Genomic DNA, 288,358 nt, shown 5'->3' with positions numbered 1-288,358 from the left:
GGTGTCACCAGACAAAGCAATGCCCGCTGGAGCAATGGAATGTGGTGCAGAAGCAAGGAAGAATGGGGGGCTGAGAGGGAGTAGCAGTGGGGCTGAGGGTGGGCAGATTGAGCCTGGGAGGGAGCGGGATCAGAGTACCTGCATACACTGTATCCTATCCCCATTCCCAGGACTGATTTGCCAAAATGGGTTGATATCTCTGGCACAGGTTTGGGTTGACCTATTGTGGCAGCTGGGGCTTTCCCTGGTGTAAGGTGAAAAATATGCCCTTACCCAGAGGAGACCTCCAGCAACTGAAAGTCTGCTCTCACTTCGGGTGGTCACCCCTCCTCTTAAATGGTTGCATGTCATTCCTTACATACATGTCCATTAAGGATGCATTCAACACTCATTAATGTCCCATTCACAGTGACCGCAATTAACATCTCCCTTTCCTCCTTCCACCCCCAAGAATATTTTATCCTGGGGGGACGGACAGACTCACAGTTGATTCCTCTGGCCTGCTCAGTTTATGGGGACTGGGCATACCCCAAACCAAGGCTCATGTGGAGCTTCGCCACTCATTGCTGCTTCCGGGTCCTACTGCTGTCCTCTCTCTTCCTCCTTTTCACAATTTGGGGGGGGGGGGTGTCGGCAGCTACCTCTCTACCAAAGCTCATGAAAAGGAGCAAAACAGTGACCCCGCACTTCCCAGCTCCAATTACCAGGCGCAACTGAGTCAGAGCCTGTAAAGGGAAAGGGTAGCTGGGGAAAAAAAAGCATTTCAAGCACAGCAGCAGCTAGCAAGAACGGAGAGGGCCTGGAGCTCCCTAGTGCCGGGGCCCCTTTAGTGTAAGGCCCCTTTTGGTGACCTCTGCGACACTGGCTTAAACGAGCCCTGCACTCGCTGAATCTCCATCACTGGGACTGAGAATTGTTTCATCCAAAGTTATAAGGAGGATACCTGAAACTGTACCCTTGGTCTCTCTGCAGGACGCTGATTGTACTGGTTATCCAATGGAATTCTGCACCTTGGAATATGTTCCTCTATGTGGCTCTGATGGGAAAACATATTCAAACAAGTGCTTTTTCTGCAAGGCAGTTGTGTGAGTATCTGTTCCACTTACGAAGACCTATTAGAAAGTAGGAGCCAAGCATCCTCGTCTGCAGGTTGCCCTGAGTTTGGACATGTGGAAGAGAAATGTGGCACTTGGGCTGAAGTGACTCATGTCCAGAACATTTTCTGACAGACTTGAGCAATGAAGCTTGGAAAATGGGGATGTGACCCTCAAAATGGGGATGTGTCATGGCCAGCACAAAATGTAGGAGAGGTTGCTAGGTAGAAATTTAGAGATTTCAGATTTTAAAAGTCCTAACTAAGCATTCCGCTGGCAGAACATGTATTTTGCCAGAGGGAGTGCCAGCCCAGCAGTGTAAGTTACCAGCCTGTACAACAAGGCGGCAAGCACACATCTAGTGGCCTATGTGTGCACCTACGGAAGATCAGTCCACCACCATTAGGCTCTAGTATTTGTATTGGCAACCTTCAGTCTCGAAAGACTATGGTATCGCGCTCTGAAAGGTGGTTCTGTCACAGCGTCTAGTGTGGCTGAAACGCCAATCCGGGAGTGACAATCCCTTCCACACCGGGAGCAAGTGCAGTCTGTCCCTGGTCTGTCTCCCTGGCTATGGGCCTTCCTTCTTTGCCTCTTAGCCTCAGACTGTTGGCAAAGTGTCTCTTCAAACTGGGAAAGGCCATGCTGCACAGCCTGCCTCCAGGCGGGCCGCTCAGAGGCCAGGGTTTCCCACTTGTTGAGGTCCATCCCTAAGGCCTTCAGATCCCTCTTGCAGATGTCCTTGTATCGCAGCTGTGGTCTACCTGTAGGGCGCTTTCCTTGCACGAGTTCTCCATAGAGGAGATCCTTTGGGATCCGGCCATCATCCATTCTCCCAGGTAGATGGGACTCGTCAGCCTAGGAAGGCAGCTCATCTAAGAGAAGGAAACTCTGACCTCAAACCTCCACTGCCTTGTGGCTACATCCAGTTCTGGAAAAGGCTTCAGGAGTCAACCTCGAGGCAAAATCAGGAGCCGGAGTCCCTTAGGCAGTTCATGGCTGAACACAGTCACGTTCTGGCAACTCCTGCGACGCCGCTGGAACCAACCGTATTGGCTTCTGCCTTTCCATTGGACCATTCCAGCGATGTGGAGAGGGGGGATTTGCTGCATGGGTAACAGCCTATCCTCCATACCTTCTTTACCCAGGCTTCGCGCACTGGAGAGGACACTCCAACTTCGCCATACGGCGTCGGCACAACACGGGAAGCAGCAGTTTACCGGTTATAAGTCTCTACGCTCGATTGGCGTAGAGCATGACACCAGGGGCTGCTTCCGACGGTGGGAGAGATCATTGCATCTCATTGGGCAGCTACCGCCCGCCTTAAGCTGGGCAGTCCCCAGCCAGTAAGGTGTTGCCTCGCCACGGTCCGTTAACCTCATGGGGTGCGTGGGGTTTAGGGTGAAAACCGACAAGCGGATCGACAACTCTGCACCATGCAACAGGCTCTAGTAATTTAATTACAAAATGATTTCTGACAAGTCAGAGCAATGACGTTTGGAGAATGGGGATGTTACCATCAAATATCATGACCAGCAAGACGGGTAGCAGAGATTGCCAATGTCTGGAGATCTCTGTTTGAGGTGGCCCAATCCCATGATTTTTCTTTTTCCTGGAATAAAGATGCTTGCGCCTTCTGGAGCAGCGATTTTCAACCACTTTGCCATGGCACACTGGTGTACCGCGGTTGGTCTGCAGAGGATCATTTATTAGTAGGGCAATTGGGGGATTTGAGCCCCCTGCCAGCAGCTTGGTGTGCCTTGTCAATGGTCAAAAAACTGATGGAGTGCCTTGACAATTTTAGCACCTTGTCAGTGTGTCGTGAGATGAAGAAGACTGAAAATCACTGTTCTGGAGTCTCACCATGAATTCTTGTCTGTCATTCTCTCACTAGTGAAAGTAACGGGACGCTTAAACTGAAGCACTTTGGTGAATTCCAATAACGATTTGGAGTTGCACAAGGCAAAGGAGCACTCAAAAAAAGTATATCCAGCTCACTTCATACCTTGCTCATAGGTATGTCATCACAAAAGAATCCATTCTTTCCTGATGAAACCATTGCACAATTTCTGTTGAGCTAACACAGTCCAATAGCACCATCTTCTGGAATTGACCGCTATGTAAGAACAGAAACACTTCAAAACAGTACTCCAAAAGTAGGCAGCAATCCAGAAGCATACTATAATTGATGGAATAAACACTGCTGAGGAGATTTAACAGGGTCACACTCCCCTCCCCACTGCCACCACCCTGATGGAGTCATTCCTTTGGGACAGAAATGACTTTGGTCTCCCTAATGAGTGCATCAGGGAGACCAAAGTCATTTCTGTCCCAAAGGAATTAATCACAACAGGAAATGACTTGGGGTCAGGGTGGGCTCTTTTTGGCTGCAGATGACACCAAGAGAGTCCTGCAGATGAAAAAGGAGGCACTCTTATTTGATCTGGACATTTCAACTCATCAGCGAGGAGAAATATCCAATGAAACTTGGCCAATACAAGCCGTGAGAAACTACAGTCTCTGTGTCAGGGGTCGAACACTTGTCCGACCCCTGCCTTACCTGGCTGCAGGCCAGGGGCAGAACTGTCTGGCCATAGAGCCACTGCCACCTCTCCAGCTGACCAGGTAAGGCGTAGGGCAGCTGGGTGGGAGAGACTGCCCCCCCAGGGCTCACATGACCTGAGCAGTGAGCAGGGCCAGGTCACCACTAACCACCAAAGAGGAGGGAAGCAGACCAGGGTCAAGGCCCCCTTTAAGCCTGGAGAGAGAGGAAGGGGAGGAGCCAAGGGTGTGGCTGGGGAGGATAAAAGCAGGGAGCCTGTGATGACAGGCAGTTCTGTAGAGGGAAGGCAGGAGGCTGGAGCCCCTGCCTGAAGACCAAGGGCCTCAGGTCCTACCTCCAGGGAGGAGGACAAGAGTGTTGTGACCCCCCTCCCCCTGGCTTGGTCTGAGGCTTCCCCTGCAAGGAACCCCAGGGAGGTGGACACCCCACCCAGGGGTCCCAAGAGACCATCCAGCCAACTCTCGGCACCCTGCCAGGTGTTGCCCAGAGAAACCCCTCACACTCAGATTATATATTCCTTGAGGAAAAAGCGAGGTTCTTCTTTCCTTTAAAAATAAATTTGTCATTTTTAAAAATGTCATTTTAAGCAATGTACAGAGATTAATATTTAAACAATAAACAAATAACTTAAAAGTACATTTGCTTCTAATGTACTTTTGTACGTGTAATGTACATCTAATGTAATGTAATGTCAGTTTCCAATATTGGGAATAAATTTGAAAAATGAAATTGAAATCAGCATAAAAGTGACTAAACATTACTTTAAAAAAAATAAAAGGGATTTAGCTTTGGTGTCTAAAAGAGGGGAGAAAATATCATGGAATGATAAATACAATATCTGCTTGCCCTATCCAAACCTTCCTTTAGAGATCTTATACCCACTTTAGACTAATTAGCCTCCCTTCTTCCCTCAAAATAGCCCTAATTCTGCAGAAAGCACCGCTTGACGACACCACCAAGGCAGCTTGCCTGTTCCAACTGCAGAGATCCTTCTTTATTGCCTCTCCCATCAGCAGCTTCTCCAGCTGCAGCAGCAACCCCTTGGTTCTCAGCAGCTCCTGGGCAGGGCAGCCACACACCAGTCTCCAGTTTGTTGCTCCATCCTTCTGTATCCACTCTCCTTCTACACCCACACCCTCTGACAGTGATTCTCTCACCTTTCTCCCCAAAGGTTCTCATTATCCCTACTAAGTTGCAGCTGTGAGACACTCCCATTGCAAGCCAAAGGCTATGGAGTTAACTCCATTTTTTCCCAGGCCTGTCAAGGGGCCACTGTTGACACCATATACTGTCTCTTTGGGGAAAATCTTCCACATTTCCGCTACGCTGTTCTGAGGGAAAAGCCTGTGCCGACATGTTATCTGCAGAGCTAGTTACTCTTCAGGTCCCCCAATCCTGATTCCACCAATATCTGTTGGCATCCTTCAGTCTCAGAAGACTATGGTATTGCATTCTGAATGGTGGTTCTGGAACAGAGTTTCCTCTCCAGTGTGAGAAGCCTGGGTAAAGTAGATATGGAGGACAGACTGTTTCCCATGCAGCAAATCCCCCCTCTCCACGTCGCTGAAATGGTCCAATGGAAAGGCAGAGGCCAATACAGTTGGTTCCAGCAGCGTCGCAGGAGTTGACAGAACGTGACCTTGTTCAGCCGTGAACTGCCTCAGGGACTCCGGCTCCGGATTTTGCCTCGAGGTTGACTCCTGAAGCCTTTTCCATAACTGGATGTAGCCACAAGGCAGTGGAGGTTTGGGATCAGAGTTTTCCTTCTCTCAGATGAGCTGCCTTCCCAGGCTGACGAGTCCCATCTACCCGGTGGCTGTTTAGTCGCCTCTTACAACAAGTACAGCCAAACTGAGGTTATTCCACCAATAACAATGATGCAATTGCACTGATGGAGTGTGTGCTGGATGAAGTGGTGGGGGGAAGTGATGGGAGAACCAGGTGGAGGTAACTAAAAATACTTCAAAGTATTATACTTCAAATATACCTCCAGTAGGTTGCCCAATTATCTCTTGGACTGAGCCAGCCATTTTGCTGGTGTATGTCCAAGGAGATAAAAGGGGCAGGGGAAGATGGGATAGAATGCCAGTACAAGTGCTGCTGCTGAGATCCGTCCCATCCCTCTCCCTCCCCACCCCTGCCCTCTCCCCTCCCTGCTACCAACTTCCCCTGCCCTCCTCCTCCCTGCCCCCAAATCCCCCTCCCACCCATGACATGCCTTCATCGCCCTAGTAAACCTGGTACAAGGATTACCAGGGCACTAGCAGATGCTTCTGGAGCAGCCCATTTGCAGTCGCAGCTTGGAAGTGTGCAATAGTGAACTGGATTTCCTGCCACCATAAAGGGCCTTTCGCTGCTGGAATGTGAGTTCTGGCACTGCAAGGTTCACGTAGGATTGGGCCAAGAGAGATGAGGTCAGTGAATCAGGGGGATGCTATGGACATACCTGGATTTCAGGAAGGTTTTGGGAAAGATTCCCCACAGCTTCCTGATGACATGTCGATTGGATGTGGGCTAGACGATGCTACTGGCAGATGGATCTGTGGCTGGCTAATAAACTGTACTCTGACAGTGCTTCTCAACCGTGCCTTATCGACCTGGAGAGAAGTGACAAGTGGGGTGCCTTAGGGCTCCCTCTTAGGCCCAGGGATTTCCAATATCTTCAGAAATGAAGAGAAATGGGAGTAGAAGGGATGGTCATCAAAATTTCATACAACACCAAACTGGGACGGGTAACTAACACCGTAGAAGACAGAAACAGGTTCCAAGATCATCTTGACCGGATGGAGCGAACTGGGCAAATATGATAAAATTGAACTTCAAAGGGGTAAAATGGAAAGTTCTGCATTTTGGCAGAAAAAACCAGAAGCACAAACATAAAATTGGGGGTGCTTGCCTGGGCATCAGTATATGTGAAAAACATCTAGCCATTTTAATAGTCAACAAGTCAAATGTGAATCTGCAGTGTGAGACAGCAGCAGCAAAGAACGTGAATGCAATTAGCAGCAGAAATACAGTATCCGGACAGCAAGAAGTAATGGTATCAGTAGGACTTCACCTGAAATATTGTGTCCTGCTCTGGATGCAGATTCAGAGAGATATGGATGAATGGAGCAGGTCCAAAGTCATTAAGCTGAGGCTGGATAGCCGTCTCTCAGGAATGTTGTGGTTGTGGACAGCCTGCAGTGGCAGCTGGACTTGATGACATTGTACGCCACTTCCAGCTCTATGATTCTATTTCTGTAACATTACAGAGAGTAAGTTGATCTGCTCTGTATGCTGTCCTGGAGTTGCTGCCAGTCAGTGTCAATGATGCTGAGCTAGATGGAGTATAACTGACTTAGTATTAGGCAGCTTTCCATGTTGATGGGGAGTAATAGTGGGTGAGGGCTATTGCACTCATATTGTACTGTGAACTTCCTGGAAGCATCTGTGAAACCTCTGTATTGTTTGATCCTTCGGTCTGATCCCGCATGGCTCTACCTGTCTACCCCGTCCCATTTCCTCAGGGTATCCATTTTGAATTCACAGCCTGCACAAATTGAGGTGTCCATGCACAGGCCCCTGTGAAGAAGTAGAGAAACTGTGTTCAAGATTTGGAGGTTGAGGGAGGGACTAGCAGGCAAGATCCTGTGCCTCTCCTGGCACATCTATTTCTACCAAGTTAGAAAATCTGTGTTGGTTTCATGGCACCCTCCCTCATGCAATTGTGGAAAATATTCTCAATTGTTCATTGTTGCATTTAAAAGGAACCAAGATCCAGACACTTGGCTCACTTTTCAGTTAACTGGGACTACTGGTGGAGTTGGCAAAAGGAAACAATGAGTGTCTGCTTGCCAACAGCAAAGAAAAACAAAAGTAAACAGAGTTCTGTTTGGTTTCATGAGGTCAGAATTAAATCAGGTTGCCATAAGGATAATTTGATTGTTTTCTTTAACTACATGAGGATGTAAGTAAGATTTACTTAAGAATTATTTAAGGATGTAAGTCAAGTTCTATGTAAGATTTTATTGGTCTACATATGAAATGTGCTGCTATTACCTTCCTATCTGTATAGAATACAGTTTGTGATGACTTAGAATCAAGTTAATGAATGACTTTGCACACTCTGTGCTAACAAGCAGAATACCACCTGGGTTTTTTGCATTTTCCCAGGCCCAGCACCGATAAGGACGCATTTGTGTTATTATAGTTTACCAGAGTAATCTCAAACTTCCATATGTAAACATGTACCAGCAGGGGAGGATGTCATAAATCCAGGAACACTCGTATATATGGGCACGACACAGGAGAGATTTTCAGATCACCTCTGCTAGCAGAATCTGAGAAGCATCAGAGAGGGGTGCTAGCAGGGACTCAGGGGGAACAAACCCACCAACGCCAACATGAAGCTGGGCATTTTGGTATTCAGTTTGACACTGGTCTTCTTGTATGCAGGTGAGTTCACATCTTACATTGTAAGGGCTCCCTTTCTGGGTGAGATTTCCCTTTTGAGATGTATATCCCAGTGTTGGGAAAACCCAGCGGGGTTTGACTCAAATCGAGTCTCCAAGTCACTGCCCCCCACGACTTGACTTGAAAAAGATTCCTAATGGCACTTTCTGAGTCCCTGACTCACCCTTTAGTGACTGTAATGCAATCATCGAGTCCCCCCCTTAAAAAAAACCTTCTGTGGAAAAAACAGGGCTGCTGCGGGGGGGGGGAGTGTCTGTGTCTGTGTCTGTGTCTGTGTCTGTGGGTGGGTGGGTGTGTCTTAGAGTTTTCTTTATTCACTTCCCTGCTGTCCCTGCCCATCTGTAAAGAGGGCAGGAACGATAGGAGGGACAGAGTCGGGACAGAAGCAGCAAGAGGGAGGAGGGTCAGGTGCAGCAGCTGGGAGTCTAACCAGGATGACCCAATCCTTGCAGCTCTACTCAGAAGTAGTCCCTCTGTAGCCACTCATTCAATGAGGGACCCCCTCCCTCCCAAGTAACATGTCTGCAAAGCGTGATTGTCATGAACACCTCTCTTGCCTCCTTTCTCTCCCTGGGTTGAGTCGTCCTCATTAAAAGCCAGCCGTGAGAAAAATGGGGCTGCTGCCAGGCTCTGTGTTATGTGGGAGTTCTATTGAACTACTCCCCTGCTGCCCCATCCCATCTATAAACAGGGCAGGAGGGTTGGGAGGGACTGAGTGAGAGCCAGGACAGAAGCAATGAGAGGGAGGAGGGTCAGGTGCAGCAGCTGGGATTCTTACCAGGATGACCCAATCCTTGCAGCTCTGCTCAGAAATAGATCCTCTGCAGCCGCTCATTCAATGAGGCAATGAGCATTAGGAAAGGGTTAATGCGAGCAGGAGGGGGAGGCGGGACTGGGCTCTCTTTTCCTGTCTCTGATAGAAAGGAAGGAACGGATGATCATTGGACAAAGGATTGGCATTCTGAAATTTCCATTGGCTGAGGGAGCGCAAACCCTTTCCTGCTGCTCCCTGCTGCTCGCCGCCCTCAGAATTCTTGCCCCACAAGGTTTTCCACGCAGCGAAAACCGTAAGCAGCGCTGCCAGACACAGGTAGACTCAAGTCCACATGCGTGGGGATGAGTGCCAAGTCAGGGGGGCCCCGACTCAAGTCTTTTTCAGAGTCCTCCACATGTGTGACTTACAAGTCACTGAAAAACATTAATTTTCACAACTCCGAGTCACTGAGTCCAAGTCACTGACTCAAGTTCAAGTTCCCAACCCTGGTGTATCCCATTGCGTACGTCATCCCAAGAAGGAACAGAATGATTCACGGGCATTCTAATGCCACTCCATGCGATATGCTTCCAGGTGCAGGGAATTTGACACAGGAGCCAGAATGAATGAAGGGACTTGCCACATGGAATTGACTCTCTCACCTGAAGATGCTGAACTTCAGCATTGCACAGTCCTGATGTCTGCACTGATGTCTGCAATATTCCCTGCAGGGGAGTCAGTCTACATGCCAAGCAGCTTTCATATAATAAACTGCCCACAGCCAGTGCCGCACACTACAATACAGACCTTAAGTAGAGGGGTCAGAACCCAGAGGAGGAATGGCCACTGAAATGGCTAGGATTATATACTAGATACAAGGTTTTGAAAAGAAGTGGGGGAAAATTAAAATGTGTGTAAGAATAGTTTTAACTGGGGCTGTCCGTTGATTAAGAAACGTTTGTTGATTGGATTATCTTCCTTTCAGTTCACATTTTATTAGTTTGCATATTGCCAGACCTCAACATAGGTGTCCTTCTGAAGTAGAATGGAAGCAAGGCTGCATTCAGTTTTCCTGTAGTGAAAAGGATGTTGTTCAGGGCGCTGTCACTTGACATACAGTTTTGCTTTGGAGCTTTTACCCATCTGCCCTTTTGGTTCTAGACGCTGTCACTGAAGTAGGAGAACCGTCACTGGTGAGTGTTGCCAGCTCTGCCTTTTTCTTTCTCTGTTGAAGTTTCGAGGAATAAAATGTTTGGGTGAGCCTAATGTTCACAAAGCAATGCTGAACGTGATGTACGTACACCATTTGCAGCTGCCAAGTTGTGAGTTTGTTGTGTGTAATCGGCCTTGTCCATTGGAGATAAACCAAGCCTGATCAAGAACTGGCTTCGAAGGCACTACCCTGCTGAGGTTCCTCAACTCAGAGGAGGTTCCTCTCTTCCCTGGAAGAGAAGCAGCAAAAGAGTGCCATATGCCAGTGCTGTTTTCTGACCTGATCTGTGTGAAGTCCAGTCTCCTGACTCAAGCTCTGTATTCTGCAGTCTGCATGCTGTTGGAGCCCTCAGCAAGCTGCACTTTCAAAAGCTTCATAAAATCTGAGCCAATGATCTGGCACAGAACAACAAAAGTGGAAAACAAAATGGGAGGACATTTCAAATAGCTGCAATACTGAGCTTCACACAGCCAGCTTGGGTCAAGCATCTACCCCTGGAAGGCAGCATGCAGAAAGGTTACTCCAAGTCTTTGATAAATGAAGGCCTTTGGGGGGTCCAACTACGTGTTGAGTTACATGTGTGTGTTTGGCCCTTGGGTTTTGTTTTCACTTTTAAACAAATAGCACAGGATGTGTGCGCAAATCAACCCAAAGCCATCCTGGAGGGTTTTAGCACTGAGCCCCCACAGTGATTTCTACCTGATTTCCTCTGTGCTAAGTTCAGAACAAATAAACATTCCTAGCATCTTGCAATAGGATAAAGAGCAAACTGGTTGGGGAGGGGGAGAGAGTTATGCCAGCTGCTTGAGAACAGCAGTGGGGACCAAGTGCTAAAGCCTCCAATGTCCAAGTGTGCAGTTGCACCCACTTCCCTTGTGCAGTTTGTTAAAAAGATAAGAGCAGTTTGGCCCCCTGCTGCAAAGCAGGGTTTGTCAGGAATGGTCAATCTTTTCAGTCTTAGAGTTCTGGAACCTTCAACAGTTTGGGTGGTGAGGGAATTTGGGCAGCTGCAGCTTCTGCTCAGTTTCTTATCAAACGTTGAGAATGGGGAATGGAACTTTGGTTGTCAAAATTTGTGGCTTAAGGAAAAACCAGCCAAAATTGGCATTATTGGCTCCTGTCACTTAGCAGGATGACTCAGTAGATCTGATAACCATGTGAGTCAAAGCAGGTGAAATGCTGTCACTTGATCAAAGATAATCTGTACCCACTTGATGTATCTCTGCGATATTAGGACTGAGGTAATAAGTCTAGCAGCCTGATCCTATGGTTGTTCAGTGCTGGCATTGTGGCTGCAGTGCTGGGTGTCATAAAAGTGCCATAAAAGTACTTTTCAACACCCAGTGAATAAGCAGTGTCAGTGGAAAAGGCAACACGTCCTGTCTGATTGCCAAGGGGGCAGGTTAGTGTAGCTCCAGGCAGCAGAGGGGCAGGGGAGAGGTTGGCAGGACAATGTTCCAGAGGTGGGGGGGAGGGGCAATTCAGATGTGGGAGGGGGCAGGGACAGTGGAGCAAGCCTCCGCTGCATCCTAACCCCCATCCTGGGACTGAAAGCTTGACACAGGGTTACTCAGTTCTGCAACAGCTAAATAACTGGTGTGGATCTGAATAGCCCCATTGAGATTATTGTGGCGCTGCACAGTGTAATGGAACAAATGTGCCCTTTCCCTGAGGAGACCCGCAGCCTGCTCAAATCCAGTGCTGGACAAAGCTTGGGCCCAGTGGCCCCACTGAGCCACCACTGGATAGGTTGGGCTGCTCAGCTACAAGGAGAAGAAATTTGAAGATGTGCTGTTGCTCTCTTGGCAGGACATTGATTGTACTGGTTATCCCAAAAATATGTGCCCCATGGATCATCGTCCTCATTGTGGCTCTGATGGTCAAACATACCCAAACCTGTGTGCTTTCTGCAATGCAGTTGCGTGAGTATCTGTTCCACTGATGAAGAGCTACTGAAAAAAGGCAGCTGAGCTTCCTCATCTGCAGGTTACCCTGTATTTGGACATGTGAAAGAGAAATGTGGCACTTGGGCTCTAGGGATTCAATGATGGAACATTTTCTTGACAGACTTGAGCAATGAATGCTTGGAGAATGGGAATGTTGCTTTTAAGTGTCATGGGCAGCAGGAAATGTAGCAGAGGTTGCCAATTTTTGAAGGTCTCCGATTTTATGTGCCCCAACCCCATACAATTTTTCTTGGTTTCTGGGTTTTTTTTAAAAAATGGAATAAAGAATTTTGAACCTTCTGCAGTGCCACAGTGAGCTCTCTCCTGAAGAAACCCTTCTTAGATCCAATGGTCCTGGGTAATTTCCAGTGTCCAACTTCCCATTTTGGGGCAAGCTGATTGTGGCAAGGTGGGTGTCTCAGTTTTCAGGAATTTTGGAAGAATTAAATGGGAAAGACAGGTGGGAATGTCAGTACAGGAGACAGACAGAATAATGAAAGGAATATTGGAGATTAGAATGGAAAAATTTAGAGAATTGGAGATGAAATTAATATTGAAATGGTATAGGACACCTGCCCAGCTGGCTTATATGATTAAGGGAAGGAATTCAAATTGTTGGCACTGTAGAAGGGTATTATGCCTATCTTTGGTGGGAATGTTCTAAGGTAATTGATTTTTGGCAATTGATATTTGAAAAGGTGGAGGAATTATGTAACCTTAAGCTGGAGCTCTCTGGGAAAATGTTATTTATGGGAGTTTTGGGAAATAATAAAGTAAAAAAATATAATCAGGATTTATTCAAAGCTATGATTCTAGCTATCCATGCAGTTATAGCATATGGGTGGAAAGATGCATCAAAATGGACTGTGGAAAAATGGAATTGGTATTTATATGAATGGATACAATCAGACATAGTATCAATACTGAAACAGGATAAGACATGGGAAGATAAGAAAACCGAGATAAGAAAGAAGTGGTTGAGATATATAAGATGGGTAAGGGAAGGGGGGGCAATACTGTTATAATCAGGGCTTTTTTTCTAATGGAACGCAGGGGGACGGAGTTCCAGCACCTTTTTGCAGGGGCCCCTCCCCTTCGGAGGCATTCCAGGAGGGCGGGGAGCAAAACAGAGGCAGAATAGACAGGCATAGGATTGTACTCTAAGGGTGCCATCCTATCCACAGTAAGCCCCATTCACTAAAGTGGATTTCTGAGTAGGCATGCATAGGATTGGGCTCTTAGGCTGCAATCCTAGGCACTTTCCTGGGAGTAAGCTCCATTGACTAGAACGAGACTTACTTCAGAGTAGACATATCTAGGATTGGGCTCTTAATCCTGGCAGAGATATATATCTGCACCCATTTTCACATGCTAAGGGCAGGTGAAAAGGGATTCTACGTGTGTACAACATGCTGTCCAGCCTTGCCAGAGATCTTCTTCGTCCTTCCCCCACAAGCATGCCCTCCGCCAGCCAGCATTTGCAGCTCCTCTCCAGCAATGCAAAGCAGCTGCTCAGGGCAGCAGAGAACATACAATTGCATGGCAAGCGCCTTCCCAAAGACGCAGAGTATTCCGATACCTGAATTAAACCATATTTAATCGCTTGCTTGCAAACATAGTTGTTTCTATGTGCACCTAAGGACCCCTCTCATGTAAGAATTCCTTTTTTGTTCTTACTCCCACAGTTGCTTAGAGTAATTTTACTACATGGAACTCATGTAAGCCATTTTTTGGAATGCATTCACTGCTTCCTCTCCTCGAAGTAGTGCCACACTACATACTACACGCTACAAGTGCACCTGTACAGTATTTTCCCCCTTGTGTAGAAAAAGTAACCAGGGGGAAGGGGATGTGGAGATTGACAGCCCAATCCTATGCATGTCTACTCAGAAGTAAGTTCATCTTTAGGGGGGAAGCACATAAAAATATTGTATTTCTCCAATAAAAAAAGTTTTATAAATAAATAAATAAATAAATAAATAAATAAATAAATAAAAGATTAACAAGTTGTGAGTTCCTGCACCTTTTTTTCCACAAAAAAAGCACTGGTTATAATGGATAAAATCCAAAAGGTGTGCTTATGGCTGCAGATACAAATACTTAATGTTAATGGTCGCTGTTCATGGGGGGAGGGAAAAAAGGGGGAAAAGATTGTTGATCTATGATTATGTAAATATAAGTGGAATGTATACTTAAAAAAATTAAACATCAATAAAATTAAAAAAAAAAAAAGGAATTTTGGAAGAAGTGGAGTATCTGGACAACTAGTTTCCAGCCAAACTACAGGATGGTGGCCTTGGTCATCTTTGTAGGTGACCTGTGCTGGGGACCAGACAGGAAGAGTGCATCCCTGTTGGTCCTGCTGGACCTCTCAACTTCCTTCAACACTATCAACCAGGTCTGTGTTGGGACTCGGAGGCATTGTTTTCCAATGGTTCTTCCTGGCACACTAGACCCAGCCAATGAGGCTGGGAGATACCTGCCTAGCACCCTGGTTGTTGACTTGTGGAGTGCCTCAAGAATCTATTTGGTCCTCCGTGCTGTTCACTATTGACATGAAGCTGCTGGAGGAGGATTTGGACAGGGATGGGAATTCGAGTCACGTGTTTTTGCTGACTCATGTACACTTGCCTGTGTCATCTGTGTTGATGAGTCTGGCATTGACTTGAATCTGAAGCCACTAACTCACCACTTTACATGCAGACTCAAGTCTGTCTGTGTCTGGGTGTGCTTGCTTACTTTTTTCATGATGTGAAAGATCTCATGGGGCCATCATTCAGACTGGGAAGTTCCAACAAGGAGGCAGGGAAGGGTCAATGTTTTGCTTTTGCATCAAGCAGGAGGTGGGAGGGGAGGCAAGAGCAGGCTCTCTGTTCAGTCTTTGAAGGAACGGATAATCACTGGACACAGGATGGGCGGTCTGATTTTTTTCTGTGAATGAGGTGGGACAGAAGGAGGAGCCCAAGAGTTTTTTGGGTTTTTTTGCCTTAGAATTGCCTGAAGAAGCACAGGGAGCGGCAGTTTAGTAGCAATCACATTTTCCAACTGCATAACTCCTATTGGGCTCCATTGTTACTTGGGGGGAGGAAGCCTCACTGAAAAACTAGTACAAATGGGACTACTTATGAATAGAGTTGCAAAGGATTGAATTGTACTGGTAAGCCTCCCAGCTACTGCGCGTGACTCTCCTTCCCCTAGTCACTTCTGTCCCCGCTCTCACGCAATCCATCCCGCACCATTCTGCCTCATTTACAGATAGGATGGAGACATCAGGGGAATGTTTAAAGAAAACTCCGACACACACATACTGTCCAGCAGCAGCTCCGTTTTATGCTACGGAGCCGAAACTAGCTTTTTAAAGGGGAATGACTCAAGACTCAAGTCATGAAACAGCTCTGGGCAACTCAGAAAGTCCAGTCATTAGGACCCATTTCCAAGTCAAGCCATGCTGGATTTGCCCATCCCTGGATATGGAGTTGGGTGTCACCAATATACAGATGACACCCAGCACTATCTCTTGTTTCAACCAGTCCTCAAGGGGGCAGACAAAGCTATAAGGTTCTGTCTGGAAAGGGTTGAGGCCTGGATGTGGGCTAATAAACTGAAATTAAATCCAGACAAGTCAGAGCTCCTCCTAGTCTGGAAGGCCAGAATGCAGGTACTAGATCTACAACTTCTTTAGATGGGGCAACACACCTTCTGAAACAGTGGGTTTGCAGCCTAGTAGTATGCTGGATCCACAGCTACCTGGTGGAATCTGTGGCCAAGGGAGCAGGTAGCACAGTTTTAGGTGGTGCACCAGCTGAGACCATACAAAAGTCAGTTGGACCTCGCTAAAGTAGTCCATGCCCTAGTGCAGAGGTTCTCAAACTGAGGTGTCATGACACCCCAGCCTAAGGATCTCTGCCTGAGGACATTTAAGGGGTGGGGAATGCAGCGACACGATCCCCAGAACTGCACCGCTGTCGGAGGGGGGCAGGGGCTTTCTTTTACTTCCATGATGCAGCAGCAGGCTCCTGGGGGTGTGGAGAGCTTTGCAGGAACCTTCGCAGGGTTCCCCAAGTCACAGAGAATGTGAAAATAATGATCGTGACCCACTTCAGGATTCACTTCCACAGGGCTCCTCACACACCTGGGAGCCTGCTGCTGCATTGTATAAGGAATGTCCCTGCCCCCCCTCCCCAGTGTCTGGATCAGGCTGCTGCATTCCCCCCCCCCCCACCAAGAATTACTTTGGGAGTTTTACTCCCAAGAAGTTTGAGAACACTTGCCCTAGTGGCATCTCACCTAGACTACTGTAATGCAAATTATGTGGTGCTATCCTTGAAGATGGTCCTGAAGCTGAAGCCAGTGCAGAATGCAGCAGCCCCATTGGTTACTGGAGCTTGGTGATTTGATTCTGCCATTTCATTGCTTTGGTGGCTACACTAGCTGCCTATTCCATTCTGAGTCCAACTTAAGTTGTTGGGGATGACCTTTAACGCCCCATGTGGCATAGAACCAAGGACCACCTTCCTCATATGTCCTCTACGATCATCAGACAGGGCCCTGCATAGGATACTACTGCCATCTGCAGCAACTGTTACCCTGCACATGCCTGATCTCGTCTGATCTCAGAAGCTAAGCAGGATCAGGCCTGGTTAGTACTTGGATGGGAGACCGCCTGGGAATACCAGGTGCTGTAGGCTTATACCATAGTCTTTCAAGACTGAAGGTTGCCAACCTGAAGCAAAGGACATGGCAACAAGATGCAGGACCTTTTCTGTTGTAGCACCATATCTCTGCCACTGAGTATTGAAAAATCTGAAGATAGCTCCCTCTTTACTACGTTTCCCTCTTTACTAGGCTTTCATATCTATCTATCTATCTATCTATCTATATATCTATATATCTATATATCTATATATTCTATTGTACTTTTTCATATTTTAACTACACCAGTATCATTTTATCATTGTATTTATTGTTTTAACCCATTTTGCTCAGCCACTAGTGTACACATTTGATCCCTGTTGCATACATGCAACGTTGGGCAGAAATGGCTTAATTTAAATGCTTTTATTAATTGTATTTTCAATTGTAGTTTAATTGCTGTATACTGCTTTGTGCACCAGAAAAGCAGTATATGAATCTTTTAAACAAACAAACAAATAATCCTTGGCTTTGTCATTCTCTCACTAGCAAAAGTCGTGGGATGCTTAAACTGGAAAAATTTGGGGCATGCGCTGAATGAGTTGCACAAGACAAAGGAGCACCCAAAAATATATATATTCAACTCACTTCATACGTTGCTCATAGTGTCACCACAAAACGATCCATTCTTCTTCACGGATGAATATCATGCACCTTCTGAATGAGATTGATCAATAAAATGAGCTAAGCATCATCATCCATGTTGCATTCTTCTTTTGGAACAATACACTTGTCATTTATGATCTATTTCAGAGCATGTTAGCTCTGCCTCCACACCTTCAAAGCTCAGGAAAAGACATCTAGTTATGGAATGTTTCATTAAGAACTTCTTCTGTCCACAGATGAACTTCCATCTGCGCAATGAGAGGCGAATTTTGTTGATCTTTACGGGACTGTGAAAGCAGGGCTGCCATCTTGCAATTCTGGGCTGCTGCCACAAATTGGTAGCAGCACAGCAAGTATAGCAATGGCTCCCAGAGGCTCTGCTGCTTCTGCTAATTTGGCAGCAGTAGCATGTCATGGGCAGACAGGGAAAGGGCAAGGGGGTTTTCAGGATCCTGGTGACAGCGACTGGCACTGGATCCTTCTCCACTTTGCACTCCTCTGACTTATATCAATCCACCACTTTGAGCTCCTCTGACTTATATCAACTATTTAGCTAGCATAGGACAAAGGAAACCCGTAAGCCACCAGGAGGCTAATCCCCCACCCCCCACTGGATATTTTTGGAACTAGTGTTCTGACAGCGCGAGGCACATTACAGCAGCATGAAAGGTGGGTGGCCCTCATGCAGTTCTGTGATGCTGAGAGAATGGCGGGGGGGGGGCGGCAGAGCAGTGGCTCCTGGAGGGTCTGTTGCTCCCACTAATTTGGCAGCAGGGGTGTGTTGTGGGCAGGCAAAGGGAGGGCAAGGGGATTTTCAGGGGGAGGAGTGGAATTGGAGGGGGAAGGATCCTGGAGGAAGCAGCTTGCACTGGATCCTAACCCCTCTTTTTGAACACACCCTGCCCCTTTTAACTCCTTGGACTTATATCAACTGTGCATAGGTCTTAGGAGACCCATAGGGCACTAGGAGGCCTGTCCTCCAACCACTGAAAGCAGAGCACATCTCGCTGATATGGCTGCATCATTGCCAATGGTACTGGGCAGGATTGGGTATTCCTAATGATTCTCTCTGCCTCATAGGACTTCCCATGCGCCTCACTGCTCAAACTTTGGGATGCATTGGGGGCTACGTTTTAGTTTTTATTTGAATATTTTAGGCAATAGCACATAAGCCCAAAACACAGGTTTACCCCTGACCCCCCAAATAAGATGCCAGGCTGAGGTTTCTTGGGATGAACTAGGGTCACTTTATTAACAACAACAACAACACAAAACAGCAGCAGGGCTAGATGGGGCCAGGGGGCTAGCCCCCCGGCCTGCAGGGGCCTAAAATTGGGGGAAAACGGACCCAGCAGTCTACCTCCCCCGGAGCTCGAGGGCGAACCAACTGACTCGGGCTGCCACCAGTCAATCAACTGGGTACAGCCTGTCTACGTCACCCCCAAAGGGGGCAGGGGCACTGGCCAGCTGGCTCGCTGGGCAAACCATGCAAGCACAGCCAGACCAGTCAGGGGGGTTTGCCAGCCTACCTCTTCGAGCCGGCTAGGCATCATGTGGGCGGTTCTGGCTCGCCCCCCTTGACCTTGCTGCCCTGGAGGGACACTGCGTTGCCCTACCTACCCCGCCCCACATGCATCACGCCAAGTGACCGAAGGAATGAGAACCTATCAGAACCATACCTCCTAAGACAGCAGTCTGGGGTAGGCGAATAAACGGACTCCTACGGCCAATCAAGGTGCCAGCCAAAAATTCCTACCTGGCCCTGCAAGAGCGACCAGCTAATCTCAGACTGTGCAAAGGGAGGTCGGGTGGGGTCGCTGCTGCTCCCAGAACTGAGCGCATGCGAGTGGGAACTGCCCACGTGAGCTGAGCCTCCACCGCGCCAAAAGGCGCGGGCCAATGGGAGCCTGCCTGCACGAGGCGGGCGGGGCAATGGCCATTAGTGTGCATAGCGCTAACGGGCTTTACATTTTGTTATACTTTTGCCAGGGTCCTGTAGGATTTGCCACTGTAAATTATTTATTGGAGAAATTTAACTTCCACCTTTCCTTTCCCAAGGTGGCTTACAAGTTTCACAAGAAACAACGAGGTTTTCAAAAGAAACAATAAATACAATAACAGAAAAACAACTAGTAGAAAAAACAGTCGGGGAGGTCAGTATAAAAAAAGGAAGAAGAAAAAGGGAGTGGAATAGCAGCAGGCATCGTACAGAGGCCCCGGAGGCAAACAGCAGCACATCCAAAAACACGTTACTCAAACACTTGACGAAAGAAAAATGTTTGGAGCCCTTTCTGAAAAGCCAAGAGGGAGGGGACAGTTCTTAACACCCCTGGAAGGGATTCCCATACTTGTGGTGCTACTATGGCGAAGGCTTGCCTCGCACTGCCATTCCCCTAACCTAGGTCAACTCAGGAGAGTCTCCTCAGATGGCTGAAGAGAGTGGGCCAGAACATATGGGAGAAGGTGGTCCTTCAGATAACCGTGGAGGGCTTTCAGGGTCAACACCAGCACCTTGAATTGGGTCCAGAATCAAATGGGCAGCCAGTGTAACCACTGAAGCTGTGACCCAATAGAATCAAATCGCCTGGCTCTCGTCACCACCTGGGATGCCACATTCTGCCACATTAACCGTCTTCAAGGCCAGCACCACACACAGTGTGTTACATTAGTCCAGTCCTGAAGTCACAAAAGCAGGGATCGCCGTGGTTAGGTTCGATCAACTCAAGTATGTCTGCATTTGGCACACTAGCTGTCCAAATGCACCCCGGCTACAGCGGCCACCTGGCACTCTGAATCAAGGAGAGAGTTCTGAATCAAGGAGCCTGCCCAGTTTGGCCGGCCTTAGGAGCCACAGGGCCCAACTGGAAACACTTTTGTGGGGCCCCCTTCTAATTTTGCGGAGCCCCCTCTACAGATTTTTTTAGCTCTTCGCTTGAATGGAGCCAGACCAAGAAAAAAAAATTGTTTTTCTTATGTGCAAGTGGATAGGACTTCTGTACCTTTAGTGGCTGTGCAGAATAGGTGCCTGGGAGCTCGGCTGGAGGGAGGAGGGAGCATATGCCCAACCCACAGTGCTCCCCGACTCTTGTCCATTGCTGCCCATCCACAGCAGCCTGCTCCAGAGCGAGACTGGGGAGAGGATGGTAGAGGGAGCTGCTGAGGGTGGGAAAAGAGCAAGGCACGTATGCCTCCATATGCTGCTGCCTACATGACACCAATCTGGGGCCAACTGAAAGCAACAGTGAGCAGGAGCAGCTTCCAAAGTGACCCAGTTTCAGGCCAATTGGAAGCAGCGGTGGGTGGCAGGGCAGTAGGGGGCCCCCATCATGCATGGGACCCAATTGGGTGAAATCTCCCCAATTGCCTAAAAGCCAGCCCTGCTGCCCAGACTGGGTTTCCAAGTGGAAAGTCAGAACAAAGGAAGGAATTGCCTCATGGTAGTGGCGGTCAGGGTCAGCCCACTTGAATCTGACACCTGGTGCTGCCCCTCACCCACCACTGTCGGTACCCCCCCCTCCCATAACACCCAAAAAGGAAAATGATCACAGCCACTGATGTGACTCTTTCCCCAGCTTTCCCTTTCAATATTCGTCTTGCTGGGAACTCCCACAATGTCCTGCACTTTCTGGTTTATTTTAAAGGAACTGCAGAGAAGGAATGGGGCAACTGGGTACTTACCTGCCCCCTCACCTTGCTCTTTCTTCACATGGTCCCTTTTAAGTTTAAAGCAGTGGTTCCCAACCTTTAGGAGCCTGTGGACCACTGAGACTAAAATCAGAATTGCCATGGAGCACATGGAACCAGGCCTATAAGCAGAATTTTATCAGGGGGTACAGTGTTTCTTTTGGGCCCCTTCCCAAAGAGGGAGAGGATGAAACAGAGTGAGGGAGGGTGGAGACAGAGGTGGGGAGGGGACAAAACAGGGGAGGGTTGTAACAGCAGGAAGAGTCTTTGGAGCCCTGGTCTAGTGTGCTTCCCAATGAAGAGCCCATGTCTACATGCCCACACAGCATCAGCAGCTAGATACTGCTAGCTGTATCATACAGAACACCAAACACACTCCTAAGTTTCTAAAAAAATTTAAATATAGCAAATCATTGCAGAAAACTAGAGCATCCTATTTAGGCTCACACTAGAATGAAAAGTGTCCTGTGCGTACCAAAATGTATTTCTGCAACAGCTGTAGTTCCATAGACGTGTCCTTGATACACTCCTTCATGGTAAGCAAATTCACAAGCCAAAGTGCTACCTTAGCAGGCCGGTTTCATCCCAGATTTGACAGTGTTGTGTATGCATTCCTTGGCCCAGCACCCAGTATCCCACACGGCAGCAATTCGGGTGAGTTTGGAAAATATAAGATCCTAGGAAATTTAGCTCTTGGGCCCCCTGTCTGAACCTGGACCCAGGTACAAAATACCCCCTCTACCCCCTCCCACGGGCCCTGCATGCAAACCCCACCCTTTCACACAAGAAATACAAATAAATTTGTAATAAGAGGAGAATTAATAGGAATTTATTAGATGTATTATTTATAGTGAAGGCAGTGGGTTGCTGCTTTTGGAGCACGTTGGACTTGATCAAAGGCAATCTTTTTCTCTCGCAGACCACCTTTGGTCCCTGGACCACAGGTTGGGAACCAGTGGGGGTTTTAAGGGACCACTGGGGAAAGGAGCAAGGTGAGCAAACACACTAAGCACTGACAGCCTGTGTTTTTTCCAGGTGAGGGCAGCAGTGATCCACTCCCTACCTTTGTGTCACTCATTGTGTCACTCTTTCCTCTCTCAGTCCCTTCACAATTAAAGGAACCATGCTAGGAAGGTGCAAGGTGGGGGAGAAGAGAGGTGATTGAATTGCTTCCTGCTCACTCTTAGCAAGTGAGAAGCAGATTAATGGGGTTCCATCCGTGGCAGTCAGGAGGGAGGCAGTGGCAGACTGGGGTGAAGGGCACCTCAAGCCTGCCACTTCCCCACCATCCACTGCTCATCATGAACTGCCTCATTTGTGTCACTGCTGGCCCTGGTGCTGTTGGGAAATTGAAGGACATGACCCTACATGTGACTCTGTCTTTAGCAGCGTCCAGATCTTAGTTTTATAAACAAGCCTTTCACATGTGAATGTGCTCAGAAAGACATTCACACAAATAATGCACACACATTGCATTATATGGCAATGAGGTGGAAGACGGTGGAACTGGGAGACAACAGGGCAGGGATTGGCAGCTCAGCTCCAGGAAGGGGACAGGTTTGCTGGCAATGGCAGGCATACAGATGGTGGACCAATAATTTCACTAGTACAGGTCTGCGCTGCAGAGGTTTGCCTCTAGGTAAGGGGACAAATGTTCCCTTACTCAGAGGTGACTTCTGAGATTCCCCCCCCCCCACCAATGCAGTGGTAGCCATTTTGGTACCACTACATCGGTGGGGGCAGACCATAGGATTGTGCTGATAATGTATTTTTGTCACTGCAGGTCTGTCAGTTTGGCCTTTTTTTTTGTGGATGATGCTGTTGGTCAGATGCTCTTTGCTACCTAGCCAGATCCCACCTTTTCTTAAACAAAGCGGGAAGGAGAGTCACACAACACACTTTAAAAGGGGATGGGACAAGTTTCTGGAGGAAAAATCCATTACGGGTTATAAGCCATGATGTGTATGCTCAACCTCCTGATTTTAGAAATGGGCTATGTCAGAATGCCAGATGCAAGGGAGGGCACCAGGATGAGGTCTCTTGTTATCTGGTGTGCTCCCTGGGGCATTTGGTGGGCCGCTGTGAGATACAGGAAGCTGGACCAGATGGGCCTATGGCCTGATCCAGTGGGACTGTTCTTATGTTCTTATGTTCTTAGTGCAGCAATTTTAACGTTTCTTATCTTCAACACACAGAAAAGGTGTAGTGAAAAGGATGTTGTTTAGGGCACCATCACATGACATACAGTTTTGCTTTAGACCAGTTTTAGACCAGTTTTGTTTTAGACCATTCACCCATTCGCCATTTTGGTTCTAGATGCTCTTGCTGATGCAGGAAAATCGTCACCGGTGTGCGCTGCCAGCTCTGCACTTTTCCTTTTTCCCTGTCACCATTTCTAGAAATTAAGTGTTTGGGTGAGCCTAATGTTCACAGAGCAACGCTGAATGTGATGTCTGCACATGTGATGCATTGATTGCATTGTCAAGTTGTGAGTATGTTCATGTAAATTGGCCCTGTCCATTTCCTTGGAAAAAAAGCAAGAGTGATCAAGAACTGGCTTTGAAGGCACTACACCATTAAGGTTCTTCAGCTCAGAGTGTATTCCCTGGGAGTAGCAAGAAAGGGCCACGTGATGCAGAGGTGCTGTTTTCTTACCTAATCTATTGAAGGCCATCTCCTGTCTCAAGCTCCCCTGGATTGCTCTCTGCATGCTGTTGGAGTCCTCAGCAAGCAGCACTTTAAACAGCTTCATAAAAGCTGAGCCAATGATCTGGCGCAGAACGTCAACAGAGGTATATAAAAAATGGGAGGAAACCTCAAAGAGCTGCAATACTGAGCTTCACGCAGTCAGCTCAGGTCAAGCGTCCGCCCCTGGAAGGTAGCATGCAGAAGGTTTACTGCAAGCCTTTGATAAATGAAGGCCTTTGGAGGTCCAACTACATGTTGAGTTACATGTGTGTGTTTGGCCCTTGGGTTTTTTTCACTTTTAAACAAATAGCACAGGATGTGTGCGCAAAACAGTTCAAAGTCGCAATGTGGCTTTAGCAGTGAGCGAGGTGAGCGAGGCTTTAGCAGCGAGCCCTCACCACGATTCCTACCACCATGATTTCTCCTGTGCTTTGTAGAGAAAAAAATAAGTGCTTCTGGCATCTTCTGATAAATAGAAAACGGGGAGGGGGCGTGCCAGGTGGCTAAGAACTGCAGTGGCATCACTAGCTCTTGTCACTTGGCAGGATGACCCAGTAAATCCAATCACCATCTGAGAGCAGGCAGATCAAATGCTATCACTTGATAAAAGGTCATCTGCGCCCCGTCGCTGCGTGATACAGATAACAGCCCAATCCTATGGTCAGGCAGCACTGGCATTGCGGCCACAGCGATGGCGCTGGGAGTCATTAAAGTGCCATAAAGTGCTTTCCAACATGCAGTGAATTAGAAGCAGCAGTGCAAAGGCCTGTGCCATACCTGCATTCTGCCTGACAGCTACCAGGGTACGTTAGTGTTGCACCAGGCAGCAGGGGGGCAGCATGGCTGGCAGTAGGGCTTTCCGGAGGCGAGGAGGAGTGTTTGGGGGCAGGGATGAGGAGGGACAATTCAGACCTGAGAGGAGGTCGGAGACAGTGGAGAAGGTCTCCTCCGCAACCTACCCCACTGTGGGCCTGAAAGGCCTACAACAGCTAAATAACTGGTGCAGATCCAAGTAGCCCATTGAGCAGGCTGCAGGGCTACATTGTGTTAGGGAACAAATGTTCCCTTTCCCTGAGGAGACCTGCAGCCTGCTCAGATCCAACACTGCATAAAGCATGGACCCAGCAGTCCCACTCTGCCAGCATTGGATAGGATTGGGTTGCTCAGCTACAAGGAGAGGAAACTTCTTGTTACTCCCTCTGCAGGACATTGATTGTACTGCTCATCTGAAAAAAAAATGTGCACCTTGGAGTAGGGGCCTCATTGCGGCTCTGATGGCGATACATACAAAAACAAGTGCAATTTCTACAATGCATTTGTGTGAGTATCTTTTCCACTTATGACGAGCTGAAAAGGGGGAGCTGAGCTTCTAAGTCAGCAGGTTACCCGGTATTTGGACATGTGAAGGAGAAATGTGGCACTTGGGCTCAAGTGATTCAATTACAAGACATTTTCTTGACAGGCTTGAGCAATAAATGCTTGGAGAATGAGAATGTTGCTTTTAAGTGTCATGGGCAGCAGAAAACATAGCCAAGGTTATCCATTTCTGGAGACCTCTCATTTTAAGTGTCCCAGCTCCAAACCATTTTTCCTGGTTATTTTCCCTTCTTTTCTTTTTCTGGAATAAAGAAGTTTGCACCTCCTGGAGTCTCACAGAGCTCTGCCCAGAAGAAACCCTCCCTAGACTCAATGGTCCTGGGTAATTTCCCCTGTCAAACCACTTGTTTTTGGGCAAGTGAGCAAGGTGGGTGGGGAAACGCACACTATGGGGGCTACCCTTGAAGATGGTTTTGAAGCTGCAGCCTGTGCAGAATGCAGCACCTCAGTTGGTTACTGAGGGTTGATTCGGCCATGCCGTGGCTCCAGTGTCTACACTGGATAATCATTCCGTTCCAACCCCAATTTAAGGTGCTGGTGATGACTTCAAAGCCCTACGCAGCACAGGATGGGGATACCTCAAGGACCACCTTCCCCCATATGTTCCTGCACATCCCCTACGATTGTCAGACAGGACCCTGCATAGGATACCACCGCCATCTGAAGCCAAGGACCGCAATAAGAAGCAGGACCTTTTTTGTTGTTGCACCCTGTCTCTGCCACCAACTACCATAAAATCTGAAGAAAGCCCCCTCTTGACTTGGTTTTCAGTGGGTTTTAAAAATATATACGCTCCACTTGGCATTTGAGAAAAGAGGAAACTCCTAGGAATCCCTTTTTAATATAGAACCTCTAGGATGTCAGTTGCTGATCTTATGTTATTGCTATTTTACAAATTTTAACTGTACCAATATCATTTTAATTGTTCTATTGGTTCAATCTAAATGCTTTTATTAATTGTTTTTTATATTGTAGTTTAATTGTTGTACACTGCTTTGCACACCAGAAAAGCAGTATAGAAATCTTTAAAACAAGTAATTCTTGGCTTTGTCATTCTCTCACTAGCAAAAGTCATGGAACACTTAAACTGAAGTACTATGGGGTGTGCAATGAATGAGTTGCACAAGGCAAAGGAGCATCCAAAGAAAAGTACATCCAGCTCACTTCATCCCTTGCTAATAGTGTCACCACAAAAAGCTCATTCTTCACTGATGAAAATCTGAATGTGATTGATCAATAAAATGAATTAAGCATCACCATCCATATTGCATTCTTATCTTGGAAAAATCCACCACTCCCCATTAAGAAATAAATGTCATAAAGCACATTTGCGCCTCCTCAAATGTTGGCTGGGCTGGCACAGGGACGTGCGCCTGTCCACGAAGGTTGCATCCAGCCTCCATGCTGACTTGGGCAGGGAGGGTTTCGTTGAACAAGTTCAGCTGACACAAGGGTCTGGGGAGGAGGGGGAAGGGAGGCGTTCCGGGACTGGGAGAGGGCGGGTGAAGGGCAGTCCTGGGGGTGGGCAGACTGGCGGGGAGCGGGAGGTGGTGCTGCGACCCGGCTGTTATGCCTGATCCCAACCTCGTTCACTGAGCAGTACAGAGCGTCTGCAAGCCGCTCTGCACTCCTCAGACTTATGCCACCTCCTGATGTGGTGCAAGTCTGAGGAGACTCATTGGGGCCATGGTGGCTTACCTAGGAGTAAGGGAAAGAGTTTCCCTTTGCTTCCAGCTGAGCCACTTCAGGCCCCAGTCCTGCACTGGATACAGCAGAGGCCTCCTGGCCTGCCTGTTCCAGCACAAGATACGATTGCCTTGCACAACAGGTCCACGGTTGCCATGGTGACCACAAAATCCTGCGCTGCTTCTGTATTGGGGGCCCCGACATGGAGACAGAAATCCCCAAAAAGCCGAAATCAAGAGCACTCCATCACCATGCCCAAAATCAGTGTTCAACTCAAGCAGGGAGACTGTCGGGCAGCAAGATTACAGTCTTGCAGCACTAGCCTGTGCATGCCTACCCAGAAGTCAGACCCATTGTGTTCAGTGAGGCTTATTCCCAGGAAGGTGTGGACAGGATTGCAGCCCAGGTTTGCTCTTTCATACTTCCAGCCCAGTATGCGCACATGTGTGAACATGTCCTGACGTGCATGTACTGGTACTGTTGGAAATAGCAGGGGATTCTGTTTTCGCAGAAAGCAGGAGCGCCACAGTCTTCAGGCACCATTTCCCCCCACCAGCCTAGTCATGCATTTCGGAATGAACAGTTCTAGGAAGAGCCAAGTCATCACATTCACTGCATTGGCAGCTTCATCTCAGTATGGGGAAGAGGCTTATTGTTTTCCCTCCTACTGTTCCTGTGATCCAGGCAGGGCCTCTGAGAGGAATTTTATCAGGAGGTACAAAGTTTCTTTGGGGCCCCTATGCAAAGGGGGAGGAGTGTTGGGCAAGCAGAATGGGGGCAGGGAGGGGCGAAGGGGTGGGGGGAGGAATATAGTCTTTGGAGCCCAGGTGTACCCACCCAAGTGGCATTGGCAGCTAGATACAGTAATACAGAAAACCAAACACGTTCCTAAGTCTCTCTAAACCTTTTAAATATAGAATATCATGCAGAAAATGAGCATCATCATATTTAGGCTCACACTAGAATGGAAAGTGTTCTGTGTGTACCAAAATTTGCTTCTGCAGCAGCTGTAGCCCCGCAGCTGTGTTTCTGAGCTCCTATAACTGAGCTCCTAACTCTTTCCTGATAAACGGATCAACAAGCCAAAGAGCTCCTGTAGCAGGCCAGTTTCTTCCCAGATTTGACACTGTGTCATGTATGCATTCCTTGGCCCAGCATGCATGGCTTGCCAGTAATTGCAGTAGCTGCAGCTGCACGATCGTGGTAGTGTCCCCAGCCTCTTGTGCGGACAAGTCTGAGTAGATAGGAAAATGTAAGATCCCAGGAAATTTCTGGGCCCCCTCCTTTGGCTCCTGGGCCCCCTTTTTGACCTTGGGCCCCGGTACAAATTACCCCCTTTACCCCCCTCTCCTAGGCCCTGGATCCAGGGTTAGCAACACCCTGATGTGGAATCTGCTAAACGACTGGGGCGGACTGATAAACTCTTTCTACAGTCTTACGCTGCAGGATGTTCATGATCTTAACCTTAAACTGCAGAACTCCTCTTCACCAAGAATGCAAGCAAAGCAACCAAGAGGGAGGAAGTGGCAGAATTTGGGCATGGCGGATGTCTCAGACAGCCTAATCCTATTCTCTGCCACCAGCAAGATGCAGCCGTGCCAATGGGGAATGGACTGCATCCTGTGATGGGGGAAGTACCAGCGGCCTCCTCAAGGCGAGGGAGGGGTAATGAGTCTCCTGAGACCTTCACCAGCTCTAGAGTTGGCATAAGTGCAGGGAGAGTAAGAGAGACAGAACTGGTGAATGGAAAGGGATAGGGTCCTGGCACATGCTGCTGCCACTGGGACCATCACCGTCCATCCCCCAAACCGCCTCCAGCCCTCATCCTTTCTTGCCCAGAAACTCCCCCATCCCTGCCTCTCCCTGCCCACCTTGCCAAATTACAGGGTGATCCTGAACAGCCACCACCACTCAGCCAGAGGCATGTGCCATTTGCAGTGGTGGCTCCAAAATGACCATCAGCAGCCTGCACAGCGCACCGCTGTAAAAGCATGTACCACTCCGGAACTCTGTTCCACTGTCATAGGGCAGCCCACAGAATTGGCCCGTACAAATGCAGTATGCAACACTCTTAAATTGGAGGGCAGCAGGCTTCAAAAAGAGCACGGGGTGCGGAGACCGCAATCATGAGCAAAACTGCATCAGAGAGATATTCTGAAGCCATTCCTAGTCCTAAGCTGTGGTTTTACTGTGTTTCATGGGGAGAGACTGCATGCCATTAATTTAACTTATTCCTTCCCCTTCATTGCTCATGAAGCACACAGGCACACCTGTAGTATGGCCCTGAGGTGACCTGCACTTCAGACTGACCATTCTCGCACCTTCAGAATCAACCAGACTCAAAATTCAAACCCTTCTACTGTATTTTGTCACACAATGCCCAATAATATTTAAAAAAAAAAAAACCTGAGTAGAAGTAGGGTGATTTCTCAGTCAAAGCTCACCCCAACCCAGAGAAAAAACTTCTTCCTTGTCAAGACCTTCCTTGTTACACCCAGTGACACACCCCTGTTCTGCAGCAGAGCTGAGCTATCAGGAACATCTTCTTCATCCTGGTGACTTTTGGCAAAGCCCTTGGAAAAAGAGCAAGAGGGAAGCCAAATCACACGCTGATCAGGATCTTCTCCAAGAACACTGAGACCCATCAGTGCAGTGTACGTATCTCAGTCCAAAACTCTATGAATAATCAATGAGGGGGGGGAATTTCTGGGAAATGAAACACTCCCTTACTAAGCAGTGAAGGGGAGACTTTGCTCTTTGGGGCAGACATTCATGCATGCCAGAGCCATCACTGGCATCACCGAGCGACACCCCTTCCCACGCAGAACTGATGAGGCCTCCCCCCACTCTGTATGCAACTGTGTTCAAAATTTTTCCATGTTAATGCAGAGTGACTGCTTTGGGTGCCAGTCCAGTGATGCTGATATCACAGTTTGCATGTGTGTCTTCTCCAAAGTCTGCACAACCAGTGATGGTGCTGGCATCCATGAACACCTGGTCTGAATACAATGGAGAACAGGATTGTGACGTTGGATTTCTCTCCCTTTCTCCCCATCCGTGTGTGTGTGTGTGTGTGTGTGTGTGTGTGTGTGTGTGTGTGAGAGAGAGAGAGAGAGAGAGAGAGAGAGTCAGTGACTGTTTGAGAGAAGCAAAATAAAAATGTTTTCTGCAAATAAATATTGTTCATCATCCAGACTTGGTAGGATGAAACTACAGGTCATAAAGAACTGATTCGGGATCAGGTAAAATTTTATTTACTCAGCTATTTTTGTGTCTCCCCCCACCCGAGGGTGACACCTTGTGCACTCCACCCTCCAGACACCCCACTAGTGACGCCTTATGTACACGAACAGTCTGCTGCAGTTGGTGGTAATACTACAAGGACTGCAGTAAACAGCACAAGCCTATACATGTCTATTGAAACGTATGTATAACTCAGTTCAGTGGGACTTGTTTCCAGGTACGAGTGCATTAGATTGTACCCAAAGACTCTTTTCCAGTCCTGTTGTCTGAGTTCCTTTTAACTGAAGAAGTTAAGATTAACAGGAACCACGATGCTGTGTGCGTCATCTCCTTGACTGGTGCAAGGGACTTGTGCCAGCCCAGGGTACTGTCAGGATTGCACCCTGAATGAGACTGGGACAGGAGAGAAGCAACATATAAAAATGCCAAACAAACTAATATTAGAGCACAGCCAAGGCAAGTGTACCCAGCTGGGGGGAAAATAGGGTTTCTGTTTGGTAATGACTGTCCTCCCTATCTCAGAAATTGTCATTCATAAGAGCATAAGAAGAAACCTGCTGGATCAGGCCAAAGGCCCATTTAGCCCAGCTTCTTGCCTAGGCTAAATGGCCCATCAGATGCCTCAGGGAGCCCAACAAGACAATAAGATACCTGTATCCAGGTGCCACTTCCTTGCATCTGGCATTTTGAGGTAGCCTACTTCTAGAACCAGGAGGTTGCGTAGACCCATCATGACTTGTAACCTGTAATGGACTTTTCTTCCGTAAATATGTCCAATTCCCTTTTAAAGTTAGCTAGGCCTTCAAGTGCCATCATCACATCCTCTGGCAAGGAGTTCCTCAGATTAATTACACACTGGAAAAAGAAATATTTTTTTCCACCTACTCTAATTCTCCCAACATTCAGTTGTAGTGGGTGTCCCTGGTTCTGATGCTGTGCGAGAGAGAAAATATATGTTCCTCTATCCATTCCTATGGGAAAGCAACACGGAATATAATCCTGATAAGTCCAGAAACCCAATTAAGCAACTTGAGCCCATCATGACAATATTCCTGTGAACTTGTGGGAGAAAAAGAGCAAAGTCTCCTCCTCACAGTCAAGTAAGGGACTGTTCCCCAGAAATCCCCCCTCATTAACTACTAATCATTGTGTTTTGAACAGAAATAAATACGTGTGTAAATTTTCCTGGAAAACATCCTGCTTCTGAGTGTGATTCTACAGCCTTCTTGCTCTTGATCTTTAGGCCAAGGATGTTGACAAAATTCCCCAGGATGAGTCAGATGCTTCGGCTCTGCTCTGCTGCACTAGGAGAGACTGTCACTGTGAGTAATAAGGAAGAAGCAGTGGCAGACCTCTCATGATGGACAATGGGGCAAATGCCTCAGGCGCAAACCTTTAGGACCCCAATGTATAATTGACAGTATTGGAAACTGAGCTTCCGTTTTCTGCAGCTCTGTTTCAAGAGCAGCTATAGAAACAAATTATCAGCTTTTTGTAAAGAGTTTAATTTTCTTACAGCCCTATGATAAAGCTCAGCAGAAAAGGGAGGAAAAATTTAATATATGCTCTGCCTTTCAACCACATGTTATGACTGGAAAATAATCCGGCTCTGGATTCCTGCTGACATATTGGAGTTCACATACGAGTAGTTCTCTATGCTAAGCACAGATTTCAGCAACCTGGTCCTTTGACAGAGCGACTGAGAACACCAATAATACTGAACGTGATTGCCATTCTGTCCCCAGAAATTAGAAAAGAGTAACTCACTAATTAAAAGAACTCCAGGTACAGACGCAGGATGCAGGTACAGTATCTTACTGTCTTGTGTGCTCCCTGAGGCATCTGGCAGCCCACTGTGAGATTCGGGAAGCTGGACCAGATGGGCCTTTGGCCTGATCCAGCGGGGCTCTTCTTGGGACGCTGCCTCTTTTCAAAAAAAGATATAATTTCTCCACCTCTTATCCTTCACCGCATTGGCTGACTCAAACATCTTGAAGGGGAGAAATTGGAACTATATGTGTATGTATACCTGAAGAAGTACACATCTGTAAATCATTCAGCTGCTACCTTGTTCTCCTTGACAGTTGCAGTTTTGAGATAAAGCAAGATGAACATGATGATTCTCCTTGGTGTTCCTGCTCTCCTGATCCTCTGTTCTTTTGGTAAGTGTCCCGTGATCCTAAACTTTATGGCAAAGGGATATCTCTGTGTACAAATGTACAGACCACCTGCATTACCTGCATATTTGGGACTGTGGATTTGGTCATCCACAGGTCCTAATTTGGTGCAACATGGACCCTCTGGAGGTGACCAGAGCAGTGCTGTGGTAGCCTCTGGAGGATTAGAGTCCCCAAGACCAGTGGACTTCATCATTTGCAGGTTTCAGTATCCACAGGGGTTCCTTGAACAGAATCCCTGCAGACAACCGGGTCCCCCTGTATACTCGATCATATTGTCAAGAGGCTGGAAAACTGGAAGTCTAAAGGGGACTTCCAGAAAAAACAAACATGTTGACTAGTTCTGCAGAGCAACATCCAGTTCAGAGGTATTCATTAATTCTATAGGCAGTAGTTTGAGAACTAGTTTTAGCACCGAGACCCACGTTTTAGAATGACAATCAGTCAGGACCCACTGGAGGTGATGTCATTGTCCTAGAAATAATGTCATGGCCAGAAGTGACATCATCAAACAGGAAAATGTTTTAACACCTCATAGGACAAAATCAAGAAAGTGTTAACTTTAGCCTATTGCTAACCAGGTAAAGCTGCACCTTTCCAGCACTTCTCTTTTGTATGGGGTGTCAGCAGGGCTTTCCCTAGTTGGTCCCAGTGCTTCTCTGGAGGCTGCTTCCTGGTGTCCCTTTTCTCTTGTTCAATGTTGAGGCACTTTAGGACAATGAAAAATCTTCTTTCTGTCACTCTGCCTAATGACATAACCTGCTTCTAAAAACGGTGGATGAGTCTTATAATTCCCAATCCTGTGAACCTGGTCAGTTGTCCAAGTCCTCAGCCCTCCTATCTGGCAGGTGGGTCTGCTGAACTCATGTACTCACCCCTTTCCCTCCATGCCATGCAACATGGGAAATGTCAGGGGCTCTCCCCAAAACTACAGCCATATGGACTGGAGAAGAACTTCTGCCCTATCTACCTTCCGTGTTCCCACTTCACTGGTTGGAGGTGGCAGGGATGCCTGTCCCGAAGCCTTCCTGCCACCTCGAGTCAAGTGCCAAGAGCCCTGGAACATCCACCAAAGAACTATGGATGTCTCAGGGTCCCTTGAACCTGTGCTGCTGCAAGGGGATTTCTCTCTCTGTCTCTCTTTTTAAGCCTTTTACTATGTAACGCTCTGAGGAAGGGGACATTTAGAGAAAGAATTCCAGGAGACCCCATTCTTCCAGCCCGGCCTCTAGCAATCAGAGAAAGGCAGAGGGGGGACCGCCTCATCCTTGGAAGCGGAACCCAGAAGTGACATCGTGAACTCATTGCCCTGGGGGCGGCTCCCTCCAGCGACACCTCTGAACGTAGGTGCTCTTCTGAGATATAAAGAAGCAAGGCTGCATTCCGTTTTCCTGCACTGAAAAAGATGTTGTTCAGGACACTGTCATTTGACGTACACTTTTGCTTTGGAGCTTTTACCCATTTCCCGTTTTTGTTCTAGGTGCTGTCGCTGAAGCAGGTCGAATACCAGAGGTGAGTGCTGCCAGCTCTGTGGCCTTCTTCTTCCCCATCGCCATTTCTAGGAATGAAATGTTTGGCTGAGCCTAAAGTTCACAGAGCAATGGTGAATGTGACGTGCGTGCACAATTTGCAGTTGCCAAGTTGTGAGTTCGTTGCGTGTAATTCGCTCTGTCCATTTCGCTGGAGAAAGAGCAAAACTCCAGCGCCACCAGTGCTCAAGAACTGGCTTTGGAGGCAGTAGTCTGCTGAGGTTCCTCAGCTCAGGGAGTGTTCCCTGGGAGCAGCAAGACAGGGCCATGTGGTGCACAGGTGCTGTTTTGGGACCTGTCTGCGTGAAGGCCAGTCTCAAGCTCCCCCACAGCACTTTCTGCCTGCTGTTGGAGTCCTCAGCAAGCTGCCATTTCAAAAGCTTCATAAAATCTGAGCCAAAATTATGGCACTGAGCTTCACCCAAAACGAACAAGAAAACCTGGAGGAAACCTCAAAGCATCCCACAGCCAGCTCTGGTGAGGCACCTGTACCAAGAAGGTAGCATGCAGAAAGGTTACTGCAAGTCTTTGATAAATGAAGACCTTTGGAGGCCCAACTACCTGTTGAGATTCATGCGTGTGTGTGGCCCCGGGTTTTTTTCCTCCACTGTAAAAGAAATAGCACCAGCACCAACCCAAAAACACAATGGAGGGAGGGGGGTTTAGTTCTTAGCCCTCCTCATGATTCCTACACTGAGGTCCCAATCCTATCAATCGGGCATGCCGGCAGAGCACACGCTCTACTGGTGCCCCAGGCCTGTAAAGTGCTTTGCAACAGTGCATCTTATAGCAGCACTAGTGGGAAGGCCGAAGCTTTCCTACTGGTGGCACCGGCCAGAGCAATGCCCGCTGGAGCAATGGAATGTGGCGCAGAAGCAAGGAAGAATGGGGGGCTGAGAGGGAGTAGCAGTGGGGCTGAGGGTGGGCAGATTGAGCCTGGCAGGGAGCGGGATCAGAGTACCTGCATACACTGTATCCTATCCCCATTCCCAGGACTGATTCGCCAAAATGGGTCGATATCTCTGGCGCAGGTTTGGGTTGACCTATTGTGGCAGCTGGGGCTTTCCCTGGTGTAAGGTGAAAAATATGCCCTTACCCAGAGGAGACCTCCAGCAACTGAAAGTCTGCTCTCACTTCCGGTGTTTACCCCTCCTCTCAAATGGTTGCATGTCATTCCTTACATACATGTCCATTAAGGATGCATTCAACATTCATTAATGTCCCATTCACAGTGACTGCAATTAACATCTCCCTTTCCTCCTTCCACCACCAAGAATACTGTATCCTGGGGGAACGGACGTACTCACAGTTGATTTCTCTGGCCTGTGCAGCTTATGGGGACTGGGCATACTCCAAACCGAGGCTCATGTGCAGCCTCGCCACTCCGTTAGTGTTGCTGCTTCCGGGTCTTACTGCTGCCCTCTTTCTTCCTCTTTCCACAATTTGGGGGCGGGGGGTCGGCAGCTACTTTGTGAAGTCTTGGCTCAGGCTGCCTCTCTACCAAAGCTCATGAAAAGGAGCAAAACCACGACCCCGCACTTCCCAGCTCCAATTACCAGGCGCAACTGAGTCAGAGCCTGTAAAGTGGAAAAAAATGCACTCCAAGCGGAGGAGCAGCCAGCAAGAACGGAGAGGGCCTGGAGCGCCCTAGTGCGGGGGCCCCTTTAGTGTAAGGCCCATTTTGGTGACCTCTGCGACACTGGCTTAAACGAGCTCTGCAATCGCTGAATCTCCATCACTGGGACTGAGAATTGTTTCATCCAAAGTTATAAGGAGGAAACCTGAAAATAGACCCTTTGTCTCTCCGCAGGACGCTGATTGTACTGGCCAGCTACTTCCATACTGCCTCAGGTACCCTGATCCTCTATGTGGCTCTGATGGGAAGACATATACAAACATATGCCTTTTCTGCAGGGCAGTTGCGTGAGTATCTGTTCCACTTATGAAGAGCTATTAGAAAGGGGGAGCCAAGCATCCTTGTCTGCAGGTTGCCCTGAGTTTGGACATGTGGAAGAGAAATGTGGCACTTGGGCTGAAGTGACTCATGTCCAGAACATTTTCTGACAGACTTGAGCAATGAAGCTTAGAGAATAGGGATGTGACCCTCAAGTGTCATAGCCAGCAAAAAATGTAGGAGAGGTTGCTAGGTAGAAATTGAGAGATTTCAGATTTTAAAAGCCCAATCCTAACTAAGCATTCTGCTGGCAGAACATGTATTCTACCAGAGGAAGTGCCAGCCCAGCAGTGTAAGTTACCAGTCTGTACAACAAGGCTGCAAACACACATTTAGTGGCCTATGTGTGCACCTACGGAAGATCAACCCACCACCATTAGGCTCTAGTAATTTAATTACAAAATGATTTCTGACAAGTCTGAGCAATGACGTTTGGAGAATGAGGATGTTACCATCAAATATCATGACCAGCAAGACACATAGCAGAGGTTGCCAATGTCTGGAGATCTCTGTTTGAAGTGGCCCAATCCCTTGATTTTTTTCCCCTGGAATAAAGATGTTTGCACCTTCTGGAGCAACGATTTTCAACCACTGTGCCATGGGCACACTGGTGTGCCACAGTTGGTCTGCAGGTGTGCTGTGGGAGTTTGGGGAGGGTCATTTATTAGTAGGGCAATTGGGGGTTTTGAGCCCCCTACCAGCAGCATGGTGTGCCTTGTCAATGGTCAAAAAACTGATGGTGTGCCTTGACAATTTTAGCACCTTGTCAGTGTGTTGTGAGATGAAAAAGATTGAAAATCACTGTTCTGGAGTCTCACCATGAATTTTTGTCTTTGTCATTCTCTCACTAGTGAAAGTAACGGGATGCTTAAACTGAAGCACGATGGGATATGAAGCACCAAGGACATGCCGACAGCAGACTCATCTCCTAAACTGGAGTCTGTCCCAGTCAAGCATAAAGCAGGAACAGGTCAGAGAAAAGGTATACGAGCAACAAGGTGCCAAGATCTCCCTTTCATGTCTGCCTGCAGCCTCTTTCCAGATCTCATTCTGATATGGGAAGTGAGCCTGGCAGTTAGGAGGTTTCCTGGAGCTGGATGTTCACCCATCCCTTTTGCTCTTAAAATTAGAAAGCCTGACCCATTTTATACCTTATTAGTTCAGCTCCCCCGATATTTGTAGGTAGCTTTCATGCCACCTCTTACAAGGTGAGAGGAAGGTGGCGACAGTGGTGGGTGTGGGCAGATCAGGCCTGGGATTGGGTGGGACTGGGGACACCAGTGCTTGCTGCATCTTATCCCCCTTCCTGGGCCCAATCCACGGACACAGAGCAACACAGACATGTGCCAGCGATTGCGCTAGTGCAGGTCTGTGTTGACCTACTGCAGCTGCTGGGGCTTACCCTGGAGCAAGGGGAAACATGTCCCCCCTTACGTCGGGGAGCCCTCCCGCCTTCTAAACTCCCCCATGGGATGCAGTGCAAGCTGTGCCTTGAAGCAAGAGCAATTCCGCTGCATGTCCTTCCTTTTTTATTTTTATTTGATTTAAGGCATGGGTACAGGGAAAATCACATACACATATATTCAGGGTAATACAAAGGGAAAACCACTAGGGAATCGCAGAACTGCAGCCAATACTATCTTGTTTCTATAATTATCATCTCTTCAGTCAATATTTCATAATCGTTTATCTAACCATTCATATAATGGGTTCCACAATCTCTCTCCATCTCGCCATCCCTCAGTCTTTCCGTCAACACATCCATTTCGACAATCTCGTACAGTATCTCAATCCACATCTCTACACCAGGAATTTCTGAGTTCTTCCATAACCTGGCATAGACCAATGTTGCTGCAATGATCACGTACAGTATAACAGAGTGTGTTTGAAATCATTGTTACATCCTTCAGGGAAAATGTTCAATAGAAACAATTCTGGTTGGAAGGGTATTACACAATTGAAAATAGCTTGAATATTTATATGTATTTTTTCCCAAAATTCTTTTGCCTTAGGGCAAAGCCACCACATGTGATAAAAAGATCCTTTCACCTCTTTATATTTCCAACATTTGTTACTTGTACCGGGATACATTTTTGCAAGCCTATCTGGAGATAGGTACCATCTATAAAAAATTTTGTATATGTTTTCTTTCATTGTTGCTGCCTTAATTATCCTCATATTTCTCTTCCATAGCTGATCCCAATTGTTCATTATTATGTTATGTCCAATATTCTTTGCCCATATGATCATCACTTCTTTTACTGATTCACCTTCCATTTCCATACTTAACAGATATTGATACATCCTCTTAATATAATGTGCCAGCGATTGAGCTAGTGCAGGTCTGTGTTGACCCACTGCAGCTGCTGGGGCTTACCCTGGGGCAAAGGGAACGGGCATGCCATAAATGATTTGGAGTTGCACAAGCAAAGGAGCACTCAAAAAAAGTATATCCAGCTCACTTCATACCTTGCCCATAGGTATGTCATCACAAAAGAATCCATTCTTCTTTGCTGATGAAATCATGAACCATCTGAATGTGATTTAGCAATAAAACAAGCTAAGCACCATCATTCACGTTGCACTCTTCCTTTGGAACAAGACACTAATCACTTATTTATGATCTATTTCAGAGCATATTTGCTCCCCCCAACCCCCTCCAAAGCTCAGGAAAAGGCATCTAGTTATGGGATGTTTTGTAAGAGCTTCCTCGTTCCACAGAGGAAGGACATGCCGACAGCAGACTCATCTCCTAAACTGGAGCCTGTCCCAGTCAAGCATAAAGCAGGAACAGGTCTGACTCTGAGAAAAGGTATACGAGCAACAAGGTGCCAAGATCTCCCTTTCATGTCTGCCTGCAGCCTCTTCGCAGATCTCATTACGATATGGGAAGTGAGCTTGGCAGTTAGGAGGTTTCCTGGAGCTGGATGTTCACCCATCCCTTTTGCTCTTAAAATTAGAAAGACTGACCCATTTTATACCTTATTAGTTCAGCTCCCCCGATATTTGTAGGTAGCTTTCATGCCACCTCTTACAAGGTGAGAGGAAGGTGGCGACAGTGGTGAGTGTGGGCAGAAGGGGCCTGGGTTTGGGTGGGACTGGGGACTCCTGGGCCCAATCCACGGACACAGAGCAACACAGACATGTGCCAGCGATTGCGCTAGTGCAGGTCTGTGTTGACCCACTGCAGCTGCTGGGGCTCACCCTGGGGCAAAGGGAAACATGTCCCCCCTTACGTCGGGAGCCTTCTAAACTCCCCTATGAGATGCAGTGCAAACTGTGCCTTGAAGCAAGAGCAATTCCGCTGCATGCCCTTCCTGAAGAAGAAAAAAACACATGGAAGGTGGCAATCTGCATCCCCACTCCCTTCCCTCTCGCCCTCCTGATGTGGTTCCTTCAAGTACAAGGAAGCTCTCAGCATGTCCCACATCTTCTGTTGAAAGGGACAGTGTGAGGAAGACCTCCCCCTCCTGCTCCCTGCCCAACCCGCTTTGCTCCCCAAATCATGACCACTTCCAGTATTGCAACCAAGAAACAGGAGGTGGTCGCGATCACCTTCTGGAAGGCTCTGCGCTGCATGAAGAGCACTGCTGAGGCTGGCGTCAGGCTCCCCTGACCCCCGGGACCCAGTCCTATCCAACTTTCCAGTGCTGACGCAGCTGTGCCAACGGGGCATGTGCTGCTTTTTGCAGGGGGAAGGGGAGACACTCAAGGTAAGGGAACATTTGGTTCCCTGCCTTGGGGTTGGATTGCAGCTGCATTGGCACTGGAAAGTTGACTAGAATTGGGCCCTAGGATTGCAAATTCACTTTCATAGCAATCAGCCCCAGACAGAATGATAAGGTGCGGCTCAAGCTGGATGGTAGCACTTGAGACTGAAGCTGATGGGCTGCACCTTCCTTTGGGGGGGGGAGAGGGGAACCTTCCCCACATGTATAAAAACAGCATATCAAGGAAATGTTTGGGCTAGAATCCTTTTCCTGACATTCTAGATTTTCTGAGCAGAAACGTTTTCCAAGGTCAAGCATTCAAATATGTGATTCATCCTCTTGTGCAGGGGTGTCCAAACCCCGGCCAGGGGTCATTTGCAGCCCTCGGGGATTCCCACTCCAGCCTGCAGGGGCCCCCAGTCTCCAATGAGCCTGTGGCCCTCCAAAGACTTGCTGGAGCCTGCGCTGGCCTGACACAACTGCTCTGAACGTGAGAGTGACCGTTTGATCTCTCACGTGAGGCCGAGGGCTCCCTCCACTGCTTGCTGTTTCACGTCTGTGATGCAGCAGCGGCGGAGAAGGAAAGGCCAGCCTTGCTTCTTGCAAGGGCTTTTATAGGCTGTGAGCTATTGCGAGACCTTCATTCATTCATATACGTTCCATCTCTAATATATTCCTTTATGTCAATTTAAGTAATTCTTTCTTTCCTGGCCCACCCACACAGTGTCAGAGAGATAATGTGGCCCTCCTGCCAGACAGTTTGGACAACCCTGCTCTAGCGGTACATGCCAGGGAGAATCACACTATGCCATCTTGCATATCATCCAGCTTGGATGATTTTGAAGAATGTCATCATGACATTGCAACATAATCACAAAATGAAGCCCCACATACGGCCATGGTGACTTTCAAGGCCAAAGGAAACACAGCAGCAGTATCTCCTGAACAGGAGTCTGTCCCAGTCAAGTACAAAGCAGAAAGAGATCTGACTGGGAGAGGAGAAAAAGTACCTGGGCGACAAGGTGCAAAGCTCTCCCTTCCATGGCTTGTCTGCCTGCAGCCTCTTCCCAGACGTCATTCTGATATGAGAAGTGGGCCTGGCAGCTAGAAAGATTCCTGGAGCAAATTAGGGATATGGGAAGTGGATTGGAGCAGCTCTGCAGCAGGCTGGAGGAAGGCAGTGGCAGTCTCCGAGTGCAAGACACCCCGGGTCCGTTTGCCATGCCCCATTCAGTTCATGCATGGGCCAGGCATGTTCATTCCCAATGCAGTGAGCAGTCTTATTTGTGCATTCACATGATTACAGACAAGTCTAAGTTTAAAACATTATTGCCACAATTGCCACAATTGCAGAAATCGTCCCAAGGTGTATCCGTGACCCACTAGATAATACAGAACTTTCTCAAGATGGTCCTAGACATACACATGCCTAAGAATGTGGAGGGATAGTTTCTTTACCCAGCATGCCGTTAGTCTGTGGAACTCCTTGACACAGGATGTGGTGATGGCATCTGGCCTAGATGCCTTTAAAAGGGGATTGGACACATTTCTGGAGGAAAAGTCCATCACAGGTTACAAGCCATGATGTGTATGCACAACCTCCTGATTTTAGAAGTGGGATACCTCAGAATGCCAGTGCTAGGGATGGCACCAGGATGCAGGTCTCTTGTTGTCTTTTGTGCCCCCAGAGGCATTCGGTGGGCCACTGTGAGATACAGGAAGCTGGACTAGATGGGTCTATGGCCTGATCCAGTGGGGCTATTCTTATGTTCAGACGCTAGGGAGAGACCAGGGTGAAAGGCACCTCAAACCTTCCATTCCCCCACCATCCACTGCTCATTGTGAACTGCCTCATATGTGCCACTACTGGGCTGGCCCTAGTGCCACTGGAAAACTGAAGGGCAGGACCCTACATATGGCACTCTCATAAGGGGCAACCAGATGATGTGGTGGTATTTCAGCTCCAGAGGGCTTGGGATCAAAGGAATTCTCTAAAACCCTTTCAGTCCAGGGATGCCAAAGGCCAGGGTGCCAAATAGGTGTCCTCCAATGACACCTTTCAGGATCCGTTGGTTAGGAGGAACCAGAACCACTGCAAACCTCTGAAACCTGACCTGGCCAAGCGACTCAGGACACAGCGATCAACAGGGATGGGAACTCGAGTCAAGTGACTTGAGTTCAAATCACGAAAACACGCATTTTTTGCTGACTCGTGCAGACTCAAGTCACGCGTGTCAAACACTCAGCCACACTCTTGAGTCTGGGGCTGCTGACTTGGACGTCTCCATGGATTTGGACAGCTCAAGTTGCCCAGAAGTGTTGGGGGGGCTGCTTGGCGTTGTGCTGCCTCCGTGTCGCCCAAAAGACCTCTTGCAGAGATCCGGAAGCCAGGCGTTGTGTGAGCAGCAGCAACCAGCACCAGGGTACATTATGTTCACAGTCAGGGACTCGGGGTGGTGGGGGAGGGAAACAGTTAATTTTTGTTTGTTTGTTTGGGCTTAAAACTTCAAGGGCTTCAGGTTGCAGAAGCAACAACTTGCAAAAGTAAGAACTAGCTGAGTGGGTCCTGCATGTGTCCAGAAAATGTGACAGTCAGATGCTTCTTGACCCCTGGACCATCCGTGGGACAGAGGATGCGTCCTGATGTTGTGCCTCTGGGAGAGGGAGGGGGAGAGGAAGAGCCTCATGACAGGCTTTTCCATGGGGACAAATGGGTTTGGTAAGCAGGGAGGGGCAGGCGGCGCCATGGGGAGCTGATTCCTGAAGGGAGTGGGGGGGGAAGACTGGGTCTCTGTTCCCTTTTGTTGCTGTGGCTACTCTTGACACGCACGCGCACTTGGACAACCCCCTACCCAGCATGACTCTGAGGAGGTCAGCCCACATGCCTGCTGCCTGCCTGCTCCGAGACGGCCTGTGTGCGCGCCTCTGTCCTGTGCCCAGTTCAGCCTCTGTGCTGTAGGCGAGGCTGCAATCAATGAATGGATCCTGCAGTTCACTCATGCCCTCCACAGTCACCTGAGAGGAAGGAAGCCTCACTGATGGACACAGTCATCAACGATGAGACGCTCCGAGTTCAGAGTAGAGTTGTAAAGCAGGAGTGGGCGGCTTGTAAGCTAGCCTCGCAGCTGCTACGGTCAGTGATGCTTCTTGCCTAGCCACGGCTGCTTCTGTCCCTTCATTTGCTTGCTTGCGCTGCCCCACATCCCCTCCCACCTTGCTGAGTTGGGATGTAGGTCCACCCGTGCCCTGGATGTGAAGCGGGTTGGTTTCGTCTCAGCTGAGTGGGGTCGTACAGAGGGACTGATCAGCGCATTCTGCACTGCTGCCTTACTGATAGGATGGGCAGGGACAGCAGGGGAGTGTTTAAGAAAGCTTCAAAACACACTCACAGTTCAGAAGCAGCCCCGTTTTTCCCCACAGAGCTGTGACTGGCTTTGACAAGAAGGAATCGTGACTCTGGTCTTTGAGAGCCGCGTAAACGCTCTGAGTGACTCAGAGTCTTCCTGTTGGGACTCATATTCCTTCTGAAGCCAGAATGAGAGGGATCCAGATACCAGAGATCCAGCTGACCCGTGTGGATCAGTCACCAGCCCTGGCAGCTGGAAAATCTCCCAGATTATTATTATTATTATTATTATTAGTAGTAGTAGTAGTAGTAGTACAGAGAAAATCAAACCAACAACTAATGGCTCCCTGTCCCAAAAGGGCTCCCAATCTAAAAGATGCAGAACACCAGCAGGCAGCCACTAGAAAAGACACTGCTGGGGTGAGGAGGGCCAGTTACTCTCCCCCTGCTAATTAAAAGAGGAGCACCCACTTGAGAAAGTGCCTCTTTCCCAGTTAGCAGGGGTATTCAGGAATCCTTCTGTATGCATTAGCCTTTGGGGTGGATCCTAAAATTCAGCCCCCCATCTCAGAAGTGGGGGGTGGGTGCAGTTGGTGTAAAACTACCAGGAAGTTATCTGTCCATGGGAAAAGATTGATCATAATCTCATCCAGATCACCAAACTGCTTGCCTAGCAGTAAATACCAGGTCCAATAAGTGCCCTGCAACACAGGTTGGGGCGGAAATCAACTAAGACATCCATGGTTGCCATGGTGACCACAAAATCCTGCACTGCTTCTATGTTGGAGGCCCCAACATGGACACCGAAGTCCCCAAAAAGCCGAAATCAAGAGCACTCCATCACCATGCCCAAAATCAGTGATCAGGTAGGGAGACTGCTGGGCAGATTCCTGACGTGGAATCTGCTGACTGACTGGGGCAGGCCGATACAGTCTTACGCTGCAGGATGTTCATGATCTCAACCCTAAACTGCAGAACTCCTCTTCACCAAGAATGCAAGCAAAGCAACCAAGAGGGAGGGAGTGGCAGAATTTGGGCATGGCGGATGTCTCAGACAGCCTAATCCTATTCTCTGCCACCAGCAAGATGCAGCCGTGCCAATGGGGAATGGACTGCATCCTGTGATGGGGGAAGTACCAGCGGCCTCCTCAAGGCGAGGGAGGGGTAATGAGTCTCCTGAGACCTTCACCAGCTCTAGAGTTGGCATAAGTGCAGGGAGAGTAAGAGAGACAGAACTGGTGAATGGAAAGGGATAGGGTCCTGGCACATGCTGCTGCCACTGGGATCCACACTGTTCATTCCCCAAACCGCCTCCAGCCCTCATCCTTTCTTGCCCAGAAACTCCCCCATCCCTGCCTCTCCCTGCCCACCTCACCAAATTACAGGGTGATCCTGAACAGCCACCACCACTCAGCCAGAGGCATGTGCCATTTGCAGTGGTGGCTCCAAAATGACCATCAGCAGCCTGCACAGCGCACCGCTGTAAAAGCATGTACCACTCCGGAACTCTGTTCCACTGTCATAGGGCAGCCCACAGAATTGGCCCGTACAAATGCAGTATGCAACACTCTTAAATTGGAGGGCAGCAGGCTTCAAAAAGAGCACGGGGTGCGGAGGCCGCAATCATGAGCAAAACTGCATCAGAGAGAAATATTCTGAAGCCATTCCTAGTCCTAAGCTGTGGTTTTACTGTGTTTCATGGGGAGAGACTGCATGCCATTAATTTAACTTATTCCTTCCCCTTCATTGCTCATGATGCACACAGGCACACGTGTAGTATGGCCCTGAGGTGACCTGCACTTCAGACTGACCATTCTCGCACCTTCAGAATCAACCAGACTCAAAATTCAAACCCTTCTACTGTATTTTGTCACACAATGCCCAATAATATTTAAAAAAAAAACCTGAGTAGAAGTAGGGTGATTTCTCAGTCAAAGCTCACCCCAACCCAGAGAAAAAACTTCTTCCTTGTCAAGACCTTCCTTGTTACACCCAGTGACACACCCCTGTTCTGCAGCAGAGCTGAGCTATCAGGAACATCTTCTTCATCCTGGTGACTTTTGGCAAAGCCCTTGGAAAAAGAGCAAGAGGGAAGCCAAATCACACGCTGATCAGGATCTTCTCCAAGAACACTGAGACCCATCAGTGCAGTGTACCTATCTCAGTCCTAAACTCTATGAATAATCAATGAGGGGGGGAATTTCTGGGAAATGAAACACTCCCTTACTAAGCAGTGAAGGGGAGACTTTGCTCTTTGGGGCAGACATTCATGCATGCCAGAGCCATCACTGGCATCACCGAGCGACACCCCTTCCCACGCAGAACTGATGAGGCCTCCCCCCACTCTGTATGCAACTGTGTTCAAAATTTTTCCATGTTAATGCAGAGTGACTGCTTTGGGTGCCAGTCCAGTGATGCTGACATCACAGTTTGCATGTGTGTCTTCTCCAAAGTCTGCACAACCAGTGATGGTGCTGGCATCCATGAACACCTGGTCTGAATACAATGGAGAACAGGATTGTGACGTTGGATTTCTCTCCCTTTCTCCCCATCCATGTGTGTGTGTGTGTGTGTGTGTGTGTGTGTGTGTGTGTGTGAGAGAGAGAGAGAGAGAGAGAGAGAGAGAGAGAGAGAGAGAGAGAGAGAGAGAGTCAGTGACTGTTTGAGTGAGAGAAGCAAAATAAAAATGTTTTCTGCAAATAAATATTGTTCTCCATCCAGACTTGGTAGGATGAAACTACAGGTCATAAAGAACTGATTCGGGATCAGGTAAAATTTTATTTACTCAGCTATTTTTGTGTCTCCCCCCACCCGAGGGTGACACCTTGTGCACTCCACCCTCCAGACACCCCACTAGTGACACCTTATGTACATGAACAGTCTGCTGCAGTTGGTGGTAATACTACAAGGACTGCAGTAAACAGCACAAGCCTATACATGTCTATTGAAACATATGTATAACTCAGTTCAGTGGGACTTGTTTCCAGGTACGAGTGCATTAGATTGTACCCAAAGACTCTTTTCCAGTCCTGTTGTCTGAGTTCCTTTTAACTGAAGAAGTTAAGATTAACAGGAACCACGATGCTGTGTGCGTCATCTCCTTGACTGGTGCAAGGGACTTGTGCCAGCCCAGGGTACTGTCAGGATTGCACCCTGAATGAGACTGGGACAGGAGAGAAGCAACATATAAATAAAATGCCAAACAAACTAATATTAGAGCACAGCCAAGGCAAGTGTACCCAGCTGGTGGGGAAAATAGGGGTTCTGTTCGGTAATGACTGTCCTCCCTATCTCAGAAATTGTCATTCATAAGAGCATAAGAAGAAACCTGCTGGATCAGGCCAAAGGCCCATTTAGCCCAGCTTCTTGCCTAGGCTAAATGGCCCATCAGATGCCTCAGGGAGCCCAACAAGACAATAAGATACCTGTATCCAGATGCCACTTCCTTGCATCTGCCATTCTGAGGTAGCCTACTTCTAGAACCAGGAGGTTGCGTAGACCCATCATGACTTGTAACCTGTGATGGACTTTTCTTCCGTAAATATGTCCAATTCCCTTTTAAAGTTAGCTAGGCCTTCAAGTGCCATCATCACATCCTCTGGCAAGGAGTTCCACAGATTAATTACACACTGGAAAAAGAAATATTTTTTTCCACCTACTCTAACTCTCCCAACATTCAGTTGTAGTGGGTGTCCCTGGTTCTGATGCTGTGCGAGAGAGAAAATATATGTTCCTCTATCCATTCCTATGGGAAAGCAACACGGAATATAATCCTGATAAGTCCAGAAACCCAATTAAGCAACTTGAGCCCATCATGACAATATTCCTGTGAACTTGTGGGAGAAAAAGAGCAAAGTCTCCTCCTCACAGTCTAGTAAGGCACTGTTCCCCAGAAATCCCCCCTCATTAACTACTAATCATTGTGTTTTGAACAGAAATAAATACGTGTGTAAATTTTCCTGGAAAACATCCTGCTTCTGAGTGTGATTCTAAGCCCTCTTGATCTTTAGGCCAAGGGTGTTGACAAAATTCCCCAGGATGAGTCAGATGCTCCGGCTCTGCTCTGCTGCACTAGGAGAGACTGTCACTGTGAGTAATAAGGAAGGTCTTGACAAGGAAGAAGCAGTGGCAGACCTCTCATGATGGACAATGGGGCAAATGCCTCAGGCGCAAACCTTTAGGACCCCAATGTATAATTGACAGTATTGGAAACTGAGCTTCCGTTTTCTGCAGCTCTGTTTCAAGAGCAACTATAGAAACAAATTATCAGCTTTTTGTAAAGAGTTTAATTTTCTTACAGCCCTATGATAAAGCTCAGCAGAAAAGGGAGGAAAAATTTAATATATGCTCTGCCTTTCAACCACATGTTATGACTGGAAAATAATCCACCTCTGGATTCCTGCTGAGATATTGGAATTCACATACGAGTAGTTCTCTATGCTAAGCACAGATTTCAGCAACCTGGTCCTTTGACAGAGGGACTGAGAACACCAATAATACTGAACGTGATTGCCATTCTGTCCCCAGAAATTAGAAAAGAGTAACTCACTAATTAAAAGAACTCCAGGTACAGACGCAGGACACAGGTAGAGTGTCTTACTGTCTTGTGTGCTCCCTGAGGCATCTGGCAGCCCGCTGTGAGATTCAGGAAGCTGGACCAGATGGGCCTTTGGCCTGATCCAGCGGGGCTCTTCTTGGGACGCTGCCTCTTTTCAAAAAAAGATATAATTTCTCCACCTCTTCACCGCATTGGCTGACTCAAACATCTTGAAGAGGATAAATTGGAACCATATGTGTATGTATACCTGAAGAAGTACACATCTGTAAGGCATTCAGCTGCTACCTTGTTCTCCTTGACAGTTGCAGTTTTGAGATAAAGCAAGATGAACATGATGATTCTCCTTGGTGTTCCTGCTCTCCTGATCCTCTGTTCTTTTGGTAAGTGTCCTGTGATCCTAAACTTTATGGCAAAGGGTACAAAGGGTACTCTGGGTACAAATGTACAGACCACCTGCATTACCTGCATATTTGGGACTGTGGATTTGGTCATCCACAGGTCCTAATTTGGTGCAACATGGACCCTCTGGAGGCTACCAGTGCTGTGGTAGCCTCTGGAGGATTAGAGTCCCCAAGACCAGTGGACTTCATCATTTGCAGGTTTCAGTATCCACAGAGGTTCCTAGAACAGAATCCCTGCAGACAACCAAGTCCACCTGTATACTCGATCATATTGTCAAGAGGCTGGAAAACTGGAAGTCTAAAGGGGACTTCCAGAAAAAACAAACACGTTGACTAGTTCTGCAGAGCAACATCCAGTTCAGAGGTATTCATTAATTCTATAGGCAGTAGTTTGAGAACTAGTTTTAGCACCGAGACCCACGTTTTAGAATGACAATCAGTCAGGACCCACTGGAGGTGATGTCATTGACCTAGAAATAATGTCATGGCCAGAAGTGACATCATCAAACAGGAAAATATTTTAACACCTCATAGGACAAAATCAAGAAACTGTTAACTTTTGCCTATTGCTAACCAGGTAAAGCTGCACCTTTCCAGCACTTCTCTTTCGTATGGGGTGTCAGCAGGGCTTTCCCTAGATGGCCCCAGTGCACTGCCTTCTCTGGAGGCTGCTTCCTGGTGTCCCTTGTCTCTTGTTCAATGTTGAGGCACTTTAGGACAATGAAAAATCTTCTTTCTGTCACTCTGCCTAATGACATAACCTGCTTCTAAAAACGGTGGATGAGTCTTATAATTCCCAATCCTGTGAACCTGGTCAGTTGTCCAAGTCCTCAGCCCTCCTATCTGGCAGGTGGGTCTGCTGAACTCATGTACTCACCCCTTTCCCTCCATGCCATGCAACGTGGGAAATGTCAGGGGCTCTCCCCAAAACTACAGCCACATGGACTGGAGAAGAACTTCTGCCCTATCTACCTTCCGTGTTCCCACTTCACTGGTTGGAGGTGGCAGGGATGCCTGTCCCGAAGCCTTCCTGCCACCTTGAGTCAAGTGCCAAGAGCCCTGGAACATCCATCAAAGAACTATGGATTTCTCAGGGTCCCTTGAACCTGTGTTGCTGCCTGGCAGTGTTCCAGCAGATATGAGGGAAGGAGGGAGGCTTCTCTGCCACTGCTGTTGATGCTGCTGCTGAGAAGTGAGGCTCTAAGGGCACAATCCGAACCAGGACTACTCAGACGTGAGTCATATTTTGTTCAATGGGACTTACTCTCAGAAAAGTGTGCTTAGGATTGCAGCCAAAGTCACTAACCACTAAGCCAGGGAAGTGGAATGGGGTAGCTGAGCGGGGTGTAGGAGTTTGCAGGCAGGAACTGGGTCTTCAGGGGCCACAGAGGGAGGGCTTCAGACCTATTGCAATGCTGATGTTGCTACCAAAAGAGCTGGCAAGGGGATTTCTCTCTATGTCTCTCTTTTTAAGCCTTTTACTATGTAACGCTCAAAGAAAGAGAGAGAATAAGCACTCAGTTCTACTGGAATGAATGATCTTCAGAGTCATGCAGAGAATCCCCTTCCTTCAAAGAAGATACTGAGAGAAATAGCTTTCAAGGAAAGATTGTAGCTGTGCTGTATGAAGAAGGAACACAAACTATACACTTTCACCCAGAATACACTTTCACCCAGAAGACTTGGCACAGAACTAATGTAAAGTGCCAGTCGAATGTAATGAGTGTCCTCTACTGGTGAGTTCAGGGGAGTGAAAGTGCAGTTGGTTCATCTGAGGGTGGGGGGCATTCAGGGAAAGAATTCCAGGAGACCCCATTCTTCCAGCCCGGCCTCTGGCAGTCAGAGAATGGCGTGGGGGAAGGACACCGCCTCATCCTTGGAAGCGGAACCCAGAAGTGACATCGTGAACTCATTGCCCTGGGGGCGGCTGCCTCCAGCGACACCTCTGAACGTAGGGGTTCTTCGGAGATATAAAGAAGCAAGGCTGCATTCCATTTTCCTGCACTGAAAAAGATGTTGTTAAGGACACTGTCATTTGACATACACTTTTGCTTTGGAGCTTTTACCCATTTGCCGTTTTGGTTCTAGGTGCTGTCGCTGAAACAGGTCCAGTGCCAAAGGTGAGTGCTGCCAGCTCTGTGGCCTTCTTCTTCCCCGTTGCCATTTCTAGGAATGAAATGTTTGGCTGAGCCTAAAGTTCACAGAGCAATGGTGAATGTGACGTGCGTGCACAATTTGCAGTTGCCAAGTTGTGAGTTCGTTGCGTGTAATTCGCTCTGTCCATTTCGCTGGAGAAAGAGCAAAACTCCAGCGCCACCAGTGCTCAAGAACTGGCTTTGGAGGCAGTAGTCTGCTGAGGTTCCTCAGCTCAGGGAGTGTTCCCTGGGAGCAGCAAGACAGGGCCATGTGGTGCACAGGTGCTGTTTTGGGACCTGTCTGCGTGAAGGCCAGTCTCAAGCTCCCCCACAGCACTTTCTGCCTGCTGTTGGAGTCCTCAGCAAGCTGCCATTTCAAAAGCTTCATAAAATCTGAGCCAAAATTATGGCACTGAGCTTCACCCAAAACGAACAAGAAAACCTGGAGGAAACCTCAAAGCATCCCACAGCCAGCTCTGGTGAGGCACCCGTACCAAGAAGGTAGCATGCAGAAAGGTTACTGCAAGTCTTTGATAAATGAAGACCTTTGGGAGCCTAACTACCTGTTGAGATTCATGCGTGTGTGTGGCCCCGGGGTTTTTTCCTCCACTGTAAAACAAACAGCACAGCACCAACCCAAAACCACAATGGAGGGAGGGGGGTTTAGTTCTTAGCCCTCCTCATGATTCCTACACTGAGGTCCCAATCCTATCAATCGGGCATGCCGGCAGAGCACACGCTCCACTGGTGCCCCAGGCCTGTAAAGTGCTTTGCAACAGTGCATCTTATAGCAGCACTAGTGGGAAGGCCGAAGCTTTCCTACTGGTGGCACCGGCCAGAGCAATGCCCGCTGGAGCAATGGAATGTGGCGCAGAAGCAAGGAAGAATGGGGGGCTGAGAGGGAGTAGCAGTGGGGCTGAGGGTGGGCAGATTGAGCCTGGCAGGGAGCGGGATCAGAGTACCTGCATACACTGTATCCTATCCCCATTCCCAGGACTGATTCGCCAAAATGGGTCAATATCTCTGGCGCAGCTTTGGGTTGACCTATTGTGGCAGCTGGGGCTTTCCCTGGTGTAAGGTGAAAAATATGCCCTTACCCAGAGGAGACCTCCAGCAACTGAAAGTCTGCTCTCACTTCCGGTGGTCACCCCTCCTCTGAAATGCTTGCATGTCATTCCTTACATACATGTCCATTAAGGATGCATTCAACACTCATTAATGTCCCATTCACAGTGACCGCAATTAACAACTCCCTTTCCTCCTTCCACCCCCAGGAATACTGTATCCTGGGGGGACGGACGGACTCACAGTTGATTCCTCTGGCCTGTTCAGCTTATGGGGACTGGGCGTACTCCAAACCGAGGCTCGTGTGCAGCCTTGCCACTCCGTTAGTGTTGCTGCTTCCGGGTCTTACTGCTGCCCTCTCTCTTCCTCCTTTCCACAGTTTGTGGGGGGGTGTCGGCAGCTACTTTGTCAAGTCTTGGCTCAGGCTGCCTCTCTACCAAAGCTCATGAAAAGGAGCAAAACCACGACCCCGCACTTCCCAGCTCCAATTACCAGGCGCAACTGAGTCAGAGCCTGTAAAGGGGGAAAAAATGCACTCCAAACGGAGGAGCAGCTGGCAAGAACGGAGAGGGCCTGGAGCTCCCTGGTGCCGGGCCCATTTTGGTGACCTCTGCGACACTGGCTTAAATGAGCCCTGCACTTGTTGAATCTCCATCACTGGGACTGAGAATTGTTTCATCCAAAGTTATAAGGAGAAAACCTGAAACTGTACCCTTGGTTTCTCTGCAGGATGCTTATTGTGTTGGCAATCCAATTGAATTCTGCACCTTGAAATATGGTCCTCTATGTGGCTCTGATGGCAAGTCATATTTTAACAAGTGCTTTTTCTGCAAGGCCGTTGTGTGAGTATCTGTTCCACTTATGAAGACCTATTAGAAAGGGGGAGCCGAGCATCCTTGTCTGCAGGTTGCCCTGAGTTTGGACATGTGGAAGAGAAATGTGGCACTTGGGCTGCAGTGACTCATGTCCAGAACATTTTCAAACAGATTTGAGCAATGAAGCTCAAGGGACCATCAACCAGGAGAACAGGGACCATCAAGTGTCATGGCCAGCACAAAATGTAGGAGAGGTTGCTAGACAGAAATCTAGAGATTTCAGATTTTAAAAGTCCAATCCTAACCAAGTATTCTGCTGGCAGAACATGTATTCTACCAGAGGCAGTGCCAGCCCAGCAGTGTAAGTTTCCAGTCCGTACAAGAGGCTGCAAGCACACTTTGGTGGCCGTATGCATGCGCCTACGGAAGATCAGCCCACCACCGTTAGGCTCTAGTAATCTAATTACAAAATGATTTCTGACAAGTCTGAGCAATGATGTTTGGAAAATGGGGATGTTACCATCAAATATCATGACCAGCAAGACGGGTAGCAGAGATTGCCAATGTGTGGAGATCTCTGTTTGAAGTGGCCCAATCCCATGATTTTTTTTTCCTGGAAGAAAGATGTTTGCACCTTCTGGAGTCTCACCATGAATTCTTGTCTTTGTCATTCTTTCACTAGTGAAAGTCAAGGGACGCTTACACTGAAGTTCCCTTGGAGATGCAGAGGACAAGGATAAGGCAAAGGATAAGGCAAAGGAGCACTCTGAAAAAGTATATCCAGCTCACTTCATACCTTGCCCATAGGTATGTCATCACAAAAGAATCCATTCTTCTTTGCTGATGAAATCATGAACCATCTGAATGTGATTTAGCAATAAAACAAGCTAAGCACCATCATCCATGTTGCACTCTTCTTTTGGAACAAGACACTTAGCACTTATTTATGATCTATTCAAGAGCATACTTGCTCCCCCCAACCCCCTCCAAAGCTCAGGAAAAGGCATCTAGTTATGGGATGTTTTGTAAGAGCTTCCTCCTTCCACGGAGGAAGGACATGCCGACAGCAGACTCATCTCCTAATCTGGAGCCTGTCCCAGTCAAGCATAAAGCAGGAACAGGTCTGAGAAAAGGTATACGAGCAACAAGCTGCCAAGATCTCCCTTTCATGTCTGCCTGCAGCTTCTTTCCAGATGTCATTCCGATATGGGAAGTGAGCTTGGCAGTTAGGAGGTTTCCTGGAGCTGGATGTTCACCCATCCCTTTTACTCTTAAAATTAGAAAGACTGACCCATTTTATACCTTATTAGTTCAGCTCCCCTGATATTTGTAGGTAGCTTTCATGCCACCTCTTACAAGGTGAGAGGAAGGTGGCGACAGTGGTGAGTGTGGGCAGAAGGGGCCTGGGTTTGGGTGGGACTGGGGACACCAGTGCATGCTGCATCTTATCCCCCTTCCTGGGCCCAATCCACGGACACAGAGCAACACAGACATGTGCCAGCGATTGCGCTAGTGCAGGTCTGTGTTGACCCACTGCAGCTGCTGGGGCTTACCCTGGGGCAAAGGGAAACATGTCCCCCCTTACGTCGGGGAGCCCTCCCGCCTTCTAAACTCCCCCATGGGATGCAGTGCAAGCTGTGCCTTGCAGCAAGAGCAATTCTGCCGCATGCCCTTCCTGAAGAAGAAAAAAACACATGGAAGGTGGCAATCTGCGTCCCCCCTCCCTTCCCTTATGCCCTCCTGATGTGGTTCCTTCAAGTACAAGGAAGTTCCCAGCATGTCCCACATTTCCTGTTGAAAGGGACAGTGTGAGGAAGACCTCCCCCTCCTGCTCCCTGCCCAACCCGCTTTCCTCCCCAAACCACCTCTGATCCTCCCCTGAACTGCCTCTGCCGCTGACCTGGAGGGGCTTTTGTGACCTGCTATCAAATGTGTGAGGCCGCCAGCCATTTGCATTGGTGGCCCCAGTGGGCATGATGGCTGCACGGCTTTCATAGTGTCCATCTTTCACTGTCAGTCCCAGATGAAACTGAGCTATGCGTTTGTCTACCCATGTCTTTTTTGCACACAAGCTGCAAGAGTGGGAATCTCCTGCAGAATAGAGATTTTCTCTTTGGATGGAAAAGGTCGGTTAGGGAGGCAAACAATTGTAAATGTTTGAAAATAATCTAAACAGTAAAAGCTCTCCAGGACAGTGCTACGTACCCTCACCATATTACGTACTGGGACTGGACACTGTGCATGGACATGCAGGGCATTGAACTTGCTGGGGGGGTGCAGGGGGAGAATCAGCTGCATCTGGCCGCAAAGGGGTGCGGATAGGCCCAACCCTTAGAGGGAGGCCTGGGTTGGCTAGTGGGAGAGATTGGGGCAGGAGGAGGAGGACAGCTCAGGGAAGTTGTGAGAGGTAGGGAAGAGTATGGAGCAAAGAAGGAAGGAGTGTTTTGCCCAATGGAGGGCTTCAGCAGGTCTCCTCCAATAGGCACCTGCGCTAAAGGGGGAGTGGAGCTCACTCAGAACCCACTGCATTTCACCAACTGCTGCCCAGCATGATAACTGCCAACTGGTTTCTTCCAAGATCTGTGTCACACACGTTTTGTGGGTGGGGGGTACCTGGGCAATGCGGTTTCAGCATTCAGAAGAATATATTTGATACATGAGTCCAACTCAAAACTTCAGATGTATTAGAATCAGAAAAGCAAAACTTAAACCACTTTCGCACCCTCAGGAAAAGCAGGGCAGGGCAAGGGTGAACTGGTTCACTGAAAAAGCAGGGGTCCTGCTCACACAGAGACAGCCCTGCGTGCATGCAGCTGTGTGCCCAGAGGCTCTATTCGTAACTTATACATGAATTCCATAGGTCGGAGTGGGGACTGTCACTGCAATCCTCTTCCTCCCCTCCCTCGCCCATGTGCCTGTTCATCAAACTTGTACAAGGGGGTCTACATTGCTTCAGAAGGTTTGTCTGCACTGGACTCCTCCAAAACCTTTGCAACTGGCAGTGTTTTGGTTTGTGATTTATAATCTGTGGCTTCATTCTTCTTAATGTCCAAATGTAACATCTTCTGAAGCTGAACTGAATGGACTTCAGGAATTAGGCTTAAAAAAGTAGCAAATGGCCTTACGCACTAGTTGGAGGGCGCAATCCTAACCAACTTGCCAGCACTGGCAAAGCTGTGCAGTGGGGCATGTGCTGCATCCTGCAGTTGGGGGGCAGTCATGGAGGCCTCCTCAAGGTAAGGGAATGTTTGTTCCCTTACCTAAGAGCTGCAATGCCCTTACCTTGGTGCTGGAAAGTTGGTTAGGATTGCGCCCTGAGTGTCTTAGGTTGACCTCGCATGCAACCAATCACCCCTGGGAAAACCAGTCATCCCTGGGAATAGTAAATGGAGGAGACCCAGACGGAATTAAGTAATAGGAACATATACATTCAAACCAGAGTATCTTGAAATCTTGAAACGCAGAGGCCATGGGGAAAAAGAAGAGGCAGAGAAACCATTCAGAACATGGTAACTCCTCCAGCAAGACCTCAAAACAGAGATGCCTGAACTATCCTGGATGCAATATGTGAGTGAGCCTAATTTTATCTCTTCTAATAAGTTTGCTGTCCTGGAGGTCCAAGACACTGCCGCGGAGTCAGAGGGTGGAGACCAGAGGCCCCCCTCCTCCCAGCTGGGAGATATTTATGACTCACAGTCGCCACATCTCCCCTCTCTACATGACAAACTCTCAGCACAGGAAGAGAGTGCTACTAGTAATCCGTTTTTAACTTTTTTAGGAGATTACTCCATAATAATGGGGAATACAATTGTATACATATGCTGGCAGTTCAATTCTATTTTTTCAAAGCTGGACTTGCTTCATAAGGACATCCAGAGGGCCCCCCCCCCGCCCATCCTGCACAGCATTTGGACACTTGCTGAGAAATCAACTGATGCTACTGATCTGGCACACGCCCCTTAATCAGGGAAAATGGACAAATAAGCCACGAGCACTTGACTCTCTATCTAGGCTACTTTCTCTTGATATACATAACATTGATTTAATTGAAATGATCTGGCTCCCTCAGTGGCACCAAATGCCACGATGTTCCTGCATTTTGCTGAAATTCAAGACTCACAGAATTCCTCACTTACTTCATGAGAGGAAGCATGTTCTTGAAAGGTTCAATATTTTCCAAAAACGGGTGTTTGGAGAAATGCATATTAATCCACTATTCCAGAGAAACCATCTGAAGTCTCCATTACCAGTTTCTTCTGCAGTTCCAAGGCCGACCAATTTTGGCCAGTCGCCCAGCCCTCAGTCAGGTGATAAGTGTAATCAGCATGCTGGAAACACAGCTGATACTTGGTCCTCACTACACTTGGATGTTATGTCAACAGTCTCTGATATAAAAGCAGCCACTGACAGCTTTGCCAGTCTACTACTGAAGCTAAAAGCCTCGCTTCCAGTGCAACAAGGCAAAGCACCTAAGGATGCATACAACTTACCCAATGTCTCTTCACAAACTACAATACCTCCTCAGATACTGGCTCTCGCAGCAGTGATACAAGCTCCCAGTTCATGGGCCTACTGCTCCAGCTGGATATCGATGAGGACACGCTAAACAGGGAGGCTCTGGAGGCGTACAGAGTTTTCCCTCGACAAAACCAACTCCAGATTGTCCAAAAAATTGAGATGGTCTGGCAGGAATTAACAGACAGTCATTAAAAATGAAACAACAAAACCTAGTAAGCTTTTATATGCAGATGACATGGCTCTAATATCTTGCACCCGCGTTGGCCTTTTGAGGTTGCTTAATAAATGTGCTGAATATCTAGCAACCAACAAGCTGGAGATTAATTATACCAAGTCCAAAGTTATGATCTTTGCAAAGAGTTGGAAGTCTTACAGCTGGATCTGTAAGGGTAATAAGACTGAGCAAGCCTGCCAGTTTAAATACTTGGGTATTACATTTCACTGTAGGCACTCATGGGCTTCCCATCGCAGCTCAGTGCTTAACTTGGCTAAGCTCTCATCGTCAGCAATTGCACAATTTTATCATACCCAGGGCAACAGATATGTTCCAGCAGCCCTGGAGGTTTTTAAAGCCAAGACTGTTACTCAAGTTTTATATGGTGTTCCGGTCTGGTTCAAAGCACTAAATCTAGCTAAGGAGAGTATTCAATCTATTTTCCTTAGGAAAATTTTAGGCACGCCAAGATGTGTCCCTTACTCCGTTTTATGCCTTGAGACAGTTCTTATCAGGTTGAACACATTGGCGTGGCTAAGATTTGCAAAGTTTGGGCTTGGTATCCTTTTCAATGTGGTCAATGACAGTCTGATGTTCCAATTGGTATCAGACTCGGTCCTGCCTTGTGGGATCACCATTTTACACACCAAGTTAAAATCAATTGGTCTCGATACTGAGTGTCTGGGTATGTTTTGTCAAACAGCAGCATATGGAGCTGTCAGGGAGAGAATCATGGACATTGAATGTCAAGAGCTAATGAGTTTGGCCAACACCTCCTGCTCCCCCTTGCACTTTTATGTACCTGTCCAGTTAGGCAGGGTGCCATTTTATTTATCCCAGGTCGATATCGCCGGCACAGATTCGGTTGACCCATTGCAGCAGCTGGGGCTTTCCCTGGTGTAAGGTGACAAATGCCCCCGACTTCCGGTGTGATGGCGGACTGACCGGTGCACTTAGTGTGTATCTCCTGTTGGAATTGCTAATATGTGTTGAAGAGGACTTCTTGTTTGGTCTTACTATCTAGCTAAGTGCCTTTTAATGACTATTTGGTTCATTTTTTACTCATTTTCTTGAGTCTGGGCAGCTGCAGTATCAGTTCTTAAAGAGATACAGCAACGCACTTTCCTGATGCAGGTTTTCCTTCGAACTTGCTTTCCCTATAGAGCTGATGCTGTCTAAGAACCAGGGTGAACATTCCTGTATCTCTGTTCTAAGTTTAGTTTACTTCCTGGAGACATCAGCTAGTCTCTCGGTGTCCATGTCATATAGCCTCATTGCTGCCAATGAGCTAGCACATTAAATGGCGTGGGAGAGTCTCAAGCTCCCCAGGATCACTTTCTGTGTGCTGTTGAGTACACAGCAAGCTGCACTTACAAGAGCCTCATAAAATCTGAGCCAATAATCTGGCATGGAGCTTCACACAATGTGAATAAGAAAATGTGGAGGAAACCTCTAAGAGCTGCAGTACTGAACATCACACAGCTAGCTCAGGTCAAGCACCCGAACCTTGAAGGTAGCATGCAGAAAGACTAGTCAATTTTTTTGAGAAATGAAGACTTTTGGGCCAAACTACATGTTGAGATTCCTCAGTGTTTGGAGGGGGAGCTTTTTTCCCCCAGCTCAAAACCACAATGGAAGGAGGGGGGTTTAGCTCTCAGCCCTCCCCATGAATCCTTAACTGAGGTCCCCAGCCTATTGATTGGGTGCACCAGCAGAACACATGCTCTGCTGGTGTGCCAGGCCAGTAAAGTGCTTTGCAACAGCCACCTTTAGCATCACCAGAGGGAAGGCTGAAGGCTGAAGCCTTCCACTGGCATCACAGGTCAGAGCAATGCCATCACAGGAGCAGTAGACTGTTGCACAGGGATGGGGTGGAACGGGCTGGAAAGGAGCAGCAATGGGGGCTGAGGGGGGCAGATTGAGCCTGGGAGGGGGCATGATTGGAGGTTCCTGCATACAGCAGGTCCTATCTCTGTTGCCAGGCCTGATCTGCTGGGGCTTTCCCTGGTGTAAGGTGACAGATGTCCAGAAGAGAACATCCAGCAGCTGAAAGTTTGCACTCACTTCAGGCTGTCCTCTCGAATGGTTGTATGTCATTCCTTACAAGCTTCTGATTTCACACATTCACACCTTTCAGGGAACTCTCCATTAAGGATGTGGTCAGTAGTCATTAACGTCCCATTCACAGTCACCACAATTAACATCTCCCTTTCCTCCTTTCACCCCCAGGAGTACTGTAACCTTGAAGGGGAGAGGGACTCCTCCCATGGGACTCTGGCCCATGCAGCTTATGGAGACTGGGCTTCCTCCAAATGCAGCCTTGCCTCTCCATGAGTGCTGCTGGCTTCTGGGTCCTGCCACTGCCCTCTCTTTTGCCCGTCTCCATTCTCTTGGAAGGGCACATTTTCAAGTTTCTTCTCCTTGTAACTTTGGATGAATTATCTCAGTCCCACTGATGCAGAGATTCAGCGAGTGCAGGGCGAGATGTCACCAAATGGGGCCATGCACTACAGGGGGCCCTGCACGAGCGTGCCCCAGGCCCTCTTCCTTCTTGCTGGCTGCTCCTGCGCTTGGGGTGCATTTTGTTCCCCAGCCACCATTTCCCTTTTAAATTTCCCGTTTAAGGCTCTGACTCAGTTGCACCTGGTAACTGGAGCTGGAAGCTGAAGAGAGCTGGGAAGCTTGGCTTGGCTCATCATCTCCTGGGCTCCTTCCCATGTGCAGAAGCATCTGTGGTAAAGAGGCAGCCTGAGCCAGTCCTTTGCAAAGTGGGTGCTGAATCTATTCCCACACCTGGGCGTTGGGGGCTGTCAACCCCCAGTGCATTGACATGATGAGGAGGAAGGTGAATTCCTACCTGAGAACGGTTGTCTGAGTGATAAGTGGTGCCTTTATTGCACACCTGGGCATTGTGTACATTTCACCAGCCCTGCTGAGGGCAAAGGGGTTCACCTCTTCCCAGCTGGGATTGACATTTTTCTTACAGGCCTGCAGCAGGGTTTGCAAAGCCCTTTTGGCTTTGTGTGGGGCAGTGCTAGGCGAACCCCCTCCCCCATGTGGCCAGTGACATGTGAGCAGGGTAGCCAGGTCAGTAGGGAATCCGGCATACATTCTGAGATCAGCAAGGTTGGGGGGGGGGAAGTAAGCCAGGTCTCCTCAGATGATACTTGTCCAGGTCACTGAGGTTGGCTGGCAAGCCCCCAGGCTGAATTGGACAGAGGGCAACAGTTGGCATGGCCTCTGGGGTATCTGCTTGTGCAGCTGCCTCGACCCCTAGGGGATGATGCTGATAAGCTCCTTGAGGAGACTTAGATCCAGGATGTGATGCCCGTGTAGCCCAAAGGGGATAGGTGACCAGCACCATTTCCCCCAAATTAGTAACTCGCACATGGAGATTGCTTATGCCCTGCTGCAGCCTTTCTGATTGTATTAATAAAGTGACTCTTTAGCTGCTACCCTTGCTGTGTCCTTGCTGTCTCTCCATTCTGTAATACATTTCTGTGAGTATCAATTCCAGTTATGAAGAGCTATTGAAAAGGCATTGGCCGAGCATCCTTGTCTGCAGGTTGCCCTGAGTTTGGACATGTGGAAGAGAAATGTGGCACTTGGGCTGCAGTGACTCATGTCCAGAACATTTTCTGACAATCTTGAGCAATGAAGCTTGGAAAATGGGGATGTGACCCTCAAGTGTCATGGCCAGCAAAAAATGTAGGAGAGGTTGCTAGGTAGAAATCTAGAGATTTCAGATTTCAAAAGTCCAATCCTAACTAAGCATTCTGCTGGCAGAACATGTATTCTGCCAGAGAAAGTGCCAGCCCCGCTGCACTAGTGATAAACTACCAGCCTGTGCAACAGGTCTACAAGCACATGTTTGATGGCCACATGCATGCGCCTACGGAGGGCCAGCCCACCACCATTAGGCTGTAGTAATTTAATTATAAAACGTTTTCTGACAGCTTTGAGCGATGACATTTGGAGAATGGGGATGTTACCATCAAATATCATGACCAGCAAGACACGTAGCAGGGATTGCCAATGTTTGGAGATCTCTGTTTTGAAGTGCCCCAATCCCATGATTTTTTTCCTTTTCTAGAATAAAGATGTTTGCACCTTCTGGAGTCTCACCATAAGTTCTTGTCTTTGTCATTCTCTCACTAGCAAAAGTAACGGGACACTTAAACTGAAGAACTATGGGGAGCGCAATGTATGATTTGGAGTTGCACAAGGCAAAGGAGCATCCCAAAAGAGTATATCCAGCTCACTTCATACCTTGCTCATAGGTATATCACTACAAAAGTATCCATTCTTCTTCACTGATGAAAATCATGAACCATCTGAATGTGACTTATCAATAAAACAAGATCACCACCATCATCCATGTTGCATTCTTCTTTTGGAACAATGCACTTATTTATGATCTATTTAAGAGCATATTTGCTCCTCCCCATGCCTTCAAAGCTCAGGAAATGCATATAGTTATGGGATGTTTTGTAAGAACCTCTTCCTTCCACAGAGGAAGTTCCATCTGCACAATGAGGGAGGGGAAAATTTTGCTGATTGCTCAGAATCTGTTCCCGAGGGTTGCTGGAAATGGGAAAGGTGCAGAAGCCAGAAACCAAAATGATTATTAGGCTAGGGCACCTCCTTTACGAGGAAAGGCTATGCCATTTGGGGCTCTTCAGTATACAAAAGAGGCACCTGAGGGGACACGTGATTGAAACGTACAAAATTATGCAGGAAATGAATAGAGTGGATATCCATGTGATCTTCCCTCTCACATAACACCAGAACTAGGGGCCATCCACTAAAATTGAGTGTTGGGAGAGTTAGGACAGACAAAAGAATATATTTTTTAACCCAGCGTGTAATTAGTCTGTGGAACTCCTTGCCACAGGAAGTGGTGATGGCATCTCGCCTAGATGCCTTTAAGAGGGAATTGGACACATTTCCAGAGGAAAAGTCCATCATGGGTTACAGATCATGATAGGTAGGTGCAAGCTGCTGATTTTAGAAGTAGGCTACCTCAGAATTGCAGGTGCAGGGGAGGGCACCAGGAGGCGGATTGTGTCTTGTTGTCTTGCGTGCTCCCCGAGGCATCTGATGGGCCACTGTGAGACACAGGAAGCTGGACTAGATGCCAAGAGAGGACCAACTGTGGTGAACAGGCAGGGGGCCAGATCCTGCAGATCAGGACACAGAGATTCAGCCCACTTGCCTGCTCAGTCTTCTGCATGGGCTCTTTAAACAAAGCAGGACATCTGGAGCACTCTGAGAATCATCCCAGCACATTCCCTGTTTCATTAAAGGTGCAGAAGAGGGCGTGAGAAAGGGGTGCACAGGGTGTGGGAGGAGGGCAGCTGTATTTGGCTTCCTTAGGCAGTTCACAAGCCCTCCAGTTCACAGGATAATTAATAGTGAGCTAGATAGACCAGTGATGTCTCTTGGCATAAGGCAGCTTTACCTGTTCCCTTTTGAGAAAGCTGAGCCTTCTGAAATGTATTTATTTTGATAGTCACCAAGAACAAAAAACTCCCCACACAGTATCATGACAATAGACCACTGCTTCCCAAACTGGTGGGTCATGACACACCAAGGGAACCAGAAGAGGGCCATTCTCCCTTAAAGGGAGTGGCCCAGAAATAGGGAAGTGGAAAACCAAAAGTGGGCTCCAATTGGCTGCTGCGCAGAGGGTGCTGGGAGCCTCCAGGACCATCCCAGGAGCCAGCAGGACCCCCTCATGTAAGTCTAAAATTGCCTTGCTCCCAGCTGCAGCACTGTAGCCCCTGCAACTACTTACTGCAATCACAAAGTCCAAGTTGGACTTTGGGAACAGCTGCAACAGACCTTTCCTTTCCTTTTTATTCTCAGTCAAATTCCTGATTCCCTCTGTGTGATCTTCTACCACGCCTGTCACTCTGAACACCTCACACCATCCCTTGCATCATTACAGTGCTGTTCTCTCTGTTCTAAGATGTTTCATGACTTTCTCTGGCAGTCTGAACACTGGCCCTGTGCAACAGACATGGATTGTTCTAACATGTAGTAAGCAGAAATAATTATGGTTTTACTTCTCTCTTTGCACGCATGGACTCACTCCATTATGAAACCCTCCTTTGACAGCCCTACTGCAGGGTGGGGCATTTCCTCAGACTTACTACACGATTGAGCTTTCATAAACCTTTTGAAATAAAGGCTGGAGTGTGTGTATTTTGACTGACCAAAGGGAAAGTTTGCCACCTCAAAAGGCCCCTGTGAGGATTTGGGTAAGATCTTTGAAGATCCCTTTCACACAACCCTCCTTCTGCCATTAGTTGAGCTGTTAAGGTGGAGAAGCACAGGCAGGAAGGAAGTGAGGAAGGCAAAGCACTCAGCAGCTTGCAAGTGGACATTGGTGTAAGGAGGTGGGTGTGGGCTGTTTAGGATCCATGCAAGCTGTGCTCTCTGGCCTGGGGTGCCCTGGAAACCTCTGGTCTGACAGGCCAGACAGTTACACCCCATTATGCAAAATGTCCAAAGAAGAAAAAGTATGATCTACTGGTGCTCTAAAAGACACTCCAATGCAGAAGGCAGTGTTGTGTTTTTATTCCAAGGGTGCGTTTTCATCAATTATAATTATAATCACTTTATAAGCATGCTAAGTAGGTGATATAGGTGGTATAGTGTCAGTAGATGCAGCCACAGTCATTACCTGTGCACACATCCACACCTGTCTAGCCCATTATTTATTTTACTTTTTTTCACAGATTTCCAAGGTTGTTATTTCTCAGATTTAGGGTTTTCATTTGTTTGCAAAAAGGAGAAGTGCAAAAAATGGTATTATGTGTTTTTATTTCATTATCACTGAAAAATCACACCTCTATTGATTGGACCATCTTCCTTTCAATCCACCAAACTTAATTGGTTCACATATTGCCAAGCCTCAACATAGGTGCTCTTCTGTAGTATAAAGAAGCAATGCAGCTTTCGGTTTTCATGTAGCAAAAATGATGTCATTCATGTACTGTCATTTGCTATACAGTTGTGCTTTGGAGTATTCACCCATTTTGCATTTTGTTTCTAGATGCTGTTGATGAAATAGGGCAAGGGCCTACTTCACAGGTGAGTTTTGCCAGCTCTGCCGCCTTCTTTCCCTGTTGTGGTTGCTGGGAATAAAATGTTTGGGTGAACCTAAGGTTCACAGAGCAATGCTGGATGTGATGTACATGCCCAAAACTACAATGGAGGGAGGGGGGACTTTAACACTCAGCCCTCACCATTATTCACTGGCGTCGCTAGAGGGGTGCAGGCCGCACTGGGTGACGCGCCGGGGTGATGTTCTAAAAATTGCAGCATTAGGAGGTACAGCATCATGCCATACACCGTTGGATGCGGAATGGCCAGCGGAGTGCAGTGCAAAAAACGGAATTGAAATCGCTGCTTTTCTTCAAAAGTTATGGCCCAAAAACCGGAAGGAAAAAATGGAGCCCTATGGAAAGTGAAAGTGAGCTGTATGGCGCGTTTACTCCATAGTCCATAGGAAAGGGCAGGCTGAGAGGAATCCAATGACACCAGAATGGTCCTCATCCAATGAGTGCAACCCCCAAAAACAAGGGTTCCTCCCTCCCAGACTATGGAGCCCTATGGAAAGCAAAGCAGCCTCACAGTTGCGTTTACTCGCGAGTAGGCAGACGTGCCTTGGCTGGTGGTCAGGCCAGGCAAAGGGGAATGTGAGGACACCAGAAGCGTCCTGATCAGATGGAGTTGCTCCAGAGAGCAGCTTCCCCCCCCCCCCAAAAAAAAAAAGAACAAAAAAGAGGCTTGAATGGTAAGGGGAAAGTTTTCTGTATTGCACTTGTGAAGTCTTTATTCTGATGTGCCTGAAATAGGAGAACTTTAAACTGGGCACTGGGAGGGCTGAAGAGCTCACTGATTCTTTTTGGGGGTTGTTATTGCAGGCAGACTACAGAGTAAGCTCCATTGACCACTATGGGACTTGCTTCTGAGTAGACATGTATAGGAGTGGGCTCACAGGCTGCAATCCTACCCACACTTTCCTGAGAGTAAGCCCCATTGACCACTATGGGACTTACTTCAGAGTAGATTCACTTGGTGGAACAGGACTGGCTCCCCCTTATTTAATTATTTTATTTTAATTTAATTATTTATAATTATTTATTTTAATTGCTTGTTGATGTCACTTCTGGCCATGACATCACTTCCATGTGTGTGTGTGTGTGTGTGTGTGTGTGTGTGAGTGTGTGAAAAAGAGAGAGAGAGAGAGAGAGAGAGAGAGAGAGAGAGAGACTCTACAAGTTTTCAAAATCACTAAAATCAGAATTTGGAGGAATAAGACCATCATGTTATATATCAATCAACGCATAATTTCATGCAGAATGCAATGAAACAATCCACATTGAAATATCTGTGTTCTAACAAAAGGTACAGCCAAAAAAACCGGTGGGGGCGGGGCAATGTTACATCACCACACCCACCTGGGGTGTTGCCCCGTCCACAACATGGGGTGACGCGCAGGCCTCCCGCAGTGGGTGACGCGAATCCTAGTGATGCCACTGCCATGATTCCTACATTAATGGCCCAATCCTATCAATCAGATGCACCAGGCCTGTAAAGCACTTTCCAAAAGTGTGTCTTCAAGCAGCTCTTGTGAGAAGACCAAAACCTTCCAACTGGTGCTGGTGGCCCGAGCAGTGCTGCCAGAGCAGTAGACTGTGGCACAGGGGCAGGGGCAGGGAATGGTGGTTTTTACAGGGAAGGGGCAGATTGGGCCTGGGAGGGATCAATGGTGCTGGCGTGCACCGTATCCTATCCTAGGCCTGATCTGCCAAAAAGGGTTAATGAAGACTTGTGCCAGCGATATTGTGAGGAAACCCCCCAGAATTTAGAGCGTTTGAACCCATTCAGGCCCCCATTTGGGCCTAGCTGTGAGCATAAGGATCACAGCTTTGGCCAAAGTGCTTTGGCCAAAGTAGGCCCTATACTTAGCTGCTTGGGTCAACAAGATATTTTAGAAGATGCCCCTTGAATGCCCTTTTGTGCCTGTGTGAAAAAGGAAGTGGTGTTGCAGACACAAGCTTTGACCACAAGAAGTCGTTCTGTAGAACCTTTTGCAGTTAAAAAAGAAAACAGGAAACTGCTAGCTAACTGCAACAGACAGGTGGTTAGAAGAGAAAAGAGACTTTTGCTGGCATGTTATTAGCCAATGCAGGGAGGGGGGAGATAGGACTTTTTCTATCTGGGATAGCCTAGGAGGGAGCGGCATCAGAGTACCTGCATACACTCTATCCTATCCCCATTCCCAGGACTGATTCGCCAAAATGGGTCCATATCTCTGGCGCAGGTTTGGGTTGACCTATTGTGGCAGCTGGGGCTTTCCCTGGTGTAAGGTGAAAAATATGCCCTTACCCAGAGGAGACCTCCAGCAACTGAAAGTCTGCTCTCACTTCCGGTGGTCACCCCTCCTCTGAAATGCTTGCATGTCATTCCTTACATACATGTCCATTAAACACTCATTAATGTCCCATTCACAGTGACCGCAATTTACATCTCCCTTTCTTCCTTCCACCCCCAGGAATACTGTATCCTGGGGGGACGGACGGACTCACAGTTGATTTCTCTGACCTGTGCAGCTTATGGGGACTGGGCATACTCCAAACCGAGGCTCGTGTGCAGCCTCGCCACTCCGTTAGTGTTGCTGCTTCCGGGTCTTACTGCTGCCCTCTCTCTTCCTCCTTGCCACAATTTGGGGGGGGGGGGTGTCGGCAGCTACTTTGTGAAGTCTTGGCTCAGGCTGCCTCTCTACCAAAGCTCATTACCAGGCGCAACTGAGTCAGAGCGTGTAAAGGGGGAAAAAATGCATTCCAAGCAGAGGAGCAGCCAGCAAGTACGGAGAGGGCCTGGAGCGCCCTAGTGCGGGGGCCCCTTTAGTGTAAGGCCCATTTTGGTGACCTCTGCGACACTGGCTTAAACGAGCTCTGCAATAGCTGAATCTCCATCACTGGGACTGAGAATTGTTTCATCCAAAGTTATAAGGAGGAAACCTGAAAATAGACCCTTTGTCTCTCCGCAGGACGCTGATTGTACTGGCCAGCTACTTCCATACTGCCTCAGGTACCCTGATCCTCTATGTGGCTCTGATGGGAAGACATATACAAACATATGCCTTTTCTGCAGGGCAGTTGCGTGAGTATCTGTTCCACTTATGAAGAGCTATTAGAAAGGGGGAGCCAAGCATCCTTGTCTGCAGGTTGCCCTGAGTTTGGACATGTGGAAGAGAAATGTGGCACTTGGGCTGAAGTGACTCATGTCCAGAACATTTTCTGACAGACTTGAGCAATGAAGCTTAGAGAATAGGGATGTGACCCTCAAGTGTCATGGCCAGCAAAAAATGTAGGAGAGGTTGCTAGGTAGAAATTGAGAGATTTCAGATTTTAAAAGCCCAATCCTAACTAAGCATTCTGCTGGCAGAACATGTATTCTACCAGAGGAAGTGCCAGCCCAGCAGTGTAAGTTACCAGCCTGTACAACAAGGCTGCAAACACACATTTAGTGGCCTATGTGTGCACCTACGGAAGATCAACCCACCACCATTAGGCTCTAGTAATTTAATTACAAAATGATTTCTGACAAGTCTGAGCAATGACGTTTGGAGAATGAGGATGTTACCATCAAATATCATGACCAGCAAGACACGTAGCAGAGGTTGCCAATGTCTGGAGATCTCTGTTTGAAGTGGCCCAATCCCTTGATTTTTTTCCCCTGGAATAAAGATGTTTGCACCTTCTGGAGCAACGATTTTCAACCACTGTGCCATGGGCACACTGGTGTGCCACAGTTGGTCTGCAGGTGTGCTGTGGGAGTTTGGGGAGGGTCATTTATTAGTAGGGCAATTGGGAGTTTTGAGCCCCCTACCAGCAGCATGGTGTGCCTTGTCAATGGTCAAAAAACTGATGGTGTGCCTTGACAATTTTAGCACCTTGTCAGTGTGTTGTGAGATGAAAAAGATTGAAAATCACTGTTCTGGAGTCTCACCATGAATTTTTGTCTTTGTCATTCTCTCACTAGTGAAAGTAACAGGATGCTTAAACTGAAGCACGAAGGGATATGAAGCACGAAGGACATGCCGACAGCAGACTCATCTCCTAAACTGGAGTCTGTCCCAGTCAAGCATAAAGCAGGAACAGGTCAGAGAAAAGGTATACGAGCAACAAGGTGCCAAGATCTCCCTTTCATGTCTGCCTGCAGCCTCTTTCCAGATCTCATTCTGATATGGGAAGTGAGCCTGGCAGTTAGGAGGTTTCCTGGAGCTGGATGTTCACCCATCCCTTTTGCTCTTAAAATTTTAAAAAAACTGACCCATTTTATACCTTATTAGTTCAGCTCCCCCGATATTTGTAGGTAGCTTTCATGCCACCTCTTACAAGGTGAGAGGAAGGTGGCGACAGTGGTGGGTGTGGGCAGATCAGGCCTGGGATTGGGTGGGACTGGGGACACCAGTGCATGCTGCATCTTATCCCCCTTCCTGGGCCCAATCCACGGACACAGAGCAACACAGACATGTGCCAGCGATTGCGCTAGTGCAGGTCTGTGTTGACCTACTGCAGCTGCTGGGGCTTACCCTGGAGCAAGGGGAAACATGTCCCCCCTTACGCTGGGGAGCCCTCCCGCCTTCTAAACTCCCCCATGGGATGCAGTGCAAGCTGTGCCTTGAAGCAAGAGCAATTCTGCTGCATGCCCTTCCTTTTTTATTTGATTTAAGGCATGGGTACAGGGAAAATCACATACACATATATTCAGGGTAATACAAAGGGAAAACCACTAGGGAATCGCAGAACTGCAGCCAATACTATCTTGTTTCTATAATTATCATCTCTTCAATCAATATTTCATAATCGTTTATCTAACCATTCATATAATGGGTTCCACAATCTCTCTCCATCTCGCCATCCCTCAGTCTTTCCGTCAACACATCCATTTCGACAATCTCGTACAGTATCTCAATCCACATCTCTACACCAGGAATTTCTGAGTTCTTCCATAACCTGGCATAGACCAATCTTGCTGCAATGATCACGTACAGTATAACAGAGTGTGTTTGAAATCATTGTTACATCCTTCAGGGAAAATGTTCAATAGAAGCAATTCTGGTTGGAAGGGTATTACACAATTGAAAATAGCTTGAATATTTATATGTATTTTTTCCCAAAATTCTTTTGCCTTAGGGCAAAGCCACCACATGTGATAAAAAGATCCTTTCACCTCTTTATATTTCCAACATTTGTTACTTGTACCGGGATACATTTTTGCAAGCCTATCTGGAGATAGGTACCATCTATAAAAAATTTTGTATATGTTTTCTTTCATTGTTGCTGCCTTAATTATCCTCATATTTCTCTTCCATAGCTGATCCCAATTGTTCATTATTATGTTATGTCCAATATTCTTTGCCCATATGATCATCACTTCTTTTACTGATTCACCTTCCATTTCCATACTTAACAGATATTGATACATCCTCTTAATATAATGTGCCAGCGATTGAGCTAGTGCAGGTCTGTGTTGACCCACTGCAGCTGCTGGGGCTTACCCTGGGGCAAAGGGAACGGGCATGCCATAAATGATTTGGAGTTGCACAAGCAAAGGAAAACTCAAAAAAAGTATATCCAGCTCACTTCATACCTTGCCCATAGGTATGTCATCACAAAAGAATCCATTCTTCTTTGCTGATGAAATCATGAACCATCTGAATGTGATTTAGCAATAAAACAAGCTAAGCACCATCATTCACGTTGCACTCTTCCTTTGGAACAAGACACTAATCACTTATTTATGATCTATTTCAGAGCATATTTGCTCCCCCCAACCCCCTCCAAAGCTCAGGAAAAGGCATCTAGTTATGGGATGTTTTGTAAGAGCTTCCTCGTTCCACAGAGGAAGGACATGCCGACAGCAGACTCATCTCCTAAACTGGAGCCTGTCCCAGTCAAGCATAAAGCAGGAACAGGTCTGACTCTGAGAAAAGGTATACGAGCAACAAGGTGCCAAGATCTCCCTTTCATGTCTGCCTGCAGCCTCTTCGCAGATCTCATTACGATATGGGAAGTGAGCTTGGCAGTTAGGAGGTTTCCTGGAGCTGGATGTTCACCCATCCCTTTTGCTCTTAAAATTAGAAAGACTGACCCATTTTATACCTTATTAGTTCAGCTCCCCCGATATTTGTAGGTAGCTTTCATGCCACCTCTTACAAGGTGAGAGGAAGGTGGCGACAGTGGTGAGTGTGGGCAGAAGGGGCCTGGGTTTGGGTGGGACTGGGGACTCCTGGGCCCAATCCACGGACACAGAGCAACACAGACATGTGCCAGCGATTGCGCTAGTGCAGGTCTGTGTTGACCCACTGCAGCTGCTGGGGCTCACCCTGGGGCAAAGGGAAACATGTCCCCCCTTACGTCGGGAGCCTTCTAAACTCCCCTATGAGATGCAGTGCAAACTGTGCCTTGCAGCAAGAGCAATTCCGCTGCATGCCCTTCCTGAAGAAGAAAAAAACACATGGAAGGTGGCAATCTGCGTCCCCACTCCCTTCCCTCTCGCCCTCCTGATGTGGTTCCTTCAAGTACAAGGAAGCTCTCAGCATGTCCCACATCTCCTGTTGAAAGGGACAGTGTGAGGAAGACCTGCTCCCTGCCCAACCCGCTTTGCTCCCCAAATCATGACCACTTCCAGTATTGCAACCAAGAAACAGGAGGTGGTCGCGATCACCTTCTGGAAGGCTCTGCGCTGCATGAAGAGCACTGCTGAGGCTGGCGTCAGGCTCCCCTGACCCCCGGGACCCAGTCCTATCCAACTTTCCAGTGCTGACGCAGCTGTGCCAACGGGGCATGTGCTGCTTTTTGCAGGGGGAAGGGGAGACACTCAAGGTAAGGGAACATTTGGTTCCCTGCCTTGGGGTTGGATTGCAGCTGCATTGGCACTGGAAAGTTGACTAGAATTGGGCCCTAGGATTGCAAATTCACTTTCATAGCAATCAGCCCCAGACAGAATGATAAGGTGCGGCTCAAGCTGGATGGTAGCACTTGAGACTGAAGCTGATGGGCTGCACCTTCCTTTGGGGGGGGGAGAGGGGAACCTTCCCCACATGTATAAAAACAGCATATCAAGGAAATGTTTGGGCTAGAATCCTTTTCCTGACATTCTAGATTTTCTGAGCAGAAACGTTTTCCAAGGTCAAGCATTCAAATATGTGATTCATCCTCTTGTGTAGGGGTGCCCAAACCCCGGCCAGGGGTCATTTGCAGCCCTCGGGGATTCCCACTCCAGCCTGCAGGGGCCCCCAGTCTCCAATGAGCCTGTGGCCCTCCAAAGACTTGCTGGAGCCTGCGCTGGCCTGACACAACTGCTCTGAACGTGAGAGTGACCGTTTGATCTCTCACGTGAGGCCGAGGGCTCCCTCCACTGCTTGCTGTTTCACGTCTGTGATGCAGCAGCGGCAGAGAAGGAAAGGCCAGCCTTGCTTCTTGCAAGGGCTTTTATAGGCTGTGAGCTATTGCGAGACCTTCATTCATTCATATACGTTCCATCTCTAATATATTCCTTTATGTCAATTTAAGTAATTCTTTCTTTCCTGGCCCACCCACACAGTGTCAGAGAGATAATGTGGCCCTCCTGCCAGACAGTTTGGACAACCCTGCTCTAGCGGTACATGCCAGGGAGAATCACACTGTGCCATCTTGCATATCATCCAGCTTGGATGATTTTGAAGAATGTCATCATGACATTGCAACATAATCACAAAATGAAGCCCCACATACGGCCATGGTGACTTTCAAGGCCAAAGGAAACACACCAGCAGTATCTCCTGAACAGGAGTCTGTCCCAGTCAAGTACAAAGCAGAAAGAGATCTGACTGGGAGAGGAGAAAAAGTACCTGGGCGACAAGGTGCAAAGCTCTCCCTTCCATGGCTTGTCTGCCTGCAGCCTCTTCCCAGACGTCATTCTGATATGAGAAGTGGGCCTGGCAGCTAGAAAGATTCCTGGAGCAAATTAGGGATATGGGAAGTGGATTGGAGCAGCTCTGCAGCAGGCTGGAGGAAGGCAGTGGCAGTCTCCGAGTGCAAGACACCCCGGGTCCATTTGCCATGCCCCACGACCTGCCACACAACATGAACTAAACCATTCAGTTCATGCATGGGCCAGGCATGTTCATTCCCAATGCAGTGAGCAGTCTTATTTGTGCATTCACATGATTACAGACAAGTCTAAGTTTAAAACATTATTGCCACAATTGCAGAAATCGTCCCAAGGTGTATCCGTGACCCACTAGATAATACAGAACTTTCTCAAGATGGTCCTAGACATACACATGCCTAAGAATGTGGAGGGATAGTTTCTTTACCCAGCATGCCGTTAGTCTGTGGAACTCCTTGCCACAGGATGTGGTGATGGCATCTGGCCTAGATGCCTTTAAAAGGGGATTGGACACATTTCTGGAGGAAAAGTCCATCACAGGTTACAAGCCATGATGTGTATGCACAACCTCCTGATTTTAGAAGTGGGATACCTCAGAATGCCAGTGCTAGGGATGGCACCAGGATGCAGGTCTCTTGTTGTCTTTTGTGCCCCCAGAGGCATTCGGTGGGCCACTGTGAGATACAGGAAGCTGGACTAGATGGGTCTATGGCCTGATCCAGCGGGGCTATTCTTATGTTCAGACGCTAGGGAGAGACCGGGGTGAAAGGCACCTCAAACCTTCCATTCCCCCACCATCCACTGCTCATTGTGAACTGCCTCATATGTGCCACTACTGGGCTGGCCCTAGTGCCACTGGAAAACTGAAGGGCAGGACCCTACATATGGCACTCTCATAAGGGGCAACCAGATGATGTGGTGGTATTTCAGCTCCAGAGGGCTTGGGATCAAAGGAATTCTCTAAAACCCTTTCAGTCCAGGGATGCCAAAGGCCAGGGTGCCAAATAGGTGTCCTCCAATGACACCTTTCAGGATCCGTTGGTTAGGAGGAACCAGAACCACTGCAAACCTCTGAAACCTGACCTGGCCAAGCGACTCAGAAGGACACAGCGATCAACAGGGATGGGAACTCGAGTCAAGTGACTTGAGTTCAAATCACGAAAACACGCATTTTTTGCTGACTCGTGCAGACTCAAGTCACGCGTGTCAAACACTCAGCCACACTCTTGAGTCTGGGGCTGCTGACTTGGACGTCTCCATGGATTTGGACAGCTCAAGTTGCCCAGAAGTGTTGGGGGGGCTGCTTGGGGTTGTGCTGCCTCCGTGTCGCCCAAAAGACCTCTTGCAGAGGTCCGGAAGCCAGGCGTTGTGTGAGCAGCAGCAACCAGCACCAGGGTACATTATGTTCACAGTCAGGGACTCGGGGTGGTGGGGGAGGGAAACAGTTAATTTTTGTTTGTTTGTTTGGGCTTAAAACTTCAAGGGCTTCAGGTTGCAGAAGCAACAACTTGCAAAAGTAAGAACTAGCTGGGTGGGTCCTGCATGTGTCCAGAAAATGTGACAGTCAGATGCTTCTTGACCCCTGGACCATCCGTGGGACAGAGGATGCGTCCTGATGTTGTGCCTCTGGGAGAGGGAGGGGGAGAGGAAGAGCCTCATGACAGGCTTTTCCATGGGGACAAATGGGTTTTGTAAGCAGGGAGGGGTGGGCGGGCGCCATGGGGAGCTGATTCCTAAAGGGAGTGGGGGGAAGACTGGGTCTCTGTTCCCTTTTGTTGCTGTGGCTACTCTTGACACACACGCGCACTCGGACAACCCCCTACCCAGCATGACTCTGAGGAGGCCAGCCCACATGCCTGCTGCCTGCCTGCTCCGAGACGGCCTGTGTGCGCGCCTCTGTCCTGTGCCCAGTTCAGCCTCTGTGCTGTAGGCGAGGCTGCAATCAATGAATGGATCCTGCAGTTCACTCATGCCCTCCACAGTCACCTGAGAGGAAGGAAGCCTCACTGATGGACACAGTCATCAACAATGAGACGCTCCGAGTTCAGAGTAGAGTTGTAAAGCAGGAGTGGGCGGCTTGTAAGCTAGCCTCGCAGCTGCTACGGTCAGTGATGCTTCTTGCCTAGCCACGGCTGCTTCTGTCCCTTCATTTGCTTGCTTGCGCTGCCCCACATCCCCTCCCACCTTGCTGAGTTGGGATGTAGGTCCACCCATGCCCTGGATGTGAAGCAGGTTGGTTTCGTCTCAGCTGAGTGGGGTCGTACAGAGGGACTGATCAGCGCATTCTGCACTGCTGCCTTACTGATAGGATGGGCAGGGACAGCAGGGGAGTGTTTAAGAAAGCTTCAAAACACACTCACAGTTCAGAAGCAGCCCCGTTTTTCCCCACAGAGCTGTGACTGGCTTTGACAAGAAGGAATCGTGACTCTGGTCTTTGAGAGCCGCGTAAACGCTCTGAGTGACTCAGAGTCTTCCTGTTGGGACTCATATTCCTTCTGAAGCCAGAATGAGAGGGATCCAGATACCAGAGATCCAGCTGACCCGTGTGGATCAGTCACCAGCCCTGGCAGCTGGAAAATCTCCCAGATTATTATTATTATTAGTAGTAGTAGTAGTAGTAGTAGTAGTAGTAGTAGTACAGAGAAAATCAAACCAACAACTAATGGCTCCCTGTCCCAAAAGGGCTCCCAATCTAAAAGATGCAGAACACCAGCAGGCAGCCACTAGAAAAGACACTGCTGGGGTGAGGAGGGCCAGTTACTCTCCCCCTGCTAATTAAAAGAGGAGCACCCACTTGAGAAAGTGCCTCTTTCCCAGTTAGCAGGGGTATTCAGGAATCCTTCTGTATGCATTAGCCTTTGGGGTGGATCCTAAAATTCAGCCCCCCATCTCAGAAGTGGGGGGTGGGTGCAGTTGGTGTAAAACTACCAGGAAGTTATCTGTCCATGGGAAAAGATTGATCATAATCTCATCCAGATCACCAAACTGCTTGCCTAGCAGTAAATACCAGGTCCAATAAGTGCCCTGCAACACAGGTTGGGGCGGAAATCAACTAAGACATCCATGGTTGCCATGGTGACCACAAAATCCTGCACTGCTTCTATGTTGGAGGCCCCAACATGGACACCGAAGTCCCCAAAAAGCCGAAATCAAGAGCACTCCATCACCATGCCCAAAATCAGTGATCAGGTAGGGAGACTGCTGGGCAGATTCCTGACGTGGAATCTGCTGACTGACTGGGGCAGGCCGATACAGTCTTACGCTGCAGGATGTTCATGATCTCAACCCTAAACTGCAGAACTCCTCTTCACCAAGAATGCAAGCAAAGCAACCAAGAGGGAGGGAGTGGCAGAATTTGGGCATGGCGGATGTCTCTAACAGCCTAATCCTATTCTCTGCCACCAGCAAGATGCAGCCGTGCCAATGGGGAATGGACTGCATCCTGTGATGGGGGAAGTACCAGCGGCCTCCTCAAGGCAAGGGAGGGGTAATGAGTCTCCTGAGACCTTCACCAGCCCTAGAGTTGGCATAAGTGCAGGGAGAGTAAGAGAGACAGAACTGGTGAATGGAAAGGGATAGGGTCCTGGCACATGCTGCTGCCACTGGGACCATCACCGTCCATCCCCCAAACCACCTCCAGCCCTCATCCTTTCTTGCCCAGAAACTCCCCCATCCCTGCCTCTCCCTGCCCACCTTGCCAAATTACAGGGTGATCCTGAACAGCCACCACCACTCAGCCAGAGGCATGTGCCATTTGCAGTGGTGGCTCCAAAATGACCATCAGCAGTCTGCACAGCACACCGCTGCAAAAGCATGTACCACTCCGGAACTCTGTTCCACTGTCATAGGGCAGCCCACAGAATTGGCCCGTACAAATGCAGTATGCAACACTCTTAAATTGGAGGGCAGCAGGCTTCAAAAAGAGCACGGGGTGCGGAGACCGCAATCATGAGCAAAACTGCATCAGAGAGATATTCTGAAGCCATTCCTAGTCCTAAGCTGTGGTTTTACTGTGTTTCATGGGGAGAGACTGCATGCCATTAATTTAACTTATTCCTTCCCCTTCATTGCTCATGATGCACACAGGCACACCTGTAGTATGGCCCTGAGGTGACCTGCACTTCAGACTGACCATTCTCGCACCTTCAGAATCAACCAGACTCAAAATTCAAACCCTTCTACTGTATTTTGTCACACAATGCCCAATAATATTTAAAAAAAAAACCTGAGTAGAAGTAGGGTGATTTCTCAGTCAAAGCTCACCCCAACCCAGAGAAAAAACTTCTTCCTTGTCAAGACCTTCCTTGTTACACCCAGTGACACACCCCTGTTCTGCAGCAGAGCTGAGCTATCAGGAACATCTTCTTCATCCTGGTGACTTTTGGCAAAGCCCTTGGAAAAAGAGCAAGAGGGAAGCCAAATCACACGCTGATCAGGATCTTCTCCAAGAACACTGAGACCCATCAGTGCAGTGTACGTATCTCAGTCCAAAACTCTATGAATAATCAATGAGGGGGGGAATTTCTGGGAAATGAAACACTCCCTTACTAAGCAGTGAAGGGGAGACTTTGCTCTTTGGGGCAGACATTCATGCATGCCAGAGCCATCACTGGCATCACCGAGCGACACCCCTTCCCACGCAGAACTGATGAGGCCTCCCCCCACTCTGTATGCAACTGTGTTCAAAATTTTTCCATGTTAATGCAGAGTGACTGCTTTGGGTGCCAGTCCAGTGATGCTGATATCACAGTTTGCATGTGTGTCTTCTCCAAAGTCTGCACAACCAGTGATGGTGCTGGCATCCATGAACACCTGGTCTGAATACAATGGAGAACAGGATTGTGACGTTGGATTTCTCTCCCTTTCTCCCCATCCGTGTGTGTATGTGTGTGTGTGTGTGTGTGTGTGTGTGTGTGTGTGTGTGTGTGTGTGAGAGAGAGAGAGAGAGAGAGAGAGAGAGAGAGAGAGAGAGAGAGTCAGTGACTGTTTGAGTGAGAGAAGCAAAATAAAAATGTTTTCTGCAAATAAATATTGTTCATCATCCAGACTTGGTAGGATGAAACTACAGGTCATAAAGAACTGATTCGGGATCAGGTAAAATTTTATTTACTCAGCTATTTTTGTGTCTCCCCCCACCCGAGGGTGACACCTTGTGCACTCCACCCTCCAGACACCCCACTAGTGACGCCTTATGTACACGAACAGTCTGCTGCAGTTGGTGGTAATACTACAAGGACTGCAGTAAACAGCACAAGCCTATACATGTCTATTGAAACGTATGTATAACTCAGTTCAGTGGGACTTGTTTCCAGGTACGAGTGCATTAGATTGTACCCAAAGACTCTTTTCCAGTCCTGTTGTCTGAGTTCCTTTTAACTGAAGAAGTTAAGATTAACAGGAACCACGATGCTGTGTGCGTCATCTCCTTGACTGGTGCAAGGGACTTGTGCCAGCCCAGGGTACTGTCAGGATTGCACCCTGAATGAGACTGGGACAGGAGAGAAGCAACATATAAATAAAATGCCAAACAAACTAATATTAGAGCACAGCCAAGGCAAGTGTACCCAGCTGGGGGGAAAATAGGGTTTCTGTTTGGTAATGACTGTCCTCCCTATCTCAGAAATTGTCATTCATAAGAGCATAAGAAGAAACCTGCTGGATCAGGCCAAAGGCCCATTTAGCCCAGCTTCTTGCCTAGGCTAAATGGCCCATCAGATGCCTCAGGGAGCCCAACAAGACAATAAGATACCTGTATCCAGGTGCCACTTCCTTGCATCTGGCATTCTGAGGTAGCCTACTTCTAGAACCAGGAGGTTGCGTAGACCCATCATGACTTGTAACCTGTGATGGACTTTTCTAGCGTAAATATGTCCAATTCCCTTTTAAAGTTAGCTAGGCCTTCAAGTGCCATCATCACATCCTCTGGCAAGGAGTTCCACAGATTAATTACACACTGGAAAAAGAAATATTTTTTTCCACCTACTCTAATTCTCCCAACATTCAGTTGTAGTGGGTGTCCCTGGTTCTGATGCTGTGCGAGAGAGAAAATATATGTTCCTCTATCCATTCCTATGGGAAAGCAACACGGAATATAATCCTGATAAGTCCAGAAACCCAATTAAGCAACTTGAGCCCATCATGACAATATTCCTGTGAACTTGTGGGAGAAAAAGAGCAAAGTCTCCTCCTCACAGTCTAGTAAGGGACTGTTCCCCAGAAATCCCCCCTCATTAACTACTAATCATTGTGTTTTGAACAGAAATAAATACGTATGTAAATTTTCCTGGAAAACATCCTGCTTCTGAGTGTGATTCTACAGCCCTCTTGCTCTTGATCTTTAGGCCAAGGATGTTGACAAAATTCCCCAGGATGAGTCAGATGCTTCGGCTCTGCTCTGCTGCACTAGGAGAGACTGTCACTGTGAGTAATAAGGAAGAAGCAGTGGCAGACCTCTCATGATGGACAATGGGGCAAATGCCTCAGGCGCAAACCTTTAGGACCCCAATGTATAATTGACAGTATTGGAAACTGAGCTTCCGTTTTCTGCAGCTCTGTTTCAAAAGCAGCTATAGAAACAAATTAACAGCTTTATGAAAAGAGTTTAATTTTCTTACAGCCTATGATAAAGCTCAGCAGAAAAGGGAGGAAAAATTTAATATATGCTCTGCCTTTCAACCACATGTTATGACTGGAAAATAATCCGGCTCTGGATTCCTGCTGACATATTGGAGTTCACATACGAGTAGTTCTCTATGCTAAGCACAGATTTCAGCAACCTGGTCCTTTGACAGAGCGACTGAGAACACCAATAATACTGAACGTGATTGCCATTCTGTCCCCAGAAATTAGAAAAGAGTAACTCACTAATTAAAAGAACTCCAGGTACAGACGCAGGATGCAGGTACAGTATCTTACTGTCTTGTGTGCTCCCTGAGGCATCTGGCAGCCTGCTGTGAGATTCGGGAAGATGGACCAGATGGGCCTTTGGCCTGATCCAGCGGGGCTCTTCTTGGGACGCTGCCTCTTTTCAAAAAAAGATATAATTTCTCCACCTCTTATCCTTCACCACATTGGCTGACTCAAACATCTTGAAGGGGAGAAATTGGAACTATATGTGTATGTATACCTGAAGAAGTACACATCTGTAAATCATTCAGCTGCTACCTTGTTCTCCTTGACAGTTGCAGTTTTGAGATAAAGCAAGATGAACATGATGATTCTCCTTGGTGTTCCTGCTCTCCTGATCCTCTGTTCTTTTGGTAAGTGTCCTGTGATCCTAAACTTTATGGCAAAGGGATATCTCTGGGTACAAATGTACAGACCACCTGCATTACCTGCATATTTGGGACTGTGGATTTGGTCATCCACAGGTCCTAATTTGGTGCAACATGGACCCTCTGGAGGTGACCAGAGCAGTGCTGTGGTAGCCTCTGGAGGATTAGAGTCCCCAAGACCAGTGGACTTCATCATTTGCAGGTTTCAGTATCCACAGGGGTTCCTTGAACAGAATCCCTGCAGACAACCGGGTCCCCCTGTATACTCGATCATATTGTCAAGAGGCTGGAAAACTGGAAGTCTAAAGGGGACTTCCAGAAAAAACAAACATGTTGACTAGTTCTGCAGAGCAACATCCAGTTCAGAGGTATTCATTAATTCTATAGGCAGTAGTTTGAGAACTAGTTTTAGCACCGAGACCCACGTTTTAGAATGACAATCAGTCAGGACCCACTGGAGGTGATGTCATTGTCCTAGAAATAATGTCATGGCCAGAAGTGACATCATCCAACAGGAAAATGTTTTAACACCTCATAGGACAAAATCAAGAAAGTGTTAACTTTAGCCTATTGCTAACCAGGTAAAGCTGCACCTTTCCAGCACTTCTCTTTTGTATGGGGTGTCAGCAGGGCTTTCCCTAGTTGGTCCCAGTGCTTCTCTGGAGGCTGCTTCCTGGTATCCCTTTTCTCTTGTTCAATGTTGAGGCACTTTAGGACAATGAAAAATCTTCTTTCTGTCACTCTGCCTAATGACATAACCTGCTTCTAAAAACGGTGGATGAGTCTTATAATTCCCAATCCTGTGAACCTGGTCAGTTGTCCAAGTCCTCAGCCCTCCTATCTGGCAGGTGGGTCTGCTGAACTCATGTACTCACCCCTTTCCCTCCATGCCATGCAACGTGGGAAATGTCAGGGGCTCTCCCCAAAACTATAGCCATATGGACTGGAGAAGAACTTCTGCCCTATCTACCTTCCGTGTTCCCACTTCACTGGTTGGAGGTGGCAGGGATGCCTGTCCCGAAGCCTTCCTGCCACCTCGAGTCAAGTGCCAAGAGCCCTGGAACATCCACCAAAGAACTATGGATGTCTCAGGGTCCCTTGAACCTGTGCTGCTGCAAGGGGATTTCTCTCTCTGTCTCTCTTTTTAAGCCTTTTACTATGTAACGCTCTGAGGAAGGGGACATTTAGAGAAAGAATTCCAGGAGACCCCATTCTTCCAGCCCGGCCTCTAGCAATCAGAGAAAGGCAGAGGGGGGACCGCCTCATCCTTGGAAGCAGAACCCAGAAGTGACATCGTGAACTCATTGCCCTGGGGGCGGCTCCCTCCAGCGACACCTCTGAACGTAGGTGCTCTTCTGAGATATAAAGAAGCAAGGCTGCATTCCGTTTTCCTGCACTGAAAAAGATGTTGTTCAGGACACTGTCATTTGATGTACACTTTTGCTTTGGAGCTTTTACCCATTTGCCGTTTTGGTTCTAGGTGCTGTCGCTGAAGCAGGTCGAATACCAGAGGTGAGTGCTGCCAGCTCTGTGGCCTTCTTCTTCCCCATCGCCATTTCTAGGAATGAAATGTTTGGCTGAGCCTAAAGTTCACAGAGCAATGGTGAATGTGACGTGCGTGCACAATTTGCAGTTGCCAAGTTGTGAGTTCGTTGCGTGTAATTCGCTCTGTCCATTTCGCTGGAGAAAGAGCAAAACTCCAGCGCCACCAGTGCTCAAGAACTGGCTTTGGAGGCAGTAGTCTGCTGAGGTTCCTCAGCTCAGGGAGTGTTCCCTGGGAGCAGCAAGACAGGGCCATGTGGTGCACAGGTGCTGTTTTGGGACCTGTCTGCAAGAAGGCCAGTCTCAAGCTCCCCCAGAACACTTTCTGCCTGCTGTTGGAGTCCTCAGCAAGCTGCCATTTCAAAAGCTTCATAAAATCTGAGCCAAAATTATGGCACTGAGCTTCACCCAAAACGAACAAGAAAACCTGGAGGAAACCTCAAAGCATCCCACAGCCAGCTCTGGTGAGGCACCCGTACCAAGAAGGTAGCATGCAGAAAGGTTACTGCAAGTCTTTGATAAATGAAGACCTTTGGGGGCCCAACTACCTGTTGAGATTCATGCGTGTGTGTGGCCCCGGGTTTTTTTCCTCCACTGTAAAAGAAATAGCACAGCACCAACCCAAAACCACAATGGAGGGAGGGGGGTTTAGTTCTTAGCCCTCCTCATGATTCCTACACTGAGGTCCCAATCCTATCAATCCGGCATGCCGGCAGAGCACACGCTCTACTGGTGCCCCAGGCCTGTAAAGTGCTTTGCAACAGTGCATCTTATAGCAGTACTGCTGGGAAGGCCGAAGCTTTCCCACTGGTGGCACCGGCCAGAGCAATGCCCGCTGGAGCAATGGAATGTGGCGCAGAAGCAAGGAAGAATGGGGGGCTGAGAGGGAGTAGCAGTGGGGCTGAGGGTGGGCAGATTGAGCCTGGCAGGGAGTGGGATCAGAGTACCTGCATACACTGTATCCTATCCCCATTCCCAGGACTGATTCGCCAAAATGGGTCGATATCTCTGGGGCAGGTTTGGGTTGACCTATTGTGGCAGCTGGGGCTTTCCCTGGTGTAAGGTGAAAAATATGCCCTTACCCAGAGGAGACCTCCAGCAACTGAAAGTCTGCTCTCACTTCCGGTGTTTACCCCTCCTCTCAAATGGTTGCATGTCATTCCTTACATACATGTCCATTAAGGATGCATTCAACATTCATTAATGTCCCATTCACAGTGACTGCAATTAACATCTCCCTTTCCTCCTTCCACCACCAAGAATACTGTATCCTGGGGGAACGGACGTACTCACAGTTGATTTCTCTGGCCTGTGCAGCTTATGGGGACTGGGCATACTCCAAACCGAGGCTCATGTGCAGCCTCGCCACTCCGTTAGTGTTGCTGCTTCCGGGTCTTACTGCTGCCCTCTTTCTTCCTCTTTCCACAATTTGGGGGCGGGGGGTCGGCAGCTACTTTGTCAAGTCTTGGCTCAGGCTGCCTCTCTACCAAAGCTCATGAAAAGGAGCAAAACCACGACCCCGCACTTCCCAGCTCCAATTACCAGGCGCAACTGAGTCAGAGCCTGTAAAGGGGAAAAAAATGCACTCCAAGCGGAGGAGCAGCTAGCAAGAACGGAGAGGGCCTGGAGCGCCCTAGTGCGGGGGCCCCTTTAGTGTAAGGCCCATTTTGGTGACCTCTGCGACACTGGCTGAAACGAGCTCTGCAATAGCTGAATCTCCATCACTGGGACTGAGAATTGTTTCATCCAAAGTTATAAGGAGGAAACCTGAAACTGTACCCTTGGTTTCTCTGCAGGACGCTTATTGTACTGGCAATCCAATTGAATTCTGCACCTTGAAATATGGTCCTCTATGTGGCTCTGATGGCAAGACATATTTTAACAAGTGCTTTTTTTGCAAGGCAGTTGCGTGAGTATCTGTTCCACTTATGAAGACCTATTAGAAAGGGAGAGCTGAGCATCCTCATCTGCAGGTTGCCCTGAGTTTGGACATGTGGAAGAGAAATGTGGCACTTGGGCTGCAGTGACTCATGTCCAGAACATTTTCTGACAGACTTGAGCAATGAAGCTCAAGAGACCATCAACCATGAGAACAGGGATCATCAAGTGTCATGGCCAGCACAAAATGTAGGAGAGGTTGCTAGATAGAAATCTAGAGATTTCAGATTTTAAAAGTCCAATCCTAACTAAGTATTCTGCTGGCAGAACATGTATTCTGCCAGAGGCAGTGCAAGCCCAGCAGTGTAAGTTACCAGTCTGTACAAGAGGCTGCAAGCACACTTTGGTGGCCACATGCATGCGCCTATGGAAGATCAGCCCACCACCATTAGGCTCTAGTAATCTAATTACAAAATGATTTCTGACAAGTCTGAGCAATGACGTTTGGAGAATGGGGATGTTACCATCAAATATCATGACCAGCAAGACACGTAGCAGAGATTGCCAATGTCTGGAGATCACTGTCTGAAGTGGCCCAATCCCACGATTTTTTTTTCCCCTGGATGAATGTTGTTTGCACCTTCTGGAGTCTCACCATGAATTCTTGTCTTTGTCATTCTCTCACTAGTGAAAATAACACGACGCTTACACTGAAGTTCCCTGGGTCATGCAAAGGGTGGTATGGATAAGGCAAAGGAGCACTCCAAAAAGTATATCCAGCTCACTTCATACCTTGCCCATAGGTATGTCATCACAAAAGAATCCATTCTTCTTTGCTGATGAAATCATGAACCATCTGAATGTGATTTAGCAATAAAACAAGCTAAGCACCATCATCCACGTTACACTCTTCTTTTGGAACAAGACACTTAGCACTTATTTATGATCTATTTCAGAGCATACTTGCTCCCCCCAACCCCTTCCAAAGCTCAGGAAAAGGCATCTAGTTATGGGATGTTTTGTAAGAGCTTCCTCCTTCCACAGAGGAAGGACATGCCGACAGCAGACTCATCTCCTAATCTGGAGCCTGTCCCAGTCAAGCATAAAGCAGGAACAGGTCTGAGAAAAGGTATATGAGCAACAAGCTGCCAAGATCTCCCTTTCATGTCTGCCTGCAGCCTCTTCCCAGATCTCATTCTGATATGCGAAGTGAGCCTGGCAGTTAGGAGGTTTCCTGGAGCTGGATGTTCACCCATCCCTTTTGCTCTTAAAATTTTAAAAAAACTGACCCATTTTATACCTTATTAGTTCAGCATCTCCGATATTTGTAGGTAGCTTTCATGCCACCTCTTACAAGGTGAGAGGAAGGTGGCGACACTGGTGGGTGTGGGCAGATCAGGCCTGGGATTGGGTGGGACTGGGGACACCAGTGCATGCTGCATCTTATCCTCCTTCCTGGGCCCAATCCACGGACACAGAGCAACACAGACATGTGCCAGCGATTGCGCTAGTGCAGGTCTGTGTTGACCCACTGCAGCTGCTGGGGCTTACCCTGGGGCAAAGGGAAACATGTCCCCCCTTACGTCGGGGAGCCCTCCCGCCTTCTAAACTCCCCCATGGGATGCAGTGCAAGCTGTGCCTTGCAGCAAGAGCAATTCCGCCGCATGCCCTTCCTGAAGAAGAAAAAAACACATGGAAGGTGGCAATCTGCGTCCCCCCTCCCTTCCCTTATGCCCTCCTGATGTGGTTCCTTCAAGTACAAGGAAGCTCCCGGCATGTCCCACATCTCCTGTTGAAAGGGACAGTGTGAGGAAGACCTCCCCCTCCTGCTCCCTGCCCAACCCGCTCTCCTCCCCAAACCACCTCTGATCCTCCCCTGAACTGCCTCTGCCGCTGACCTGGAGGGGCTTTTGTGACCTGCTATCAAATGTGTGAGGCCTCCAGCCATTTGCATTGGTGGCTCCAGTGGGCATGATGGCTGCACGGCTTTCATAGTGTCCATCTTTCACTGTCAGTCCCAGATGAAACTGAGCTATGCGTTTGTCTACCCATGTCTTTTTTGCACACAAGCTGCAAGAGTCTTTTTTCAGTGGGAATCTCCTGCAGAATAGAGATTTTCTCTTTGGATGGAAAAGGTCGGTTAGGGAGGCAAACAATTGAAAATGTTTGAAAATAATCTAAACAGTAGAAGCACTCCAGGACAGTGCTACGTACCCTCACCATATTACATACTGGGACTGGACAATGTGCATGGATATGTAGGGCATTAAACTTGCTGGGGGGGGCAGGGGGAGAATCAGCTGCATCTGGTTGCAAAGGGGTGCGGATAGGCCCAACCCTTAGAGGGAGGCCTGGGTTGGCTAGTGGGAGAGATTGGGGAAAGAGGAGGAGGACAGCTCAGGGAAGTTGTGAGAGGTAGGGAAGAGTATGGAGCAAAGAAGGAAGGAGTGTTTTGCCCAATGGAGGGCTTCAGCAGGTCTCCTCCGATAGGCACCTGCACTAAAGGGGGAGTGGAGCTCACTCAGAACCCACTGCATTTCACCAACTGCTGCCCAGCATGATAACTGCCAACTGGTTTCTTCCAAGAGCTGTGTCACACACATTTTGTGGGTGGGGGGTACCTGGGCAATGCGGTTTCAGCATTCAGAAGAATATATTTGATACATGAGTCCAACTCAAAACTTCAGATGTATTAGAATCAGAAAAGCAAAACTTAAACCACTTCCACGCCCTCAGGAAAAGCAGGGCAGGGCAAGGGTGAACTGGTTCACTGAAAAAGCAGGGGTCCTGCTCACACAGAGACAGCCCTGCGTGCATGCAGCTGTGTGCCCAGAGGCTCTATTCGTAACTTATACATGAATTCCATAGGTCGGAGTGGGGACTGTCACTGCAATCCTCTTCCTCCCCTCCCTCGCCCATGTGCCTGTTCATCAAACTTGTACAAGGGGGTCTACATTGCTTCAGAAGGTTTGTCTGCACTGGACTCCTCCAAAACCTTTGCAACTGGCAGTGTTTTGGTTTGTGATTTATAATCTGTGGCTTCATTCTTCTTAATGTCCAAATGTAACATCTTCTGAAGCTGAACTGAATGGACTTCAGGAATTAGGCTTAAAAAAAGTAGCAAATGGCCTTATGCACTAGTTGGAGGGCGCAATCCTAACCAACTTGCCAGCACTGGCAAAGCTGTGCAGTGGGGCAAGTGCTGCATCCTGCAGTTGGGGGGGCAGTCATGGAGGCCTCCTCAAGGTAAGGGAATGTTTGTTCCCTTACCTAAGAGCTGCAATGCCCTTACCTTGGTGCTGGAAAGTTGGTTAGGATTGCGCCCTGAGTGTCTTAGGTTGACCTCGCATGCAACCAATCACCCCTGGGAAAACCAGTCACCCCTGGGAATAGTAAATGGAGGAGACCCAGACGGAATTAAGTAATAGGAACATATACATTCAAACCAGAGTATCTTGAAATCTTGAAACGCAGAGGCCATGGGGAAAAAGAAGAGGCAGAGAAACCATTCAGAACATGGTAACTCCTCCAGCAAGACCTCAAAACAGAGATGCCTGAACTATCCTGGATGCAATATGTGAGTGAGCCTAATTTTATCTCTTCTAATAAGTTTGCTGTCCTGGAGGTCCAAGACACTGCCGCGGAGTCAGAGGGTGGAGACCAGAGGCCCCCCTCCTCCCAGCTGGGAGATATTTATGACTCACAGTCGCCACATCTCCCCTCTCTACATGACAAACTCTCAGCACAGGAAGAGAGTGCTACTAGTAATCCGTTTTTAACTTTTTTAGGAGATTACTCCATAATAATGGGGAATACAATTGTATACATATGCTGGCAGTTCAATTCTATTTTTTCAAAGCTGGACTTGCTTCATAAGGACATCCAGAGGCCCCCCCCCCCCCCGCCCATCCTGCACAGCATTTGGACACTTGCTGAGAAATCAACTGATGCTACTGATCTGGCACACGCCCCTTAATCAGGGAAAATGGACAAATAAGCCACGAGCACTTGACTCTCTATCTAGGCTACTTTCTCTTGATATCCATAACATTGATTTAATTGAAATGATCTGGCTCCCTCAGTGGCACCAAATGCCACGATGTTCCTGCATTTTGCTGAAATTCAAGACTCACAGAATTCCTCACTTACTTCATGAGAGGAAGCATGTTCTTGAAAGGTTCAATATTTTCCAAAAACGGGTGTTTGGAGAAATGCATATTAATCCACTATTCCAGAGAAACCATCTGAAGTCTCCATTACCAGTTTCTTCTGCAGTTCCAAGGCCGACCAATTTTGGCCAGTCGCCCAGCCCTCAGTCAGGTGATAAGTGTAATCAGCATGCTGGAAACACAGCTGATACTTGGTCCTCACTACACTTGGATGTTATGTCAACAGTCTCTGATATAAAAGCAGCCACTGACAGCTTTGCCAGTCTACTACTGAAGCTAAAAGCCTCGCTTCCAGTGCAACAAGGCAAAGCACCTAAGGATGCATACAACTTACCCAATGTCTCTTCACAAACTACAATACCTCCTCAGATACTGGCTCTCGCAGCAGTGATACAAGCTCCCAGTTCATGGGCCTACTGCTCCAGCTGGATATCGATGAGGACACGCTAAACAGGGAGGCTCTGGAGGCATACAGAGTTTTCCCTCGACAAAACCAACTCCAGATTGTCCAAAAAATTGAGATGCTCTGGCAGGAATTAACAGACAGTCATTAAAAATGAAACAACAAAACCTAGTAAGCTTTTATATGCAGATGACATGGCTCTAATATCTTGCACCCGCGTTGGCCTTTTGAGGTTGCTTAATAAATGTGCTGAATATCTAGCAACCAACAAGCTGGAGATTAATTATACCAAGTCCAAAGTTATGATCTTTGCAAAGAGTTGGAAGTCTTACAGCTGGATCTGTAAGGGTAATAAGATTGAGCAAGCCTGCCAGTTTAAATACTTGGGTATAACATTTCACTGTAGGCACTCATGGGCTTCCCATCGCAGCTCAGTGCTTAACTTGGCTAAGCTCTCATCGTCAGCAATTGCACAATTTTATCATACCCAGGGCAACAGATATGTTCCAGCAGCCCTGGAGGTTTTTAAAGCCAAGACTGTTACTCAAGTTTTATATGGTGTTCCGGTCTGGTTCAAAGCACTAAATCTAGCTAAGGAGAGTATTCAATCTATTTTCCTTAGGAAAATTTTAGGCACGCCAAGATGTGTCCCTTACTCCGTTTTATGCCTTGAGACAGTTCTTATCAGGTTGAACACATTGGCGTGGCTAAGATTTGCAAAGTTTTGGCTTGGTATCCTTTTCAATGTGGTCAATGACAGTCTGATGTTCCAATTGGTATCAGACTCGGTCCTGCCTTGTGGGATCACCATTTTACACACCAAGTTAAAATCAATTGGTCTCGATACTGAGTGTCTGGGTATGTTTTGTCAAACAGCAGCATATGGAGCTGTCAGGGAGAGAATCATGGACATTGAATGTCAAGAGCTAATGAGTTTGGCCAACACCTCCTGCTCCCCCTTGCACTTTTATGTACCTGTCCAGTTAGGCAGGGTGCCATTTTATTTATCCCAGGTCGATATCGCCGGCACAGATTCGGTTGACCCATTGCAGCAGCTGGGGCTTTCCCTGGTGTAAGGTGACAAATGCCCCCGACTTCCGGTGTGATGGCAGACTGACCGGTGCACTTAGTGTGTATCTCCTGTTGGAATTGCTAATATGTGTTGAAGAGGACTTCTTGTTTGGTCTTACTATCTAGCTAAGTGCCTTTTAATGACTATTTGGTTCATTTTTTACTCATTTTCTTGAGTCTGGGCAGCTGCAGTATCCTGGAGATAGTATCAGTTCTTAAAGAGATACAGCAACGCACTTTCCTGATGCAGGTTTTCCTTCGAACTTGCTTTCCCTATAGAGCTGATGCTGTCTAAGAACCAGGGTGAACATTCCTGTATCTCTGTTCTAAGTTTAGTTTACTTCCTGGAGACATCAGCTAGTCTCTCGGTGTCCATGTCATATAGCCTCATTGCCGCCAATGAGCTAGCACATTAAATGGCGTGGGAGAGTCTCAAGCTCCCCAGGATCACTTTCTGTGTGCTGTTGAGTACACAGCAAGCTGCACTTACAAGAGCCTCATAAAATCTGAGCCAATAATCTGGCATGGAGCTTCACACAATGTGAATAAGAAAATGTGGAGGAAACCTCTAAGAGCTGCAGTACTGAACATCACACATATATATATGAAACATTCTGTAATGCATTTCTGTGAGTATCAATTCCAGTTATGAAGAGCTATTGAAAAGGCATTGGCCAAGCATCCTTGTCTGCAGGTTGCCCTGAGTTTGGACATGTGGAAGAGAAATGTGGCACTTGGGCTGCAGTGACTCATGTCCAGAACATTTTCTGACAATCTTGAGCAATGAAGCTTGGAAAATGGGGATGTGACCCTCAAGTGTCATGGCCAGCAAAAAATGTAGGAGAGGTTGCTAGGTAGAAATCTAGAGATTTCAGATTTCAAAAGTCCAATCCTAACTAAGCATTCTGCTGGCAGAACATGTATTCTGCCAGAGAAAGTGCCAGCCCCGCTGCACTAGTGATAAACTACCAGCCTGTGCAACAGGTCTACAAGCACATGTTTGATGGCCACATGCATGCGCCTACGGAGGGCCAGCCCACCACCATTAGGCTGTAGTAATTTAATTATAAAACGTTTTCTGACAGCTTTGAGCGATGACATTTGGAGAATGGGGATGTTACCATCAAATATCATGACCAGCAAGACACGTAGCAGGGATTGCCAATGTTTGGAGATCTCTGTTTTGAAGTGCCCCAATCCCATGATTTTTTTCCTTTTCTAGAATAAAGATGTTTGCACCTTCTGGAGTCTCACCATAAGTTCTTGTCTTTGTCATTCTCTCACTAGCAAAAGTAACGGGACACTTAAACTGAAGAACTATGGGGAGCGCAATGTATGATTTGGAGTCGCACAAGGCAAAGGAGCATCCCAAAAGCGTATATCCAGCTCACTTCATACCTTGCTCATAGGTATATCACCACAAAAGTATCCATTCTTCTTCACTGATGAAAATCATGAACCATCTGAATGTGACTTATCAATAAAACAAGATCACCACCATCATCCATGTTGCATTCTTCTTTTGGAACAATGCACTTATTTATGATCTATTTAAGAGCATATTTGCTCCTCCCCATGCCTTCAAAGCTCAGGAAATGCATATAGTTATGGGATGTTTTGTAAGAACCTCTTCCTTCCACAGAGGAAGTTCCATCTGCACAATGAGGGAGGGGAAAATTTTGCTGATTGCTCAGAATCTGTTCCCGAGGGTTGCTGGAAATGGGAAAGGTGCAGAAGCCAGAAACCAAAATGATTATTAGGCTAGGGCACCTCCTTTACGAGGAAAGGCTATGCCATTTGGGGCTCTTCAGTATACAAAAGAGGCACCTGAGGGGACACGTGATTGAAACGTACAAAATTATGCAGGAAATGAATAGAGTGGATATCCATGTGATCTTCCCTCTCACATAACACCAGAACTAGGGGCCATCCACTAAAATTGAGTGTTGGGAGAGTTAGGACAGACAAAAGAATATATTTTTTAACCCAGCGTGTAATTAGTCTGTGGAACTCCTTGCCACAGGAAGTGGTGATGGCATCTCGCCTAGATGCCTTTAAGAGGGAATTGGACACATTTCCAGAGGAAAAGTCCATCATGGGTTACAGATCATGATAGGTAGGTGCAAGCTGCTGATTTTAGAAGTAGGCTACCTCAGAATTGCAGGTGCAGGGGAGGGCACCAGGAGGCGGATTGTGTCTTGTTGTCTTGCGTGCTCCCCGAGGCATCTGATGGGCCACTGTGAGACACAGGAAGCTGGACCAGATGGGCCTTCTTGTGTTCTTATATTCTCCCATTCATGCTACTTTCACTTACGATACAAACCCATTTGATCTAGTTCTACTCTCAACAGCAGTTGTCAACAAATTTGTTCCTTCTTCCATATTTTCTTCACCAAATGGCACCATATTGCACTGCTGTGAACATGTGCAGTGCAAAACCGTTCTCACCTTCCTGCTTTGGACTGTACATATTCACAGCAGTCTCACAGGGCACTGCTGCTCGTTATCATCTGTTCCTTTTGTTCTGTGACACATTTATTTTGGAGTAAATGAAAATTAATCATTTTGGCCTATTCATGTCTATTGCCATTCATTTAAAAAAAGGGAATAAGGACCCCATTCTACCTGGGCCTTGTGCTTCTGGAACTAGTCTTCTGGCAGCACAAGGCCCTTTACAGTAGAGTGAAAGTTGGGCGGCCGTCATGCAGTTCTGTGTTGCTGAGGTAAATGGGTAACAGCACAGCAATGGCTCCCAGAGGCGCTGCTGCTCCCGCAAATTTGGCAGCAGGGGCATTTCATGGGCAGGTAAAGGGAGGGCAAGGGGATTTTTAGGGTGAAAAGTCGGATTGGAGGGGCAGGATCCCAGATTCAGCAGATTGCACTGGATCCTATCCCCATCTTTTTGAACCCACCCTGCCGTTTTAGCTCCTCGGATTTACAGATAAGTCGAGGGCAGGTTTCGAGCCAAATATCAAGGAATGTTCTATGACCCTCAGATACGTTGGGGGTTAAACTTAGAGGGGTGCCTGACTATAATTTCGTCTGATTTTAACCAAGGCCAGAGCCTGAAAAAATAACCTACCCGTAACTGTTAGTATAAAAAAGCTCAGTATAAAAAAGGAAAAAGGGAAGTGGAATAGCAGGCAAGCATCATATAGAGTCAGAGGACATCCAAATGTACATCCTTCTCTTCAGTCGTGGTTGGTGTGATGCATGTGGCCCAATCTGAGACTGGGTGCACTGGTGCCTCTACAAGCAGCTCTTCAGTGCCAGCGCCCTGCATCAGACCACAAGCACTGCCGTGGTGAGTGGCAACTGCAGCCACTGCCATCTTTTTCCTGCTGCGATCTTGGGTAGCCTCTGCCTTTTTTGACACCTCCTCTCATTTGCCCTGGGCCCCTGGTACCTAGGGGGTGGACTGCCCCCTGCTAGCAATGCCACTGAGTGAAGGCCCCTGAAAATGCAGGACCCACAGAATTTGCAACTTTTACTAATATAATACCCCTGCTAATTGGGTAAGAGGCACTTTTTCAAGTGGGTGCTCCTTTTTTTTAGCAGGGGGAGAGTAACTGGCCCTCCTCACCCCAGCACTGTCTGTTCTAGTGGCTGTCTGCTGGTATTCCTTTGCATCTTTTTAGATTGTGAGCCCTTTTGGGACAGGGAGCCATTTAGTTATTTGATTTTTCTCTGTAAACCGCTTGTGAACTTTTAGTTGAAAAGCAGTATATAAATATTGTTAATAATAATAATAATAATAATCCAGCTCTGGTTACATGCAATTTATCATTTTGACATTATCACCTATGGATGATGCTGTTTGTCAGGAAGCATGTCGAAGACATAAGTTGCTCTTTACTAACAAGCCAGATCCCACCTTTTCTTACACAAAGCAGGATGGAGAGTCTGCAGTGCACAGATAAGAAACCTTAAAATTGCTTCAACTCACTGCAATCCCCTGCAATATCAAATGCTCACATCTTCCTGTTACCTCACAGGAGGAGCTTTCAAAATTCAAGCAGCAGCAGCCTGGACATCAATGAGAAAGACTTGGGGCAGATATTAGACTTCTCTCTGCTTGTGGAACCACAGAAACATCTCTCCTGAAGACAGCCAGCCAAGACTCAGTTGGAACCAAACCTTCAGTCATGAAGCTGACAGGCTTTTTGCTCCTCAGCCTGATGCTGGTCTTGTGCTCAGGTGAGTCATGTTTCAAACTGCATCCCCCCAAGATGGGAAGTTCAGTGTCAGAGTGCAGGATTAGCATGCAGTTCATTCTGGGTCACTCCTCAAGATCTTTAGACAGAGCTGGGCAATACCCATCTGAAGTCTTGGAGAGCTGCTGCGCAGTCAGTAAATGATGATTTTCACACCAGGTGCTTGATTGGAGGGGGGAGGGGGAATGTTGTACACCCATCATCTCCTTCAGCCTGCTTAACCTGTTTCTCTGTGTGGGCTCTTAAGTGGGAAATGCACAGCATGCTGGGATCATTTCCAGCTTGTTCTACATTTCCAGCTGCCTGATGAGTCCATGTGAAACAAAGAGCAAAACCACTGTGTTCTGATCCTCGGAGTGCAGCGATCTAGCTCCCTGCTCTCTTGCCTTGCTCCTCCCTGCAGCAGACCCTTTAAGAAAGATCCCATGCTGTTTAAGGAGACCAAGAGAGGACCAACTGTGGTGAACAGGCAGGGGGCCAGATCCTGCAGATCAGGACACAGAGATTCAGCCCACTTGCCTGCTCAGTCTTCTGCATGGGCTCTTTAAACAAAGCAGGACATCTGGAGCACTCTGAGAATCATCCCAGCACATTCCCTGTTTCATTAAAGGTGCAGAAGAGGGCGTGAGAAAGGGGTGCACAGGGTGTGGGAGGAGGGCAGCTGTATTTGGCTTCCTTAGGCAGTTCACAAGCCCTCCAGTTCACAGGATAATTGATAGTGAGCTAGATAGACCAGTGATGTCTCTTGGCATAAGGCAGCTTCACCTGTTCCTTTTGAGAAAGCTGAGCCTTCTGAAATGTATTTATTTTGATAGTCACCAAGAACAAAAAACTCCCCACACAGTATCATGACAATAGACCACTGCTTCCCAAACTGGTGGGTCATGACACACCAAGGGAACCAGAAGAGGGCCATTCTCCCTTAAAGGGAGTGGCCCAGAAATAGGGAAGTGGAAAACCAAAAGTGGGCTCCAATTGGCTGCTGCGCAGAGGGTGCTGGGAGCCTCCAGGACCATCCCAGAAGCCAGCAGGACCCCCTCATGTAAGTCTAAAATTGCCTTGCTCCCAGCTGCAGCACTGTAGCCCCTGCAACTACTTACTGCAATCACAAAGTCCAAGTTGGACTTTGGGAACAGCTGCAACAGACCTTTCCTTTCCTTTTTATTCTCAGTCAAATTCCTGATTCCCTCTGTGTGATCTTCTACCACGCCTGTCACTCTGAACACCTCACACCATCCCTTGCATCATTACAGTGCTGTTCTCTCTGTTCTAAGATGTTTCATGACTTTCTCTGGCCCTGTGCAACAGACATGGATTGTTCTAACATGTAGTAAGCAGAAATAATTATGGTTTTACTTCTCTCTTTGCATGCATGGACTCACTCCATTATGAAACCCTCCTTTGACAGCCCTACTGCAGGGTGGGGCATTTCCTCAGACTTACTACACGATTGAGCTTTCATAAACCTTTTGAAATAAAGGCTGGAGTGTGTGTATTTTGACTGACCAAAGGGAAAGTTTGCCACCTCAAAAGGCCCCTGTGAGGATTTGGGTAAGATCTTTGAAGATCCCTTTCACACAACCCTCCTTCTGCCATTAGTTGAGCTGTTAAGGTGGAGAAGCACAGGCAGGAAGGAAGTGAGGAAGGCAAAGCACTCAGCAGCTTGCAAGTGGACATTGGTGTAAGGAGGTGGGTGTGGGCTGTTTAGGATCCATGCAAGCTGTGCTCTCTGGCCTGGGGTGCCCTGGAAACCTCTGGTCTGACAGGCCAGACAGTTACACCCCATTATGCAAAATGTCCAAAGAAGAAAAAGTATGATCTATTGGTGCTCTAAAAGACACTCCAATGCAGAAGGCAGTGTTGTGTTTTTATTCCAAGGGTGCGTTTTCATCAATTATGATTATAATCACTTTATAAGCATGCTAAGTAGGTGATATAGGTGGTATAGTGTCAGTAGATGCAGCCACAGTCATTACCTGTGCACACATCCACACCTGTCCAGCCCATTATTTATTTTACTTTTTTTCACAGATTTCCAAGGTTGTTATTTCTCAGATTTAGGGTTTTCATTTGTTTGCAAAAAGGAGAAGTGCAAAAAATGGTATTATGTGTTTTTATTTCATTATCACTGAAAAATCACACCTCTATTGATTGGACCATCTTCCTTTCAATCCACCAAACTTAATTGGTTCACATATTGCCAAGCCTCAACATAGGTGCTCTTCTGTAGTATAAAGAAGCAATGCAGCTTTCGGTTTTCATGTAGCAAAAATGATGTCATTCATGTACTGTCATTTGCTATACAGTTGTGCTTTGGAGTATTCACCCATTTTGCATTTTGTTTCTAGATGCTGTTGATGAAATAGGGCAAGGGCCTACTTCACAGGTGAGTTTTGCCAGCTCTGCCGCCTTCTTTCCCTGTTGTGGTTGCTGGGAATAAAATGTTTGGGTCAACCTAATGTTCACAGAGCAATGCTGGATGTGATGTACATGCCCAAAACTACAATGGAGGGAGGGGGGACTTTAACACTCAGCCCTCACCATTATTCACTGGCGTCGCTAGAGGGGTGCAGGCCGCACTGGGTGACGCGCCAGGGTGATGTTCTAAAAATTGCAGCATTAGGAGGTACCGCATCATGCCATACACCGTTGGATGCGGAATGGCCAGCGGAGTGCAGTGCAAAAAACGGAATTGAAATCGCTGCTTTTCTTCAAAAGTTATGGCCCAAAAACCGGAAGGAAAAAATGGAGCCCTATGGAAAGTGAAAGTGAGCTGTATCGCGCGTTTACTCCATAGTCCATAGGAAAGGGCAGGCTGAGAGGAATCCAATGACACCAGAATGGTCCTCATCCAATGAGTGCAGCCCCCAAAAACAAGGGTTCCTCCCTCCCAGACTATGGAGCCCTATGGAAAGCAAAGCAGCCTCACAGTTGCGTTTACTCGCGAGTAGGCAGACGTGCCTTGGCTGGTGGTCAGGCCAGGCAAAGGGGAATGTGAGGACACCAGAAGCGTCCTGATCAGATGGAGTTGCTCCAGAGAGCAGCTTCCCCCCCCCCCCAAAAAAAAAAGAACAAAAAAGAGGCTTGAATGGTAAGGGGAAAGTTTTCTGTATTGCACTTGTGAAGTCTTTATTCTGATGTGCCTGAAATAGGAGAACTTTAAACTGGGCACTGGGAGGGCTGAAGAGCTCACTGATTCTTTTTGGGGGTTGTTATTGCAGGCAGACTACAGAGTAAGCTCCATTGACCACTATGGGACTTGCTTCTGAGTAGACATGTATAGGAGTGGGCTCACAGGCTGCAATCCTACCCACACTTTCCTGAGAGTAAGCCCCATTGACCACTATGGGACTTACTTCAGAGTAGATTCACTTGGTGGAACAGGACTGGCTCCCCCTTATTTAATTATTTTATTTTAATTTAATTATTTATAATTATTTATTTTAATTGCTTGTTGATGTCACTTCTGGCCATGACATCACTTCCAATGGGTCCTGGACAGATTGTCATTCTAAAAAGTGGGTCCCAGTGCTAAAAGTTTGAGAACTGCTGCAGTAAGGTGTTAGTAAGTTGACAGGGTGTGTGTGTGTGTGTGAAAAAGAGAGAGAGAGAGAGAGAGAGAGACTCTACAAGTTTTCAAAATCACTAAAATCAGAATTTGGAGGAATAAGACCATCATGTTATATATCAATCAATGCATAATTTCATGCAGAATGCAATGAAACAATCCACATTGAAATATCTGTGTTCTAACAAAAGGTACAGCCAAAAAAACCAGTGGGGGCAGGGCAATGTTACATCACCACACCCACCTGGGGTGTTGCCCCGTCCACAACATGGGGTGACGCGCAGGCCTCCCGCAGTGGGTGACGCGAATCCTAGTGATGCCACTGCCATGATTCCTACATTAATGGCCCAATCCTATCAATCAGATGCACCAGGCCTATAAAGCACTTTCCAAAAGTGTGTCTTCAAGCAGCTCTTGTGAGAAGACCAAAACCGTCCAACTGGTGCTGGTGGCCCGAGCAGTGCTGCCAGAGCAGTAGACTGTGGCACAGGGGCAGGGGCAGGGAATGGTGGTTTTTACAGGGAAGGGGCAGATTGGGCCTGGGAGGGATCAATGGTGCTGGCGTGCACCATATCCTATCCTAGGCCTGATCTGCCAAAAAGGGTTAATGAAGACTTGTGCCAGTGATATTGTGAGGAAACCCCCCAGAATTTAGAGCGTTTGAACCCATTCAGGCCCCCGTTTGGGTCTAGCTGTGAGCATAAGCAGGGTGCTTTGGCCAAAGTAGGCCCTATACTTAGCTGCTTGGGTCAACAAGATATTTTAGAAGATGCCCCCTGAATGCCCTTTTGTGCCTGTGTGAAAAAGGAAGTGGTGTTGCAGACACAAGCTTTGACCACAAGAAATTGTTCTGTAGAACCTTTTGCAGTTAAAAAAGAAAACAGGAAACTGCTAGCTAACTGCAACAGACAGGTGGTTAGAAGAGAAAAGAGACTTTTGCTGGCATGTTATTAGCCAATGCAGGGAGGGGGGAGATAGGACTTTTTCTGTCTGGGATAGCCTAGGAGGGAGCGGCATCAGAGTACCTGCATACACTGTATCCTATCCCCATTCCCAGGACTGATTCGCCAAAATGGGTCGATATCTCTGGCGCAGCTTTGGGTTGACCTATTGTGGCAGCTGGGGCTTTCCCTGGTGTAAGGTGAAAAATATGCCCTTACCCAGAGGAGACCTCCAGCAACTGAAAGTCTGCTCTCACTTCCGGTGGTCACCCCTCCTCTGAAATGGTTGCATGTCATTCCTTACATACATGTCCATTAAACACTCATTAATGTCCCATTCACAGTGACCGCAATTAACATCTCCCTTTCCTCCTTCCATCCCCAGGAATACTGTATCCTGGGGGGACGGACGGACTCACAGTTGATTTCTCTGGCCTGTGCAGCTTATGGGGACTGGGCATACTCCAAACCGAGGCTCGTGTGCAGCCTTGCCACTCTGTTAGTGTTGCTGCTTCCGGGTCTTACTGCTGCCCTCTCTCTTCCTCCTTTCCACAATTTGGGGGGGGGGGGGGTCGGCAGCTACTTTGTGAAGTCTTGGCTCAGGCTGCCTCTCTACCAAAGCTCATTACCAGGCGCAACTGAGTCAGAGCCTGTAAAGGGGAAAAAAATGCATTCCAAGCGGAGGAGCAGCCAGCAAGAACGGAGAGGGCCTGGAGCGCCCTAGTGCGGGGGCCCCTTTAGTGTAAGGCCCATTTTGGTGACCTCTGCGACACTGGCTGAAACGAGCTCTGCAATAGCTGAATCTCCATCACTGGGACTGAGAATTTTTTCATCCAAAGTTATAAGGAGGAAACCTGAAAATAGACCCTTTGTCTCTCCGCAGGACGCTGATTGTACTGGCCAGCTACTTCCATACTGCCTCAGGTACCCTGATCCTCTATGTGGCTCTGATGGGAAGACATATACAAACATATGCCTTTTCTGCAGGGCAGTTGCGTGAGTATCTGTTCCACTTATGAAGAGCTATTAGAAAGGGGGAGCCAAGCATCCTTGTCTGCAGGTTGCCCTGAGTTTGGACATGTGGAAGAGAAATGTGGCACTTGGGCTGAAGTGACTCATGTCCAGAACATTTTCTGACAGACTTGAGCAATGAAGCTTAGAGAATAGGGATGTGACCCTCAAGTGTCATGGCCAGCAAAAAATGTAGGAGAGGTTGCTAGGTAGAAATTGAGAGATTTCAGATTTTAAAAGCCCAATCCTAACTAAGCATTCTGCTGGCAGAACATGTATTCTACCAGAGGAAGTGCCAGCCCAGCAGTGTAAGTTACCAGCCTGTACAACAAGGCTGCAAACACACATTTAGTGGCCTATGTGTGCACCTACGGAAGATCAACCCACCACCATTAGGCTCTAGTAATTTAATTACAAAATGATTTCTGACAAGTCTGAGCAATGACGTTTGGAGAATGAGGATGTTACCATCAAATATCATGACCAGCAAGACACATAGCAGAGGTTGCCAATGTCTGGAGATCTCTGTTTGAAGTGGCCCAATCCCTTGATTTTTTTCCCCTGGAATAAAGATGTTTGCACCTTCTGGAGCAACGATTTTCAACCACTGTGCCATGGGCACACTGGTGTGCCACAGTTGGTCTGCAGGTGTGCTGTGGGAGTTTGGGGAGGGTCATTTATTAGTAGGGCAATTGGGGGTTTTGAGCCCCCTACCAGCAGCATGGTGTGCCTTGTCAATGGTCAAAAAACTGATGGTGTGCCTTGACAATTTTAGCACCTTGTCAGTGTGTTGTGAGATGAAAAAGATTGAAAATCACTGTTCTGGAGTCTCACCATGAATTTTTGTCTTTGTCATTCTCTCACTAGTGAAAGTAACAGGATGCTTAAACTGAAGCACGAAGGGATATGAAGCACGAAGGACATGCCGACAGCAGACTCATCTCCTAAACTGGAGTCTGTCCCAGTCAAGCATAAAGCAGGAACAGGTCAGAGAAAAGGTATACGAGCAACAAGGTGCCAAGATCTCCCTTTCATGTCTGCCTGCAGCCTCTTTCCAGATCTCATTCTGATATGGGAAGTGAGCCTGGCAGTTAGGAGGTTTCCTGGAGTTGGATGTTCACCCATCCCTTTTGCTCTTAAAATTTTAAAAAAACTGACCCATTTTATACCTTATTAGTTCAGCTCCCCCGATATTTGTAGGTAGCTTTCATGCCACCTCTTACAAGGTGACAGGAAGGTGGCGACAGTGGTGGGTGTGGGCAGATCAGGCCTGGGATTGGGTGGGACTGGGGACACCAGTGCATGCTGCATCTTACCCCCCTTCCTGGGCCCAATCCACGGACACAGAGCAACACAGACATGTGCCAGCGATTGCGCTAGTGCAGGTCTGTGTTGACCTACTGCAGCTGCTGGGGCTTACCCTGGAGCAAGGGGAAACATGTCCCCCCTTACGTTGGGGAGCCCTCCCGCCTTCTAAACTCCCCCATGGGATGCAGTGCAAGCTGTGCCTTGAAGCAAGAGCAATTCTGCTGCATGCCCTTCCTTTTTTATTTTTATTTGATTTAAGGCATGGGTACAGGGAAAATCACATACACATATATTCAGGGTAATACAAAGGGAAAACCACTAGGGAATCGCAGAACTGCAGCCAATACTATCTTGTTTCTATAATTATCATCTCTTCAATCAATATTTCATAATCGTTTATCTAACCATTCATATAATGGGTTCCACAATCTCTCTCCATCTCGCCATCCCTCAATCTTTCCGTCAACACATCCATTTTGACAATCTTGTACAGTATCTCAATCCACATCTCTACACCAGGAATTTCTGAGTTCTTCCATAACCTGGCATAGACCAATCTTGCTGCAATGATCACGTACAGTATAACAGAGTGTGTTTGAAATCATTGTTACATCCTTCAGGGAATATGTTCAATAGAAGCAATTCTGGTTGGAAGGGTATTACACAATTGAAAATAGCTTGAATATTTATATGTATTTTTTCCCAAAATTCTTTTGCCTTAGGGCAGGGGTGTCCAAAGTTTTTGGCTGGAGGGCCACATTATCTCTCTGACACAGTGTCGGGGGCCGAAGAAAAAACCCCAATTAATTTGCATTTCAAATTTGAATAAATTTACATAAATGAATACATTACAGATGGAACTTATATGAACAAATGAATTTTACTGAACTTTATAATACAAATACACATGAGAACTATAATACAGGCAAAACACATGAGAACTATGGACTTTGAGCACTATGAACAACATTGAACATTATGAACTTTGAGCACTATGAACTTTCAATGAGAGCGGTGGAGCTGTTGCCTTGATCTCAATAGTTCACTGTAATCTGGTACTAGTTTGGAGGAGCCAATGATCAGTAATGACTTCAAATGCTCATCAGTTAATGTGGACCTGTATTTTATTTTAGAAACCAGAGGCAGACAATGCAGGGCTGGTGTGCATCATTTTATCCAAAAAGGGGGGGGAAACAAAGGAGGGAAATTCTACAACAGAGCAGGCATTTTAGAAACCAGAGGCAGACAATGCAGGGCTGGTGTGCATCATTTTATCCAAAAAAGGGGGGGGGAAACAAAGGAGGGAAACCACTGGTAAAATTCCACAACAGAGCAAGCAGTTTACAAACCAGAGGCAGACAATGCAGGGCTGGTGTGCATGTTTTATCCAGGAAAAAGGGGGATGGAAGGAGGAGAGAAACCATTGGTAAAGTTCCACAACAGAGCAAGCACATATTTTGGGCAGGAAGGTTGCAGGCAGCAGTAAATAAAGAATAAAGTATTTCTAAATGGGGACTCACTCTTTGTTTTGAACCAAAGGAGGGAGCTTTGTAGGTGAGAGTGGTGGCTGCTGCTGCTGCTGCGTACAGGCGGTGGAGCAGTCTCTCTCCTGGTGCCTGGTCTCTTCACAGGTGCCTGCTGCTGCTGCGTTCAGTTGGTGGTGGCGGTAGCTTTGCTGCTGAAGCACCTGCCCGCCTGCCTGCCTGCTCGCTCGCACGCACGCACGCTCTGCCGCCCGCCCGCTCAACCTCCCTCGTGGAGGTGGCGACGCAGGCGCTCTGTCTCTCCCTGCTGCTTCAGGCTCCACGTGTTAACCGGAGCCAGGCAGGGAGAGACTCAGCTTGCGCATGGGCACAAGTGCTTTCAGTGTTAAGGTAACGCGAGACCTGCAGGTCTCGCGTTACTTTAACGCTATAAAAGGCCCTGCACAGTTCACAAGGCTAGTCTTGCCCTCGCTGCCGGCAGCGAGGGAAAGACATATCGTGAGCTCGCTGGGGCAGCGCGGGCCACGGTGATTCTTCCGCGGGCCGTGTTCCCATTGGAGGTACACGACCCACCTGGGGGCCGCATGGGGACGCACCGCGGGCCGCAAGTGGACCGCGGGCCGGGGTTTGGGCACCCCTGCCTTAGGGCAAAGCCACCACATGTGATAAAAAGATCCTTTCACCTCTTTATATTTCCAACATTTGTTACTTGTACCGGGATACATTTTTGCAAGCCTATCTGGAGATAGGTACCATCTATAAAAAATTTTGTATATGTTTTCTTTCATTGTTGCTGCCTTAATTATCCTCATATTTCTCTTCCATAGCTGATCCCAATTGTTCATTATTATGTTATGTCCAATATTCTTTGCCCATATGATCATCACTTCTTTTACTGATTCACCTTCCATTTCCATACTTAACAGATATTGATACATCCTCTTAATATAATGTGCCAGCGATTGAGCTAGTGCAGGTCTGTGTTGACCCACTGCAGCTGCTGGGGCTTACCCTGGGGCAAAGGGAACGGGCATGCCATAAATGATTTGGAGTTGCACAAGCAAAGGAGCACTCAAAAAAAGTATATCCAGCTCACTTCATACCTTGCCCATAGGTATGTCATCACAAAAGAATCCATTCTTCTTTGCTGATGAAATCATGAACCATCTGAATGTGATTTAGCAATAAAACAGGCTAAGCACCATCATTCACGTTGCACTCTTCCTTTGGAACAAGACACTAATCACTTATTTATGATCTATTTCAGAGCATATTTGCTCCCCCCAACCCCCTCCAAAGCTCAGGAAAAGGCATCTAGTTATGGGATGTTTTGTAAGAGCTTCCTCGTTCCACAGAGGAAGGACATGCCGACAGCAGACTCATCTCCTAAACTGGAGCCTGTCCCAGTCAAGCATAAAGCAGGAACAGGTCTGACTCTGAGAAAAGGTATACGAGCAACAAGGTGCCAAGATCTCCCTTTCATGTCTGCCTGCAGCCTCTTCGCAGATCTCATTACGATATGGGAAGTGAGCTTGGCAGTTAGGAGGTTTCCTGGAGCTGGATGTTCACCCATCCCTTTTGCTCTTAAAATTAGAAAGACTGACCCATTTTATACCTTATTAGTTCAGCTCCCCCGATATTTGTAGGTAGCTTTCATGCCACCTCTTACAAGGTGAGAGGAAGGTGGCGACAGTGGTGAGTGTGGGCAGAAGGGGCCTGGGTTTGGGTGGGACTGGGGACTCCTGGGCCCAATCCACGGACACAGAGCAACACAGACATGTGCCAGCGATTGCGCTAGTGCAGGTCTGTGTTGACCCACTGCAGCTGCTGGGGCTCACCCTGGGGCAAAGGGAAACATGTCCCCCCTTACGTCGGGAGCCTTCTAAACTCCCCTATGAGATGCAGTGCAAACTGTGCCTTGAAGCAAGAGCAATTCCGCTGCATGCCCTTCCTGAAGAAGAAAAAAACACATGGAAGGTGGCAATCTGCGTCCCCACTCCCTTCCCTCTCGCCCTCCTGATGTGGTTCCTTCAAGTACAAGGAAGCTCTCAGCATGTCCCACATCTCCTGTTGAAAGGGACAGTGTGAGGAAGACCTGCTCCCTGCCCAACCCGCTTTGCTCCCCAAATCATGACCACTTCCAGTATTGCAACCAAGAAACAGGAGGTGGTCGCGATCACCTTCTGGAGGGCTCTGCGCTGCATGAAGAGCACTGCTGAGGCTGGTGTCAGGCTCCCCTGACCCCCGGGACCCAGTCCTATCCAACCTTCCAGTGCTGACGCAGCTGTGCCAACGGGGCATGTGCTGCTTTTTGCAGGGGGAAGGGGAGACACTCAAGGTAAGGGAACATTTGGTTCCCTGCCTTGGGGTTGGATTGCAGCTGCATTGGCACTGGAATGTTGACTAGAATTGGGCCCTAGGATTGCAAATTCACTTTCATAGCAATCAGCCCCAGACAGAATGATAAGGTGCGGCTCAAGCTGGATGGTAGCACTTGAGACTGAAGGTGATGGGCTGCACCTTCCTTTGGGGGGGGGGGGAGAGGGGAACCTTCCCCACATGTATAAAAACAGCATATCAAGGAAATGTTTGGGCTAGAATCCTTTTCCTGACATTCTAGATTTTCTGAGCAGAAACGTTTTCCAAGGTCAAGCATTCAAATATGTGATTCATCCTCTTGTGCAGGGGTGTCCAAACCCCGGCCAGGGGTCATTTGCAGCCCTCGGGGATTCCCACTCCAGCCTGCAGGGGCCCCCAGTCTCCAATGAGCCTGTGGCCCTCCAAAGACTTGCTGGAGCCTGCGCTGGCCTGACACAACTGCTCTGAACGTGAGAGTGACCGTTTGATCTCTCACGTGAGGCCGAGGGCTCCCTCCACCGCTTGCTGTTTCACGTCTGTGATGCAGCAGCGGCGGAGAAGGAAAGGCCAGCCTTGCTTCTTGCAAGGGCTTTTATAGGCTGTGAGCTATTGCGAGACCTTCATTCATTCATATACGTTCCATCTCTAATATATTCCTTTATGTCAATTTAAGTAATTCTTTCGTTCCTGGCCCACCCACACAGTGTCAGAGAGATAATGTGGCCCTCCTGACAGACAGTTTGGACAACCCTGCTCTAGCGGTACATGCCAGGGAGAATCACACTATGCCATCTTGCATATCATCCAGCTTGGATGATTTTGAAGAATGTCATCATGACATTGCAACAAAATCACAAAATGAAGCCCCACATACGGCCATGGTGACTTTCAAGGCCAAAGGAAACACAGCAGCAGTATCTCCTGAACAGGAATCTGTCCCAGTCAAGTATAAAGCAGAAACAGATCTGACTTGGAGAGGAGAAAAAGTCCCTGGGCAACAAGGTGCAAAGCTCTCCCTTCCATGGCTTGTCTGCCTGCAGCCTCTTCCCAGACGTCATTCTGATATGAGAAGTGGGCCTGGCAGCTAGAAAGATTCCTGGAGCAAATTAGGGATATGGGAAGTGGATTGGAGCAGCTCTGCAGCAGGCTGGAGGAAGGCAGTGAGCAGTCTTATTTGTGCATTCACATGATTACAGACAAGTCTAAGTTTAAAACATTATTGCCACAATTGCAGAAATCGTCCCAAGGTGTATCCGTGACCCACTAGATAATACAGAACTTTCTCAAGATGGTCCTAGACATACACATGCCTAAGAATGTGGAGGGATAGTTTCTTTACCCAGCATGCCGTTAGTCTGTGGAACTCCTTGCCACAGGATGTGGTGATGGCATCCGGCCTAGATGCCTTTAAAAGGGGATTGGACACATTTCTGGAGGAAAAGTCCATCACAGGTTACAAGCCATGATGTGTATGCACAACCTCCTGATTTTAGAAGTGGGATACCTCAGAATGCCGGGTGCTAGGGATGGCACCAGGATGCAGGTCTCTTGTTGTCTTTTGTGCCCCCAGAGGCATTCGGTGGGCCACTGTGAGATACAGGAAGCTGGACTAGATGGGTCTATGGCCTGATCCAGCGGGGCTATTCTTATGTTCAGACGCTAGGGAGAGACCGGGGTGAAAGGCACCTCAAACCTTCCATTCCCCCACCATCCACTGCTCATTGTGAACTGCCTCATATGTGCCACTACTGGGCTGGCCCTAGTGCCACTGGAAAACTGAAGGGCAGGACCCTACATATGGCACTCTCATAAGGGGCAACCAGATGATGTGGTGGTATTTCAGCTCCAGAGGGCTTGGGATCAAAGGAATTCTCTAAAACCCTTTCAGTCCAGGGATGCCAAAGGCCAGGGTGCCAAATAGGTGTCCTCCAATGACACCTTTCAGGATCCATTGGTTAGGAGGAACCAGAACCACTGCAAACCTCTGAAACCTGACCTGGCCAAGCGACTCAGAAGGACACAGCGATCAACAGGGATGGGAACTCGAGTCAAGTGACTTGAGTTCAAATCACGAAAACACGCATTTTTTGCTGACTCGTGCAGACTCAAGTCACGCGTGTCAAACACTCAGCCACACTCTTGAGTCTGGGGCTGCTGACTTGGACGTCTCCATGGATTTGGACAGCTCAAGTTGCCCAGAAGTGTTGGGGGTGCTGCTTAGGGTTGTGCTGCCTCCGTGTCGCCCAAAAGACCTCTTGCAGAGGTCCGGAAGCCAGGCGTTGTGTGAGCAGCAGCAACCAGCACCAGGGTACATTATGTTCACAGTCAGGGACTCGGGGTGGTGGGGGAGTGAAACAGTTAATTTTTGTTTGTTTGTTTGGGCTTAAAACTTCAAGGGTTTCAGGTTGCAGAAGCAACAACTTGCAAAAGTAAGAACTAGCTGAGTGGGTCCTGCATGTGTCCAGAAAATGTGACAGTCAGATGCTTCTTCTTGACCCCTGGACCATCCGTGGGACAGAGGATGCGTCCTGATGTTGTGCCTCTGGGAGAGGGAGGGGGAGAGGAAGAGCCTCATGACAGGCTTTTCCATGGGGACAAATGGGTTTGGTAAGCAGGGAGGGGCAGGCGGGCGCCATGGGGAGCAGATTCCTGAAGGGAGTGGGGGGGGGAAGACTGGGTCTCTGTTCCCTTTTGTTGCTGTGGCTACTCTTGACACACACGCGCACTCGGACAACCCCCTACCCAGCATGACTCTGAGGAGGCCAGCCCACATGCCTGCTGCCTGCCTGCTCCGAGACGGCCTGTGTGCGCGCCTCTGTCCTGTGCCCAGTTCAGCCTCTGTGCTGTAGGCAAGGCTGCAATCAATGAATGGATCCTGCAGTTCACTCATGCCCTCCACAGTCACCTGAGAGGAAGGAAGCCTCACTGATGGACACAGTCATCAACAATGAGACGCTCCGAGTTCAGAGTAGAGTTGTAAAGCAGGAGTGGGCGGCTTGTAAGCTAGCCTCGCAGCTGCTACGGTCAGTGATGCTTCTTGCCTAGCCACGGCTGCTTCTGTCCCTTCATTTGCTTGCTTGCGCTGCCCCACATCCCCTCCCACCTTGCTGAGTTGGGATGTAGGTCCACCCATGCCCTGGATGTGAAGCGGGTTGGTTTCGTCTCAGCTGAGTGGGGTCGTACAGAGGGACTGATCAGCGCATTCTGCACTGCTGCCTTACTGATAGGATGGGCAGGGACAGCAGGGGAGTGTTTAAGAAAGCTTCAAAACACACTCACAGTTCAGAAGCAGCCCCGTTTTTCCCCACAGAGCTGTGACTGGCTTTGACAAGAAGGAATCGTGACTCTGGTCTTTGAGAGCCGCGTAAACGCTCTGAGTGACTCAGAGTCTTCCTGTTGGGACTCATATTCCTTCTGAAGCCAGAATGAGAGGGATCCAGATACCAGAGATCCAGCTGACCCGTGTGGATCAGTCACCAGCCCTGGCAGCTGGAAAATCTCCCAGATTATTATTATTATTAGTAGTAGTAGTAGTAGTAGTAGTAGTAGTAGTAGTACAGAGAAAATCAAACCAACAACTAATGGCTCCCTGTCCCAAAAGGGCTCCCAATCTAAAAGATGCAGAACACCAGCAGGCAGCCACTAGAAAAGACACTGCTGGGGTGAGGAGGGCCAGTTACTCTCCCCCTGCTAATTAAAAGAGGAGCACCCACTTGAGAAAGTGCCTCTTTCCCAGTTAGCAGGGGTATTCAGGAATCCTTCTGTATGCATTAGCCTTTGGGGTGGATCCTAAAATTCAGCCCCCCATCTCAGAAGTGGGGGGTGGGTGCAGTTGGTGTAAAACTACCAGGAAGTTATCTGTCCATGGGAAAAGATTGATCATAATCTCATCCAGATCACCAAACTGCTTGCCTAGCAGTAAATACCAGGTCCAATAAGTGCCCTGCAACACAGGTTGGGGCGGAAATCAACTAAGACATCCATGGTTGCCATGGTGACCACAAAATCCTGCACTGCTTCTATGTTGGAGGCCCCAACATGGACACCGAAGTCCCCAAAAAGCCGAAATCAAGAGCACTCCATCACCATGCCCAAAATCAGTGATCAGGTAGGGAGACTGCTGGGCAGATTCCTGACGTGGAATCTGCTGACTGACTGGGGCAGGCCGATACAGTCTTACGCTGCAGGATGTTCATGATCTCAACCCTAAACTGCAGAACTCCTCTTCACCAAGAATGCAAGCAAAGCAACCAAGAGGGAGGGAGTGGCAGAATTTGGGCATGGCGGATGTCTCTAACAGCCTAATCCTATTCTCTGCCACCAGCAAGATGCAGCCGTGCCAATGGGGAATGGACTGCATCCTGTGATGGGGGAAGTACCAGCGGCCTCCTCAAGGCAAGGGAGGGGTAATGAGTCTCCTGAGACCTTCACCAGCCCTAGAGTTGGCATAAGTGCAGGGAGAGTAAGAGAGACAGAACTGGTGAATGGAAAGGGATAGGGTCCTGGCACATGCTGCTGCCACTGGGACCATCACCGTCCATCCCCCAAACCACCTCCAGCCCTCATCCTTTCTTGCCCAGAAACTCCCCCATCCCTGCCTCTCCCTGCCCACCTTGCCAAATTACAGGGTGATCCTGAACAGCCACCACCACTCAGCCAGAGGCATGTGCCATTTGCAGTGGTGGCTCCAAAATGACCATCAGCAGTCTGCACAGCACACCGCTGCAAAAGCATGTACCACTCCGGAACTCTGTTCCACTGTCATAGGGCAGCCCACAGAATTGGCCCGTACAAATGCAGTATGCAACACTCTTAAATTGGAGGGCAGCAGGCTTCAAAAAGAGCACGGGGTGCGGAGACCGCAATCATGAGCAAAACTGCATCAGAGAGATATTCTGAAGCCATTCCTAGTCCTAAGCTGTGGTTTTACTGTGTTTCATGGGGAGAGACTGCATGCCATTAATTTAACTTATTCCTTCCCCTTCATTGCTCATGATGCACACAGGCACACCTGTAGTATGGCCCTGAGGTGACCTGCACTTCAGACTGACCATTCTCGCACCTTCAGAATCAACCAGACTCAAAATTCAAACCCTTCTACTGTATTTTGTCACACAATGCCCAATAATATTTAAAAAAAAAACCTGAGTAGAAGTAGGGTGATTTCTCAGTCAAAGCTCACCCCAACCCAGAGAAAAAACTTCTTCCTTGTCAAGACCTTCCTTGTTACACCCAGTGACACACCCCTGTTCTGCAGCAGAGCTGAGCTATCAGGAACATCTTCTTCATCCTGGTGACTTTTGGCAAAGCCCTTGGAAAAAGAGCAAGAGGGAAGCCAAATCACACGTTGATCAGGATCTTCTCCAAGAACACTGAGACCCATCAGTGCAGTGTACGTATCTCAGTCCAAAACTCTATGAATAATCAATGAGGGGGGGGATTTCTGGGAAATGAAACACTCCCTTACTAAGCAGTGAAGGGGAGACTTTGCTCTTTGGGGCAGACATTCATGCATGCCAGAGCCATCACTGGCATCACCGAGCGACACCCCTTCCCACGCAGAACTGATGAGGCCTCCCCCCACTCTGTATGCAACTGTGTTCAAAATTTTTCCATGTTAATGCAGAGTGACTGCTTTGGGTGCCAGTCCAGTGATGCTGATATCACAGTTTGCATGTGTGTCTTCTCCAAAGTCTGCACAACCAGTGATGGTGCTGGCATCCATGAACACCTGGTCTGAATACAATGGAGAACAGGATTGTGACGTTGGATTTCTCTCCCTTTCTCCCCATCCGTGTGTGTGTGTGTGTGTGTGTGTGTGTGTGTGTGTGTGAGAGAGAGAGAGAGAGAGAGAGAGAGAGAGAGACACAGAGAGAGAGAGAGAGTCAGTGACTGTTTGAGAGAAGCAAAATAAAAATGTTTTCTGCAAATAAATATTGTTCATCATCCAGACTTGGTAGGATGAAACTACAGGTCATAAAGAACTGATTCGGGATCAGGTAAAATTTTATTTACTCAGCTATTTTTGTGTCTCCCCCCACCCGAGGGTGACACCTTGTGCACTCCACCCTCCAGACACCCCACTAGTGACACCTTATGTACACGAACAGTCTGCTGCAGTTGGTGGTAATACTACAAGGACTGCAGTAAACAGCACAAGCCTATACATGTCTATTGAAACGTATGTATAACTCAGTTCAGTGGGACTTGTTTCCAGGTACGAGTGCATTAGATTGTACCCAAAGACTCTTTTCCAGTCCTGTTGTCTGAGTTTCTTTTAACTGAAGAAGTTAAGATTAACAGGAACCACGATGCTGTGTGCGTCATCTCCTTGACTGGTGCAAGGGACTTGTGCCAGCCCAGGGTACTGTCAGGATTGCAACCTGAATGAGACTGGGACAGGAGAGAAGCAACATATAAATAAAATGCCAAACAAACTAATATTAGAGCACAGCCAAGGCAAGTGTACCCAGCTGGGGGGAAAATAGGGTTTCTGTTTGGTAATAACTGTCCTCCCTATCTCAGAAATTGTCATTCATAAGAGCATAAGAAGAAACCTGCTGGATCAGGCCAAAGGCCCATTTAGCCCAGCTTCTTGCCTAGGCTAAATGGCCCATCAGATGCCTCAGGGAGCCCAACAAGACAATAAGATACCTGTATCCAGGTGCCACTTCCTTGCATCTGCCATTCTGAGGTAGCCTACTTCTAGAACCAGGAGGTTGCGTAGACCCATCATGACTTGTAACCTGTGATGGACTTTTCTTCTGTAAATATGTCCAATTCCCTTTTAAAGTTAGCTAGGCCTTCAAGTGCCATCATCACATCCTCTGGCAAGGAGTTCCTCAGATTAATTACACACTGGAAAAAGAAATATTTTTTTCCACCTACTCTAATTCTCCCAACATTCAGTTGTAGTGGGTGTCCCTGGTTCTGATGCTGTGCGAGAGAGAAAATATATGTTCCTCTATCCATTCCTATGGGAAAGCAACACGGAATATAATCCTGATAAGTCCAGAAACCCAATTAAGCAACTTGAGCCCATCATGACAATATTCCTGTGAACTTGTGGGAGAAAAAGAGCAAAGTCTCCTCCTCACAGTCTAGTAAGGGACTGTTCCCCAGAAATCCCCCCTCATTAACTACTAATCATTGTGTTTTGAACAGAAATAAATACGTGTGTAAATTTTCCTGGAAAACATCCTGCTTCTGAGTGTGATTCTACAGCCCTCTTGCTCTTGATCTTTAGGCCAAGGATGTTGACAAAATTCCCCAGGATGAGTCAGATGCTTCGGCTCTGCTCTGCTGCACTAGGAGAGACTGTCACTGTGAGTAATAAGGAAGAAGCAGTGGCAGACCTCTCATGATGGACAATGGGGCAAATGCCTCAGGCGCAAACCTTTAGGACCCCAATGTATAATTGACAGTATTGGAAACTGAGCTTCCGTTTTCTGCAGCTCTGTTTCAAAAGCAGCTATAGAAACAAATTAACAGCTTTATGAAAAGAGTTTAATTTTCTTACAGCCCTATGATAAACCTCAGCAGAAAAGGGAGGAAAAATTTAATATATGCTCTGCCTTTCAACCACATGTTATGACTGGAAAATAATCCAGCTCTGGATTCCTGCTGACATATTGGAGTTCACATACGAGTAGTTCTCTATGCTAAGCACAGATTTCAGCAACCTGGTCCTTTGACAGAGGGACTGAGAACACCAATAATACTGAACGTGATTGCCATTCTGTCCCCAGAAATTAGAAAAGAGTAACTCACTAATTAAAAGAACTCCAGGTACAGACGCAGGATGCAGGTACAGTATCTTACTGTCTTGTGTGCTCCCTGAGGCACCTGGCAGCCTGCTGTGAGATTCGGGAAGCTGGACCAGATGGGCCTTTGGCCTGATCCAGCGGGGCTCTTCTTGGGACGCTGCCTCTTTTCAAAAAAAGATATAATTTCTCCACCTCTTATCCTTCACCACATTGGCTGACTCAAACATCTTGAAGGGGAGAAATTGGAACTATATGTGTATGTATACCTGAAGAAGTACACATCTGTAAATCATTCAGCTGCTACCTTGTTCTCCTTGACAGTTGCAGTTTTGAGATAAAGCAAGATGAACATGATGATTCTCCTTGATGTTCCTGCTCTCCTGATCCTCTGTTCTTTTGGTAAGTGTCCTGTGATCCTAAACTTTATGGCAAAGGGATATCTCTGGGTACAAATGTACAGACCACCTGCATTACCTGCATATTTGGGACTGTGGATTTGGTCATCCACAGGTCCTAATTTGGTGCAACATGGACCCTCTGGAGGTGACCAGAGCAGTGCTGTGGTAGCCTCTGGAGGATTAGAGTCCCCAAGACCAGTGGACTTCATCATTTGCAGGTTTCAGTATCCACAGGGGTTCCTTGAACAGAATCCCTGCAGACAACCGGGTCCCCCTGTATACTCGATCATATTGTCAAGAGGCTGGAAAACTGGAAGTCTAAAGGGGACTTCCAGAAAAAACAAACATGTTGACTAGTTCTGCAGAGCAACATCCAGTTCAGAGGTATTCATTAATTCTATAGGCAGTAGTTTGAGAACTAGTTTTAGCACCGAGACCCACGTTTTAGAATGACAATCAGTCAGGACCCACTGGAGGTGATGTCATTGTCCTAGAAATAATGTCATGGCCAGAAGTGACATCATCCAACAGGAAAATGTTTTAACACCTCATAGGACAAAATCAAGAAAGTGTTAACTTTAGCCTATTGCTAACCAGGTAAAGCTGCACCTTTCCAGCACTTCTCTTTTGTATGGGGTGTCAGCAGGGCTTTCCCTAGTTGGTCCCAGTGCTTCTCTGGAGGCTGCTTCCTGGTGTCCCTTTTCTCTTGTTCAATGTTGAGGCACTTTAGGACAATGAAAAATCTTCTTTCTGTCACTCTGCCTAATGACATAACCTGCTTCTAAAAACGGTGGATGAGTCTTATAATTCCCAATCCTGTGAACCTGGTCAGTTGTCCAAGTCCTCAGCCCTCCTATCTGGCAGGTGGGTCTGCTGAACTCATGTACTCACCCCTTTCCCTCCATGCCATGCAACGTGGGAAATGTCAGGGGCTCTCCCCAAAACTACAGCCATATGGACTGGAGAAGAACTTCTGCCCTATCTACCTTCCGTGTTCCCACTTCACTGGTTGGAGGTGGCAGGGATGCCTGTCCCGAAGCCTTCCTGCCACCTCGAGTCAAGTGCCAAGAGCCCTGGAACATCCACCAAAGAACTATGGATGTCTCAGGGTCCCTTGAACCTGTGCTGCTGCAAGGGGATTTCTCTCTCTGTCTCTCTTTTTAAGCCTTTTACTATGTAACGCTCTGAGGAAGGGGACATTTAGAGAAAGAATTCCAGGAGACCCCATTCTTCCAGCCCGGCCTCTAGCAATCAGAGAAGGGCAGAGGGGGGACCGCCTCATCCTTGGAAGCGGAACCCAGAAGTGACATCGTGAACTCATTGCCCTGGGGGCGGCTCCCTCCAGCGACACCTCTGAACGTAGGTGCTCTTCTGAGATATAAAGAAGCAAGGCTGCATTCCGTTTTCCTGCACTGAAAAAGATGTTGTTCAGGACACTGTCATTTGACGTACACTTTTGCTTTGGAGCTTTTACCCATTTCCCGTTTTGGTTCTAGGTGCTGTCGCTGAAGCAGGTCGAATACCAGAGGTGAGTGCTGCCAGCTCTGTGGCCTTCTTCTTCCCCATCGCCATTTCTAGGAATGAAATGTTTGGCTGAGCCTAAAGTTCACAGAGCAATGGTGAATGTGACGTGCGTGCACAATTTGCAGTTGCCAAGTTGTGAGTTCGTTGCGTGTAATTCGCTCTGTCCATTTCGCTGGAGAAAGAGCAAAACTCCAGCGCCACCAGTGCTCAAGAACTGGCTTTGGAGGCAGTAGTCTGCTGAGGTTCCTCAGCTCAGGGAGTGTTCCCTGGGAGCAGCAAGACAGGGCCATGTGGTGCACAGGTGCTGTTTTGGGACCTGTCTGCGTGAAGGCCAGTCTCAAGCTCCCCCAGAGTACTTTCTGCCTGCTGTTGGAGTCCTCAGCAAGCTGCCATTTCAAAAGCTTCATAAAATCTGAGCCAAAATTATGGCACTGAGCTTCACCCAAAACGAACAAGAAAACCTGGAGGAAACCTCAAAGCATCCCACAGCCAGCTCTGGTGAGGCACCCGTACCAAGAAGGTAGCATGCAGAAAGGTTACTGCAAGTCTTTGATAAATGAAGACCTTTGGGGGCCCAACTACCTGTTGAGATTCATGCGTGTGTGTGGCCCCGGGTTTTTTTCCTCCACTGTAAAACAAACAGCACCAGCACCAACCCAAAACCACAATGGAGGGAGGAGGGTTTAGTTCTTAGCCCTCCTCATGATTCCTACACTGAGGTCCCAATCCTATCAATCGGGCATGCCGGCAGAGCACACGCTCTACTGGTGCCCCAGGCCTGTAAAGTGCTTTGCAACAGTGCATCTTATAGCAGCACTAGTGGGAAGGCCGAAGCTTTCCTACTGGTGGCACCGGCCAGAGCAATGCCCGCTGGAGCAATGGAATGTGGCGCAGAAGCAAGGAAGAATGGGGGGCTGAGAGGGAGTAGCAGTGGGGCTGAGGGTGGGCAGATTGAGCCTGGCAGGGAGCGGGATCAGAGTACCTGCATACACTGTATCCTATCCCCATTCCCAGGACTGATTCGCCAAAATGGGTCGATATCTCTGGCGCAGGTTTGGGTTGACCTATTGTGGCAGCTGGGGCTTTCCCTGGTGTAAGGTGAAAAATATGCCCTTACCCAGAGGAGACCTCCAGCAACTGAAAGTCTGCTCTCACTTCCGGTGTTTACCCATCCTCTCAAATGGTTGCATGTCATTCCTTACATACATGTCCATTAAGGATGCATTCAACATTCATTAATGTCCCATTCACAGTGACTGCAATTAACATCTCCCTTTCCTCCTTCCACCACCAAGAATACTGTATCCTGGGGGAACGGACGTACTCACAGTTGATTTCTCTGGCCTGTGCAGCTTATGGGGACTGGGCATACTCCAAACCGAGGCTCATGTGCAGCCTCGCCACTCCGTTAGTGTTGCTGCTTCCGGGTCTTACTGCTGCCCTCTTTCTTCCTCTTTCCACAATTTGGGGGCGGGGGGTCGGCAGCTACTTTGTCAAGTCTTGGCTCAGGCTGCCTCTCTACCAAAGCTCATGAAAAGGAGCAAAACCACGACCCCGCACTTCCCAGCTCCAATTACCAGGCGCAACTGAGTCAGAGCCTGTAAAGGGGAAAAAAATGCACTCCAAGCGGAGGAGCAGCTAGCAAGAACGGAGAGGGCCTGGAGCGCCCTAGTGCGGGGGCCCCTTTAGTGTAAGGCCCATTTTGGTGACCTCTGCGACACTGGCTGAAACGAGCTCTGCAATAGCTGAATCTCCATCACTGGGACTGAGAATTGTTTCATCCAAAGTTATAAGGAGGAAACCTGAAACTGTACCCTTGGTTTCTCTGCAGGACGCTTATTGTACTGGCAATCCAATTGAATTCTGCACCTTGAAATATGGTCCTCTATGTGGCTCTGATGGCAAGACATATTTTAACAAGTGCTTTTTTTGCAAGGCAGTTGCGTGAGTATCTGTTCCACTTATGAAGACCTATCAGAAAGGGAGAGCTGAGCATCCTCATCTGCAGGTTGCCCTGAGTTTGGACATGTGGAAGAGAAATGTGGCACTTGGGCTGCAGTGACTCATGTCCAGAACATTTTCTGACAGACTTGAGCAATGAAGCTCAAGAGACCATCAACCATGAGAACAGGGATCATCAAGTGTCATGGCCAGCACAAAATGTAGGAGAGGTTGCTAGATAGAAATCTAGAGATTTCAGATTTTAAAAGTCCAATCCTAACTAAGTATTCTGCTGGCAGAACATGTATTCTGCCAGAGGCAGTGCAAGCCCAGCAGTGTAAGTTACCAGTCTGTACAAGAGGCTGCAAGCACACTTTGGTGGCCACATGCATGCGCCTATGGAAGATCAGCCCACCACCATTAGGCTCTAGTAATCTAATTACAAAATGATTTCTGACAAGTCTGAGCAATGACGTTTGGAGAATGGGGATGTTATCATCAAATATCATGACCAGCAAGACACGTAGCAGAGATTGCCAATGTCTGGAGATCACTGTCTGAAGTGGCCCAATCCCACGATTTTTTTTTCCCCTGGATGAAAGTTGTTTGCACCTTCTGGAGTCTCACCATGAATTCTTGTCTTTGTCATTCTCTCACTAGTGAAAATAACACGACACTTACACTGAAGTTCCCTGGGTCATGCAGAGGACGGTATGGATAAGGCAAAGGAGCACTCCGAAAAAGTATATCCAGCTCACTTCATACCTTGCTCATAGGTATGTCATCACAAAAGAATCCATTCTTCTTTGCTGATGAAATCATGAACCTTCTGAATGTGATTTAGCAATAAAAACAGCTAAGCACCATCATCCACGTTGCACTCTTCTTTTGGAACAAGACACTTAGCACTTATTTATGATCTATTCAAGAGCATACTTGCTCCCCCCAACCCCCTCCAAAGCTCAGGAAAAGGCATCTACTTATGAGATGTTTTGTAAGAACTTCCTCGTTCCACAGAGGAAGGACATGCCGACAGCAGACTCATCTCCTAAACTGGAGCCTGTCCCAGTCAAGCATAAAGCAGGAACAGGTCTGAGAAAAGGTATATGAGCAACAAGCTGCCAAGATCTCCCTTTCATGTCTGCCTGCAGCCTCTTCCCAGATCTCATTCTGATATGCGAAGTGAGCTTGGCAGTTAGGAGGTTTCCTGGAGCTGGATGTTCACCCATCCCTTTTGCTCTTTTAAATCTTTTAAAAACTGACCCATTTTATACCTTATTAGTTCAGCATCTCCGATATTTGTAGGTAGCTTTCATGCCACCTCTTACAAGGTGAGAGGAAGGTGGCGACAGTGGTGGGTGTGGGCAGAAGGGGCCTGGGATTGGGTGGGACTGGGGACACCAGTGCATGCTGCATCTTATCCTCCTTCCTGGGCCCAATCCACGGACACAGAGCAACACAGACATGTGCCAGCGATTGCGCTAGTGCAGGTCTGTGTTGACCCACTGCAGCTGCTGGGGCTTACCCTGGGGCAAAGGGAAACATGTCCCCCCTTACGTCGGGGAGCCCTCCCGCCTTCTAAACTCCCCCATGGGATGCAGTGCAAGCTGTGCCTTGAAGCAAGAGCAATTCCGCTACATGCCCTTCCTGAAGAAGAAAAAAACACACAGAAGGTGGCAATCTGCGTCCCCACTCCCTTCCCTCACGCCTTCCTGATGTGGTTCCTTCAAGTACAAGGAAGCTCCCAGCATGTCCCACATCTCCTGTTGAAAGGGACAGTGTGAGGAAGACCTCCCCCTCCTGCTCCCTGCCCAACCCGCTTTCCTCCCCAAACCACCTCTGATCCTCCCCTGAACTGCCTCTGCCGCTGACCTGGAGGGGCTTTTGTGACCTGCTATCAAATGTGTGAGGCCGCCAGCCATTTGCATTGGTGGCCCCAGTGGGCATGATGGCTGCACGGCTTTCATAGTGTCCATCTTTCACTGTCAGTCCCAGATGAAACTGAGCTATGCGTTTGTCTACCCATGTCTTTTTTGCACACAAGCTGCAAGAGTCTTTTTTCAGTGGGAATCTCCTGCAGAATAGAGATTTTCTCTTTGGATGGAAAAGGTCGGTTAGGGAGGCAAACAATTGAAAATGTTTGAAAATAATCTAAACAGTAGAAGCACTCCAGGACAGTGCTATGTACCCTCACCATATTACGTACTGGGACTGGACACTGTGCATGGATATGCAGGGCATTAAACTTGCTGGGGGGGGGCTGCATCTGGTTGCAAAGGGGTGCGGATAGGCCCAACCCTTAGAGGGAGGCCTGGGTTGGCTAGTGGGAGAGATTGGGGAAAGAGGAGGAGGACAGCTCAGGGAAGTTGTGAGAGGTAGGGAAGAGTATGGAGCAAAGAAGGAAGGAGTGTTTTGCCCAATGGAGGGCTTCAGCAGGTCTCCTCCGATAGGCACCTGCGCTAAAGGGGGAGTGGAGCTCACTCAGAACCCACTGCATTTCACCAACTGCTGCCCAGCATGATAACTGCCAACTGGTTTCTTCCAAGATCTGTGTCACACACGTTTTGTGGGTGGGGGGTACCTGGGCAATGCGGTTTCAGCATTCAGAAGAATATATTTGATACATGAGTCCAACTCAAAACTTCAGATGTATTAGAATCAGAAAAGCAAAACTTAAACCACTTTCGCACCCTCAGGAAAAGCAGGGCAGGGCAAGGGTGAACTGGTTCACTGAAAAAGCAGGGGTCCTGCTCACACAGAGACAGCCCTGCGTGCATGCAGCTGTGTGCCCAGAGGCTCTATTCGTAACTTATACATGACTTCCATAGGTTGGAGTGGGGACTGTCACTGCAATCCTCTTCCTCCCCTCCCTCGCCCATGTGCCTGTTCATCAAACTTGTACAAGGGGGTCTACATTGCTTCAGAAGGTTTGTCTGCACTGGACTCCTCCAAAACCTTTGCAACTGGCAGTGTTTTGGTTTGTGATTTATAATCTGTGGCTTCATTCTTCTTAATGTCCAAATGTAACATCTTCTGAAGCTGAACTGAATGGACTTCAGGAATTAGGCTTAAAAAAGTAGCAAATGGCCTTATGCACTAGTTGGAGGGCGCAATCCTAACCAACTTGCCAGCACTGGCAAAGCTGTGCAGTGGGGCAAGTGCTGCATCCTGCAGTTGGGGGGCAGTCATGGAGGCCTCCTCAAGGTAAGGGAATGTTTGTTCCCTTACCTAAGAGCTGCAATGCCCTTACCTTGGTGCTGGAAAGTTGGTTAGGATTGCGCCCTGAGTGTCTTAGGTTGACCTCGCATGCAACCAATCACCCCTGGGAAAACCAGTCACCCCTGGGAATAGTAAATGGAGGAGACCCAGACGGAATTAAGTAATAGGAACATATACATTCAAACCAGAGTATCTTGAAATCTTGAAACGCAGAGGCCATGGGGAAAAAGAAGAGGCAGAGAAACCATTCAGAACATGGTAACTCCTCCAGCAAGACCTCAAAACAGAGATGCCTGAACTATCCTGGATGCAATATGTGAGTGAGCCTAATTTTATCTCTTCTAATAAGTTTGCTGTCCTGGAGGTCCAAGACACTGCCGCGGAGTCAGAGGGTGGAGACCAGAGGCCCCCCTCCTCCCAGCTGGGAGATATTTATGACTCACAGTCGCCACATCTCCCCTCTCTACATGACAAACTCTCAGCACAGGAAGAGAGTGCTACTAGTAATCCGTTTTTAACTTTTTTAGGAGATTACTCCATAATAATGGGGAATACAATTGTATACATATGCTGGCAGTTCAATTCTATTTTTCAAAGCTGGACTTGCTTCATAAGGACATCCAGAGCCCCCCCCCCCCATCCTGCACAGCATTTGGACACTTGCTGAGAAATCAACTGATGCTACTGATCTGGCACACGCCCCTTAATCAGGGAAAATGGACAAATAAGCCACGAGCACTTGACTCTCTATCTAGGCTACTTTCTCTTGATATCCATAACATTGATTTAATTGAAATGATCTGGCTCCCTCAGTGGCACCAAATGCCACGATGTTCCTGCATTTTGCTGAAATTCAAGACTCACAGAATTCCTCACTTACTTCATGAGAGGAAGCATGTTCTTGAAAGGTTCAATATTTTCCAAAAACGGGTGTTTGGAGAAATGCATATTAATCCACTATTCCAGAGAAACCATCTGAAGTCTCCATTACCAGTTTCTTCTGCAGTTCCAAGGCCGACCAATTTTGGCCAGTCGCCCCGCCCTCAGTCAGGTGATAAGTGTAATCAGCATGCTGGAAACACAGCTGATACTTGGTCCTCACTACACTTGGATGTTATGTCAACAGTCTCTGATATAAAAGCAGCCACTGACAGCTTTGCCAGTCTACTACTGAAGCTAAAAGCCTCGCTTCCAGTGCAACAAGGCAAAGCACCTAAGGATGCATACAACTTACCCAATGTCTCTTCACAAACTACAATACCTCCTCAGATACTGGCTCTCGCAGCAGTGATACAAGCTCCCAGTTCATGGGCCTACTGCTCCAGCTGGATATCGATGAGGACACGCTAAACAGGGAGGCTCTGGAGGCGTACAGAGTTTTCCCTCGACAAAACCAACTCCAGATTGTCCAAAAAATTGAGATGGTCTGGCAGGAATTAACAGACAGTCATTAAAAATGAAACAACAAAACCTAGTAAGCTTTTATATGCAGATGACATGGCTCTAATATCTTGCACCCGCGTTGGCCTTTTGAGGTTGCTTAATAAATGTGCTGAATATCTAGCAACCAACAAGCTGGAGATTAATTATACCAAGTCCAAAGTTATGATCTTTGCAAAGAGTTGGAAGTCTTACAGCTGGATCTGTAAGGGTAATAAGACTGAGCAAGCCTGCCAGTTTAAATACTTGGGTATTACATTTCACTGTAGGCACTCATGGGCTTCCCATCGCAGCTCAGTGCTTAACTTGGCTAAGCTCTCATCGTCAGCAATTGCACAATTTTATCATACCCAGGGCAACAGATATGTTCCAGCAGCCCTGGAGGTTTTTAAAGCCAAGACTGTTACTCAAGTTTTATATGGTGTTCCGGTCTGGTTCAAAGCACTAAATCTAGCTACGGAGCGTATTCAATCTATTTTCCTTAGGAAAATTTTAGGCACGCCAAGATGTGTCCCTTACTCCGTTTTATGCCTTGAGACAGTTCTTATCAGGTTGAACACAATGGCGTGGCTAAGATTTGCAAAGTTTGGGCTTGGTATCCTTTTCAGTGTGGTCAATGACAGTCTGATGTTCCAATTGGTATCAGACTCGGTCCTGCCTTGTGGGATCACCATTTTACACACCAAGTTAAAATCAATTGGTCTCGATACTGAGTGTCTGGGTATGTTTTGTCAAACAGCAGCATATGGAGCTGTCAGGGAGAGAATCATGGACATTGAATGTCAAGAGCTAATGAGTTTGGCCAACACCTCCTGCTCCCCCTTGCACTTTTATGTACCTGTCCAGTTAGGCAGGGTGCCATTTTATTTATCCCAGGTCGATATCGCCGGCACAGATTCGGTTGACCCATTGCAGCAGCTGGGGCTTTCCCTGGTGTAAGGTGACAAATGCCCCCGACTTCCGGTGTGATGGCGGACTGACCGGTGCACTTAGTGTGTATCTCCTGTTGGAATTGCTAATATGTGTTGAAGAGGACTTCTTGTTTGGTCTTACTATCTAGCTAAGTGCCTTTTAATGACTATTTGGTTCATTTTTTACTCATTTTCTTGAGTCTGGGCAGCTGCAGTATCCTGGAGATAGTATCAGTTCTTAAAGAGATACAGCAACGCACTTTCCTGATGCAGGTTTTCCTTCGAACTTGCTTTCCCTATAGAGCTGATGCTGTCTAAGAACCAGGGTGAACATTCCTGTATCTCTGTTCTAAGTTTAGTTTACTTCCTGGAGACATCAGCTAGTCTCTCGGTGTCCATGTCATATAGCCTCATTGCCGCCAATGAGCTAGCACATTAAATGGCGTGGGAGAGTCTCAAGCTCCCCAGGATCACTTTCTGTGTGCTGTTGAGTACACAGCAAGCTGCACTTACAAGAGCCTCATAAAATCTGAGCCAATAATCTGGCATGGAGCTTCACACAATGTGAATAAGAAAATGTGGAGGAAACCTCTAAGAGCTGCAGTACTGAACATCACACATATATATATGAAACATTCTGTAATGCATTTCTGTGAGTATCAATTCCAGTTATGAAGAGCTATTGAAAAGGCATTGGCCGAGCATCCTTGTCTGCAGGTTGCCCTGAGTTTGGACATGTGGAAGAGAAATGTGGCACTTGGGCTGCAGTGACTCATGTCCAGAACATTTTCTGACAATCTTGAGCAATGAAGCTTGGAAAATGGGGATGTGACCCTCAAGTGTCATGGCCAGCAAAAAATGTAGGAGAGGTTGCTAGGTAGAAATCTAGAGATTTCAGATTTCAAAAGTCCAATCCTAACTAAGCATTCTGCTGGCAGAACATGTATTCTGCCAGAGAAAGTGCCAGCCCCGCTGCACTAGTGATAAACTACCAGCCTGTGCAACAGGTCTACAAGCACATGTTTGATGGCCACATGCATGCGCCTACGGAGGGCCAGCCCACCACCATTAGGCTGTAGTAATTTAATTATAAAACGTTTTCTGACAGCTTTGAGCGATGACATTTGGAGAATGGGGATGTTACCATCAAATATCATGACCAGCAAGACACGTAGCAGGGATTGCCAATGTTTGGAGATCTCTGTTTTGAAGTGCCCCAATCCCATGATTTTTTTCCTTTTCTAGAATAAAGATGTTTGCACCTTCTGGAGTCTTACCATAAGTTCTTGTCTTTGTCATTCTCTCACTAGCAAAAGTAACAGGACACTTAAACTGAAGAACTATGGGGAGCGCAATGTATGATTTGGAGTTGCACAAGGCAAAGGAGCATCCCAAAAGAGTATATCCAGCTCACTTCATACCTTGCTCATAGGTATATCACTACAAAAGTATCCATTCTTCTTCACTGATGAAAATCATGAACCATCTGAAAGTGACTTATCAATAAAACAAGATCACCACCATCATCCATGTTGCATTCTTCTTTTGGAACAATGCACTTATTTATGATCTATTTAAGAGCATATTTGCTCCTCCCCATGCCTTCAAAGCTCAGGAAATGCATATAGTTATGGGATGTTTTGTAAGAACCTCTTCCTTCCACAGAGGAAGTTCCATCTGCACAATGAGGGAGGGGAAAATTTTGCTGATTGCTCAGAATCTGTTCCCGAGGGTTGCTGGAAATGGGAAAGGTGCAGAAGCCAGAAACCAAAATGATTATTAGGCTAGGGCACCTCCTTTACGAGGAAAGGCTATGCCATTTGGGGCTCTTCAGTATACAAAAGAGGCACCTGAGGGGACACATGATTGAAACGTACAAAATTATGCAGGAAATGAATAGAGTGGATATCCATGTGATCTTCCCTCTCACATAACACCAGAACTAGGGGCCATCCACTAAAATTGAGTGTTGGGAGAGTTAGGACAGACAAAAGAATAAATTTTTTAACCCAGCGTGTAATTAGTCTGTGGAACTCCTTGCCACAGGAAGTGGTGATGGCATCTCGCCTAGATGCCTTTAAGAGGGAATTGGACACATTTCCAGAGGAAAAGTCCATCATGGGTTACAGATCATGATAGGTAGGTGCAAGCTGCTGATTTTAGAAGTAGGCTACCTCAGAATTGCAGGTGCAGGGGAGGGCACCAGGAGGCGGATTGTGTCTTGTTGTCTTGCGTGCTCCCCGAGGCATCTGATGGGCCACTGTGAGACACAGGAAGCTGGACTAGATGGGCCTTCTTGTGTTCTTATATTCTCCCATTCATGCTACTTTCACTTACGATACAAACCCATTTGATCTAGTTCTACTCTCAACAGCAGTTGTCAACAGATTTGTTCCTTCTTCCATATTTTCTTCACCAAATGGCACCATATTGCACTGCTGTGAACATGTGCAGTGCAAAACCGTTCTCACCTTCCTGCTTTGGACTGTACATATTCACAGCAGTCTCACAGGGCACTGCTGCTCGTTATCATCTGTTCCTTTTGTTCTGTGACACATTTATTTTGGAGTAAATGAAAATTAATCATTTTGGCCTATTCATGTCTATTGCCATTCATTTAAAAAAAGGGAATAAGGACCCCATTCTACCTGGGCCTTGTGCTTCTGGAACTAGTCTTCTGGCAGCACAAGGCCCTTTACAGTAGAGTGAAAGTTGGGCGGCCGTCATGCAGTTCTGTGTTGCTGAGGTAAATGGGTAACAGCACAGCAATGGCTCCCAGAGGCGCTGCTGCTCCCGCAAATTTGGCAGCAGGGGCATTTCATGGGCAGGTAAAGGGAGGGCAAGGGGATTTTTAGGGTGAAAAGTCGGATTGGAGGGGCAGGATCCCAGATTCAGCAGATTGCACTGGATCCTATCCCCATCTTTTTGAACCCACCCTGCCGTTTTAGCTCCTCGGATTTACAGATAAGTCGAGGGCAGGTTTCGAGCCAAATATCAAGGAATGTTCTATGACCCTCAGATACGTTGGGGGTTAAACTTAGAGGGGTGCCTGACTATAATTTCGTCTGATTTTAACCAAGGCCAGAGCCTGAAAAAATAACCTACCCGTAACTGTTAGTATAAAAAAGCTCAGTATAAAAAAGGAAAAAGGGAAGTGGAATAGCAGGCAAGCATCATATAGAGTCAGAGGACATCCAAATGTACATCCTTCTCTTCAGTCGTGGTTGGTGTGATGCATGTGGCCCAATCTGAGACTGGGTGCACTGGTGCCTCTACAAGCAGCTCTTCAGTGCCAGCGCCCTGCATCAGACCACAAGCACTGCCGTGGTGAGTGGCAACTGCAGCCACTGCCATCTTTTTCCTGCTGCGATCTTGGGTAGCCTCTGCCTTTTTTGACACCTCCTCTCATTTGCCCTGGGCCCCTGGTACCTAGGGGGTGGACTGCCCCCTGCTAGCAATGCCACTGAGTGAAGGCCCCTGAAAATGCAGGACCCACAGAATTTGCAACTTTTACTAATATAATACCCCTGCTAATTGGGTAAGAGGCACTTTTTCAAGTGGGTGCTCCTTTTTTTTAGCAGGGGGAGAGTAACTGGCCCTCCTCACCCCAGCACTGTCTGTTCTAGTGGCTGTCTGCTGGTATTCCTTTGCATCTTTTTAGATTGTGAGCCCTTTTGGGACAGGGAGCCATTTAGTTATTTGATTTTTCTCTGTAAACCGCTTGTGAACTTTTAGTTGAAAAGCAGTATATAAATATTGTTAATAATAATAATAATAATAATCCAGCTCTGGTTACATGCAATTTATCATTTTGACATTATCACCTATGGATGATGCTGTTTGTCAGGAAGCATGTCGAAGACATAAGTTGCTCTTTACTAACAAGCCAGATCCCACCTTTTCTTACACAAAGCAGGATGGAGAGTCTGCAGTGCACAGATAAGAAACCTTAAAATTGCTTCAACTCACTGCAATCCCCTGCAATATCAAATGCTCACATCTTCCTGTTACCTCACAGGAGGAGCTTTCAAAATTCAAGCAGCAGCAGCCTGGACATCAATGAGAAAGACTTGGGGCAGATATTAGACTTCTCTCTGCTTGTGGAACCACAGAAACATCTCTCCTGAAGACAGCCAGCCAAGACTCAGTTGGAACCAAACCTTCAGTCATGAAGCTGACAGGCTTTTTGCTCCTCAGCCTGATGCTGGTCTTGTGCTCAGGTGAGTCATGTTTCAAACTGCATCCCCCCAAGATGGGAAGTTCAGTGTCAGAGTGCAGGATTAGCATGCAGTTCATTCTGGGTCACTCCTCAAGATCTTTAGACAGAGCTGGGCAATACCCATCTGAAGTCTTGGAGAGCTGCTGCGCAGTCAGTAAATGATGATTTTCACACCAGGTGCTTGATTGGAGGGGGGAGGGGGAATGTTGTACACCCATCATCTCCTTCAGCCTGCTTAACCTGTTTCTCTGTGTGGGCTCTTAAGTGGGAAATGCACAGCATGCTGGGATCATTTCCAGCTTGTTCTACATTTCCAGCTGCCTGATGAGTCCATGTGAAACAAAGAGCAAAACCACTGTGTTCTGATCCTCGGAGTGCAGCGATCTAGCTCCCTGCTCTCTTGCCTTGCTCCTCCCTGCAGCAGACCCTTTAAGAAAGATCCCATGCTGTTTAAGGAGACCAAGAGAGGACCAACTGTGGTGAACAGGCAGGGGGCCAGATCCTGCAGATCAGGACACAGAGATTCAGCCCACTTGCCTGCTCAGTCTTCTGCATGGGCTCTTTAAACAAAGCAGGACATCTGGAGCACTCTGAGAATCATCCCAGCACATTCCCTGTTTCATTAAAGGTGCAGAAGAGGGCGTGAGAAAGGGGTGCACAGGGTGTGGGAGGAGGGCAGCTGTATTTGGCTTCCTTAGGCAGTTCACAAGCCCTCCAGTTCACAGGATAATTGATAGTGAGCTAGATAGACCAGTGATGTCTCTTGGCATAAGGCAGCTTCACCTGTTCCTTTTGAGAAAGCTGAGCCTTCTGAAATGTATTTATTTTGATAGTCACCAAGAACAAAAAACTCCCCACACAGTATCATGACAATAGACCACTGCTTCCCAAACTGGTGGGTCATGACACACCAAGGGAACCAGAAGAGGGCCATTCTCCCTTAAAGGGAGTGGCCCAGAAATAGGGAAGTGGAAAACCAAAAGTGGGCTCCAATTGGCTGCTGCGCAGAGGGTGCTGGGAGCCTCCAGGACCATCCCAGAAGCCAGCAGGACCCCCTCATGTAAGTCTAAAATTGCCTTGCTCCCAGCTGCAGCACTGTAGCCCCTGCAACTACTTACTGCAATCACAAAGTCCAAGTTGGACTTTGGGAACAGCTGCAACAGACCTTTCCTTTCCTTTTTATTCTCAGTCAAATTCCTGATTCCCTCTGTGTGATCTTCTACCACGCCTGTCACTCTGAACACCTCACACCATCCCTTGCATCATTACAGTGCTGTTCTCTCTGTTCTAAGGTGTTTCATGACTTTCTCTGGCAGTCTGAACACTGGCCCTGTGCAACAGACATGGATTGTTCTAACATGTAGTAAGCAGAAATAATTATGGTTTTACTTCTCTCTTTGCATGCATGGACTCACTCCATTATGAAACCCTCCTTTGACAGCCCTACTGCAGGGTGGGGCATTTCCTCAGACTTACTACACGATTGAGCTTTCATAAACCTTTTGAAATAAAGGCTGGAGTGTGTGTATTTTGACTGACCAAAGGGAAAGTTTGCCACCTCAAAAGGCCCCTGTGAGGATTTGGGTAAGATCTTTGAAGATCCCTTTCACACAACCCTCCTTCTGCCATTAGTTGAGCTGTTAAGGTGGAGAAGCACAGGCAGGAAGGAAGTGAGGAAGGCAAAGCACTCAGCAGCTTGCAAGTGGACATTGGTGTAAGGAGGTGGGTGTGGGCTGTTTAGGATCCATGCAAGCTGTGCTCTCTGGCCTGGGGTGCCCTGGAAACCTCTGGTCTGACAGGCCAGACAGTTACACCCCATTATGCAAAATGTCCAAAGAAGAAAAAGTATGATCTACTGGTGCTCTAAAAGACACTCCAATGCAGAAGGCAGTGTTGTGTTTTTATTCCAAGGGTGCGTTTTCATCAATTATAATTATAATCACTTTATAAGCATGCTAAGTAGGTGATATAGGTGGTATAGTGTCAGTAGATGCAGCCAGTCATTACCTGTGCACACATCCACACCTGTCCAGCCCATTATTTATTTTACTTTTTTTCACAGATTTCCAAGGTTGTTATTTCTCAGATTTAGGGTTTTCATTTGTTTGCAAAAAGGAGAAGTGCAAAAAATGGTATTATGTGTTTTTATTTCATTATCACTGAAAAATCACACCTCTATTGATTGGACCATCTTCCTTTCAATCCACCAAACTTAATTGGTTCACATATTGCCAAGCCTCAACATAGGTGCTCTTCTGTAGTATAAAGAAGCAATGCAGCTTTCGGTTTTCATGTAGCAAAAATGATGTCATTCATGTACTGTCATTTGCTATACAGTTGTGCTTTGGAGTATTCACCCATTTTGCATTTTGTTTCTAGATGCTGTTGATGAAATAGGGCAAGGGCCTACTTCACAGGTGAGTTTTGCCAGCTCTGCCGCCTTCTTTCCCTGTTGTGGTTGCTGGGAATAAAATGTTTGGGTGAACCTAAGGTTCACAGAGCAATGCTGGATGTGATGTACATGCCCAAAACTACAATGGAGGGAGGGGGGACTTTAACACTCAGCTCTCACCATTATTCACTGGCGTCGCTAGAGGGGTGCAGGCCGCACTGGGTGACACGCCGGGGTGATGTTCTAAAAATTGCAGCATTAGGAGGTACCGCACCATGCCATACACCGTTGGATGCGGAATGGCCAGCGGAGTGCAGTGCAAAAAACGGAATTGAAATCGCTGCTTTTCTTCAAAAGTTATGGCCCAAAAACCGGAAGGAAAAAATGGAGCCCTATGGAAAGTGAAAGTGAGCTGTATCGCGCGTTTATTCCATAGTCCATAGGAAAGGGCAGGCTGAGAGGAATCCAATGACACCAGAATGGTCCTCATCCAATGAGTGCAACCCCCAAAAACAAGGGTTCCTCCCTCCCAGACTATGGAGCCCTATGGAAAGCAAAGCAGCCTCACAGTTGCGTTTACTCGCGAGTAGGCAGATGTGCCTTGGCTGGTGGTCAGGCCAGGCAAAGGGGAATGTGAGGACACCAGAAGCGTCCTGATCAGATGGAGTTGCTCCAGAGAGCAGCTTCCCCCCCCCCAAAAAAAAGAACAAAAAAGAGGCTTGAATGGTAAGGGGAAAGTTTTCTGTATTGCACTTGTGAAGTCTTTATTCTGATGTGCCTGAAATAGGAGAACTTTAAACTGGGCACTGGGAGGGCTGAAGAGCTCACTGATTCTTTTTGGGGGTTGTTATTGCAGGCAGACTACAGAGTAAGCTCCATTGACCACTATGGGACTTGCTTCTGAGTAGACATGTATAGGAGTGGGCTCACAGGCTGCAATCCTACCCACACTTTCCTGAGAGTAAGCCCCATTGACCACTATGGGACTTACTTCAGAGTAGATTCACTTGGTGGAACAGGACTGGCTCCCCCTTATTTAATTATTTTATTTTAATTTAATTATTTATAATTATTTATTTTAATTGCTTGTTGATGTCACTTCTGGCCATGACATCACTTCCATGTGTGTGTGTGTGTGTGTGTGTGTGTGTGTGTGTGTGTGAAAAAGAGAGAGAGAGAGAGAGAGAGAGAGAGAGACTCTACAAGTTTTCAAAATCACTAAAATCAGAATTTGGAGGAATAAGACCATCATGTTATATATCAATCAATGCATAATTTCATGCAGAATGCAATGAAACAATCCACATTGAAATATCTGTGTTCTAACAAAAGGTACAGCCAAAAAAACCGGTGGGGGCGGGGCAATGTTACATCACCACACCCACCTGGGGTGTTGCCCCGTCCACAACATGGGGTGACGCGCAGGCCTCCCGCAGTGGGTGACGTGAATCCTAGTGATGCCACTGCCATGATTCCTACATTAATGGCCCAATCATATCAATCAGATGCACCAGGCCTGTAAAGCACTTTCCAAAAGTGTGTCTTCAAGCAGCTCTTGTGAGAAGACCAAAACCTTCCAACTGGTGCTGGTGGCCTGAGCAGTGCTGCCAGAGCAGTAGACTGTGGCACAGGGGCAGGGAATGGTGGTTTTTACAGGGAAGGGGCAGATTGGGCCTGGGAGGGATCAATGGTGCTGGCGTGCACCGTATCCTATCCTAGGCCTGATCTGCCAAAAAGGGTTAATGAAGACTTGTGCCAGCGATATTGTGAGGAAACCCCCCAGAATTTAGAGCGTTTGAACCCATTCAGGCCCCCATTTGGGTCTAGCTGTGAGCATAAGCAGGGTGCTTTGGCCAAAGTAGGCCCTATACTTAGCTGCTTGGGTCAACAAGATATTTTAGAAGATGCCCCTTGAATGCCCTTTTGTGCCTGTGTGAAAAAGGAAGTGGTGTTGCAGACACAAGCTTTGACCACAAGAAGTTGTTCTCTAGAACCTTTTGCAGTTAAAAAAGAAAACAGGAAACTGCTAGCTAACTGCAACAGACAGGTGGTTAGAAGAGAAAAGAGACTTTTGCTGGCATGTTATTAGCCAATGCAGGGAGGGGGGAGATAGGACTTTTTGCAGCTAGAAAAATTTCACATATTTAAAGTGCCATATTTAGTAAAAACATGCTGGGCAGGAATTGAGTAGTGGGATGTGTAGGCAGGGACAAAATGTCACATGATATGCTGTATGCCAATCAAGAACGTGTCCAAGGTGTTGCAATTTGCATTTTGCCAATCAGAAATCTGACCAATGCTTTACAATGAAGATTTGTTTTGTATATCAACTCAGAGCCCTGAGAAAATCGGTGTCACAAACTTTGGAAGCTATTCCTCTATGACCACCAGCCGGCTGAGAATAAAAGCTTGTTTTCCTTGAAACCTCCTGGTGTCCGCTTCCATCCTTGCCTGAAACCTGCAACAATATTGCAGGTGCAGGTTGGAGTTGACTCATTGCAGCAACTGGGACTTTACCCAGGGCAAGGGAACAAATGTCCTCTTACCCTGAGAAGACCTCCAGCAGCTGAAAATCCCCCAAGGGATTCAACGGAAGCCACACTAGTGCTGCTGCATCAGCATGGAGAAACTTAGGTTTCTCCCTGTGCTACATACAAAACATTTCCAGCATCTTTCAATGGGATAAATAGCAAACCGGGGGGCGGGGGCAGTGTGCCAGGCGGCTGAGAACTTCAGTGGGGCCAGTGTCCAAGTGCAGGTCCACACACTTCCCCGTGCTGTTTGTTAAAAAGAAAGGGCAGTTTTACCCTCTTGCTGCCAGGTGGCATTTGTCAGGAATGGTCAACCTTTTCAATCTCAGTATTCTTGAACCATCAACAGTTAGGGTGGTGAGGGAATTTGGGCAGCTGCTCCTTCTACTCAGTTTTTTTTTATCAAAAGTTGAGAATGTGGAATGAAAGGTTGGTCATACATATTTGTGGATACTGTAAGGAAAATCTATCCCAAACTGGCATTATTAGCTCTTGTAACTTGGCAGGATGACCCAGTTAATCCGATAACCATGTGAGTCCAAACACAAGTCCTGTCCCTTGATAAAAGATCATCTGTACCCCCTCACTGTATCTCTGCATGATTCGGGACTGAGATAATTAGTCCAAAGTTATAAGGAGGGGGAAACTTGAAAATGTGCCATTGTCGCTCTCTCTGCAGAACACATATTGTTTTGGTTATCCAAGTAGAGTCTGCACTCTGGAGTCTAACCCTCATTGTGGCTCTGATGGCCGGACATATGGAAACAAGTGCGAATTCTGCAATGCAGTTTTGTGAGTATCAGTTCCACTTGTGAAGAGCTATTGGAAAGGGGGAGCCAAGTATCCTCATCTAAACAGTGCTTTGAGACTGGACATATGAAAGAGGAATGTGGCACTTGGGCTCAATTCATTTTGAGAACATTCATTACAGAATTCATTTCATTACAGAACATTTTCTGACAGACTTGAGCAATGAAGCTTGGAAACTGGGGATATAACCATTAAATGTTATGGGCAGCATGAAATGTAGCAGGGTTGCCAATTTCTAGAGATTTCAGATTTTAAGACCCCAGTCCTAACTAATTATTCTGCTTGGTGGAATGTCCATTTCACCAGTGGAAGTGCCAGCCTGGCAGCATAAGTGACAAACTGCCAGCCTGCGCAATGAGGCTGCAAGCACACATGGCTGGTGGCCACATGTGTGCGCCAATGGAGGATCAGCCCACCACCATTAGGCTCTAGTGATTTAATTATAAAATATTTTCTGATAGGTTTGAGCAATGAAATTTGGAGAATGGGGATGTTATAATCAAGTGTTATAACCAGCAAGAAATGTAGCCGAGGTTGCCAATTTCTGGAGAACTTTGTTTTGAAGTGGCCAACTCCATACCATGATTTTTTTTTTTCTGGAATAAAGATGTTGGCCCCCTTCTGGAGTCTCACAATGAGTTTTTGTCATTGTCATTCTCTCACCAGCATAAGTCGTGGAACACTTAAACTGAAGTACAAAGGGTATTGTAGGAACTGAATTGAGTTGCACAAGAGAAAGAACATCCTACTCCAGCTTACTCCATACCTGGCTTATAAGAATGTCACCACAAAAGAATCCTTCGCTAATGAAAATCATGCACCACCTGAATGAGATTTATCAATAAAATGAACTAAGCATCATTATCCATGTTGCATTCTTTTTAAAAAAAAAAAACAATATATCTCTCCTTCATTTAGTTATTTATTATCTTTAAGAGCATATTAGCTTCTCTGCACTCCTTTCAACACTCAGGAAAAGACATAATATGGGATGTTTCATAAGAGCTTCTTCCATCTACAGATGAAGTTCTATCTGCACAATGAGGGAGGAGCAAATTTTGATCCCTCTTTCCTACTTCCCTTTCTCCCCAGAATCCGTCTGTTTTGCCAAATCCCAATCCACTGGGCCTTGTAAACCAGTCCAATCAATCAGAGTTGCCAATAAGCCAAGTTACAGTCCAAAGTCAGGTTCCAGGTAGGTCAGTCCAATCCGTCAGGGTATCCAAATCAAAGTCCAAACCAAAGTCCAGTCACAATCCACAGTCTGATTCCGAATTCCATAAACCAAGTCAGTCAGTCTCCTCTCCTACCTCCAACCTGCACTCCTTCAAAACCCACCAAACCCTTTCTGCCTCAGGTGCTCCCTATATACCTGAGGGATCTCCTTATGCTCTAGTGGCTGCAGCTATGCAGCACACCTCCAGCTACCACCTGGGCTTTAATCCTGCATTTACTCAGAGCAAGGGGCACTGTGGACACCACACGCTATCTCCTCGGTAATATCTTCCGCAATTCCAAGACACCGTCCCTGAGAGTCTCTCAACTTCTCCTATTCATTATACAACCACTTAAGATTGTTAACTGCTTAAAACCCTCATAGGGGAGTTTGAAAAATAACATAATTGAATATCAATCGTTCAAAACACACAAGGAGCTGAGCTAGACCATTAGTAGAGTCAGAAGGTCCGTTCATGCCACTAGTGTACAAATGGGAGAGCCAAGGGGGCCATAGGCCCCGGGTGCCACCCTTGGGGGGTGACACCACTATAATAATAATAATATTATTAACTAGGTATTTATATACCGCCTTTCTGGTCATCGGATTGCTCCTCTGACTTTATTCAAGGCGGTTTACATGGGCAGGCGTTTCTAAATCCCTCAAGGGGATTTTTACAATCATAGAGGTTCTTCTCTTTCAAGAACCAACAACATTTCAGAATGGATCTTCCTGGTTTGGTCCCACTTCTGGCCTCCAGTTCTCCCAGGCAGGCTGACAAGCAGCTCCATCTCTCACATGGAGGGCAGCCAAGACGCTTCTTACTCACACCAAGAGCAGGTGGAATAACTCAGCTCGGCTTGTCAGCTGCTTCAAGGTCTCGCCATTCTCAGCCGTTCAGGGAACTGCCGGTGTCCGCGAACTGGCGACCTTCTGATGTTATCTTCGGGCTAACGGAGGTTCTACCCTCTAGACCAGACCTCCTGCACTAGTGACCAACGCTCTAAAATCGTGATTTGTAGAAATAATACCATCATCATTTAAAATACGCATTGAATTGTATATAACAGTAGAATGTAATAAAAAAAACTGAGTGAAATAACTCCATTCTATCAAAAGTTATGGCCAAAAAACCAGAAAACAAAAATGCAACTGTCTAATGTAACCAAAAGTACATTTCCTTAACTCAGAATGGATCAATGAGTCTGAGTGTTCAAAGAGCTAATGAGATACTAATTTGACACAGCCTGGAACCAATAAGGTGTTAGTAAGGTGACCCCCCCTGGGGGGGGATGACACCACTAGTGACCAAATTTGTGGAAATTGTTTTTAGGAATAATGGGTAATTTACAGCAGAATGCAATGAAACAAGCTGCACTGAAATATGTCTTCTATCAAAAGCTATAGCCAAATAACCAGAAAAGAAAAAACACTATTGCCTTATGTCTCAGCCTCAGCACCACACCTCAGAACCACACTTGAATTAGGGTAGCATAGTACAGTAATGCTTAACTGTAAGGTTATTATAAACACAGCGTCAGCATAATATCTGTGAGGTACTTTATATTCTTAAAAACGCACTATACATATGGTAAATCTTTTGATTGGGAGGGATGTCTGCAAGATCACTTGTGGGTCATCTTCAGCATCCACACACACACACACACACACACACACACACACACACACACACACATCCATCTAATATGTGATTGGGACAAACCTATGCCTCCCATTTGCCCTTAGACCACTCCCCCTACCCCTGGATGCAGCGCATGCCAGCACTCTGCCACTGAGCTATAGCCCTTCCTGTCAGGGGGGAATGTAATCTAAAGCATATGTCACCTAAGTGAAGGACAAATATCAGACCAAGGAGCAAAAGGCCTGCCAGCTTCATAATTGTCCTCAACGGGAGGATGATCAAGGTGACAGCACCCATCATATCTCTGCTAGTCACTGCCAACATCTTCTTGGCAGTCATTCCTCTTAAGCAAGAGGCTGTGGCGGCCTGGACGAGTAGAAGTCCTCGGTGCAGTTGTCCTTTTTTACTCTTCCCGTGCTCTCTGCCCACACCTGCCCTTTTCTCAGGCAAGTGATCAGCAAGAAGTCCTCCACAGCAGCTAGAGGAAGAGAAGTAAAGGCAGAGTTGTGTACATGCTAAACACACTAAAAAATACCAAAGGAGGAGAGGGCACAAAGACTGCCTCAGGTGCAGATTATACTGGGGCTGAGCATGGAGGCAATTATTGATGGGCTAATAGGTTGTCTCCTCCTTGGTGGCTGAGAGGAGAAGATAAAGCACAACCTTAAAATAGTCATGCCCTTACGAGGCAAAGCAGAAGCAATCAGTGTTGAGTTGTCTTTTCCAGTATGTACAATGCTCTGAACCCAAACAGCACATGCCATCATGAAGACCTCTCTCGTCTAGTTTGATTATTCAGGGTTGCTTTCTGGTGGCCCTGCAAACTGGAAGAGCAGCAGCAATAGCTCAATACCAGTGAAGTGCACATCACTGCTCAATACACAGCAGTTACATTATGCTGCTGTGCAGCAGTGAATCATATACTCGTCTGGAATGTTTCTCTTTCCTTGTATTCCATCATACTCCCCTCTCTCATGAGAGCTGCATAAAGATAATAAATATATGCTGAGTTTTACAGCCTTAACCTGATTGGCTCAGATTTGATGGGACCTATTTTTTAATAGGCTTGGGTTCTGTTTCTTCTGAGCATCCCATCAGAGTGTGTCACCAAATGCTTTAAGAGGCATTTGACCTAGCATAGCAATAAGAATTATGCTGTTTTTAAAAGGACACAGTGAAAGCATTGTTTTTGTGACTTGCACTGAAACTGGATTTCAAAACTGTACTGATTTTCTTTTTCCAATGGACACACATGAGGTATGTAACATCCCCTACCGTCTTCCATTCATCTTTTTTTTTTTCTTTATGAGAACATGTTGTGCAAGGAGAGATCCTTGTGCCAATCAGCCCCAGAATCCTGAATTTCTATTGTTTCTATGGAAAACTATCTTCTTTTTAAATTTCTGGAAAGAAGCTTCAAATACACTTCTCTCTTACCAAGAAATAAACGATCACATTTTTTACAGGTGATAGCAGTGAAAACAGTAAAATTAAAAATAGATCTCAGAATGAAAAGTTATGGAACAAATGAGATCCCAACAAATGGCTCCAAGCTGAATGTGTAAACTACAAAACTACAACACCACTACGAATGGGGGAGGAAAGTATGTATTGAAAACAAATTGAGTGGCAACATGATTTTTTTCTTGCACACTTCTACTAGAGGAATAAGATTGTTTCAGAGTCCCTCCCCAGAGATGGAACTCATGTGGCAGTCAAGGAAGCAACAAAGAATCGTCTAAGGGCCGAATCCTATCCATTTTTTCGGGGTTGGTGCAGCTATACCAATGGGACGTGTGCTGCATCCTGCGATGGGGGGACAGTCACATAGACCTCCTCAAGGTATGGGAACATTTGTTCCCTTACCTCTGGGCCGCATTGCAGTTGCACCGGAGGTGGAAAGTTGGATAGGATTGGGCCCTTAGTCTGCTGGATACAAGCATCTTCTGGTGGCCGTAGCAAAAGATCCACTTGGCAGCCAGCATTTTACTTAGCCACACTGCCATGGAAGCACTATGAAGGAGTGGTGAATGAAAGAAATGGGGTTTCAGAAAGGAGTAGGCCCCAGCAACACTTTCTGGAATCTGACTGACAGGAGTGGACCCAAAAGTGTACTGGACCTCCAACCATTCCAGACAAGTGAACCAGAAGGATACAATGGTTGATGGCATCAAAAGCCACTGAAAGGTTTGGAATGGATCGGGATGTATGTCCTCATCCCTCCCCTGGCATAGGTCATCCACCAGGGCAACCAAAGCATATAAGAGAAGGAAAAGGCAGCCTTTAAGATATCTTAGGGTACAATTCCAGACACACTTACCTGGGAGTAAATCCCACTGAACTCAGTGGGGCTTACATCTGAGTAAACATGCATAGTATTGCAGTGGGTTAGCCATTCTAGCCATTGAGAGCATTGTAATTCAGAAATGTTATTATAGTCACCCAAAAAGTGGGCAACGGGTTTAGGGCTGGAACCTACAATTCTCATTTCACTCAGAGGCTCACTGTTGGACCACAGGAGTTCCCAATCTAGCTGCAAACCAATGGTCCTTTCATTAGTTCAAAGAACCAAAAAACAACAGTAGCTTTCATAGTTTAAATAGTTCCCAAAGGAGTGTCCGCACATGTAAACTGGGAGTTTCCATCATCAGTAATGAAGTAATGCCTATTTGTACTGTCCTCTCTCTCACTCTCTCTGTCTGTCACCACTGAACAAATTCACACTTGGTTTCAAGAATAGAAAGCTGTTGTGGAACTAATCTGTGAATCTTTTTTATTGGGTCTATTAGGAAACAGATTGTAATTATTTAAAATCTCTTCTGCGGGAGACTCAGTGAGTATCTCATTCCTATAACAATTGCTGTTTGCCCTAGTGGATGATTGATTGGAAAGTTCAAAGTTGTGAGAACACTATGATTATGGAGGAAATGGAAAGTAGTAATTGCCAGACAAATTACAAGCTCCAAAGAGTGCCTCACATTAATTATTGTCGCAGTTGAGGTTGCTGAGACAGCCCCATAAACGTCTGCTTGGGCCAGTGATTGCTCTTCAAAGGAGGATGTGATTGATTCAGGTGGGGCCTACTGTGCCAGGGGTATAAATAAACGGGAAGTGGATGTGCCAGGGATGTGCCAGAGAAAATCGCTGCTTGACTTGGACTAAACTTATATGACCAGAATGAAAACTGCAGGCATTGTCGTTCTTCTGAGTCTGGCCTTCTTCTGCCTCTTCTCAGGTAAGTAATTGTTATTGGACTCCATCAAATAACCTCAGACGCACAAAGATCTTGACTTGATTTCTCTAGAAGGAGGCTTTTCCAGATGGAGCCACTAGACTACCCTGATCTCCCACTGCTCACTATGAATGACATTTTTGGCACAGCATGTGCATGCAAAGTGGGTGGCATTGCTGCCCTCATTTATGGTGTCTAAGCCATAATAGCAAGAGCAGAACAAAATCATTGACACTAGAAGAAGCAATGAGTTTTGTAGCACCTGCACTTATGAGGAAATAAAATAGGATTTTGTAACATTTTCTGTACACAAAGTTAAAATTAATCATTGGAAACATCTGCAGCAGAAATTCTCATCCAGTTGTGTTACATAAGATTCCAGTCAAGTCACACAACTCTTGTCATCAGAAACACATCATTCTCTGAGCATTTCACCAAGACAAGGCTACATGAGGCACCTGCAACAGAATGTTGCCTCTACTGAATGCTAACATCCAGTTGGCTTAAAAAGCCAGTCCCCTCTCCCTACTCCCCCATTCTGTGTTTCGCTTTTGGTTTTTTGTTTTCCCAACAGACGATTCAACATTACAGGATACTTGGAGTTTATGGAGCATTTTCAGGGCACAATCCTAACCAGGTCTACTCAGAAGTAAGTCCTATTTTGTTCAATGGGGCTTACTGTCAGGAAAGTGTGGTTAGGATTGCAGCCTCAGGCTGTATCTGGCTTTATTTTAAAACTTAGCTTTGTTTTTTGCTTTGTTTCCCCCCTTTTTGTGTATACTTTTTTCTTTTAATTTACACCTTTATGCACCTATACTGCCCTAGGGAGTTCACCAAGGATGTAGAAACCACCAGCTTATTTTGAAGTGACTCCATTTTGCATACAGGCTAGTATGCAGTCACCTGAGGTTGCTATTCTACAAGTTTATATAAGCCGTGCTAAGTATGGCTGTCTTGAAGATGACTTTGGTAAACCCAGGGCTTTTTTTCTAATGGAACGCGTTCCGGCACCTTTTTACAGGGGCCCCTCCCCTTTGAAGGCATTCCAGGAAGGGGGGAGCAAAACAGAGGCATTAGCTGGGTGGGTGCTGGGGGCTGCAGGGTGCGGGTGCCTGGCCCCTACCTGACTGCACAACAACCCCCTCCTGCCCCCATCTCCAAGCTCTTGACTGAGCCCAGCCCTCCTCCCCTCCCCCGTGCAGCTTCCAAGCCGGTGGAGGGTGCAGGGGCATGCGCCAACGCCGAGGAGGAGAACGGACAGCCAGCCAGCCAGCCAGGGAGAGGGCTGCGGCACCCACGGAACACCCAGGTACTGGCTTGGCGGAGGAGGAGGGGAAGGAAGCTGGCTGGTGCAGCCCCTGTGCCAATCTGTAGCACAAGCCTAGGTGTGTCTACTCAGAAGTAAGTCTCATCATGCTCAATGGGGCTTGCTCCTGGGAAAGGGTGCATAGCCTTGCAGCCCGAGAGCCCAAGCCTATGCATGTCTACTCAGAAGTAAGTTCCATTGTGTTCAATGGGGCTTACTCCCAAGAAAGTGTCATAGCCTTGCAGCCTGTGTAGACAGGCAGAGGAAGGGCTCTGAGGCTGCAGTCCTCTCCACACTTTCCTGGGAATGAGCCCCACTGCCTCTAATGGGACTGACTTCTGAGGAGACAGGCACAGGAGGGGCTCTGAGGCTGCAGTCCTCTCCAAACTTTCCTGGGAGGAAGCCCCACTGCCTCTAATGGGACTGACTTCTGAGTAGACAGCCATAGGCTTTGGCTTTGAGGCTGCAGTCCTCTCCAAACTTTCCTGGGAGGAAGCCCCATTGACTCTAATGGGACTGACTTCTAAGTAGACAGGCACAGGATTGGGCCCTGAGGCTGCCATCCTATCCACAGTAAGCCCCATTCACTAAAGTGGACTTCTGAGTAGACATGCATAGGATTATATATATCTGCACCCGTTTTCACATGCTAAGGGCAGGTGAAAAGGGATTCTACGGGTGTACAACGTGCTGTCCAGCCTTGCCAGAGATCTTCTTCGTCCTTCCCCCACAAGCATGCCCTCTGCCAGCCAGTGTTTGCAGCTCCTCTCCAGCAATGCACAACAGCTGCTCAGGAAGCAGAGAACATACAATTTATTTATTTATTTATGTTGTATGTATGTATGTTATAGCTTTTTTTCTTTTTTGCTATGCCATTAAAGGTTGTTGAAATTGAGTAGACCTGGTTAGGATTGTGCCCTGAGTTTGTTAGCAGCACACCTGGAGGGTTTAGGAAAGGGAGGTGGGAAATGATGAATCTGCTGGGGGAGGGGAAGACTTTGTTTTGTGTGTATCTGCTAAATGCAAACTGATGCAAACTGAGACCCAGAGACTGTTTGGTTGGAATCCTAACCCCACTTTCCTGGGAGTAAGTTCCATTGAACACAATAGGACTTACTTTTGAGTAGACCTAGCTAGGATTGTGCCTTTTGTCTTACAATAGCAGCCAACAGAGTCCCCCCACCCCCACCCCAAAAGGAGGCAGGAGGAAAAAGGAATAGGGATTTTTATTTTTAATCAATTTTTGGAGACAAAGCCATCAAGAGTGGCTTTTTTTCTTTTTTGAAGGGGGGGGGAAGAGAAAGGTGAAGATCCTGGGTTAAGCTGACACAGACCCCAAGCCTATGTAGGTCTGCTCAGAAGTAGGTCTGCCTATGTAGGTCTGCCATTTGAGTCAATGGGGCTTACTCCCAGGAAAATGTGGAAAGGATTACAGCCACATACAGCAAGATTACAACTCACCCCAAAGTAGACAGGGGCTGCTCACACACATACACCCAGCATGCAGATGCCACCCCTGTTCCCCCAGGCAAGACAGAGGGATGCAGGCTGGGGCATTTGCCCCCCCCCCCACTAGGAGCAGAGGAAAGTGCTGCACTGCCTGTACTTACTCTTCCCTCCCAGTTTGAAGCCCGCCAGGAGTTCCCCTGTGCTGATGAGATGCAGCACCTCCACACTCTTCTCTTCTCCAGACTTGACCAATCCCAGGATGCCCAGGGCAAGGGGCACACTGGGAAATGTAGTCCTTGGGGCGAGGTTGCACATGGAGAGAGCTCCATGATGAGGTGCGGCACCTCTGCCTGTTCAGCCAGCCTTTTCTCCCACCTCCCCCCCACCATGTTTCACACTGCCCCATCCACCTCGTTCTCAGCCTCGGAAAAGCAGCAGGTCAGGAGGCAGCCAGTGCAGCTGCTGGCCACCTCTCTCCCAGAGATGCCTGGCGATGCCCCTGGAGGCTAGCCACACCTCACTAGGGAGTCGGGACGCACAGATTGAATACCTCAGGCTTAGACTTTAAGAAAACTTTATTCACATGCTTCAAAAGTTCAAGTTCTTTTTCTGATACTGCTGTATTACTTTAGCTGTGCAATATGTTGCTAACCAATCTCTCTTTCCATTGCAGATGTTTCCACCCAAGGTGCACCACAGGTTAGTGCTGGTGGTTTTTATATTGCCTTGAAATTTGTCATTGCTGATCCCTTTTGCAAATTGTGCACTATGCAAATTGTGCACTTATCCCTTTTTGCAAATTTAAGCACTATGCCATTATTATTAATTACAGTATGCAAAATTGAAAGCCGTTCCTTATCCCTTTCACAGATTAGCTGTAGTGAGTTCAAGAACAAAGAGTTCTGCAGCAGGGAGTCAAACCCTATCTGTGGTTCAGATGGCCGGACTTATGGAAACAACTGTGCCTTTTGCAAGGCAGTTGAGTAAGTACATCAGAAATACTTCCCTAGGGACAAGTGGTAAAAAATGTAACTGAGGATATTTCTTTTTGGCTAAGAGAAAAGCCTTACACACAGGATTTGCATGCACTCTGATGATAATTAAAAATGAAAACACTAGTTTATATTTCTGGTCTGGTCCAGAACTCCAGAACTTTACCTTCTGATCAGGCCCTGTACAACCAAGAACATAAGAAGAGCCCCACTAGATCAGGCCATAGGCCCATCTAGTCCAGCTTCCTATATCTCACAGTGGCCCACCAAATGCCCCAGGGAGCACACCAGATAACAAGAGACCTGCATCCTGGTGTCCTCCCTTGCATCTGGCATTCTGACATAACCCATTTCTAAAATCAGGAGGTTGCACATACACATCATGGCTTGTAACCCATAATGGATTTTTCCTCCAGAAACTTGTCTAATCCCCTTTTAAAGGCATCCAGGCCAGATGCCATCACCATATCCTGCGGCAAGGAGTTCCACAGACTGACCACACGCCGAGTAAAGGAATATTTTCTTTTGTCTGTCCTAACCCTCCCAACACTCAATTTTAGTGGATGTCCCCTGGTTCTGGTGTTATATGAGAGTGCAAAGAGCATCTCTCTATCCACTTTATCCTTCTCATGCATAATTTTGTATGTCTCAATCATGTCCCCCCTCAGGCGCCTCTTTTCTAGGCTGAAGAGGCCCAAACGCCGTAGCCTTTCCTCATAAGGAAGGTGCCCCAGCCCAGTAATCATCTTAGTCGCTCTTTTGCACCTTTTCCATTTCCACTATGTCCTTCTTGAGATGTGGCGACCAGAACTGGACACAATACTCCAGGTGTGGCCTTATCATCGATTTGTACCATGGCATTATAATATTAGCTGTTTTGTTCTCAATACCTTGGGTGTTCTCAATTCTGTTCTCAGTACTCAAGGTGCAAGCAAATCCTGTTCCCTCTTCTCACTTGTGGATTACTTTCCCAAACTGCATGAGGGAGTTTGTCATTCAAACAACCTCTCTTCCAGCCCAGTCCTATCCAATTTTCCAGTGCAGCTGTGCCAATGGGACATGCACTGCAACTTGTGGTGGGGCAGCAGTCACAGGGACCTCCTTAAGGTATGGGAATATTTGTTCCCTTACCTTGGGGCTGCATTGCAGCTGCACTGGTGCTGGAAAATTGGATAGGCTCGGGCCCTTCATGAGCTGCTAAACTCACTCTAAAGGTAGGTTAAGCAATGTGCGTAAAAGGATGATTCAGCTAAACTGCCCCCACATGATTAGAGGAGCTAGTCCAGAAACATGCACACACCAAGAGCTTTGCTGTCCATAATGGTGTGGGATGAGTTTGGGCATATAGTCTGAACTGGCCTTTTGATAGGACTAAGAGCTCAGTCCTAACCCCTGGCACGCTATACCATGCAGCTGCACCAAAAAGGCATGTACTGTATGCTATGGGGGTGGGGTGGCCTGAAACCAAACACTAAGTAAAAAACATTTTTTACTAAAAACGTGTACGCATGTTAATGCCCATTTTGGTGGCATACATTCAAGGAGACAAAAGGGGCAGGAAGGTTTTAAAAAGAGGGGATAAAATACAGTATGTGTGACTGCCGCTGGATCCACCCACCTCCTGTCCCTCCTTGCCCACCAGTTCCTCCACCGAAGGATTCCTCCCTTTCCTTGCCCATGACACACCCCTACTGCTAACTTAGTGGCACCAGGAGATCTGGAAGGTCCACTGCCATGCAGTTGGCACTGATCACCATTTCTGGCAGTGGCTGGGTAGCACATGACAGTGCATTGCATTTGCAATGTCATAAGTTGGTCTGCGTGGCTGGAATGCAAGTTCCCGTAACACATCCCAGTGAAAGATTTGGGCCATAAATTAATTCAAGCTTGCTAGGTGCAGTTTCCTTGCTATGATCAGAAAGAAATTCATCTCTACAATGGGTAAATTTATGCATTTCTGCATTCTGTGAGTCAATTACGTATTTTGTGACCTTCTGAGTATTAAAGCCACTGCAGGGAGTCTCCTGCTGGTACAAAACGTCCAGGCCACACAACACTATTTACATGAGAAGCTATATATTTATATGAAATATTTGATAGAATTACAGGAATGGGTAACTCTAAAACAGACTAGGGCAGTTTTCCCAGCACAATACATGAACTTCAAGAAAATGTAAAGAGGAACTTAAGTCCTTCTCAGCTTTTGACATCAGAATTTGGGCAGAATTTAAGAGATACTTGGGACTGCATGTGTACTGTCACACACGTTTCTGGACCTTCAATGTATAGAAATCAGGTGGGAATTGAAAAGAATTTTCAGTCAATGTATCAGCTGAAGTTGCCAGCCCTCAAGGTCTGTCTAAGAATATCCAGGAATCGGTATCAATCAATCCCCAAGTGATAGCTGAAGCAATCACAAACGTTTTAACAAGCCTCTGTGGTATATTGAGGAAACAATCTCCAGAGACAACTTCAGCCAGAAGTGACAAATGATGGTTTCAGTGCAAAATACACACATATTTTCACACTGGGTGCTTCTTTACTTCCCTAAAAATATTATCCACATCAGTTCCTTGGGTTGCTTGAACTAGTAAACCTGGGAGGCTGTCCCTTCTGGAGCTTAAGCAGTGAAGGGAGCTACTGCTTATCTTTCGATCATTGCTTATCTTTACAGGTGACAAAAGATTAAGCAAATTTAATCTCAATACCTCAAAGTCTAAATGCACAAAAGAAAAAAGCTGCCCCCCCCCCCAAAAAAAAAAATTAAAAGGAGAAAAAAAATATACACTGGGCATTTCTCCCACCTACCTTAATGTAGTGCTTGAGTTACAGGGGAACAGAGGGGTCTGTGTGCCAGACAGCTTAGCTACTGTTTTTAGGGAAGCCTGATTCCACTACCATTGGAAGAATTATAGGAAAGTGCTTGTGGGCTTATTTAAGGGTTTCTACCTTTCCCTCGATACTGCGAGCATTGCTTAAATGATTAGAAATAGACTTTGCAGAAGTATGCTGGTGTGTCAGTTCCTGGCATGTATAAGCTTGTTTCTGTGGCTCAGAGAAAAACAGGTTTAATTTACATGTGTAACTTCCACACCTACAGGGGAAGTAATGGAAGACTCACTGCCAAACATATGGGGGGATGCAGATGAAGAGTCGGCAGTCACTGCTGAGTGATACAGCATTCTGTTTTACTCTGTTCTCACCTAATGCTTGGAGATAACCTGTGTAGAAAGATGACCTAGTTACTGTTGTGTTCCTCTCCTTTGGGCTCCTGGTGCTGCTGTTGTCTCCATCCAGAATGTATCTTCAATAAAGCAGAACTCAGCAGAATACTCTGACTCCACTTTGTATGTTGAGGAGCCTCAGAAGGCAAGCAGCAAACAAAAACAAGAGCACTAATACAGGTAGCAAGCACTAGGTGGCTACTGACTGGTAGTTCTGCAACTTACCTGTCCTCTCTCATCAAGGGTACATTGTAAAGTGACATGGGAACAACTGGTCTTCAACATAAGACATTTCAGCAAATATTCCTTTTTGTGTAAATATTCAGCTCAATGATAAAATGTAGACTTGCAACTTTAAAAAAAATCATTTTTCAGATTGGGGGGAAAAATTATTTGCTTTGGAGATTCAGAAGCATGGGGTTGGGGAGATATAATTCCCCAGCAGCTGCCTGCAACCCTGGTTCCCGCACAGGCCCTGCTTTTAACTTCCACCTCCTGCCCCTTTCCTGGTGCAGTGTTGCTTCCAAAACATACAGCCCAGTCCTATGGCCAGTTTACAACAGAAAAACATCCGTTCCACTGTCATAAAAGTTCTAACAATGGCACAAAATTTGTGCCACTGCCAGGCCAGTCACAGCCTGGGCTTTGCTAACTCTGGTAAGTTGCAATGGGGACTGGTCATAAGCAGGGAGGGGGAGGGCAGGGGAAGTTTTGGGGCAGGGATGGATTCTGGTGGCACTGACATACCCCAGGATCCTATCCCCTCTTTTTGAACCCTCCTCACCCCTTTACTCTCTTCAAATTGATGCCAGCTATATAGCTAGCTTACGTCGGAGGAGAACCATAGGCTTCCAGGAAGCCTATGCAGAGGCAAGGGGAAGATATTTTTACTTAACTCTGGCAGGCTTCCTGATCATCTCCCTCACCATTGGATTCAGTACATGCCCCATTGGTAGATAGGATTGGGGCCTAAGTGATGGCAGCAGCAATGTAGTTAAGGCTGAGGGAATCCTTCAGGAATTCTTCCTGAAGAGTTAGGCAGTGGTGGTGTGGGGGCTGTGAGACATCTGGACATATGTCTGGATTTGAAGATCCACATTTCACACCAAATTAGTTTGAGACATCTTCAGAGGTACTTAATTTCCACTATTTACATTCTCTCTCTCTCAATGAAAAACACATTTCAACAAACACACCTAAGTGGGTCTTCTTTACCCCAAATTTCCTTTGCACATTTTCAACATCAACAAGAAATTGTGAAGTCCCTGATTCTGCAATCTAGCCCTGTAAATCTAATCATGGCTTGAAAGCCTCTTTGGTGACCCAGTGACAAAGCAATTACCTCTTTAACTCTACAGTCCAAACCCAACCCGAAACTGATATTCTTGCCCAAGCGGCTGACCAACAAGTCTTTCTCAGCTTACTTAATTCTTAAATAGATTTATTCCAAATATGTATAGCTCACCTTTGTACTACTGCTCAAAATGGCTCAGTTAAGAACATACAAACTAATGTAATAAAACCAGAGATGTCAGTATAAATGCTTGATGTGAAATACAGTACTGATGTCATGTCAACCACTGTAGTGGTTTCCAGGGTGGGTCTTAGAAGCACCACATCCCCTCCTTGAACACAAGCTTCTCCCTACCCTCTGATCATGTCAAACCACATAGACAACATGTCACTATCATTCCTATCCAGAAAGTTCAAGATGCCACTATTAATGGGGGATCAGGGTCATGTTACAAACCCTTCTCACTCACAACTGGGGGTCTGTCTGTAAACCAACAGCCCTCTTACCTCAGAGCGGGAGGGTACAGAAGAAAGGAGCACCTTGGACTGAACTGCTCCTTTCTGCTCCTCTTTCTCCCCACATGCACACACTCTCTTTTTCAGTTAGCATCTTGGCTGACCAATGTTGCAAGGACAGGACACTGATTGCTTTTTAGGGTAAAGAACTTGGCAGGATTGTTTAATCAAAACAAAGGGGGGGAAAAACTTCTTTCAGCGTAAAAATGAGACGAGGGATAAACAGACAGAGATAGTCAAATTCTATACTTGAGATTAAAAGGCAAAGTTAAAAATAAAGGAAAAACAGACTCTGGCTCACTTACCAGTCTGTCAGAGATGGCATCCATTGATTCACCATCCTGCAGCATCCTCACATGAAAAACTATACAAAACCTGTTTCTTTCAGGCTGTGTGTATGGAGATTTCTGAACCACAGGAAATACCAAGGGCAAGGTGTGGTACAAAAATAATTTGGGGACAAAGAGGTTCACAGTGAAGTTTCTTTTCTGAAGGGGAAGAGTTGGTGAAGGCTAGTTTGCTTGTGATAAAGAAAACTGTCAAATGTAATATAATAACATTTCAAAACAGCATTTGGGGGACAGCTATTGACCTGCAGATGACCTCAAAAAAAAACCCTTATAGATTAGAATAAGCAAACTGAAATGCACAATTCAACTTAGCTATATTAATAATTCAGACTCCAAAAAACATTTCAAAACATTAACTGCCAAGACTGGGTTCTGTCAAATTGATTAAGTGTGTGGAAATGAAATGTTCGGGGGGGGGAAAGCACATGGCATTTTCTCTTATATGGATGCATGTGTTGATGGGAGCTTGCCGTGCAAGGAAAGCATGACCCAGGCCAGTCTCATGGTACTTGAATTTTACTGCTGACAAGAGGCTAGCATAGACTGGGAAACGGAATGCTAGACTAGGTTGGCCTGGTGAAGAACAGGTTCAAAATCAATCAGTGTGTGCAAGAGGAGTTAGGCTGTAGGACTTCAGCTCCCCTTGGGCTAAAGGACTGGATCTTAGAATGGGCGGTGTCACCTACTTTTTTGCCCTTATTCCTTTCTGTTTGGTGTGTTTGGCTAGTCAGGTGAATGTGCACAGGAACTTGTACTTGATGTTTAGCTTTTTGCCTAGGAACTGTACCCTGTTCAATCATGGAGTAGTAAGACTGTTGAGATAATAGGATATACAAGAACAAATTGGGAACAAACATTTCTGACTCACTGGGGGTGGTTGGCCAGTGAACCAGGAGTGTGTAAGATCGGTCAGAGAGACCCTGGACCATGACAGGTCTGAAACACTAGAACTTTTCTTATGTCTTATAACCCCCATGCTTGAATGCTCTATCTCACAAATATTTTCTGCTAGAGTTTTCCTCCCTGAGAGACTACATTTTTACAGGCAGGGAATATTGCCATTAGGAGGCATTCAGATTTGCAATCCCCTATGTGTGTTTTGAAGTACCATCTCAGGAAGGTTCTGCTATGTAGTTTTTCTGAAATCTCAATCACATGCTTTAAGGAGTCCATTTTTTTTTTCTTAGTTTGCACATATGCTCAAAACACAACATGTTCAAAAGAGATGTGCAGCTTGTTTTCTAGTAAAGAATATCATTCTTTAGCTGGACATTTCATAATGAAGAACCAATTGATCCTTCCATACAAATGAGAATTTCTTGCCCTGGCTCACTTGTTTGAATCACGAGGGGTTATCTGTTTGATGGGCATCTTTGTTGCACTTTCTCACTCAGTCACTGGATTCATTTATTATGTCCTGAAGCTGCAGGTCTGCATACCACCCACAAGCTTCTTCATTATGGACTCTGCTTCCTTGACGTCCAAATGTGCCTCCTGCTTGTGAGCAACAAGTCAGATGCCTTGTTTACTACGAGAATGGCATTCCAACAAGTAGCAAGAAAAAACAAAGCAGCCCTCATGTGCAGGTCAGGAATGTGTATCAACTCTCTTGAGAGTTCAGTTTTGTTCCCAGCACACCACCAGAAAATTGATGAAAACGTGCTTGAACTCTTCAATAACACCCCCGGTGAGCTGATTGTATCTGACAGGTGATTGCAAAAGACTGACGTGCAAGATTATATAGTGCGAACCAATGGGCGGTATCAGACAGCCCCCTGTAATGTTTACATGGAAAGCTGGGCATTGTGGTGGGATCGCATGCAGTATCAATGTTAGGTTGCTGCAGCCACTTGTTTCCTCTCCACAAGGAACACAATGCTTTAAAACTACAGCAATTGCTTAGCTTGCTTAATATGAAGCCGGTTTCATAAGTAGCTTGTTAGAGGATTGCATTTCATTTACAGGGAGGGCATGGGGGGCTATGTATGACGCACACAGCCATCTGTATCACTTTCAGTCTTAATCAGCATATGTGTGTGTGTGTGTTATTCCCTGCAATCTAGTGCTGCTTTGAAGGGGAAAAAACACAGCCTGCACAGTTATGAGCCCCATATTTTTATTCAAGACCCCCCCCCCCGGCTGCATGGCATGGGAAATGGCCGACTTCTGTCAATTATAAATTTCGGATGTTGACAAGACTTGGGACAAAGCAGCACATAATTGCCCCACTTGTTCCTACAAATTGGTCTGAGGTAGAAACACTGAACAGGCCCTCTGGGTTCCTTTATTGACTATAATGGGGAGGGGGAATATTATTTCATCACTGTGGGAGTGGGGGAATCACACTTCATGGGTATAAATAAACTCGGATGCTGTTGTTGGGGACACTAAAAGCATCAGCACCTCCAAACCACCCCCTTGACATCATGAAGGCTGCAGCTATGCTGGTCCTCCTGATTCTGGGACTCTGGGGCTGCTTCCCCACCTCAGGTAAGTAGAAACTCTACTGAAGGACAGCAGAAGATCTGGACTTCAGCAGAAGATCTGGTACACCCTTACCCTCTGAATGCCATATTTCTGCAAAGGAATGATTAATGTGATTCTAAACATATTTTTAAATTCACTGATAGGGCAAATTTCAGATGTTTTCATGAAAGGAAAATCCCTCAGTCGTCTTTGTCAAATTGTAGCATGCATTAGCTGCATGTTTGTTATGGTTACTCACAAGGTTCTTAGGACGCTAAGGTGATATGCCTTTGTATCTCCCATGGGAATCAGACTTGATGGAGTGCTCTCCCTAAGCCTCTCACAAAATTTTTCTCAGTTGCCCTTAAAAGCCCATCAATACAGAAACTCAGTATTGTATTGTTATCCCCATTTTGGACATCTGAGGACAAGAGAGATTACCTTCTCTAAGACCATCTAAGTGAATCAGTGATTCAGGTGAAATCTGACCCAAGACAATCCCAGCTCAGAATCTTAACATCAGTTTTCACCTGATGATACCTAACATCATTTTTATCACCTGATGATAAAAAAACCAAGTGTTTGATCAGCTGCAGCATATGCAACGGAGGTGCAGCAACTAAGGGCACTTCATGACAGGGGTGTAGCAGATAGCAGTGATCAAAATGGGGTAAGTGCAAGAAACTTTACTGACCTGCACAGGCCTGAACAGGTAAGCCCATGGCTTTGGCCATCTCTGCACAGGCTCTCCACACAAATGGCATTTGTGTTTCCTGGCCCAGCCCGGCTTCCCATCATCCAGCCGGGCTCATTCTTAGAACAAGGACAACCTTCAGAATGGTATTTGTTAAGTGTGTTATTATACAGTAGCTAGAGCCATCTGCAGAGCCAGGCACCTTGCACAATTTTGGTGTAAATTGGATTGGAGTCAAACAACCATGCGCAGCATTCTACCTACAGAAGGGGGTCCATATTGGAACCCTCAATCAGCCATCCCCAAAAACACTAATCCTGAGGATGAGCCAAACTTTGGGAATAGTGCTTAATACTTTTAGTTGAAAAGTGGTATATAAATACTGATGATGATTATCAACTGTTATTAACTATAATTGTTACAACTGGTGGGAGCATAAACCAGAAAAAGTGATGGAAAATGAGCAAGTGAAGATCTTGTGGGATTTTTGAATATAAACTGATGCAGTTTTGACACACAATACACCAGATATTACAGTAATAGAAAAAAAAATTAAGTAACTATAATTGACATAGCAATACCTGCCGATAGTAGGACTGATGAAAAAGAACATTAAAAAATCAGTAAATATCAGGATCTAAAAATTGAAATCTAAAGATTATGGCACAAACCAGCAGTGGTCATCCCAGTGGTAATTGGCACATTGGGCGCAATCCCAAAAGCGCTTGAATTACATTTAAAACATCTGAACATTGACAGAATTACTATTGGTCAGATTCAAAAAACCACCCTGCATTGTTCAGCACACATTATTCACAAATATATTACAGGTGGAGTCTCTTTATTTGCAGAATTTCTATCCACAAATCTGGCTCAACACGGGTGCCCAGGACCTGCGAGAAGCCAGACTTGGCCCCACCTGAGCCCTGCGGAGGCAACTGGAGCTCTGCTCCAGTTGATCTGGAGGATCTTCTGAGGCCTGTGGAGGCCACGTGCAGCCTCCGTGAGCCTCAGAAGAGCCTCCGGACATCCTAGAGAAGCACTTCTGGTTTTCAGGCAAAAACCGGAAGTGCCTCTCTAGGACCTCCGAGGGCCATTCTAAGGCCAGCGGAGGCCTCCACAGGCCTCAGAACATCTCTGGACATGAGGCTCCGGTTGTGTTTGGAGCTAGGTGGACCTGAATTTTGCATGACTTGGTCCAGAAATGGAACCCTCATGAATAATGTGGGTCCACCTGTACAACATCATAGGCTGCTGGGTGGGGACCGACTAGTAATTAACGCCAAGTCCAGCAAAAGAACTGGCAGCTGTGACATGAGAAATAATATAATATAATGCAGAGGGCTCTTGATGGGGGGGGGGGGTTTGGCAGAAACCATACCTTCCCTTCCTTTCATGAGCAGAAATCAATTTTATTGGTACATCTGGTACACATGCCCCAAATTTGTGCACCATGGCTGTGTCTGTATGCGGATCTAGCAGTTGCAAAATAGCATGCTTAAGTCGCAATCCTAGCCCACTTTCCAGCACTGACATAAGGGCAATGCAGCTCCGAAGTAAGAGAACAAACATTCCCTTATTCTGAGCATGTCTCCATGAGTGCCACCCAACTACAGGATGCAGCACGTGTCCCATTGGCATAGCTATGCTGTGTTGGGACACGTGCTGCAAGGGAATGGTGGGGAATGGCAAGGGAATGGTGGGGACACGTGCTGCAAGGGAAAGTAAGGGAATGGTGTTGGAAAGTTGGTTAGGATTTGGACCTTGGTGATTACCATTCTGGAGGTTGTCCTAAGGAGGACAGGATTGGTCTCCTAGTCTTATATCTCTCTGAGGTTTCTACTTGCAAGTGTATGCCATAGCATAATGGACCCCTAATCAGAGCTTTTCTATGTACATAATTATATCCAATAATTTAAAACATTTTCACAATTAGCTTTTAAATCAGTTGAAAATATTGTGCTCCTTTATCACAGCTTTTAATTTGTTTTGTTTTTTTCTCCTGCAGGTGGTTGTCATCCCCTTAAGCAACAGGTAAGTTTATTTCTATCTGTTAGTTTAGCTGCTAGTTTCTGGTGATACCTGGTTTGCAATCTGATCTGTGAATGTGATTTCTGTGTAGAAAAAAGAAAGCTTTGTGATTAAAGCTTCTTGGGAAACCAAAAAGGTGAGACTATCATCCCAAGATGCAGTCAGTGATGATGCTTGATCCAGACACTCTGCTGATAAATTTAAACCAGCCTAGATATGATTAGTGTCTATATGGGTAACTGCCCAGGAATCTTAAGTTCCATGATAGAAAAGGTGGGATATAACTAATATTATGTTCATATTACATGTTCCAGATGTGTGGTGATTACGATAAAGATTCTGGGATCTTGTCTGTTACTTGAAAATCACTTACAAATATATTTGTAAGTGCTTGGAAGGTGCTTGCAAATAAGAGTCCAGCACTTCATGGTTCTCTTGGGAAGCAGCTTGTCTTGTTTCATCCACAAAATATATTTGCATCTGTTTCAAGATGCTGGAATTAACCAAGGGAATCATTCTGTGTGTCAGAACACAGTGCACAGAACATTCCTTTGTGCTGAGAGCATAAAGACAGTCTCTTAACACATGTAATAAGATGTAACATTTGCAATGTTCAATTCTTATCTCAGGGCCCAATCCTATCCAACTTTCCAGCACCAGTGCAAACAAAATGCAGCCCCGAGGTAAGGGAACAAATGTTCCTATACCTTGAGGAGGCCTCTGTGACTGCCTCACCACAGGATGCAGTGCACGCCCCATTAGCACAGCTACACCAATCTTGGAAAATTGGATAGGATTGGGCCTTTAGGACACAATCCTAACCTGTTATGTCAGTGCTTTCCAGCACTGGCATAGCGGTGCCAATGGGACGTGTGCTGCATCCTGCAGTTGGGTGTCACTCACGGAGGCCTCCTTAAAGTAAGGGAATGTTTGTTTCCTTACTTCAAAGCTGCATTGCCCTTATGTCACTGCTGGAAAGCACTGATACAAGGGGTTCAGACTGTACCCTCAGTCTCTCAGCCATTATGTTGCACCTGGTCAAGATGCCATAATGACAACTAGCTTCAAAGGCTTTATATATATATATATATATATATATATATATATATATATAGTGCTTATGATTCTACTACTAATATAATGCAAACAAGACTGGATGTTGTATCAAAATCAAGATGTAACACCTTCTATGGGAATGCCATTATATACATCCTTTTTCCAAACCTGTGTAGGTCAGTTTTTTGCAAAAACATAAGTTCATGGAGGATAGGTCTATCAATGATTATTAGTGAAAGTGAATGAAAATGGTGATGACGAAGTAAAAACACGTAGCACCACTTTTCTGCACTTCTCATTTTTGTAATCTGCAAAAAATAAAATCATTTTATTTGGTTTTTATTTATTATTTAAATAGGGGGGTACATGGGTAATGATTGTGGCTGCATCTGCTGACACTATACCACCTATATCAGTGTTTCTCCAAGTTTGTCCTCCATTGTACCACTTCACATGGATCACCTATTTGAAGTACCACTGGACATAACTTGTGATGACATCATCACCAGTTACTTCTGGGTTGGAAGGCCAGATGCAACACAACAAACACTAGTAAGAGATTCAGGGTGAATGGGATAACTTTTTCAAGCATGGAAAAGCATGTTTTGGAGCTCTGCCCACGAAGTCTCCTACCACTGCTGGTTGAATCATGCTTCTAGACTCGCTGCAGGTGTCCTGCGAATACCACCAACCTCAAGTACCACTGATTGAGAAACACTGATCTATATCACCTAACTAATACACTTCTAAGGTGACTATAATTTATAATTATAATTTTGAATAAAAACATAACACCACTTTCTACACTCCTAACTTTGGAAAACACCAAAACCCATTAAAAAATTTTTTTCACCCACATCTAATTATTAGCCATAAGAACTTACAGTGAATTCTTTTGCAAGTCTGCTCAGAAGTAAATTCCAATATGTTCAATGGGGCTTGCTCCCAGGGAAGTATAAGATTGCATCCTAATGTCCATAGGCACTATATGGCTGGTACCAAGTTCTGGGAACAGGGAATGAGCATCACCATCATGCCCTGCTTGTGAGCTTCCCAAAATCCTCTGCTTGGCCAGTGATGGTCATTGCTGGAGACAAAGACTTTTGGTCAGCTCTCACATATCTACTCTTTCATTTTTCCATAATGTGTTGTTCCTGTTCACAAACCTACATAATCTAATACAAACTTGTTTAGTCAGAAAAAACATGGTTTGCTTTTGCTCTTATTTAACTCATATCTGCCCAGCCCACAGGTGTACACATTTGATTTCTGTTGTGTATATGCAATGTTGGGCAGAAATGGCTTAACTTTCCCAGGGCTAAAGGCAGCCCTTCAGCCTGATTCTTAGAGCTGCATGAAAATGTGATTAATAAGTGGATTTTCTTCTTGCAGATTGACTGCAGTGCTTACAAGAAGCTTTCTGATCGAGAGAGGCCTGCTAGATGCACCTTGGAGTACTTCCCAATATGTGGTTCCAATGGCCAAACGTATACCAACAAATGCCTCTTTTGCAGCGCTGTCAAGTAAGTAGAGAAGGATGATTTCCAAATAATGGAACAAGGATAGACTACATGTTCTAAAAGACATCATCCTCTTACTAAGAGGCTGAAGGCTCATTCACACTTTTATTTCAGGGTAGTGTGGTTTACAACTGTGCACAGTGCTCTGTACCATGTGCATAAGTTAAAATTTATGACGTGAAAACACTTTCAAGACAGTAACCACTGGCTGCCAATGATCTTTTATTCAAAGTGCTGGTTATGACTTTCAATGTTTGTTTGGGGCTCAGATACTTGAAGGACCACCTTCTCCTGCTTGAAACTGCACAGGCTCTGTAGTTGGCATCTGAAGTGTTGCTTTATGTCTCATCAGTGGCAGAGATACTGTTGGTGAAGACACAAGACAGGACCTTCTTGGTCACAATGCCAAGGTTGTGGAATTCCCCCCACCCCATGAAGTCCAAGGTGGTCTAGTCACTGCCTGGTTTTGAACAGGCAGAAAAAACCCCACTGTTCTGGTTAATTTTCCTCTGACTTTTTTTTTTGTTCTAAGTGATGAGGAAAGGGCACTAGGCATCTATATCAAGCAGAGTTACAAAGCAGAAAACCCTTTTTCCTGAATCAACCCACCAACCCACACTAGACTGCTGCTGAAAATAAGAGCAGAAACAGAAAAAAGGTTTCAAAGAAAAAAATACTCTATTCAGTTCACAAGCATGTACTATACATCTTTGTTGGCTGAACCAGTCCTAAACATTGGAACAGGGAATCCTAGAGCAGTACCCTTTGCATGCGTATGAGAAAGCTCATGGTATGGTGGACTCCATACAGCTGGTTAGAGCTCATGGAGAAAGGCCTGAACGCTTGGAGGATCTGAAGGAAAAACAGGGGGGGGGGGTGGAAGAGGAAGCCAGGTAGATAGACAAATGTACACAGGATCAAGTAAAGGTCCAAGACAGGAAGTATCTGACTCACCTGCTTTCTGGTCAATATACTGCCTCCCAGTGTCCTGCAGATAGCATTGTACTTCCTTTCCAACACTAAGCTTAATGGGTTTGTGTTAAATGTTTTTTTAAACATTGTAGTATTTGTTCTAGAGACATTTGTTCACTGCCTCTCCCACCCCCTGTGGTTTTGATTACTTTGTTGTAAACCTGAGTCTGATCTAAAATTGTTGACCACCTGGTGGGCCATTCAAGAATGAAAAATATGGATATAAATACTTCAAAGAACTAATAAATTAATGCCTATGTCCACTTGCCTTTCCTCACATCCTCAATATGAGTGGGTGATGACAATACGTACCAAATGTATGTGTAGAAGCTGGGGTACATTTTAGGTTGATCAATCCGATTATCTCCTTGGAGCACTATTTCTGATTTCTAATTTTCTCTCCAGGACAGGTCAAGGGAAGATCCATTTTAAGCATTATGGGAAATGCTGAGAAGTTACTCCATGTGATCAATGGAAGCATGCCTCATTAATCTCTGGCAATCCTTCCTGCCTCATTTCATCCCACCCCGACTCATTTTAATCTGCACAGTCACATGTTCTCTTCAAGATTCCAGTTCACTGTTGGTTTAAATAAAAAAAAAGTTTAACAATGTTGCTTCCTTTGTTGGAGAAAAGGTTCTTTTTAAGTTTTGCAGTGACACACTAAAACCTTTAATGCTTAGACAACCACTTCCCTGGGCAACAGATGAAAACAACTGCTGTCAGGATATTTGCCCCCCAGCAACAAAGCTGAAGAAACTCTACCTGGTGCAGCCACTTGGGTTACACAAAATGAGTGATCTAGAGTTGAAGGTGGTGTTAACCAAAGAAGCTCCTAGGGAGCAAGTTGTTTACCTGGGGTGAGAAAAGCCAGTACACAACAGGTTTTGCAAGTTTTGAACACTTTTAGCTGAAAAATGAGGGGCAGAGCAATACCCAGAATGTGCTGTCCAAAGCCTAACGTCGCTGCCCTTGTAAGGCAGGGTATGACAAATACAATTTGTGAGTTCCAAGCAACTCCCTTTAAAATCATAGAACAGGACAGTGACACTTCTCGATCATAAGCTTCCAGCAAAAGTTTCATAAACAGTATTTCGAGAGTTTCTTAAGCTTCTGATCAATAGTTTTTTCTGGAAACAGCAATTGGTCATCTGTGTCAGTTGTCTTGCAACAGGCTTTTCGCTTTCAGCAGGACTGTTTCCAGTAAGCTATGAAGAAGCTCTGCAAATTGCATTGGGATATGGTTTTGGTCAATGGAGAACTAGGCAATGCAGGAAGCTATGCCCTCGAACTTCAAGTTGGGTGTTAAGGTTGTAACTTCAGCCTTGGTGAAGGGGCGGGGGGGGGGGAGGCCACCAGCTGTGAAATTTTATCAGTGGAAATTAGTAATGTGATTATACCTGAAAATTGACACTATTAGCATGAATGTCTGATGCTCACCAGCATAGCACAGTAATATGCATAGCACTCTATAGGTCTTCATAATTCCAGCCAGCATCCATGGGACAATGTAAGTACTATAGCTAGCAACAGGGACTAGCAGCTAGGTTTAGGAAATTAATTTTGTGTTGCTTGTTCTTTCTTATCCAAGCAAACTTGCAAACTTCCCTGGTGTTCTGCTAAGTTTTATTTGCCTGCTTTTTTCATAAGTAGCTACTTGGCTCCCTCTGTTGGACATTGCTAATTATTGCATCCAATTTGGTCACGTTTTCTTTCATGTCCTTCTAGTCACAAGCAGGCATTTTTCATCAGCCTGCTTTTGTACTTCTCTCTTCCCCACTTTAATTTTCCTTTTTTGGGGGAGGAGGCCTTGCAGATTTAAGAAACTGGAATTATTTCAACTCCTTGCTTGCCTATGTTCACTGGTAATTCAGTGAATTGTCCAATCAGATCAATCATGGTTTAAAATAAGAATATCCAGGTCTGTGCATGGGAGGTGTCAGATCCCCCCCCCCAATTTCCTTGACTTGTGATGGTGGTAAGCAGATAGACCTACCAGTTCCCTCTTCCCAAGTAAATCAGTGAACAGGAAGGGGCATGCTGGGCATTAACCACTAGGCACTAATCCCCTTGATCTGACTACTCTAACAAAAAGATTTGATCACATGTTGGAAAGCCAACAGTGAGATGACCAAACAAGTGTCTTTGGGGAAAACCTTCCACAACTGAGGCCCTGCAGTTAAAATAGTCCCAACTCTCAGAAATTTTGGTTATTCCAAAAACAAGCCCATATTCTTTAAGAAGGAAGCCATGATGCCTCTATAATTTGAATTAGAAGGTTCTATTTGTTTTCTAAAGTTCTTCAGCAAGGTGAACCAATGCACCCACTGGCATTCATTTCAGCCCATATTGGACATTCTGCTGTAGTGGTAAGGTAAGAGTGAGTTCATGTAAGAGTCAATAACAAATCACTGTCTAGCAACTAACTATATTGTCTGCATTCATATAGAGTCAAAGGAGTAAACATTGGCATAAGAGATAAGAATGCAAAATAAAAGGTAACCCCCACACCATTTCCTTTGTTTATTAACATATTTCTATCCAGACTTTCATTCCCCATAGGATGCATGAACTTCAGCTTCACCCTTTTGGCAGTTTTTATGCTCACCGACATGATATACAGTACATCCAAGCAAAAGCAGGTAATGTCAGCTAGAGCTGGGCTGGCAACAAAGGCACTGAGTGAGGGGCCACGGGCTACAGAAGGCTCTCTCAGCTGCGGCAGCAGCAAGTAGGCAGTAGCAACACAACTCACTTATCTGAATTAGTTGCACTACTACTATCTTCTCCTTGCACAACTACTACTACTATCAGACCTTGACCTTACTGGATAGCAGAAAGGAAAGGGCAATGGTCTTCCTGGACACTTGACTTTGGTACAGAAGGAGGATCACACAGTCAGGCACCTGGAGAGGAGAAATCATGACATCTTTCCTCACTCTGCCCTTTGCTGAATGGGCTTCCTCGAGAGGCCATTGAGATGACACAGGGGCCTCTTGAGGAAGCCCATTCACCAAAGGTCAGGGAAAAGAAAGATGTCATGATTTCTCCTCACCAGGAGTCTGATTCTGTGCCAAAGTCAAGTGTCCAGGAAGACCACTGCCCTTTCCTTTCTGCTATCCAGTAAGGCCAACAGGTCTCTAGCTGCTCCTTTCTCAATGCAACTGCAGGGGAAGGTTCACATGATGGAATGTGCTGCACCAAAGAAGATTCGTACACACTGATAGGTAAGTGGTCAGAGAGAAGGGCTAGGCTAGAACCCTTCAGATGGACATCTGGCTTTCTGCGGCAAAGCATTTAGCAGTATGAGTCCCAACAGTAAACCTACAGAGCTCGTTCCTAAGGTTTGTCTGTTCACGTAAAACAAAACAGCAATGCCTGCAGGTTTGGCTGGAGTCCAGAATGTTTTGGGAAAGTTTCTCAGATACCACGAGCACTTTATGCTTTGTTATGAGAAACAAAGAAGTGAGAACTGGAGGTGTGGGAAGCAAAGATAAGACACGAAAATGGGAACACACAAAAAAAGCTCCATTGTTCAGTAGGAATGGCTTTAAGCCAGGGGGGAGGGAGGGCATAAAGCAATGTTTGAAAAGGCTCAGAAGCTATGGAAGAAAACCCCAGCCCTTAAACACAGAAGTCTAGGAGCTCCAGAGAAAAAACAAAACAAGAGAGTACAAGTTTGTGGCCTCTGTAGGAGAGAAAGCACCTGCCAAGCAATTCACTGCAAGTGCATGCTGAAGTGCTGTAACCAGTCTCCCACTACACAAAAAATGCAGCAATAGCAAGGGCCCTTGTGCGATCAGACCCAATCCCATGGCAAGCTGTTTTCCAGATAGTTTATGGCTTCTGGGTGTACATGCCAGAGAGCATCTTTTCAGCAGCACTCACATGTAGCATGACAAACCTTGTAGATGCACTCAAACTGATTCGTATGTCAGAGCCTTTGCATGGGTAGGACCAGATGCAAATAGAAACAGGGCTCTTCTACACTGGAAAGTGCAGTTTCTCACCCCTGCAAAACCAAACTATACTTCCCAAAATTCCTTCTTCTGCATACCTATTACGTGTGGAAGAGCCCCCTTTACATCTGGACACCCTATTCAAACAGACTGTGGCACTTCAGTTCATGTGTACCACTCCAGCTAGTCATACATGCATGCCCTCTTCCCCAAAGATGCTCAAGAGAAATGATGCAAATCAATATGCATTATTAGCATTTTGGAATTGCCTTTGCACTAACAGAGGCACACCAGGCAACTGACAAACATATACAGGTTGAGACTAATTATTCGCGTGGGTTCCATTCCAAGCACTCACATGGATGGCAAAAAATGCACTATAGCAAATCAATTTAAAAAACAAAGTTTCTTTGTTCTGGTGATTGAAAAACAGCCTTGCTGACCTTTTGACCAAGAGTCATTAAGACAATCCATCAATCAGTCCTCCTCCAACCTCTTCACTCAGCCCCTTCCTTCACCAATGCAAACATGCTCAGGGGGAAGGGAGGGGCCGCTGGAGAGAGAAGGATTGATGGATTGTCAGTCAGCTCGCCCTCTCTCTCTCTCTCTTTAATGAGGCTACTGTTAAAGGACTGTTCAGTTTTTTAAACTGATTTTAAAGGGATGCATTTTCCCCCTTCTCCAGGGATCAGCACATTCCTTCTCACTTGCAGTGGCCATTCGTGTTGAGTCAAATCGGTGTACAAAAAATCCGTGTATAAATAGGCTGGACCTGTAATTGTATTTAGAAAAGAGGTACAGGAGAGAAGCTAGCAGTCATAACTTTCCCTAGCCTTTCCTTCATAAATCCCTGCAATCACTTCTGCGTGGATGCATGCTAGACCCCATGTCGTTCTAGAATCTCTTATTAAAGAACTTTAGGAATTAGACACCCTCCAAGATTGTCCACACAAGTAATTAAGCATCTATATTTCATTATCCTTCAGGGTAATGGTTCAGAACTAATGAATCAGGGCGAGTTGGGTTGGAATTTATAGCCACACAATGCTAAAACCAGTAAGTGAGCAGTGCGGATTTGTAAGAAGCTGCTGAAATAAGCATTTAAAATATAGTACTAAAATTCATAATCTTGACTCTTGCCTTACTTCTGATTAGGCTCCAGCTAGAACACTGGTAATATAATTTCCTTCATGGTCTTGAGCTTAAATTTCTGCTGGTTTTTCACAAGTCTGGCATTAAATTTATATTTTGTTGATTCATAAATGGCTTATGCAAAAGAACTTCAGAAGCATCAGCAGAATGGAAGATGCCATTAATAAGGTTCTCATTCCAGTTCCCACAGTCAGAAGTGTCCTCCGTTGCTTTTTATATATGGAAATTCTAAATTCCATCTCACATTACCAAAAACTGGAATACTGGGTGAGACTGCAAGCAAAAGAGCAGGACTTCAAGGATAGCAGCAGGTCTTAATTCTCAGTGGTCCCCATAAGTAAGAAAAGGGGGAGGTGAAAATCAGGAAGATTAATGAGGGAGAAGGATGGGAAACCTGTTCCCTTCAAGAACCTGGGATCACCCAAAGCAGGAGGTAGAGGACACACCCCTAATACCGTTCTTTTCAAGTGAATAGTTTGTCACCCACAACTAACTAGGTACTTCATTCACTCCTCTGGAGAAAAAGTAAAGCATTGCTTGGGGCTCCTTTTAGCCTGCCTCCTCTCCCCAACACTGGAGAACCTGAATTCAGCTGAATTCTTGAGTGTGTCTGGTTAAAGGATGTTCAACAATTGAGAGAAGGAGGTGAATTCCTCCCATTTTAGTTGGGTTTTAAACGGTAGAGGATCAACTTATTTTTTGATATTTTGTTTCTGTGGTGGTGTGATAAGGAATGAAAGGTTTTTTTCTTCAAAGAAAAGGCAAGTTAAGCAATTTCTGTGCAGTGCTGCATAAACATAACAGGGATCAAACGTGTACACCTATGGGTGGGTTACAATCTCTTATAAAACTGAGTATTAAACAAATTCTTCTGAAACTATTTTACTTTTAATATGCTAGATGAAGTTTAAAATAAAGGTACTCGTTTTTTGTTACTATGACACATGTTCTCAGTAGCTCAAATGCAGGAATCAAATATATGTATGTCAAATGCTGGTGCGCCCTCTAGTGTCTTAAAAAAAAAATCAAAACCAGTGTCCTCTCCAAATCCCAGCACAAATCTTGTTCTATACAGTTTTCCCTAGGCATCTAAGAGTAGTAATTCAGTCTCCTTAATAATTCATTCACCTTAGAGGGTGAATTATCAAACATAGAAAACATAATTACTATCGACTAGTATTGTATTGGCAACCTTCAGTCTTGAAAGACTATGGTATAATCTATACCATCATTATATAATAATATAATATAATATAAACCATCAACTTAGGAATAATTTTTATGCATTCTTGAGCCCTGAAATTATCACCCATTTATCTAGAACACCAAATACCCTTAAAATGAACACAATTACTTCAATAGTTAACATTAGTTATGTTAACAGAACCTAACAAGGTATTTTTCCTTCATCAAATATTCTATGAGGGTTTACCTGCTCTTATTAAGCTTTTTCATATCACATCATGCACTTAAGACTATGCTTACAAACAAAACATACATATGCTGCTCAGTGTTTATGTAATTCAACCATGAATGCACAAAAATCATCACTTTATAGAACTAGCAAACCACAAGTTCTTTGAGAAGAGAAAGTACTGCAATACACACCAACTATATACCTGAGAAAATGACCACATGGCGGCTCTTGTCTCACAGTGCTTAGCTGCTGAGGCATGCAAAATCCAAACTGGTCCTTGTAAATGTGAAGGAAAGCCTGACAAGGTGAAGTAGAGGCATTAAATGAAACTCCTTGTAAAGTCAAATTCTCGTAACCCAAACGGGTATATCTCAAGGTATGATTGTATTATTACTTGTTCTCCTTCTGCCCCTCTCCCACTCTCTTTGCAAAATTTGCCTTCTGCCTACTTCACTGCTCAGTCCATTCTGAAATTAAAAGAATGGGTCAGAGAAATAGCTTCCCTGAACCAATGGAAAATCTGCTTAACGTGAAGTTTGGTTGTAGACCAAATTAGTCTACAAAAGAGTACCACAAACAGAAAGCAAGTACAACATAGTAAGTTGTTCACAGAACAATCTAGATCAGTGGTGCCCAAACACTTTAGCACCCGGACCCACTTTTTTAAACAACTCTATCAGGATGCATCTAAGTTTACCAGACCCCCCCCCCCAAAAAAAAATCTAGAAAGAAATATTTGTAAGTAATAATAACCCCCCAAAAGAGCCTCAAACATTTATCTGCCTATATTTATACATGCTTGCAAACTGCAGAAGTTGAGCTCTTTGCTGGGTAATTAGCAGCTACAGTTTCTGATTTTTGAATAGGGCTTGAGGCAATTAGTTATCAGTTAGTCTTTTCTTCATGCTTTGGTGACCCACCAAAGCATTGGGGGGGGGGGGGGAAGAAGGGGAAACACAAAAAAGACAGGAAGTTCCAGGAGGAAATGTCTCCTCTCCTCTAAAAAGTACAGTATGCCTGCCAACTGACTGATGCCCACTTCTAAAAATAATAACTTTCTCTACTCTTCAAAAATCCATGTTGTTCTAATGATACCATTCTGCTTTAAGTATCTGCATTCATCTCCTATCCAGGTGGCTGCCTTAGAATAAAACTCCATTGTGAACTGAACCACAAGGTGCAAGAAACTATTGCTGTTACACTTATTATGGAGCTTTGTAAGATGCCTAGGACAGCGTTTCTCAACATTTGTCCACTGCCGTACCACTTTGTATGGTCCATGTATTCTAAGTAATACCAGAAATTACTGGCAGTGATGTCATCACCTATTACTTCCAGATTGGGAGGCTAAACACAACATGGCGAACACCAGTAAGAGGCTCAGGATGAACAGGAGCACTTTCTTGAACCTGAAAAAAGCGCACACTGGAGCTGTGCATGCTAAGCTGAGCCTCCTATTGCTGTTTGTCATGTCGCATGGCTCGTCTCGCTGCCAGGCAGCAGGGATCTGGTGGTCCTGCACATACCACCGGACACCATCTCAAGTAACACTGGCTGAGAAACGCTGGCCTAGGGCATCTGTTTCAGCATGGGAAAGGCGGGATATAATTTTTTTCAAATAATAAATATGGTATATTTTCTGATAAGCAATTCAACTAAGCTCTCTGTTCATATTAATAGCTTGTGGCTCACTGAGGTCGGTTGCCTGGCTTTTGCTATCAAGGTTCCCAGGGACAGCTAAACACTTCAGTCTTCCATTCAGTTTCATCTGCACACCCAGGAATCTACTCTCCAGATTCAGAACTTTCATCATAACCATTACTATAGCAACAAAAGCTATGCAATAATTCTTATTTACTGGTAAAAGAATGAGAACTAAATAAATGTAGCCACATTCTAATGGCTTACAGAAAGATTTATATCAAGAAGATGAAAACAGAAATATTGTATAATGTATTCTTATACTATATCTATATGGTAGCAAAACTACATCTATTTAAGCCATGCTCCTCTTCCCAACAATTTAGAGCATACCAGATGCAGCCAACTACAATCAGCTCTTTAAAAGTATATAGGCTTCAATGACCTAAATGTTCTCCAATTAGCACCCAATTCTTTGATATTACACTGCCTAAATCTAGGGTGCTGCATGTGTATGATGTGCCTGTGAATCTACGGCAACGACCTTTATAAGTTCACTAGTCATATTACAAATCACCGGAACTTTTTAATAACATGTAAATGAGACTTTAGAACAATTGTATGGCCCATATGACGACAATTATTTTTTCCAGAGAAGGGTACCGTTCGGTGGTAGCGACCTCACAATGATAGGTCCCAGATGCAACCCTTGGTACTGCTACTTAAAAGCTTCTCAGGTAGCAAGGCTTCTGCCGTAATCTCAGATAGCCACTGGCTTCTGAAGTTGCTATATGACCTTAGTGTAAGGTAGTCTCACATGTTCACCCAGCTCAGTGCAATACTAATGGTACTTGCTTCACAACTGCAAACTGCAATTAGCTTAGTTGAACATTGGCTAAAATTGCAAACATAATTCATGCTCCTATTACGATCAATCCCCAAACCAATCCACCTTCAAGCAAGAAGTCAAAAGACACCCTAAAGGCTCTCAAAATGAATTAACCACAGGTGCCTGATCAAAGAAGCTACACTCTCCCCTTATAACAATGTAAGCCTCTAAACTCTCCTTTTTGAAGACCAATGACATTAGACACAGCTGTGTTAGACATATCCCAGTGCACTGAAGACTCCTGGAATTTAGGACTAATGAAATTGATATTAGAATGAGTCAATGGTGAATCAAACTGAACAAAAAAGGGAGAGCCAGACAGAGAGAATGCTCTGATAATAGTTTCAAACACAAAATGAAGAACATGTGTTCACTGGGCTATCTTGGAATGCAATCCCAACTTCCATTTGGCAAGGTCATGATCCACTAAGACCACACAACTGCCCAGCATGCCACACCACATCAAACATAAAAACTGTAATCCTATTTTCTGGTTTCACTCCAGCAACAGCCTTACATTAGTCTAAGAAACATCTGAACTGCACAGTGCAGACTCCTCAGTCATTAAAATATGCAATATACAAATAAGTGTTGTGCACTGTTAAGAGGATGACAGAACACGAGTTTTAAGAAAAGGCATTTTTTATTGGTATTAGCACACCTGCTATAGTTCCCTCAGAACAGTATAGGCTCTTTTTACTTGAAAGGGGCAGTCTGCTCTCAGATACAAGAATGGCACGGTGCAAGACTGTCAGCAATGTGAGATGCAGTCACATCACACTTCCACAGTGCAGGTTGAAAGAGCACAAGTTTAAGTGATACTTCAGAACAGCCGTGGCTGAATATTGTCATTCAGAGAGTTTTTAGCCTGGCAAGATTCAACTATAATAGAACTAACGTTCATGCTTCATAAAATTAGTCTTCAGCTTTCTTCAGGTCTTCATATTACTTCTGGTTAGATGTAATGGGCTTTTTTATTTGGGGGGGGGGAGAATGATTTTCCACCAAGCATTGTTTTTGTTTTTTAAAAATTCCTCCTACTCTCCAGTCATATGGAGAGGCCAATTACACAGTTTTATTATCAAGATCTACACATGAAGGCATTTCTGCCCTTCGGTGGCGCTTTCTGCTCCAAAAACTGTCTTGCACAAAAGGAACACGCGACATACTAATACACAGACAGCTTATAGTTAATAGACTTAAATACCATTAACAGGGGAGGGAAACAGCTTCTAGAACTAAGGATGCCAAAACTGGCTCCATAGTAATCTTCTGGGTTTGGGGGGTTTTTGGTCTGAAAATCTGTGGGTTCTTTCCCGTTTCAAAGAATGTGGTCTTGAAAATCTTGTCAATACTATAATAGCAGTAAAGGTGGCATTATTTTAAACACTAACACCAGAGACAAATGCAAAGAAAAGCAACTTGTTTTTCTTTCCGTTGTTCAAGGCGATCTTCAGAAGAGAAAGACACAGACCTAGAGCAAACCAACGGAAAGACCAAGTATAAGCAGTCCTTCTGGTGGTTCAAAGTCAGTGTCCAGCACTATTTTATTCTAGCTTACACAAGAGAAAAGGTCAAAGGGTCTCTATGGTTTCAGTGCCACCAATTAAAGCTATTGTCCTTGCTTCTTTGAAAGGTACCTAGAGAAAAAGCCAAATTGATCATTTTCAGTGTGATCAGATGTATGCAAAATTCACTATTAACATCTCATACATACACAGAACTATACACGAATATAGCATGTACATTTTTTAAGCACAACGTAGCATATTCTGATAGCACTTATGGTAGTGCCAATTTACTTTTCCGTTTCCATTCGGCATCTATTGAAAGAGTAGTAATACTGATGGGTGCGGACAAGAATCGTGGACTACAAGCATATGTGCACTTACCTAAGAGAAAGCCACTTTGAACATAGTTGGACTTACTTCCAAGTAAAACATATATAAGACTGTTCTGTTGGTGTCCTATAACTGGTAATCACTGTTCTAGAGATACACTTTTGTTCTATTTCAAAAAAATCTCCATAGCAGAGAATTTTTGAAACAGGAGTACAACTTAATGGGCTAGCAAAGAACAGTTTAAAATCCTGCTTCGTGTACTGTTGAAAACAAACAGCCCCTTGTGCAAAAATAAAGTTTTTCAATAACTAGCCCTATGTGATGTCAAACAGTATATACTTCTGAGTTATTTTTTTCTTACTTAACCTTAAATGATTTGAATAAATGTGGCCAAATTGTAAATGAGGGAAAGGTCTTTCAACATTTTTGTGAAGGAAATTTGTCCTTTAATTGCCTTCAAATTCTTTTCTTAAAACGGAGTTGTCTTCTTGGCAATGGAATGCAAGAATCGTATTTTCTCCCCCTGCCCCTGCACGTGTTTTGAAATGCATAGCTGGTGAGAAAAATTTCCAAATGTGCTACAGAATGTAGCCTACATGCTCAGAGGGTAAATAACAAAAACTCTAAATCACATCCTTAAATGAAATCATCAAATCCTTACACCCCACCATGCATGATTTCTGAGCACCTGAGGCCAACAGTAAGGGCTGTGGCTCATTGGCCTACCTAGCAGGACATCGGCTTTGCATGCAGAAAGGACTGATAAAGACCCCTGCTTGAAATGCTGCAGAACGACCCGCTTCTGCAGAACAGAAGTGCTGAGCTAGGTAGTCCAATGAACTGATACAGCTTAAGGCAGCCTCCTACACACCTAGAAGAGGAATATAAACATTCGTCATTACACACCATTTTACCAGTGGTAAGCACAGTATATTATTCACAGTGTTATGGCAGGGCTCCTAAATTGCATTGTGGGAATTTCATATGTGCGATATCAAATATCTTCTCTACAAATCTGTTTTGAGAAAGTAACAAACATCTACCTGAAGTAGATTTTTTAAAAACTTTGGTTTTTTACTCAAAATCTCAATTTCTTTTAAAAAAAAAAGTTCCAGGAAACAACATTCACAAACTTTTGATCTGATCACTGTCCAATGGATTCTCACATTCAGGTCAGACTGCTTCTGATCTTTAGACCTTCAATGATAAGCCAGCTTCTATACTTTAAAGGGTCACAAGTGTATTTGCTACACAACTAGACTCCCTTTTCGGTGACCAGGTTTTATAACAAAATGCATGGTACCTTACATTTACAGGTAACAGCAGGGATTTCAAGTATGGGCCACATGCCATCAAAGAGCATGAGGTTATCAGAAGGGGGCAGCAAGGAAGACAACACCTTTTTTAAAGACCCCGCACCACCACCCAAGAAGCAGACTGGCAATCAATGGATTAGGACAGCACTGTCATGATATAAAGCTAGTTCACAATACTGCCCCCTTTGGTGTACAGAAGACTGCAGTGGATTGATTAGAAATTTCATATCTACATTCTTCAACCCACAAATGGAAAGTGAATAGCACTCCCACAATGGTCCAAAGATTAGAAGGTGACAGATCAGATATAGGAGAAGGGGGTGGCAGCCCAACTCTCAAGGATGCCTTAATAGTAGCTCCTTGCCTGTTAAGCTAAAACACTTGGTAAGCATTTTAACTGGAATAAACTGCAGCTACATCTCAAGCACAAAGTTAAGACTGCCAAGCCACGTACAGTGCATGCAGTTAGCAGAATTTTGAGAGATGCAGGTATCTCTAGCCTGAGTCAGCAAAAAAAAAAAAAATATCAGCAGAGCTCTAAGCATTTCCACCAAGGTCACTAGGATCCCTTATTTTATATGTAATTGGGGAAGTCCTGGCTGGAGGTGTTGTGGTTGCTGCAGTCTGCTGGTGATTCTACACCATTGCCTATTGTTTCCCCCCCCCCAATGCATTTTTCTGTGAAAAAGAAAACTGCTAATTGAAGCTAATTGAATCTGCTAATTTAAACTCATAAATTGAAGTGGCATTTTCAGAACATTCTGAAGTAATGCATTACTTCTCAAGGCCAGAACTGCAAAATAAGATGCAATTCTCAAACAAATTCTGCATGAAATGCTCATTCTTTACCTCTGTTAATTACGTTTATATCAACTTTGTTTGAGCCAAGAGGCAAGGCATTCTGACATTGCTACAATCGGGGCGAGCAGGAGCAAGTTTACTCCTTACCTTTCCCAGTGTTTGTGGTTCAACTCCAAGAAGTCATCTAATTTTGCTATTTCCTTGAGGTACTGGGTAAGTTTTAAAAGCTCTTTATCTTTATCTCTGTTTAAATGAGCTTTCATGAAGGGTTTTATCTGTTGAGACAGAATCCAAGTGTACATGATTTTTACAATGAGAACATCCCAAACAAAGATACACATAACAGTAACAATTTCTGCCTAAGATCCTGATCCTATCAGTTTCAGCTGGTCACTGGCTCCAACCTATTTGTAGGCAGCCTCCATTGTCCCTGGTCAGAAGAAATCAGCAGCTTCTGCATTCACTTCTACAATGTCTATGGTCCCCAAAAGTCCACAAGGTTCTTTGCAAAGAGACTTTGCTCCTTCTTTCTAGAAGACAGTTGTTCAAGCAGATGCAAATAATGTTTTAATGATTCCAGTGTCCCTTACAGCAACATGTATGGCTGCTAAACTAAAGAGTTCAATTCTCCTTCCCTGGATCCTTACAGCTCAAGTCAAAAAAGCAACAAAGTGCCACAGCCATCTTTTTTACAAGGTAAAGACAAAGCATATGCAGGACCCTCCAGTTTAACTGCAGTAAGCCTCTGAATACCAGTTTCAGAGGAACAAGAGTGGGAGAAAAGAATGCCTTCTCTCTGGCTTATGGGTTTCCCAAAGACTGCTGGTGCACCACTGTGGGAAACAGGAAGCAAGACTAGATGAACCCAGACCCTACATAGTTTTTCTTATGTTCTTCATCAACCACAATGCTGTTGTACAAATGGTAAGGCCACACCTGGAGTACTGCGCCCAGTTCTGGTCACTGCATCTCAAAAAGGATAAAGTGGAAATGGAAAAAGGTGCAGAAGAGAGCAACCAAAACGATTACTGGGCTGGGGCACCTTCCCTATGAGGAAAGGCTACAGCATTTGGGCCTCTTCAGCCTAGAAAGTAGGCGCCTGAGGGGGGACATGATTGAGTCATACAAAATTAAGCAGGGGATGGATAGAGAGATGCTCTTTTCCCTCTCATATAACACCAAAACCAGTGGACATCCACTAAAGTTGAGTGTTGGGAGAGTTGGGACAGACAAAAAAAAAATATTTCTTTACCCAATATGTAATTAGTCTGTGAAACTCCTTGCCACAGGAAGTAGTGATGGCATCTTGCCTAGATGCCTTTAAGAGGGGATTGGACAAATTTCTGGAGGAAAAGTTCATCACAGGTTACAAGCTATGGTAGGTATGTGCAAGCTCCTGGTTTTAGAGATAGACTGCCTCTGATTGCCCGATGCAGGGGAGGGCACCAGGACGCAGGTTGTATCTGTTGTCTTGTGTGCTCCCTGAAGCATTTGTTGGGCCACTATGAGATACAGGAAGCTGGACTAGATGGACCTTTGGCCTGATCCAGCAGGGCTCTTCTTAACACAGTCAATGGAAGATTGTTGGCAACTGTCTCACAAATGAAAACAAGGACACTTGGCTAAATTGAGGCAATTCTTACTTGCCACATATAGCCAGTCAAATAACTGATTGAGTCTCAAATACTACAGCAATTCTAAAGTACACAACTTATCAAGACATAAATATAGCTGTTTTACTCATGTTAGGGCAAATGCTTTGCATGCAAAAGGTCCCTGGCATCTTTAATTAAGAGGAAGTCGGATAACAAGGCTGTGGCCTTGGAGAGTATGACAGCTTCATAGGGCACAATCCTAACCCACTTTCTAGCACCGACATAAGGGCAACGCAGCTCTGAGGTAAGGGAACAAACATTTCCTTACTCTGAGGAGGCCTCCGTGAGTGCCACCAACCCGCAGGATGCAGCACATGTCTCATTAGCACTGCTAAGCCACTGCTTGAAAGTTGGTTAGGATTTGTGCCATATGGTCATAACCTTACCCAGTACAATCTACTCCAGTTGGCACTGGGTAGTCACAGCACTGTCACCAGAGACACTTGACTAAAGATGCCAAGGAATGAACTGGGCCTTCCACATGCAAAGCATGTGCTATCCTTGGCTGACAGATTAATGCAGGTTTTGGTTCACCCCAAATCACTGTCCATTCGTGACTTATACACTCTAATTTTCTATTAAAAGGAAAAGCAGCTGTGCATGTTTAATTGCTTTGTAATTTTTAGAAGTTAGCTGAAACGATAATCATTACCTTTGTCACCATAGTCTCTGGTGGTGATCATGACCTTCTGGGAAGCTTTTAAAACTCATTCCAAGCACTGCTGGTCACATTTATCAAAAGCTTGCAGACAATACGTTAATCCCACGTGGAATGGCTGATTAAATTCTGTTGCCTCTGGTAAAACATCTGATCTCGATTCTTTCTACAGCAACATTTCTTATTAACGGTCATCTCCAATTTGTCTAGCTGTCAATAAAGTCTGAACTGCAGCATACCGGCTCTGTTTTCGGGGGGGGGGGGGAGGTGCAACGATATCCATCTGTCAGCACTGCACTCGATCAAGCCTCCATCCAGTTGAGCAGCACTTTAAAGCAATTTGCCCTCGTCTGTCACCGTTTCTCAGAACTAGACAGACTTTACAGAGGGCAATGCCTAGCGCCAGAAAAGGCAGATGTCTTTTCCAGGACAAATGCTTTTCAAAAGCAGCAATGTATACAGGAGGGAAAAAAGCATAGCTTTTTTATACACTAGCATAGCTCTGACAACCACCATTTCAGAACTGGTATATGCTGTACTTCAGCTTCATTCAGACCAAATGTCTCCCCTACTCTGCAATACTTTTGGCAGAAACCTCTTCTAAGTTCCCAGAAGAATTAGAGAAGCCTTTGCCCTGCACCAACCTACCTGCCCCCATTTCAGTACAGCAAAAGTATGCTTACCTAGGAGTATGATCCCACTGAACTCAATGGGATTTACTTTTGACCTAACATGCATAGGGTTGGACTGTAAATAATGCTCAAAATTACCTTTAGTCCGTTCTGTGGGTTCATCAGAAAATTTCGCCCAATGTCATCAAACATGATGGTATTTTTCTTGTTGTAAAACTCTGAAAATTTACCCCATATAACACCCAGAGGTTTCACCTGCAAAACCAAAGTTGGGAGAAAATGCTAAGTAAAAGATAATTTCAGCACTGGTGTTAAAACGTTTACATTTTACTTTCTAGCTCTTCGATATCTTCATCTGCATCCTGATCATAGGAAGGAGATTTCTGGTTATTACCATTTTACAAACAAGAAACAAAGGCTAAGAGATTATCTTGCCCAGAAGCTACCCTACTGTATCTATATCACAGGTCCTCCACAAACTCAGGTCTCCATTGCTTCTAATGAGGGAGAAGGTTTGAGTCAAACGGTAAGTTTTGTCTCAAATCATAACTTTTAAACATTTCTCCTTAAAAAAAGAAACCTACACTACAAGATGAGAGGCAAGTATTCAATTCATTCATTAAAGAGGAGAATAGAAGTTTTGCAGCATTACAATTATCAAGAGGCCATTTCACAAAATGGATGTTGAGGAAAATATGGTATTTAGACTGAAATGACTTATCTGAAAATTACAAAAGCCTCAGTAAGAAACAGTAAAGCTGCACTGAGTATTCTAGTTTAGGAGTTGGACACAATTCGAGAAAGGAAAATCAAAACTCCTAAAAGCAAGTTGAACTATTCAAAGGTTAGTTCTATCCGGACAGTCATCTATCCAGAGATAAAACGTATGCAACCACACTCCGCATGCCACAAGCAGAGATCAGGTGCATTGTAGGAAGATGCCCAAGGAATGACTGTTCTAGATGGCTTCAAGAACCATATGGGTTGACATGCTTAAGGAAAAGTGTGTCTTGGCTGCCTTCTTCAAGTTTTGGAAGACAGGAAAATGTCTATTACCCACTTCCTGCTTATAACATAGTAACACCTGGATTGCATATAATAGAAAGAATCTAGAGGATAAATGCCCCTGCCTTGAAGGAAGAGGTTGAACTAGATGGTCTTGTAGTCCCTTTTGACTCTCCAGTACAGTACTTCAATTAAAATAGAATGTTACTGCTTCTAAAAATAAAGAAAATGACCCCATCTGATAAAAAAAGTCTCACGTCAATTAATCCTCGTCTTGGAGTGTGCACAGTTATCATGGCAGCACTATCTAGCATGAAGGTTATCTTGTAGTTTGCATTGGTGCTCACTCCCAATTCCTGCATTGCAAAGACAACAGTTAATGAAATTTAACACATTGACAATTTCACTGCTGTAATTTATGAAGCTCATACTTGTCAAGTGAGAACAATAAAGGATGAACCAAGACATGCTAAAAATAAAACATGTACTCCTCTCTCTGAGGAGACTTATAATAGAGTGAAAGTTGCTTTCAAAGGTGCTATGAATCTTCATATAAACGTTTGCCAACTGGAGAATGAAACAGTTGTATTATGGTGAAGATAGGTTTGGATCTTTCACCCCTTATAGCCATGTTTTTGTCCTGACAAGAAAGCAGAAGGGCAGAGAAGACAAACCATGACAGCGTTACCCACAAAGACTGCTAACAGCTGTCCCTGCAAGCCATTGGTGAAATGATAACCCACTGAAGTCAGTCCCGTTTTCATTTTTCTCCAGTTCACTTACCACTGCAAACACACACAAAGACCATCAGACATTAGAGTACTGAACTGCAGAATGGACACTGAAGAAAAAAGCGTATGCTTATCTGACAGCTTCTCTTTGAGATGCATGTGATGGCTTCTCAACACAGAATGCTGAAGGAAAACAAGCTGGGGTTGAACCGAGGAGAGCAAGAACAAATCCATGGCTCTGCACTGTCGTCGTCCCCCAAGCTCATTCTAAAGATAGGATTGTGTTTGAAGACTTCCAGACACTCTGCAGTGCCGGTTTTAATTTATTACATACTAAGTATATACTCAATATTAAAATTCAAACTACATTACCATTAAATATAAATCGCTGGGTAAAACCCAACAGTTATGCACCAGAGATGAGCACCATAGGTTTGTGTGGCAATGGCAGTTACATCTGCTCAGTGTGAAGAAAGTTTATTGTACCTACTAAGAGATGGAGCTGGGAGAAAAGAGGAAGGATCCACACAGTGGCAAACTCTAACCAGCCCAAATTCAGTTGACAGAAGTTCCAGCAACAGAACATGCCCACATGGCTAGCTGTTTTTCTCCCCACTCAGCTTTTCAAACCATTAACCACAGGGAACCAGGTAGGGGTTTGGCCAATTCACACTTTTAAAAGCTTGTAACTGTATGAATGTCAAAACAAAGCTCATCAACCGAACAGCCACCCTACTGCTGTCTGGATTGTTTTAAGCACAAAAACCATAGATCAAAAGCACTAAAATCAAGCAACAAAATGCCTACCCTGCAGATAAATCTGGTCTTTCCTGTCTTGAACAATCTGATAGGGGAGAAGTTCCTGACATAGGTAAAGCTCAGTTGCCTCACAGAGCTTTTTATGGTTTGGATTCCTTTTGTGAAATTGTTCATGAAAATCCCCTCAATATTTAACCTCCAATCAAGGCTTTGCCCCTAGTTCAAACATGTCAGGGAATCTGCATATCCAACTGAATTAAAGTCTTCTCTGTATGGCTCTTCTGATGTTTTACAAGATGATGGCTGATGTTTTCCAACACTTCAAGCATGCATACCATTTTTCTCTAGCATGAATTCTAATGCTTAATGACTACCACATTTTGACTAACCTCTTCCCACATTTTGGCAATTTCAGCTGTTTCTTCTGTCAGTGAATTCTTGAATGCAAAATAAGGCTTCCACACTCACTGATACTCTCACCAAACACACTGTGCATTTGGATGTCTTCTCCTTGGTATGAGTTCTTATATTCAATAAGGACATTTTTACAAAAGCTCTTCCTGCAGTCTGAGCAACTACAGTATACAATTTTTATCCTCTGTGAATTATTTGATAGGAATGTATTTAAGTGCTTCCTATACTTTTTAGATTGTGAGCCCTCTTGGGACTGGGAGCCATTAGATATTTGATTTTCTCTGTAAACCGCTTTGTGAACTTTCTGTTGAAAAGTGGTATATATAAATAATAATAATAATAATAATAATAATAATATACTCTGAGCCTTTATACAACTTCACTTCTGCATTTGATGAAAAATAAGGTGCGAGTTCTCACTGAAGCTTTTTCCACATCATTTATTTAATTTTACTTTGTGTGAACTTTATGATGTCCAATAAATCTTGATGAAATACCAAAGCTTCTGTTACACTTCGAATGGCGACGGGTTCACCACAGAATACATTCTCTCATTTCTCACAAAGATGAAAGACTAAGTGAAAGTCTTCCCGCAGCAATAGTATATACATGATTCTTCCCAGGAAATTCTTTTGTCAGTTAAGAAGGTATATGCACCACCTGAAACATGCTCAATGTTCTCAGTATTGATATAGTTTCTTTATACAGTAAAGCCTCAGTAGAACTAATTAGGCTCTGTTTACAACAACAGTTCCTGACACAGCACATGCATTTACATGGCTTCCCTGTGTGGAGCATCTAAGGCTTGTACTCAGATTGAAGCTCTTTCAACACTCCAAAAATTTGTAGTTTCTCCCACATGGATTCTCCAAGCCTTAAATACTGATTGGCGACTGAAGCTTTCAGCATGTGCAAGAGATTCATTCTTTCCCTAGCATTATTTTTATTGTGTTGAAACTTCATGCCTTCCTGAAAAGGAATGTATTTTATTCCATTCACTTTGAACCCTGGTGGTTTACTTCCTGCTTCGTCTGTTCTCCATGATTTCCAGAGTTCTCCATTTCTGGATGCTCAGTTCAACACTCCACCAGCATCTTTAGTTAAAAAAAACATTATCTTGAGATGTAGTGAGGTCTCAAGCATTTCTTCCACTGGAGGAACTTCAGGTTCAAAATTCTCAATAGACCTGTTATCTAAGTAGTTTCTTATTAAACACTCCCCCTCCTAAGAACCCTGGATAGAAGCAAGTTTGCTATCCATAGGAAGGTGTGTTTGCACCAATTAATAAGTACTTGCACTTTTAATTTAATCCTAATTTGTGGAACAGGCAATTTAAAACACCATCTGAATTCTAGAATCCAGACCTTACACAAAACTTACTTTCATTTTAGCTTCAATCCACTTCATATTAGTAGCAGCTGAAAGAAAAAACAAATTTTGAAAGTGAATAAACAGAAGTGAATGATGCTATTATTTAATCAGGTGGATTTTTTGTTGTCATCATATTCTACAAGTTAACCATTCAGAAACCAAAGGTACCAAATCAACTTTAAAGGTAACAAAGCCCTCTCATTTGAGTTCACCCCAAGCAGAAAATTCACAACTTGCTGGGCTTCTGTAACTGATTTTTAGTTCCGCCTGTACTCTCTCCCTGTTACTGACCAACTTGCTATGCAATTGATTCAAATTGAGCATACCACCATAAACTAGAGGAAACACCCTGGACTATGAGTTTGACAATTGTGTGGATTGGGCCAGCAAATGACTCCCCAACCCCAGTCCATCCTTTGCTGTAAGAGCTCTCTGTAAAACTGACTTCCTAATTCTCGGAGCTTCTGCTTCTCTAAGTATTCTGATTGACTCCCTCAAGCTATTTTTAAGTGCCAGTTACTGTATACATGTTGATACAGAGAGCTAGAGTACTCAACATATTGCCAAGAAAATATACAAAAATAAATCTGTTGTGAATGGGAGGACAGTACTACTCTATTCAACCCTTCCACCTGACAAAATTAGGAGGGGGCCCTGTAGAACAAAAAACATGGGTTACAGTTACAGTGGTGCTGTAACTGGTATTAGATAGTTGTCTGCTTGCTTCTTGGGAACTAGGCAACGAGAAACAAAACACTAGTTCTACATGCCCAAGGAAATTTAACCATATATCTCTTGAACCGCACCCCTCACACACACAACATAACAGCGGGCAGTGTGTGTGATAAGCATTTTGATTTATTTCATTTTATTTCCATTCTCCTTTTTAATGTACATACCTGTGGTTGAGTACAGTACAAAATATTCACTCAAAGCACCACATAAACATAAATCATTTGGGCACAAGTTCCTGCCATTCAAAAAAAACAAGCTCCACTGAACAAGCTCAAGGTCTTAGACGTGCCAACATTGGATTTTAGCCAATGTCTACTGCCAACCAGGATTCATAACTGAGTTTTTGGATTGAAATGTTTGCAGCAGAGACAGCTGTATGTTTTGTCAAGCTGCTGAGGATGATGTGTTTATCAGGTATTCATTATCAGGTATTTAATCCATCTGGCACAGAGATTCTCATAAGAACCAAAGCCTTCTTCAAACCATTGTTTTCATGACTGCCCAAAGTGAGCAAACCAATGGCTCAAGTAATTTGATCAAACATAGGGTTATTTTCAGCCAGTGAATATTGCAAACCTAAGCTTCAGCACCTCGGCTGGAGAGTCCTCACTTGCAGATGACTATAACAACTTAAATAGAGAAACTTACAATTTGCAAAAGAAGTAACTTACACCAAATTACTATATCATAGTCTTCATATGCAGACGTCAAGAATTCATGAAGGTATGGCCTCATCAGTTCAATTCCAGTCTCTGCACATGACCTATGGTCTGAAAAGAAGGTCAGCATTTTAGGTGTTCACATTTTCTTAAGCAGTGGCATCATTTCTCTATCTGTGCTTTGGCACAGACCTGCATCTGTATCACAGACAGGACACGTGCAGGGCAGTCAAAGCTGGGCCTACAGAGCACTTTCCAAAAAATTACAAATCTTTCCAGCCAACTGGAAAGGAGTGAAGCAAAGGCAGGAAGGACTGAATCCCACCCCCCATTAGTCAAACTGTAAGCTTTTTGAAAGGATTCTGAATGCATAAACCCAATTGTTGATCCAGAAAGAAGAGCCATATTTGCAGGACCTATTTACACACTCAACTCCTTATCACAGCTTAATCAGGGCAATGATTCGCAAACCGTTAAGCTCTACTTCATAAAGCAGATTAATTCTTCCCATCACACAAGTTCTTATTATGTGGTCCACTAAGAACACATTGGTTTCAAATTCTCATTCATATGAGAATGAGAAGCCGATTTCCTTACATAACTTCCCCAAGGACTCATGGCAGTTTCTCTCAGCCATCACATTTGCTGCAGGCATGCCATGGTTAAACCAATGATTGCTGCAGCAAATACATGAAGTGTGACATGAAACATGACTCCTTAAACGTGCATGTGTGTGCTGATACATACACGCCTTCCAATAGTACCTAACACAAAAAGCCAATGAAAGACAGCTTCACAGCAGAGTGAAGTCACAACAGAGTCACTTCGTTGTTTACAACTTTCTTATGAAGAGTTCCACTCTTTGAAGAACCCTCTCTGCATTAGCATAGCCTTCTTAACAGAATGCCTTTTAACAGACAAATAGTAAACACAGGGGTGGCCTGGTAGGGGCAGAGCTAGCAGGCCTGGGTATAACCAGTAGGCTCCGATTTCCCTCCTTTCATGTTTAATGATACTTCAGATATTATGTTATGAAGTCAGATGATTCTGAATGAATACTCCATAGTCGTCGAAAATCTATGAAAAACCAAGTCTAAACTTCTAGAATCTACCTCAGGTAGTTTTCTTACCTAAATTTAAACCTTTAACCAAATGTATTCTTACAACTCAGGGCTTCACATATGTAATCCTGATAATGAATACTTTTTCTGCTGAACACTCCTCAACACTCAGCTTTGTATTAGTTTCTTCTGGCAGAGCCAGGGTCAAGTATAAGAGCAACGGCAATCACATATGATTACAAAACCATTAAGGGTGCAATCCAGAGTTGGTGGTGGGCCAGCACAAGTAACTCGTGCCGGCTCAGGAGTGTCGCAAATGGGCCATAAGACACATTTGGCCCTTGAGGTGCGGGGTACCACAGGGTTCAATTCTGCCCCCCCATGCTATTTAACATCTACATGAAACCACAGGGAGAGGTCATCCGAGGGTTTGGAGTGGGGTGCCATCAATATGCCGATGACACCCAGCTCTATCTCTCCTTTCCTCCAGACTCCAGGGTGGCGGTTGAGGGCCTGGAGCGCTGCCTGGAGGCAGTGAGGATCTGGATGGGGGCTAACAAGCTGAAATTAAATCGAGATAAGACAGAGGCTCTCCTGGCTCAAAAATCCTCGATGCAGGTGCTGGACTATCAGCTTGCGCTGAATGGGGTTGCACTCCCCCTGAAGGAGCAGGTCCGCAGCTTGGGGGTCCACCTGGACTTGCAGCTGCTCCTGGATTCCCAGGTGGCGGCTGTGGCTAGGGGGGCCTTCGCTCAGCTTCGGCTGGTGCGCCAGCTGCGGCCGTACTTGGATCGTGCAGACCTGGCCACGGTGATCCATGCCACGGTGACATCGAGGTTAGATTATTGTAACGTGCTCTATGTGGGGCTGCCCTTGAAGATAGTTCGGAAATTGCAACTAGTGCAGAATGTGGCAGCCCGTGTAGTTGCTGGAGGTAGGCAGTTTGACTCTGTCAGTCCGCTTCTCCAGCAGCTGCATTGGCTGCCCATTTGTTTCCGGGCCCAATTCAAGGTATTGGTTTTGACCTTTAAAGCCCTATACTGCTCTGGGCCAGGGTATCTTAGAGATCGCCTACTCCCGTACAATCCGGCTCATCCACTTAAGTCATCAGAGAAGGCCTTTTTACGAGTGCCGCCACCTAGGGAGGTACGTGGGGCGGCGGCAAGAAATAGGGCCTTCTCAGTAGTGGCACCAACGCTATGGTATTCCCTTCCCCTTGACTTAAGAATGGCTCCCTCTCGAGACTTTTTGGCGAGGCCTGAAGACCCTTCTGTTTAAACAAGTCTTCTGAGTTCTCGGCCTTTTTAACATCTTTTCAACACCTTTTAATATTTTTTAAATACTTGGTTACAGGGCCGATTCTTTTATGATTTACTGCTCTATGCCCTTTTTACCTGATTACTTTTTAACTGACTACTGTTTTTATGATATGTGTTACATGCTTTTATCTGTTTTTTAAATTATGTTTTTAATCTGTTTTAACCTATTGTAAGCCGCCTTGAGTCCCTTCGGGGAGAAAGGTGGGGTAAAAATAAATAATAATAATATTTGCGCTGCATGTAGTGTCAGCTGGGCTGGTGCAAGGATGTGCACCAGCTCGCAGGGGCCGAATCCAGACCCCATGCCAACTAAGGCAAGCAGGTTTGTGCCGGCCTCCTGAGGACGGCGCGGAGTCTGACAAGGCTGGGGGGAGGGGATAGGAAGAGTTCCGGGATGGGGTGAGGGCAGGTGGGCCTGTGGACGGCGCGGAGCTGGGTAGGGCCTGGAGCCAGGGCCTGGCACTTAGGCTGGATCCTAACCCGGGTGACCCAGCACAGCACCGGGCTGATCGGATCTGCACCACCTCTTTAGGTGGTGCAGTTCCTAATTCTCCTGTTAGGTGGTGCCGATTCGAGTTGTCCCATTGGAGCTGCTGCTGCTGCTGTGTTACCCAGAATAAGGGGAATTAATTTCCCTTCCCCTGGGCTGAGCTGCAGCCAGTCCCAACCCTGTGCTGGATACAGTGCACACCTACCAGCCTGCCTGCTCCAGCACAGGTTAGGATTGGCATGTGATAAAGTTAGAGAATAACAGAGGAAAGGAATATGCAGGGTGTATGGCAAAAATTAAACAGCAATACATTTTTTGAAAGTCAGGCACAATGCTTACCAAATAAGGTGTAATCAACATCCAACACCAACAACTTTTTTCCTTCTCGTGGAGGATTCAGTATTTCCACTTTGTACTCTTTAACTCTGCGAGAGATTTTTAATAAATTCTCTTCCCTAAACACAAACATAAGCATGACATTGGTATTGTGCCTTTATAAACTGTTTGCTTATTACTCTAAATGACAACTTACCTATTCTCTACTTCAACAACTTCCTCTTCAATATCAAAATCATTTACTACATCTTCATTATCAGGTGGTGGCCCAAGGACATCTTCCTGTAAAAAAGGTGAATCAAACAAAACAAAGAAAACTTAGCATGAAACACATTTTTTTCTTGGAATTTTGTTGTACAGAAAAAAGGTAAGGAATTACACTTATGTTTTTTTTTCAAATACTATGCTTCCACTAAGGTATAACCACATATTGGAACAACATTCATAATTAAACATCACACTGCTTAATACAGAGCAGTGGTGGTCAAACTGGTGGGTCGTGATCCACCATTGAAACATAGAAGGGGCACTTTCCCCTTAAGGGGACTGACCCAGAAATGGGTGCCCTAATGCTGCCGCAGCCCCCTCGGCAAGCCTCCCCTCCACAGCAGTGAGTTCCGACCTGCAATCAGAGCCTACTTCTAGTTTTTAGTCAGAGCTTCCAAAACTGCAAGTGGGTTCCAACTGCAGATCCGAGTTCACTGTTGTGGAGGGGAGGCTCACTGAGGGGGCTGCAAGCCTCCAGGACCCTCCAGGTATGTTAAAATGCTCCTGGGAACCCACAGCGCTGCAATAGCTGTGGCGGCGTTGGGGCACCCTCCCATTCAAGATCCCATCCCCGTCAAAACTTACCAGCGGTTCTCAGACTCCTGAAGAGTTTGAGAACCACTGATATAAAGCCTTGGTTCTTTCAGAGGACCTGCATTTAACAAACAGATAAGCAAATAAGCTGACAGTCCACACAGAAATGAAGAGAAGGAAACAACAATGAGAAAACTAAAAAGAATAAGATAAAGGCAGGAGGATAAAGGCAGAAGACAGGAAGAGTTTTTAGATAAGTCATATACCTGATTACCATGGATTACTTATTTTAGACAGAAAAAACAGAATTCATTTGCTCCAAGGGTACAGAAAGCATGGAAGGGGTAGAGGATTTTTATATTTGTAAGACTGGAATCCCATTAGTACAGTAGTATGGAAAAGGTATTTCAGTGTTTTTTAAAAGTGTGCCTGTGCACTAAAAATGAATATTCTAATTTTAAGGATACAAGATAGGCAGGAGAAGGATTTGCACAATCAGGCGATCAGACTGAAGTGAGAGGCATTTTGAAAGGCTGCATCACGAGATTCAATAGGGTATAAATAACTTTCCAAACTATTTCAAACTATACACCTTAAAATTTATGCCACAAAAAAAATAATCTAGAACAAGATTTTGTTAACCCATTTTTGCCCATCCCACAGGTGTACACATTTGATTCCTGTTGCATATATGCAATGTTGGGTAGAAATGGCTTTTAATGAAACTGCATCAGGAACATTTATACATAAATGTACATTTTTGTTTGACTGATCACCAGAGTTTGATGAAGATAAAAAACAGGTAGCTTTTTATTATAAGAAAATAACTACTGGGATGCTGTTCAAGAGGCTGACCATTTATTCTGGTCAAGGCAGTGATTTTAACCAGTAAAGCCCTTTATGGCTTATAATCCAGGTACCTGAGGGATACTGAGAGTCATTTGTGTGCTGGGTTGTGTGTTATTTTATTAGGTTTACTGTTCTTGTCTTATAATTTTTTAATGTTGTAGTTATTAATTTATTGTACATCTGTAAGTATTGTATTTGCTAGTATTATTAGCTACCCTGGATGCCTGTTGGGAAAACATGGAAAGGTAAACACTTCTTAAATAAATTTTACCAAGCTCTCTTCACGAGTCCCCATCATCATGATTTTAGTATTTGGTTTCAATTTTAGAGTTCCAAGCTTGACATCATTCTCTGCTGGCTTGCCTATAATATAAACAAAAACACAACTTTCTCTGTTATCAGATATCCACAGCTGGGATAGCATCAGAATAGTGTAGAAAAAGTGTTAACATTCTGGGAACACAATTTTCTGAGGCAGTTGAAGAAGAACAAGTACTATCTTGAACATTCAGGGATCAAGAAAGTTTCCTTCCTCCCAGATTAGAATAGTAGATAATTGCGGTTGGGATCAAAAAGTTCTATCAACTAACTTAAGGTTCTTGTGCTAGACCAGTGGAGTCTTGACACCTTTTTTTAAAACAACTAACCCCTATTCCCTATCTCATTCAAAAATAACATAATGGCCTCAACTTTAAAAGCAGTATGCCTTGGCAGTGCTATTGCATGTGCACATGCACAAACAAATCCCTAAAGATTTCTTAGTTTCATGGTGTTAGATTCAGCATTCTCTGCACACTGATCTTTTTTCTCGCTCTCTCTTTCTCTCATGCAGAGCAAATAAAATTAGATCCCTGGTCAATTTCTTATTAACTGCTTAGTGCCTGTTGGTTGCTGCAATTCTCCACAGAAAGCTGGGCTAGGGATATGAACAAGCCAGCCATTAAGCTCTTAAATAGGCATGTACACACAGGATCACCAAATACAAGTTACCGTAGTTATTCTTCACAATTAAGAAAACCCAAGAATCCATCCTTACTTTGTAAATTTGACATACACAAGCAGACCATGAGATTTGAATAAAAAAAAGTACATCCTGCAAGACTAAAAACCAAGCAATCTCTGGAATAGAACACAGATAAAAAGGTGCATTCTGCCTACTGCCCTATTGTTTTAACTATGTTTAAAGGTGGAATAGACTTTTTAAACAAAACCGCAGGGTTAGTAGTTATAATTAAAAAGATGTGTATTTGCATACATGCCTTAATGCCTGATCAACAGTGCTCCACCCCCCCCCCCAACTTCCCTAAGTGGTCAAAGAAAAGGAAGAAATTACCTTTCACTTTAAGTCCAAGAAGTTTTTGACGCTCTGGTAGCACTCCAGTAAGTCCTTTGAGAGACTGCTTGAGATCCAACACAGTATCCTCTTCTGATAGGGTAGTTATTAAAAATTCCTGCCCACCCCATTTTATAATAAGAGAAACAGCCATCTTTGTAACATATGTTCAAAATAAACCTAAATGGAGGCAAGAAACCAACATAAGTCAAGTTCACAAGGCCAACTACTATTAGAAAGCAGTCTAGATACTATTAGTATAAGAATGCATACAAATGTGGAACATATTTCAGAAGTCTTTAAAAACTGGGGGGGGGGGGGGTATAGCCAGAAGTAGCAATAACAAACTGTATTTAGCAGAGTTAGTCTCCAAGGAACATAGGGCTCATGCTTCCTCAATTCATGTTCAGAACTACTATCAGGGCCCATAAAAAATAATAGTGTCATGAGATCACAGAGTCAAAAACCAGTGTTATGACACAACTAGACAAGAAGCCAAGCAGAGTGAACTCCACATATGTGGAACTGCAAATAAAATCATAAACCTGATCAAGCTGAAGATCCTCCTTTCCTATGTTAAATCTAAAACAAAGAATAAGGTTTCAAGCTGGGTAGAAAGCAAGAGCAAATATACTATACCTGCTTTTATTCCCATGCTTCCAACAGAGTGCAAAAACACCATATGTTCGCAACAAAACATGCTACCGCACACTTCATGACTGTACACTTCATTACTACTGTTACCACTTCATTAATATGTGAGCTGCCTAGATTTGAGATACTGAACACTGAATATCCAACCTAAGAGCCTAAAAGGTATACTTTCCATTAAAGATATTTTGAACCAACCAATGGCCAAACCAAGGAATGATTTTATAATCTCAGTAGGATGGGGTTCTCTTTTATTTCAGAAATTTTTTTTAAACCCTAGGATTAGGAGGCATTTCCTGTACATTTTACAAACAGTACAACTCCAGAAGCGCAGTTTTTTTCCCATGTATAGGTAAAATGATAAAAGATGATGATAGAAGAAACTGCCCCACACAGGATTTTGTCTTCTATGCAACTCCTATAAACTGTGTACATAAAATGCTAGGTGCTGTACATTTTTTTGTTTCTAGAAGTCTAGAGGTCTCTGCCCAGCAGCTTACAATCTAAACCAGAGGTGCCCAAACCCCAGCCTGGGGGCCACTTGCAGCTCGTAAGGACTCCCAATCCAGCCTGCAGGGAGCCCCCAGTCTCCAATGAGCCTCTGGCCCTCTGGAGACTTGCTGGAGCCCGCACTGGCCGGACGCAACTGCTCTCAGTGTAAGGGCAACTGTCCAACCTCTCGTGTGAGCTGTGGGACGAGGGCTCCCTCCACTGCTTGCTGCTTCATGTCTGTGATGCAGCAGTGGCAGAGAAGGAAAGGCCAGCTTTGCTTTGTGCAAGACCTTTTATAGGCCTTGAATTATTGCAAGACTTCATTCATGTAAGTTCCACCTCTAATGTAATGTAAATTTATTCAGATTTGAAGTGTAAATTCTTTTTTTCCCTGGCTCCCAGCACTGTGTCAAAGAGAAGATGTGGCCCTCCTGCCAGAAAGTGTGGACACCTCTGATCTAAACCACTCAAACTTTTTAGCATCAGGACCCACAGAAAAATAAGTTTTAGTTTAGCAACCATGGAAGCCTCAGTGGCTATAATGTTGATGGGCAGCAGCCCTCCCTGCAAGCTGCAGGATGCTTAACCCTTGCTGCACACAGCCTAATCTACTTAGTCAGTTTCACAAACCTGCAGAAATGGGTCATGACCCACAGTTGGGTCATGACCCAACAGGTGGGCCACAGGCGACCCACAGTTTGAGAACCACTGATCTAAACCATTCCAGCCCAGTGTACTTGGAGGGAAGCCCTGCTGAGGTCGGTGGGGCTCAGCTCCCAAGGGAGCCTGTGGAGGGCTCAGCCTCGAAGGCACTGGGACCTCCACGGAGCCTGGACCCAGCAACTGCGCCGGCAGACCCGGAGTGGCCGTGGAGGGGCCCGTGGAGGGGCAGCCGGACTCGGGTGAGTGGAGGAAGGAGCGGGAGGGAGTGGGAGTCCCCGCTCACCTCAGTCCCCGCTGCAGCCGCAGCTCCCTCGAGCGCCGGCGGAGGCCGAGGAAGGAGGAGGCAGCGGCCCCGTCTCACCCCTGAAGCAAGCGTCCCTGGAACCAGCCGCACCGGAAGCAGGGCTCTGGCGAACCGGAAGTGCTAGGCGGAGGACCCGGATAGAACGACAAGAGCCCGGCCGGTCGAAGTAAACAAACTGCTGCACGAGCACCTGCCGCGAGCGACCTCTGACCTCGGCCCTTCCTCCCTCGAGGACCCGGATGGAACGGCGTTCGGTGGTTGTCTTGGGCTGACGGGCGGCGGCGGTTACCTAGGCGACGCCGCCGCGCGGAGAGGGCTGAGCGGAGTTGGAACCTGGGCCTGCCGGCGCGGCAATGAGCGCCTGCGGGGGCGTGTGGTGGGGAGGGGCCGGCGCTGCTCCTGCGGCGTCTCCAGAGGGGAAAGGCCGGCGGGGTCTGTGGAGGAGGAAGCCCGCGACGGGAGAGGCGGCTCCGCCTGCTGCCCTTTCACGACCCTCGTGGGTGGCGGCGGCACAGGTACGACCTCGGCGGCCGCCTGCGCTGTGGGAACTGCAGGCTCCCAGGTCTACTCGGAAGTAAGTCCCGTTTGGTTCAGTGGGGCTTACTGCCGGGAAAGCGTGCCTAAGGGTCGCGTCTTATCTGGGAGCAAGCCCCGTTGACTATAATGGGACTTACTTCTCAGTGGACAGGCATAAGCTTGGGCTAAACTGCACTTAATGGTGTTTCTCAAACTGTGGGTCACAAGCCCATTTCAGGTGGGATCCCATTCAGTTCAATATTTTGTGTTATATATATATATATATATATATATATATATATATATATATATATATTAGAGCCGAATTAGAGCTATATATATTAGGGTGATATATATATTATATTATGTATAATTCATATAATATAGCAGTATAGTATTTTGACACTATGGTCTGTGACTGCATTTGGGGACATGTTAGACATTTGTACTCTGAACAGGCTACTCTGTATAGGCTTTTAACAATGATAGTAAATGGAACTTACTCCTGGGTAAGTGTGGGTGGGACTGCAGCCTGAGAGCCCAATGCTATCCACACTTGCCTGGGAGTAAGCCCCATTGACTCTAATGGGACTTACTTCTGAGTAGACATGCACAGGATTGGGCTCTAAGATTGTTAAAAAATTTCCTGCTTGATTATGGCACTTCTGGTGATGACATCACTTCCAGTGGGTCTTGGCAGATTCTCATTCTAAAAAGTGGGTCCTGTTGCTCAAAGTTTGAGAACCACTGCATATACTGTAAGGTGAGGACAATCAGGCCTGGCCCAAAACTTCCTGATGCCTGAGAGCCCAATCCTGTGCCTGTCTTCTCAGAAGTCCCATTAGTGTCAATGGGGCTTACTCCCAGGAAAGTATGGATAGGATTGCGGCCTGAGGGGACATGCCGCCTCCCCCCTTTACCAGATGATGTGCCAACCTCTGCTCCTCCCCACTCAGAGGGGAGAAGAGGGCTTTTGGCTCAGCACTCTTCACTTCTCTGCATTTCCTCTTCCTTTCCATCCCACTCTTCATTTTCAATCCATGGATTCACATCCTCCTTTCAGTCCAAGGAGTGGAAGGAGGAACAGTGGAGGAAAGTAGGCAGAGGTGGGTAGCCCTACCACACACACATCAATCTGCTTTCTTAAGTGCTCTTTTCAGTTGGCCTTGTAGATAGGCTGACTTTGGGGACAATCCTAAGCACATCCTTTTATTTCATTTGCTCTTTGACAGTTGAGATGATCTCCCTCATATATGCATTTTGTTCATGGTGAAGATGCAAGTAAACCTGGGCCTTTGTCACAGCTCCTCAGTAGTACTGATAGGTGAATGTTTTAAGGCCCAGTCTTATCCAGCTTTCCAGCACTGCTGCAGCCATGTTAACAGGGCATGCACTGCACTCTGTGTTACTGGGGCAGTCACAGAGGTCTTCTCAAGATAAGGGTATGTTTGTTCCCTTACCTGGGCTCTACATGGTTGTTGCATTGGTGCTGGAAAGGTGCATAGGATTGGGACCTTAGATACTTATTTGAACTGTTGCTCCCTGGCTACTTTACCTTATCAATTCAGTACAATTTATTGTTGACAAGCAGCAAATGCATCCAGAATATAAAAGGACACAATTTTTTCTCTCCTCTTCTTGGGTACCTATCATTCTTATTGCCACATCTTACAGCCATAGTTATTGGTCTTGCTCAATATTTAGTAGGCTGCTAGAGAATAGCAAGACCTCCACATAAATTCAAGTTTATACATAGAACCAAAGCAGTGTATGTTAGCTTTAGTACTATGGTTGGTGTGTTGTGTTTGGCTGCCAAGTGTAGTCTGTTCCCTATGGTCTGCCATAGGAAAGTAGGTGGAGAAGAGGGGGTAGCAGGAGTTGAGATTTTTTTAGTGCCTTCCTCATTGTTTCCTGTGGCTTTTTATACTTCCTACAGCAGCTATGATATCAGCATAGTGTTTTATTGATGTTTGGGGCATGTCCATTGTCTGAAAAAGTTTTAGGATATGGCATACACCTCATATTCCTGCTTATGTCCTTCCCATATTTCCATTCCATTTGAGGTTTTTTGCCAACTGCACAGTGTCAGAGGTACATCTGTGTAGTGCTGCACTGGCATCTGTAGCCCATCTGTTGGCAAACTGGTGCTACAATGGTGTGCTGTCATTATGCTGGCCTGGCTGTAGTTGTGCCAGTGCCTGAAGGTATATTACTTCCAGGTAAGAGCATATAGGGTCACAACCTTACAGCTGTTTCATCTTCAGTGTCATGTAACACTACAATCAAAACATTGTACAAGTATAATTTGTAACATTTGTATTTAATATTTTATATTTTAAAATGTTTTAATATTATTTTATGACTTGTAATAAATCTACTTTGTACAACGTTATACCTAACTCATAGTTTAATGTGTGTATTTTCTAAGTCAGAATCAATAGGAATGGGTTGCTATGCATTTGTAAACAAGCAATTATAAACAGAAAAAATATTCTCTGTGGAAAGATGGAATGCTACTAAGAATATAAATACTGTGAATACCGATAGACGTTGAAATCAGTTTTCAAGTTGAAATCAACTGGATCAATTTTCAATAATTCCATCATCAATTACAGCCAGTCACAGCTTTTCTCTGAGTCAGTCACAGAGGCCAAATTGACACCCTCAGGAAGGTACCACATCATCCAGATTCCATCTTGAAGACATAGTGTGAGTACAAAGATCTAATGCAATTCATTTAACATTAATGTCACCTTGGTTATATCCAATGATTGATTACTGTTGGCTTTACTCCACCTTTTCCAGAATCAGTGTAACATGTTACAGCAATAGTTTGAACTAGATCTAATCCAAAGGAAAGGTTTCATCAATGTTTTAAAATGTCCTTGTTGGGTGATGTTTTCCTTATCTCACCTTTCTGTTGATGGCACAAAATAGATTCTATGTATTTACCAATCAAAATAGAGTATATGTATATTATTTTCTCACTTACATGAGTGAATTGCTTAGAACAAGATGGAGTTCTGTATCTTAGGGCCCCATACTATCCAGCTTTTCAATACTGATACAGCCATGCCAGTGGGTGTGTGCTGCATCCTATGGTGACTATAATTGATAATCGAATTATGGAAAATTGATCCTGTTGATTTCAACTTGAAAATTGATTTCAGAGTCATGGAGGCCTCCTCAAGGTAAGAGAATGTTTGTTCCCTTACCTTGGGGCCGTATTGCGACTGCAGCAGCACTGGAAAGTTTGATAGGATTGGACTCTTAGTTCTGAAACTTAACTGGGACTATGGGTAGCCTATGGTACAACTGGTTAACACAGTCCTACAAACACTCATAGGTGGTCAATAGGAGCCCCCAAGTATATGACCTAAAGAGGTGATTGAAGTTTATAAAGTTGTGAATTGGGCAAAGAGTTTGGATTAAGAGAATTTTTTTCTCCCTCTTATAATACATATGCTTAGCTCACTCAATTAAACTGATTTGAAGTAGATTCAAGACCAATAATATAACTTAAAACTTCACACAATGCATAATTAACATATAGAATTTACTGCTACAAGTTACAGTGATGGCCACTTGCCTAAACTAATTTATGAACAGGCCTATCAATGGCCATTTGCTAAATGGAACCTCCATGTTCAGAAGGCAGTGACTTTCCAGGGGCTTATGGCAGGCCTCTGATGGAAACAGGAGACTGAACCCGAAGATGGAGCTTGATCTGCTCTAGGAATGCAAGTCTTGTGTTCTTACTTTGGATCCAAAGGATAAGATTCTTAAAGAAAGGCTATTGCAGTAAGTACTTGTCTCTGTGATTTTCTGTCCTGGGAAAATGAACATAAAGATCAAAAAGAAACTATGCAAGAATTGTTCAAGATTCCTCCCCCCTTTTTAATCATGCTTCTGTGGTTGTACAGTTGCTGTCCAATATCTGCTTCATTTACAAGGAATGCTGGAGCTGCTCCAACTATCTGTAGTTGAAGAAGTCACACCCTCAGATAAAACTTTCTAGAAAACTGTTGTACTCCAAGGCCTCTTTTTCAGTTTTTCTGACTAAGAAAGTACAGCATCACTTCCAGGAAACATCTTTCTTAAACCACTTTTAAAGTCTAGCAGGAAAAAAAAAGGAATTTTTTTATAACTTAAGCAAAGAAATAAAGAGCTAGGAAGAACCTCATGCAGGAAAAGTGTAAGTACTCATTCCTCAGAACCAGTCTATATATTATGTTGCAAGAATTGTGAGGTGGCAAGAATTCTGAATGGTTCTTAAGATTGTACTTATAAATGTTCTCTTACGAGTGTGCAATTTACAGTATTCTGGAAAAACAAATGGGTTCATGGAAGTGGATGGAATTTGCCTGAAGCTAATCATCTTTGAAAGGAATCATGAGGGAGTTACATGAAGGTTTCTGTAACAAAAAAATGGAATTTTATATGAACATATAAAGTTGCCTTATACTGGGTCAGACCATTGGTTCTTCTTACCTTGAATTGTCTATTCTGACTGCCAGCAGCTTTGGGGGTTTTAAACAAATGTCTTTCCTAACTGTACTTTGTGATAACAGGGATTGAACCTGGGACCTTTTGCAAGCAAAGCCTGTGCTCTGACACTAAGCTATACCCCAATCCCAAAATGGGGGTGGAGTAGAATTCTAACCAGGCCCTATGTTCTCCTATTTAAAAACAAACAAAACCCCCTTCTAGCATCTAATAAACCAGCATGTCAATATGATGTTTAGTGTAGCCCTTCCATTGATAAGCCAATTTACTGCAGGCAGCAGGAACCTTTCTATGGAGAAGAAACACACCTTCTGTTCCCCAGAGCATCCTTTCTCCCTACCTCTTTATCTGCTGAGATACTATTTATCCTGGCATGCTAGGGCAAATAGGATGATCAGATGTAGGCTGGCTTGTCAAGCGCTCCATGCCCACAGCACACATTTTTAACCATCTTGTAAAATATACTCCTGCTCAAACTCTATATCTGACTTTTATTTCCTAAAGGACATTCTAATGACCTCAAGAAGAAGAACATATAACTGAGTGCATCATATGCTTTTTAATCCACATTTATTAAATAATTAGCACACTGGTCCTCTGTTGTCAGTCAGCAGCACAGTTCTCTATTCCACACATAAACATCTATTGAAATAATGGGCAAATTTCATTCTTTATAATGATTGTGAATAAACTGACAAAGGGTGTTAGGCAATCAACATGAAAGTAATCTTAAGTACCTGCATTGTGTTTAGTAAATGGGACAAAAGGATTTTTTTTTAAGTATCCACAGAAAATGGGAAGCTCAGTAAGTAGAGACATCTCACTCTTCCAAAAGTTTTACAACAAAGAGGATGGTTCACAGAGGGAAATGAAGCAGAAATAAGACAATGTTTCTGGTCCAGAGAGGTTCAGCCTCATCTATACCCAATGTCTGTTTATCCATTTGATAAGCACATATTTTGTTGCATGGTGCAGAGTTGTCGATCCGCTTGTCGGTTTTCACCCTAAACCCCATGCACCCCATGAGGTTAACGGACCGTGGCGAGGCAACACCTTACTGGCTGGGGACTGCCCAGATTAAGGTGGGCGGTAGCTGCCCAATGAGATGCAATGATCTCTCCCACCGTCGGAAGCAGCCCCTGGCGTCACGCTCTACGCCAATCGAGCGAAGACTTATAACCAGTAAACTGCTGCTTCCCGTGTTGTGCTGACGCCGTATGGCGAAGTTGGAGTGTCCTCTCCAGTGCGCGAAGCCTGGGTAAAGAAGGTATGGAGGATATGCTGTTACCCATGCAACAAATCCCCCCTCTCCACATCGCTGGAATGGTCCAATGGAAAGGCAGAAGGCAATATGGTTGGTTCCAGCGGCGTCGCAGGAGTTGCCAGAGCGTGACTGTGTACAGCCATGAACTGCGTCAGGGACTCCGGCTCCTGATTTTGCCTCGAGGTTGACTCCTGAAGCCTTTTCCACAACTGGATGTAGCCACAAGGCAGTGGAGATTGGATGTCCACCCAGGCTCCTCAGCATCATCAGATCTTTCCACAAGGACATGAAAGGCACTGTTGTCTTCGATGGCTCCACATCAGACCCCTTTGACATCCGAAGCGGAGTGAAGCAGGGCTGTGTTCTTGTGCCAACCTTGTTAGGGATTTTCTTCGCTGTCCTGCTGAAGCATGCCTTTGGAACTGCAACAGAAGGCATCTGTCTCCGGACCAGATCAGACGGAAAGCTCTTCAACCTCTCCAGACTGAGAGCAAAGTCCAAAGTCCAGCTGAAATGTCTGCGTGACTTCCTCTTTGCCGACGATGCAGCTGTCACTACCCATTCTGCCAAAGATCTCCAGCAGCTCATGGATCGTTTTAGCAAGGCCTGCCAAGATTTTGGACTGACAATCAGCCTTAAGAAAACACAGGTCATGGTTCAGGATGTGGACTCTCTCTGTGCATGAACTGGAGGTTGTCCATGACTTTGTGTACCTTGGCTCAACAACCTCCAACACTCTTTCTCTCGATACCGAGCTAAACAAATGCATTGGTAAAGCAGCTACCACATTTTCCAGACTCACAAAGAGAATCTGGTCCAACAAGAAGCTGACGGAACATACCAAGATCCAGGTCTACAGAGCTTGCGTCCTGAGTACACTTCTGTACTGCAGCGAGTCATGGACTCTTCGCTCACAACAGGAGAGGAAACTGAACGCATTCCACATGCGCTGCCTCCGACGCATCCTCGGCATCACTTGGCAGGACAAAGTTCCAAACAACACAGTCCTGGAATGAGCTGGAATCCCTAGCATGTATGCACTGCTGAAACAGAGACGCCTGCGTTGGCTTGGTCATATTGTGAGAATGGATGATGGCCGGATCCCAAAGGATCTCCTCTATGGAGAACTCGTGCAAGGAAAGCGCCCTATAGGTAGACCACACCTGCGATACAAGGACATCTGCAAGAGGGATCTGAAGGCCTTAGGAGTGGACCTCAACAGGTGGGAAACCCTGGACTCTGAGTGGCCCGCTTGGAGGCAGGCTGTTGGCCTTTCCCAGTTTGAAGAGACACTTGGCCAACAGTCTGAGGCAAAGAGGCAAAGAAAGAAGGCCCACAGCCAGGGAGACAGACCAGGGACACACTACGCTTGCTCCCAGTGTGGAAGGGATTGTCACTCCCGAATCGGCCTTTTCAGCCACACTAGATGCTGTGCTAGAACCACCATCCAGAGCGCGATACCATAGTCTTCTGAGACTGAAGGTTGCCAACAGAAGCACATACTTTCATAATAGCTTAAACTATACTTTCAGATCCCAGCTCCTGTTTGTAAGCATGTTTACTTCATGAAGCATACTATATCATCTGTATATATTTCAACTTTAACAGAACAGAATTGAAAACTCCAATTTTCTTGCTTGCCGTTTTGAGGCTATGTTGCATTTTTTTATGACATATTTTCTGCTGCTCTCAAAATCCCTTCAGAGAAATTTCCATTGTCACTAATTTAAGGTGATGGCTCTTGTCCAGTCACTGTCATCGGGACTCCACATTATCTTTCAGTAGCAAGAAAAAAATCTTTTGAAAGTTTTAATGAGATTCCTCTGTGCACTGGAAGCTTTTATTCCTCAGACTTCAACAGGGCTTTTGTTTCTGAGACCAAGTGACTCTTTCTCTGTTGATAGCTGAAAGTTGAGAAATCCAATTTATATAAAGCTCTGTTCATAATGGGGTAAATTATAACTGAATATGAATGTTGTAGCAACATAGGAGACTTTTAGGAGAACTTTGAAATGCTTGACAAATATAAGGTTTTTTTATGCTAAAAGAATGAGGCCCAATCCTATCCAATTTTCCAGTGCCGGTGTACACCAATGGGGCGTACACTATGTTCATCACAAAACCACTAAACATGTTTGGTGGTCACCTGTAATAACAGCACTATAGTTCACACAGAGCATATGAGGGTTATTTGTTTTGGTCAAGGTGCATTACATGTACATGGAAGTATGTGGAATCCAAATTGCTGTACTGTACTGGAAATGCTTATACTTTTCTTGTAATTATAATTTATCATTATGATTAAGAATGTAGAAGAGATACCAACACTAGCCACTGGAAAAGACACTATGTTCTGTGGTGGGGAGGCAGTCACAGAGGCCTCATCAAGGTATAGGATCATGTGTTCCCTTATCTCAGGGCTGCACTGCAGCTGCACCAGTTCTGGAAAGTTGGATAGGATTGGGCCCCGAGAGGCTGTAAATGTGTTTTCTGGTTTTCTTATTGGAAGATTTATGGATTTCTGAACTAAAATGTCTTCCAGAATGTAATCCTATCCAAGGAGGTTGGGGGATATTAATTTCATTTTTACTACATCAAGAATGCAAAGGCATGAAAAGTGGGAAGGTACAGAAATACCTCCCAGTCACCCACCAAATGTCTAAGTTTTTGACTGGCCAGAATTGTTGGTATCTATCTAAAAGAGGTGCAGCAGTATAAAATCAACATCTATGCTATAAAGCAGCCATTCTCAGCAGGAGCCATATGGCCCTCTGGGGAACCCTGGTACATTTGAAAGGGGCCACAAACTATGTTCAGTAATAAATGATCTTATGTTTATCTGTTTGTGTTGTTTGACAGGGGGGCCCTTAGAAGAGCTTCTAAGAGGCCATAGCCAAAAAAAAGGTTGGCTGCTCTAAAATCTCACTCAGGCATCGATACTTTAGAACAGCCTGAGAGCCCAATCCTATGCATGTCTACTCATGTTTGCTGAACACAAAGAGCTAGAGGCATCCTCCTCTGAAAGAACCTAAAATGTCTTGCCTGATGTCATGACGTCACCACCCTGGGTTCTGGGGCCTCTGGTGACATGACTGCGTTATTTAAAAAAAAATTATTGTGCATTACTCCAAACAGGTCTGTCTAGCTCTGCTACATTTGAAAACATTGACATGCAGGAAGCTCCCTATTGCATATTATTATCATTATAACAAAGAATATTTATATACCAACATGGAGAGGCCCAGTGGTAGTTCAATTTGTAACCAAATCCACTTTGGCTACAATTCTAAATGTACTTACTTGGAAGTAAGCGCCTGTCCTATTGGACACACAAGACTTCTCAATAAGCATGCACAGGATTGCACTGTTAGCCTTGGAAATTTTTCTGGCATGAATACCGTACTAAACTACATTCCAGTTATTTGAAGATCATATGTATTAATGGTCATGTGCTTTATAAGTGGTGTGCCAGTGTGCATCCTTGTACATAAAACCTATGTGTGAGCTGCCATCAGGAAATATGTGATCATTGTGGTCTCCAATGAGCTGGATCTTCCTAGCTGGCCATGGGTTTTTCTAGAGCTTGATGCTCTGCATTCTACTCCATTTCCTCAGGTATTTGAGAATGTGCTCTATCATAAGGCCAGCAAAGCAGGCTGATGTATCATTGTAGGTGGATTTTACTTGATTTTAGGAGTGATGGCAATGCCATCAGTAATCTCCTAACAACCCTCCTACTGCAGCACAACTATACACACTGTTGCTACAGGATTAGGGCTAGTATCAAAATACTGTGAAGAGTTTTCACATCCACAAAATGGAGACGTGGGGAAAGAGGTGACTGCAGGAGGTCAAGCCTTTATGGGGGAAGGGAAGACCATTTGCTCCTTTAAACAACAACAGATATACACGTGAGATACTCAGAGGGTGAAAACCAGATCCTTCAAAGAAAATATCACATGCAGAAACAAAAATTCTGAAATGGCATGTTATTGCTTTGGGTGGGGAGCATAGTTTTGCTTTAATTTGCTGCTCTTTTTTCTGTAATAACCACCAATGCAAAGAACATCAAAGAGTTTTTAAAAGCACTAAAATGAAACCAGCTTTCAAAATGTCAGTTGGTTGTGGTGCCAGGGAGTTGTAAATTGTCATCAGTAATTGGTCATCTGAGTCTTGGGAGAGTTAAGACAGACAAAAGAAAATATTGCTTTACTCAGTGTAGTCTGTGGAACACCTTGCCACAGGAAGCAGTGATGGCATCTTACCTAGATGCCTTTAAGATGGGATTGGACAAATTTCTGGAGGAAAAGTCAATCACAGGTTACAAGCCATGATGGTATGTGCAACCTCCTGATTTTAGAGGTGGACTACCTCAGAATGCCAGGGGAGAGCACCAGGATGCAGGTTGTATCTTGCTGTCTTGTGTGCTCTTTGAAGCATTTGCTAGGCTACTGTGAGATACAGGAAGCTGGACTAGATGGGCCTATGGCCTGATCCAGCAGGGCTGTTCTTATGTTCTTTTGTAATGGTACTGTCTACAATTTCCAATACATGCTCATGTCAGATACACAACTACATTACACATAGCAGCAATCTGAACAGCCAGAGGAGATGCTGGTATTATGGTGAGAACTCCATTTCACCAGCAAGTCTGAACTTCAGCTTGTGTTGAATTCCGTGCAAAGGAAATATGGCCTAGCCCTAGATGGAAGCCATCACTATCCCCTGAAGTCAAGGGATAAAAGGACTAAAGGCTCATTTCTTTAACCCCCTGCACAATCTGACTCTTGATAGCTTTACTACCCTGTTTGACTCTTGGGCGATAAAGCTATCCACATTCACCAGTTCCCTGCCTGCCTCACACAGGATCCCATAAAAGCTGTTGTTGCACAAGCCTCTGTTTGTGCTGCTGCAGCTATAGGAGAGAATAGCCAGCTCATAAGAACAGGCCCACTGGATCAGGCCATAGGCCCATCTAGTCCAGCTTCCTGTATCTAGAAGTGGCCCACCAAATGCCAAGGGAGCACACCAGATAACAAGAGACCTGCATCCTGGCGCCCTCCCTTGCAACTGACATAGCCCATAGCTCATGACACAATTAATGGATCAGATCACAGGGCAAGCAACATACACATACTCTATATGCAATGGAGCATCAGTTAACATGTGTGCTCACTATGTTTACGACACAACATACTCATACATACAGATGCCCTATGCACTCAGCCTCTTTCCTCTTTTGGAGGCGAACAGTTGTTGCTGTGCTTAATGCCACATCAAGGTGTACATGCATGCACTTAAGCCACATCAGTTATTGTCAGCCACATCAGTTATTCCAGCCAAGGGAGCACAAAGTTGCACTCCTCAACACACCAGTGTGTCCACACCATTGAGTGCAGGGCGTCTTACTCCGAGCAGACCAGCGCAGGCAGGGTCTGGCTGCCATCCTCTTCTCACCTACTTGAGCCTGAGCACTGCTAGATACCATTTCCCAGTAAATGTATGGGGAAACGTGCCCAAGGAAATTGGAGGGGGGGTTTCAGAGAGATGCAGACCGAGGGAGGCAGGGACGCTGTGCATCCCTAACAGACTTCCAGCCCTATCCTGTGTAGGTCTACTCAGAAGGAAGCCCCATTAGAGTCAACGGGGCTTACTCCCAGGAAAGTGTGGGTGAGACTGGGCTGTTCTTCCTCGAGGAGGAGACGCTTTTGCAGTGGGTGGCCGTAGGCAAGGAGCCGCGGAGGAAGGCTTTGTCTTCCTCTTCCTCCCCTCCCTGTGCCAGAGCTGCTCCAGCCCGCTCTGGGCGGGAAAGGACCTTGCAGGCGCCGCGTTCCCCAGGAGGGGGCGAGCCAGCAGCGCTCCCGTCCTCCCCCGGTCCACGGCACAGCCAGCCAGCGACTTTGTCTCGGCGCGCGGGACGCATGCGCCGCTCTCCCTGGCAGGCAGGGGGCGGAGGAGGCCGCCCGTACTTTGAGCTCGCGGGAGGCGCAGAGCGCAGCAGCGCGGAGGGGCCATGGCGGCCCGCTGAAGGGCCGGGGCGCTCGCTCGGGGAGGACCGCGACGATGCTGCCTGGGGAAGCCGCTCGGTCGCCGTTCAGCCAGCGCGGGCGAGGCGCGGAGCCGCGGCTGTTGCTGTAGGAGTCGCCAGGAGGAGGAAGGGAGCCGCCAGAAGCCCCCCGGCCGGGTGGAGACGGTCCCGCGGCCCAGGTGATGGAGGACCCCCAGCCCTTGGGAGCCGCGTGCATTTCCCCCCTCCAGGTCCTTCCCCGCGGCCTTCTGCGCGCCCCCGTCCTCCCCCCAGCTCTGCCCCGCGTGGCCGCCCCTTCCTTCCCTCTTCAGGCCCCGATCCTTCGAAGCCCCCGCCCACGTCGCCCCCACAGTGCCCAGCCCCCTTGCCGAGCGTTCCCGGGTGCCCCCCCGCGCCCTCCGGGGGATGGGGAATGCCTCCAGCAGAGGGAGGCCTGCGCGCTCCGCGCCTTTGCCCATCCGGGTGGTCTCTCCCTGCCCACGGCCCCCTCGGAGCCCTCCTTTGGCCCCTGGTCTGTTTCGCCCCCTTAGGCTGCAGTCCTGTCCACACTTACCTGGGAGTGAGCCCTATTGACTATAATGGGACTTACTTCTGAGTAGACATACATCGGATTGGGCTCTGAGGCTGCAATCCTATCCACACTTTCCTGGGAGTAAGTCCCACTGACTGTAATGGGACTTACTTCAGAGCAGACGTGCATAGGATTGGGCTCCGAGGCTGCAATCCTATCCACTCTTACCTGGGTGTAAGACCAATTGACTTTAATGGGACTTTCTTTTGAGTAGACATGCATAGGAATGGGCTTTAAAGCTGCAATCCTATCACACTTGCCTTGGAGTAAGCCCGATTGACTATAATGGAACTTCTGAGTAGACATGCGTAGGATTGGGCTCTAGTTCCGCCCACACACCCGGAGGAGTAGCTGGGAAGGCTTTCAGCCTTTCTCACACACACACACACACCCAAGACATGGATCTGTGCTGAGATAGGTGGGGGAAGCACTGCCCCCCTGCCCTTCCTGCTGTGCTCCACTCCAAAGGCTTCTGCCTGGCAGGGGTTACTAGAGTTCAAATGCAACTGAGCTCACCAGGGACTGAGGAAGAGGAGAACTGAGGGGGCTTTTCTGCTACAGCAGGGATGCTGAAGGGAAAGTCCTGCTGTGTAATCCTTGGGAAGGGGGAGTCGCAGGCTTGGGGAAGGATTCGGGTTTTGATTTGACACAGGATGTTGGGCTCTTGTGGAGGGAGCTTGGAGCAAACCCTTTTTCCTCCGAGGAAGGAGCCAGTGGCAGTGGCCCAGGTTCTGGTTTCATGGTCCTGCTTACAGTACTTTGCTTCCCGCCATCTGTTTACACACCAGTCTTGCCCAGAGGAAGAATGTAAACAGCCCCCCAGCATCTGGCTCGGAAGTCCTTAAATGGGAATAAAGCCTTGCTGTGAGATCACTGAAGTGTGCATGTGGTAGGTGTCATTCTGCATTTGTTGATGATGGTCTGTTCTTATTGCAAACATTTCGCCACTGGAAATCCCCCTCCTGCAAAGCCGGCCCATCCCATGTGCGAAATCCAGAATTAAAGGGCCAAGTGGAGAGACTCGATTGTGCTTATATAAGGCTTCACTCTCCTTTTCTCAGTCTGGTGAGCAGGGCACTTTGCCTACGCTGCTCTCTTGTCGCCAGATCAAATTCTTTAGGTAGCTCCTGGTCCCTTAAATTAAAGTCTGTCATGGCGTTTTTGTTATCTTTCCCGTTGGGACTGCAGTTCCATTTATTGAGTATACTTTGACAGATGGATCACTATTGGAAAGCTGCCTCCACCTAAGGTATTACTTTGTCCTCTGGCAAATAGAGGAAAGGTGTGTGTGTGTACGTGAGGGTGACAACCTGGGTTGAAGAAAACGTGACTCTAAAGATAATTTAACAGACTCCTGCGCATAAAAAATTAGTGTGCCTTCTCTGCCAACCTTGGTTAGCTTTACATGCAGATTTTGCTCTTATTTTGCTTTTATAAATGCTGTCTAGAAACAGGATTCTTCTAGCTGCAACAGTCATGCTGTTTCTTTTTCTTTTCAGAGCTGGGTTTAGCTTTTACATAGTTACTGATAGAGGTTCATTTGCCACATTGACTTTTAAAGTATGCAGTTGACATGCTTGCACTATGCTGCAGATCTTTTGTTAATACACCTCTTAGTTTTTTCAGATTGGGCAATACAAAGCTGCAATTCTATGTACACCTCCTTGGGAAGGAAGTCCCATTTAACTTACTGCCATTGCATAGGATCAGGCTGCAGATGAAATTGCCATTCCGTTGATTGGATGTAACCCTGCTAAAAAAATATTTTTTGTTAGTGAAGTGCAGTATCAGCAAAGCTGTAATAAGAAATATTCACTTCCTTTTGTAAAGTTGATTGATGACATACCACCAGTTTTGGCCTAGAGATATAGGAATTCTTTTGGATATCGGTTTTACTGTCCACACAGTATGACACAAATACTTTGGATTTTTGCCTGAGTGCAAAAATTGCCTGAGTGCAAAATACTTCATGTGTGTTTAACAAAATACTTGTGTTACCTTGATGTAATTGTTACAACAATCTTGTAAGGTGAGTACTATTGTTCTCCCATTGCAGCTGTTGCATTGAGGCTGAGAAGGCACAACTTGTCTAAGTTCATCTAGTGAGTTCGTGGCGGAGTTGAAGTTTGAACCAGGAAAGTATGGATTCTCAGTTCATGCGCTTAACCCCTATGCTGCACTGAGTTAGGAATCTGTTTGCATCGATAGTTTGTGAAAGCAGGGTTCCCAGCTTTTCCTCCAGCATGATTTCGCTGTGAACGAGACAAGCAAAAATGTAGCAGCAGAAGCTGTTACTAGAATGCATGAAAAATATGTTGAATTTCTGCCTGTCATACTGCTGTTGAAGATACATGAGATTTTGGGGACAAAAAGTTGATATCCCTGCTTTCAGATAATTTTGATCGTGTGTGGGATGAAACCTTACCCCATGGGGGGGGAAGAAAAACCCATGTCAGTAGACTTAATAAATTCCATTTTTTATTAATATTACTGAATGATATTCTATGTTTCTGGCCATTTCCTGACACACAGTTTTAATAGGCGAGTAGGGAAATTCATTTCAAAAGTGGCCTGAAAAGGTTTTCTCCTCTTGAAGGTGGTAGAAATACCTTATTTGCATTTTCAGCAACATCTCTGGGGTAGAATTGAACTTTAGATAAATCCAGTAAAACATTGTGAAGTTTGTGCATATGCTGCAAGAAAGTAAAACACCCTTCTTATTATATTTTACAATCTGCTTTAGAAAAGGATAAGGAAGCAAAAACCGTGTTCAGCACAAATTTCTACTGAATCCTTGCCTTTGGTCATCTTTAGTTAGTCTGTTAATAGTTCAGACTCTTAATGCTGATATTTTAAATATTTGCCACATGTTTTAGCCAGCACACTGTTTGGTACTGTCACATGAAAGCTGTACGATCAAGAGTAATGTGTGTTTGAATTGGATGATGCAGAGTATGACAGTGGAGCTGGATAACTTGTGCTGTGTTTGCCAGAATTCTACTGGTGAAAGAGCAGAATGTTTGAATCACTGGAATTGTTCTTGGAAAATGGTATAGTTCAATCATGTATGTAAGGAATACATTTAATTTTATGAAATACATCTCTCGATCCTGCCAAATTTCTCTCCATTTGAGTAACTTTGTTGATATACTGAGTAATATCCACAGGAGTATTTGCAGTGTTAAAGCTGAATTTTGCTTGCTTGCTACTTTCGGTTGGAACCCCGTGCTACTGATCAAATTTTGCATCTGTGTGGTGTCTGAGAGATGTGTGTAATTGACATTACTTTAGAGATTACAAGCACAGAAACCTAGTGTAGTAATGGAAGAGACTCCGCAATCTCTTTCTTTGAGTTGGTTCCCATGTTATTTCATCTGTACAATCTTGTACACTTAGAACTGCTTGCATGAGAAATGCTGTACTAGCATTGCCAGTGTATTAGCAATACAGTACTTGGCATTTGTCAATTCTTCTGTATGTTCCAAGCGCTTCACATGTACTGTCTTCTTGATATTATCCTTTTAACATCCTCCTGCGTTGCAGCTGAGAGGCAATGGAATGCCTAAGTGAGCTCCAGTCAAAGGCAAGATTCAAACCAGCGTCGTCTCTTAGCCACTGTGGTACAACTTTCTAGCTAGCTAAGTATTTGCATTTTGGAGCATGGATTTCAAGCTGATCAGTGATCTTCAGTGAGTTCCTACCTTGTCCAAAATGTTACACTGCCAGAGTGCTTGCAGGATAAATCCTATAAATGTGCAGGAGAGTCAGATGAGATAAAGTGTGAACCAGCTAGGTGTATGTGGGACAAAACCCCAAGTGGATATTGAGTGTTGCCTTTCTCATTTTAAACTTCCACTCCTTTTAAGGCATGGGTGTACTCATGGTCATCTTCCAAATATCACATGAGAAGTGGCCCCAAGAGCTTCAGTGGAGCTTTCTGTCATTGGAGGAAAGTGTCAGAGTAGCATCCCTGGAGACCTATAGGCTTTCATTTGCTTGACAGGCATGGTGAAAGCTGTAACTGTGGAAGCTCTCACACTGTCAAAGTTCCTTGGTTTCTTGTTTAGATAGCACTTTCTGTGAACAGCTGGCCTTCAGACTTCACGATTGCATTTAATTACTTATTGCTCATTTATGATACACATAGCAAAAATGTTGAGCTGATGTTTTTTCCTAGCTCTCGGTTGTCTTTCTTGCAACAGATCTTTCTGCTAAGACCTCAAAGCCATGCCTGTTATACCACAGAAACCATTTGGCTAGATTTTTCTTCCAGACTTCAGTGCAAGCCAGGAATTCTAACACATGTATGCTTCTGGCCCTATGATTCTCTTCCATGGTGAGACACTATGAGAAAGTCAGTCTAGCAGGGCAGTTGTGCAAAATACTTTGTTATTGATTGCAGCAATACTACAAAAGGTTACTCATGCTAACTGTGCAAAAGCATAGAACTATGCTTTTCTGTTCAAAAGTAAGTCCTTTAAATTCACTAGAATTTGCCCCGTTGTAAGTATGCATAGCATTACAGCCTTAGATCCCAATCCTGAGCTCCCATGGTGCGCGGCTGCGGCAGCACAGAAAACAGTTGCTGTTGCATCTTCTGCACCCACAGCAGCCGCAGGTGGCACCTTGGGAGAAGGAGACTTTCGCCCCCTTCCCCCAGGTAAACGGAGTAGCCCCACAATGAGGCTAGTCGATTCACCGCCAACCAAAAGGTCAGCGGTAAGGTAAGAACCTTCGTGTCAGGTGCTGAGCCTGACTCGAAGGCTCTGGATGTCCCACCTCCCTCCTATCTCTCCCAGCCTCCCCATCACACACCCCTCCCCCCTCCCTGGAACGCCACCCCTCGTCCCCGCTTTCCTCTCCGCTGCTCGGCGGTCCGTACGACCGTCAAGTGGCGGAAGCTGGGCACCTGCCCAGCGCTAGCCCAGTGCCAGGCTAGCACGGGCACTGGCCTGGCGTTAGGACTCCTTATGGCACATTTGCGACAGTGTACGCCAGTGGTAAGCCAGCGCGTCCAGCTCAGGATTGGGCTCTTAGTTACTAAGGTTACTGTACTAACTAGCCAGATCTAAATGCTTTAGGGCAGGGGTCAGCAACCTTAAACACTCAAAGAGCCATTTGGACCCGTTTTCCGGACAAAAGAAAACCTTGGGAGCCACAAAACCCTTTTGACATCTAAAATGAAGATAACACTGCATATATAGTTTGCGCTCCCCTCTTATAGGTCCCACTAAAAATCAGGTCCAGACCCACAGTTGGAGAACAACTGTTTTAGATTGTGCACAGGTGAACTGCTTGTGAAGGTTACTGTCATTCTTTACAGTCATTTACTTTTGTAAATGCCTTTACACACAATACTACCTCTGAACAAGACCACTTAGTACTACTTAACACTGTTCACAAAAGTGCTCCTGAACAAACAAGCTAAGAGTTCAAAACTGCATAAAATAAAAGGCATACTAACAGTGATTACTTCCCAACCATGAAATATGCTTTGGTGCTACATATACAGTATGTTACACATACAGTATACAAACATATACAGAATACCATCTGGTGCAGGGGTCTCCAAACCCCTTTCAAGTTTCCAAGTGAAGGAAATGGAGCAGTGAGAGTGAGCAGTGAGAGTGTGTGGGGAATGCCGAGTAGGGAGCTTGAAGGCTGTAATCCTGTGCACACTTTCCTGGGAGTAAGCACAATGGGACTTACTTCTGAGAAGACACGCACAGGATTGTGCTCAGAGCTTGGGAGGAGGACAGAGCAGCTGCACTTAGGAAATGGGGCATTGAGAGGGCGAGTAAGCCATGGGGGAATGCTGAGTGGGGAGCTTGAAGGCTGTAATCCTGTGCACACTTTCCTGGGAGCAAGCACAATGGGACTTACTTCTGAGGAGACACACACAGGATTGTGCTCAGAGCTTGGGAGGAGGACTGAGCAGCTGCACTGAATTGCTTGCTTTTGCACTGTGGCTCGGGCAGGGGGGAACGTGCGGCGGCGGGGGCTCGCCCTCAGTGGCAGTGCGGGCTCTTTGGGCAGGAGCTGCTCCACCAGCCCGTTCGCGCCCTCTCCTATGGGGCGCAGCCGCAGGACGCGTGGGAGCTGTGCTCGGGCTGGTGAGCAGCGGCTGCGTCGCGGGAGGGGCGAGCCCCTCCCCCCCCGACGGGTTGGCCCCGCACAGAGCCGCAGCAAAAGGCTGAAAGAGCCGCTTGCGGCTCCAGAATGGCAGGTTGCCGACCCCAGCTTTAGGGAATTTACTTCGGTCTTTACCCAGCTACACAGCCTGCTGATCCCAATCCACCGTGATGCAGCTGCTTCTTGCGCTACAAGAGGTGCTACATCAGACACCATGACTAGTGTGCCTGTCCTTTTGCATAAGTTCCTAGACTGGAATGCTGCAAGTTATGAACTTGTGCCTGTGCAACAGTCATCCTCAACACTTGTTTGCTAGTACAGCAACTGAAACAATTGGATTGGTCTGCTGTGCTGGTTTTCCTGATACAGAAATATTGGGTATCAAAAAAACTATGGCTTGTTTCTGTAATGTGTTTGACATGCAAAGTACAATGCTTATCTATGACTATGACATAGGCTTTTGGGTTCTTTCCCTACTGTAATTATGCTTAAGTATGTGTAAATGAAACAAGAATATATTCTTCCCTTGTTAATATCCCTCTCCTTCTGTTTCTCTTGTGTCTATCTATAGTATAAGCCCCTTAGGGGATTTATTTTTCAGATTTTTATACCACCCTTCCTCCAAGGAGTTCAGGTGGTATACATAGTTCTACTCCTCCTTTTGTCCTCACAACAACCCTATGAGGTAGGTGAGGATAAGAGATAGTGACTAGCCCAAGGTCACCCAGGAAGCTTCATGGTTGAGCAGGAATTTGAACCTGAATCCTCTAGATCTAAATCCTACTCCAGAACCACTACACCAGGGGTGTCAAACTCATTTAATGCAAAGGACCAAATAGCATTCATGATGCCTGCTGAGGGCCAACACTGATATCATTAAGGAGGTTATGACCAGAAATATGCATTTTTCTCATTTAGGAACTCATCAGCTGCAAATGACAGAAGAGAAAATAGCTGATGGTGGTGCTGAGAGAGCCTGAGGGCTAGATAAAGAGCTTCTGAGGGCATCCAGCCCGTGGGCCTTGTTTGACACCTCTGCACTACATCATCCTGTGTAGGAACTTCTCCTCTTGTGCCATGTACATTAATGGCATAATGTTAATGGATGAATGAATATCAATCAGTACATTTTGGCAGTCAGTTTGGGGTGCCTCAGTAGCAACCTTTTGCAGCAGGTTGTAACCCATATAAGGTCTAGCATTTTTTCAGTGATGGATAAATTGCAGTGGATGAAACAAAACATGGTAAGATAAACTGAGAATTACAGTTGTAATCTAGCAACGTGGATGCTGTCATCAGTGACCTCAGGTTACTCTATTGATGTGGAATGTTAGGGAGTGAATTAGTGCTGATGAGTAACTGGTGCTGGAATGACGAATCATATACAAAACTGTTTTCATAATTGCTCAAAGAGCCTCCTCCTACATTGGAAAGTAGCACCCCCTGCAACTGCACTTAACAGTAGGTGCAGCAAGTCAATGGCTTTCTAATGCAGTTGTTACATTTGTTTGCAAAAAAATACCAAGCTGTCCTCATGTTGTTTGCATATTCAACAGCTTCATCTTATTGGCATTCTAAAACACTATGTGAACTGGCTAGCAGACTATACATATGGTAGCAGAATTCCTGTCAAATGGTGCATGGTTGTTTATGGTGGGTCTGTGGACAATGTAATGTCAAGCCATTGTTACTCTTAGGCTCATTGTAAGGATCCAGAGAGGGGCAGCCTGTGACTGCATGCTGATGCAGGGAAGTAGTACCTAATGCTTAGCACTCACTCACTTCCCGTTCCCCTCTCTCCACCTTGTTTGGACATGTAGCTTACCAGGTAAAAGCCTTCGTTGTTTGAATCTGCTGCCACCAACCCTGGAGATCAAGCCAGCCAGAGAGGCTCCCTGGGCAGAACCCCCCCTCCAGTCACAGACCTGGTTCCTGTGCTGCCCTGGGGCACAGGACCACAACATGCAGTTCCCTCCCCCTGAAGAGATTTATCTCCGTTACAGAGTCTTGAACAACATCCACAGGTGCTTCCAGAGCCTTCTGAGGCCCTCGGGGGCAGCATTAAACAGTATTTCTGGTTTTCCGAAAACTGGAAGTACTATTTAACAGGCCTCTGGAGGTCTCAGAAGGCTTTTAGAGCGCCCGTGGATGCAACTCAGGCCTCCCTGACCCTCGGAAGAGCCTGAAGGGTGAGTGGAGGCAGCACTGGCGGTATGGTGGTGCCACCTTCCCAGGCATGGCGCCCTGGGGCTCCCCCCAACCTCCCCTGAAACCACCACTGCTCCCCTCCTAGAACGATACTGAACTTCAGGGGTCTCTATCAAGATCACTCTAACAATAGCACCTGCAGAGCAAGGAGATGGAACAATCTACTGATTTTTTGCTTAACAAGGCAAACTCAGGATAATATGTAAAAAATTATTAAAATGCTGATAAAAATAAAAAGAAGGGAGATAACAGAACTAATTGAACAAGGAAGAATCAAGAGAATCAAATTTGGCAAGAAAAGGTTAGTTCCAAACATAGAGAACATTGGAGTAAGGAAAGACTACCAGACCAGCGATCATACAAATGGCTAGCAACAGATGGCATTCACACATGTGTGGTTTAACTTGGTGCTAGCTGGGAATTATTTGAATGAGTTTGTAACAGGCAGAGAGAAGACAGAAAAGATCAAAATTAGAGGTCAGTCCTAACCTCGTGTTAGGCTGGCGTATGTTCCCTGCCAGATCTGAAGTGTTGCAAAAGTGTCATAAGGCACTTCTTTGATAACTTGGGAGTTGGGAGGCCAGAGCTCAGATATGTGCCGGTCTCCGGAGGCTGCCTCCAGTGTCGTTGCGCCAGAGGAAAGGCGAGATCGTGCTGACTGTGTTGGGCCAGCGTGGGGATCTGGGGAAGGTGGAACAGAGGCGTGCTGAGGTGGGGGGAGGGGAGGTGGCGGATGCGCCTGTGGGTGGACCAAGGCCAAGCAGGGGGATGGAGGCAGAATCTGGTCCTTGTGCCAGATCCTAACCCCACTCCTGGGTAACTTAGCACTGCGCCAGGCTGCTTGAATCTGTGCCACCTAAAGAGGTGGCACAAAGGTGAATAGACCCATTGGGGCTACTGCCGCATTACACAGGGTAAGGGGAATGAATTCTCCTTGCTTTGGGCTGAGTTGCAGGCAACCCCAGCCTGTGCTGAATATTGGGCAGGCCAGTCAATCTCCCTGTTCCAGTGAGGGTTAGGATTGGGCTGTAAAACCTATATGGTTTCTGACTACTGTTAACCCCTGCTAATTGGGTAAGAGGCACTTTTTCAAGTGGGTGCTCCTCTTTTTAGCAGGGGGAGAGTAACTGGCCCACCTCACCCCAGCACTGTCTGTTCTAGTGGCTGTCTGCTGGTATTCATTTGCATCTTTTTAGATTGTGAGCCCTTTAGGGACAGGGAGCCATTTAGTTATTTGATTTTTCTCTGTAAACCGCTTTGTGAACTTTTAGTTGAAAAGCGGTATATAAATACTGTTGATTGATTGATTGATACTGTTCTGTAATTGTACCTTTGATGATGGAACCACCAGCTCTTTACACTCTCATCCCATGAGGGCCTCTTCTCCCAGAGCTTACTGAGTGAGGTTGTCAGGCTGCTGGAACAATAGAAGGGTCAACTTCCTCCTGCTTGGAAGTCTTATCCTCAGCTGTAATAGTATCACCTGTATCCTGACCTCTTCCTGGAGGAGTGTCAGCTGCCTGAAAGTTGATCAACCAGTTTGGCTGGTCTTGGTTTCTTTGAACCCCAAATTGCATTTTCATTCCCCTAAGCCTAGGGCAATAGAATTTCAGTTCTGAACTACAGGCAGAGCTCCAAGTGTGGAAATATACTTACACATAAAATATAGACATTTTATGACACTCATGCACTTCTCTTCCTTCCTCCCTGACTTTTTGCTTCAGGCAACCATAGTTTACCATTACGTCTTAATTGACCAACTATGGTTTCTGTTTGCTGTCCAAACCAGCATTGAAAACCATGGTTTATAATATTGTATGTCATGTTTTTTGTTATTCCTGCAGTACATTGCCAGATACTGGATATTTATCATTCTTATTTTATTTTATTCAGTCACAACAATCCTGTGAGGTAGGTCATACCTAAAATATTTAAAATTTGACTTATGAATATTGAATAATTTGAATATTTAAAAATATTTGCAAGACTCTGGAAAGAATTAGCTAGATTAAACTAAGAGAGATAGTGGGATAGCCAGTGAGCATGATAGTTGTTTAGACAGTGACCAGCATCCTGTCTGCCCCACCATATTGTCCTTCAGGCATATTATACAATACTTAGTGGGTTAATGTAATATTTCAAAGGCTATGTCTTAATTCATAGTTCCTACTTTTGGCTGGATTGTCAGGTGGTATTTTCATGAATTCATTTGCCAGGGAGGCAAAAATAGTATCTTTCTCTATGTGTGATCTTGCTGTTCTAGCTAAAGAACTCAATTTGTTATATTACATGGTGAAATACCTTTCAGAAGACATCACTTGTCTTTGCCGAAGCTTTGTGCTCAGACATTGAAAATCTTGCTTGCTGCTGTGCCTCACTGTACAACTTCCTGAAATGTAAACATTTAAAAATTCCATTTTGTTGGCATTTAAAAATTGCTGAGGTACCAAAAAAAAAAAAAACACCCCGCACAAAAACTGGGGGTGGGGCTCACAGTGGAAATTCTGAAAAGCCCTTCACTGGAACTATAACTTGGAACTGTACTTGGAACTATAACAGTATGATCATTTTCCAGGTTGCACTGCCTTCATGGCGTCTCTGTGGCCACTATAATTTTATGTGAGCAAGGGATGAGGCAGCAGAAATAGAACCCAAGGCATCAATTCCAGCATGGGGTACCTTTGAAAGACAGGAGGCAGAGTAACATGTATAGCTTTCCCCATCTCTGCATATCCCTGCTGGGATATACTAAGTTGCAGTACTTAGTAATCAATCTGTTAAGCAACTTTCAAAATTACAGGAGCCCAAGAAGGCTATCCTGTGTGGGGTACACTGCCGCAACTTCATTAAAGGGTGATGTTAAGCCCATACGTAGTTTCCTAATACTGAAAAGGATGGGGTGGGGATAGGATAGAAAAACATTGTGGCCATTCAGAGGATTTTGAATACTTTACATGTATTGAATTAGAGCTATGGAGGAATATTCTGGAGTCATACTTTGAGATATGGGCTTTTCCTCCCTTAAAAGCCATCTGCTTTTATCCCAGATTAGGTAATGGAATTGATGGTTGGTTTTGTCCTGCATTTATTCTGTGCTAAAAGTGTTGTTCGTTCTTCTTTCCTACTTCATTGGCCTTGGTGCCTCTTTGTGCAAATCACGCCTGTTGTGTTCCCCATCACAATAGTTTCTGCTTTAGCATTTTTATACTCAAAATTCTGTAGCTGTGTGAATAGAATTATTTATCCATGTACTGATCTGTCTTCCCTGTCTGGGGCTTGTAGACTTCTGGTGCTGCACTGTGATTGGCTCCTGAGTTGAACCCTCTCCAGACCATGGAGGGGCACCACTGTTTTGCAGCATCAGGGAGCAAGCCAGCAAGCCCAGCCCCCTGGCCACCACCCTTATTTCATCTGAAATGACAGATGATGTACTGTGGGAGAGATCCTCCTTGTGATTGGGGACACTGGGGCTGACACTTTTCCTTAACTTAAACTAGAGTGTTTTTACTTCAGTTGCCCAGTTTGTGGTCATAACATGAGAACTTTATCAAGGGTGGAACCAGCCCTGACATGAGCATAGGATCTGAACCAAGCCTTGCTCTTCACCATAGCCTCAACACTGCTCCCAGATTTTCTCTTTGAGCTGGTGATAGAGTATAGAGTGTTGGGACAATGCCAGTGTGAATCCACCAAACTAGTGTAGTATCGAATTCTACTAGCTCAGTGAAATTTAGTAGCAGTCTTATCTCTGCCTAGTGAATTTAACTCCAAGATGAGATTGCAGTGTAAGGATGACTTGAATAAAACCAACAGTATTCATGTTGCATCCTATTTTGATTCTCGTAGTGTTCTTTTTATTACTTTGGTAGTACAAATCATGCAAACACAACTTGACAACAGAAATTCATCATACTAAGTGTTAGAGGAAACTGTAAGGAACAAATTTATTATAAATTACTCTTTAGATTAAAAGGGTAAGTTATGTGATTGGCTTGTGTTATATGATTAGCTTCTCTGAAGCATTGTATGCTTTTTCCTGGCAGAGGTTGAGCCTGTTAATATTTATCTTTCCAAGTTCTCAGTAATTTAGTACCAATATGAATGACTTATGCACTAGTACAGATCCAAAAGAGGCACAAAGGTGTATGTGTAAGTGAAGCACGTGTTACTTTGAAAGCTTTGGCGATTCCAAGGACTTGAGATTCAAGAACCCTTTACAGTTACTGTACTGTTCTTGGCTGCCTATGTGACCATAAGAGCAGTCTTAATGTGGATTAGACCAAAGGGCCATCTAATCATTTATTATTTCACCATGTAAACTGCTTTGTGAACTACTCCTGTTGAAAAGCGGTATATTCATTATCATAATTCAAGGATTTTTGCAGAGCGTGCTAGAAATAGGTGTTTCCTGTTTGTCCCCAGCATCTGTTTGTCTTAAGTTTGTAGAAGACTCCATTTATTTAGCAATCATGACATGTGTCAACAGGCAGTGAAGTCCTGTTTTAGCAGCCTTTTGATATCTTACTACTATCTGATAGCTGCATTTTCAAACAATTATGACTTAGTGGTCCTGTTACTGATTTTTGTTATGATGGTTTTAATATAGTACTTCAATGATTTTAGTATTTGTACTTTAAAAAATAAGATTATAAAGTGGGTTATTTTATAGAACAACCTGTAAATATGCTGAAACAGAGAAAATAAGAACATAAGAACATAAGAACAGCCCCACTGGATCAGGCCATAGGCCCATCTAGTCCAGCTTCCTGTATCTCACAGCGGCCCACCAAATGCCCCAGGGAGCACACCAGATAACAAGAGACCTCATCCTGGTGCTCTCCCCTACATCTGGCATTCTGACTTAACCCATTCCTAAAATCAGGAGGTTGCGCATACACATCATGGCTTGTACCCCATAATGGATTTTTCCTCCAGAAACTTGTCCAATCCCCTTTTAAAGGCGTCTAGGCTAGACGCCAGCACCACATTCTGTGGCAAGGAGTTCCACAGACCAACCACGCGCTGAGTAAAGAAATATTTTCTTTTGTCTGTCCTAACCCGCCCAACACTCAATTTTAGTGGATGTCCCCTGGTTCTGGTATTATGTGAGAGTGTAAAGAGCATCTCCCTATCCACTCTGTCCATCCCCTGCATAATTTTGTATGTCTCAATCATGTCCCCCTCAAGCGTCTCTTTTCTAGGCTGAAGAGGCCCAAACGCTGTAGCCTTTCCTCATAAGGAAGGTGCCCCAGCCCCGTAATCATCTTAGTCGCTCTCTTTTGCACCTTTTCCATTTCCACTATGTCTTTTTTGAGATGCGGCGACCAGAACTGGACACAATACTCCAGGTGTGGCCTTACCATCGATTTGTACAACGGCATTATAATACTAACCGTGGGTTAGTAAATACTCTCTGTGGGTTTGTCTAATCCTCTTTTAAAGCCATTTAAAGTGGGGGTTATCGCCATTTCTTGGGCTAATGAATTCCATAAGTTAATTTCTGTCCATTGCCACTGGATGATCTTAGGAGTCTTTCTAGGCAAATCTCTCTGTGCAGCATTCTTGAGCTTAGTGACCACTGTTGTGCCTCTTCTTAATCATTATTTTTATACAGCTAAAAATCCTTAACCACTTTAGCTTTTCCTTGTTGGGAAAGTATTTCAATGGGTTAGCAGCCAAAGCATATGTAACCTAGACACCAAAATGTCAGCTGAAATACTTTGTGACCTGAAAATGGGAACACAAGGCTGTCCAGGAGGACTTGCGTTGGTGAGTATAGCAGGGCATTGCCATACTGGTATTTGTCATATGAAACGGGCTGCACAACCCAAAGCTGGTGGTGAATCAAGTGCTAAGGAAAGATGTTCACCAGGAAAGCTGGTTAGCATAGTAGTTAACAGATGGGCAACGCAGTCCCATCCCCCCCCCCCCCCGAGCTGGCACAAGTCCCTTGTGCCTGCTCCTTAGTGTCGCAAATGTACCGTAAAGCATGTTCACGGCTAGTTGGGGGCAGGCTGGGCCAGCGCACAAACAGGCGCAGATCCAAGTAGCCCCATAGGAATGCCTGGGGCATTGCTTGGGGTAAGGGGACGGAATCTCCTTACTCCAAGTTGCACCCCAGGCCACACCAAGCCTGCACTGGATATAGCATAGGCCAGTCAGCCTGCATGATCTAATGCAGGTTAGGAATGTGTCCTGAGCTGCCTCTAAAGACTTTCCCAGTTTGAATCTTGCTTCATCCATGAGTTTCATGCCATAAGGGCATAATAATTGTCTTGCAGTTCTGTTATAAGGACAACATCAAGATAATACTTGTGAAGCATTTTGCACTCTCAGAAAGCTTTCTGAGTGTTATATAAAATTTGTTGTTGTTTTTCCATTCCAGACTACTAACAGTAGCCTGCCTGCTGGCCTTTTCTACACTGGGCCTATCTACATTGTTCAGTGCAACGTGTGAAAGTGCCTACTTGCATATAAGCCGTATGAGTGTCAACTCTATCCCCCAAACAGGAACTCTTGACTGGACAAGACAGAGTGTTAGCTGTGCAGGCAGAACATGTCTGCGTACCGTTTGTACACATGTGTGCTTTTCTGATATTACACTGAGTAGGAGTGGCTCCCCTTCCTACAAAGTATGCAGGCAAATGTCTGATAAGTGCTTTTATGCAGAGTTGTATAACTGAAGGTGATTTTAGGAATGGGTTAAGTCAGAATGCCAGATGTAGGGGAGGGCACCAGGATGAGGTCTCTTGTTATCTGGTGTGCTCCCTGGGGCATTTGGTGGGCCTCTGTGAGATACAGGAAGCTGGACTAGATGGGCCTATGGCCTGATCCAGTGGGGCTGTTCTTATGTTCTTATGTGATGAGAAGCCTCTCCTGGCAATAGCATTATTAATCCCGACTGTAACTTTTTGATGTGTTGTAAATCAGAAACCTTTGCATTCATGGCAAAAATGAAAGTCTTGTGCCTTCTGTTCTTCTTAATCTCCTGCAAGGGAAATTATTTGCACCTTTCCTCCAGCTAAAGGAGATGAGAGAGAACCATTTATCACAAGATCTGTGAGTTGGAGGAACAGGAATTACAAGACTTTGACTCATCTTAGCACTTTTGTATAATTGCAATTTCCAAGGATACTGCCTGTCTTCAGCTTGATGCAGCTATCCAAAGCCAGAATGTTTTCCCAGTGTGTAATAGTGGCATTCAATGTTACCTTAATTTGTTTATGTGTTGTGACTCAGAAGTCTTTACTAATAACACAGGCCTACAAAATTGAGGGTCAGAAAAGTTTTTCCCAAACTTTATGGTGGTTTGATATGAATTTGGGGTGCTGATTCCAAAAATGGCATCCGTTTTGCCCTATCACATCTAGTTTTGGATGCCATGCTATAGGCTTCCTCATGAGGAAGCTGCTTGAACCTTTCACTAAAGAGGCTATGCCATGTCTCCAAAACTAGATGTGATAGGGCAAAACGGATGCCATTTTTGGAATCGGCACCCCAAATATACCCAGGAATTGGTATAACATTTAAGGAAGCAAAATGTGTGTTGGCCTGCGTAATTGTTGAAGTTTGTGACTTTTCTGACTTCTATCTTTAATATGGATTTATAAGTTTATTGCTCAATTGTATCATTCTTTGTAATGCATGGGAGATTGACATAATATTTTTATACCTGCAAGTTGAGATTCAATATTTGTCATGTAAAAACAGTTCACCTCACTAATCATTTTCCTGTGAAAACCAGAAGTAGCTTTAGATCAGAGGTAAGGGCTGTTTACAGCTGCCACAGAGGAGATCAGAGGGGACTGCGAGTCTCCAGGACCCTGCAGGAGATCAGTGCTGCCCCCCAGGTAAGTAAAAAAGCCCCTTGAAAGCAGCAGCACCATGATCCTTGTGGCACTGTCGCTCCCATCGGAGCAGGGCCACTCCCCTTAAGGGGGAATGCCCTGCTTCAGGTTCCCTAGTGCGTCACTACCCACCAGTTTGGGAACCACTGCTCTAGAGCCATGAAGGAAGGAGCCAGGTAAGTGGGAAGGATCGCTCTCTTCCAGTCCTCACAGCATAGTGATCTGGCCCCCTGATGACTTCTTACATTTGACCTTCCTCCACTGGGGTCTTTAAATCAAGCAGGAAATTGGGGGTGCACTGAGTATGATCCCAGCACAATCTGCATTTAGATTAAGGAACCCACATGGAGGAAGGGGCAGGGAAGCTCTGTCTGCCACTGTGGCATGGGGGAGAGGACTTGGCGGGTGTCTGTTCGCCACCTCCTCTGTCACCCCCCCCCCCTTATCTGCCACCCAACATGCCTGGCATTATTGGATTCATGAACAAGCCAGCTCTGGCTAGGGAAAGAATTTAAGTGGTTATTCAATTAAAGCTGTGGCTGTTACAATAGCACTACATTCTGAGGCAAAACAACTATTCAGAAAACTGTTGAAAAGCGTTTCATAAGCTAGATTTTAACAAGCCTTTTAAAACTGAAGAGGGCACCACTTTGTCATCAGCAAGATCAGCTTTGCAATAGAAATGCTTTTCTATGCAATCATTTTAAAGGGACATGTTGTTTTCCCCTCTGAGTTACTATAGTAGTGTTTACCACCTGCAGGTATTCAGTTGTGTTGTACTGTGTCATCAGCAAATGGTATATATGATGTTTTTAAAAAAGTTTATCATACTGTGAATGTGAATTCTAATTAATTGCTGTAATATTTGCGTCTATGGGCTAAACTCAAGTGAAATTACCTGACTGCACAATTGTGTGCCTGACTACATGTATGTGTGTAACTGAAAAACAAAATAGAATTAAGAATTCTTACTCATATATACTGTCAAATAACAGCCAAGAAATTGAACTGATCTCAGATTGGCTACTGCTACACTCAGTCTGTAGCAAGCTGCTACAATACCGTCTGCTAACCTCTCTGTTAGTGTCCTACATCACTAGGAGTTTAATAGCTAGAGTACATATCCCTTGGTCACATACAGTATAACAAAATTAGGAAAATGGAGAGAAAATGGTTAAAATTTGTTTTTCATAGTTTAACAAAGGAGATTCCTGGGCAGACGACCTGAGTACCCTAGGTTAAGTGATCTCACTCCAGGAAAACTTTGCCATCTCAGTTATGCCTCAGGTGTTGAGGAGTATTTTAACACACATGTGGTGTAGATACATTGTAAATCATGTGGTACAAGGATAACCTTTATGGGCTCATGCTAAGAGTATGATAGGGTTTATTTTTCAGATTTATCACAGACGGAGCATGGGACAGCCACAAAAGGAAGTGAAAAGTTCAGGGCCCTTCTCCTTTTAATTCAGTGTTCTGCAATGATTGTCAGTTAATGCTTGCTGGCCTGCTCTGCTGAAGGGTTGGGGTCGATGTGGAAAACTGTCAGGGTGGACAACTGACAAGTCTGGTTTAAACATAGAGCTGAAGGAGATTCACTGCTGAATTTTTGATATTGATTTTTTAAAAGAACAGCATTGAAGTAAGAACCAATTTCATTCTCCATGCCTTTTAAGAAAGGAAACCTTGTTCATGTAATAAATAGCTGCTGTATTTGTTATTGCAAGACTGGGTGATGGCCATATTTAAAAAGGGCAGAATTAAGCAGATTCATTAAGAAAAGACCTGTTAATAGTTGGTAACTATGACACTTTAATGGTACTCCCCTATTCAGAGGTACTGTACCTCTAAATACCAGATTAAGGGAATGATAAAATGGGAATGGCTATCATGTTAATGCTGTATTTGTATGGTTGCTGAGGACTGTCTGTGGTCTTTGTGGTAGACAGAATGTTGGACTTAGACTCCTAGTGTGATCCAGCTGGAAAACTGTTATGTAAGAATGATGATGCTGATGCTTCCTTTCTGATCTCTGCTCTTTACAGTCTGCTACAAATTCAGTGACAAGGAACAGAATGGCTCCTAAGGAGAAGTTGGAAGCAGTGTTAAATGTGGCCTTGCGGGTGCCAAGCATCATGCTCTTGGATGTCTTGTACAGATGGGATGTCAGTTCTTTCTTTCAGCAGATCCAAAGAAGTAGCCTCAACAACAACCCCCTCTTCCAGTACAAGTACTTGGCCCTGAACATGCATTATGTGGGTAAGTATGCATCTGTTCCCTGTCCTGTGAATGTTAACCACCTGACTAAAGTAAATCCCCCCTCTTGGATGTGAAGTCTTCAGTGGTGACAAATGTTTTAATAGTACTCAACAGTCTCCCACTTGCATCATGGGCTCCTCTCCCCAAGGTCTTGCCAGGGAGGGCAGGTGCCTTTCAGTCCAAGTGGGTGAAGAAACCTCAACTCAAGTGTGCAGTCTCCACAGCATTGCTATGTCTTGGCATAGGCTTGCATTCTCTTGAGGGGGAAGGCAGACATATGTTCTGAACGTGGTTGAAGTGGTATCGTTGCATGTTGAGGCATTTATTTTGAGAGTGTCACTTATGTGTCTTCACCTCGCCTTTTCCCAAGTGAATGAGGTGATGCTGTCTGGATTCACCCTTTTAGTTTGTCTCTCTCTTTAAGAGAGATGGATGGGAAAACAAATAGGACCTGGCAGCACAACATTGGCCTAGCCCAGGGGTGTCCAAACTTTTTGGCAGGAGGGCCACATCCTCTCTCTCACTGTGTCGGGGGCCTGGGAAAAAAGAATTAATTTACATTTCAAATTTGAATAAATTTACATAAATGAATATATTAGAAATGGAACATAAGAATGAATGCAGGTCTTACAATAGCTCAAGGCCTATAGAAGGCCTTGCACAAAACAAGGCTGACCTTTCCTTTGCTGCCACTACTGCATCACAGACATGAAAAAGCAAGTAGTAGTGGAGCTCTCATCCCACAGCTCACGCAAGCGATCGAACTGTTGGCCGTCACACTGAGAACAAGTGTGTCAGGCCAGCGTGGGCTCTAGCAATTCTCTGGAGGGCCAGAGGCTCATTGGAGAGTGGGGGCTCCCTGTGGGCCGGATTGGGAGTCCTCAAGGACCGCAAGTGGCCCCTGGGCCAGGGTTTGGACACCCCTGGCCTAGCCACATGGAAACAAAGGGTCAACCAGCAAACTGGGGCACATCCTTCCCAAAGGAGCCTTGTAATAACAGGAGCCAACACGGGACTGTTTTTCTCCTCCTTACTCCATACTTGGAGGGAAGAGAATACAGGAGCAGAAGTCCTCACTTGCAACTTTCAGAATGATAGGATAGTTGAAATGCACAGAGGGGTCTCACTTGGAAGGAAATCTTACTTCCCCCAGGTGACCAGGCAGGTGATTATTTCCAAGCCTGGGTTATGTGATGTTTTGTGATGGCAGAAAACTTAGAAACAAATTGACAAGAGCCAGTTACAGGGGAAATACTTGCTTTGAAGCCAGTATGGTGCTCTTGAATTTAATGGGGCAAAAGCGGTACCCAGGTACCCAACTTATGTATTTATCACACTGTCCATTCCCAGAGTATATAGGCAGCAAGAAGGAGTGCTGTATTTAAAAAATAGGCAAAATTATACACTCAAAATTGGAAAGGAATTAAATAAAGACCTATGAGTTAGATAAGCAGATTAGAACAAATGACATAGATTGTTATGCAAATTCTAAACTGAGGCTAGATAAAAGGAAGAAGTAAGTTTCTTTCAATTTCAGTTTCTTTCAATTATATATCACCTTTTTCAAATGGAGCTGAAAACTACCGCAGACACTCGTCTATAAGTCGATCCCACAGATAAGCCGAGGGCAGGTTTTGAGCCAACAATCATGGAATTTTCTATGAACCTTGGATAAGTCAGGGGCTAAACTTAGGGGGTATCTGACTATAGTTTTATCTGATTTTACTCGAGGCCAGATCCTGAAAAATAACCCACCACTAATTGTTACCTAAGAACTGTAGTCTCTAATTTATTAAAAACATAGTAAAATCATAAGATACATTTTTATTCTTTTTAAATTCTGGTCTTCATCACCTTTTTGTAAGCACTATCAGAGTAAGTGCACTGTAAACAACATACTATTAAAACAGTGGTTTCCAACCTGGTATTCATGTATTCGCAGGGACACTCAACAGGACCTTTAGGGGTACTTGAAAAAGAATGGAATAATGGTAGAAAAAGGCAGACCATGCTCCAGAATGCCTTGCAAGGACCAGCAAGGCAGGAAGGGAGGTAGCTAGTTGGCTGTGAAAGCCCCACCAGTAGCTAGTTTTTGGTCATCAATTCATGTATGAACCAGTGATTGAAAATCAGCACAGTAAAAAAGCTGAAACATAATATGGAAAGTGATCAGTCACCCAGAATTTCTCAGGACACTTCTGGTGCAAAAGAGTGCAAAGGCAGAGTCTTCTGTTCTTCAAACAAATAAAAAGAGAAAACACTGTGATAAATACATGAAGTCTGGGCTTTCATATAGAGGAGATGAGGGCTTGTATTATTAATTACAAACATTTTGCTAATATGAAGGGTACAATTGGTGTCTGGTGTGTTAAGCCAGAAGCTCTACGTACAACATACAACCCATAACGCGTAACTGGGAGTGTGCAAATCAGTTCACAGCAGAGAGATACAGCTGCATATATTTGCAACCCTTTTTACTCAGAAGTAGACCCACTGCTTTCCATGGGTGTTATTCTTAAGTAAGGGTGCATTGAATTGTAGCCTGCTTCTAATGGAAAGGAGGATTCCCATCCTGGTGTTTCAAAAAACAGACCTGCTTTGCAAGCATTTGCAAAGCAGAACTAGGCTGCAGCAGAAGGAAGGAGAATAAAAGGTTAACAAATTGCTTCTAAGGAGCTACCTGCTGCTTGAGAAACTTGGGGCCTGTGTGCTGCTTGAGAAAGAAACTTATCAGAGTTGAAAGGCTTTGCTTGACCTGGAGATAAGGTGAAGTGATAATTTGAGCTTGATAACTTGGCAAAAATTTTAGGTACTATAGGCGAGTATCTACCGTATATCCATAGGGTACCTATCTTCCCTCAAGGCTCTGGAGGCTGCCTTTGTTCTGTTGTACAGCCTTGAGATTTCTGAACTGACCTGACCCAACTACAGAGATCTATTAATCTGGAGTTTGTTCACCTTCTACCAGAACATTGCTGTCTTAGCAGTATTTATGAGAACTAAATTCATTATAGATTGGCACTTCTGCGCCGGGGGAAGCAGTCTTTGCCTTCCAGAAGATTGTTGGCATGCCGCTCTTCAGTTATGCTTGGCTACAATGCCTTGTATAACCTGGCTCAGAGAGGACAGAATGCACTGCTGCTGCCAGTTAGACTTGTACTCACCACTGCAATCGTTAAAGTGTTTCTTGGTTTGGCCTCATCATTCTGTTTTAATCTCAAGATTATAGGTGTGCAATAATTATCTGCTTACATGTCTGTTGCCCGTAGCATGCTGATTTTCCTTGCAGATTACAACAAGTTATCTAGCCCTTGGCTGTTGCAGTTTGACAGATGGCTTGCAGAGGAGTTGTGGAAATACACTTGCTTCTAAAGCGAAAGAACTCCACCCATTTTTAGAGAAATGTGGTGCTTCTGTGGATGATGTCTGTCTGATTATGGCCAAATAGCATGTCAGATGTTGGAGTCGTCAGAAATGCTCAGGAATCACAGGCTACGCATATTGCTACACTGCTCAGACAAATAGCAAAAGACTATTCCAGCTTGAAGGACATTACAGCTCAGGCAATAATGAGAGGAAGGGACAGTAGATCAAAATGGAACCTGCAGTAATAAAACAAAGCTTATGTTAGAAATATTGCAGTGGTTTTTGAAAAATCATTAGAAGCCACATTTATGTTATCAGAATGACTGTTTGAGTACGCTAGTGTGTAGGCTGGGATCCCAGTCTTAAGTGTGCTTCTATACCATTATCTATACAGTTTCATCTGTATTCTTGTGTGCTCCCTGGGGCATTTGGTGGGCCACTGTGAGATACAGGAAGCTGGACTAGATGGGACTTTGGCGTGATCCAGCAGGGCTCTTCTTATGTTCTTACATGATAATTTATGTAAAGCTAAAGGGACAAGACCCATTAACTCACCCTCAATGTGGTGATGACTGTGGGATCTGGTGGAGTTTTATTAGTGTCAGTAACGGATCTGCCCCTATGATACCCCAGGGCGTAGGTCTGTGACATGCCGCCCCCTGCATCACACTGCCCCCCAAGGGGATACTTACCCACCCGTAACAGAGCCTCATACAACGTTCCGCAGCACACAAAAAGCCTTCTGAGGCTTCTGGCGCAATCTTAAAGGGTTCTTCCAGTTTCCTGACAAAACCACCTCTGACAGGCAGGCAGAGTAGCATGGCAGGGGCGCAGCAGGCACGGCACCTGGGGGTTTTGCCACTCTGCTCCCCTCCAGGCCTGTCACTGATTAGTGTAGTAGTTGTTGGTAGTTGTAGAATCTGTTTTACTGTTGACTGACTTAGTTTTGATTCATATCTGACCATGATCAAATATTGTCAAATAATAGGCAGTCAGTTTACTATAATCTCAGCTCTTTCTCCCCCTCTCTTCCTCAAACCTTTATGTTGTATAGCATCATACCAGCTGTGCTGCAAAAAGATAAATTGTTGAAAATATATTTGTCTATAATTATGATTATAGAATCCTTGAAATTCACTGTTGACGAAACTTGCTTAACATAAGAGCCATGTATGATAAACTTCAGAGGTTTGTGAGCCACAAGACATGAACAAATATTACACGCATGTTTTTATTGTTACATGCGCACTTTGTTTCAAAAAGTTTATATAAATATTATGAAATACGTATATGTAATAATTATTCATGTGTGTAGTTTTTAAAATTTATATCGGTTTCAGAAATTGCAAAATAAGAGGTAAAAACAGCTGCTATTAATATTTGTCTTAGTAATGATAAAGCTTGGAAAAATTTTTATTTACTTTTTTATATTAATTGTGATGCAAAAGGAGCTCAGCCAACATATTTCTGCTAGCCGCACATTACTTGTCAAAGAGCAACATGTGGCTCATGAATGAGGCATGGTTTGGCCATCCCTAATATAGGCCTTTCATTGCTGCAGATATGCTCTAATTGAGGAAGCCTGGCTTATAACTAACATCCTCTGTCTAGTGTTCCTCACCATTCATCCACCTTTTTCTTTTCCCACCCATGATTTCTCTCCTACATTACACTGATGTCTCCTGTTTGCTACCTTCTCTCCAAAGGATATCTAGACTTTGGCTTGGCTGTTTGGTCTTAAGGCACGTCCAGCAAGCACTCGCTTCTGTGCCAGAAAGTTAAGGGGTACACTTGGGAATACCACACTCTTGACACTGTTCAGCATTCACTATATTTCTGATACCTAGTGTAAGATAGGCGTATGCCAGACCATTGATATCCTATCTTTGCTTCTGTGTGAGATGTTAAGGGGTCAAAGAACTGTAGGTTTGATTAAACACTTCGAGCAGACCTCTTCATAGTGTTTTTTCATGCCCAGGCAGACATTAGGTTGAGTGACAGATCTAATTTTCAAATGTTCTATTTTAAAGTATAGCTATTTTTAGGTATACACATAATCTTATGACTTGGTCTTGTGTCTCTTTCTGATTGCGGGAAGAACTTTTTCTGTGGTGTGATGATCAATCACCATCTTGAGTTCTCTGCAGATAAAATTAGTTATTTATTGCAATGAGAGAACACATGAGGGATGAAACATTCCTCCTGCACTCAGACTTTGCTGTTCAGTCAATTTCTTTTCCTTCTTCCATCCTTACTGGTTGCTGAAATGCACACACTGCTGTTTGAAGCAGGATGTAAGCTAAAGTAAATTCACACCATTTATTAACACAATGGCAAACTTGTGATGTACTTTCACCTCTCTGTTTTTAAAATTCCCTTGTTCAAGAATTTTCTGTGGTAATAAGAGAATGTTATCTGATATTTTATACATCTAAGGATGCAATCCAGAGGAGGCCCTGGGCCGACGTGAGTCCTTTGCGCCGGCTCATCATTGCAAAAGTGCTGTAAAACACTTTCACACCAACATAAGTGGGGTTAGACTGGTCTCCCGTGCCAACGTGGGCCCCAGGGAAAGGGTGAGTTGCATTGGCCAAGCTCGGCTGACACAGGGGCCTGGGGAGGGCATGGAGGTGGCAGGAAGGAGGCATTTCAGGGTGGGGGAAGGGCCGGCGGGGGGCATTCCTGGGGGCTGGTGGGTGGGGAGTGGGAGGCGGGGCCAGGATCTGGCAGTTATGCTGGATCCTAACCCCAGTCCCAGGCTGCTCGGATTTGTGCCACCTTTTGAGGTGGCGCAGATCCGAGTAGTCCCATTGGGTCTGCTGTGGCTTTACCTGAGGTAAGGGGAAGCGATTTAGCCCCAGTCTTGCCGTGAATGCAGCGCAGGCCTGCCAGCCTGCCTGCTCCAGGGCAGGTTAGGATTGCACTGCATGTGACCTAGTGATAAGCTATGCTAAAGGGATGGACCTGTAGCTCAGTAGTAAAGCACATGCAAAAGGTCCAATATCTAGCATCCCGAAATAGGGGGGACCTGGTGGTAGGTCAGAAAGACAAGTGGAGAGTCAATGCCCAGCCAAAAAGATGGATCCATAGTATGACTTGGTATAAGACAACTTTCTATGTTCACAATTGGAAGGTAATGACCATAATTTGGAACAAACCCAAAAACTAAATTTCCTAACCCTAACCCAGTGGTTTTTAACCCAAACCTTTTAGCATGGGGACCCAGTTTTTAAAATGACAGACTATCAGGAACGCTCTATTTTTATGAGGCAAAGCAACAACAAAGCATGAAACAGTTTCACCCTACCAGCTGCTCAGTCCTCTGTTTTAACCAACATACAGCATACAACAAACCTTTATTAGGCATATAGTTTTACAACTAATATCTCCAAACAGTCATGTATGAAGGTATATATTAAAAGAGAGATAGGAAATAAGAATTAAAACACACAAGTTTGCTAACACAGTTACTCCAAGTTGCTTAGAACCAGCAACTTAGCCCGCTTCAAGTTGCTCAGATATAGAAATTTGGCAACTGGAAGGGTCACAGATTCAAATTCACCTGCCAGCAAAAGTTGTAAAGAGGTGATCTCAGAGAGATCTTTTTTGTTTCCTGACAATGAGGGGAGATACTGGTCTCTGAGCACCTGATTAAAAGTTGGCAACCTTTAGTCTCGAAAGACTGTGGTATCACGCTCTGAAAGGTGGTTCTGGAACAGCGTCTAGTGTGGCTGAAAAGGCCAATTCGGGAGTGACAATCCCTTCCACACTGGGAGCAAGTGCAGTCTGTCCCTGGCCTGTCTCCCTGGCTATGGGCCTTCCTTCTTTGCCTCTTAGCCTCAGACTGTTGGCCAAGTGTCTCTTCAGACTGGGAAAGGCCATGTTGCACAGCCTGCCTCCAAGCAGGCCGCTCAGAGGCCAGGGTTTCCCACTTTTTGAGATCCACTCCTAAGGCCTTCAGATCCCTCTTGCAGATGTCCTTGTATCGCAGCTGTGGTCTACCTGTAGGGCGCTTTCCTTGCATGAGTTCTCCATAGAGGAGATCCTTTGGGATCCGGCCATCATCCATTCTCACGACATGACCGAGCCAACGCAGGTGTCTCTGTTTCAGTAGAGCATACATGCTAGGGATTCCAGCACGTTCCAGGACTGTGTTGTTTGGAACTTTGTCCTGCCAGGTGATTAAAAGCACAATGCAGAACAATGTGTGGAAGAGAGTCTACCTCTCTGAGGCCACAATTGCAAAATCGTTCTTCCTTCGGGGCATTTCTAAACCTACCAAGTAGGTCATTAGAAGGCAACACGTTGCATCCCGCTAATGTAAAAGCCCTCCTTTCAAAGGGGCACTCTAAGAAGGGCAGGTATTTTGGTTGTAGACCAAAGGTAATGTTAAGATGGAAATTTAGGGGTGAACATTTTTTTTGTGCTGCAGCCAAAATCTCTTGAACAATGGGTTTTGGTCAGCCCTGAAGCACACTTTGGCCCAGTATTTTAAGAAACCGGACCAAGCTAGAAACTCCAGCCTGTATTGGCCTGTCTCCAGGCAAAGTGCCGCGAAGGGAACGCAATGCGGTACACCTAAGATCTTGTATAGAAAATTAGAATGTATTTTTTCAATTGAATCATTTAATGCTGGCATCCAAACAGGAATGCCATACAAAATTTGAGGTGTAACTTTGGCATTAAAAGCCTGGAGAGCAGCTGGAATGAATGAATTACCCCAAGAGAAGAAAAAGCGAGTAATAGCCTGAACAGCTAGTTTGGATGAATTAAGTACTGTAAGACGATGGGAAGACCAGAAATGCCGGTAGTGAAACCGGAGACCGAGATACTGAAATTCCTTTACTTGTTGTATTGATTTACCATTGAAAAGCCAAGACTGTGATTTCCAAGAGTGCCCAAACACCACAATCTTGGACTTTTCATAGTTTAGCTGAAGGGCATTGTTGGTAAAATATTCTATGCAGGCATTAACCAGTCTCCTTAATCCTATTTTAGTTTGAGATATCAGGGCCATGTCATTAGCATACAAAAGGAGAGGGATATCCACTGAACCTAATTTGGGGGAATGCGTATCAAAGTTTGCTAGATAGGGAGCCAGATCATTAATGAAGAGATTGAACAGGGTGGGAGCAAGAACGCACCCCTGCTTGACCCCCTTGTTGATTGGAATTGGGGCCGAGAGGCCGACCCTCGGAGATAATTTCACTTGGCATGAGGTGTTTAAATGAAGCGCACGAATTAATATTAATAGCCTTTTGTCCACTCCCATCTTCTCAAGTTTATCCCAGAGTCTATCTCTATCTATGGAATCAAAGGCCAACTTTAAATCTAAAAAGGCCACATATAGTCGGGCTTTAGTTTGAGTCCTTTGTTTGAAGATTAGATGTGATAATACCACACACTGATCAATTGCAGACTTATTTGGCCTAAAACCCGCTTGCTCTGGGCCTATGATGTTATGGTCCGAGATCCAGGCAGAAAGTTTCTTAAGTAGATGGGAAGCATACATTTTCCAGGTCTAAAAGGCTGATTGGCCTGTAGCTGGGGGGAAGTTTTTTATCCCCTTTTTTAAAGATGGGAACCAAGATAGATCTAGTCCAAGTGTTTTAACCCTTTGTACTATAGGGGAGGGCTGCCTTCTAGAGCAATTGTTGAGCTCTGTGTTCATCGGATTGGGACCATAGTGATGGGCTTGCATTCCCCTTTGCCTGACTTCAGTAGGAGTCTGTGCCTGCCCTTGAGTAAATGTGCACATGTGGCTTAGTTTTGCCTTCCATAGGGCTAGATAATAGTTTCCTTGTCAACTGGGGGGGGGGGGGGAAGCTTCCTTCTCAAGTGTTTTTGGGGCCTGTGTTCATCAGGTACCATTCTTGTGGTGTTGTGTTCCTTGTGGCCTGTTCTTCGAAGTGGAGTGAGGTTTGGTCTCCTACTTGTGAGTAAACGTGCGCATGCAGCTCAATTTCACTTTCCACAGGGCTCATTACATTTTCCTTGTCAACTATAAGTATGTCAGTTTCACAACCCACAGACAATAGGGTTGTGACCCACTGTCCTAAACCTTGGCCTAATCTAGCTAATTTGTTTTGTCTCCACTGATTGATAGTGGCTGTCCATGCAAGGTCTCTGCAATCTCTATCTGGAGGCATCAGGGATTTAACCCGAACTTTCTACGTGCAGTACCACTGAAAGTACCCCGAGCTACCCCCATAATAAGTTGACTTGCTTCAGCTGGACGTACTAGAAACGAAACAAGAACTAAAGTGGCTTTTGAACTGCACAGCTTGAATAGTGTGATCTAAAATAAAGTGCTGTGCAACTTGACAGTTAACAGTTTTCCGCTTGAGCTGTTAGAGGACTGCAGGTAGCTTTCTATCCCTGAATCTGCCACCCAAAATATCCCTTGCTTAGGTGCACAGACTAGAGGTCAGAGAGAACAGATAGTGAATGCAATTCCTGAAAGTCGCTCACTGTGCTGAGTGATTTCTCATGAAGCAGCAGACCAAGGCTACTGTGGATTGTCTTTACCTAGAGCATTTTTCCTGCCTAGAGAGTGAGATTTTCTGATATGTAGTGTCCAGATATTTCCCCACAAGGTAATAAGAACTTTTGAGGCACAGGCAGGACCACAAATGGTTTGTGGGGTGGTTTTCTTTCTTTTGAACGCTTCTTGTAATATCTGAAGCAACTTTAGGTGGTTGGATTAGTGGTCAGAGGTACATTCCTCATTGTTCTTGCCATGTGTTTGACCTTGCTACGCAAAGCTAGGTAGAACACCCCTCATCTTTTAATCACTCACCCATAGACCATCCTTTTAAGGAATAACAACCCTTTTCCATCTTGTTTTTAAAAAGCATCCTCTCTCTCACGTTGTCACCTTCCCTGGGTCTCTGCTTCTCTTATGTCAGGACACACCAAACATTTTTTTAAATTCATTTACAAAGACGGGTTTTATGAGAAATGAGAGCTGCAGTTTTTCATTACTGTTTTACAAGAAATATCACATTTGATTGTGTTAATTATTCTGGAGTCTTAGAGTTATTGCATGCAAATTGAGTGGAGGGGGCTTTTCAAGAAAAATTGGAAACCCGTAGCATAGGGCTAAATATCTGGGGTTTCTTCAAGAGCAGAGTGAATTCTGTGATATTGGTTTAAGTTCATAAGCACCGGTTTTGTCACTGAAAGCTCCTGCAGTGACCTTGACTCTGCCTTGCCCATCAGTTCAGTGGTCTTTAGGGTCTCCTTTTTATGAAGCAACAGGGAGAACTTTTCTTGCTTTGAGCTGAACATGTGATCTGTCGCCATGGAAGCTCTTTTTGTGTGATAGTCATGTACCATGAACACATGGAGCAGAAGAGTCAGGAAGGTACCTGCTGTCTCCTCTCCCAACCTCCATGTGTTCATCCAAAGGTGTGAATAAAGTCTACATCTGTACAACTTGCATGCCTGTAAACGCTGTGTTGCAGAGGCCTTGTTTGCAAGACAGAGCTGAGGCACACATAGTTGTAGGTGTGCAGGATTTGTTTAGGCCAACGATTTTCAACCAATATCTTGTGGCACATTAGTGTACCACAAATGGTTTGGAGCTATGCCTTTTGTGTTGGGGGAGAGTCAGTTTATTAGTAGTGTCGTTGGGGAATGTGAGCCCCCCACCAGCAGTGTGGTATGCCTTGTTAATTGTCAAAAATACAGATGGTGTACCTTGACAATTTTAGTGCCTTGTCAGTGTGCCGTGAGATGAAAAAGTCTGGTTTAGACCTTCAGCTGAATACTGATGGTTGAGATTGGGGGTGGTACAATAATGTTCCCACCTCCATGCCCACCAGCATGTGTGAAAGGGATATGAATGTATTGTCCTGAGTGGCTGCTGCACTCACACAGGTCATATGTTTTTTCCTGCATGATTAGCATTTATAGTTGTGAACTTGCCCTAGTGTAGCCAGCATGGTGTAGTGTAATGATCAGACTATGTAGTGACTTGTCTTCAAATTCCGACTCGGCACTGAAGTTCACTGACAGCCCGATCCTGTGGTCTACGCCACGCCTCTGTGGCACAGACCACAGCCGCAAATGTGCCATAAGGCACGTTTGCAGGGCTTACCGCCAGGTTCCCACCAGAACTGGCTGAGCCTGGCGTGGTCGGGGGCGTGGGGGAGGCATTCCGGGGAGGAGGGAGGCATGGCCGGCAGCATGGGGGAGGTGTGTTGGGGGGGCGGGAGCAAGGCAGGTCTGCGGAGCCGAGCTCTGCAGTATCCAGGGTGCTCAGGCAGGGCTGCTCACCCTACACGAGCGCCTTCACTTTAGCAGCAACCAAACAGTCGCCGCTAAAGTGAGTAGTCCCACTGCGGGACTGCTTCCCTTACTCGGGGGGAGGGGACAAACATCCCCTTCTCCCAAGGAGCCTCCTGCAGTAGCGCGGGAGGCACTGGATCCGGCGGGTGCCCTCTGTGGAGCTGCTGGGTCCCGCCGCTCCAGGCAGCTCAGGAGTGGGCTGCCCGTGATCACAGGCTAGTCACACACACTCTCTCTCTAAGTTTAGTCTACCTTTCAGAGATGCTGTAAGGATAAACTGGATGAAGAAGAACCCTGCCCTTAGTTTCTTGGAGGAAGGTCAGAATAAAATTAATTTTATCCAGCAAGTGGATGTGTTTGCTAGAGTGGTAGAAAGAAAGATAGCAAGTATCTGTGTATTATACTGTAACAATTCTTAGCAAGGATATGTACATCTTCTGGTTCGTATATCAAGGTTATAGTCACTCTTCTCAAGTTTGATCTGTGATGTGTTACATTTTGAAGATAAGGAACACTTAGAGCTGCATGCATTGCTATTAGTAGGGTGAACGTAGAAATCAGCATGGAAAGATCATTATATGTATACATCTTTCTTCTAGTTCTAAACTGCCTGATGAGAGAAGTGGTATGTTGCCCAGACTGCTCCCATAACGATGCATACCAGCAATGGTGTGTGCTAGAGAGGTCCACTTGCCTTGCCACCTAGTGGCCTGATCCTCACATGCTTGGAAGAGTGTATAAAGAACCCGAGCAGAGCTTACCTCTGTCTTTGGAGTCCAGCACTACCATTGCCATTGATTCCTCTAGTGTAGAGTTTTCTCTCCAGTGGCTACTAGAGGATGTGTTGGTGGTGGAGACTGCTGCACTGGACTCCAAGGTGAGTGGTAAAGCTATCCCTACTTGCTTCATTTATATTCCTCCTTCAAGCCCAAGGCTGCTGTTTCTGTCATCATCATTTCCTCTAGTGGCTGCGAAGGAAATGCTGGGCTCTACACTACAGTGGCAGTGGGAGCACGAGATCTGGAAGTGCAACAGAAGTTCTTTCCATTGTCCTCATGCTAGCACATGAAATGGGCATGGAGATGGAATCCACACTGACAACAGATTACTGTAGTAGGTACAGCATACAGGGCATACCTGCCAGCTTGCCACCTCCTTCAACTTACTGCCTGAAGTGGTCAACTCGCTTCATGGTTGGGCCGGCTCGGCTGCCTGATGATATTTGTCTGCTCCATTTATTAGAAAGAACTGGAGATCAACAAATTATTCTTAAGGTTGGTGTGTGTTTGTATGAAATGGTAACATCAGCATCAATATAAACAGTTGTGGGTACCTAAATAGGTAAGTTAACAGAACAATCTGTTTATTAAAGATATGACTGTTCAGTAATTTTAACTGTTCTAAGGAAATCATTAGGGTATCAAATCTCATGGTTTCTTACAAAAAAGGCTCCAGCAGATGTAGGAAACTTTCAGCGATGCTTGGTTAAATTAAGGTACTTCAATGGTGGTCTTTTTAAAATTTAAATAAGCTTCATCTTGAGGACTAAATACTTCTAAATATTGTACAGTTCATTTCATTTCCTTAAGATTCCTGATCTCTTTTGAGCAAAAATGAAGTTAGTTTGACTTGCTCCTTTATTATCATCTGTGGAATTTTATTTGATTGGATGAGTGAATAGACCACTTCTGCTGCTGTTACTCAGAATAATCAAGTGTTCTGAGCCTGAATCAAGTATTGATTCCCTCGTTATGATATAGCTGCAAAGTATTCTTACGAGCACATCATCAGCTGGCTTCTCAATGAGTTTACTGTTATCTGAGAAGGAAGACCGGGGTGGTAATAGGGAACTATTTAAGGGTAATTTGTGAGAAAGAAAAAATGGTATCTTCCATCCAGATATTTTGCTTAACTTTAGAATCTGGCCTGTGTGATGATTCTGTGATTAAGTGACCTGATGTGTTTTTTACACCTTCAAAGCAGCTCTAAGGGGTGGAGATGGAAATTGGATTTGGAGGGAGTGTGACGTTTTGCCTGGGGGGGGAGGGTGGCTGAATGAGTTGGAAGGATAGTAAATTCATCTCTCAGGAGAAGGTACTGCTGAAAACTTTATGCAGTGGTGGTTCACTGTCTTCTGAAGAAACCCTCCCTGGAAGCAATGGTCCTGGATAACTTCCGACCTGTGCACAACCTTCTGATTTTGGGCAAGGTGATCAAGCAGGTGGTGACATCTTGGTTCCAGAGAATTCTGGAAGAAGTAGATTATCTGGACCCCTTTCAGTCCAGTTTCAGGCCAGGCTATGGAATGGAGACAGACTTGGTTACCTTGATTGATGACCTGTGCTGAGGACTAGATGAGGAGTGAATCCCTATTGGTCTTTCTGGACCAATCATCATCATGGGTGAACATCACCTTTGGTGTTAGATGGCTTATCAGCGGACTACTTCCTGATTGATGAATAGCTTTTTTTCTTAATCTCTTTTGATTTATGTGATATTCTTAGCATAGGGGAATGTACCTTTTTGTAGTACTGCAAAAAGTGGTGGACTTCTAAACATAAATGAAAACTCTTCTTTAAAAGGTTCATATACTTAATTGTGAATTATCTCCATTTCTTCTCTAGGCTACATCGTAAGTGTTGTGCTCCTGACCTTACCCAGACAGCACCTGGTTCAACTTTACCTATATTTTCTAACTGCATTGTTGCTATATGCTGGACATCAGATCTCCAGGTAAAAATATCAATTATCTTTCCTGTAGTTTTAATTTTCAAAACTAAAAGAACAGAAGCCATCTGTTCTCAGAGTTGGGAAATACCTTTGTACTATAAAAATTACAGGTAAAAATACTTGGGGAAAAAACTGCCTTTCTATCTGTGTTGTGAACTTTCCGTCAAAAAGCGGTATATAAATACTGTTAATAATATTTGTGGGGAGAAGGTAATGGCCCAATTTAGATATATTGTTAAATTTTGATTAAGTACCATGAAAAGAGATGAGCTTCAGGGTTGTGTGACTGCCCTTATTGACTAAAAGATTTCATTACCTGTTTGAATTTCCTACAATTTTTTCTTACGTCTGATGAACTTGATGAACCATGATGTGTTTAAATTGTGGACTGTTAAAAGTAGATCCAGATCAAATCACAATTTGATACCCTGATTTGTTAATTGACCATAGTTAGAACCAAATACCAGTGCTGCCAAATTCAGACATACATTATTTATTTTAATTTTTTTTTCTATTATCCCGTCTTTCCCTTGGCCAAGGTGATTGACAAAAAAATTCCGTAAACTAATATATATGTATTAGCAAACTCAATGCAACAGATAATATGGCCAGGAATAAATGGGAAACTGTGGTTAGTTCACTACTGAAAGTAGAAGTTTCAACATGCATACGGAGGAGGGGACACATTCTTTTAGCTCCAGGTCATACTTTAGTGTTGCAACTGAACAAAGCCAGTGTACTTTGCTGTGGTGTGTTTGTTTATTGTAATTATTTTTCCTAAACATTCAAAGGGACTGTTTTTTACAAAAGTGTTGTTTATGACTGCATTCAGAATAGATTTCTACAGCATCTCTGGCAACCTTTTGAACACTAATATACAAACAAAATTGTTACTTTTCCATTCTTTTGCCTTTGCCAAACATACTTTTGAATTTCATATTGCAAATTACGATCAGGATATTTGCTGCAGAGAATAGATTGGCTTTGGACTGCTGTCCTTGTAGTTATCCCATTATCTTGGGTCAGGTTCCTTATATACGTTTCCTTTTTTACTGCTTGCTTGGTTTTATTTTATGATTTCTCATCTGCAGATATATTTTCATATGGGCAACAGCCAAAACAAATAAACTGAACCTCACAGAAAGAGAGAAGAAACTGGTAAAAATAAGCATAGGTTGGAAGGAAAAGGATGGATATACTTTACTGTATGTGTTATTTTAGTTAGTTCAGCGTATGAAGGAATATTGAATGTCAAAATTGTCCAGTGAATAAATGGGAAGCCTTTCTGTTGACTTCAGTGGTAGCTGGATTTCCCTTAAGACTCGAAACATAATCTTGCATTGGGCCAAAAAGGATCCTCTTTCTTCATACCTAGACATGCATAAAGGAGTACTCTTCTACTCTAAAGATAACAGTATATTTCTTTCATGTTTGCATAGTCAAATATGGTAAACAAAATAGCCAAAGTCACTCTGAGCTGTTTCTTGAACTCCTGCTGTTGCTCTGAGTAGTACTTGAGGCCAAAGCATGACTCAGCTTTTCATTCTAGTGTTGGCTTGGTAATGGACAAAATATGGCAAGGAGAGCTAGGACAATGGCCAAAGCATAAAGTGTGCAGTAATTGCTCTGACAGTTACTGTCAATATTTATTACTTTTTAAATTGCCTGTAAGGATTAGAATTTTATAGAGTTAGGTCCTGAAGTAAAAAAAAAAAATTAGAGATGAGATATGCAAGAGTGGAGCATAGGGGAAAGCAACGCCACATGCATCATCTGACAGTGCAATCCTATTCATGTCCACTCAGAAATAAGTCCCATTGTATTCAGTGAGGCTTACTCCCAGGAAAGTGTATATAGGATTGCATCCTGATTGTACATACGTTTAACTTTTATTTATTTATTTATTTATTTATTTATTTATTTATTTATTTATTTTATCACATTTTTATACCGCCCTTCCTCTAAAGAGCTCAGGGCAGTTTACACAGCTGCTCCTCCCCTCTTTCTTGTCCTCACAACAACCCTGTGAGGTAGGTGAGGCTGAGAGAAAGTCACTGGCCCAAGGTCACCCAGGAAGCTTTATGGCTGAGGGGGGATTTGAACCTGGATCAACCTGGATTTGTGATTTGTGAACCTGGATTTGAACTTCAGGGGAGGCATGTTGTCTTTTAGGCCAAACTTTGATATGAAGCAGAGAAAGCATCTTGGAGATGCCAGAGGAAACACGTGGAATTGGAGCAGATTTTTTCCTCCAAGTTATGGGGTGGTCAAATGCACTTGTTGAAATTATGTCCAGTGTGTGCTATGCTGGCTTCCAAGGCCAACAGAAGTTCTCTTCCAGCAAAGACTTTTCAAATTGGAGATAAAACAGCAAATGAACTTAGAGCCATAGTTGTCAAACTTTTAGCACCGGGACCCACTTTTTAGAATGAGAATCTGTCAGGACCCAAAGTGAAGTGATGTTATGACTGGAAGTGACATCAGCAGACCTGAAAATTTTTAACAATCCTAGGCTGCAATCTTTCCCACACTGACCCAGGAATTAGTCCCATTGACTATCATTGTTAAAAGCATAGACATAATAGCTTGTTAAAAGTACAGATGTGTAACATTTCCCCAAATGCAGTCACATACCGTGGCAGCGTCAAGTCTAATATATTAAAAATAAAATATTGAAATGAATGGGGACCTACCTGTAATTAGCTTGCGCGACCCACCTAGTGGGTTGCAACCCACAGTTTGAGAAACACTGACTTAGAGCCAAGTGAACAAGGAGTTTGTAACAATTGCATTATTCAGGGAGTGGGTCAGGGTTTAAACAAAGATTTCCAAATGAAAAAAGTTGTGTGATGGTATGAGTACCAAAATGAATTTTGGTATGATTGTACCAAAAAAAACAACTACCCCATATATATCTTGTGGTCTTGATATATCTTGTGGTCTCCCATTGAGACAACTGGCCCATTTCTGTCTCCCAACAAAGCCTTTATTGCCAGAGCTTCTGTGTCATATTCATAAAAGTCCTCTTTAACCCCCCTATAAATTGCCTTTGCACAATTGTAGCTTCTTTCCTACGTTTCATGAAGTCTGTTAATCTTCACATTGTCCAGTTACTTCAGGGTTCTGCAGGGTTCCATTCTTAGATCCATGTGTTCATTCTGTATATTCTAGGTATCCTTTTATTCAAATTAAGACAGAAATGTGTTTTTCTACCCATGAACTGTTTTTTTTCTCCAAAGGTGTGTCTGCTATTTCCCTCTTTGATCTAAAGCCTACTGTAACAGGGAGCACATCTTGTCTTTCTACCCAAATCTTCTCTCCTTGTTCTTCTGGTTACTTTTGTCATTCCTCTGCATGCGTTCTCTCTCATCCCCTGACCTTGGGGCTGCATCGTGGCTGAATCAGTTCTGGAAAGTTGGTTAGGACTGGGCTGTCAGTCTCTATTTTTTTAATTTCTAAAACTCACTCTTCCTTTTCTTTCTGCCCTCATCATACTGTGATTTTTCTCTCATTTTTACTATTATAACCTTTTCTTTTTGACCTTTCTTTCTGTCATTCTTTTCTTTTGTTTATCCAGTCTGGTAAGATCTCTCGTAAAATGATTTTATACTGCTACACCAGATGCCTTCTCGCTAATTCACCTGTTTTGCAGTCATAGTGTCAACAACAATTAAATCTCCATTTCTTCCATTTCCCTTCTTGTGCTTTATGAAGCACACTCTGTTGACTTCTGTTTATTCCCGTCTCCTGCTTTCATTTCTCCATCAAGTCAACTTTTTCTCTTTACATTTAGTCCTTTCTCAAAGCATGTCCTGATTTGAGTAGTGTCGAATGTTCTGTATCGTGTTACAACTTGGGCTTATTCTGCCTCATAATTGTCACACTTCGTTGGCAACCTTCAGTCTCAAAAGACTATGGTATTGCGCTCTGAATGATTCTGGAACAGCGTCTAGTGTGGCTGAAAAGGCTGATTAAACTGCCCTTTCCTCCTTTATATGTTAAGCAGGTTAGATCGTAACTGTATCACTTCAGTGTATGGAGTGCTGTGATGAAAGTCCCTGATGCCTCCCCCTATTAAACTGGTTTATCACCTATTTTGATCTTCCTGTCACCTAGGGGGCTCTTGTATAAAATTCAGTCTCCTGAAGGGGCTGCTGAGTCTATCTTAAGGGCCCACTCCTATCCAACTTTCGAGCTCTGAAGCAGCTGCAATTCAGCCCCGTGGTAAGGGAACAAACATTCCCTATGTTTGAGACCCTATGAGGTCTCTATGAATGCCCCTCCACTGCAGGATGCAGCACACACCACATTGGTTATGGTTATATCAGTGTTGGAAAGTTGAATAGGATTGGGCCCTAAGATAGCAACTATTCTTGCTGTATTGTTATTGCCTCTCTTTTTCTTTCCTATCTGACCAGTAAACAAAGGACTTGATTTTGAGCCATCTCACTGTACTGTGAAACCCACCAGATTCCCAAGAGTGGGAAAGACAAATTGGTCAAATGAACTCAATGAACTAATCCCCTAGATCATACGTAATAGATTCCATAATCCCAACTAGGTTAACACCCACAGGTTAACAAAATCAGGGTCATGCACTCCCCTTTTGAACATTTGAGCAACTCCCAAACTGCCCACATTCCTCTGCTGTTGATTTTAAGGGGGATTCTAGTTAACCAGGGAGGGTGGGTTTTCCAAGATGGTCTCCTATCTGGACTCTGGACACGTTGGGGGCAAGGAGGCCTCATTCATACCCCTGAAGTTATGAGATAATAAAGGAGGGTAGACTGGCCTACCTTCCCCAATACTCCATGGTCCCTAGAAGGGTCAGTGGGTGCTCCTTGTTGTGCACTCCTCCATACATTACAAAAGGATTGTACCCCGAGACTTTATGAGTGCAACTCTGGTTGCGGTATTTGTGCATTAATTCTGGCTTCTTTCCCATTCCCCCCCCCCCCAATGAGGGTATTCAGGAACCTGTTTAACATTTGTTTCACTCTCAAATGGTAATGAAACAAGAAAGCAGTAGTGTATTTGTATTAAATCCGTATATTTGTTCCAGTGCTCCTTAATTGCAGTTTAATAAACAAGGCTATAACTTAGCTAATTATTATTGTATTTTAGTTGATGAGGTTCTTAAAAAGAAATGCTTAATAGTTTTCTTTGGAGCTTGGCTCAAATCTAGAATTTAGCTGCATGGCATAAATTTTCTCAAAATACTGTATGAAACAAGTACGATATTTTATATATTTATGCATAATGTGCATGCAGTTTGCATTTTAAGTGTTAAAAGCACATTCACCCACATTATTTCAGTGGGCTGGTTCAAATGTTGCTGTTTCGAATGGCACTTACCTATTTGACAACCCCCATGTGATAAAGGACAGGTGAATTCATGATACACACTCATCCTGGCCCCACCTCTCCTGTCCATAGGAATCTGGGGGCATTTTTCTTTAACTGTTTGTGAGAGAGCTTTGTCCTAAAGGTCTCTCTACACGCACTGATTAGCCCTACTTATGAGAAGGTTTATTTATGTGTATAGAGGGGCAGTTCAAACAAATCTCACCATGTGATTTAAGAAAAATGCCCTGAAGTCCCCCAGACAAGTATGCGTTCTATGAGTGTGCATACCTTTTACCATATAGGGACTTTTACCAGATGAGTAAATACAGTTGGCCCACACCTTACACTCACTTTAGTTGTGTGAATTAAAGTACATTTGCTTGGCAAACAAGAAAAAAAGCAACTGTTTAAATATGGGGATGATTCTACCCACCATTGCACTTACTGCATGCCCCAGAGTAAGTAAGGAGAATGTCTTGTGATTAAGGGATAGGCATAGTGAATTTTACATTTCTTATTCACAGATTTATCCCGATATGATTATTTTTTTCCAGAGAGTCACCCCACCCCTTCTTTTTCATGTCTGTTTGCACCTTGCCTCGCTCCAAAATGAGGAGAGGGCACGTCCTGTAAAAAAACAAACCCCACTTTGGAGTGGATATATGTTACTCAACATTTTTGCCCATCTTCTCATTGTCAACTATTTCAAAGGCTTTGGTTTTCCCACCAGCATTGGATAGATCCAAGATCTAGATAGAGCTCTGTCCTTGGCTATGATGTTCTCACATTTGCTGTCTGCACTCTGGTTCCTGCTTTTCCACTCTAAGCCTTTCTGACAGATGGGTAATGGTTTCAACAGGGTGGAAAGATGTAATGAGTGTTACTACATTATTACAGATAATGTGATATGTGGATCTAAGATACCAGCTATAATATGAAAACTAGAAAGAGGCTGTGTGGCTATTCCCCGTTAACAGAGAAGGCTGGTCATCAGATGATCAAATTATCTGAACGGGCTAAAGAATTGCTGTGTTCTGTGACAGTTGACTATAATCTATCTTTGTTAGCATTTCAAGACTCCTGTTATTGCTGAAGAATGCACAAAGGTGCTTTTTACGTTTACTGTTCTTTTAACTTTAGTTCAGTTTGGATTGATTGAAGTCTGTCAAATGAGAGTCCGTTGTAAACATCTTTCCTAATACTAGTCAGTATCCCAATTTTAGTGTTAATGGTTCTCTTCTGCTGAGCAAAATAGACTTTTTTTCTATGGAAGGACAAACATTTCCTTTACAACATGGATCCATGGATACAATATGGATACCCCTTTTCCAGAAAGGCAGATCACTTGCTGCTGCAGAAGACCAGAGAAATTGTGTGCAACAAAGATAAATGGAAAAGAACAAAATGTACTTTCAGAATTGGTCCTCTAGATTCTTTGTCCATCCTCATGCATTTTAATTGCAGGTTGTAGTCTAAGAGACCCACTTCAGCATAACTTGCACATACTTTTAATGCTTAAAAATCTTCAGTGAACCAGGAAGCTGGTGACAGGTGCACAGGAGAGGCCTTTGAAGTGTTTACTATTTGCACATACCCCAGTTTCATAACTCAGAAGATAAATAGTTGCAGTGAGAAGGATTTATTATCAAGGAAGACTTGTCGCTAAAGTGGGTTTTTTCCCTCTCCTTACGACTGCCGAAAGCATAAGTCCAAGAGTGTCATTAGGATAAAGCACAAGACTATACAGGATAAATTTACCATAAATGAATATTAAGGCTTTCAATCCTAAATCCTGATAGAGGTTTTTCTCTCTCACACGGTGCAGTTGATATTTGCTCATTTCTTCCTGTCAGTAGCTACATTGTTCTATGCTTGCATGCAGCGGTTCAAAACAGCACATTTTGCTATGAGGAACTGAGACCAACCTACACATTTCATGCTTTCCCCCCCCCCCTTGACTTATTTATATCTTCAATTAAAATTACTGGCGAGAGACTGAAGAAACAGCATATACATGTGTATGTGTGACAGGGATGCTTTTCTCTGCTACCTGCCTGTCAGCTCAGAATCACCCCATGCCTGTTTTCCCACCTGTGGGAGACAGATGGGGGGGGGTCCCTGCCAGCAGCTGGGGAATGAGTCTGACAGCGCAATCCTAACCTGCGCTGGCACAGCCAGGCTGCATGGCCTGCGCTGTATCCTAGGCAGATTAGGAGGCAACTAGAGGTCACCATGGGGTAAGGGGATATATTTTCTCTTACCCCAAGTAAAGCCCCAGCCATCCCTATGGGCTTTCTTGGATCTGTTCTGCTATTTTGCTGGTGCACACTGGGAAGCCTGGTGTAACACCAGGCCAGCCAGGAGGGGATTGGAATACAGCGTGCACCACTACCGATCCCACCCACCCCGCTCTCAGGCCCAATCCTCCCCTTGTTCTGCATTCCCTACCCAAAAATGCTCCTTTCTGCCTCCAAAGCCCTCTCTTACCCTTTGCGCTGCCTGACATGAACTTATCTGTGCCAGCCAGTTTGGGGAATGGATCTGGCGCTGCTGAGCTGGCTCAGGCCTCTGTGTCAACCCAGCCAGTTCTAGAGTAGCCACAAATGTGCATGTTTGCTACACTCTGCTGTGCTGGCAGAAGATGACATTAGGATTGGGCTGCCCATTGGCAAACAACTGGCAGAGAAAGGAGAAGCAACCCCTGCCTGCCTTTTGTGCATTCTGCTCCAGATCCAGCCTCCCAGGGAAATTTTTTCTAGGAGGAAGAGAGACCCATTGCCAGAAAAGTATTACATAATTATATTTAATTTACTTGAACTGCCAGCTAGATAGAATTTAATGTAATTGGCAGAAAAAGCTAAACTTTGTGTCCTATTTATCGAAACTTTGTAGACAGTTTTCGGTGGAAAAAGGAAGAAGTGAGGAAGGTCCACAGCTGCTCCCTGTATTTCTGCAAGTGTCCTTTTTCATTGCCAGCTCTACAGTACTCCCTACTGACTAGAAGTAGAATTCTATAGGATTTATTCACTCAAGGGGATTTCAAAAGATTAGATACAATTATGACTGACATAATTGTATCTAGTCTCAGTGTTTCTCAAACTGTGGGTCAGGACCCACGAGTCAATTTCAGGTGGGTCTCCATTCATTTAATATATTAGACTTGATGCTACAATGGTATGTGACTGTACTTAGAGAAATGTTACAACCTGTACTTTTAACAAGCTACTCTGTATATTCTTTTAACAGTGCAGCCAAGATTGCAGGGACGGGGAGGGGAGTTGCAATGGTCTATCGTGAGTCCATCTCCCTTACCAGGTGCCCTGTCCAGCAGTTTGCTGGGTTCGAGTGCCTGCATGTTGTGTTGAGAGGACCGGACAGGATTGGGATTCTGTTGGTGTACCGCCCGCCCTGCTGCCCAACAGTCTCCCTGACTGGGGTGATCTCGGGGGTGGCATTGGAGGCCCCCCGCCTATTAGTGCTGGGGGACTTCAATGTGCATGCCGAGGCACCTGCGTCAGGTGCAGCTCAGGATTTCATGGCCGCCATGACAACCATGGGCCTGTCCCAGAAGATCTTGGCCCCAACACATACTGCAGGACACGTGCTGGACCTGGTGTTTACAGCTGGGCATGGGGGCAGTGATCTGGACATAGAGGAGATCAAGATCACTCCGTTGTCATGGACAGATCACTTCCTGGTAAGGTTTAGGCTTGTTGCGACTTCCTACCTCCGCAGAGGCGGGGGACCGTTTTCTATGGTCCGCCCCCGGAGGCTAATGGATCCTGAAGGTTTCCTGAGGACTCTGGGGGATTTCCCCACTGCCAAGACTGGTGTCTCATCTGAGGCCCTGGTTGACCTCTGGAATGGGGAAATGACCAGGGCAGTGGATGAGATTGCTCCGGAGCGACCTCTGCCATGTCGCAGACTTGGAGCGGCTCCTTGGTTCACTGAGGAGCTGCGAAGGATGAAGCGGCAGGGCAGGCGTCTAGAGCGACGGTGGCAGAAAACTCGGGATGAATCCGACCGGACACAGAGTAGAGCCCATTACAGAGCCTATTCCGTGGCGGTGGTAGCAGCGAAGAGATCGTTCTTCTCTGCTACCATTGCGTCTGCTGACAACCGTCCGGCAGAGCTGTTCCGTGTGGTGCGGGGCCTCCTCCATCAGGCCCCCCCAGTAGACCAGGAGGAATACACGGTCAGCCGCTGTGACGTGTTTGCGCAACATTTTGCAGATAAAATCAATCGTATTCATCACAACTTGGATGCCACATTGACAGTGTCTGACGATGTCCCCTTGGCAACTGCTTGTCCTGTGTTGTGGGATTCTTTTCAGCTTGTACAGCCTGAGGATGTGGACAGACTCCTTTGGAGTGTGAGGCCATCTGCCTGCCTGCTCGGCCCTTGCCCAGCTTGGTTGATAAGAGCTGCCCGGGGTGGGCTGGCTGAGTGGACAGGGAGGGTGGTCAACTCTTCCTTGATGGAGGGGACATTACCACTCGCTTTGAAACGGGCGGTGGTTCGCCCCCTCCTGAAGAAGCCCTCCCTGGATTCCACTGTGTTGGATAACTACCGGCCAGTCTCCAACATCCTGTTTCTGGGCAAGGTAATTGAGCGGGTGGTGGCATCCCAACTCCAGAGGGTCTTGGATGAAGCGGATTATCTGGATCCTTTTCAATCTGGCTTCAGGCCGGGCTTTGGGACGGAAACCGCCTTGGTCGCCTTGGTGGATGACCTACGCCGGGGACTGGACAGGGGGAGTGCGTCCCTGTTGGTCCTGCTGGACCTCTCAGCGGCTTTCGATACCATCGACCATGGTATCCTTCTGGGCCGATTGGCCGAGTTGGGAGCTGGAGGCACTGTTTTGCGGTGGTTCCGCTCCTACTTGGAGGGTCGGTCCCAGATGGTGGTGCTGGGGGATGCCTGTTCGACACCCTGGCCCTTGAGATGCGGGGTGCCACAGGGCTCAATTCTGTCCCCCATGCTATTTAACATCTACATGAAACCGCTGGGAGAGGTCATCCGGGGGTTTGGAGTGGGGTGCCATCAATATGCTGATGACACCCAGCTCTATCTCTCCTTTCCTCCAGACTCCATGGTGGCGGTTGAGGACCTGGAGCGCTGTCTGGAGGCAGTGAGGATCTGGATGGGGGCTAACAAGCTGAAATTAAATCCGGATAAGACAGAGGCTCTCCTGGTTAGGAAATCCTCGATGCAGGTGCTGGACTATCGGCTTGCGCTGAATGGGGTTGCACTCCCTCTGAAGGAGCAGGTCCGCAGCTTGGGGGTCCACCTGGACTCGCAGCTGCTCCTGGATTCCCAGGTGGCGGCTGTGGCTAGGGGGGCCTTCGCTCAGCTTCGGCTGGTGCGCCAGCTGCGGCCGTACTTGGATCGTGCAGACCTGGCCACGGTGATCCATGCCTCAGTGACATCGAGATTAGATTACTGTAACGCACTCTATGTGGGGCTGCCCATGAAGACGGTTCGGAAACTGCAACTAGTGCAGAATGCGGCGGCCCGTGTGGTTACTGGAGGTAGGCGGTTCGACCCTGTCAGTCCGCTTCTCCAGCGGCTGCACTGGCTGCCCATTCGTTTCCGGGCCCAATTCAAGATGCTGGTATTGACCTTTAAAGCCCTATACTGCTCTGGACCAGGGTATCTTAGAGATCGCCTGCTCCCGTACAATCCGGCTCGCCCTCTCAGGTCATCAGAGAAGGCCTTTTTACAAGTGCCGCCGCCTAGGGAGGTACGTGGGGCGGCTGCAAGAAATAGGGCCTTCTCAGTAGTGGCACCAACGCTATGGAACTCCCTTCCCCTTGACTTAAGAATGGCTCCCTCTCTTGAGACCTTTCGGCAAGGCCTGAAGATCCTTCTGTTTAAACAGGCCTTCTGAGTTCTTGGCCTTTTAATATCTTTTTAACATCTTTTAATATTTTTTTTACAGGCCTGATTCTTTTATGACTTGCTGCTGCTCTATGCTCTTTTTACCTATTTTTACTCTGACTGCTGTTTTTAGTATGTGTTAATATGTTTTTATTTGTTTTTAAATTGTTTTTAATATGTTGTAAGCCGCCTTGAGTCCCTTCGGGGAGAAAGGCGGGGTAGAAATAAAGTTGTTGTTATTATTATTATTATTAATGATAGTCAGTGGGACTTACTCCTGGTTTGGTGTGGGTAGGATTACAGCCTAAGATTGTTAAAAATTTTCTTGCTTGATGATGTCACTTCTGGTCATGACATCATTTCTGGTGGGTCCTCACAGATTCTCATTCTAAAAAGTGGGTCCTGGTGCTAAATGTGTGGGAACCACTACTTTATAGTGTTTCTTTCCGTTTTTCTTTTTCATTTAGACAACAAAGGGGATTGTTGCTTTAGTTATAAGAATTGGTTGACTGGCAGACATTGGTTTGTACAATAAAACTGTTCTCCTAAACATTTTTATTAGAAAGCCAGTCCCACTAACCATTGTTCTCAGTTAAACATGCACCTGTGTAAGATCAGGCAGCAAATGTGCACAGTGTTTTATGATCCTGTCAAATTTTAAGCCTAGCCCAAACTAGATAACTGAAACTGAGCCACTGTTCACTTAGCCACTTCAAGGCTGCCTTATAAAGTTGGCAACTGAGTGTGGGTTTTCCAGTTTCAGCACATTCCTTTTTACTGTACAACATTTTGTGATAGACATAAGTTGAGATCAAAACAACAAAATATATTTCCACTTCAAGGCAACCAGCACTAACTGGTGCTCCATCTAATCTTCAGCGCCAGCATGGCCTTACGGAAGTGGATCTGGAACACTCAGTGATGATGTCATCGCCATGCTCTGGAGCACAAAACAGAAGCTGTGCAGAATTTTCATTAGAACTGTGCACCCATGTAGTTGAGAGGGAACAGTGGCACTAACCCTAACTCAGAATGCCATTTAGATCACTGAATTTGTAATTTAAACAAGTTATAAATTTATATGTTCAGTTTTATTTCCATTGTGGCCATGGAATGCAACAGAAATACAAACTGTAACACATAGAACAGGGGTCTCCATACTTTCAGCACAAGGGCCGCATCATATATATTGCTTGTGTTTGGAGGCTGAGGAATCAGTTTTAAAGGTCAGCAGGCATGTGGATGCGGGAGAACCCATAGACATTATATATCTGGACTTTCAGAAGGCGTTCGACACAGTCCCCCACCAAAGGCTACTAAAAAAACTCCACAGTCAGGGAATTAGAGGATAGGTCCTCTCGTGGATTGAGAACTGGTTGGAGGCCAGGAAGCAGAGAGTGGGTGTTAATGGGCAATTTTCACAGTGGAGAGAAGTGAAAAGTGGTGTGCCCCAAGGATCTGTCCTGGGACCGGTGCTTTTCAACCTCTTCATAAATGACCTGGAGACAGGGGTGAGCAGTGAGGTGGCTACGTTTGCAGACGACACCAAACTTTTCTGAGTGGTGAAGACCAGAAATGATTGTGAGGAGCTCCAGAAGGATCTCTCCAAACTGACAGAATGGGCAGCAAAATGGCAGATGCGCTTCAATGTCAGTAAGTGTAAGGGCAAAAAAACATTGGGGCAGAAAATCAAACCTTCACATATAGGCTAATGGGTTCTGAGTTGTCTGTGACAGATCAGGAGAGATCTTGGGGTGGTGGTGGACAGGTCGATGAAAGTGTCGATTCAATGTGCAGAGGCAGTAAAGAAGGCCAAGTCTATGCTTGGGTTCATTAGAAAAGGTATTGAGAACAAAACGGCTAATATTATACTGCCGTTGTACAAATCTATGGTAAGGCCACACCTGGAGTATTGTGTCCAGTTCTGGTTGCCACGTCTCAAAAAAGACAGTGGAAATGGAAAAGGTGCAAAAGAGAGCGACTAAGATGATTACTGGGCTGGGGCACCTTCTTTATGAGGAAAGGCTACAGTGTTTGGGCCTCTTCAGCCTAGAAAAGAGACGCCTGAGGGGGGACATGATTGAGACATACAAAATTATGCAGGGGATGGACAGAATGGATAGAGAGATGCTCTTTACGCTCTCACATAACACCAGAACCAGGGGACATTAGCTAAAATTGAGTGTTAGGAGAGTTAGAACAGACAAAAGAAAATATTTCTTTACTCAGCGTGTGGTTGGTCTGTGGAACTCCTTGCCACAGGATGTGGTGGTGGCGTCTGGGCTGGACACCTTTAAAAGGGGATTGGACAAGTTTCTGGAGAAAAAATCCATTACGGGTTACAAGCCATGATGTGCTTGTGCAACCTCCTGATTTTAGAAATGGGCTATGTCAGAATGCCAGATGCTAGGGAGGGTGCCACAATGCCGTCTCTTGTTATCTGGTGTGCTCCCTGGGACATTTGTTGGGCCGCAGTGAGATACAGGAAGCTGGACTAGATGGGCCTGTGGCCTGATCCAGTGGGGCCGTTCTTATGTTCTTAATGATAAAAAATTCAAATGAATGAATAAGTTTTACTTGGAATTTTTTTTATAATCAGCTTATTACGATTTTACAAATTTGGGAATCCATATCTTAAGGCAGTGGTTTTCAAACTAGGGCATCGTGACACCCCAACCTGAGAGCCCTGGGCTCTTCTCCCTTTAGGAGTGGGGAGGGGGGAAGGCAGAGACACTTCCACATTGCGCTTCTGATCGGGGTGCAGGGATGCACTGCCACTCACCGCTGCCTGCAGGAGCCTCCTGGGAGTCAGGGGAGCCTGGCACCAGCCTCAGCAGAGCTCCCCACACAGAGCAGAGCCCTCCTGAAGGCGATTGCAACCACTTACGGTTTTGCGATTGAGAAACAGGAAGTGGTCTGCGCTGCATGGGTGTGACCAAGTGCAACTGCACATAGCTGAAACCCTATTTACTCCGGAGCAGACTCATTGCTTTCCCTGGGTGTTATTCCTAAGTAATGATGCTCTGAATTGTAGTTTGTGAGACATTTGATGGGAGTGTTTCCACTTTCAGGGAAGGTGCATTCTGTAGCTGCAACAAGCCCACCCTCACGTGGTCTGAGGGCTGTTTCCTCCTCTTGATTTACAGTAGGATCAAGGCTGTCAGGGGGTTTCCTGGTCAGTTTCCCTGATTGCCTGGCTTGTAAATAGGGGCAGAGAAAGAGGGACAGTGGGGAAGGGAGAAGAGAAGGGGGAGAAAACAGTACAACAGAGTGAAGGCTGGTGGATGGAAGAGAGGGGCTGGGGCTGAAGGGCAGAGAGAAGCAGGCAGTGCAGGAGTGGGGGTGGGCGGGAGGGAGGGAGGCTGTGTGGGGGGCTCCCCTCCTCCCTCTTGCTCAGAAGAAGCAGTTGCAGAGCTGTAGACTCTGCATGAACAAGCAACCCTCCCATTTCTCTCCCCATCTTCAAGCTACAATCTGTTCCTGGGAGTAAGCCCCATTGACAATGGAATTTACTTCTGAGTAGGCATGGACAGGTTTGGGCTCAAAGGCTGCCATCCTATGTGCACGTTCCTGGGAGTAAGCCCCACTGACAACACGCATAGGATGTGCTCCAGGCTCCTGCTCCCCTTTCCTGTCCTTGCAAAGACTAGCAGGGCCAGAGGAGGGGGACATCAGAGCCAAGGAGACCAGGCTCGGGGAGCCTGAGCTGGCAGAACTGCAATGCCCAGGAGCAGCAGTGAGGAGGGAGGCGAGGCAGGCGAGTGGAGCAGCTCCGTCAGTCTCCCCGCTCCAGGTGGGAAGGAGGGAGCAGCAGGCGAGCGGAGCAGCTCCGTCAGGCTCCCTGCATGCGGTGGGGGAGCGGGTGGCACGTCACCCACCCCAGCAGCACCACAGCTGCTCAGCAGTGTGCCTGAAACAGCCCTGATCCCGAGTGGCCCCACAGATAAGGCGAAGGGTTGATTCAGGTGCGATCTGTTGGGACAAATTTATCGCCCCATAGGCGAGTATCTACAATATATACCTTCATGCTAGAAAACGGAGTAAAATTTCATTTTGCAGTGATTTCCACATACATATAAGTGTGGCAAAATCTCCAGTTATGTCACATATGACATTGGGTGGCACCCATCGTGTTCCTTCATTGGGAGTAGCAGTCCTGTCTTCTGGGGCAAAGATGTTTCTTCCGGACTAAGGAAACTGTGGGTGATATCCAGTGTGTACTCCCATCCAGTTATCTCTCTCTGTGTGTACAAGGAAAATACTGTGTATGAAGCAACCCTCATTGACTTTGGGTAAAGCATTTCTTGAACTCAAGACAAACAAAGAGTGCAACAGATCAAGTAGCTCAGGAAACATCCATAAAAACACAACAAATCATCATACATTTGAACAAAAACAAAACAGGAAGAGTTTTTTGCAGTGCCCAGCAAAAGCCATATGCAAAAGTATGTCTGTGTTATAAACAGGTAAAATCTTAACTATCTCTTGTTCAAATGAATGAATATATGTCTTCTCTTCCTCAGGGATTATGTGAGAAGTGAACTGGAGTCTGGCTATGAAGGACCAATGTATTTAGAACCTCTTTCCATGAATCGTTTTATGACAGCCTTAATAGGTGAGTATGCGCAGGTATTGACACCTATCAATTCTTCATTTTCTCAGGACTCCTGTTAAAAAAAAACCTTCTCATATGATCTTTGCCTCAGCCCAACATGTTTTCTACCATATTTGTCTGGCATTTGGGCAACAATCGTGAGGTATCATAAATTTTTGATAACTGAAGCAAGTATTTGTACAGTTTCATGGACCAGTTTGGAAATGTGGTGCATGTTTCAGTCATTGAGAGTTGTTTGTATTGGGTCGTCTTTGGTGTGATGGAGCTTATTCAGTTCTGCTTGTGATCCACCATAATCTGGGAAAGGTGGGTTGAATGATAGGTGTCAGCTGAATGTGGAAGATCCACCTTTGCGGCAGGGGATTGCATTTTACTGTTGCCCTTTCAGCCTTGGTATTCTGTAAACTTGTTTTGCTTTGTTGCTGGCTCTTGGCCAGCTTCTGAGAGCCACTCCCAAGTAAGTTCCACTGTGTTCAGTGTGGGTTACTCCCAGCCAACAGTGGTTAGGATTGCAACCTTAAATGTTTGGGAAGTCTCTTTCAAACATGAGAAATGTTCCAGCCCTACAGCTTCAAAGGGGTTTCTGGCCCATGGTTTATGGGCATGTTCCAGCTTGCTTTCTGGCTTCCTTACTGAAATTCCTGAGACATGATTCGGCCTTCAGCGAGATGGCTCCCCTTTTCTGGTCTTTTCATTATGTTGTGTTGTGTGTTTTGAGAGAGAGGAGGCCTGTTCGGGTGCAGTGGCAAAGAGTGTTGCGGTTGAGTTGGCCCACTTTCTTCCTTTTCTGGCCTAATGTCACAACACCCACGGTTTCCGTGATTATAAAACAAAACATAAAATGTAAAAAAAAACCACCACCTCAGGGGACTTGCTGTAGCTTTGAAATGGTTTGTTTCCTCTTTATCTCACAAATATAATACTTTCATTCAGCTTCCATTTAGAGTTATAACGTTAACTGTTTTCCTAAGCACTGCTATAAAAGATCTCTAATTAGGAGGGGGGCATCTGATTCATCAAAGAAGAATTTACTAGGCATTAAAAAATTTGTTTGTTTTATTCTTCCAATAGCTCTGCTAGTTCGTTAACTGTTCCCCTAACTTAATTGGTGGCCAAATAGATCCTCTTACATTGAACAAAATGTTAAATGCATTGTATCTTTTTATAAATGTAGTTATGTCTTTGGAGGGTGGAGCAGGTGAGGACTCCTAGGATACCTAGACATATCCCAGTATTTCCATTTTTAGACCTACCTGTCTGCACAGTCTATCTGTGGGTGAATTTCTGAAGTTGCTTCTAGATCAACTCACAATTGGTTTGCATGTGTTTTTAATGACACCGTTTCTCAATAGACTTTAAACTACAGTTGTGTTAACTTCTCTGTTTCCCCTCACTTTCTGTGGTCTTTCCTTATGAGAATTTAAAACAAAACAACAATAAGGCAATCTTAGCTTTTCAAAAATGCTGTCATGGAAGGATCACAAAAGGCAAGTGGATTAGACCACTTAGATTATCTGATCCTTGTACAATTCTAGGATTCACCTACCAGACCTTCTTCCTTTCTCCCATCCTTATCTGACAGCAGGACAGGAGTAGCAATGGCAATAACAGATTCCCTTCCTCTGTTGGGTCACTAGGAACACTGGAATATCAGTGTCCCTGGGAAATTATGGTCTTAAGAATTCCAGAGAGCTACATTTCCAAGGGCTCCTTTCACCTGACACACTGCTGTTGCAGTATTCTACCAGCCCTAACAAATTTTAATTCAGATAAATAAAAACTGTCTCCCTGAACTGTACTATTTTTATGTGGAGTACTGCATTTGTAATTCTTGTAATGATAAGCTGAATTTAGTACAAACCAACCCTGAACAGGAATGCATTCTCTAAGCAATGGAAAGGCGTATCAAGCAAAATGGATGAGCTGTTCCAAAGTTGAAGAACTCATACCTTAAAAATGCTACTTTCCAGCATTTATAACAGCAAGTCAATGGCAAGTGAATGCTCATGCACAGAAATACAATCAACCTGCATCTTATGTCTGATAGACTAATGTAAATGCAAGTATATGTGCTCACACCCCCCCCCCAAAAAAAATGCATAGATAGAGGGATAGTTTTTTCCCCTCTTGGACAACATCAGAACCAGGGGACATCCACAAAAGAAAGTATTTCTTTAGCCAGCATATATTTAAACTTTGGAACTCCTTGCCACAGGATGTGGTGATGGTATCTGGCCTGGATACCTTTAAAAGGGAACTGGACAAATTTCTAGAAGAAAAGTCCTTCACAGATTACAAGATGAGTTTTAGAAGTAGTCTACCTCAGAATGCCAGGTATAAGGGAGTGGCAATAGAATGCAGGCCTCTTGTTTTCTTGAGTGCTCCCTGAGGCATCTGATGGGCCACTATAAGATACAGGAAGCTAGATTAGACGTGCCTTTGGCCTAATCCAGCAGGAGTCTTCTTAAGTTCTTAACTGTTTAAATAGTGCAGGCATCTTCACCCATCTTCACCCATTCCACTTAACTCAGTTTCTGCCTCGAAGCGAGCCTGAAACAGGTGACTGAAGCTGCTGTTTCCTCAGGTGCCACATGTCTCATTGTGCTTGCATTCTTAAGAGACAGTATTTGTTGGCTTTAAGGGAGTTTTGACTATATACAATTTTGGCTCTACACTGACCTTGAAACGTAAACCTTGCATGAGGTGCAGGCCAAGTGCAGTCTGCTTGCTTTCTTTTACCTCTTTACAAGCGTCAAATACCAGCCTTATTGACAAAGTGTCAACCTCTGAAACATTGTTCAAGCTAGGCTAATTTTTAATCTTTCCAGCCTTGTGTGTCTGCTCAAGACAAGGTTGTAAAATAACTTTAGATGTTGATGTGTGCAGTCCATCTTGAAGTGCAAGTGCATGGTGATTCTCTCTGCAACAAGAAAGCACAACTGGATGCCATCATTGACTTTCTGAAAGGAAATGGAGCTGGGTTAAATACTACCGTAAGTTAGTAGGAACTTGAGGAACAGGATTTATGGCAGCTGGAACTCTCAGCAATGTCTTAAGCTTGGAGGACGGACATCCCAATTCAGCACAAATTCCCCCACACTGAAGCAAATGTTCTAGCGTGGCTTGTGCTGCATCCTGCGGGGGAATTTTGCATGCTGGAAGGTACATTCGTCCCCTTGCCCCAGGAAAAACTGCAGCCAGTACAATGGGTCTACTCGGACCCACATCAGCAAAATCACTGGCACAAGTCTGAATTAATCCATGTTGACAAATCAGGCCCAAATAAGGAGACAGAATAAACTGCATTGCAGTGCCACTGATTCCACCCCCCTTCCATGCTTAATCTGTCCTGCCTGCATCACTGCCCTCCCCCTGCCCTCTTCTGCCCTACTCAGCTGCTCAGTGCAGAGTTTCCCTGCTCCAGCATGCATTGCTCCTTTTGGCAGCACATGGAGGAAGGCTTTAGCCTTCCTACCAGCTGGCCTGGTGACTGCGCTGTGGCATGCTTCAGATTGCATTTGCTTTGCATTACATTTGCAACTGCGCGTGCCAATGGAACAGCTGCTCTGCTGGTGCGCACCGAAATTAGGATTGTACCATTACTGAGACTGAGGTTATCTGGTGAGAGATTTAACTGTATGAAGACCAGTGGCTTAGAAGCCTTGCCTCAGCAGTAAGCACTGCATGCAGTTTTTATACTAATAGTAATAACTACACTTGAGTACGTGAGACGTGAAGAGTCAACTGTTCCAACAAGTACAGCCGCTTTTAATGAGTGTTAATTTTGTTAGCAGCAGTACAAAGCTTAAGAGAACATTGATCCAACTACCCTAGGTCCAGGACACAAATGCATAGCTTAGATTGAAAAAGGTTTGCAGTGTAATCAGATTCGTGGTGTTGATGGATTTTGTGCCCCTTCCCCAAATACAGATTATCGAGAAGATCCAAATGGTGCACTGAGAAACAAAAGTGGAAACTTGTGCAATCTTATTTTCAGTGTACAAATAAAAATTTTAACAGGACTGAGTATTTTAGCAAAGGTCGAACTGAAAAGTCAAAGCTGCATGGTAGGGAGTGACTGTAGGAGCAGAGTTGTAAAGACGAATAGGAAGTTATGCTGGGCACAAGGTCTCGTCCATTGATGGTTTTTGGCTCTGGCCCAGTTCTCCTTTTGTTTCAAAGACTTCATAGTTTCATTTGCCTCCATGAGGGCAGGACACAAACTTGGGCTGCAAGCCTATGCATGTTTACTCAGAAGTAGGTTCCGCTATGGTCCCTTGGGCTTACTCCCAGGGAAGTGCGTAGGATTGCAGCCTTAGTGGTAGATGGCAAGAACACAGAATGTGATTTGCGTAAAGTTATTCTTTTAGCATTCATGACACAATTTGACAAATCTTGCTGGGGAGTGCAGATTAGTGCTCCAAGCAACCCAGTCTAAGTAGGTAACTTTCTAAGATGCGTGCCTTGTAGCTCTTGGAGTGTTAAATTAAATGCCTAGTTTTTGAAGCTATGCCATCCACAAGTCTCATTAAAAAATGAAATGTGAACAAAACTTAAACCATTTAAAAATAGGGCAGGACAGTTGCTCTGGGGGAATGAAGAGATTGGCCAAAGAAACCCCAGACATTAGTTAGTGATCAATGATTAGCATGGAAATGTTGGGGGGGGGGGTGTTTTCGCAAAATTTCATTGTTCCAATTGGTTAAGTACAGAAGGCAGTAAGATTTCAAGTGCACTTCTAAAGATCTCTCCGCCTTTGGGCAGGATTCTGGAGCACTGCCACCATTTCTTGTTTTGCTCATAGGTACCACTTCTAAGAATCAGAATCTATAGTTCGACTTTGTTGAAAGTTTACCAACACATTGTATATTTTGAGACCTCCAGCTTCCAGGGGGATCTGTCCATACTGTATAGGAGTTTTTTAAGTTTTTGAGATGGCCTTTTCTATATTTATGGGTGAGTATGTTGTTCCTGGCTATCTTTAAACCTTAACAGAAAGTGCTTGCTTGCTTCACATGGCCTTGCCATTGGAAATCTGGTTGCTGAGGCCAAAACAGGACTTTAAAGCTGTGGTGCACATGCTAAGGAGCTCCCTGCCCTATGAGGCCCACCTGGTCAGTTATCTGCCACTTGGTGAAACTTTTTTCTTCACCGGGTATTTAGTTTGGGAAGGTGACTTTCTCCCCATTCTGTTGAGGCATATGTTGTGCTTGTTTTTGCTTCTTTGGCTTGTGTGTGTGTGTGTGTGTGTGTGAGAGAGAGAGAGAGAGAGAGAGAGAGAGATTTGCAAGTTTCGCTCTAAGTTGACTTTTTTACTACTGTTTTTATTTATATGTGCTGTATTTGTTGTAGTCTTAAATGGTTATAGACTGGCTTGGGGACCCTTGTGAGGGCTGAAAGGCCGGTTAGAAGTTTATGGATAAATAAAACTACTATTCTTTCAGTGTTTGTAGAAAGGAATATCTGGTCTTTCACAATAGGATTTCCTTTGGTTTCTGTAATGTATGACATTAATAGGCCAGTGGCTACCGCTGTATCCAGTTGTACTGCTACTGGAGGTCTCATCGGGGGAACGGGACTTTCGTTCCCCTCCTGACTCAACACGGAGTTCAGAATTTGGTGGAGCAGAGCTCACAGCTCAGATTTTTGTTTTTGTTTTCATTTAAACTCCCTCCTTATACAGGTGCAGCCTCTTTATTCACGGATTTTTTTATCTGCGGATTTGTCTCAACGTGGGGGGGGGGGCAGACGGGACCAAAAGTCACACACACCTTTGCCTCCTTTGCCCTGCACTGGCATCTTGTTCCATTTCCAGGCAGCCCAAACCACTGCAAAAAGGACATAAGAACAGCCCCACTGAATCAGGCCATAGGCCCATCTAGTCCAGCTTCCTGTATCTCACAGCGGCCCACCAAATGCACCAGGGAGCACACCAGATAACAAGAGACCTCATCCTGGTGCCCTCCCTTGCATCTGGCATTCTGACATAACCCATTTCTAAAATCAGGAGGTTGCGCATACACATCATGGCTTGTACCCCGTAATGGATTTTTCCTCCAGAAACTTGTCCAATCCCCTTTTAAAGGCATCTAGGCTAGACGCCAGCACCACATCCTGTGGAAAGGAGTTCCACAGACCGACCACACGCTGAGTAAAGAAATATTTTCTTTTGTCTGTCCTAACCCTCCCAACACTCAATGTCCCCTGGTTCTGGTATTATGTGAGAGTGTAAAGAGCATCTCCCTATCCACTCTGTCCATCCCCTGCATAATTTTGTATGTCTCAATCATGTCCCCCCTCAGGCGTCTCTTTTCTAGGCTGAAGAGGCCCAAACGCCGTAGCCTTTCCTCATAAGGAAAGTACCCCAGCCCCGTAATCATCTTAGTCGCTCTCTTTTGCACCTTTTCCATTTCCACTATGTCTTTTTTGAGATGCGGCGATCAGAACTGGACACAATACTCCAGGTGTGGCCTTACCATAGATTTGTACAACGGCATTATAATACTAGCCATTTTGTTCTCAATACCCTTCCTAATGATCCCAAGCATAGAATTGGCCTTCTTCACTGCCGCCACACATTGGGTCGATACTTTCATCGACCTGTCCACCACCACCCCAAGATCTCTCTCCTGATCTGTCACAGACAGCTCAGAACCCATCAGCCTATATCTAAAGTTTTGATTTTTTGCCCCAATGTGCATGACTTTACACTTACTGACTTTGAAGCGCATCTGCCATTTTGCTGCCCATTCTGCCAGTCTGGAGAGATCCTTCTGGAGCTCCTCACAATCACTTCTGGTCTTCACCACTCGGAAAAGTTTGGTGTCGTCTGCAAACTTAGCCACTTCACTGCTCAACCCTGTCTCCAGGTCATTTATGAAGAGGTTGAAAAGCACCAGTCCCAGGACAGATCCTTGGGGCACACCGCTTTTCACCTCTCTCCATTGTGAAAATTGCCCATTGACACCCACTCTCTGCTTCCTGGCCTCCAACCATTTCTCAATCCACGAGAGGACCTATCCTCTAATTCCCTGACTGTGGAGTTTTTTCAGTAGCCTTTGGTGAGGGACCGTGTCAAACGCCTTCTGAAAGACCAGATATATAATGTCCACGGGTACTCCCACATCCACATGTCTGTTGACCTTTTCAAAGAATTCTATAAGGTTTGTGAGGCAAGACTTACCCTTACAGAAGCCATGCTGACTCTCCCTCAGCAAGACCTGTTCGTCTATGTGTTTTGAGATCCTATCTTTGATGAGGCATTCCACCATCTTACCCGGTATGGATGTTAGGCTGACCGGCCTATAGTTTCCCGGGTCCCCCCTCTTTCCCTTTTTAAAAATAGGCGTGACATTTGCTATCCTCCAGTCTTCTGGCACCGTGGCCATTTTGAGGGACAAGTTGCATACCTTAGTCAAGAGATCTGCAACTTCATTCTTCAATTCCTTAATAACTCTTGGGTGGATGCCATCAGGGTCCAGTGACTTATTGATCTTTAATTTATCAATGAGGTCTGAAACATCTTCTCTTTTAACCTCTATCTGACTTAACTCCTCGGTCAGGAGGGGCCGTTCAGGCAGCGGTATCTGCCCGAGGTCTTCTGCCGTGAAGACAGATGCAAAGAACTCATTTAATTTCTCTGCCATCTCTAAGTCTCCTTTTATCTCCCCTTTCCCTCCCTCACCATCCAGAGGGCCAACCGCTTCTCTGGCGGTTTTCCTGCTTCTAACATATTTGAAGAAGCTTTTATTATTCCCCTTAATGTTGCTGGCCATGCGTTCCTCATAGTCTCGCTTGGCCTCCCGTATCACCTTCTTACATTTCTTTTGCCACAGTTTATGGTCCTTTTTACTCTCCTCATTAGGGCAAGACTTCCATTTACGGAAGGAAGCTTCCTTGCCCTTCACAGCCTCTCTAACTTGGCTGGTTAGCCATGCGGGCACCCTCCTGGATTTAGTGGAACCCTTCTTTCTTTGTGGTATACACCTCTGCTGGGCCTCTATTACTGTTGTTTATGAGAAAGGCTCTGCCTCACCCAGGCAGGGAAATAGTGCTGGAGCCCTGGAAGAGGTTCCCCTTGCAGAGGAAAAGTAACACTCCTGGAGCCCCTGAGCCAGCAGAGAGGGGAAGGGGGGGCCGAAAATCTCTGTAGCGCGTGCTCTCTCTCTCTCTCTCTCTCTCTCTCTCTCTCTCTCTCTCTCTCACACACACACACACACACACACACACACACGGGCAGGTGTGGTAGCAACAGAGGGAATTGCTTTGAAAAACCCAGGGAGTGTTTGCCAAATCCCCCCCCCCCATTGAGATAGTGCAGGCAATCACCGACACAAGCAAGCCTTCCCACCAAGCAAAGCATGAGATATAGCCTACAATCCTCTCCACACTTTCCTGAGAGTAAGCCCCATTGACTGGAATGGGGCTTACTTCTGAGTAGAAATGCATAGGAATGGACTCTTAAAAGATCAGCATCCCAACTGTGAAAGAATCCAGGCAGCTGGGTACAAAGGGGGAGGAGAGGGGATCGCTTTTAAAAACCCAGGGAATGTTTGCCAAATTCCCCCCCCCCCATTGAGATGGTGCAGGCAATCACCGACACAAGCAACCCCCCTCCCATGGTGCAGGCAATCACCAACAAAAGCAAGCCTTCCCACCAAGCAAAGCATGAGATTTAGCCTACAATCCTCTCCACACTTTCCTGAGAGTAAGCCCCATTGACTACAATGAGGATTACTTCTGAGTAGAAACGCATAGGGCTGGACACTTAAAAGATCAGCATCCCATGTGAAAGAAGCCGGGCAGCTGGCAATGGGAGGGCTGAGTGCAGAGCGGAGGGGAGGGGATTGATAACAGCTGCCTTAGTTTCCTTCCATCTGTAAGTGTCAGGCTTCATTGTATTTGCGTAACTCTATGGAATTTAGCTCAACGTGTTTTTTGTTAATCATGCCGAGTCACAGAACGGAATAAATAGGTAGATAAATAGGCTCCACCTATACCTCAAATTGGAAGATTATAGGGAGAAAATATACAAAGTTGAGCAACTGGAGAAGGCACAGGCAGGACGTGCTGTTCTAATTCAGGCTTCCTCAAATCTTCCGCTCTTGGATTATTAATTCTTATGCTCCGTTTTTTCATCTGTGTTATGTGGAACATGTTCTGTATTCTGGTCTGTTATGAGTGGATACTGAGCAGCTGGACATAATCAAAGCGGTTTGTTTCAGAAACTGAACTTTATACTGAAGTGGCTTTATACTGAGTCAGCTTAATCAGTCTAATTCAATATTGGTCGATCTAATTCAATATTGTCTGCACTGACTGGCAGCAGCTCTCCAGGGTTCCATACAGGGGTCTTTCCCATCCCAATATGGAGAGGTTGGGGTTTGAACTTGGGGCCGTCTGCATGCAAAGCAGGTGCCCTAATTCCCTATGCGTTTAGCTGGAGCAATAAGATAAATTTTCTTGAACATTCAGCCAAGCCTTATTAACTCTTGGAAATGAGGAGATTTGTGCTCTTTTTTTTCTTCCTCTGGCTGAAATTGGAGGACTAGTTTTTTGCTATGCTGACAGTATATATAAGCACCACTGGATGCCACAGTACCATGTTCCAGGGAGGGAAATCTGCACAGTCAGCTTGCATGGGAGGAGCTAGCATAGGGAACCTGGTGTCCTCTTGTCACTGGTGACGCTGACTCTGACATAGCAGGATTTGCTGTCCTTAAAAAGTTTATTGTGTAATGCTTTAAGGCAGCTGCATTGTGTTGCTACACGTTTTTTGAGCACAGTAGAAGAAAACCTAGATTTGAGAGACAAAGAAAGATGTCCACTGAATTTTTTCAAAAGGGTCTGTGGAGAACTGGCCTCTAAATACATGAGGCTTCTGCTGCTTCCTGCAAAACTAGTCATAAACTCCAGTTTACATTCTGAAATGTGAAGCATTTAACATGAACAGGGGTTGCATTTCTTTTTCCCCAGTTCATCCAGATGTCACTTAGAAACTTACAGCACAATCCTGTGCATGTCTACTTAGAAGCAAGTCGCATTGTGTTTGATTGGATTTATTCCCAGTGAAGTGTGTATAGGATTTTAGCCTTAGTTATCCTCTTTGACATTTCAACAAATAATTCCAAAGCACTTTTAACACAGAGGCAAATAGTGTTGCCATCTGGCTCGTTTTAAATGAGTTCGGCCAGTGGTTTGTTTGTTTTTCAAGAGTTCAATTCCAATTTACAAATATTGGCTTTTCAGTATTGAAGTGAGTCTGTTTATGCAGATAAGTGATGGTCAGGGTGGTTTTCTGGGTGGAGGTGACAGCTTCAGCAACGTGAAGGCTTTCCTTTTTAAATATGTCTTTCTTGCAGATGCAATTATGCATGGCACATTTAAAAGACAACTTTCCTAGCCCAAGTCAGTGCTGCTTCCTCTTTGGGTGGGTTCAGACATAGTGGAAAACTATAGTACAGTAGACTCTCCTTATCCACAGTTTTGGCACCCACGGATTTAACCCAGCATGGGTGCCGATCCATGCTGGAGGGCCTCATATGACCTCCCAGGCATGACCGGAAGTGCCTTCCAGTCATGTCCAAGAGGTGTTCTTAGGTGTGTGGGGGGTCACACACGTACCTCAGAAAGCCTGCCAGAGTCTTCTGACAGTGACTTGCAGTTTTTCAGGCCCCATAGCTTCGATTATCCACGGAAGTCGATATCCATGGGAGGGGAGGTGGCTGGGAACAGATCACTCCCAGATACCAAGGGTAAGGACATTTATTTTTATATGGTTTTGAGCTTTAGCCTTGGAGCACTTAACACTGGTTGAGTCATAAAGGTGATTTCTTGTACTGTGTTGCATGTATTATAGTACAAGTCACAGCGTTCACATGATGTCACTCTTCCAGTAGAGTCTACTCTAGTGGTGTATCATAGTCCCCTGTTTGCTAATTAGTTCAAAATAACTGTGTGTGTGTGATTGGAGTGTTGTCTGTAGGGCTTCCTCATGCCCACACTCCATCAGGAAGACACTAAGGTATCTCCTAGCTGCCACTTCTCAGAACGACTTAGTGATCAAGAGGCAACTCCCAACAGTTCAAATATCACAAGTTGAGATCTTACTCATAGTTTTATTACCTGGATTCTGGGCCTTTTGGGCATTCATTCCACAATCACATTTCTCAACTTTCCTCTACAGGGAACCTTTCCAGTTATGAAGCTTCATTATCAAGCTTTATCAAAAGTTTCTAAATATTAACTTATGGGCTGCATGGAAGAGGCATATTGGGCATATTAACTTGGTTCTCATATCTTAGAGGCACTTCATCACTCTTAAGCATGCTTACTTGGAGCTAAGTCACTGTGCTTAGTGGACCTTGCTTCATATATTACCTTTTATAGTAGGTGCACATTTCATTCCTGAAGCAGGTATCCACTAAAATGAAACACACACACACATCTCTCTCTCTCTCTCTCTCTCTCTCTCTCTCTCTCTCTCTCTCTCTCTCGCCCCCCTTTTTAGTGCTGACTTCCAACCCCAAGAGCGCTTACTTCATGTAAACATTTGTAGCTTTTAGGACATTGTCACTGGCCTCCTGGTGCATGCTGTCCCCAAAGGAAAGTAAATAATCATTAATCACATCCTTCCTGTGAGCAGAAATGTCTGGAGTACATCATTATCCCCCAAATGAATTGGATTTCCCATTGGAGTAGCTCTGTAACCTGGCTGTTGTCCTAATTGAACTTAGGCCATATTAAATTCTGTACATACTTCTGTACATAGAAGCAATTTCCACTGAAATCAAAAGGAGTTTTTTTCTGAGAATACATAGAACTGCATTTTGTATGTGCATGTAGAGTACGTACGTATGCCACAAGACAGAATTGCACACATGTGTTTCTGTCCACAGGTTGCTGTATATTGTGAATAAACAATTATATTTTCGTGGGACTCATATGTAAATACAATAAAAATCTATGTAGGGTGAGCTTCATCAGGTTGTGTTCTGGGCCATTCGCTGTGTTTTCATTAAGCAGAATGGCTATATTAAAGTGCAGTTTTTTTCCTTAAAGTGAAGCAATGTTTGTTGGTATTAAATGTTGTGTGTCTTTTTCAGGTCAGCTTGTGGTGTGCACACTTTGCTCTTGCGTCATGAAAACCAAACAGATTTGGCTCTTTTCTGCTCACATGCTCCCTCTGCTGGCTCGGCTTTGCCTGGTCCCTCTGGAAACAATTGTGATCATCAACAAATTTGCTATGATTTTCACTGGCTTGGAAGTTCTCTATTTTTTGGCATCTAATCTTCTGGTACCGTATAACCTTGCCAAATCTGCATATAGAGAACTTGTCCAGGTAAGAGAGATGTTGCAAAAGGTAACTTTTTTCCCCCAGATAGTCTTGGCATACTTTTATATATCCACGTGTGGTAAGAACAAGTTGTGGTCCCTGGAGTTCAGATTCTGGTTATAAGTCACATGTTACATGTAATAGATATATGAATGACAAAGGGAAAAGCCCAATAGTATTTTCTGATGTATGTAACTTAAAAAGAAGTGTAGGGAGTCATATTGTTTTGACCTGATCAATGAACAATGCTTTAGAGCAGTGTTTAAAACAACATTTTACCTTCCTTCATTTTGCCAGATCAACAACCAGGAGAACTTGGTGATTGCCTTTAAATCAGTTAACACAACCAAGTAAGATAGAGCAAGAAATAGTACACAGCCTCCTTTCAAAAGTGTCAGCCACACATTCCTTCCCTTACAACCTCACTCACCTTGAAAATGAAATGTTCTTCTGGTTGCTCCTCCGGCAGCCTTAGGCCCTTCAGAATATGAAATCAGAAGTTATGGATATCCTGTGATTCTAATTAGGCATTGAAAAATGTGCTGTGCTGTAGTAACTGTAAAGTGTGAATTACCTTGATTTCTAAAGGGCCAGCATATGCATTGATGTACATAAATTGATTTCATATCAGTCATTCAGCACTGTTTTTTGCTCCTGAATGCATGAACTTGCTTGATCCAAAAGCACTGTGTTCACTGAGTTGATGGGAAACTTCTCTTGTACTGTTGAAGTACTTGAAGTACCAGTAGAAGCCAGCTAAAACTCCTAAGGCTTGATTATTACTAAGTTAACTGGAATAACATCCAGTACAGTACTTTAGCCATGTATGCTGGAAGATGCTATTGTTGAGTGATGAGAGAAATGCTGTGGAATCCAGTTTTTCCTGGAATTGGCTTTTTCCTGATTCAGTGAGCTAGTGGAGACCTCTTGGCACACACGTCCTATCACCTGGGTTGCTTTCCACTCTAAAAACTACTATATAAAAATAGTGCCACATTTTGGCAATTCCAACATATTAAATGAGAAATGTGCATGCTGTTCTAAGGATTTATTTTCCTGGGAAGGGGGAGGGAGTAGGATGAGTCCTCTGGACCCAAGAAAGCTATATATCCTAAATTGTGAAGTTAAGGAACCATTGAAATTGCTAATTACACTACTGCAATCTCACATGCAGCTGTACCATTGAAGACATAAATAACCATCAGCTTGTTAATTAACAAGATGATCTGTTCTTTTTTTAATAGCAAACTTGCTGTACCGTTTTGGCACATCAACATTCACAGTGGGGGGGATGAGACATCAAGGCTGTTCAGGAGGCAGCCTTGCTTTGTAAAATATGACCCACCCCAGATGTCTAAATAATGAGAAGTCCAGCTCACTGCCTCACTCCAAAAGGGGGATCTTTTGGACCTTTTGAAGGGAGGGGCAATGAGTAGGAGAAAACGGCAAACTGTTGCTCACTTGGCCTTGTAGCTGAAATCCTGAAACTCAGCATGGTGGCTCTACATCTTCCCACATCATTTGGCTTAGATGGGCAGTCCAAGGGGTGGGGCCCTTGGAGTGGACAGAGTAGGAACTTTCTCTCTCTCTCTGGTCATTCTAGAGCAGGGGTACCCAAACCCCGGCTCTGTGGCTACATGCAGCCCTTGAGGCTTCTCAGTGCGGCCCTCAGGGAGCCCCCAGTCTCCAATAAGCCTCTGGCCCTCTGGAGACTTGTTGGAGCCCGAACTGGCCCAACGCAACTGCTCTCAGTGTGAGGGCGCCTGTTTGACCTCTCGCGTGAGCTGTGGGATGAGGGCTCCCTCCACTGCTTGCTATTTCACGCCTGTGATGCATTAGGGGCAGCAAAGGAAAGGCCAGCCTTGCTTTGTGCTAGGTCTTTTATAGACCTTGAGCTATTGCAAGACCTTCATTCATTCATATAAGGTCATCTTTAATATATTCATTTATGTAAACTTATGTAAATTTATTCAAATTTTAAATGTAAATTAATTCTTTTTTCCCCAGCCCCCGACACAAGAGAGATGATGTGGCCCTCCTGCCAAAAACTCCGGACACCCCTGCTCTAGAGCAGCGGTTCCCAAACCGGCGGGTTGTGACCCACCAGGAGAACCGGTAGTGGGCTGTTCCCTCTTAAGGGGAGTGACCCAGGAATGGATGCCCCAATGGCACTGTACCAATCACAGTGTTGCAGAGACCCAAGGTCATCTGGGTGGTTGTGAATCCTTTCAGAAGATCCTAGAGGTTCACAGCCCCCTCTGTGAGCCTCCCCCCTGTAGCAGTGAGCTCCAACGGGCAAACGGAGTTCACGTGATCAGAGTTCCACTAATGGGAAAAACTTCAGTGTTCTCTGAACCTGAGGCAAGCTGTGGGAAGGCAAGGCCTGAGATGAGCATCTGGTTTGTTTCTGGAGATTGAGTGTACATATTGGGGAAGCATCTGAACTGTGAGCTGGAAAGTTTGCATTTCAAATCTCACATGGCCAGAAACTTGCCTTTTGGCAAGCCACCTTCTCAGCCTCGATATAGGGAAGATCAGGCTAGCCTGCCTTTATGAGGTTCTTCAGATAATGCACCTAAAGTGTTCTGGATGTGCACGCACATGCACACACAGAGGAGGTGATTTAATGTTAGTGGTTTAGTAGAATTAATGTGTGTAGCTTTAGGCAGGCGTTTCCAACTCTGGAAGTGTATGTGATACCTCTTATATGGCAGGGAGGGTAGGAAAGGCAGAGTCTGTAAGAAGCAGCCGGACTTGGACTGGTAGGCTGTCCAGCAGCTCACTAAAAGCAGGAACTACTCTTCCCTTGTATGTAGGCATGGCATTTACATCCAGTGAGATTAATCGTGTGTGTACACCCACCCATATGCACATACATTCATGTAGACTTTTCTCTTTCTTGAAAGCTGTATTCTCTCCCTGCACCCCTTGTCCTTTCCTCTGCTCCTGTTCCACTCCCATTACAGCCTCACTGCTCCCATGTGTGAGCTGCTGTGTGGAGCCAACCCATGTTGGCCATTCTTCCTGGCAACTACTGCAACTTGGAATTTACAGTGGCTGCAGGATAAGCAAAAGTCTGCTCTATTCCTACTGTACCCTAAATTTTGTAAACCAACCTCCTACGGGACGGCTCTTTAGAGCACTCCAAAATTTCTGTCTGTTTCTCTGCTATTCTTTCTCTCCTCATTATTCTGGAATGTGTAAAAAGTTTCAGATGTTTTGAGCACATAACTTGGGCCTTCTTTTCCACAGCAAAAGACAGGTGCAGAGAAGCCACAGTATAGCACCCTAATACCCTGCAAGCCCTCCATTGATTTGTTCCACATTTATTTATAGCAAAGAGTACACTTACCTTGCTCAAAAGTGTATTTCCTTTAAGGCACTTCTCAGCAAAAACACATAATTAAAAGTCAAAACCATAAGCAATTTGAAAACAGTAAAAAATATTTTGAAAACTTTATGGTAGCAGGAGCGTAGATGATAAAACTCTAACTGGTTCCGCATGCCTGACAGAATGAAAATGTTAGGATTTCCCTCTGAAACTCAAGGAAAGAAAAACACGAGCAGAGCTCCTTAGGAAGGGAATTCTAGAGACTCTGAACAACCACAAAAAAGGCACATTTCTACTGGGGGTACAGATACAGCACATCCCTTGAATAAAGGAAACTGCAGCAAGGCCTATCCAGAAGATCACATTGGATGCACATTATTATTGTATGGTAACAATGCAGTGGTGTCACTAGGGTCTCACCTTGGGTCTCACACTTATGGTGTCACCCCCATGGACCATAGCTTTGGGTACACCCAATCTGCCCAGCTGGCCATCTCTCGCCCTTCCTTCAGGTAGATCTGACCTTGAGGACAGTAAAAGTCAGAGGCCAGGTCTACTGGGTGGTTAGACCTGACCTCCATCTTGGGAAGCCTGATAGACCTTGGCTCTGGAGTTTGGTAGACCTGGGCTCATGGAAGAGAAGTCCAGTGGGGCAGCCACGTCTACTGAATGATTAGACCTGGACTCCAGAGCTTTTGGTGTCACAAATTTGCACACCCAATGGTGTTACTCGGTGCGCTCTGCACCCTCCCCCGCACCTCCAGTGACCCCACCCCGCATGCCACTATTAATAGGGTAGACTGCAGTTGTTCTAATTAATTTAAAGGCAGTAACAGTAACTTGCCTTTCTAATGCCGTTGCTGTATGACATCTTAAATTCCTGCTGGGGACTGCATCCTCAGCTTTGAAGACAAATTTTCAATAGCATTGTCCTTGAGGATCAGGATTCCCAGCACTATTTGACTAATTTCATATGTAAATCATGGCATTAACTTCTTAAAGATATCCAAACAATTTAGAAGATATTTACAGCCTGCTGTTTGGGTAATCAAGATACTAATAGAAAACAAACTGTGGTTAAGAATAGCAGTGTGTAATGTAGGCCAGAAAGAGGGAATGGTGTTTGAAGGGAAACATAATTGCCAGTAAGTTAATGCTTTGCCCTGAATTGCATCTCAAACAAACTGCCTGCAATCAGAACATAATTACAGGTCCGATTTGATTTGGTGCTAAGATTCTAATCTAGTCTAATTTAGGGGTAGGGAACAGCAATTTTACTAATGTTGTAATCAGCATTTTATTTCTTCTGAAATAAGAAAATATGTATTGGCCAAAATGAGATGAGGGTTTTGGTTAAAAAATAAAATCCGAACACTCCAGTGAAGGCAAGGCTCATTACCATAAGTATTCTAGGCCAACGCTGGTCTCATCTTGCCCAAAATGGGCTCTACAGTGATTTGATTACTTTGTATTCCTCCAGCTGTGGAGGACACAGACAACAGCTCCACAGACAACTCCTGTGGTTGTCTTGGCTCAGTTCAAATTAATTCAGTGTAAATCAATGTTGGGATTGTACAGTTCCTTCTAGGGTTGGAGGTGACATTGCTATCTATAGATTTTTATGCCAGGTTAAAAGATGAAATGTACAGAAACAGGAATTAAAACATACCCTGCTTTTCACCATGTGTCCAGAACAGTGCTGAAAGTGCATTTTGGGAATGGGTAATTAGGTAAAAGTAGCTGTGTGCCTTTGCACCCCTCCCCCCATTCCTGCACCCAGTGCAAACTGGAATCTTAGGGTAATGGACCTGCAGTCTCTGGGATGTTTCCTATAGCAGATGCTCTCCTACAGTCTAATCCTATCCCTCGTGGTCACCTGTGTAAGTAGTGTTGTGCTGGCGGAGGCTACTTCACGGCAGTTACAAAGCCGAATCCCAGCCCCCTTCTTGGGCCTGATCCACCTTCAAAGATCAACGTGGGCTTGCACCACAGATATAGCAGGTTCAACTTGCCCCATAGCAGCTGCAAATGTCCCCTTACCCTAAAAAGACCTACAGTAACCAGAAATCCCCCATGGGATACAGCAGTGGCCGCACTGGTACCACTGCATTGTCACATGAAGATTTAGATAGGATTTGGCTGCTAGTGTTTCCCAGTATCCCTAAGGAATTTGTGAGTGCCTTACAGTCTGTTGAAACTGCCAAAGCCATCAGCTTCACCAGGCTTGAATTCCTCATGTTTGTTGCTCATGGTTGTGCTGAAAAGTGCAAAGATTAAAGAAGTGCAAAGACCTTGGAAAGATGTACATTCTGGTACTTCCGGTATTGCAAAGAAAGTGGTTCTGAAGGCATCTGCTGCTATGTTTGTTCAAGCTTTGCCCTGCAACCATTTGGGAACCTTGTTTAAAAAACCCTTTTCAGTTGAATACTTTTACACCTCTCTTGGATGTGAAGTATGAGCTCTGGAGCAGCAATTCCCCATCAAAAAGCCAAACAGACCATCATGCTCCCAGCATTTCTTTAGCCATGGTTGAACTGCAGGTCACTGAGGCACTGTGTGATACAATTTGCCTTAATTTCATGTTGTCATTTTGGATAACATTTTGAACTTGTCTGCTTTCCTTCCTCATACTGCACTGTACTCTGTCACAACTAATCCTTCTCAGAAAGCATTGCAGAGTTCAAAGGTGTCAGGAGCCTCCCTTGTACACAGCTGCCAAAGTAACAGGCCCTCTGCTCCAGCAACGCAAGAGCCCCTTATTATTATTATTATTTAGATGTCAATACATGCCAAGTCATAATTCTGTGTCTTAATTATCAGAATGACTGCCAGCCACAGATCCCTGTATCTGCACCCTGAACTGTTAATTGCAGAAGTAGCAGCAAAACCAGGAGGAAGTGGTGACTCAGATTTATGACAACAACTATTTTCTTTAACTGCTAGAACTGTTACATGAACATGAAAGTAACTAAAGTAGCTGGTGGATTTATTTATTTTTTAATGTTCTAAAAGATTAAAACTAAATTTGTCTCTACTTATACTTTTGAATTAAAAATGCACTACTGATATTCACATTTTGCAAAAAAAAAAAAATCTTCTCTTTCTCGCTTGTGCAGGTGGTTGAAGTTTATGGCCTCCTAGCCTTAGGAATGTCCCTGTGGAACCAGCTGGTGGTCCCTGTTCTCTTCATGGTCTTCTGGCTTGTATTGTTTGCTCTTCAAATCTACTCTTACTTCAGCACACGGGATCAGCCCGCCTCTAGGGAGAGGCTTCTCTTTCTCTTCTTAACAAGGTAATTAACTGGCAGTTGCTGGTTTGGAGTTGGTCTTTACTGCCTCCTACAAATGAGGAGAGGGAAGGCAGTTATGGCCTGGATCACACATGTGTCCTCCTGCAAATGCTGTGATGGATCTCACCTCATGCCCAGTTAAATATAAAAACTTCTTTAGGATGGAAGAGTTTTGGAAATTGGGTATGTATGCGTGTGTCTATGTACACGCATGTCCAGTTGTTTGTATTACAAACTGCTTGTGTGTATATGGGCGAAGCATGTAAACCAGCCCTTTGTCTCATTCTAGTGTCTGATAAGACAGCTATTTACTGTCACAGCATGACAAACAAAAGTAGCTGCCTTCTTCAAGGAAAAGGAGTCATGAGATTGATTTTTGTCTACTCTATACATCTAATTTGGGGGTTCTTGTTTCCTTAAGCTTTTTTTCTGCAGTTAAATTTTTTTGCAGGCTCCACATGGCAACGCAGTAGCCAACATTACCAAGAGGGCAATGGCCTCGTGCCGGAAGAACCTTTGGCTCATGCATCCAAACTCTCCCAGTGGAAGGGTCAATTGCATGATGTTGCCCTATGTCAGCTCTTTCCAGCATTGTGGTCGCTCGATGTCTATTATGATCTTGTGCACTCTGAGACCTTTCTCTAAAACTTACTATGCCCAGGGTGGTAGAAAACAAACCTTTATGATTAGAAAGTTTTAAAAGCAGTGCTTTTTGGAGGACTACCCTAAAAACTTGGAGTGCAGTAGATTACAGAGTTCTGCTGTCCGGCACAGCAACAAAATATTGAAGAACAAATTTGACTTTGGACTGGCGTAGACTGCTGAGTTTCCTCCATGTGCCATATTGGGCTTACTTGCACCCATAATGACATGTAGAAAATAAAAATAGGTAGCCCTGTTGGTCCCTTAGAAAATGTCCAGAAGCCACAATCTCATAATATCTTTGATAGGACCAATCAAAAAGACACAAAATCTTCCGCAAGCTTCCTATTTCTGAAGAATTCTTTCTCAAGCTGGATGTTAAGCAACACAAAAGAGGGGGGTGATTTAAGATGGAGTACAGGAGAATGAGCAGACTGGTAGAGTCAGCTCACTAAATGTAAACCGAGTAAACGTAAACCAGCAAATGGGATTGCATGTTTACACATCAAAAGGAGCCTGAAGCCTGCACCACAGCATGACAGTTTCCTTTCTTGTGGCTTGCACACACCCATCCTTAGGTTCATGCACATCTGCAGTGGTGTACAGAGTACACCCTGTGAACTAGAAGCAGAAGCATAGTACATATACCTTTTCTGCTTGGTGCCCCACCTCTTACCCCATTTACCCCTTTTAGTTTCTTGTGTCTAATATTTGACCATCTGATAACTCCATCTGCTTAACTTTGCATCTGTACAGACTTACCAAGATGGAATTGTCAATGAACATACTGAAAATATTCAAATGTTGTCCCTGAGCAAGGATTTTTCATGAAACACAAGCAGATTGGCACCCCCAAATGGTACTACCTTGTAGTGCACACTGACAGAGTCCAGCTTTATCTCCAGCTGCTTCCTATTTGTGCAGGTTTCAAACTCTTTGTAAATGTACATGTATTTAGGATTGGACTGAATTGGTATTTGTAGAGGACAAATTCATATTGATATTTCAACAGAAGAATATTGGTGGAGCAGGTTAGGTTTTGCCCTTGTTGAGATTTCAAAACTGACTGAACGATGTCCTAAGTTCGCAGTGTGTTTTCTCTTTCTAGTATTGCAGAGTGCTGCAGCACTCCCTATTCTCTTCTGGGTTTGGTGTTTACAGTCTCCTTTGTGGCACTTGGAGTTCTAACCCTCTGCAAGTTTTACCTGCAAGGCTACCGAGCGTTCATGAACGACCCAGCTATGAACAGGTAAGGGCCCGCCAGAGCCATGCTAAGTCAAGTTGATCAGGCCGAAGAAGATATTGAACTCAGCCTGGCCATGTCTTTTAAAAACATCCCTGCAGTTGCCCTGTTCGTCCAAATGTAGCACATCTTGGAATTTGACAAAATAATATGTCATTGTTAAACTAATTAATGATTCACTCTAGGGGCATGCTGTTTAACTCCTTCACCGGGTGACATTCTAGTTTCCCAAATACCTCTGCTTATTCCTTAGTCTTCCATATCTTAGAATGTCATGGTTTGTTCCTTAATTTGCGATTTTTCTAAGTTTAATCTTTGCTGGTTGCAGTTCTTCTGTCTCTTCTCATTTTTCTGCCAGTGTTCCTTTTGCTTCCCTGTTTTCTTCACCTGCCTCTCTTACCTCTCACCTTTTAAAAGCCCTCCTCCAAGCAGACTACTTCCACTGAACCTTGCTTCTAACATCCCTTCTCTTGCCCTTACTTCCTGTGTTGCATCTTTGTTAAGATCAGGGAATGGAACAGTTGCATTTGCTTGCAATCCCAGCATATAACCCTTGCCTCATGTCTCTTCCTTGTCCCGTTTTAGACTGTAGGCGCCTCAGTGTTGAGTCTTATGTTTCTTAGCTCCATAGAGTGCCAGTCACATTGTGCTAGCATTGTAATAAACAGCAAACCTGTGTGCTTTTTCATACCATAATTTCTTTCCTTTTTCTCCTGTGTGCCAAACAAAGTAATTTTGTTTCAGTCCAAAAGCCTGTTTAAGTTACAGGGAGAGACAGCCTAAAATAATTTCCTTTCCTCAACAATGGTTTGGCGTAGAAATAGGAATTTGTTACACGAGTGCATGTGATCTCTAGAGAGTGCTCAAATTTTGTTTCAACCCTTAAGCGAGTAAATTTTAAATATTTTTAAATAAGACAACAATAGAACAATCAGAAGTTATCCTGGAACATTTCAGTTGAATATTATATGTAGATGAGCCAATCCCCAGTCCCAGAGTTATTTATTACTTATTGTGTATAATTTTATTCTCATAGGTATATGACATTGGATCACTGTGATGAGAAGCGAACACTAAGAGATGGGTGACTTGCCCAAAGTACTACCCGTTGACCTTATGAAAAGGGGCTTATGTTCAAAATGAGCCAGGATGAACCAGGAACGGGTTTCAAAGAACCAGGATGGTGTAGTGGTTTAGGAGTTGGACTTTGACAGGGAGATCCTGGTTCAAATCTCCGCTCAACCATGAAGCTTCCTGAGTGACCTTGGGCCAGTCACTGTTTCTCAGCCTCATCTACTTCACAGGGTTTTTGTGATGACAAAAGGAGGGAAGGAGCTATGTACAGCGCCCTGAGCTCCTTGAAGAAGGGGTTTTATAAAAATGTGAAAAATAAAATAAAAATAAAGAAGAACCAACACCCTCAATGTTAAGGGTTTGCCATTGGGAGCTCATGAACAGAAGTTGACTAAAGGAAGGCCACCAGCTGTGATCATGTCCAAAAGGAAAAGAAAGCTTTGGTATACTGAAAACTTTAGAAAGGTGATTGCATGTTAGTCATATAACTCTAAAGCTGTAACAAGAACATTAGTACTCAAATATCCGTTCTTGTTTTTTTGTTTTTTTTAAACCACAAAGAGGGATGACAGAAGGCGTCACACTTTTGATCCTGGCTGTGCAAACTGGCTTGATAGAACTGCAAGTTGTCCATCGGGCCTTCCTGCTGAGTATTATCCTCTTCATTGTGGTGGCGTCCATCCTGCAGTCCATGCTTGAGATTGCAGATCCCATAGTGCTTGCTCTGGGAGCATCACGGGACAAGTAAGTCATGCATTTTTGACAACTGTTTCTTTTGTTGTTTGGAAGGAAATCCTCTGTTTTGTAGGTCACAGACTGGCTTGTTCAGAAGTAATGACAAACCATATTTTGGTGCAACGAGAAATGTCATTCAAGGAGCCTCAGGCTTATGCATGCCTTTTCTGCTCAGCTTCTCCTTTCCAAGTCTGAGACAGGTCACAGTTTGCTATTTTGTCTGACCCAGTAAATTATGGCTTGTTCTTGCCTTGCAAACCTCAGTTGGAAACCATCCTGGTTTCCAACCTGAAACCATTTCAATCCTGGTATGGAGGGCAAGGGCAAACCATAGTCTGCCTGTCTCAGGTAAAACAGCAAGCAGTACAGGCGTACGCTCATATTCGCAGATCCGGTATCCGAAGTTTGTTATCCGGGGTTCAGGATCGGCCACTCTGTGGAGGTCCGTTGCCTTGGTTCTGTACTGTATATACTGTACTGAATTACTCCTGTTTCTAAGGTGGGATTCAAAGAATGGAACAAAACAGGCCAATAGTAAGTGAAACAGAGAATAAGAAAGCCAATAGAAGCCAGTCAATCAGAAGTGGGGGTGGGCAAAACAGAACCTGCCTGTGGTCTAGATGAGAAGGTTAGGAACTTAATGTTCTTTTACCAGAATACAAAATAGATAGGCCCAGGATTGGTTTGAGTTTACTTGTTACTCATGGCCAAATTCATGTTGTTGGAAGGGTCCTTGCAATCCTGATGACACGCTGTCTTTTTGTACCTTCTCAGTCTTCTGTGCTGCTTGTCTCCCTCACTTCTTGTATAACCTGGGAGTGTTATAAATAAGGGGAGATTTATTTATATCCGGTGTCTGTTTTGCTTAGAGGTTACTTGGGGCTGGCACAAGCTGACTGAGGCATGTTAATGCTAAATTTATTAGCAAAGGGAAAAGGGAGTAGCAGAGCTGCAGGATGTAGTCGCTCACTCTGTAAGTTGGCCCTGGTGGCAGCCGACTGGAACTCAGCTCTGCCAGGTTCAAACCAGGCTGTGGAAAGGAGAGCAGGAAAAGCCTGCAGATGGCGTTTGACTGTGATTGTGTTCTTAAAATTTAAGCTCCTGATGTTGTGCCTTGAGAGTTCCATGAATGATTGATACTGGCATACGCAAGTCCTATCGATAGACGCAACCTTAGCTTGATACTAAGCCTGAAGAAAACACAGGTCATGGTTCAGGATGTGGACTCACCTCCCTGCATTACAATCTCTGAGCATGAACTGGAGGTTGTCCATGACTTTGTGTACCTTGGCTCAACGATCTCCGACACACATTCTCTCGATACCGAGCTAAACAAGCGCATCGGTAAAGCAGCTACCACGTTTTCCAGACTCACAAAGAGAGTCTGGTCCAACAAGAAGCTGACGGAACATACCAAGATCCAGGTCTACAGAGCTTGCGTCCTGAGTACACTTCTGTACTGCAGCGAGTCATGGACTCTTCGCTCACAACAGGAGAGGAAACTGAGCGCTTTCCACATGCGCTGCCTCCGACGCATCCTCGGCATCACCTGGCAGGACAAAGTTCCAAACAACACAGTCCTGGAACGTGCTGGAATCCCTAGCATGTATTCACTGCTGAAACAGAGACGCCTGCGTTGGCTTGGTCATGTCGTGAGAATGGATGATGGCCGGATCCCAAAGGTTCTCCTCTATGGAGAACTCGTGCAAGGAAAGCGCCCTACAGGTAGACCACAGCTGCGATACAAGGACATCTGCAAGAGGGATCTGAAGGCCTTAGGGATGGACCTCAACAAGTGGGAAACCCTGGCCTCTGAGCGGCCCGCTTGGAGGCAGGCTGTGCAGCATGGCCTTTCCCAGTTTGAAGAGACACTTTGCCAACAGTCTGAGGCTAAGAGGCAAAGAAGGAAGGCCCATAGCCAGGGAGACAGACCAGGGACAGACTGCACTTGCTCCCGGTGTGGAAGGGATTGTCACTCCCGGATTGGCCTTTTCAGCCACACTAGACGCTGTGCCAGAACCACCTTTCAGAGCGCGATACCATAGTCTTTCGAGACTGAAGGTTGCCAATACAATACAAAGCTTGATACTGTGGATGTCTTTTTCCAGGATCTCTCTCCTCATTTCCATGCATATATGCTCCCTGTTACCCCTTCAGAGGGATGGGATATGCAAAGCGCTTAATTAGTCATCTTCCATTGGATTAGGTCATGAGCAAGAAGCAACATGACACTGCTGCTGAATAATGATGATGCTAAGAAAGCTATCTGAGCACGTTTTTCCCCATCTTTTGACATGGAAGGCTGACCGTGTTCAAAAGCAGTGAGAATGAGACGATATTACTGCTTGCTTAACTGGCTTGCGTAGCCCCAAAGTTAGAAATATTCTTAAATGTTTTTATTTTTTCACAGATTTCATTTCTTCCCAAGGAAGCAGTGTTATCTGTTTTTATTCCAAGGGTGCATTTTTATAAACTATAATTAGAATAGCTTTAAAAAGTGTACTAGGTAGGTATATAGGTGGCATAATGTCAGCAGATGCAGCCACAGCCATTACCCAATTAGGTTTTGGAAAATGGTTTTAATTTTTTGCAGATTTTGGGGGTTTTGTTGTTGTTGTTTTTACATAAACAAGAAGTGCAGAAAGCGATGTTATGTGTATGTGTTTCTGTTTCATTATTGCTGAAAAAATCACTCCTCTACAAGATAGCATGGGGGTTAGTTGCAAGTGACTAGAGGGGAAGATCCAAAATTGTATATAATTCATTAGTCAAGTGTCTATCAACGTGATGGGCTTTCAGATTGGGAAAGCTGAGCAATGCCAAGAGGAGAAGGCACCCTCCTTTCCTCGTGCAGGTGTGACCTGACGGTAGCTGCTGCTGTGTCATCGTCAGCAGACAGTCTGCAGGGAGGTGGAGGCAAATTGCTTTCTCCAAAATCAATGCTTTAAATTAAACATAAACTGAATGGGTTAGTTCAATCTTATGGCGATTACAGATAAGAAAAGATGCAAGAGAAAAGAATAATAGGAGAGAGAGAAAAATAAAGTAGCTTTTGTTTTAAAGGTCAAGGAACATTATGTTGGGCATTTTTTGCCCATCTTTCATATGTGTCTTGTTACACTGTGTGTTCCACAGGCAGCAGCATTTCTGTTAGCACAAAGAGGGAGGTGCTGGTTTCCCCTTTAATCCTCTGCTTCTACAACATCTGAAGACTGAGAGATCTTCTAGAACAGGATTTCATATATCACAGGAAGGGTGTAACAGGAAGGGATCAATAAAACACACACACACACACACACACACACATTTTTGTGATTCAGCTTAGGATGCAACTATGTGTATTTTTTACTTATTACAGTTGGACCTCAGTACCTGTAGGAGATATGTTTCCAGACCCCCACCCCCACAGATACTAAAATTCACAAATAAACAAATTCACAAGTTCTGGTTTCTAGGATCGCCAGTCGCAACCAGAGATATTCTCCTGTCACTGTCTGGAGGTGTTCTAAGGCCCACAGAGGCCTCAGGAAGACATACAAAATTATGCTTGAGACATACAAAATTATGCAGGGGATGGACAGAGTGGATAGGGAGATGCTCTTTACACTCTCACATAATACCAGAACCAGGGGTCATCCACTAAAATTGAGTATTGGGCGGGTTAGGACAGACAAAAGAAAATATTTCTTTTGAACCAGGGGATATCCACTAAAATTGAGTATTGGGCGGGTTAGGACAGACAAAAGAAAATATTTCTTTTGAACCAGGGGACATCCACTAAAATTGAGTATTGGGCGGGTTAGGACAGACAAAAGAAAATATTTCTTTTGAACCAGGGGATATCCACTAAAATTGAGTGTTGGGAGGGTTAGGACAGACAAAGGAAAATATTTCTTTACTCAGCGTGTGGTTGGTCTGTGGAACTCCTTGCCACAGGATGTGGTGCTGGCGTCTGGCCTGGATGCCTTTAAAAGGGGATTGGACAAGTTTCTGGAGGAAAAATCCATTATGGGGTACAAGCCATGATGTGTATGCGCAACCTCCTGATTTTAGAGATGGGTTATGTCAGAATGCCAGATGCAAGGGAGGGCACCACGATGAGTTCTCTTGTTATCTGGTGTGCTCCCTGGGGCATTTGGTGGGCCGCTGTGAGATACAGGAAGCTGGACTAGATGGGCCTATGGCCTGATCCAGTGGGGCTGTTCTTACGTTCTTATGTTCTCTTGAGGTGCCAGAAAGGCACTTCCAGAGGCCTTTCTGAGACCCACAGAGGCTGCACGCAGTCTCTGCAGGACTCACAAAGTCTCCCAGATGTGACCAGAGAACATCTTAGGTCATATCTGAAAGCTTGGATCCAGCTTCCATCACAGGTTCGGAACCTGCAATTAGTTAAAACTTTGGGTCCCAAATCCATGTATAGGGAACAGTGTATTGGCAACCTTCAGTCTCGAAAGACTATGGTATCGCGCTCTGAAAGGTGGTTCTGGCACAGCGTCTAGTGTGGCTGAAAAGGCCAATCCGGGAGTGACAATCCCTTCCACACCGGGAGCAAGTGCAGTCTGTCCCTGGTCTGTCTCCCTGGCTATGGGCCTTCCTTCTTTGCCTCTTAGCCTCAGACTGTTGGCAAAGTGTCTCTTCAAACTGGGAAAGGCCATGCTGCACAGCCTGCCTCCAAGCGGGCCGCTCAGAGGCCAGGGTTTCCCACTTGTTGAGGTCCATCCCTAAGGCCTTCAGATCCCTCTTGCAGATGTCCTGCAACAAAACAAAAAATCAGTACATTACTAAATGGGAGGCAACTTGTGCATAGAGCCTAGTATGGAGGAACAACAGGGAAGAAGGATGAAATGGATTCTGGATGTGTTGATGATGGCAGAATTGGATTCTGGGTGTGTTTATTGTGGCAGAAGCAAATGCTTAAAACATCCTGTGGGCTTTAGGAAAAATGATCATGAGGAGACGGCTGGGCATCCAGTGCATTCGTGTGCCTTATCTTTTCTCTCACTCATGTGCGTGTCCTGCCCAAAAAGGCAACAAATTCTGCCACCCATCCCCCTCACAAATGCCCATGCTAGCACTACCAGATGTTTTCAGGATCATCTCCATGCCAACATCCTCAGCACCTGACAGCTTCACAAGAAGTGAAGGGGGAAAGGATTCCAGCAATAGTGACACTGGAGGACAAGATAGGCATCGTCTACTCAAACAATCTCCAAGGAGTGTGCCTGAGAAGAGGCTTTGGCAATTGCCAGACAGGTTGTGAGCTGAGAGAGGTGGTGGGTAGGTGCAGGTTGTGTGGCACCTTCCATTAGTTTGTTGCCTCTCTCAGGATTCCACTCAAAGCAGTATAAGAACATACAAATAACTCTGCCACCCATAATCTACTTATAAAAACCAGTAGGTTGCACATACCCATTATGGCTTGCAACCTGTGATGGACTTTTGTTCCTCATGGGCTGGCTGGACCAGATCATCTTCCTGGGGAGAGGCTCCCCATGGTTCCCAGACTGATCTTGTGAGACTACTTTAGAAGGGAAGGGGGAATTCACAATTAAGCTCAAACTTGCCCTTTCCAAATAATCATGGCATTCATCTCTGTGCATAGGGAGGGGAGTGTTGTCAGAAGAGGAAACACCTTACATTGAGCAGGGTGTATGTATGAACTTCCTGAGAACTCTTTGATGATATGCCTCCATTACTTGAACCACTAAGTGGCACCTCCTCTCTAACACTTGTCACCCCTTCCCTTTGTAGCAGATTAGAGAGTTAGTGCTAGTTCTGTGGAGTGCATAATTTAGTCATTTATACAGTTAGCCTGAAATCTTTATAACACCCTGGTGTGACCTTGAGCAAATCATATAAGCCATAATCCTCAAACTGATTATTGTGGGATAATACTATTGCAGTTAATACCACTACTCAAGAATGAATGGGTGGTTACAGCATAGTTCTGTACCTCCACCTAAAAGAGAAATTTGCTACTATAGGACCACATCCTATTAAAGCTGAGGTATTCAGTCTGTGCGTTCCACCTCCCTAGTGAGGTGTGGCTAGACTCCAGGGGTGTTGCCAGGCATCTCGGGGAGAGAGGCTGCTCTGCGCCACGTGCTGCCTGCTGACTTGCTGCTTTTCTGCAACTGTGAACAAGGTGGGTGGGGCAGCGTGAGGCTGGGAGGACGTGTGAAACGTGGGGGGAGGGGGGAGAAAAGGCTGGCTAGGCAGGCAGAGGTGCTGCATCTCATCATGGAGCTCTCTCCATGTGCACCCTTGCCCCAAGGACTACATTTCCCAGTGTGCCCCTCGCCCTGGGCATCCTGGGATTGGTCAAGGCTGGAGGGGAGAAGAGTGCGGAGGTGCTGCATCTCGGGGAGAGAGGTGGCTGGCAGGTGCTCTGCTGCTGAGCTCTGCTCAACTCAGCTGCACATGCTGCCTCCTGACTTGCTGCTTTTCCGAGGATGAGAACGAGATGGGCGGGGCAGTGTGAAACATGGTGGGGGGAGGTGGGAGAGAAGGCTGGCTGGGCAGGCAGGTGTGCCACATCTCATCATGGAGCTATCTCCATGTGCAACCTCGCCCCAAGGACTACATTTCCCAGTGTGCCCCTCACCCTGGGCATCCTGGGATTGGTCAAGGCTGCTTGGGAAGGAAGGAGCCAGCCTGCTCCTAGTGGGGGGGGGGTGTCCAAATGCCCCAGCCTGCATCCCTCCGTCTTGCCTGGGGGGAACAGGGGTGGCATCTGCATGCTGGGTGTATGTGTGTGAGCAGCCCCCATCTACTTTGAGTTGAGTTGTAATCTTGCTGTGTGTGGCTGCAATCCTTTCCACACTTTCCTGGGAGTAAGCCCCATTGACTCAAATGGGGCTTACTTCTGAATAGACCTACATAGGCTTGGGGTCTGTGTCAGCTTAACCAAGGATCTTCACCTTTCTCTTTTTCCTCTCCCTTCAACAAAGAAAGAAAGCCACTCTTGATGGCTTTTTCTCCAAAAATTAGTTAAAAATAAATATCCCCATTCCTTTTTAGCCATTCCCCTTTTTCCTCCTGCCTCCTTTTGGGGGGGGGGGGTGTATTCTGTTGGCTGCTGTTGTAAGACAAAAGGCACAATCCTAGCTAGGTCTACTCAAAAGTAAGTCCTATTGTGTTCAATAGGACTTACTCCCAGGAAAGTGGGGTTAGGATTCCAGCCAAACAGTCTCTAGGTCTCAGTTTGCATCAGTTTGCAATTAGCAGATACACACAAAACAAAGTCTTCCCCTCCCCCAGCAGATTCATCACTTCCCCCCCTCCCTTTCCAAAACCCTCCAGGTGTGCTGCTAACAAACTCAGGGCACAATCCTAACCAGGTCTTCTCAGAAGTAAGTCCTATTTTGTTCAGTGGGGCTTACTCTCAGGTAAGTGTGGTTAGGATTGCGGCCTCAGAGTGCTGGCAGCCTTGTTTCTAGCTTTGTCCCCATTTTGGGGGTAACTGAGGTGAGGTGTTGTAATGGGGAGCCGTGGCCAATGGCTACAAGGATCAGGGGAGGCACGAGCTGGAAAAGTTTGAGAACTACTGTGTTAACGAACTATGTACTCAGCTCTCACAGGGCTGCTGTTTAATATCTTCAAGAAGAAACTACAAATTTGCCTAGTGTTGAAACCTCTAGTAGGGGTAATGGCTGGATTCTTGACTGACAGGATGCTGTCAGTTCCAACCTTTTTCTGGGGTCTAACGCCAGTTTTAAAATTAAAACCTTTTGCAGGAGCCTTTGGAAGCATTTTCGTGCTGTGAGCCTGTGCTTGTTCTTGCTGGTTTTCCCAGCTTACATGGCCTACATGATCTGTCAGTTTTTCCACATGGACTTCTGGTTACTGATAATTATTTCAAGCAGCATTCTCACCTCCCTCCAGGTAAGGCATAGTGACCTCTTGTGGGTTATTGATGCTCTCTAGTTCCCATAAGATAACAAAGTCTGCATGAAATAAGGTGGGAAAGTAGAAGGCAGAAGCTGAAAAATGGAATTTTAAAAAATGAGACTATTGTTGGAATGCAGATATTTTAAATGAACATAAATCTTCCATTTATTTGTTCTCTTGTTCTTGAGAGTTTAGCTTACCTGTGATCCTGGTCAATTACAGTGCCTTTGTTTATATAGGACAGATGATAAGATTGTCATGATAACAGTGTATCAATTTAGAAAACCTCCATTATCAAGAATGTTTGACCCTGATTTGTTTTAATTAATGGATATTATACTAACCCACAGTTTCCCAAATCCATACATAACCACAGGAAACTGTGGTATAGTAAAAAGTGAAAGCAGGAAGAAAGGTGTGTTCTTCTTTATCATATGCAGAGATGGGAGGGGGAGCAGGCCCAAGACCAGATGCAATTCATCTGTAGTTATCCAAAATGGTTTATTTAGACAATCATCTTAACCAGGCCAATCTGTGAGTATATATCTACATCAAAACAAACTCTGACTGTAATCCAGCCAAAGTGAAGTTCTTTGAAGACCTATTGGTTTCACTGTTAGAATTAAGCATGTGTTCAGATCTCTCCTTTTGAAATCAGTGAATGAAAAACTTAGTGACTGAGGGCCCAATCCCATCTAACTTTCCAGCACCGGTATAGCCACAATGCAGTCCCAAGGTAAGGAAACAAATGTTCCCTTGAGGAGGCTTCTGTGATTGCCTCCCCACCACAGGATGCAGCACTTGTCCCATTGGCACAGCAGCACCGGCACTGGAAAATTGGATATGATTTGGCCCTGAGTTGGCTGTTGCTGAACTTTGGCTGGATTGTACCCAGTGTTATTAAGTGTATTGAACAATCCTAAATATGTCCTGATATATTTTTATGCTTGGCATTGAAATATACGGTCTTGCAAGTTTTTAAAAATGTTTCAAGGCCTGATTCTGAAGATGTACTCAAGTACCATATTAAATAGCATATTATGTTGGCACATTTATGGTTGTGAAGATGCGTTTTTGGATTAGGAATCTAGGTACTTTTCCCAACAGAATATAATATTGAGATGTGCTAGCCATGTTCATTGCTTGCTTTAGTCATAGTTACCTTTCTGCTTCCAGGTACTTGGAACACTTTTTATTTATGTCTTGTTTATGGTCGAAGAGTTCAGGAAAGAGCCTGTAGAAAACATGGATGATGTCATTTACTATGTGAATGGCACCTATCGATTGCTAGAATTCCTCGTCGCTCTCTGTGTCGTGGCCTATGGTGTATCTGAGACCATCTTTGGAGAGTGGACTGTGATGGGCTCAATGATTATCTTCATTCACTCCTATTATAATGTGTGGCTTCGTGCTCAGTTGGGATGGAAAAGCTTTCTTCTCCGCCGGGATGCTGTGAATAAGATCAAGTCATTGCCCACTGCAACCAAAGACCAGCTGGAACAACACAATGATATATGTGCCATCTGCTATCAGGTCTGTAACTTGTCTAGAGAGAACTTGCATGGCAAATGACTCTTCCTTTCCTGTGCCGATCATATTGACACAGTTGGAGTTTCTGTCTTAAATTGGATTATAAATGCTAAGGCTTTGTTATCAGCACTTACAATATATCTTATAATAGAAATAGTCCAAGTCCCCAGAAATAGTCCAAGGTGGCTGATACTGAGATACAATACAAAAATTACATAACCAGTTTACCAAAGCAGCATTAAAACCACTATTCTCCAACTGGTTATTGCATCAGCAGCCCAGTAAGCATCTGAAACAGGCTACTCTCAGCAACAGAGCCTGTGAAATGTAATTAAAAGCAGGTGACTCCTCCACTAACTGTCTACTGTAACTACAGAACAGCATCTATAATTTTGTCAGATGCCTCCGCCTTGAAATAGGCTTCTGCATAAATGGTATTCAACATTTAGATGCTTCTCAAAACCAAAATTGGCTGGGAACATTTTATATTAAGGACCACACATTGACAACTGTAGCTGAATTGGATGCAGGTCAATGGTATAGGGAATCAGATGCTGACAACCTTGCTCTGACATCTTCTCTCACCTTATTCTTCTTTTGGCATTCCTAGGTGTGAGCTGTTTAATTTTCTATGTAATTCTGTCTCTTTGCTATCCAGACTTTGCTGCTTTTTGCCCTCAGCCCCACTGGCTGAGGACTTGGCAGGACCTGTTAAGAACATAAGAAGAACATAAGAACAGCCCAACTGGATCGGGCCATAGGCCCATCTAGTCCAGCTTCCTGTATCTCACAGCAGCCCACCAAATGCCCCAGGGAGCACACCAGATAACAAGAGACCTGCATCCTGGTGCCCTCCCTTGCATCTGGCATTCTGACATAGCCGATTTCTAAAATCAGGAGGTTGCACATACACATTATGGCTTGTAACCCGTAATGGATTTTTCCGCCAGAAACTTGTCCAATCTCCTTTTAAAGGCATCCAGGCCAGATGCCGTCACAACATCCTGCGGCAAGGAGTTCCACAGACCAACCACACGCTGAGTAAAGAAATATTTTCTTTTGTCTGTCCTAACCCTCCCAACACTCAATTTTAGTGGATATCCCCTGGTTCTGGTGTTATGTGAGAGTGTAAAGAGCATCTCTCTATCCTTCTCATGCATAATTTTGTATGTCTCAATCATGTCCCCCCTCAGGCGTCTCTTTTCTAGGCTGAAGAGGCCCAAACGCTGTAACCTTTCCTCATAAGGAAGGTGCCCCATCCCAGTAATCATCTTAGTCACTCTCTTTTGCACCTTTTCCATTTCCACTATGTCCTTTTTGAGATGCGGCGACCAGAACTGGACACAATACTTCAGGTGTGGCCTTACCATAGATTTGTACAACGGCATTATAATATTAGCTGTTTTGTTCTCAATACCTTTTCTAATGATACCAAGCATAGAATTGGCCTTCTTTACTGCCGCCACACATTGGGTCAACATTTTCATCAACCTGTCCACCACCACCCCAAGATCTCTCTCCTGATCTGTCACAGACAGCTCAGAACCCATTAGCCTATAAGTGAAGTTTTGATTTTTTGCCCCAATGTGCATGACTTTACACTTACTTACATTGAAACGCATCTGCCATTTTGCTGCCCATTCTGCCAGTCTGGAGAGATGCTTCTGGAGCTCCTCACAATCACGTCTGGTTTTCACCACTCGGAAGTTTTGTGTCGTCTGCAGACTTTGCCACCTCATGGGGTGGGGCAGTGGTGTGGATGGTGACACTATTGGGCTCCCTCAGGCATAAGAACATAAGAAGAGCCGTGCTGGAACAGGCGAAAGGCCAATCTAGCCCAACTCCCTTTTTTCCAGACTGAAGAGCTCCAACCTTTCCTCATAAGGGAGGTGTCAAGCCCACTAATCATTTTGGTCACTCTGTCATTGCATTTGGAAAGTTTGGGTGGGGAGAAGTCTGGCTCAGTGTGGGTCCAGGGGATCCACGTTGAGCCAGATCCATGGATATAAAATCTGCGGATTAAAAAAGCTTCACCTATATGTCCTTTTTGACACGTGGTGGACACAATACTCCAGATGTGACCTTACTATAAATTTGTACAAGGGCAAAATAATATCGCCATTTTATTCTCAATCCCTTTTTAAAATGATCTTGGCATGGAATTGGTGTTCTTCGCAGCCACCACTCACTGTGTTGACATTTTGTCGAGCTGTCCACCACCACCCCAAGATCTGATCCATCACAGACAGCTAAGAACTCATTAGCTTGTATGTGAAGTTTCAATTTCTTGCCCCAATGTACTTACTTACATTGAAGTGCATCTGCCATTTTGCTGCCCATTCTGCCAGTCTGGAGAGATCCTTCTGGAGCTCCTCACAATCACGTCTGGTCTTCACCACTCGGAAGTTTGGTGTCATCTGCAAACTTTGTCACCTCATTGCTCACCCCTGTCTCCAGGTTATTTATGAAGAGGTTGAAAAGCACCAGTCCGGACAGATCCAACATCTTCTCTTTCAACCTCTATCTGACTTAATTCCTGTTTAATCTGTTTAATCCCTGAGGCCTGTTCATTGCATCTTCTTAAAGAACTAGTTGGCCAGAAATGAGAAAGATAATTATCTAAATTAGATTTAGCCTTTCAAGCAAGCAGAGTAATGAAATGAAAATAAGCCTGGAAGTAGTATATTTCTACTCTAAATGCTCTCTCCTTTTCTTTGGAGAGTTTATATTGCTTCCAAATATGTAAAGTTCCCCTACTGTTACCGTAAAGAGATTTTTGTGGACAAATTTCTTTGCAGTTTTTAATATCAGTCCAGAGATACTGAATCCAAGCCATGAAGATATTCATTGCATGTATAAGAACCCTGAGACAATGGTTTCTCCAGGAAAAAGCTTTTCAGATAGTAGAGCAAGATCATAGAGAGCTGCAGCCAGCTGGAGAAGGCAAGCTAGACAGACCAGTGATCTGACTTACTAGTAAAGCAGCTCCTAAGATTCATGCTTGTGAAAGGCCACAGAACCACATCAAGCAATGCATGGCTCGTCACAAATATGCTTGCTTTGGGATCCCAAAGCTGGGCATTAGCTTGGCTGGGCATTAGTTTGGTTGGATTAAAAATGGATTGGACAGATTCATGGAGGGAGACGATTATCACTGGCTGCTAGTCATGACTGTGTGCTACGTCTAGATTCAGCGGCCATATACCTATGAATACCAGTTGCAGGGGAGCAGTGATGGAGAGAAGTTGGCCATTTTCTCCTGCTTGTGAGCTTTCCAGAGGCAGCTCATGGACCACTGGAGGAAACAGGTTGCTGGGCTCGATGGCTTCCAACCTAATCTGAGAGAGCCATTCTTGTGTACTGAGTTAAACCTTTGGTCCGCTAAGCTCAACTTTGTCTACAATACTGACTTAGGATTTCAGAGGGGGGTCTTCCTCAACGCTACCTAGAGATGTCAGGGATCGAACCCAGGATCTCTGTATACAAAGTATGTGCTACACCACTGACTCCTATTCCCCCGTATGTCACTAAGTTTAGGTGCTGTGGCATGCTCTGGTCAGGTTTACAGTTGCTGATACTTCCAGAAATCACAACAAATCCTAAACGCAGGGCTGTGTGTACACTGTTGAAAATAAGTATGAACATTCTGCAGTTGGACGATTGAAATTCTGCAACCTGCAGAAATAATACAAATTGAACCGATTTACATATTTTTCTTTTTTACATAATTTATTCTGCCCTGTTGTCTTGCATAATTTACTTTAGTTTTGCTAGTCAAAACTTTGCTAGTTTCACATAGGACATTAAAGCCTGACTCCCAATCATTAACCAACCATCTTGACAAGATGGTTTTTGCTGGTTAGGAGGACTGATCTAAAATTGGGTATACAACCTGGTCTGGTCTTTCCTTCTGAAAGATCAGATTCACAGTTTGGGTTTGCTCCTGGATCCAACTTCACTTCTGGATAGCCAGGCAGTGGCCAGACATGCTATTGCACGGTTTCAACTGGTATTCCAACTGTGTGTCTTTTTGGCAAAAGGATATCTGACCCAGTATAACACACACTTTAGTCACACTGAGATTGAACTGCTGTAACACACTTTATGTGTGGCTATACTTGAAAAGTGTTTGGAAACTTCTGGATCAGAATGCAGAAACTCAGGATCTGGTTGGGGCTTATCCTTGGGATGCCCATTTAGTGCCACCTGCGCTGGCTGCCAGATTGCTTCTGGGCTTCATTTTGTTCAGATTTTGACCTTTAAAGCCCTTAAGTAGATAGGGACCAGATTACCCGAGGGACCACCTCCTCCAGTAAGAACCAGTGTCAGAGATGCTGCTGCATGGTTCCTCACCAGTTAGGTGTAGCATAGAGCAGGTGTATTGCTTATAAAATATTTAAATTGCTTTTAATTGTTTTGATAAAGAGACATGAATTGTATTTTTGTACTAACAGCTGCTTTGGGAACCCCCTTCAGGGCCAAGAGGCAGGATAGAAATGCCTAAATAAAATTTTTCTAAAATCTACTTTTCTGGCTTCTCAACTTCAGCAGACCGTGCCCATGTTCCTTTCAAGAATATCTTTACAACCACGGGACAAGGAACTTGCTTTTTAAACCAGGAAACTGAATGTTTTGTCCAGTGCCCACATCCTGTGCTTTTTCTGACCTCCCCTGGAGTTGCAGTATTCACACAGCTCTGCCTATGTTACTCTTGCACAACATGTTCTTAGTAACTTAACTTTTAACCCCCCTCCTGGAATGCAATTTTAAGCTTGATGTTTTGCTACCCATTTTCCATTTTGCTACCCATTGTCACATAATGCAAACACATTTGGGTGTGTTTGTGAGCAATATGGTTGTCCTTGGTTCCCATGATTGATTAAGGGTGACTGTTAACTTTAGTTTGGGCAGCATAGCTTCTTTTTAGCAGTTTATCTGTGCTTGATTGAGTTTAGGGGCAACTTCAAGAGGCTGTTTGTAGTTGACTATTTTGTGATGCGTATTTCTTTTTCCTTCAGGACATGAAGTCTGCTATCATCACTCCATGTGGCCATTTCTTTCATGCCGGCTGCCTTAAGAAGTGGCTATATGTGCAAGAAACCTGCCCCCTGTGCCACTGCCAACTTAAAAATCCCACCCAGCCCCCAGGGCTAGGATCAGAGCCAGTGCCACAAGCAGATCCTGGAGTAGAACAAAATACTGTTCAACAAGAAGCAACTGAAACATCTGGTGTAGAACACCAAGAGGGGGCAGGAGGTGAACCTGTTGACAATGGACAAGCAGTCAGAGATTTCAGTTCCCTGCAAGACTCTCCTGACACAGAGGATGGTTCTGTCCATCCAGATGGTGCAACTTCCAGTGAAGCCAGCCAGGGGAAAATTGCCTCAGAAGGACTGGCTGAAGAATGGGAAGAGGCTGTGACGCAAGATCTAGGGAGTTGTATCCAGAATTGAACTAGCAGGGAATGATGCAAGAATAAGCACTCCAGGGCTCTCTGGCTTGGCAGAAAGAATCCTATCCTTTTTATTGTCATGAACAAGTTTAACTCTCAGAATACTGGCCAAAATGTATTTATAATATCTCATGCTGTATTCTGTGAGCTGCTTGGTTTCAGGGCTGCCAGTGCAATCCACTGGAAACTATTTTAGAAGCTGCCACCATGTTGAGAAAGGGCAGAAACTGGAAGTCATAACTGAGTACTGTTGGGTGGAAATACACTAAAGTAGGGGAGTGGGGTGGGAAGGAGCGAAAGATGCGTGTGGGGGCGGAGAACCTGTGTTGCTTCAACTGAGAAGGGAGTATAAAACTGAAGGACAGAAAGAGTGTGTTCCAATCCATTGGTCTCACCTTCCTTCAGTGATTGCAGCTCAACTAAGATCATTGGCAAAAATTCTGTACAGCATTGAAGTGAAAAATCAAGGATGTGACTGCATTGGTTGTATTGGAACAGGGCAGCACTTAAGTCTCTTGGGTGTGGTGCTTTGGGCATGTTGGGTAGGGCATTTGCATTCATGTAATCTATCGCAACTCTTGACTTTTTATGATGGAGTCGTCAACACTTAAATGTTTAGGGATCTTTCTGCTTAATGTTCTGGACAGCGTGGGCTGTGTGAAGTCAATTAAAGCTCCAATGAACTCTCTCAACTCCACCAGTGGGTGCAAGAGAGATGTGGGAGGAGCTTCAAGGCACTGATAGAAGCCTCTTGGTGCTGTTCAGTTCTGTGTAGTGTTCAATTTCTTGCAGCTGAATTAAAGCAGTATTAATCTCCTGGCAATATTTGCACCTTTGGGAATGAGTACATTAACTGTATGATCAAACGCCGCAAATGCCACTCCTAAAGCTGTTCATAGGATTTGCACCTTTTTCTTTCTTTGACAACAATGTGTATGTATTTAAATTTTTACATTCATCATGGCTTTCAGATAGAACTGGGGGGGGAAGGGGGCTGACAATTTTTTATGTGAATTTTGATATGAAAAGGAACTAGTCACTTATTTATACACTAGGCTTGGCTCAAAAGTGTTTTGTTTTTTCCCTCAAGAATTGTTGTTCCTAACGTGAAATGTGACATTTATTTTTTTTCCATAGTGAATTTGGATGTAGAGTGACAGACATAGCTGAATGTCTCAATAAAATACATTTGAAGATTTTTTACATCTTGGCTGTGTTGTTCTTCCATAGGAGAGGTTTTCTCAACAACATTATGTTTGCAGATATATAAGCCTGATGAAGCCACAAACTCAAAACCAAGAAGTTCTTAACACCTTCAGGATGAGGCAGGCTTCTGCACCATTCTATCATGGTTGGGCCAACTTGAAGAGGAGGAGGTGGGAACAGACTGGCCTATGTGTCTGATGGTGTTGATGATCTAGTACAGAGGTGCTCAAACCCCAGCCCTGGGGCCACTTGCGGCCCTCGAGGACTCCCAATCCGGCCTTCGGAAGCACCCAGTCTCCAATGAGCCTCTGGCCCTCCTGAGACTTGCTGGAGCCTGCACTAGACTGACGCAACAGCTCTCAGCGTGATGGCCAACTGTTTGACCTCAAGTGTGAGCTGTGGGACAAGGGCTCCCTCCACTGCTTTCTGTTTCATGTCTGTGATGCAGCAGCAAAGGGAAGGCCGGCTTTGCTTTGTGCAAGGCCTTTTATAGGCCTTGAGCTATTGCAAGACCTTCATTCATTCGTATAAGTTCCATCTCTAATATATTCATTTATGTAAATTTATTCAAATTGGAAATGTAAATTATTTTTTTCCTGGCCCCTGAAACAGTATCAGAGAGATGATCTGGCCCTCCTTGCCAAAAAGTTTGGACACCCCTGATCTAATACATACAGCTGTCTTAGGGCCCACTCCTATCAGGCTCAGCACCAGTACTCTGCTGGTGCCGCTGGCCCAAAAAGTCACTTTCTCATTGGAGCTACAGGTGCACCCCCCAGCACTGGAACCAGTGGCAGTCAGTGTAGAGCCATGGCGCCAGAGGACGAGCAGCGAGGGCTCCCAGTGGTAAGTTTTTCTGCCGGCCGGCAGCAGGGCATTCCGGGGAGGGGGGGAGACCAGGGGAGAACTGGGCAGGGGAAGGGGAGGAGTGGAGATGGCGGCAGGCTCTGCCACCGTATTCTAAGTCCTCTCCCAGGCCAGGAAACCTGACGTGTCTCCCCGATTCTGCGCCCACTCAATAGCGGGCGCAGGTCTGAAGAGACCCATTGGGGGCACTTGATTGCTACACAGAGTAAGGGAACATAAGGAAGTTCCCTTACCCCAAGAAGATCTGGTGCTGCTTCCCTGCCCCATAGGATGCAGCGGTCATCATTTTGGCGCCACTGCAGCCCTGGGCACTAGGGAAGCTTAGGATTAGGCTGTTATTCAGCACTTCTAAGAGTCCAATCCTAAGTGCTGGCAGTACACTTGTACTGCTGGTGCTGGGTGACACAAACATACCACAAGGCACATTTGCATCACCCTCTGAGTAACGCCAGCACCACAGAAGAAGCTCTAGCCACCGGCACTGAGAAGGTGAGGGCTGGGCAGCGCAGGGACATGAAGAGGGTGGGGGAGGCATTCTGGGATTGGGGGAGGGCAACTGGGAGTGGGACTGGCATGGGAGGCGGGTGGAACCAGTAGGGGCTTCCTCCACAAGATCCTATGCTTTGTGTGAGGCTCAGAAGCCTGACATTGGGCTAAATCGCTGGCACAGATGTAAGAAGCCCCATTGTGGAGGCTGGGGCTTTACACTGGGAAGAGGACAAATTGCCCCCCCCAGGAGACCTCCGTCGGCTGCATAGAGGTGTGGGGTCAGAGAAAAAGGAGGAATAAGGACATCAGTAACTTAATCATCTTCATTGTATAGCTATGTAATTTAAAAACAAGAAAACCCTCCCACCATAAGATCCCTTTATAGGAGACGCTTGTAGAAGAGTAACTCCAAAAATGAGTATCGGTGTACAGTCAGCTGTGGGTTACTTTAATGCCAAGCTCCCTCTGTGGCTAGAGCTGCTACTTCAGCCACAATGTTGGAACGCTGTTAATAGCAGTTCCTATAATTTGCAGGAGAAACTAAAGCTGCCGTTGGGCACAGTGCTGTACGTACATTGATGCAGACTGGCCTCTGCTGGCAGACCCGCAGGGAAGAGACTTGTGGCCCAATCCTGTCCAACATTCCAGTACTGACGCAGCCCCGATGTAAGCAAACATGTTCCCTTGCCTCGGGGAGGCCTCCATGACTGCACCACCACTGCAGAATGCAGCAAATGCCTCATTGACATCTACATTAGTGGTGGAAAGTTGGATAGGATTTGACCCTTGGGGTCCATCACTACGTGGAAGGTTTACGAAAGGCATAAGGGAATTGGCAAGGTACAATTTCTCCTGTTGATCTGTAGCCATATATCAGAAGTCGTGCTGAACCCGTAAAACAAAAAATGGGATGTAAAATAAACAAAAGAGATCAGGTCTTTAATTTTATGTTTGTAGACTTTCATAAACATGTGGTCCGAGAAGAGGGAAACCTACCTTTCAACCATGCAAATTATGTGAACAGGAATAGAGTTAAGGTGCAGCAAGACGTTAATTTGGGGGCATGTTGTAATCTCAGTCTGGATTAAAGTATGAAAATTCAATGAAAACACCAGCCTTGGTTGGTGTGCAGATCAGGAATGTGCAAATCCTCTCCTTCTCCCCCCCCCCACCTCATCCTAGCCTGATCTGGAATCAATCTAGAGCAGCATTTCTCAATGTATGTCTCCCAATGTACCACTTTGCATGGTCCAACTCTTGGAAGTACCACTAGAAGTCACCGGTGATGATGTCATTGCCAGTTACTTCCCGATTGGGTGATCAGGTGCAGTGCAACTAACACCGTTAAGAGGCTCAGGGCAGACAGGAGGACTTTTTTGAGCATGTGGAAAGTGCACGCTTGAGCTCTGCCTGCCAAGCCAAGCCTCCTACTGCTGCTTGTTGCGTTGCATTGCTGGCATCGCTGCTAGATGGAGGGGGCCTCAAGGTTCCACAAGTAGCGCCTCAGGTACCACCAGTGGTACTCATACTACTGGTTGAGAAACACTGATCTAGAGGAGCCGCCTTCCATTCACTAGCAATCCAGAAATGCATCTGGAACTTTACAATTAACTTGAGTTTGCACCCTGACCTGGAGCCCACTTCATAAAAATAGGCAAAAACTAGAAGTAAACCCAATTCACTACCAACTGAATGCCATTGTGGGGCAGGAGCACAATGGCACCTAAAGAGACATTTGGGGTGCCATCCCAAGAGGGCAGGTCCATGTCATGGCAATTGTCATATGACATTTGGATGCCTTGAGGGCCTCTCTCTGTAAGCAGCACAGACTGCAGAAAGACAAAGAAGGTTCTACTCAAATGGGGTTTATTGGAAAGTCCTAGCAAGAAAACCACCTGTGGGCCTGAAAGTGCAGGCATAAACCTCTTCCAAAAGGGGGTGATCATCATGATTATTATTTAAGAAGGGGTGCCTTAGTAGGGCTCTGGATGGGCTTGCGCAGATCCATTTCATCAGACACATGAAGTACCATCTGAAATAATAATAAATAATAACTGGGTATTTATATACCACCTTTCTGGTCATCGGATTACTCCTCTGACTTTATTCAAGGTGGTTTACATAGGCAGGCTGTTTCTAAATCCCTGAGGGGATTTTTACAATCACAGAAAGGTTCTGTCTTGCAAGAACCACACATTTCAGATAGATCTTTCTGGTCTGGTCTCACTTCTGGCCTCCAGTTGCCTCCCAGGCAGGCTGACAAGCAGCTCCTTCATCTCTCACATGAAGGGCAGCCAAGACACTTCTTTGCTCCCACCAAAGAGCAGGTGGAATAACTCAGCTCGGCTTGTCAGCTGCTTCAAGGTCTCGCCATTCCCAGAGCTGCTGGTGGCCTTGAACTGGTGACTTTCTGATGTTATCTTTGAGCTAACGAAGCTCTACCCTCTAGACCAGACCTCCTGCCCAATAGATATGTATCTTTAAGGTACTGGAGGTTGCTTTGTTTAATTTTAGGATTATAATCTCAGCCTCACCCAGTGGCGTAGCTAATGATCATGTAGTCCACTGCCAAGCTCAAAATGTTGCCCCAGAAATTATGTCACAACTGGAAGTGGCTTTTTAAGAATTGGAACCCACCTGCTCCCCCCAGCAGCTCACCACCCACTTGCTCTGCTGCCTCTCCCGGGTCAGTGGCATAGCTAAGGCATCTATCTGCTGCCTGGGGTCAAAGAAGATTTTGTAGTTCGCCCTCCATGACAAAATCAAATTTAATTAAATAAAAAGCTACTGGTTCTATGCTGTATGATAATAACATCTCATTGGCACTCAGAACAATCAGTCTCATAGGTCAGTTTGGAGTTAAGCAAATCCACTTTTTGTTCTATAAGGCAGTTGTGTTTTCATTTTCTGGTTAATTGGCCATAACTTTTGATAGAACACAAATATTCCAATGCAGTTTGTTTCATTGCATTCTGCATTAAATTACCTTTCCAATGATATATAACATGATGGTATTATTTATATATACCAAGATTTTCACAACTTTGGTCACTAGTGTCAAGCTCAGCTT

At 45.5% G+C, this 288,358-nt stretch overlaps 3 protein-coding genes, 2 long non-coding RNA genes and 1 pseudogene across 8 annotated transcripts; 4 read left to right on the top strand and 2 right to left on the bottom strand.

The window, feature by feature from the left end:
• The first annotated feature begins 9,140 nt into the window (after positions 1-9,140).
• On the top strand, positions 9,141-17,363 carry LOC136642179 (uncharacterized). The gene is made up of 4 exons (XR_010793971.1): positions 9,141-9,202; positions 10,028-10,059; positions 11,889-12,001; positions 17,207-17,363. It is a non-coding gene; the product is annotated as an uncharacterized lncRNA (long non-coding RNA).
• On the top strand, positions 16,594-16,713 carry LOC136643450 (5S ribosomal RNA; annotated as a pseudogene).
• Positions 17,364-123,952: 106,589 nt separating the features above from the next.
• SPINK6 (serine peptidase inhibitor Kazal type 6) lies at positions 123,953-130,471 on the top strand. Its single transcript, XM_066612940.1, has 4 exons — positions 123,953-124,021; positions 126,400-126,437; positions 129,623-129,735; positions 130,420-130,471. The coding sequence occupies exons 1-4, from the start codon at positions 123,970-123,972 to the stop codon at positions 130,469-130,471; spliced, it is 255 nt and encodes an 84-aa protein (XP_066469037.1). The 5' UTR covers positions 123,953-123,969.
• Positions 130,472-152,960: 22,489 nt separating this feature from the next.
• On the bottom strand, positions 152,961-160,604 carry LOC136641808 (uncharacterized). The gene is made up of 3 exons (XR_010793920.1): positions 160,443-160,604; positions 154,025-154,291; positions 152,961-153,103 (listed from the first exon to the last, which is right to left on the bottom strand). It is a non-coding gene; the product is annotated as an uncharacterized lncRNA (long non-coding RNA).
• A 2,790-nt stretch (positions 160,605-163,394) lies between these two features.
• Positions 163,395-183,739, bottom strand: UBLCP1 (ubiquitin like domain containing CTD phosphatase 1). Of its 3 annotated transcripts, none has more exons than XM_066615295.1 (12): positions 183,626-183,739; positions 182,082-182,118; positions 181,537-181,716; positions 180,475-180,566; positions 178,750-178,835; positions 178,557-178,672; positions 175,360-175,458; positions 173,963-174,000; positions 170,936-171,034; positions 169,812-169,928; positions 166,876-167,003; positions 163,395-164,410 (listed from the first exon to the last, which is right to left on the bottom strand). In XM_066615295.1, the coding sequence occupies exons 3-12, from the start codon at positions 181,688-181,690 to the stop codon at positions 164,383-164,385; spliced, it is 957 nt and encodes a 318-aa protein (XP_066471392.1). In that variant the 5' UTR covers positions 181,691-181,716; positions 182,082-182,118; positions 183,626-183,739; the 3' UTR covers positions 163,395-164,382. The 3 variants fall into 3 exon arrangements, with proteins under 3 accessions (XP_066471392.1, XP_066471390.1, XP_066471391.1); XM_066615293.1 differs by lacking the exon at positions 163,395-164,410 and adding an exon at positions 165,031-165,482; XM_066615294.1 differs by lacking the exons at positions 163,395-164,410; positions 182,082-182,118 and adding an exon at positions 165,031-165,482.
• A 111-nt stretch (positions 183,740-183,850) lies between these two features.
• On the top strand, positions 183,851-283,929 carry RNF145 (ring finger protein 145). 2 transcript variants are annotated; one of them, XM_066617596.1, is made up of 11 exons: positions 183,851-184,161; positions 214,764-214,977; positions 229,260-229,368; positions 245,115-245,206; positions 257,311-257,546; positions 263,988-264,163; positions 265,911-266,051; positions 267,681-267,863; positions 275,591-275,738; positions 276,921-277,277; positions 282,293-283,929. In XM_066617596.1, exons 1-11 carry the CDS (start codon positions 184,000-184,002, stop codon positions 282,725-282,727), a joined length of 2,253 nt encoding a protein of 750 aa, XP_066473693.1. In that variant the 5' UTR covers positions 183,851-183,999; the 3' UTR covers positions 282,728-283,929. The 2 variants fall into 2 exon arrangements, with proteins under 2 accessions (XP_066473693.1, XP_066473694.1); XM_066617597.1 differs by lacking the exon at positions 183,851-184,161 and adding an exon at positions 195,877-196,139.
• Positions 283,930-288,358: the final 4,429 nt, after the last annotated feature.

This window comes from Tiliqua scincoides, chromosome 2 (assembly GCF_035046505.1).
Source record: "Tiliqua scincoides isolate rTilSci1 chromosome 2, rTilSci1.hap2, whole genome shotgun sequence".
NCBI classification, from domain to species: Eukaryota; Metazoa; Chordata; class Lepidosauria; order Squamata; family Scincidae; genus Tiliqua; species Tiliqua scincoides.
This window is presented reverse-complemented; position numbering and strand designations above follow the sequence as displayed.

Bases quoted from the DNA above. Each gene is read 5' to 3' on its own strand.
- SPINK6 (XM_066612940.1), top strand. From the start codon at position 123,970: ATGAAGCTGACAGGCTTTTTGCTCCTCAGCCTGATGCTGGTCTTGTGC. The intron at 126,438-129,622 runs GTGAGTTTTGCC...CTCTCTCTGCAG, and splicing joins GGCAAGGGCCTACTTCACAG to AACACATATTGTTTTGGTTA. The intron at 129,736-130,419 runs GTGAGTATCAGT...TTCTCTCACCAG, and splicing joins GAATTCTGCAATGCAGTTTT to CATAAGTCGTGGAACACTTA.
- UBLCP1 (XM_066615293.1), bottom strand. From the start codon at position 181,690: ATGGCTGTTTCTCTTATTATAAAATGGGGTGGGCAGGAATTTTTAATA. The intron at 174,001-175,359 runs GTAAGTTACTTC...TTTTTCTTTCAG, and splicing joins CTATGATATAGTAATTTGGT to CTGCTACTAATATGAAGTGG. The intron at 165,483-166,875 runs GTAAGGAGTAAA...TTCCTCTTCTAG, and splicing joins AACCACAAACACTGGGAAAG to GTGTGTAGGAGGCTGCCTTA.
- RNF145 (XM_066617596.1), top strand. From the start codon at position 184,000: ATGAGCGCCTGCGGGGGCGTGTGGTGGGGAGGGGCCGGCGCTGCTCCT. The intron at 214,978-229,259 runs GTAAGTATGCAT...TTTCTTCTCTAG, and splicing joins CCTGAACATGCATTATGTGG to GCTACATCGTAAGTGTTGTG. The intron at 267,864-275,590 runs GTAAGTCATGCA...AACCTTTTGCAG, and splicing joins CTGGGAGCATCACGGGACAA to GAGCCTTTGGAAGCATTTTC.